Source organism: Andrena cerasifolii, chromosome 11, assembly GCF_050908995.1.
Source record: "Andrena cerasifolii isolate SP2316 chromosome 11, iyAndCera1_principal, whole genome shotgun sequence".
In the NCBI taxonomy this organism is placed as follows: Eukaryota; Metazoa; Arthropoda; class Insecta; order Hymenoptera; family Andrenidae; genus Andrena; species Andrena cerasifolii.
The window spans coordinates 3268007-3556364 of record NC_135128.1 but is presented as its reverse complement, the minus strand read 5'-3'; the positions used below and the strand labels follow the sequence as shown (position 1 = coordinate 3556364).

Below are 288358 nucleotides of genomic sequence, written 5' to 3'. Positions count from 1 at the left end.
TTTTTATTTAATTTTTTGAATGTTCAACCTTTTTAGAATACGTGTTTAAAAGGATTTTTAGAAATTCGTGAAATTCCTAAAGTTATAGGCATTTCAATAGAGGCAAATGCGCTCACGTAAAACTTTATTAAACGCGTTTTTCTCGAAAAAGTGTTCTTAAAGTCGGGGGAACCTGTATTTCGAAAAGTTATTATCCGATTCGACTGAAACTTCCTTCATTTTGAAGAATATACTTCTGGCTCGTGGACAGACCAGTAAAATTAAAAAAAAAAAAATTGTACTTTTTAAAGGCGTTGAAAGGACGAACAATATAGGGAAAAAGTGATTTCAAACTTCAAGTGTCATTATTTTCTCAAAAAATGTATTTTTTTGTAATTTTGACTGGTCAGTCCAGAGCTGAGTTTCATGCCCTTTAATAATCTGGTATTGTTTCTTATTTTAGACCAATGATTTAGGTACTACAGGTTCCACCATTTTGGATGAATTTTTTGACGCCTCGACTTTAACGACTCCCCAGTGCCGTCTGCAACGATTACATATAAAACAAAAACTTTATTTCTATAGTTTAAGACATCCTTAATACAATGCAAAAAATCCCATTAAATTATATGAAGTAGTTTTCCTTTAATTAATTCCTAAAGATCACATATTATGATGGGCTCTAGACCGGAACAGCCCCTCAAGGAGTCCAGCTATGACTGGATAAAAAGAGTAGGCATATCTACTAAGGAGTAAGGGGCATAGCGAACAGTATCCTACTGACTTGCACTACCTGCACTGACTGCAATAACAGTAAGTAGTGAAACAGTATTTTACCTCGCAAGGGAACTTATTAGAAGAATGGTAAATAACGAAGCAGGAAGACACTTATACACATATCTCTTACATTTATTGGATAATTTCGTATTTAATATATATCATTTAAGAGTCCATTAATAAGAAACTAATCAACATATCGTTACATCTAGGTGTCTCATCTTGTACCACTTTATATACACACACAACATTTAGAATACTTTGTAATTTTATAAAACATAGTTCACAACTGTATTAGTATAAAAATTAGTAGCTAGTACTCTAATTTAGATCTGTTCTGTATTATCGTGCTGACCCTGGTCAGTAGAGACAATCACAACACAATTGAAGAGTCGTTGTAGAAAACACTGTAAGTGCTAAAAACCAAACTCTATACTATAGTATTACCATTGGCAAGTAGAAGATTTTCCGATAAATATAATTAATTTTCTGCAAGGACTCTTCAATTAACGACTTCTATATTACAGTGTATTATTTGAGTATATAATTGTACAATTTACTTCTTCCTAATTAGACTCTCATACAGTTACAATTGACACTTCTCCTTTATATTTTGAAGTGACTGTTTCCGGGAAAGCCCATGAAGATCGACAACTTGATAAAACGCATAAGCGGTGTCATGTATGTTCCACACGCTTAATAACAGTAATTCTTTCAGTTTATTCAGTTGGCTATATTTGTTTAACGAGATCGGGCACGGCATAGTCAACTGTGATGGTGGATGCCGTCCGTGAAAATTCATCGAACATAGTGGATTGAGATCCAAGTGACGTCTCGACAATGGCTCGGTTGACGTATATCTCTCGTTACTTATATATATCTCAATATTATCAGAGGAATGTGTAGCCGTGAAGTACCAGGTAAGATCGAACTGCACGTGCGTTTCATTATGACAGTTCACTTCAGGAAACTCGACCCTGGTCCATCGATCACTTCCATACTCGTTTAATTTGTCAAAGATCGGATTGTTACCGCTAGCAATTTTGCCATCTGGAGGGCTGTTCGCTCCATGTGGGAAACCTTGCAATCCCTCTACACTTTGTGGCTCATACATTATCGGTCCACAGTCTGTATTCACTCTTAATTGACACAGCTTCGCTCTGCTAGTCGGATTAGATACAAATCCATGGAAATTGCCCACTCCTATGACAGGAGCAATCGTAATCGGTATGTCTTTTGGGTCTTCTGGGTGATCGCCCGTCTGACTGATCGCTAGACTCCTGCCAAGCACAGTTGATCCTAGGGATCTTTTACTATTTCCATTGACTGTAATTCCAGCACCGAAAGTTTTGTCATCGTTACAGACAACCAAGTTACTGAGAACTATCACTGGTAGAAATAATGTTATTAGGAACATTATTATGCGAAGCTACTGGAAGCAGTACTGGAATCTTGTTTCTAGTGGAACGAATATTTGTAGCTTGTAAAATAGCACAGCTTCGAAGTGAATCTTCGCAGAGACCAAACTGTCTTAGTAGTTGGACGTGTGTCTCGGAACTGACTGAATAACATGACAGGATAGATACGGTCGACGCATATATAGACCTACGAACATTTTCCGAGCTGTTGTCTAAGGTTTATCTTATCTGCAGGAAGAATAAACTAATATGCACAAATAAAAAGTATCAATAATTCAGAGCATCTCTCGGAATCATTTTAATCGAAGAAGCACCTGCAATATTGTATGGAGATTAGTGAGCAAAATTACTGCTTGACATTCGTGGATTAAGGGTCTTAGCTACTGTTTCACAAGTAGCGATGGAATGAGAAGAATTAAAATGAATCAGTTTGTTGATTTAGAGAAATGGATTCTTGCGCAGTGCATTGGTTATTCATCCACTTGGGCAACGGTGGCATTATCATTAGATACTGTTATCGTGGTAAGCAATACACATAGTAAGTGAAAGTGGAATTAAATTAATTAAAGAAGTTAAGGAGTTATCCCAAGTTTATCACGAGTACTTACAAGTAATCGGAAAACATAATAGGTGTTTCCACTATTATCTCTCCGTTTTCAAACGAAAACTTCTTTTCCTTAAGTTATGTGCAATGATGTAGAAGATTATGTTGTCTACTTTATCTTTGATAATATTGATTTTACCATTTTATTTCATCGCTTGTAGTATAGAGTTGGTAATTGAAAGATTAACGGGTTCACTGTCATCATACACGTTTGATTTGTTTTATTTGTAGTAATTTTAGTTAATTCTTAGTTTTATCTGCTTCTGGTTAGGATTATTAACAGTTCTTACTGCTGATTCGCCCGTACTCTCCTTTTACTATCTCTATATGTATTATATTTTTCCATTTAAGAAGTAATAAAGTCGTAACAATAGCAATGGCGGTAGCGTTAGCGGTAGCGGTAGCGGTAGCGTTAGCGGTAGCGTTAGCGGTAGCGTTAGCGGTAGCGTTAGCGGTAGCGTTAGCGGTAGCGTTAGCGGTAGCGTTAGCGGTAGCGTTAGCGGTAGCGTTAGCGGTAGCGTTAGCGGTAGCGTTAGCGGTAGCGTTAGCGGTAGCGTTAGCGGTAGCGGTAGCGGTAGCGGTAGCGGTAGCGGTAGCGGTAGCAATAGCAATAGCAAGGTGTTTGGTATCAGGTAGGAATTTCACAAACATGTCGATGTCATTTGCAGATATCATTTCAATAATAAAGGGATGCAAGCAGTGTGGTTAGCCAAACGCATACCGGTTACTGAAAAATGCAATTTATTTATAATTTTCATGTTTCAAAAATGACTTTTTTGGCGGAAAATACATTTTTCCAAGAAGTTTTGATAATTCCTAATTAATATGAAAGAAGAATCACTATCGTGCGATGTATAGTTCCGGAGATAAAAATCCATTTATGGAACCCAATTTTGCGGAAGTGGTAAAAAATTGCAAACTTGGCCTACATTTCCTAAACAAATTCGAATCTAGTAAAATGATGACTTAAATCTCCCCTAATTTAACTTGGACTAGGTACGTCATATTTCAATTTCATCAAAATCCGAAACATCGACCGCAAGAAGTGATCGATTTGGCATGGAATGACGCGATAGTGTTTTGGAGGACGGTGAATTGCTGCAATAAGAGTAAGCGAGATGCAGCAATGGCGAAGGACCCTCGACCTACTTACGGGCGGCGACCGGCAGCCAAAGTAAATAAATCGAGCACACAAAACAAATCCTCCGCTAATGAAAATGAGGATTTGTATATTTTTTATTAGATCTTCGTAACAGTATTATTAATAGCTTTGCAAAAAATACCCGAAGATAACGAGTCCAAATACGGCTTTATTCGTATTATTGTCAGTTATATAGGTATTTATAATGCGCAATTAATTTGCAGAGTGAAGAAGTGAATTCGAATTCAAGATTAGAAAAGAAATGACTGAACCATTAACAACAATTTAACCACCTATATTTTCTATCAAATCATTATGAAAATATTATGACGTATTGGCGAACTATTTCCAATGAAAATCGAACTAAACACGACCTAACTTGATTTATGTTTAATTGCTCTGCGTAATATCCCGTTGAACTAAGTCGAAGACGACGTTGACTCGAAATACTGCGAATCAGTTCAGGTTCGGGCTCATTTTCATTGGAAACATCCCGAGAACATGTTAGAAGTATTTTCACCGTCCTCAGCTGCCGATTGATAAAGGGAAACGAATCGTGGGAATTGCGAGGACCGCAACACTAGAAGGAACGACTACTATTGAACTCTATCTTTTGTCATAGATGAGGTATAGGATAGACCTATCACCCAATGCATTTTCCTGTCACCGGATTGTTGAGTCCTATTACCATTTTAATGTCACATGCAACATTACCGGCGAAGTGACGAAGCAGATTGTAACGCTACGCGTGGTAGGAATTAGAATTCAACACGGGTAAAACTAGGTCGTTCAACGGTTAATTTCACTTGCGAAAGCTGGTTAATTGTTCGACAAAAATTGGTATTTCCTGTGTTGGAAAGATTAGAATCGAATGAGCTAGTCACACAAGCTACATACTCGCAGTGACATGCATGTGCTTGTCTCAAAATAAAACAAATTAAATGAATACAATTGTTGCTTGCGATTTTTACAATTTGGATTAATAATTCTTAAAATAATCGGATCGATCGAGTCGATTAGAGTCGCCACGAAACATTTCAAATGATTCTCAATGGAACCAGTCTGCCTAGCAATCTTGCATTCTAGCAAGAATCCTTTTGTGATCCCACGTAATGCGATCCTAGAGTGCCCGCTCTTTTTCGTGTCCATACCTATATTTCCAAAAGCTCCGAGGCTCTTTTTTAGAGTAGTATTACTGCGAATTTAGAGTCAAATTTTTGTGTATTTCAAATTAGTCCATAGAACCGAAGCTCTAGTTGCTTTTCCATCGCGAAAGTGGAGCCAAATTTTCGCATGGTTGAACTTTTCAGCTCAGCATTGCCCTTGTCATTCTGGGCCCTAGAGAGGGCCTAGCTTGTGGGCTCTAAATAGAGAGGGCCCAATACATGGGTCCTGGAGAGGGCCTAGCTTGTGGGCTCTAAATAGAGAGGGCCCAAAACATGGGTCCTGGAGAGGGCCTAGCTTGTGGGCTCTAAATAGAGAGGGCCCAAACAAAAGCTGGTCAGCTAGCTATGATGGACAGTATTCCCTATTCACTGTCCACTGAATCCTACTTTGTACTAGCATGCATGCCTAATCATACTACTTAGACACGAGTGTCTTGTATAAGTGAATCGTAATCTTTGCGCGTGCATTTTGGAATGAAAAGCGCCATACCTAATGCACGCAAAACGACCTTAGTCAACGAAAATATATTCAGAAACTAAGGAATGTGAAATAGTTGAAATGTGCGCGTTTAAAAAACAAGAGCGCCAAAGGTTGCTGCCCCTTTTTCGAATTAGAGTCAACCCTATCTTATTAACCCTTTGGAGTATAAATTAAATTCTTTTGAAACAATGTCAGTAGTCTCTTTTCTCTAATATCGAAATCGGGGTTCAAAGGGTTAATATATTCTCGCGAAATTTTCAGCGAATCATCTGGAGACTCGCCGAGGGATACGTGGGTTTAGATTTAGGTAAGAGAATTGTAAAGATGTGTGTACAAAAAGATCGACGACAATCGTCAGGCTATCTCTTTCGCTTCCGCGTTCAGTTTATGTTTTAGATACAAGCATTACAAGCACATCATCGAGAGGCTGTACAATTTGCACACCATTCCCATACGTTTCCTACGATATTCCCGCATCACTTCTATACTGTTCACACAGTATTCCTTCGTCAATCCTACGCAAGTATATTATCATTTCTACACCACTTATATACCAATTCCATATGATTTTAGAACAATTCCCAATTATACACAGCTACAGCAGAAGTCGAAATTCCAGTTGCAACTTTGTAGCATTTGCGAAAGATACCGAAAACCCGTTTGCAACTTTGGTTGCATATTCAGGGGGGGGGGGCAGCGAAGATTGGTTTGTAAGTTTCAATTCTAATCACTAGTAGGATAGTGATCGAATTCCGGTATGAACCGATAACGTTGCATGCGACACAAAAATGGTAATGGATCAGTGTGACAAAAATTACCTCGTCTGTGTTTTTATTAATATCATGTATATAAAATTGTAAAATGGTATGGTAATAGTAATTTATAAAAAAGATGTAATTAACAAATATCCTCTTGCCAGTGGATAATAAGATTTTATGGAAGTTTGCTTCACAAACAGATTTCGTGAAAAAAAGTGATTTTTTGTTGCGCCCTCTACGTTTAAGAACGGTGAGTATAGGAACTATATTGAACAACATCATTGAGGTCGGTAAAGTTAACAAACATACGAGGTATCGCCTGTGGTTGAAACCGATGTTGAAACTCTAGGTTTCACTGGCTATCTCGCATTATATGGTATTAGTTCTTGCCGCTATTTGCGTTGTAATCGTATTCTGTTCTCAATCGATAAAGTTGCATGCGACACAAAAGTATCAGAGGGGCCCGCGAGCTTTCGAACAGCGGATGAGGTTTCTTTAAGTAATTCAATATTTGGATGCCTCATAGGTACTCAAATGTGAATATTCCTGGAATATTTCAATATTCGAATACTATATTCGAATTAAAGCTGTACTCCAATATTCGAGTACCGAAATTACTTTTTTCATACAGATGATTCTACATTCGAAGCTCAATAGTTTTTATTTAAAATACTTTCCAATTTGATGAATAGTTTAAGATTAATTAGAAAAATTCTGTTTTTGCCAGTGATGTTCGAAGTTTTCATGTTTCTGGATATTATGGGAATTGCTTAGGTATGAATAAAACCTCATGGTTCGGCCATAGTGCTCATAAGACTATATATTTTCCTACAGGAATAATTAACGTGTAATGACTAGGGAATTGTAACAATAAGAACCATTAATGCGCTACCAACTTAAAGACTGTGCTACTCAAACTGTTTTACGATTATCTCTGTGCATTGTTAATTCTTTCTTAACTCGAAGGGGATTTTTAACATTTTCAAAGAAGATGGTAAAAATCTCCTTTATTAAGAGAAGTACAGAAATATAGATTTCGAATTTTTTTTTAATGTTCGACACACTTATACCGGCTTGAATAAAAACCAAAAGTCACTCTCGGGATGTTCCTTTTTAAATACACAACTATTCGCACATAGTATTAGAATATTGAAGAATTCGGATCGTATTCGATAATTCGAGTATTCAATTATTCGAAAATAATATTCGAATTTTATTCAATGCAGATTCGAATAGAAAAAATTCAAACAGTTGTTTCAACAGTAGGTACTTTGAATATTGTGGCAAAAAATCTACAGGATATGAAGTATCGGTTGGTTTGCCCGTCTAATTGATGATTAACACAGGAAGATTTTCATTCGTGGTATGTTCATCATTCTTGAAGACGAGTGTTTATTTAATTATGCTTCTATAGGTTGAACAGTTGTACTTACGCTTTTCTAAAATGCACTGTCATACGCAACTATAATTCCGCGTGCTTCTCACAATGGTCATGCAAGTCATAACTTCATAAACAGCCTGGTTCTAGCGAATGTGACAATTTATTATTATACACATAAAATTAATTTTCCGTGTGTTCGTAATAAAAATTTACAGCGCTACACGGATTTCGTTCAAATTTGGCACATATGTTCTGTCCGATGACATCCGAGCGGAGGTCACTGTATAGGTTTTGTTGACCTGACCCACTGTTACGCTCTATTATGTAATGTTGTGCTTTTTTAATAATAACTCGCGAACGACTTGCTTGCTGTAAACAAAAGTAGACTTTTTAGAATCTGTATGTCATAACAGACACTCTTGCCTCTTGTTTTACTAATGCCTTTCTCGCTAAATTTAATAATGCTCTCAACTGTTTCGCCGTCTACGTATAACTGTCACTTTTATTTTAAAACTTGCATTAACCCGGGTATCACCGGACATTTCAGCCGGTTGAAACTAAAATAGATGTCATAACGATTGGCGGATTTAAAAAAAAAGGTTCAGGTGGCAAACGTTCAGAGGGGCCCATTTTTTGGGGGGGGGGGGTGGAGTTTGCCAAAACCGGGCTAAGTATAGTAGTACGAAAAAAATGTAGTGTTTGGATACATATACTTAATCATAATTTTTTTTTGGTCATGGGGCCCTGCGAGGGCCTTCTGTGCAGGAGCCTAGGCGGCAACTGCTCATCAGCCGCCCTGTTAAATCCGCCACTGTTCATAAACTAAAATAGATGTCATAACGATTGGCGGATTTAAAAAAAAAGGTTCAGGTGGCAAACGTTCAGAGGGGCCCATTTTTTTGGGGGGGGGAGATGGAATTTGCTAAAACCGGGCTAAGTGTAGTAGTACGAAAAAATGTAGTGTTTGGATACTTATACCACATGATAATTTTTTTTGGTCATGGGGCCCTGCGAGGGCCTTCTGTGCAGGAGCCTAGGCGGCAACTGCTCATCAGCCGCCCTGTTAAACCCGCCACTGTTCATAACCTTATAAAGCGCATAGCTCTAGCAAACATGAAAGTTAAAGCCAGGAAACTACTGTTTCCATGACCTGTTTATTATAGTATGATGTACAGCTATAAATCCAAATTAATTGAGGACCTTGCAACAAGAGGGGCGCAACTCCATCTTTACCTACTTTGAGTAAATTAGAAGAAACTGTTTATAAAATTATTGTTTTGACTTAACATTAAACAGCTAATCGAGAAATATATATTTTCACACAATAAGTAGTAGTTATTCAGTTGATAAGTTTTTATTTCTATTTTTGGCGAAAAAATATTCTATAATAAATCGCCAATTCTGCAATAAATCGCTCATTTGTTATCGGATTTTCATGAAACGTGCACCACATGATGTAGAATTTTGTTTACGATTTTATTTTGTTTATATTACACGTCATAACTCAAAAATTGTTGAAAATTAAGTTGCACTCCTCTTCCTATAAAGTCCTCAATTCTAATTTTCTAAATTTGAATTTACAATTTATATATTCTGTGATTTTGTAAATTCACTGTTACGTCGTAATTTTATATCAGAATAAATTATTACGAAAATTAAGAAATACATTGCACCACGGCTGTGAAATAAGAAGTTATGAAACACATTTGTCGCCTTAAGGTCTAAACACACTTATCAGTTCCGTGACGGCACAGACCGACGTGCCAGAAGTGAAAATAAAGGATCCTAACACTGGCACGCTGAGACTGTGTTGTCACGGAACTAATAAGTGTATTTAGACCTTAAGGCGCCAAATGTATTTCGCAGTCGTGGTGCACGGTATTTCTTAATATAAACAGGAGCGTAGACTGTAGAGAGTGTAGAGGATCTCTTCTTTTCACCTCCGGCACGCTGGTACTGTGTTGACACGGAACTGATAAGTGTGACCAGACCTTTACATAGCTCACACGATCCTCGAACTAGATGGGATTTTACCATCGGCTTTTTTTGCTCAATACCGCAAAACCTCGAACTTTATCCTCAAAACAAAGTTGAAAATGGCATCAATCGATCCGTCCATGGCCGTCTGTGGCACAGACCGGAACGTAGTGACTTTGGCAACGCTGTCATCAGTCCGATATGAATTTTTCTGAAGCCTTTCGCGCGATATGTCACGGCCGGCTGTGGTACCGGTCGGAACATAGTCATCGGACTGATGGTTGTCCGAAATGCGGTGTTGCAACATCGCAGTGTCCGGCCTGTACTACAGACGGCCATGATTCGTCCCAACGAAATTATCCCAATGGAGTATACTTCTACACCACACTCTATCTACAGACTTAACGTTCTTCTTTTGTCCAGCTCGCCCCGCGCTTTGAGCACATGCTGACATTTAATGAAAATTTGAACTCCTATATTATGTACTAGGTTAAGGTTCCCGGCGTTGCCCGAGTTATATATCTTTCTTCGGTGAAGAGGAGGGACTTTTTAAGAAGATTTCTTAGCGAGCACCTAGGGGCTAAGAGTAGAGCTGCCATCCGTGAAATCATTAATCTAGGACAGAGGGCATTAAAACCCCGGACATTTCCATTTGGAACCCGGACACTTTTACCTATTTCTTATATTAGGTACGATATCCCAAGGCAAAAATTTCTGTAAATTATAGACTGTAACCGCAATGAAGAAATAAAAATAAAATATTTATGACTTTCTGAGCGAGCAGCATCGAAAAACCCGCAGCACTACTATAACGGACGACCTAAAAAAGAGGACAACTCCGGGGAAACCCGGACGGATGGCTGCCCTAGCTAAGAGGAACCTACCTACCAAATGTTATGGTCATAAGATCAGTGGTTCCAGAGAAATTTTTATGAGTCAGTGGTATTTGGATTATATATAGATTAAATCTCCAATGTACTATCAATGGATAGGCAAGATTTTTCCGATTACAATTTATCCGAATACATAGGCACTACCTTATTCGAGCTATTTTGAATGATACATAATTCGATTTATGTACTTCTGAATTTCCTAAACCAATTACCTATATATCACATACGATTAAAAAAAGAATATGGTCGAGTTTAGATTCATTGTTATTGGATGAATTTCGCCAATCCATTTTATACTGACGTAAAAGCACGCCAAGCCCGACCACAGGATGGATGTCCTCCGGCGTGAAAACACGCCGACGCCAGTCAAAGTGTTAATTTCAGAAGTTACCCACTCAATTCATCCCTTCACGATATAATTATTTAATTTGCACGTTCCGTGAAAACCTTAAAACCATGTAGATGTAGATGCCACAGCCATAACAACTGAAGTGATGATAACCATTCCTCAGTAGGTACTACACATTTATTACATAACATCAACAAGATTTTACAGTAACGAGAAGCTTCAGGAAACTGGTAATATTCAATGTGTTTCTACGGTTTAAATACGTTCCAATAACCTTTATGTCTCTGCGTCGACTTGTGCGACCACCAGGCGAGGGAAGTACAATGAATCTAATCGTATTCCATATGAAATGAACCGTATTTGTGTAGTGAGACGTTCTGTTATCAGACTCGTGCACTAAGCGCTTCTTGTCTTCATTGAGAGGCCATTGATTCACTTATCAACAAACGTTCATATATATCGAGATATTCACAATGCTAAAGAAATTGCCAAGGATAATGATAATTTTATTTATAGTTATGTAAGAAAAGGATGCTTGCTTTGAAAAATCAAAATTAGTAATATTTATGACGTTTGATTAAATTTACCCAAAATTATATTTTATAGTGACTCACTGTATCTCGATTACTGGATCACCGTGTGTAACAATGTTGGTATAGCACCGACTGCAATTTTATAAACATTATATTGATGACGTATTTAGAATGGTATTCGTTGTGGTTAATATATTTACTATACTTTTAAAATGATTTGCTTGTTATTATAGAGGCGTAAAAATGCAAGTACCTAGTGCTAAAAATTATTTTTTCAGCAGTGATAATAATTTAAGATCATTTTATAAGCCACTAGCAAAATACCCGTGGTTCGCTACGGTATAAATTAGATTTTCCGTAGGTACTCATTTAATTTAACATTCAATTTTAAATTAAGTGTAGCGCCCTCTGCGCATGGATTTGGAACTATGTACTACTAGCTTTAGTACTTAGCTTCGCCCCGAAATTTAGATTCTGATTTTATAAAAAAATATTTTTTTTAAATATTTTTTTTTGTGAAAATAGTCACATTCATCTGAATTAGCTAGACATAATGAGCTAGGACACATTTCGTGACTCCAGAGTTTACCGTCCGAAAATTTTTAAGCGATAGACAAACACACAAACATATAAACTTTCTGCTTTATATATTAAGATACAGTTTTTGACTTTTGCCCTTTCAAACGTACATACATACATGGCCCGAACATTTTTATATAATGGTATAGATGGACCAATTATAGTACCAATATATCCTTTTAAACGCAATTAATACAAACAAATATTTATAATGATGTTATACAAAAATAAATGCGTTTCAATAAACACGTCTTAAAATAGCGCATTTGAAATTCAATATTGCCACACGAAAAGTAACAGTTTTGCATTTTGTAATAAATATTTAAAGATTTAAACTATAGAAAACGAAGTTATAATTTCCAACAATAATTTGTTCTGGTTACGTAAGATTTACTGTACAGTTTTAAATTTTATTCTCACTGTTTACCCTTTTCTACTTCTCTTCTCCACCAATATCATTTCGTTGTTACGTCCTTGGTTAGCCCATTACATTGTATTTCAATTACATAGTAATTCAATTACGTTGTAACTCAATTACATAATTCAAACTTTTCAATTTATTCATTTCCTAATTAATGTAATTGAATTACAATGTAATTGAATTACAATGTAATTGAATTACAATGTAATTGAATTACAATGTAGTTGAAACACAATGTAATTAAATTACAGCTCAAAACACCGAAGAAATGAGAAAAAAGTGGAAAAAATGTAACAAAGGAGTTTATTTCTCTTTAAATATTATAAATTTATAAATAATACCATATTCAGCACTCATAATAATTTTTTTCTGTTTGAAACCTTTACCCACATATTTCTTTCCCACCCCTTATTACCTCTCAATTTGGTTACCTCTTAATTCGTAATTATAATTCAATTACATTGTACTATGCAATTACAATTGCAAATACATTGCAATTACGAATTCCGATGTATTTTAATTGAATGCGAAATCTGAATTACGAACTACAATATAATTCAATTATTTTGTGATTATAATTCATGGAGTATTTCAATTGTAATTCCGCACAACTTTGCCTAGATGGCGGTGTCGGGGACTGTGACAAGGTATAGGGTTATAAGGGGGATATTAGGAACACGGGAAGGTTAGGCGCGAAGGCGAGTTTGGTGGCACTGGGGAAGCTGGGATATTTAGTGGGACGTCACATCGTTGGCCTATTGGTAAACTTAACCAACTCCACATTCTTTAAAAAGTGAGATTTTGATCTTCAGCAAATGCCAAGTGCATATTTTAGTAAAAACCAAACTTTAATTTTGGGGAAAGAAACAGACTTGTCTTCCGTCGTTGAATTTTAACCTTTTCAGAAGCGAGTCAGTTGGAAGAGCGGGAAATAGCGGTTGCCGCGAGGAGTTGGAGGGGAGAGCCAAATCGTATTACGTACCTGGTACAATATTGAGGCGCGCGCCGAGCGCCGTTTAGTGTACGCCGAGTCGTCACCGCGGCCGGGTGGGAAGTTACGGATGCGAGAAGTAGGCGCGCGCGCGGAACACGTAGAGAGAGAGCGAGAGAGTTGGCTTTCAGTCAATAGTGCGTGTTGTGTAGCGAACACGTGTACGTGCGCGTTGTGTCTATTCTTGGTGCTCTAGAAAACGTGCCGGAACATTCGGAGGAATCTATCAATATCACGAAATTAATTTATCAGCAACACATTGAGTTCCCTGCGTCGTTTAAAACTAGTTTTTAAATAACAAGCAATTGTTGAAATCACCAGCCAGCATCAAGCAGAATCTCTTTGTGTACCACGTGTCATTCGACGGACCTTGAGAATTCCGTGAGTATTATTGTATTGTTGTTGGTTCAGATAACGGTCATCTTACAAATTAATTCGAGTACCTCCATCGAGTACCAATTTCAATTCTACCGCCACAATAGAGCGGTACTAAAGCGTGGGTGGCGCTGATTTTTCAGCTGTCGGTGTTGCACGGTTACAAGCAATTCAACTTATTTTTTTTAAAGATTCGAAATACTTATTCCAAAATCCAAATTTGAACGTCCTTCAGATTTGGAAAACTTTTACAGTGCTTGATGAATTCGACGAATTCGAATGCCTCAGAAGTTTTAAATGCCTGTAACGGTGTAGTGTAGAAATGTTAGGTATTTAAGAGGGATGAAAATTAAAGTATTAAATATAATGCTAATATTTTTCACTGGTGTTTATGGATAATATGGTAAATTGTTCAGCTAATTAGTTTACTGTAGAATATTTTATTCGTAATTATTTAAAAATGCGTATCCCCTATGTATATATATATATATATATATATATATATATATATATATATATATATATAATATAATATGGTATATATATTTTTTATGTTTTTTTTTAATAATATTAGTCCTTTATTTGAATATCTTTTTTTAAAGTATTATGTATCTACACATTTCCCCTTTTTCGAAATACAGTTTCTACGTTGAAAACGTTTCTACTACAAATTGTAAAGTGGCAAGTTTTTGTCTAAAAATAAACATTCAATACTATTAATATGCCGAAATTTTAGAGTGATTTAATCTGTAGAAAGATAAGTCACATGCGTGAAATTGTTGACATGAACCAAATTTTTATAGCGAATGTAGGGTATAATTAACTAAATTCATAAAATCAAGTTCTGTAATTACTGTAAGTGAAAGGCTACCCGCAGAATTCTGAGTTGGTTAGGTATGATGTTTAACACACAGCCCTCTGTACGTGAAATTCGAACGTTCAAGCCTCTATTACCAGCATTTTGTTTTTTTAATTTTTTCCCCCATTATACGCGCGATATTTTATAATTATCATTAGTTATAATCGTTACATTTATTTTTTAACAGGACTTTCATTACTCATTCATTACTAACAAAAGTAGCGGTTTATTATAAATTTTTCAGGTAGTATAAAACATGAGAGGAGGATAGTTGTAGAAAATTCTTGTAATAATTACAATCTATTATTATTCGAGAAAAAAGGTTAATACTGAAAATAATAATATATATCGTAAAAAGCGTAAATATCTCTTTCAGTGAAAGCATCCATTACAAGTTAGTCCTACAGTAAAGCAGAGGTATTTTATCGTATCAAGAGGATGATTAACGAGCAACGTTACGTTCCAAGCGAGAGATTTTTCTAATTTTAAAAGCACACTTGTTCGACAAAGTGACAATTCTGTGAATGTCAATAAATTTCGAAAATTACCGCAACGATTGAAAAAATAATAATTGTAAAAAGTAGTATTTAAGATGAAGAACAACAGTGAAGAATGAAATAAATATAGAATACCTGTACGCACGAATCACAGACTATGTGTTACTGATAGTGCTGATACTGATTGAGAGGTTCTACCCCCTCTAGTAATTCGGAATGCAATGAACCATTTCTCATAATAACCACAGATTCTCTTGAATTTATGATACTTTGAACAACACGTGTTTAAATACATTGTATCCAGTAGTCCGAGCGTTTGGATGAGGCTGTTCATTTTCATTCCAAAATCACTACAAAGTTTCGTTGAAATCGATGATCCCACAGTTCCAAGCGTTCTTTATGAGATACAGTGGCTCGCATTAATATTCGGACACTTTTTAAAATCGCATAACTTTTTTAGAATTGGTCCAAACAACTTGAGTTTTTTTAGAAGCTAGAAGGATTAGTTTGCTAACTGACGCGTTTCGTCGTTTTGAAAAAAAATGTATTTGGTTGGAATAGCGAAAAGAATAGTAAAGATCGATTTTTAAACTTTTTTTGAGGAGCTTGTACAAACGTTTAAAGATCGCAGAATAAGGTCGAGAATCGCGGATTTCGGGAATTTTCGCGATTCTCGACCTTATTCTGCGATCTTTAAACGTTTGTAGCTCGGAGCAACGTTAACCGATTTTCATGAAATTTTAGGCACGTATACAACTTACTGCAATCTACAAACGGTTTTTTTTTAATTTTCATTACAAGCTCCCCAAAAAAAAGTTTAAAAATCGATCTTTACTATTCTTTTCGCTATTCCAACCAAATACATTTTTTTTTCAAAACGACGAAACGCGTCAGGTAGCAAACTAATCCTACTAGCTTCTCAAAAAAACTCAAGTTGTTTGGACCAATTCTAAAAAAGTTATGCGATTTTAAAAAGTGTCCGAATATTAATGCGAGCCACTGTGTGTAGTTATATAGTATAACTTTTAACTTCGTATTAATCGAATATATGTACATATGTAACCTTTCGATAATGTATTTGACATTAAAAACTTTCGAAACTTCATAGATACTTAAAATCGCAAACTTTAAACAAAATTTTGAAATGTTTCCTTGTCTGATGTATGAAGGGTAAGGAGCAGGGCCGTTTCTGGTGGGGGTGCAGAAGGTGCCCCCGCACCTGGGCGATCAAACGCAGGGGCGGCCGCAGGCCGTTTATTACATGTAAAATTTTGATTAATAAGAATAATAATCGAAACTCTTTTCCGTGATAACTGTTTAAAATGATGTATGTATAGATATAAAAGTAGACACTGCATATTAAATTCTTAATTAAAGAATTTTGAATTAATAAGCGCGGCAATATTGTTTTTGCACCTGAGCGGCCAAAATTCAGGAACGGCCCTGGTAAGGGGAAAATCAAGGAATGTCTATTTTTCGTAATTTTGCGGTTTATAGCTTACTTTGTTGATGGCAACTGGGACTACAGAAGTGTCGAATCACAAATGGTTATAAAGTTCAAATGTCCCCGTAAGAATAACGTTAAAGTTTTGGTGTACTGGTTAAAAACAGGTAATGTCCACTCTGCACAGGAACAAAACAAGGAATGTTTCCACTCTTTGCCTAAGCATAAGCTTCTGTCGTCAAGGTAAAACAAGAAATTATGATACGGGAATGCTCATTCCCCAAAGAAATGCCCATTCCCCATTCAGCAAGTGAAGGCAAAATACGAATATTACATCATTGGCGTAACTAGGATTTTTGTCTGAGGGAGGCCAGGTCCCATCTTCTCTTCCTTCCACCCTCTCTCTCTCTCTCTCTCTTTCGCTCTCTCGTTTCTTTATAGGTAGAGGAAGTCTTTATATACATATACATTTTATAACAATCATTTACCTACATATTTATTTAACACTAAAACAAAGAGTAAACTGAATAAAAAATTATTGATTATTTAACAGACGAATGTTTTTTACTTACTTCGATAGTTTCTACGGAGTGGCCATTCCGCGTTTTCAGGGGAGGGGGGGCAATCCGCATTTTGAGGGGTCCAGGCCCACTCGCCCCCCTAACTAGTTATGCCAATGTATTACATGATATTTTTTATTAAATCACCTACATATAATGGCTATTGGTTGAGTAATATCACCACCATTAAAAAAAAACACGAAACAGTAATGGAAAAAAGGAGAGTTCGAACTTTTCAATAGAGGATCCACAGTACTCCTGCCTATTTCAAAAATAAAATACGAAGCCCTCGTGGTCTTAACAAAATTTTGCGATCCTAAGGCTCAGCTATTTTATGAGACGCTGCCTCATGCATAACAAAAAAGTGAGATATAAAATATCTGGTAATTAATAAAATGAGTGGCTTTCCTTGTTTTGATAATAATAGAAGTGGAAATTTTTTATTATGTTTCAGTATGCTGCCCTGTTCAAACTTGAAAAAATATTAAAATAATATAAAACAATTATTATTTTATTGCTTATTTTTTCTGATCCTAATTAGGGTATAAGATTCATGTTATGAAGAATGCAGATAAATTCATTGAACCTTGTTTCTTTACTGGTGGACTAAAGTAATATTAAAACTTAATTTTCTCGCGAAAGCCGTTTTGTGACATTCCTTGTTTTTCCCCTTACCCTTCATATGTATAATTTTGCATGGTCACTGATGTACAAGGTGTTTCCGAAATCGTGGTGTAGCCAGAAAGGATTCCTCATGCAAAAGTTAGTTGAAAATATATGCGTAAGAAATTTTGGCAAACGCAATGGTTGTTTTAAGAATAAATCTGTCGTGTATACATGTATGTGTATGTCTCGTGTATTCACGCAGTCGTCCAACATACACAACAGTAACAGTTCAATATTTCGATACAATACATGAGTTGTTCTATTTAAGGTTGCGTTCTAAATGTTTATTTTATATTCCGGAGAAATGTTTGTGATTTGAAAGTTTTTCTGAAGTCTTGTTACCTGAAGTGAGCCTCTGTTACATACATATGGAGGGTTCAGAAGCTAACCAGTTTAAAGGCTGCCGTTCCAATGTGCGGCCGGCAACGGTTCCACTAGTGTAAAGCCGCGTATTCACCTGCGCATTCGCTCCGAATGTGCATTCGGCGCGCACCGATTTTTTGCTCGCCCGGTGTTCGGCGCGCATTCGGGCCGATCCGCTTGTTGGCGGTCCATCAAAGCGCACATTCGGGTCCGAACAATACCACGAAATGGACGCCGCAAATTTCACTCAACCCCTAACGCGCGCCGAATGCGCGGCGAACGCGCGCTCAGCTCCGAACGAGCAAAAAATCGGTGCGCGAAGAATGCACATTCGGGGCGAATGCGCAGGTGAATACGCGGCTTAAGGGAGAAGCAGATACATACTTCTCCCTTGCACTAGTGGGACCGTCGCCGGCCGCACATTGGAATGGCCACCTTAAGTCCAGTTTTCCCTGAAAATGAGTTACCAAGTTCAAAAACCTCTTTATTGTTAAAACTTTCATTGGATAAATCAATCAAGCCTCTACTTTCACACGTGAGCAATAAATGGCGGTACTTAAAATTATTCAGAGAACAAACAGTGTAAATCTCAGTTTTAATGCCAATGCTCCATGTATGTTAGCGATTATTAAAGTGGGTCAAGTAAAAAATCAAAACAATTGAATTTACTGCTGATTTAGATCAGTGCAAAGCAAAATAAGCAATTCAATTTTTTCGATTTTAGACTTACTGTTAGATCGCTTTCACAATCACATAATTATCTATAACCAAAGGGAGTTTGAATACTTTTTTTTTATAATATATATACAGAACAAATTTTAAGGAAAGCTGTTGCATTCATATATATATGCATACATCCGCCTTCGAAATATGCTAACTAAAAATGAAAACAATACCCATATTACGTATACATTATAGAAAGTCAAGGCATAGTCAAATGATCCACTTGAACTTCCAATTAGTACTTGCTCTTCCTTCTACCAAACGTACTTAAGATTGTTACGCAGATAGGACGTAAGGCGCCACGTGTATATCCGTGGAAGACTTTGTAGCCAGAGTCTCTGTATCCTGAATTCGAGAAACACACTTTTATATGAAACAGGAACAGAGTACGCAAGTATGTTTACGGGAAGTGCAGTATATTTGGAATACCGGTTTGTTTAAGACGAATAAAAAATTACGGCAGAGGAGGGGAACAAATAAAACTGCATAACATCATAGGGAAGCTAATAAACTTTTATATTTCAAACTCTCAGTAATAATAAAAAACAAAAAGTAGCTGAAACTTTGGTCTAAATGAAAAATGCCAGGAAGTATCGATTTCGTTAAGGTGCAGGTAATTTGGAATACCGATATTCCAAATTACCTTCACTTTATAAACTTAAAAGAAACATGTAGATAATAAAATTATTTCCTTTTTGGTCTAATCAGACTGAAGAATCACAATATAAGAACAATCTTAGGTAAATATAAATGGATAGCCCTGACCCAACCGACGCGGCGGTAGCCGTTACGCGTGAAACAAAAACATCGCTAAGCTTTGGAATATTCCAAATTACCTTCACCTTCGGTATTCCGAATTAGCAACGTGGCATTGAAACCTAGAATTTCATGTCACACTTTGTATTCTTGAAATTATCGCAAAACTGATACTATATAGTAGATTAAGTGTTTAACTCCAAAGTTTTGACATATTTTAACCATGATTCGAACGATTTAATACTGGCTGAAAAAGTTTTGCAGATTCACGTTTTCTTGCTCTGCAGATTAAGTCGAAAATGTCAAAATGGCGGTTTATCCACAAATGTCATTCGTTCACAGGTCATTAGCCCCTATTGTCTACCGTGTTACAATTTAAATAACGTTAGTAGTGTATTAGATACTTCGGTATTCCAAATTACCAACAGTATTCCAAATATGCTGCACTTGCTCTACTAATTTTTCGGTTAATAAACATATTTCCATCTTTTGAAATACTTTTGTTCCATCTCGTCAATTGTGAAGTTGTATATATAGGAACTTTAAAACCATTCAGAATTAGTCTATAATTAGAGGATACATCAATACACAGACACGTCACTAATGCCAGGAACTGTATATTTGTATTGTTAGGAACCGAAGCCTGAGGGTAATGAGATTGGCGGCTGCGAGAAGCCAAGGATTTGTGGTTGTTGTTTAGAGTTTGTTAGTTGCGGAAGAACCGGTGCCTGGGTAACACCGGGAACCGCAGGAAGGTGGATGACGCGGACGAACCGCAGTCTGAATAACACCGGGTGCCACTAGAGACACTATAGTCAGAGTCTGGCCACGAGCCACTGTCCGCCATGTTTGGGCTAACTCCTGCGACAGAGAAAGAGATACACACCATTTCACTCATATTTCACTCTTAACAACTCTTATGTTTATGGCGGTATTTTACTTCTGTTTACTTCACGTACATAGGTATATACATAGGTATATCAAGAAATTTTAATTACGATTGATTCATACAAACTGGGTGGATGTGCAGCATTTTTAAAAAAAATGTATTACAATTAACATTGGTATAATTAACAGATTTAAAAATCAGCGGGAATACACGAAAAATGGCGGGCCAATCAAAAGTGGAAAAAAAGGTTGCCATGAAAGTGTTTATACATTATTTTTTTACTACCGAAATGCATATTTTCAGATAAAGAGATATTGCAAACAATTAGAATAGTATGGCAATAAACGTTTTTTATTAATTTTCAAACATATATTGTTTTAAAAAATGTGTTACAATTAAGATTAGTATAATTGACAGATTTAAAAACCACCGGGAATAGACCAAAAATGGCGGACCAATCAAGAGTGGCTTTCTCGTGGCCAGACTCTGATTATAGTGTCTCTAGATGCCACTATAGGAAGGCAAGTTTTCGCGGACGAACCGGTGCCTGATTAATTAACACCGGGAGCCACTAGGAATGTTAGTTTATCCTCGTAACTTTATAACGTGACACACCTCGAGCGGTAAAGATGTACAGTGCCGGGCAAAAGTATTGGGACACCCTTTAACACAGAATAACTTTTTTAAAACTGGTCCAAACGACTTGAATTTTTTTTAGAAGCTAGATGGATTCGTTGACTAGTGTTTCGGCATTTTGAAAAAAAAAATTACAATTGGTCGGAATAGCGAAGAAAATAGTGAAGGTCGCTTTTTCAACTTTTTTATTTGAACCTGTAATGAAAATTTAAAAATCTCGTTTGTAGATTTAAGTAAGTTGTATACGTGCTGAAAATTTTATTGGAATCGGTTGACGCAGCCGTGAGCTACAAACAGTTAAAAGTGGTGGAAATCACAGTTTTCGATGAAATTTTTAGCACGTATACAACTTACTAAAATCTACAAACAGGGGTTATTAAATTTTCATTACAGGCTCGGGTAAAAAAAAGTTGAAAAAGCGATCTTCACTATTTTCTTCGCTATTCCCACAAACTGCAATTTTTTTCAAAACACCCGAACTCGTCACCTAGCAAATTAATCCTTCTAGCTTCTCAAAAAAACTCAAGCCGTTTGGACCAATTTTAAAAAAGTTATTCTGTTTTAAGGGGGGGTCCCAATACTTTTGCGCGGCACTGTATTATATCTGTGGCTTTAACACACATTGGGAATTCAAATAATGATTGGATTCTAATAAAGAATTTTGAGTAAAAAATAACAAAGTACATTCTATTCACTCGGTCTTTACAATTATTGGTCAAGTGTAATTGTCGCGGTACCTAAGTGCACCTCCCGATTTTGACGCACTGAGAAATTCGGAGTTATCTAAGAGGATAATGAATGTATAATATCTAACAATAACTTTACGTACTGTACGGTTAATTGCTCAAAAGGGAATGAAAAGCCTCTGTCTTTTTTATACCACAAAATTGAGCTTAGAAAGTGAGCATGCATGCCTTCAATCAGTTATCAATATTTATGGAAAACCTCGAGTGTACCGCATCACTGCAGGAAACGATGACCCCGCCGCACAGTGGATCGACGATTTTATTAGTAACTTGTTCGTATAAATTTGAACTATGAAAGATATTGAAAGATCTATTTTAAAAAAATAGAAAAAAATTATCTCTGTATAATTTAATATATTTTACGTTTATATAATTTTTCTTTTATATAATTTTTCTTTTAAAACAATTAAGTTAAAAGAATTGAAAATGTTTATTTGGTACTCTATTCGCAACTCTTTTAACGGCCGATTTTTTCACTTCCAGATATCTGCCAGTCAGAGTTATCTGGCAGATATCTGGCACATGCCTATTTCTTCACCTCCAGTCTCGAGTTATCTGCCAGTTATCCTCCGGTCAATTTGACTAGAGGTTAGGGCACCGGATAACTGCTGGAACTGCCAGTTAGTGCGCTTTGCAGTAGTGGGGGAAGTAGGAAACATGAAATAGAGAACAGAGTTATGCTTGTGGACTGTTCTGGACGCCATTGTATACTTTGCGACGCCAAGCGATTTTAGTTGTGTTGAAAAAGGCGCTTCGACGAAAAAATCGTTTAGAAATGGAAGTGATCATGAATATTAACGTTTTCGAACATTTGGAGGAAGAAGAGGCCTGCTTTACTCCTACTTATCTAAAACTAAATTTCTAACAGTAACATGGAGAAAAGAAAAGTAAAATGTCATTATTAAAAACCATGGTTCTTTATTTATAACAGTTTATACTCTTTTATTTTTAATTCTGCTTCTAAATTTTTAATGGTTAATTCGTTTATTCTTTTTTTGGCTTCGCCATCATCTATTGCCAATTTATGAATCAATTTTTTCCCATATTAGTTTTTTTTTGTCGATCCTTCGACACGTGATTTTGCAAAAATGAGTGACAGCTTCACAATGAAGTTGTCGCTTTACCTTTTTTACGGCGTTGCCGCGTGAACCTTTCAGTCAGTTAACCATAGAATCCAGAAGCGTGAAGAAACACGCGCTACTGCCATCTGGCAGATAGCATTCTAGCTGGCCGCTAGCTAACCGGGACTTTGTCCAGAGATGAAGAAATCGGGCGTACTGAAGTGGTTTCAATCGCATGTTGGGGAAATATCTCGTTTGCATGTTACAAGGAAAAGTCGAATAGTACTATTAGAAATTGTGACAATATCTACAGTTTAATTAAATATTATTATTAATTTATTTAACGGGCTAGAATGGAATATATAGCTAAATATTTGTAAGAACCATTAGTAATATAATCATAAAACGACGAATAAGAACGCAGATGCGTAAAACGACGTAACGCTGATAGCTTTAAACAGTAATAAATAATTTGTGATGTAGGGCGAAGTAGGAAGTGATTTTTACATAATCATGTGGAGGCCGGTGTCCTGGAAACATTTCGATTTGTCTGTATGCGGGACTATTGGGGGGACTTGAAAGATATTCCTTGTCAATGTTTAAGAACTTTGACAATTTTCTGCGTTTCATTAAACATTACGTTTTTAATACACTAAGTACAGTAATTTTAGTTGCAACTATAGCTGCTTAACGAGGAATAATCCGTTTTATTGTACAAAAAGATGGCGAGAAAATATTAAACAAGATCGTTAAGGCATTGCGAAAAGAGCACATTTTTCTGGTATCATGTGCAATGTTTAAAACGTTCAACTTTAAATGTTCGTTTCAACTACACTTTGCATTCACTCTTATTAATTGCTTCATTTTAAGGGTTCATGGAAATTTAAAACACAATACAAATTGAGTAGATATCGACATGAGAAAGTTCATTTTTTGCCAAAATGTTAACAGACAGTCTTTGAACGTAACAATACCTTTCAAGAATTACGTAATCAATATCTTTCTGGAAGTTTTCTTCTTACGCAATACATTCAATTTTAAATACGTTTTGTATGTTTTATTTTTACAAACGCTGATGATTTTAAATGCTAAGATAAAACTACGTTTCCATTAAATCGATCTAGGCTAGCTAGTATAACCAAGTATTTGCAGACTTGCGTAACACAATTGTAATAATGCTTCAATAGTGCTTCGTATAGATTAGGATATTATGTAGAAAGGAAATCGATATGTCACGATTGTGTTAGAGAGTTTTCTTGCCAGAATGGAACAGAGCACGATATTGTAAATTAATGTTTATTGTGAACATAGTGCTTGTATAATACTATTGTTCGTTCACGTTGTTTTAACCCTTCGTTGACACTCTGGGTGTGAGCCACCCATAAGCTGATTTTGACGTTCTGCACCTTTTATATGCAAAATAAATACCTTTTTTCCAAAACCGACCTACAAACTATCTTTTTCCTGGAAATATTATATTTGAACAACAACTCTGTAGATTTGTAGCTTCTAATATTGAAATTTGTAAAAGTTACAATTTTTTAAAGATTTTCTTCGTGTTTTCGCGACATATGGTAATGTAGATTTTTTTTTACAAAAACTATGATAAAATTTCACTCTAAAAATTATTGGAACACATTCTAGAGACCTTGGAATTGACCCATGATTTTTTTTATAACCATTGGATTCTTTAGGTGAGAATGGCAGTCGTTCAAAAATTGCTGTAGTTGTGAGCCACCCAGGTATATCAAAGTTGATAAAAAAAAGGTGTGTCAATTAAGGGTTAGGTCTTAAAAACATTTAGTGTAAAACAGTTTTCAAGTAAGATCTCTGTGCATGTTGAATATAATTTCACGTTTAACTAGAACCATAATACTAGCTTTTTTATTAGTGCTTGGTTAAACTACTGAATTTTATACAAAACGTGTTACAACACAGCTATACAAGTAGGTAGGTATATTGTACGGAACACTTTTTTCATTTTACTGCATTTGCGAGGTAAAAAGTGTCTCACACTGTTGAAAGGCATTAAAAATAATTTGATAATGGTTTAGCAAAAATTGGGACTTCAAATTTTAAACCGTTATATGTTTAATTGTTTATATGTCTCCTTTGTATGTACGATAGATTTTTAACATTGCTAACATTTGCCCAGCGCCCACCTAGAGGATTAGGAAAAATAAATAAAAAAATTCCATGGAAACACAAATTATTTTATTTAACAATGTATAAAGAGCAAGAAAAAAAACATAACAAAAATAAATAAAGTTTCCTCGTGACTTCTTAAGTTCATAATTGCATAACAAAAGTATGTATACATATGTATACTAATTATTCCAATGAACAGTATACATAGTATATTCATCACAAAATAAAATGCTTATTTTCTAAATTTTTTGCTGTGTCCAATATTTTTTTCTGTTCAGGTTATAGCTAAATAAAAATAGAAACCTTCGCGCCAAATTTCTAATGCCTTGCCAACTTAACTATTGAATCCATTCAGTGATGTACGGTGCGTTCAAAAAATGAAAGCATTATTATACGTAATTTCGTGCTGCGGAATAATTAACTGCTTTTTAAGATTAAAGGGTAATATTTATCAGATTCCTGGAGAAATTACCAGCAAAACTGTAGACGGGCGAAATGTCACTAAAGCTGGTAAGTCTTAAGGCGAAAATGGCATTGTTGCCAACCCTACAAATTTCAGTTGTTGACTGAAAATTTAGTGTGCAAGATTAAACGGTGCATTGGTGTCAAATACGAGACTATAAAAATGATGTCGCCGCGTTAATATTTGTGGAGGAAGCTTCTCTGTGCAAGAAACAATAGTTGGGGAAGGTCTTCTCCACGAACCGCTTGTAATGTAAAACACATCGCGAAGCAAGTTTTGAATACGCATCCAAAGTGAATCCGGGGGTCTCGATGAAGTTACTCACGATGGCAGTAAATGACGTCACGGTGAGAGAGAGCAAGAATTAAGTAGGTTAGGTGCTTCGGACATGGGACGATCGGCGGATGGTCACGAAACATGGTCATGAACGATTCGTTGAATGGATGTGATGTAAAACTAGTTTCCTGTAATAAAATAAAGCTGTGTTTGCATTCTTTTGTCTCCCGCTACGAAAATAACGGCACACTGATGCTTAACCCACAGCGAAGAATATTTTTAATATAAATTCCATAAATTTCTGTAAATTTTTTTGAAAGAAGTAATTTGTGGCGATTGTACAAGATTATTAATAAAGTTGCTTCACTATCTTCCAATTTAGGTCCGTTTTTATGGTTCGATTACACGCATACTGTTTTGACAGGGTTTGCAGTTTAAATATGGAAGTTTGAGGAAGTTAGCAACTCATCGATGTTTCAAGAATTTAGAAATTTTACTCAGGTATATTCGAAATTGTTAGAAAAGTATTTACATGAATATATTGATTGAGATTTATTAAGAATGAAGGAAGCAACTTTTGGAATGATACTTTTTTTAAATAGTGCTAAATGCGGTGCATACTGCATACACTAAAGATAGTGAAATGTTAATTAACACCTTATTCTTGAAGTGTGAAAAATTAAAAAAAAAACAAGTATACCATTTTTGTAGATTAACGCAATTGTATTAAAAATACTTAGCTTGATATACGTAATTTCTATATTATCAGTCACATAAAATGAATAAATAAAATAAGTATTGCTTACAAATAAAGAATGAGGTTTTAACACATTCGAGTAATTCTTAAAGAATGTGCCCAGCATTTGTTAGTGAACCTGTATAACATTAAAAAATGGCAGATATTAAACCAGATTCGGTACGAGTTAAACAGAACAAAAGATTGTTTATTTCTTAGTAATCGTCATTTACAAAGTAGCGGTTGTAGGAAATACAAGAGATTCGTTTCTATTTTCTTTGTATTCAAGGCGTATCGTTGTGATTTAACGAGCGTCCATGAGAAAGTCGTGACTGAACGGCTCTGTTTCAACGTAAACTGCATTCCTCACAAAATACTTAAAATTTCTTCGTTTATTCTTTTCCGTGAGCTCTTGAATGCATCTTATGATAAGTTGAAGTCGGGGTTATCTCCACGATTCAATTTGATATGTTTCTTGAAAAGTCTTAAAATAGACTAGGTACTTTCTTGATAGCTGGACACAAACACAAATTGTAAGTGTTGGTTTACTATCACACTCTACGTAATATTGCTACATGTCCCTAGTATACAATGTCCTTAAAGTGTTTGTTCAATTATTTCTCTTATATCCTATTGTATTAATTCTAATAATAAAAAAGTGCCATAACAACATAGGTTTTTAAATTCTCTTTTTTTTCGAATTACTATAACGTATATAAACACGGTAAACAAAGTGCCCGAAGTGTATACCTTGAACTTGAAGATATGCCACCGATACCACATGCGCATGTGCGATGGAGTATATAATTATGTACCATTATTCTTATCATTGTTCAGTATATAACTATGACAGCTCAAATTCTGCTGTTTTGCTTGCTTATTTATTATGTAATCGTAAACAATGGTTACATACTTGACAGTTTATTGAAATGTTAGAATTTCTCTCTTGACATACAATTATCAATGTATGTATGTAATTTACAAGTAGGGTTGCGAACTTTTTGGGGAGGAAAATACAGTGTTTTTCGGCCAAATTGTGAAAAAATATAGTACTTTTCAGGAGAAAGTGGTACAAACGTACTATGTACCAACATAAGTGTACAGTAATTCCCCGTTATGAGTTCGTTTTTTCCTCCCGTTGAGTGTTGACGGTCCAGTGACTATCCCCACCATTTCTTGGAAGCCTGCGGACGAGAGTGAGAGAACCGGACAACGAGCGAGAGGAAACGAAAGAGTCGACAGAGCCACTGGCCGCGCGGAATCATGTCCGCAACTCGCTATGAGTCCGCCGCCAGCCCCGTTCGTCGGACTCATAACGGGGGATTACTGTACCTATGTACGAGGTGCTTGTTTTTTATTAGAGATAGAGTCGTTCTGTCCCCCCCCCCCCTCCCCACACACACACACTTCATATTAAAGAACATAATGATGGATTTTATTAATCATTAAAGTTTGGATGTTGCCATAGAATAAATAAATAAGTGAAGATTGTAAAATTTTATCGGTGTATCGGAAATATAGTGTTTGTACGTACTATATATTTCTCTAACAGTATATAGTACATTCAGGGGCGTCCGGAGACTTTTTTCCAGAGGGGGAGTGGCAACTTGGGGATGATGGTAAAGAAAAATATACTTCTCTTGCTTTTTTAACCCATTTTATAATGCCAATTTAATTAAATATTTAAAACCGAAATTTAAAAATATTCCCTTTTTTAGTATAAACTTAATAAAGATCAGTTTTGAAAAATAAGCGATTTTTTGTCAGAAGCCGTGGGTGGGGGCAACTGCCCCTTTTGCCCCCCCCCCCTCCGGACGCCCATGAGTACTCTAAACAAAAATATGGTACAGTACTGTATATTATAGTACAGTATGACACCATTTTATCAGAATGATCAGCAAAGTATGCTGGTAAAATTTAGCCAAATGTGCTGTATAAATCCAATGCGATTCATCATATGCAAATCTATCCAATTCGATTGAGTTAAGATCGAGTGTGTGTGGTGGCCACGGTATGACTTACATTTCATTTCATTGTTTTACATTTCTCTTAAATGGTTCAAACAAATCTTTGAAATGTGTTGTAAGCAGAGATGGACAAATTTTTTTTATTTAAATAGAATTTCGAATAACGAATGAAAGTTAATAAAATTATTGGCCATCTGTCGAATAAAGTTAACTCGGGTTTACGAACGATTGACGATTTTTTTTATTTAACTTTCACTCGTTAAATAGAACAAAATAAAATAACAAAGTCACTTCAGAAACTTGTATTTGCTCAAAACAAGCAAGTGGTAATATGATGATTGTAAAAATTCGAAAGCCATGCATTGCATTCTGTGTAGTTGGTGGATTGTATAATACTAAAGGCCTGAGTGGATAATCATTTTGGGTCTGCGCAGTTCTATAATAAACGGCGAAAAGCATAGAATTTTTTTACTTTGAAACATATGGGATCCACAACTGTACGTCACAAAAATTCGCTGTAATTTTGTTCCACACAGTGCATACATATGTATATAAGCACGTTTGCGAAATAAATTTTTACTGAAATAAACAGTGTTGTAAAATACATAATAGGATATCTCGGAACCTGAAAATTCCTCCCACCAAAATCAAAGGGAAAGTACTTCACCATTTTGTAACTTGAAGTTCTGTTTTGCAAATAAAGTAATATTTTGGAGTCCAACTTTTGTTGCAAACCGTTTATTTTGCCCAGATTTCGCACCATTAAGGGGTGGAAATATTTACTTAAGTTGAAGTACAGTGCTGGACACTATTTTTTGCCGAGTACCCGCACTAATCTAGCCCCAACCAATACTAATACCCGGGACAAGTTGGAAAGTGGAATGCGTTGCGTCTGAACAAGTCAAAAGAAGTTTTTTGCAAATATCTCGGAAACGAAGGTCAGCTTCGTGATTTGTTTTGTCTCATGGTGGCGCGTACGCTGCCACAGACGCGTAGGTATGCGGCAGAATACATTGTGTAGTAGCAGCAGTTTTTCGCGAATATCTCGGAAACGAAGGTCGAGCGGCGGTAACGTGTATAGGAAAAAGTTGTTCAGAATCGTGTCCCCGACAACATATCCAAAAATTAAAGTGACCAGAGGTCCCGCATTGTGCGGGACAGTCCCGCATTTGAGCCCTTTGTCCCGCACTGAATAGTGTCCCGCAAAGTGTCTCGGATTGGACATGTAACCTTTTACATTTTCGCATTGGCATAAAGTTACTGTTTCCTCAACTTTTTGTTGTTGTTAAAAAAAAAAATATTTTTAATTTTGTTTCAATGTATCATCTTATAATCACAAGTATGTATTTTTAAATACATTGTAAATGCTTTAATAAACTACGGAAAAGATCTCCTCACGCATCTGTTAACCCTTTTTTTTTTGCTTGCTTGCTTGCTTGTCCCGCATCGGAACAGAAAATATCTGGTCACTTTACCAAAAATCATTGAAATCGGTGAGGACGGACAACTTCTAAATAATTACCAACATACATACATCGCACGCTTAGTAATAAACAAATCCAACTCCCACATAAACAAAATGTAAATATAATTCTTTTTTATATTGTACTCCGTAAAGGAAAAACATATTAAATAGAAAACCGGTGAAACAATTTGGGGGCGCCAAAAATTTTCTTGCATAAAGGCGCCAACCATCCTCGCGCCGGCCCTGCTTAGTAGTATAAAGATACAATGAAAGCTGAAACATTATCCGAAACCCGAGAGGAAAGCCTTCGAATAAACGAAGTATCTTTCGCCGTCGGAGGAATTCCTGTCGAATAAGCTGCTTCATCTGTAGCGCTTTGAATAAAGATAACTCGGGTGTCTTTTATTCGACGACGGAAAAAGGTGAAGTCTCTTTACTTAAAAAGTTATTTCTATCATTTTTTATCTAGATAATGCCCATCTCTGGTTGTATGTAAATTTCGTGTAATCGAATTGTTTTTTCTGTCGTATTTAGTATTATATAGATAATCTATAGGTATATAAATTATTTATATACCTATATATATTTATATTACACTATATAGATAATCTATAGGAACATAAATAATTTATATACCTATATATATATATATATATATATATATATATATTGAACTACTTAAATTATTATTGATAGATTTATGGATTACACTGAACTAAATTAATTATTAATTCGATGAACCCCTAAATAATCGGTATATTAATAAGTTACTTCTTACATGATTTTTAAGAAGATTGTACATGCCTTTTCTCCTTTATGTTTCAATTAATGTATATTCATAATCATATACTCGGCGAAAAATAGTGTTGAACACTATATCAGGGAACATTTGGAAACTAAAAAATCAATTGACAAAATCAATAAAATGCTGATTACTAAATCGTGGATAATGACCGTACCAATTATTTCGTTATGTCGTATAGTGGCAGTCGTGGTAGTGTTGTAACGTTTGCAGCAAGAAGTGCTGTGAAATACGATGGCACTTCACGCTATGACTTCATAATTTATCATTACATTTTTCAACCACATTTCTAAAATGATTTTAACTACTCTTGCGATAGTACATTGTAATGGATTGCAACACGCAATTCCTCGCTCAACTTTGTAGCATTAAATTGTTCACTTCCTACAGAATTACTGAATACTTACATACAGTTAGTAAAAAAAGTATTTGGACGCTTTTTAAAATCGCATAACTCTGTTAGAATTGGTCCAAACGACATGAGTTTTTTTTTAGAAACTAGAAGGATTAGTTTGCTAAGTGACGTGTTTCGTCGTTTTGAAAAAAAAGGTAAAGGTCGTTTTTTAAACTTTTTTTGTGAGCCTGTAATGAAAATTCATAAAACCCGTTTGTAGATTGAAGTAAGTTACATACATGCCTAAAATTACATCAAACTCGGTTAACGTTGCTCCGAGCTATGTATAAACGTTTAAAGATCGCAGAATAAGGTCGAAAATCGTGAAATTCCCGAAATCAGCGATTTCGGAACAGCGATCAGGGAACTTCGATAACTCGACAATTCCGATTTTTTTTTAACTTTGCAATTTTGTAGAGAACTTCAATAGAAGTATCATGCAGTATCCTTTTCTGCTACTGTTTGGTTCTTCAGGGTGAGAACACCTTTTCGAGATTAATGTTTGCTTTCTTATTTCCTGATATATCTTGAAAACTACATATAACAGATATAAAAAAAAAGTGTTGGAATTGTTTAATGGCTTGTGGTGAGGAACGTTTCTGCATCTAAACTACAAATTTGAAATAATTTCATTGCATAGTTTTACAGAGCATACGAAATCACACAATTCCCGTCCTAAGCATTTTTTTATATCTACTATAATTTTCAAGATGTGCAGTAGGTAAGCATACATTAACATTTAGGGGATGTTTTCACCCTAAAGCACCAAAAAGTGGAAGTCAAGAAATTGCTTGACATTTCTATTGAGCTTCCCTACAAACCTGCAAAGTTTAAAAAAAATCGAAAGTTGCGGCTTACCGAAGTTCCCTTGTTAGTTATAATTAGCTTTAGAAACAATTAGGCGAATATAGTATCGTTAAGAAAATTATTGTTGTGATGAACACTCAGCTGACGAATGATCAGTTGTGATGAACTATGAGCTCTAATAACTAAGCAACTGCGTATCATATCTATCCAGAAGTAGAGTCTTGCTTCCGTTACTTTCTGCAGGCAAGATCCAGGAATCCTTGAACAATGCACGCAGGGAAAGCAAAACTTTCCCTGTCCGCAGAAGCTCTGCAGAAAACTGCATTTCCGGCGCTCCTAAATCATCCCAAATGACTAATTAGGGCAAAAGTGTTCATCTCCACCAATTTAAGGTGGGTCCTCACCAGCGAACAGTTCGCAAACAGGAAATTTAATTCCCATACTGTTCGTGAACAATTCGCGAACGCTGGTGGAGACGCACCTTTAAAAACGACCAATAGGAACCTTCATGCCTACTGTGTAATAAAAAAAATGACTCTGAATTTCAGCCAAATAAGTACGCGTGCACCGAATTACAGTTTTAGTTATCTGGAAAACGAAGAGCGATATCAAAAAATTGTTATTCTATATTTTCGTCATATTTTGGCCAGTAGAATCACCCCTTACAGGACAACCATCAGTAGTTGAACACCCTGTATACGTATCGGTGACTATGAGAGTGGTCTAACTCGAAATCGAAAGCATTGAATATATTGGTTATTTAATTCAATGAATTACAAAGTAAGCATCAATTATTTATCTGCTATCGAGCACTGTGTATAATAACACTAAGATAAGGCATTACTATTACTGACGACACTAATCTTATTTCGCTATTTTTTAAAACAATGCGATGACTTAAAAAATGTTTTGAATTTGCAGTGGAAAATAATACTTTAATTTTCCTATATTTCCTTCATATTTTTTTTTCGGTATGATGTTGCTGAATTGTAAAGAACTACCATAGTTTTAAACGCATTTGGAATTACAGTACAGAAATACGTAACACAAGCTGTACTGAATGTAGTTTTAATAAAAATTAAGTAGTAGATGTCTATAGCTATTGCATGTCGTGTTCATTCGACGCATGTTTGCCTCAGACGTAGTAATAGATAAGGATCACATCAAGCCTGACTGGCATTACTGACAATAAGCTTATCTCTGCCTTTGTTGTTGTGATGCTAGCCTCAGAAATCATCAATTGTTCTGATCAAGAGTATTAGGTTTCAAAAGAAATATGTATTGTGTTGCCTGACTCAACACTTTTTGTCGTTGATAAATCAATCACTGCGCCTTGACACACGGATGCGTCAAAAATCGAGAGACTTTGGGATATGTATGCATAACTTCCGAAAAGCAATAGTTTTTTAACTGAAACTTTTTTTTTAAGTAGTTCATAATACTATGTAAAGATAGTAAAAAAACGGGAAATCTTCATTAAGCCGTTGACTTGTAACAAATCCACAAAATGTACACATTTTCCTAGGGTTCAAACGGGTATAACCCCTTAAAGATCTTAATCTTTACTAAACACTGGTTTTCTTTTATACTGTGGGTCTGACACAGTCTTTCCTCTTGTTTGATCGACTTTGGTTGCTGGTGGGATTGAATATTTATTTGCTGCCTGACGGTTGGAAAGTCTTTTATGTTTAACTTCTTTCACGGGTATCTCAAGATCTGTCAACGAATACGTACTTATATTCTGCCTAATATAACTCCAGGGTACTGAATACATAAAAAAACTTTGAAATGTTAAGAGAAAGGGGTAAATGCGATCATCCGTAATAGGCCCATACACGCTGTTCATAATTACCCCAAATGAACACAATTTAAGAGATTTCAAATAAATACGAACATGTATATAAGGTAAGGGCTGTACTTCCGAATGGCCCCAGTGGCCGATCGACACGAGATTTGTGGGGAGGGGTGGGGAGGGTGTTTGGACCCTAAATCTGAAATTGTTGCTTCGGGAATTTATTAGTTTACGAGATATTAATAAAAAAACTTTTAGTATTTCTGTTGACTTATTCCGACATTATGCATTCCACTTTACAACTTGTTCTGTATATTAGTATTGGTTGGGGTTAGATTAGTGCGGGGAGCGCGTAAAGCGATCTAAGTTTGGAGATTTGAACCAGAAACTTGGAGATGCGATCCATCCTATTATACAGGGTGGATACCTATTACTTTATTGATAGACAGTACTCTAGGGGGGGGGGGGGTTCTACAGGCCAAAATAAGACGAAAATATAGGATAAAATTTTTTAATATCGCTCTTCGTTTTCGAGAAAATTGGCTTTGAATTTCAGCTAAATATGCATGCCATTTTTAGGCGCCTGAGGGGCACGCGGGGGTAAGGGGAAAGCGTCCAGCTGTCCGTAGGATAAATTGGGGGAAGGGCAGGATGAAACCCCGTTAGGGCTACGTATATGCAGTTCGAAAAAATAATTTGTAAAAAAAAATTAACAATAATTTTTTATTAATATTTCGGAAACTAATAAATTCACGAAACTACAATTTTAAATAGGGTCCACACCCCCTCCCCACCCATCCCCTCAAGCCTCGCGTCGATCGGTCACTGGGGCCATTGGGAAGTATATCTAAGGTAAGTTCGGGTAATAAGGCCCACCTGTAATTTATCCTTGGTAGGTCAATCCACAATCTTGTTAATGCCATCTATTTCTAAGTTTTCAAAAATATGTACAAGTTTTTTTTTTTAAATTATAGAACCTTAGGTGGGCCTTATTACCCGAACTTACCTTATACAAAGTGATCCCGTGATTTTATTTAGAATTAAGTAACGAAACTACAAAAAAATTATACTTTGTTGGGTAGTATAGGTTTAATGCACTATGGAGTCAAAATACTCGAGCGTAAAATTATAAGAAAAGCTACGAAATCATTTCACAACCATTATCTTCGCGGTTACGCGCAGCCTTCCATCGTGACAGCTTCCGTAATACTAAACGTAGCTAAATCCAGCCAAGCGACAAGCGAATGCAGCGAATATCGCGGTGTTCGGGTTTACCACGCGTTCGCAATTTCCCCCTCCCCCTTATATTTGATTTCTAGACTGCAATGTGCACACATATCTTGGGAAGAATAGTCCCAAATCTATACTATTATATAAAATTGAAGTGGAATATTTTGAAATGCGGTTTCTCAGCAAATATGAACTGTACGCACAAGTGTGTTACATCACTTTGTTCGTCTTGGCGAGAAGAAGGTTCTAATGTTTTTATTTTTTTTAAATACTGATTTTTAAGTAATAGTAGATCGGGACGCGACCGCCAGGTGGCGACCGGGCGAGCGCTTCTCGCTTGCAAAACAGCACCGCGGCGGGAATAAGTGGCCGAGGGCTCTCGAGTTTACAGATTGCAAGATTACAGATTATGAATCAGTCACGCTAATATTTCTGGCGAAGCCGAGACGGGGGATGCTAGTATTATATAAAAATATCCTTCCACGAGGTGACAGAAAATGTTTTTTTACATTGTTTAATTTTCAATGTTACTGGTTAATCATTTTAATAACGGCTGCACAGAAAATCTTGTATAAATGGATAAAGGATTTTTGCAGTTCATAATACAAAAGGTATCATCTACTTGTTTCCAGTATCAGTTCTAGTATAGTGCAAGTAGCAATGCACTTATGTGCATCGTATTAACCCTGAGCATTGAAACTCACCATTTCCTGTTTAAATGTCATTGGGCCACATTACTGAATGACTCGTTCATTAGCTTGAAAAGAGATATGTGTATCACTCTTTGTTCGATTTTATTCGATCTTATCACACTCGGCATACAATTCCCAAACAACAGTGGCAACACGTAAATGTTAAAATTACCCACAATGTTTTTAAATTTCTATCATACTAAGTTTTTTCCGGGGGCATTCTTAAAATCTCTCCAATGTTTACACGTTATAGTTTATGTTTATAGTTCTAACAGTAAATGTAATTATGTAAAAATGAAGAATGAAGAATATGCGATACAACAAAGTTCATTTTAATCTTAATATTTATAGCAGAAAGCTTCTATATGTTTGTGTGTTTGTCTGTCGCCTAAAAACTTTCGAACGATAAACTCTGGAATCACGAAATGTGTCTCAACTCACTGTCTAACTAAACCAGACGAATGTGACTATTTTCACAAAAAAAACTAAAAAAAAATTATTTTTTTTTATAAAATTAGGATCTAAATTTCTTCGGGTGAAGCAGAGTAGGAAAGCTAGTAAATTATAGTTCTATAGCTCAGTTTTATGTTTACAATACAGAGCTTTCTTTTTCATCCGTCGAAAAGTCTGAGAGGTATGCATAATATATTTATAGGCATGACTGTTCATACACATACTAAATTGTATAAGTTGTTCAGTTGTTCATATACCAGTTTACGAGTGCACTGGAATGACAAATATTACACACCTCCTTTTTCGATCAATTTTAACATACCTGGGTGGCTCACACCCAGAACAATTTTTAAACGACTGCCATTCTTACCTGAAGAATCTAATCGTTATGAAAAAATCATGGGTCAATTTCAAGGTCTGTAGAATGTATTCTAATAGTTTTTTTAATTGGAATTTCATCACAGTTTTTGTAAAAAAAAATCTAGATTACCATATGTCGAAAAAACACGAAGAAAATCTTCAAAAAATTGTAACTTTTACAAATTTCAATATTAGAAGCTACAAATCTACAGAGTTGTTGTTCAGATATAATATATTCAGAAAAAAAAGTTTGTAAGTTGGCTTTGGAAAAGAGGTATTTATTTTGCATATAGAAGATACAGAGCTTCAAAATCAGCTTATGGGTGGCTCACACCCAGAGTGTCAACGAAGGGTTAAGCTGCGTGTATCTGAGTCTGCGGTGTTAAAGATTATTGATATAACATTATGCAAAAGAAGACAAGAAAAGGGGTCGTTGACTGTTAATTAATGTCAGTAGAGATAGACACGCTCGTAAATTACCGCGGTACTCGACTCATGACAGTCGATTCACAAAGTGAACGTGTTATTTAAGCGCTTTATGTTTTGTACGTGGAAGCATATGTAGTTTCACACTGCAGATAACGGAACATTTTTGAAAGTGTGTACATATATACAGTGGCTATCCGAGATATAGTGACTTAGGGTCCCTCAGCGGGGTCTTACCCGACACCCTGCTGGGTCCTGGCCGCTAAACGTGCCCCCCTACTACCTCTTGCAGGACTGTATTTAGAGAAGAACAGGACAAAACCGGGGCCCTAACAGAAAATAAAACAGAAATTGAAGATACGGTTTATCATTATTAAAAGACATCAATTAAGCTTTGCTACTGGCTATTAAAAATTGTCTCATATTAAATACAAATACTTTTTAGTAAGGTAAATGTACTGCATTAGAACAGTAGTGGAGAATTTATGAATCAATATATTAATTAATCAAAGCTTAATTGATGCCTTGTAATAATGATAAACAGTATCTTGAATTTCTGTTTTATTTTCTGTTAGGGCCCCGGTTATTTCCTGGTCTTCTCTAAATACAGTCCTGCAAGAGGTAGTAAGGGGGGGCACGTTTAGCGGCCAGTACCCAGCATGGTGTCGGGTAAGGCCCCGCCGAGGGACTTCACACCTAAGTCACCACTATATCTCGGATAGGCACTATACCTCGAAAACGTGGCGGTCGTCGAGGCCTACAAAATTTAAAGTTTAAAGTAGGGCTGGTTCAAAAGGGCATTCACGCTTCTGGCCCTATTCTCTCGAGACGGGAGCAATGTTTCCTTGATTCACAGCATGACTGAGAAACGTTTTCATTTTGTATTGTTAGGGTATTCGGTGTAAAACTTTCTTCTGAATACTTGCTTGCTAATGCTTTTATGAGACCATTGACATAATTTCTGAGAAATGTGCCACGATGACTTTCGCACGGTATACATATTTTGCAGCGCTCAGACTTTTGGCTTCCTATTCCATTTTTGTTGATTGTACCGTAAACAAGAAGCGCACCCAGCCTTTCACAGTTACTGCATTTCATTTTGATCTTCCTTTCTACTCTGATAATTGTGTACAACGGTTTACGATACGTTCAATAGTAAATTATGGAAATGGTTTAGAAAGTTGTAATAAATTAAGAACATCTGTGATGATGGCCATTATGAAGTAAACATTGTTGTCTTTTATTCGCAGAGCATCGGCTGTGATTATAGATATATTTGATCACGTCCAACTTAAATGCGATAGGTATACTTTTACGCTCAACACACTTTCGTGAATATCTCATTAATTATTTATTAGACTTGGGATAAATACATATTAATACTTTTTTCACACGAGGCTTGATATCCTTTTAAATTTTGAATATAAAAATTTAAACATTACATTTGAAACATTCTAAGTGACCACAAAAGCTACGCCACAGAAATGATTAAAGTAACAATATAGTGCTGGGCAAAAGAAAGTTTAAACTCCGAACGGTAACAAAAGTAAGATAGTTTCATTACAAAGAATTATAGCTCAAAATTGAAATCCCATAGTTTCAGGTTTCTCAGAATAAGCCAGTGATACTAACGTTTGTCGGTTTTTAAAAACCAGGTTTAAAAACCGGTTTTTATTTATGAATTTGTAAAATTCGAAAACCGGGTTTTAATTAAAAAAAAACGGTTTTATATATTAGAATTAATATGCAGAAATGAATTAATTATTTAATTAGAAGAATGTTCCTTTACTGTAAAACTGTATTCATGAGTTCATATTTAAAAAAATATGCTAAATGGAATACAGATTTATAATTTGGTACCACTGTAAAAAATTTATATTTTGTGCGGATTTTATTTTTGTGTGCAGTCTATTTTATTGTGTTATATCTTTGTAGATCCATAAATATTAAATGAACTAAAAAGTTGTACGGATTTTAATTAATTTATTCAAGATATATATCATGATAACTGTCCTGTATTTTCACTTACACCGAATAATATGACGCATGTACAGAATAATGTTTAAATACAGATTAGTTACTTTGCGTTAATAACAATATTTTCAAGCAAAAATTATAGATTTATATCCACTAGATAGGAAACAGTACAGAAGAAGAGGCAAAACTAAAAAATTACAGAGGGTGGCCAAATTATTATACTCAAAACATTTTCCTCAATTTTTGGGAACATTTTAAAATGGATTTAACACCATTAAAAAAAATCTTAAATGGCAACCAAAGGTTCCGAAACGAAACTTTCTTAGCTTTCCAAAACACTCATGAAAATTTGTCTACGATCATGAGTTCGCAAGTTATAGGTGTTCAAAGTGTAAAGTACCTATTTTGCTTTGATCGCGAATAACTCTGCCAATAAAAATCATACAACAAAACCAAGAAATCGAAATTAAAGAGAAATGTTTGCTCTATAAGCACTCTTCGTTGGATTTACCGGAAACAATTTTTTGGGCCCGTGCATACGTTCAAACTAGGCAAAAATTTCTAAAACTTCGTTTCTTGCGCTTCATTTTGATAAAACAGTATCGTAATGGATGAAATAAAATTTCAGTCCTCGATTCAAAAACTAGAAACTTCAAGCGTTAAAATGCGTTTTTTAAATATTTTTTGCGACCATTTTTCACAGAGATACAGCTAATCGCTTAAACGTACAAAATCTCAAACCTTTTTGTTTGAGTATAATAATTTGGCCACCCACTGTTTATCGCATAGTGCAGAAGGATTTTGCATAGCTTGAAAGTACATATCTGTATTATACAATGTAATAGTATGTCATCGTTTGACTCTGTGAATGCCGTCATTCTAGGAAATAGCTAGGCTGTTACAGGTTCAAGCAATTCTTTTAATCATGAAAACTAAAAAAAGAGGGGGATAATGAAAAGGGGACACTGGGTTTTCTAATATCAGCATGCACATATTCATAGAGGAAGACCTATTCAGCACTACACCACTATCTCTTTTAAGTATCATGGAAAATTAACAAGGATGCTTGAGGGGGTTTCTCTTTTCGGAGCCTGAAAAACAGAGTAAAAGACTGGCTACCCTGACAGTTAAAATAGTCACTATGCTCAAATAATTCCATTTCATCTATGTATGTACAGTAGGCGCCAGAATCGGCTTCCCTTCGGAAATTTGGCAACGTTGCATGTCACTAGGCATAACTCGGCGATTCTAGTGACACGCAACGTTGCCAAATTTCCGAAGGGAAGCCGTTTTGACGCCTAGTGTACCTACAGGGTGCCTCGCCTTACTTCCACGCCTGAAATATCTTTCCAATTAGCAATAGAAAAATATAGTTCAGAATGAACTTGTTTATTTTGAGGGGGTAATTATCATAATTAATCAAATTTTCTTAAGGGTAGTTTTCCTCGAGATTTCAAGGCCACCGATGTTTCTTTTAACTGACACAATATCGTCGGCTAAAATCCTTAATTCACTTCCTAATTTTTTTACAATAATAGATTAATAAAAATCCATAAGGGGAAGAAATTATGTAGTTTGCAATAGCTATCAATTATTACCTAATTTATTGTAATAGATTGAACTTTAAATTCGAATTTACCGAAAATGAAGAAATATGCACTTGGTCAGTTTTACCAAAAAGCCAACGATAAATTTCCATTCCCATGTTCATATGGCTGGTAAAAAGACACGTTTATTCATGCGTGACGTGTTGACCTTCGGATGACCTTGGGCGAGAAAGTTCTATATTCAAGCGGTTGCAAGTGCAATACACGAGATAGGCATATTATAGTTCGTGATCTTTTCTCTTGAAGGTCATTATGTTGTTCACAAAATTCTCTTTTCCACCGCTACAAAAATATGCTAATGAAAATGTATTGTTGTATTAAAAAAATAGCGAAGGTGGCATAGAAAGTAGAAACCAGATAGATTCATCATTTCTCGAAAGCAAAATTATTTACGGTCACGTTTTGAGTATCTTGGTACCAGTTATTGTAAGCCAATAGGCTGCTTTATATCTAGTGCAACTACGAATATTTAATTCTATAGACACACGTTTGTACATGGATTAAAAAAATTAGAAAAAAATTAAAACCGACTTCAAAAAAATAAAACTGCCCTAAAAAGTAAAACACAATTTTTCCCCTTATTTAATCTACGTATCTCAATTTTTTATGTCAGCTCCTCATTATTTGCACTGTGTAAATTTGGCGCCGACTTAAAAAAATTGATAGTCGTGGATTAAATAAGGGAAAAAATAATTTTTTAGTTTTTAGTGCAGTTTTATTTTTTTTAAGTCGGTTTTAATTTTTTTATTTAAATTCTTGAAATTGACAGCCGTCAGAGTTGCACCTCCACTTTAATTTACGTAACGATTAAGTAGAAAATAGGAACATTCTTCCCTACTTTAATGGATTTAAATTTCAGTTTCGCTTAAAGCTTAATCGCTTAATTTAGACTTAATGGGGACTTAATTAGGCTCAACATTGTACACGGAATGACGTAAGTACATCGGAATGTAAAGAACGCTAATTTGATCCAGTGAGCAAGGAAAGTTGTAAGGTATATGCCTGCTGCAATCAGACAAAGCGAAATCGATCTGTCTGAAGTCATCAAAGAAGTAACCACACTCCCATGGAAGTTTCAAATTTCCAAACATAAAATTAATTAAGACTCAGCGAACCTGATAAGAGAGCAGAATAAGTACATTGAAAGTAAGGTTATAAAAAGCAAATTCAGGGGGCCGTCGTTACAGTCCGCCATGTTGGATGCACGTATCAAAGTCTTAAGTCTATTATATTTTTATTAAAATAGTACCCACGACAACAGCTACGTAGAATTACATTTCACCGGTGGAGAATTCGTAATTTTTGTAAAAACGTTGCTTACTATGTTTATTAGCTATTACCATACTGTATACTGAATGCGAGAGAAAGTTCTCTGAATCCTATACCAGCGTAAAATTTCTCCTTGACTTGAGGTGGGAAAGTTCAGTCGGTAGGTAGGGTGTAGCACAGATCCAGAAAGATGCCTCTGCGATTTCGTTCTAAATGGGCGCGAAATACGAGCATAGCCGAAGTGCCTTCTTTCAACAACAAGGTCCCTTGGTGGGTCGAATAACGGTCAACCGCTTATTCCACTTGGCCGTTTTACTCGTTTCTACCGTTTCATTCAGCAGCCGAACTTTTGGAATTCCTTCGTGCTAAGAAATCCAAAATAGCTCGGGGGTACCGTTATTTTATTGACAGGTGTGGATCGGACAGTTCCCATTACACTGACGAAAAAATCGGCCGTGAAATTAATAGACCACCGCCATAGCGAACGGATGGCTGAGTGGAATATGGGACACAGTAGGTACGCTTACTCGCACGCGTGTTTTTTAAACGATTTTATTCAGCTTCGTTCCTCTGTTTTTGTGTTTGTTTGTTTGTTTAATGTATGTATGGTTCAAATCTGGAAACTCAAATTTAACCCACTTTCAACTATGTAATTGTTTTGAAACTTTGCAGGCGTGCGTAGTTTGGATGATAATACAATATTTATAAAAAAAATTGATACCCGAGTGAGTGAAAAAATTACTCAGTCATTAATAAATATCTTAGAGCTTATACTACTGGAGGTGGTCTCATTGCCTTATGTCTCCTGTCCTCGAAACTGTCGCCAACATCGCGCGAGAGAGAAAGACATGCGCGAGCTGGTGCGAGTGAGAGGTGTACACGCAGGCGCATGCGCATTGCGAGCGATTGGGAGTCCCTCGTTCTACCTCTCTCGCTCGCACCATCGAGAAAGTATCTCTTTCTCTCTCGCACGATGTTGGCGGCAGTTTCGACCTCTCAATGAGACCTCCACGTCTATATGCTCTAAGATAAATATAACCCACAATCATAAATCCAAACTAGTCGCATCGCGATTACCGAAAATCAGAGTTGGGCAAAATGTAATCTAATTACAAATCACAAAGTACGATTAAACTGCAATTGTGTAATTGATTACACATTATTTTCTGTAATCATTCATTTAGATAGTTGACAAAAGCAAATGGTCAACTACCTAAACTAACAATTACAGAAAATAATGTGTAATCAGTTATACAATTTTATTACAGTTTAATCGTGATTTGTAAATTGTAATTAGATTACATTTTGTCCAACTCTGCCGAAAATACACATTTTATCGAGAAATGATCCGTCACGGATGTACGAATAGTAAAAATAAAACTTTGCAGGCGTTCGTAGTATATCACCATCGAAATTGTAGTACGAGAAAAGAATTATTTTTTAGTGACTGTAGCACTACAATGTTTAAGCAAACTGTTAATCTGTATACAGCAATACAATATATTTGTAAAGAACTCTGAGCTGTGAAATGTAAATCCACAAATACTAAAAAATATAAAAAATATTTATGTTAAACGATTTTATTAAAAATGTAGTAAAAGCTAAATTAAAATGCACTAAAAAATAATTCTTGTACTTCAATTTTGATGGTGTTAAAATGGTGTTTGATCACTTTAAATAAAATCATATCCTGTTTTTTAATATCGTGCCCCACGATTTTATTTAAAGTAATCAAACACCATTTTAACACCATCAAAATTGAAGCACAAGAAAAGAATTATTTTTTAGTTTTTAGTGCATTTTAATTTAGTTTTTACTACATTTTTAATAAAATCGTTTAACATAAATTTTTTTTTATATATTTTCTTTCTTTCTGAATACTCTTTACCACTCTTTGTGCATTATTATATAAAGTGCAAGAGTTTAGGAAAAGTAAATATATATATATTGAAGTCTGAATGAATTTTAAGAGATAATAAATAAGTATTTCATATGAAATGTCACAGAAGTAAGATATCTCGAGGAATATTTGATATTGGGAATCTGGTCAGCGATGTTGGCTCTAATGGTAAAACTGAAGTATCAGTATGCGTGGTATGTCAGCAGCTGCGAAGAAGAAATGCATTTTGACCCAACGTGACTGTTATGTAAACTGTAACACTTATGTCGATTGCAAGCATAAATGTTGCATTATTAGATATTTACATAAACGTATTCAAAGAAGAGAAACTGACGGAATAAATTAGACCAAGATATGCAGAAAGCTACCAACCCTCAATCAGCTGAAATTGAGTAGTTTGAAGATTTGAAATTCTTAAAGAAAAGTAGCCTTATTTCTGTTGGATATATTTTATTTCTTGCTGTTGTTTTGCAATGTTTTTTAATGGGCTATTTAATAGTGAGTAGCATAATTAATGTTATTTTCAATTTTCTGCAGGTTTTGTTTTTTAAGCCTAAAGTGGAACTATGGCTAGGTATTTTTTTGCAAAATGATGTGTCTAACTTTTCTCTAATTTTTTGTCATTTTGAGGGGTGGTAGGTTTCTGCATACCTTTGCTCAGTTGAACGTCCGTGACGGTGTATTATTACGAACTTTGTAGAAAGTTATACAGAATGCTTTAAAATTAACGTCACAAAATTTACAGGATTACAGGATTACTAAAATGTAAGAAAAAAAAATAATTACTATCAGTTCTCGAGGTATAGTCGATTTAATTTTCAGTATGAACGTATCTTAACTTAATAACCTAACCTAATTGAAAAATTAAAACTATAATGTCTATGTAGAATACACTATTAATTTCAAGTGATCTCACCAAAAAAACAAAAGGATTCAAATCAAGTGCTCGCGGCAATGCTGCAATAATTGATCCACTACGATCTACCTGCTTATCGTGAATGATAGGATTAAAATATTGCCACTCCTGAAGAGGAAGGAACTGTGGATTTGAGTAGTTAATATTAAAATTCTGACTGGTGTCGGCGTGGTTTCGCGTCGATACGTTTTGGGAAGCATCGAAAGTATTGTCTAAGTGTCTGGAATATTTCCTCTGGGCGAGTTAAGTAAAGCTTTCTCGACAGAAGCGATCGCTTTAACTCTTGGATGACGAGCGTGGGTCACTCGAGACCCAGATTTTAAGCCTACGCTAAAACTGAGAGTATACAGGAAGTAAGAGTTTAAAAATTCTTTTTACAGCTTAATATGTATTGTAAGCTGTAAGAAAATAAGGTAATTGGGCTTCGTGTTTATGCAAGACTAGCTTAAAGTTCCCGGCGTTGCCCGGTGTTATATGTACATCTTTTTTCGGTGATGGGGAGGGAGGTTTTAAAAAGATTTCTTAGCGAGCACCTAGGGGCTAAGAGGAACCCACCTACCAAATTTTATGGTCATTGGATCAGTGGTTCCATAGAAATCGTGATTTGGATTTTAAATATATATATGTGTATAAAAAAACGGAGACGTTCATAGACGGTTTTATTTTTTTTAAATAATTTTTTAAATGCGTTTTCTCAGTAAATATAAACTGTACCCACATGTACCTATGGCACACCACTTTGTTCGGCTTGACAATAGGAAGGTGTTAACGGATTTATTTTTTATAAATAATTATTGTTTAGTGTACCGTTATACATATTTGAAGATGCATACTTTGAAATGCGTTTTCTACACGTGTTTTACGTCACTTTGTTCGGCTTGACAAAAGGAAGGTTTGAACGTCTCTGTTTTTTTTAAAATAATCTATATATATAGATTATTATATAGATTATTATATAGATTATTATATATATAGATTATTTAAAAAAAAATACAGAGACGTGCAAACCTTCCTTTTGTCAAGCCGAACAAAGTAATGTAAAACACTTGTAGAAAACGCATTTCAAAGTATGCATCTTCAAATATGTATAACGGTACACTAAACAATATTTATTATATATATATATATATATATATATATATAGATTATTTAAAAGACGAACAATGTTATGTAACACACTCGTGAGTACAGTTAATAACTATTGAGACAACGCATTTCAAGTATGCCACTTCAGTCTTATATGTATAATAGTATAGATGTAGGTATGGCTCGAATATGTTTCGAGGATTAAACGGCCTAATGGACTTGAAGGGGTATTTTTCAAAACCTTCCACCGCTAAAAGTGTTAATGCATCCATCTAAAACTGACTCACCTTATGCTAAATCTGAGATGTCAAATACTTTGGTAAGTTTTGTGACAATATTTTAGAAATACTATAGGTATATCCACTTGCCGTTCATAAGTATTAGGGCACATGTTGCATTTGTAAAAAGTGTGATATTTGGTACAGATTCAATACTCTTCACTGCTTCTAATTTAAAACACACTTACTTAACAAATAAAGTAAAATTTGTTAAACTTCTTCAATGTCTTTCACAATTATTCCACACAGAGTAGAGTTTTCCAGGGGGGGGGGGGCAACTTTGGGTAACAGTAAAGAAAAATATACCCCTCTTGCTTTTTTAACCCATTTTATAGTGCCAATTTAATTACAATTTTAAAACCGCGATTTAAAAATATTCCCTTTTTTAATATAAACTTAACAAAGATCAATTTTAAAAAACAAGCGATTTTTTCTCAAAAGCCAGGGGGGCAACTGCCCCTTTTGCACCCCCCCCCCCCTCCCTCCGGACGCCCATGCTAGCGTAATTATCTTTCACCTGAAAAGCGTGTGGAAATCTAGGTATGCTTTTGTCGAAATAATTATAAGTGTCGCCGCAACAGTGCGAAGGTTAATTTTACACGATTAAATAAGAAGCGAGGGAAAGTTTTGCTGGGAATCGTAATCCTATAAATTTTCCACACCACCATTGTCCACTCGAAGCCACATTGGCAGCAGTTCATAGGCGTGTTGCGGAGAGTGGATCCTTTTCACCTGTTTACACTTAATGCAGGTGAAGCGAGGTTCAAATGAGACGACGCGGACGCTGTGAAGCATGTCTCCTTGCTCAACGAGCCCACTTCGCATACTTCCTGCGACGTGCAACATTTAAAAGGCTGCAATTCCAAACGCCAGCATTTGCTGATTTATGCTCGTGCGACACCTTTTCAACGGTATTAGATACCTAGTTACTAGAGTATGCTGGCGAAATTTGGTCGAACAGTTTAGAAACGTACGCTACAAATTTACATAATTGGATGTAACAGAAAGTAAAGGAGGGGTTTCTCCTTAGGGGTGTATTTTTCGGAATTTGTAGAGGATAACCGATTGGGTGGATTGTTCCAAAATTGAACAATGTATCTACAATGTACACGTTCGTAATGAATTAAACATTTCTATAATTGTTTAAAACAGAAAATACCATCGTACTTATCACTGAATCTGCTAATTCATTAATTACATTCAATGTGTTTGTTAGACGCTTCGATACCTTTCCACGAAGTTATCATTTACTGTTATTTTTACTGTGATTGCACTAATTGTTTATTTACATAACTACACTTGCTGCAAGTTAACATAAAAGTTATACATATTAATATATCTATGTTTCGCTTGAGTAATAATAATTTTAAATTCTCTTTAGTAATAATTTATGAAGTATTTATATTGGAATACTTAAATGTTACACGTTGTGTTTTACTCTTCGTTTTTTATCATCGGTCAATTCATATAAAAAAGTATACGTGTGTATATCAAGTTTGAAAGTAAATATGTCATAACCATTAGTGTTTCAATATTATTACGTCATTATTAGTGGTAATATAGTTTACACTGTGGTACTATTTAAGTAACAAAAGAAGACTCAAAAAGTGTATGTGAACAAATGAGTTACAAAAGAATGTAAGAATATTTGATTAAATGTAACATGAAGGTACATTCGAATATCTTTAATTAGATTATTTCAGTTAAATCATTACGTAATCTACACAATAAATACTAAATCGAATTAAACGAGTGAATTAAATTCTTATTTATTGTCTGATTGGACAGAGAAATGCGGACGAAGCGTTAATAATTTGTGATCTCAACTCGTACTTATCAAAGTCTTTCATGTCTGAAGGATGTTGCTCGAATGTTAATTTCGTGTAGGTATTCATCTGTGACCTACATAGGAATAACAGTAATCATAGGCGTCGTCCAAAATTTAAAGCGTCTACCCGAAGTATTTATAAAGATTTATAACGGATCGATATTCGATGTACGCAAGATTTTTGTCTTCCTTCTCATTTTTCAACTATTACCGTTTGTAAATTTTTACCAACATTAATTATTGAGTGCGTAACTTAAAGGCGGAAAGCTGAATGCCGATTGATTTTCGTACTCTAAAAAATGCATCAAAAGTAACATAATATTAAAACACGAAAATAAAAATATATGATATTGCCATGTAAACAAACTGATCATTAAAAATCTAGTATTCCTAATATATTTCTATGAATAATTTTGATTCGTCGAAACAAAAGTATGGACGTGTAAATTTGAATGAAATAAAACATAAATCTTTCGCTATTGGTAATTGATATTTTGAATAATGCAATGGAGCAAATGTTTAATAAAATGTAATAATAATTAGAGTAATGATAAAATATATGTAACCACTAATAGAGTTATGTATATCTAATAGACTTTTTAATATTAGATACGTATGTATATAATTTTAATTTAAACGATAAATTGCATTTTTTGTTGCAGTTGACAATACCAAAGAGCCTAAGATAGCATGCAAAATCAAAAATGGATCGTCACGCATGTCTTCTTCCTCGTCTTCCTTTTTGGAACGTTAGAGACTGGTATTGGTATGTACAGTTTCTTCACAGAACCATCACTAATATTTATACTTCGTTCGGTAGTTTTCAGTACTATTCGTGGTGTTATCGAATTGATTAATATCGAAATACTTTAGTAGAGGAAGTGCAGTATATTTGGAATACCAGTTCCTTTAAGACGAATAAAAAATTACGGCAGAGGATGGGAAGAAATAAAGCTGCATAATATCATAGGGAAACTAATAAACTTTTATATTTCAAACTCTCAGGAATAATAAGAAACAAAAAGTAGCTGAAACTTTGGTGTATCGATTTTATTAAGGGGACTAGACAGTCAAAAAATCGATTTTTTAATTGCATTTTCCGAAAGTACTAATAGTTCTGAATAAAATGCCGGTTGGTTTATAGTAAAATTCGCAAAACTGTAGATTTGGCAACTAGAAACGTCAAGCGGCAATCTATTGCGTCGCCTTTGCCCAGAAACTTTAAACGCGTTTTTCTCGAATATTTTTTTCTCATTTTTTATTGATTGCCAACGAATTGAGGTTCAGATCGATTTGGAAAAAATTACAGGATGTGAAAAACATGTGCCATTTCGGCCCAAACCTCTGATATGGTCCGCAAAAATTCGAGATTTTGATAAAAAAAATTAAGAAGTCGCCGAATTTTTTTTATTAAAATCGAGATTTTGATAAAAAAAATAAGAAGTCGCTGATTTTTTTTATTAAAATTGAGATTTTGATAAAAAAAATTAAGAATTCGCCGAATTTTTTTATTAAAATCGAGATTTTGATAAAAAAAAATTAAGCCGTCGATTTTTTTTATTAAAATCGAGATTTTGATAAAAAAAATTAAGAAGTCGCCGAATTATTTTTTATTAAAATCGAGATTTTGATAAAAAAAATTAAGAAGTCGCCGGATTTTTTTTATTAAAATCGAGATTTTGATAAAAAAAATTAAGAAGTCGCCGAATTTTTTTTATTAAAATCGAGATTTTGATAAAAAAAAATAGGAATTCGCCGAATTTTTTTTTATTAAAATCGAGATTTTGATAAAAAAAATTAAGCCGTCGATTTTTTTTATTAAAATCGAGATTTTGATAAAAAAATTAAGAAGTCGCCGAATTATTTTTTATTAAAATCGAGATTTTGATAAAAAAAATTAAGAAGTCGCCGGATTTTTTTTATTAAAATCGAGATTTGGATAAAAAAATTAAGAAGTCGCCGGATTTTTTTTATGAAAATCTCGAATTTTTACGGACCATATCAGAGGTTTGGGCCGAAATGGCACATGTTCTACACATCCTGTAATTTTTTCCAAGTCGATCTGAACCTCAATTCGTTCGCAATCAGGAAAAAATGAACAGAAAAAAATATTCGTGGAAAACGCGTTTAAAGTTTCTGGGCAAAGGCGACGCTATGGGTTGCCGCTTGACGTTTTTAGCTGCCAAATCTACAATTTTGCGAATTTTACTATAAACCAACCAGCATTTTATTCAGAACAGGTAGTACTTTTGGAAAAATGCAATAGAAATCGATGTTTCGACTGCCTAGTCCCCTCAAGGTGCAGGTAATTTGGAATACCTATAAACTTAAAAAAAAAAACATGTACATATTAAATCTGTTTATTTTTGTAGTCTAAACAGACTAAAAAATCACAATATAGGAACAATCTTACAATTAGTTCCATATAAATGGACAACACTGGCCCAAACCGACGAGGCGGTAGCCGTAACGCGTGAAACAAAAGCATCTTTGGAATATTCCAAATTACCTTCACCTTCGGCATTACAAATTACCAACAGTGTTCCAAATATGCTGTACTTCCCCTACAGCTTTTATGGTGCTGTATAAACATGACGAAAATATTAGGTATACCAGCGTGTGTTACCGATCAAATGGTATAACCCAAAGGGGGATGAATTCATTTAAAAATAAATCGAAAATGCTGAGTGAAATTTGTTTATACGAATTATTTCTATTTTCGAGAAACTCAGTTTTAAAATCTATCAACTAGGCACACGTGTACTTATTTGGATAAGAATGGATTTTTTCTTAAATAAAAAAAAAATCTTAAATATTAAGCCTCGTTTAAAAGAATATTATTCCGCTTCTTTCAATTTATCTTTACACGCAGAATCAACTCCATTGGGGTTGTACTACCAATCCGGTGATAGCCTGTGCAAATATCATTTTAATTTCATAACGTTAGCAACTTTTTGTGCTTGTCGTATTAATGTTACAGTGTTAGAGTACATTGTGTTCGATCAATATCTTCCCTAGCAGTGACTAATTAAAGTTATGACTAATTTATGTTGAAAACGGAGCGAAACACCTGCAACCGCAAAACCTCTTTTTGTTAGAAAAGTGTGCAGGTACTTACATGGGTTTTGTAAGCGGTTGAATGATTTCGATTTATAGTAGCGAATTGAACGTATCTTAGACATGTTCATTATGGAATATGTCGACTGTAACGGAGGAATAATATAATTCATTCTGATGCTTACTGTAAGCACGTGCTCATAAATTAATATCGTTGACACAGTTTGTATATTCTCTTGGGACAATAAGAGTGTGTATTAAAAATCGGTAATCAAATTTTGCGACACCTATTATGGAATTCTAAAGCAGCTTTAATTTAATAACATTTTTATGTTTTGTTTGCACTACAAGCTGACCTTTTTACAATTTATTGAGCTATATAATCTTGTGATTTGGCACCATTTAACGAGTACATATTTAATACATTTATTATTTAATACAATTATATTTTATACCAATTATTTGGAGTAAGAACAATCGGAGTTAAATAATTTGTTTGCGATTATAAAATAAACAAGTAATCGGGAAGTTGCTAATATCATGCGTTCGTGAAGTATTTGATAGCAATAATTACTAAATAACTAACATCTATAAACACGAAAAGAATATTTATCAGTGTAGTAAATAGGTTTATTTTTTGCCTTTGGGCCTGAAAATGGGGCTACACGTGTTACGTAAGTGTTTCTGGGACTGTTAGCTGAAGATTGTGCTTTCGTTTTGATTTCCTCCTTCATCTTGTTCTTCTTTTCTTCTCCTTTTTTTCCAGCACCACACGCACCCAGAATATTTATCAGTGTAATACCCACAAAATATTGAACAGTGGGTGTAGGAAGTATTCGTACACCGATGAGTCTCAAACGACATTTCGCATAATTGCGGTTTATTGATTAATGTTTGTAAAACAACCAGTCGGAAGTCTCTAGCCTAGATATCGCGCAAAAGAATGATGTACCTACTCGCATAGTTTATAAAAGCAATAATGAAAACTTAAAGATTGACAGAGACAGACAAGCAATAAATATTAGTATAATTCCTTAATGATAAATCCACCTAAAAATTGCAACAACAAAAAAGGAATTTAAACGATTTTAAATAATTCATAACTTGTATTATATTGTCATAATAAACATACAATAATTATTATACATTCAAATTTCTTATGCAGTCAAATCTACCTGCTCGCCTTATCGTCATATAATTTACTTTGTGCGCATTTAAATGGACTGTGAAGCTTTTGAAATGCCTTTTACTGTTACAAAATATTACTCATTGAAATTTGAATATTCTAGTTTCTTTGTATGGAATCGGTTTCACAGGTTATTGGTGTGGTGAAAAATTACTGAACGCACATTCTTTTGCTCCTATTAACAGTTCTGTAGAATAGGACAGTTCAATTGATATAGCAGACTGCCATTTAAACATATAGCTGAAACACGCTTTATGCATGACAAAGCATGTGATACGAAGCAAAAGTTACTAACCTACACCACTAGGATTACTTATAGCTAGTGATGATGTGACAACCGGTGTACCAGTTGTGAAAATTAATTGTCTATTATTGTCGAGCAACTTCTACTTTAATTTTCAAATGTGTTACAGCATGGGACGTAAGAAGGAATTTATTTATTATTCTTTCAAATGGAACCGTACACTTTGGCTGATATATTATTATAGTGCATAAAATAGTTTCTTAAATCTATTTCGAATTTCGACCATATTTTAAGTAGTATTATTCAGTTCACTGTCACAGTAGATTTGCAACGCCAGAAGATATGATACAGGCCACCAGATGAAAATATACATATACAGCGAGTAAAAAAAGTATTTGGACGGTTTTCAAAATCGCATAACTTTTCTGGAATTGGTCCAAACGACATACGTTTTTTTTAGAAGCTAGAAGGATTAGTTTGCTAAGTGAAGTGTTTCGCCGTTTTGAAAAAAAATGCATTTGGTTGGAATAGAAAAAAAAAATTGTAAAGGTCGTTTTTTTAACTGTTTTTTGTGAGCCTGTAATGAAAATTCAAAGAACCCGTTTGTAGATTGAAGTAAGTTACATATGTAACTAAAATTGCATCAAAATCGGTTAACGTTGTTGCTCTGAGCTATAAACGCTTAAAGATCGCAGAATAAGGTCGAAAATCGCGAAATTCCCGAAATCAGCGAATTTTTTCAATTTTTTCAAAACGGTGAAACATGTCACTTAGCAAACTAATCCTTCTAGCTTCTAAAAAAACTCATGTCGTTTGGACCAATTCTAAAAAAGTTATGCGATTTTAAAAACCGTCCAAATACTTTTTTTACTCACTGTAGATATAATAATAGAACACCACTTCTTTCACAGCTCATTTGTTACACGTATGGGTAAAATTTACCACAGAGGTGCTAGTTGCGAAAATATGAAGACTGTTTGAGTTTTTGTTACAATTTTTTAAATAACTTTAATAAAGATTTTAAGATATTTCATAAATTTTGATTGATTCTTAAAACACTGTACTTTAACATACAAATTACAAAGTTAAAAAAAAATATTCTGAGACCGTGGTTTTTTACGTTTCAATTTTGGGTATTTTTCACCCGGTAGCGACAACCTGTGTTACAATATGGGGTGCGCCTCCCGCCGGGTTAAGGGGTTACAGCACTTTGGATTCGAAAAATAGCAGATACCTTTAAGTTTTTTTTTTTTTGAGAAAATGATCAAGAAAATTGGAAGTCTATAACTAAGCATTTATTATACAATTATTGAAGTACACAAAAAAAATTTCTTTGTTTCCTTCGACCAAAATTGTGTCGCTGTGACTGGTACACGTAAGCTTCTTTTTTCGGGCGCGCCAAATCGGTGGGCAGCGTAACGTCTACAATTTTCATCCGATTCGCTTGAAACTTTGAGAGGATATTTTTAATTTTACACTCCAAAGAAATATGTAGGAATTTTTCAAAGTATTGTTTTTGTTGTGAAAATTGCGAACGTTTGAAAAGAGATGTTATTTTTTATCTAAAAATTGAGTATAAAATTGTCAGGTCAGTTTTTAGAATTTCGCAAAACCCGCTACATATTTCTAAATATTCCAAGAAAACCGTAGTATCTTTATTTTTAAGTTCAACATCAGAGCAAAACCAGAGACACTTTTTCTAAAACACTGTATAATCAATCTGCTGTGGCGCTATTTATAAAATAGATATCTATAGAAAAAAAATTTTCTTTTACTCTACGTGATAGTAATAAACATTGTATAAAAGGAAAAGTCTGTGCTTGCTTGCACCTCCTTGTAATTAATTCTTCAAGCTTAAGCTACATATACGTTTAAAAAAGAGTGATTAAAATTGTATACACATAGATGGTCCAAATGACACACTAAACAATCGTTAAATTCGTCAATTTGTGCACAGGAACAAAATAGCAATATAACAGTAGCAGCCAAAATATATGGTCCCATTTAAAAAACATCAATGACCTCGATATACTCTTGACACCACCCTGTACAAGAAAGCAAATTCAGCCGAAAAGTAGCCCCCTAAATTACATTAATTTTAACTAATAATATTTTCTCATTGTATTACCAATATTTTCGAAAATGTTCAGCAGTAACTATATATATATTTTTCTGAAATGAGAAGGAGTTCATTTATATCTTCTTGTTCCTCCGTGCAGGGAGTCCCGTCAGAGACAGATCGAAAAGGGAAGCGGAAATAGCTGCAACCAACTGGACGCTACTCGCCGACGAATGGTTCGCTGCCAGAGCAAAGGCCGCAGAAGAATTGGACGTCACCATTTTACCATTTACTGACAAACTTAGAGATTTACCACCGACCGCAGAATCGATCATTATAAATGGCACCAGTCCTGACCAACTAGCACGGGTAATTTAATTCTCAGTGTTTTAAAATATCTATTTTTTCATTATCCTTTTTTGCAACAATGCTGTGTTCACGCTGATGCGAAGCTAGGGTTGCCAACATCTTTTCAGGAAAATACAGTAGGCACTTTTCGGAAGAAACTGGTACAAAATCCAAGTTACATTAAAGCAACGACATCTTATTTTTTAAATGTATATTTTTGGGGCATTTTGCATTGGTAATTAATTTACCGTCTTCGACAAATATGTCAAAGCTTCGATTGCACTGAAAGTCCAAATTAACATATATCAGATGCTCATTTTTTTTTATGAAAGACTGGCTCCGTTTCTCTTTTCTCGTCAGTTCATATTCGTTATAGAAAAAACCCTCTCTGTTATAGTGTAAATTCGCAAATTACAATTTTAATACCATAAAATAAAAAAATTAGTTAAAATTGTAGAAGTTTTTCGATCTATTGGGAATATAGTATTTTTAATTTCTTTTTCTAACAGTGTATAGTACTTAGACACAAATATAGCACAGTACTGTGTATTTTAGCACGGCCAGCAACCCTACGTGAAGCACAAGGAACGTTGGGATTGCTGACCTGTAGGTCTGGGAGCGTTTAAAGTATTAGAATTTACCGGGTGAACGAATATACTGGCATACGCATATTTTAACAAACTCGAATTCAGTACAAGCCCGGTCACTCGCCAGTGCAGTTCTACCCTGTTTGGGCGGTTTTTTGCCTTGCGGTTTTCTTACATACGTTTTTGGAGAAGGGGATAACCGTGTACGGATTATGCTTAGTTCCTATTCTTATGGAATGCGGACTCGTCGAGGCCTTGGTCCTCCATGTACCGCTGACAAGGAAAGGTTCCCAAGCCGAAAATTCTGATTCTAGGGGGCCACACATACCTGAGACTAGAATAACCAGGCTGGACTTTGACAATTTCTTTCCATTGAAAATATTTTTTAATTTAAAAATCTGTATGTGCATTTTAAAATACATACTTCAATGAAACAATTGTGTTAATTTCATTCGAAAACTAAGAAGATTAAATATGTAATAGCAATTTCATTTAGGCAGTTTTTCCAGAATATACTGCGCGGTAACGGTAATATCCGACACAAAACAGATTCTGTTAAAATACATAAAGGAATCTAGTTTTTGTCGTATCCCATTTTAAAAATATCCTATAAAATTTCCTGTAAATGTCATATAAACATTTAAAGAAATATTCTCTTTTCATTTTTAAAAAATGAGCTATGATGTTTAAAAAAAAATGCTACGACAAAAACTAAATAATTCTATCAAAAACCTCCAAACTTCAACTAAATCGGTTCACTAATTTTTGAGAAATATTGGTTACCGGTTTTTAAAATACCATTTTGAGGAAAACGGTATTACATCTTCCATTTTCTTAGTTTTCGAATTTGCACGCAGATGTTACATTAAAGTGTGTATTCTGAAATGCATATAAATATTTTTAAATTAAAAAATATTTTCAATGAGAAAAAATTGTCTAAATTCACCCTGTTTTGTCTAGTCCTAGGTGTATGTAGCCCCTGAATGAAACTTCTTGTGAATGTAGAGCATATTAGAAAGCGCAAGGAGTCACTTTTTTTCTGCGGAAATTGTCTCTGGGTGAAATCAGCCCTCGAAGATATCTCGTCCTTTCGTTTCTTTAATATATGGTAACTTTATTTTTCTTTTGGTAGTGAGACAGACTATAGAGCATAAAAAAACTGAGTAATTCTTATGTTTAAAGTTTTACACTATCTCGCACCGTCAGAAAGTTCCAAGAGGAACAAGCATCCAATACAAAAATTAAAAAAAAAATTAAAACCGACTTAAAAGAAAAAATAAATAAAAATGCGTTAAAAAGTAAAAAATAATTTTGTTGCTTATTTAATCTACGACTCTCAATATTTTTATGTCGACGCCTCATCATTTGCACTGTGTAAATATGGCGCCGACTTACAAAAATTGAGAGTCGTAGATTAAATAAAGAAAAAAATTATTTTTTACTTTTTAGTGCATTTTAATTTTTTTTAAACCGGTTTTATTATTATTATTATTATTATTATTATTATTATTATTATTATTATTGTTATTATTATTGAAAATTAAACGGGCATTACCCAATACAAAGCCCAGTTACAACGACGTGATAGGATTTTCCTGACATAATAGTCTGAAGAGCTTCCAACTGAAAGAGGAACTACTACCGGAAAAGGTTTTAATTGTTTTAAAAAAAATTTTATTTTGTACTTTTTAGTTATTTAAGTTATAGACCTACATTTGTTTAAATAATATAATATAATATATATATATTATAATAAATATAATACAATATTACAAACAACGTAGAGGGGAAACGATTCCGAGCGATCATTTTCGCTCTTTTCTTGCCGATGGCGAGAGCGAGATGGAACGAGAGCGAATCAGCGGGACTGAAAGCGACCGAGAAACGGTACGAGAAATACGATGCGTTGATATTTTGTCTCGCTCTGTTTTTCGAGCGCCGGATACTCCGTCCTTTGCCAGCCCGTGCATACAATGTATTATAATGAACAGATTTCTATTTTGTGGTATAACTTCAAAACTACTGGACCGATTTTGATATTTTTTTTTCCATTAGCTAAATTGATCGAAGACAAACTAAATGCAACAAGTTTCACCAAAATCGGTTCAGTAGTTACGGAGAAATTCGCGGACAAACATAATACGTATAACATACATACATACGTGCATACAAACACCACGAACTGAGAACCTCTTTCTTTTTTAAGTCGCTTAAAAATAGTATAAGTCTGTACACTATTTCAGAGTGCTTATATACAGTGCCTGACAAGAATTGAGGCAAGCTGTAGCTATTACACTTGCGACAAAAAATACGCACACACGTCTGACAAGACGATGTCTCTCCGACTCTCACTTTCAGTGCCAAAATACTTTCACCAACTTGATCGACGAGGACACCAACATGTAGCGTATCCTTCCTACTCGTGTTTACGCATACACGCACAATCGAATTTTAGTAACTTTCCCCTGCGAAAGTTTCATGATGAGATCGATACAAATTCTCATCCCAACCTATCATCCTCCTCTCGCTTGAAAAGAACTGTAGCCTTAAATATATTCAGCGTAATTTCTTCACGGGTTAATATTTCCTCGGCTTTTTAAGCAACTCTAAGGTAGTCATTCGACGAATGTCTTCGAATACGAACATGTTCCAATTGGATAAGTAGGCTGTATAAGTTAAACACTGAATTTAACATTAAAGCTTAACGAGTTCGTTGCAATTCTCAATACTGGATGTTGATAATTAAACAGTTTTATTTATGAACTAGCTGACCCGTGACCCGGATCCAGCCGGGAATTATTTATGATGTTTCCAAAATAAAAAAGCCTAAAAAAATAGCTTATACTTTAATCTAGGACCTGTGTAATGCAAAATCAAAGTTTCATTGAAAACCGTTCAGCCATTTAGGCGTGAAAGAAGGACAAACAAAGAGACCACGCTTCACTTTTATATATTAGTAGGGATGTGTCAGGTCCCGTAAAAAGCTCCGTCATTCTCTTCGAGGCTCTATTTCGAAGCTTTGCAATTTGTATATACAGGGTGTTTCATTTAAATTGAGCATCTTAAATATCTCCGTTGCTTTTGATGATACAAAAGAATATAAAGGAAGTAAATTGTTTCTGCGGAAGTTACAAATGTTGTTATGAAGAAGTAAGTTTTTCAAGGTAACAGTTTTCAGAGATTTCAAGGCGACTATTATTTTTTCCAAGTGGAACCATGTGTCCCTGTTACCGCGCTTCTGCAGGTGACAAGATGATATATTCACTCGTTTATGACACGTTGACCTTCATTTGACTTTCAAACAAGCAGATTCCACATATAATATGGAAACGGGGAAAAATAAAAAAACACGTATTTCTTATTTTTCGGTCCTCTATAACATATCCAAAAATCAAAATGATCGGAGGCGGACACCTAAAATACTCTCCTTGTCAGTCACGTTCAGCCCTATAATTTCCGTAATTATTCGAATTTCCTCATGTAACTTTGTGGTAAATGTTCACAAAGGATGGCACTTTCAGAATTAATAGTAATAAAAAAATCGATTTTTCGAGATTTCAATAGTCCTGTATCCCCTTAAGGGGGGAGCCTGGTGTAGCAGATCGAAGAAATCGATTTTTTTTTTGCATAAATCAATAGTTGAACATCACGACAATATGTTCCCAAAGCAGCAAAACGAAATTCGAAAAATTAAAGCGGATATAGCCGATTCTGCTACGGAGCGCCAGGCTACCACAAAACTTGAAATGCGTTTTTCTCGAAACGACAGTTTTACACTTTGCGGGCAATGTAACTAAAAAAATATTCAACCAATCGACTTGGCCTTGTGCACGGATATTTGTGAACATTGTCTTCATAGTACTAAGTTATTAGTATAATGATATTGTTTAAATAAATAACTTTTTTTTAGACATTTAAGGCAAAATTTCGTTGGAAACAGTGAACTTTTTATTCAAGAGGCCGCCATTTGTTCATTTTGCATCTTTTAAGTTTCAAATTACTTCATTCTGTGCGTACACTCATAAACTAAAAGAAAATTGTTCGATTTTTGGTTTCAGATGAAACCAAAAGACGCTACGTTGCCCGCAGTGCAATAATTGCGTCGCCAACGGACTGGCCATAACTTTGTTATTTGCCGCTCTTTTTTAATAATTTTTTTTTGTTATATACCTTAACCTGTTAATACAATATCCTGAAAGTTTCAGAAAGATCTATCAAATACTTTCTTTAAAAAAAATTCCCGAAAAATGCCTCGATTTTCATTTAGTTACACCAGGCTCCCCCCTTAACTCGTCGCCTAAAAATGCCTTCGGTTTGGATGATATGAATGAATTAATCGGGGAGACTTAATAACGACACTCTTGCAAAGTGAGAAAATTCCCTCGATACTTTTTAACGGTGAACACTGAAAAACATGGCTTATGTCCAGTATTACTTTTTAATAAAATATTATTACATTTTTTAACATAGTAATGTTTTTATGCGTACATTTTACGGCTTTGCTAGAGTTTTCTGAAGTTATGTTTTAAGTCTCATAACGATCCGTTAATATTTAGTTTTCGCAATTTATGTTTAAAGAAATAATGATTTTGGACGATGAAAATTTTTTGTTTATAATTTTTATCTCGAATAGTAATGATTGGATAAACAAACTGTAAATAGAAAAAATGTGTGTCGTGGCGAGCTTTACAGCACTGTATTTTCTAAAATTCAGTTTAACAACATTTAATTTTCCAAATTTTCTTAGCGTTTGGACAATAATTTTTCCCATTCTCGAGCGCTAGTTATTGCATCCGACCCTTCGATTCATTAAGCAGGGTCAGCGGAGCAAATTTTCCCCAAGTGTAGAATTTAGGGGAGCGGGTGAGTACAGATTAAAGATCAAATTTCAACAGCCTGAAAAAAGTACAACGACAAAAATACAAAATTGTGAAACGCCTTCGAAATTCCCGAATGTGGAATTCCACGCACAGCAAAATCTCAAGTGTGGAGTACACTCCACACATTCCACACAACTGTGTAGCATTTGTTGTCGTTGAAACGAGTTGATTCGCGTTTAATCACCTCCCAGGATACAGTTTAAAATACACTGGGAATGTTTCTCGCCAAGAAAGGACTCGGTTAACAGGTGATTGTTAGACATTTCTGGAAAATATCCTTATAACGACATGATGGTGTCCGCGAACTGGGCTGGATGACGTCCGCGGTAGCGAATAATGCTGTGGTCTAGGCCGAAGTCCAGGATGCGAAATATTCGATGCGTGTATGCCCTTACTTCCGACTCGACACTCATTTCTGAAGTCACAATTAAGTAACTTAATCCAGAGAACGATTTAACATTCGAGGAACAATGTTTCCCAATCCATGCGACCCAGTGTGCCAGTAACGCATTGCAAAACAGATATTTGCAACGTAAGGTAAACGAAATCGATAAAAGCAAATAATATCGGATTATCAGCACGATAAGTGCGCGACTAAAAAGGGAAAAATATATATCTATATTTGTCTTGTGCAGTGGTGACTAACAGAACGTGGAATTTCTTGCCCAAGGTCAACGTATTATTTATGGATTTATTTACTGAGGAGTTTGTCTTTTCACCAGTTACACAAATAAAGTGACGAAAATTTGTGATTTCACCTAAGGAAAAATAGGAGAAAATTTATAGAAATAAGAGAAAAATGTATTGTTGGCCCTTGAAGCGTTCGAAAAAAGTAAACTTATTTGGAGAATGGGGCCTTAAAAAAGTTTAAATTTTTTTTTTTAATTTGTTTTTCAATGCGTTAAATATTTTGGAAGCAATCACTTATCACGCTTTACAGAGTGGAGATTCGACATTCAAAATAATTATTCTATAATTATTCGAAATAAGTTGAAAGTGCGGAAAATATTTCGTTCATCTGTGACTTTATTTTGCAGAAAGTGAAGTTTAAAGATTGCGTTGAGCACGCGTGTTTTAGAAGCGAATATTTTTATTCGTGATTATGTTCGCCTTTTCAGACATTAAGGGGACATCACATCCCACAATTCTCCACAGAGGATGGTTCTCTAACAATAAAAATTTGCAGAATGACAGCATTTTGAAAAAATGTTCGATTTTTGCTAATAAATTTAGCTGTTGTCGTTTTGTAGAATTAATTTTATGCAAGGTAGAAACTCGTCCGTGGTTCCAACCATAGCGACAGACATAATAAACAACATAAACCTTAGTTTTTCCATTTTGGATCACTAGAAACAGTTCCCACACCAACGCCCGTCGGAAAAGAAGTTTTTTTGAAGAACCTTGTGCCACCGACTGTATCTATGTATATGTGCGATAAAAAGTTTCGAAAAAATTCTGAGTATTACTTCAATCATACCTCAATATGCAGGCAAAACGCCAGATAGAATAAACTTATAGTTTTTGTTAAATAAATTCCCGAAATGGCATTGAAATACGGGCAGTTGCACTATGGTACCCTATGGTATATTCAGGGCCGTACCTGGCGGGGGTGCAGAAGGTGCCCCCGCACCTGGACGGCCAAACCCAGGGGCGGCCGCAGGCCGTTTATTATATGTAAAATTTTGTTTGATAAGAATAATAATCGAAACTCTTTTCCATGATAACTGTTTAAAATTATGTATGTATAGATATAAAAGTAAACACTGCATATTAAATTCTGAATTAAAGAATATTGAAGTAATAAGGGCGGCAATATTGTTTTTGCACCTGAGCGGTCAAAACCCAGGAACGGCCCTGGGTATATTTTTTTCGCGTGATTCTTGCACGAAAAAATCAGGATTTCAACATTAAATAGCCGCCATTTTGTTTTCAATTAATATTTCGGAAAATTCCCTCCGTCAATCAGAGGACACATTAATATATCAATGAAATCTTTTTTGTATTTTGATTTTAGATAATCAGGTTCCGAATGGTAGTGCTCACCGCAAAAGCAAATTTTTAAAAAGGCATCTTGGATGTGGGTGGTTAGTTTATTATAAACGTAAATATTTTTCTACGAAAAAATTATCAAATGTTCTTTGAATGTTGCTCTTCTAAACGCAAAAAGTTTTGTAAAAATATATGCTTCCGCTTTTTCAAAAAAAAATCACAAACATTCGCCTCTTTTCGGCCGCCTGACTAGGTATAACCCCTTAAGGAGGAACATTTTTATGAATTTTTTTCAGGAATAATATACAGTTTTCATAGAAAAATTTATTACTTACCTTTAGTACGCTGCCTTAAGAGACTATACAAAAAAAATAAATAGGAAAACATCCATAAATTTTAATATATTAATTAATCTTCTAAACCCCCCCCACGCGAGCTGGTCGAAAGTGTAACTGTGGAACAGCAGGTCCGAAATCAAATTTTTTTTTTTTTTTATAAACTATATGAGTGTAGTTTCCGTTGCACGTACCGATTTCTTAAACAAATTATTTTTGTAGAAATGGTGCGCTTTACAAGAAAAGTTTCAAAATTCCTCGAATAAGATGGACAGATTTCGAGCGTATTTCAAAACATTTGTTTTCAATCAAAGAATCCGTACGTACAACGGAAACTACACTCATATAGTTTATAACAAAAAAATGAAATTTGATTTCGGACCTGCTGTTCCATAGTAACACCTTCGACCAGCTCGCGTGTGGGGGTCTAGAAGATTAATTAATATATTAAAACTTATGGATGTTTTTCTATTTATTTTTTTCTATAGTCTCTTAAGACAGCGTACTAAAGGTAGGTAATACAATTTTTCTATGAAAACTGTAAATTATGCCTGAAAAAAATCTTAAAATGGCTTAATTTTCCGGCTGTCACAGTGGTGTTCCCCCTTAAGGGTACTAGGCAGTCGTTCCTGTCTAAAATGAAGCATTTCTTTATCAATTAATTACAAAGAAACAAATTGAAACTGAGACTTGTTCTTTGGCATGAAGTTTATTAACATCATAAGCTTTAAAAAACTTGTTTGTTTAGTCAAAAATATGCAGTATATCAAACGATACAGATGGATCATTATATAAGCTTTTTAAAGAAAGTTTCTTTTGTTTTGCAGTGATAACTCAAAAACGGAGATTCCAATCGATTCAAAACAAACTCGAGCATCTTCACAAAATGCGTAGTTTCGGACCAGACCTAAATTAAATTGAATGAAAACTCTTATTCTTTATGAAAAAAAAAAACTAAAACCCCATTGAGACCCCATTGACGAGGTTTTACCATCCCCAAGCCTCAAAAGATGAGGTCTTAGTTTATTTTCATAAAGAATAAGAGTTTTCATTAACTTTAATTAGGCCTGGTCCAAAACTACACATTTCGTGAAGATGCTCGAATTTGTTTCGAATCATTTGGAACCTCCGTTTTTGAGTTATCACTGCAAAACAAAAGAAACTTTTTTTAAAAGCCCTCATTAATGATCCATCTGTAGCGTCATATATAATGCACATTCTTGATTAAACAAACAAGTTTTTTTAAAGCTTATGATGTTAATAAACTTCATGCCAAAAAACAAGTCTCAGTTTCGATTTATTTCTTGATAATTAATTGAAACAGAAATGCTTCATATTAAACAGGAACGACTGCCTAGTACCCTTAAAATAAAAAGGTGGTTAGAGTGTTTGAAGAATTAAAACATCGAGTAACATTGGTCAGACTTCGTGCATCCGTCATACGACGGACACAATAAATTCTGTTTATGGTGAAAAAGATATTTTCATCAATTTCTAGCGTACAAAATAAATTTTAACTAAGTATTTGCCATGTCTTCTTAAACTCTGCCACTTATGAAGTCAGGTTGATGATTAAGTGTAGCATTCGCAGTCGACGTGTGCTTAGCGATATTTTGAAACTTGATTTCCTCGAAAACAGAGGATTGGACGAAAAAAAATTATTTTGCACGTTTTCTCGTGTGTGCAATTTTTTTCTAAACATACTATGTATATTTCTGTAGGAAAACATATCTAGCACATATGTATATTTTTTCAGAGGAGGCACGTGTCAAAGAATATATATTAGACACACTTTTCTGTTCTCGCTTACAGAGCAAATGCTATTTTATATGATGACGTTTGAAAGAAGGCAGTTATATTAAACGTTTATTTTGCAGTTTAATTATTCTCGCATGCTGTGGGACATGGAAACTGTACAGCCAAGTGGACATCTCTCGGGATTCGTGGATAAAGCTTTAAAATTATTAGACTTGAGACAAGTAATGATGGAAGTCGAGACGTCAGTGATGTCGAAAGTGTCCTGTTCAGCGTGCAAAGTTGGTGCGGGACTTCTTCAGCACTACATAAAGTCTGGCAAAACCGACGAAGAAATTATAAACAGTATTTACCAATTTTGTGTATCCCTTAATATCCAAAGCCCTCGAGTATGTCGAGGAGTGACGTTACTTTTTGGGGTGAGTTGCTCTTTTAACATTCTTTCATACGTTTCTTAGCATAAAATAAATTAACCCTTAACTGGTATCCTGGGGTCAGTAATGACCCCAAGCACGCGAGGTTCGCTGCAAAATATTTGGTTGTCTAAGTTTGTAAACTGAATTTCTAATTAATTTCATCATAATAGTTTAACTTTCTACGTATCTATTATTTTATACATTACCTACGAACAAAATAGGTATTCATAGAGGTTGATCTAATGTCGACTTTACAAATTTCTGTGTCCTTTTTTATTTGGGGTCTGCCACGACCCCAAGATAACAGTTACGTTTGAAAAGACAGTATACCAGTTAAGGGTTAAGATTTCTCTATTGTTCAGAAAACGGGGAATACTAGTGAATAAATTTTAAGCGTTAATAAGATTAATTAATGGGTCGTTGCAAGTGAAGTGGTCCAACATAGTCACTCGACTGTTTTCAAAAAATTTAATCTCCTGCGTGCGTTTATCCTTATGTGTCGGCATTTCGAAACGACCATTATTTATTATTACCGACCGTTATCCTTAGCAGTTTTCGTTGGCGCGTGGCAATAATTGTATTTGCATCGGGATGCACGTCACTTATTACGGTTTTAATGATTCACGAATATTAAGATATCGCAATTTCTTGTGGTCACAGCAATATGAGTCAAATCCATATTTTTTAGAAAACAGTAGCCTGCAATTCGTGTCATATTGACGGTACTAATATTCTTTCTCACACATTTAAACATGTATTCGAGCTTCCAGTTGAATCTCAAACTCGAACTTTTTTTTTGCAAAATACACTCTTACAGTATATTTATTAATGGCAAGATTCTAGAATTTTATTTGGTTTCCTAATAATTAGCTCGAAGATCTGGGATATTCACAAAAACGAACCACTGGAATCTTGTAAATGTGGAAGAAATACACTCAATAAAATTCTGAGAATAAAATAATGGTCTTTTACAGAACTAAATTTTGTCAAAAATAGGGACCTTAAAAGCGAAATTAAAATTACTGTTTTTCCAGTAATAAATTAATTTTCAACATATAAATGATAACGTGCCTGAAGCATAACAAAATTTCAAATCGAGGTGAAAGTTTATGAATTGCGAGCACAGGTCACGGCAGTAGGGGTCTCTGATTTCAGCCAATTTTTTCTGACGAGTGTAGAGCAGAAATGAATGTACAAGCACACGTATAACGTACTTGCTAATGCACATCATTTGCAATGATAATCCACATTAATATTTCGAGGCACCAAGTGGCGTCCTTTAATTACCTTTAGTGAAATACAAAAATTTCACATTTTGAGTTTGCAGAGTTTGCACTCGATTTAAAGTTTCATTTTAAGGATTTAACTATGTTTCTAACAAGCTTATATTCGAAACATCATTATCGCCATATTGTAAGGTATTAAAAACCATAGAACTTTGAATTAAACTTCTTTCCGATATCTGTTACGGTTTCGCAGATATTCGCGATAATATGAAAACTCAAAATTTCTTTGAGGGGGTGTTTCCACCCCTAGGACGGTTTCATTGCAAAAGCAAAAAAAGATTACGTTATTAGCATCACTTGAACTACATTCCTGCAAAATTTCGAAATTTTTTTAACTTTCGAGGTGCCGAACATCCCTTGTGAGCCGCTAGTTGGTTTTCTCAGGGGCGGCTTTGGCGTACTTGGACCCCCCGGGCAAGATTACCATGGCGCTCCTCCAAGGGCACGAAAATCAATTAGCAGAATACCAGCGGCCGTAGCCGTGATGGAAAACACCGGTTCTCGTTAGATCACCGAAGTTAAGCATCACGGGGCGGTGTACTGGGGAAAGATGGGTGACCATCTTCTCCCGGTGCGCTGCTGCTGCTGGGGCATCAAAAAATGGGACTACAGTTCGTTGGGCAACATAAGCAAAAATAAGCTTGAACCGCCATCCGGCTTAAAACACAGGAAAACAATAAAAACAAACATCAATTACCGGAACGGATATAAATGAATAAACGCATACAGTGGCGCCCCTACAAATTCGGCGCCCCGGGCGGCCGCGCTGCCTGCCTCCCCCAAAGCCGGCCCTGGGTTTACTTTTTATAATACCGCGATTTCAGCGAGATTCCTCTTAAACTTTTCTTTAAAAATTGGCACCCTACTGCTGTATCTTTTTTTTGTCGATAAGAAGCATCTTTTATCCAGATAAATTAACCATGGACCCTCTTATTCCTGTGCAGGGAGAAGTTATTTATGTCCTGAAGCAAGTGAATATGGGTCCAACGCAAATATGCAGTTTCGTAATTGGCGACGCTTGTGACGACACGTACAATCCACTGCACGAGTGGGAAGTGGCCTTCCCGCCAGTGAACAAACCACCTGTAAAACCTCCCGTACCGCCTCAAGAAGGTGCGCCGACCTTCAAAGTCCTTCATATCTCTGATACCCACTACGATCCTTACTACCAAGAGGGCGCAAATGCAGACTGTAATGAACCATTATGCTGCAGATTAACCAATGGAGCACCCCTGACTCCAGCCGCAGGTGCTGGCCGATGGGGTGACTACAGAAAATGCGACACGCCAAAAAAAACCATCGATCATATGCTCAAACATATCGCGGACACGCACTCTGTGAGTAATCAATTTAAAGAAATTTTTTTTTTGTTATTTTGCATAGCTTTTAAAAGATTAGTTCAATATAAAGAAAATGAAGAGTAGAAATACAGCATTATTCGTAATTGCAAAATAGGTATCTCGCATCTATTTTTATTGTTTTCGTCGCTAAAGAAATATCAGAATAATTATATTGGAGGAAGAAAATACAGTTGCTAAAAGAAGTTATTGCAGTTTTCAGTATTGGAATTTTATTATAGCTTGCATATTAAAAATATGAGCCGTTTATTTTGAAAGTGACCTAAGTCCATTTATATTTAAAAATTTTTATATATAAATTTTTAGTACTAACTACAAGTTTTACATGTTACTACAGTCAACAACAACAAAAATTGACAAATGAACTTAGGCCACTTTCAAAATAAACGGCTCATATAACGAAGTTCTGGGAACAGGCGTATTATCGATTCCAATTGTGATTTAGGATATAGATTACATACTGTGGACCGGTGACTTACCACCTCACGACGTGTGGAACCAAACGCAAGAGGAGAATCTGAAAGTTTTGCACGAATCAGTTACCCAGCTTATTGAAATGTTTCCGGGAATACCGATCTTTCCGTCTCTGGGAAATCACGAAAGTGCTCCTGTTAATAGGTACGTTACTTTCCTCACTTTCCTTTGTCCCAACAGTTTAAGATCATTCCGTCACTCAGCGTGAATCATCGAAATGAATACGCATGAAACAACTTGGAGACTTGCTTCGAAAGACGTTTCGTAAAACGATCATTATTTGTTAGTAAAATTTCAGTATCAATTTATCAATTTTTTATGGTCATATTGCATGCGTATCTCAACCTGCTTTTCCATATTTTTATTGACTGATATATTCATAGGCTCTTATGTAAATATTTTTATCTTGATCTTGTGGGTATAAATCTTGCAAAGTAGAATTGCATACGTCAGAAATCGTAAAATATTATTGCACAGTGAGAGATATATGACATGTTTTCGAACAAAAAATTCGTTTCCATAATAATTATTGTCTGAAAATATTTTAATAATAAATTCTTCGAGTGCTGCCAATTTTTTTCCAATGACAGAATATAGTAAAGTATGTCTCTGCTTAGTAAATTTACAAATCTTCTTAATTGAATTTCATATGAATTTTATGATTATAAATTCATAACATTGAATTGTGTTATTCCAAATACTTAAGGGGGGATTCTCGTCTAACAGCCCCAAAAGTAACTGATGCTTAAGAATTTTTTTTAAAAAAACTGTTGGTCATATTGGATTAAACTCTTTTGGGATATAAGGAGGTATCTTTAAACTTGCAGAAAATATTATTTTATGTCTAGCCTTCATATTATTTATTAATTATTGTGGAATCTTGTCCATTGTAAAAAAGTAGAAGTTTCTTAAAGTAAGATAGTTTACCCTGGGATTGGTCCACTTTAAATACAAAAACTGAAAAATTGAAAGAGTTAAAGCGTTTGAATAAAGAAGTAAGTTTTTTCCTTAGACAATTTTTTCATATTATTCTTGACATCGACGAAAAAAAGTGTTACAAATAAAAACTACAATTAAAATTTTAGGTCCAGTCCCAGCGCAAATTATTTAACTTTAAGAAGATTTTCTTCTTTTTGAGAGGTTAATACGATTCCACAAAAATTAATAAATTATACGAAGGATCGACATAAAAAAAATAAATTCTACAAGTTTAAAGATGCCTCCTTATATCCCAAAAGAGTTTAATGCAATATTAACAATACTTTTTTAAAAAAAAAATCATAAATATCAGGGCCTGTTACACGAGAATCTCCCATTAAAAGAATTATGAATGAAGTGGTAATCGAATGATATCTATTGATATATATATATATACGAATGTAAAATCTTTTCAGTTTTGCACCACCATTCGTTCCAAAAGAAAATGGCATATCCTGGTTATACGATGCACTCGATAAACATTGGCGACGTTGGCTACCTGCAGGGGTTTCACACACTGTCCGCCGAGGTGCATTTTATTCCGTCCTGGTTCGTCCAGGTTTCCGGATTCTCTCTGTAAACATGAACTACTGCAATAACAAAAATTGGTGGCTCCTAATCAATAGCACGGATCCAGTAAGTGAATTGCAATGGCTCGTCTACGAGTTGCAAGGAGCTGAAATGAATGGTGAAAAAGTTCATATAATCGGGCATATACCACCTGGACACTCAGACTGTTTGAAAGTGTGGTCTAGAAATTACTATCACATCATCAATCGGTTAGTAAATCATTCGTTTTTTTTTTTGTGAAATGATTACGTTCTACCTTTCTCCCAACCCTCGGTTGTCACACCTACTTTTTCGAACGTCGTTATCACACTGGGTCAATTTAACCCTGCGAATTTTCAATCAGTTGTCATTTAAAAACTGTTTGTTAAATTAAGTCTAAAAAATTCTGAGATAAAGTTTGAACATTGTAGAAAATATGCCCATCGTTGAAAGTTGACATTTAAAGTGTCATCATGCTTGAAAAAAATTTGAAGCAATAAGAGTTCCGACAAAAAGTTTCTTGCTTAAAAAATTGCTGGGTCAGTTTGACTCAGTGTGACGACCGAGGGTTAATATGCTATCACGCTGTTAGTTTCGTTTTGGTATTCATTTTACTATGCTTTTGTATTTATGCAAACTATAGAAGGTATACATGAAATTGGGGGCCAAATTTTAAGAATGTTTTCAACTCACTTAAAGGATGGAAAATGGTCTCATAAATATGATTGTGGGAACTTTTCGTTTTATTCTCTTCATCGACTCTTTTTTTTACCATTGTGGTGAACAGAATATGTTGATGAAATTTGTACACCTATTTCAGTTTTACCCTGTGTACATAACGCTTACTGAATTTTGAAATTGAACTGTATTAAGTTTGAACTTGATTTATTTATAAGAATTTCTATACGTTTTAATTAACTTTTACTGTACATGCTTTATTAATTTGGTCTCGACCTTTCGAGACACCCTCTGTAAAGAATGATATTAACGTGTAAATTTTACAATTCCGATTTCAATGCAAATTTGCACACGATGTTTTAATCCAGTTATGAGTCAACAATCACGGCCCAATTTTTTGGACACACCCACTACGACGAATTCCAGCTGTTTTATGATACCGCTGATCTTGGAAGAGCTCTCAGTATAGCTTACATCGGCCCATCGGTTACACCTTACTACGATCTTAATCCAGGATACAGAATATATTATGTCGATGGGGATCATCCCAAAACAACTAGAGTGAGTTGTATTTAAATTTTTTTCAATGCACTTAAGGGTTCTAGGCAGTCGTATTCCGTGAAAGAAACACTTTCTTCTTAATGCATTTGTAAAAAAAAAATGAAAGCAAATCCAGATGTATCGTTTTATCCAATGTTTATTATTATTATAGAGATTGAAAAAAAGTTGATGTGAAATATACACGTGCTTTAAAAATGACGGTGCTGACTGGTAAACATTTTAACGTTTTTTCTGTGATCTTGCTGTAATATGGGTCTTAAAAAGTGACGTAATCCAATTTCAAGGTGTGACTCTTGTTTGTTACATCCGTAGTTTCCCGAGCAATCAATAAACACTGAAAATAAAACAGAATTATTAAATTGGTGGCCGAAAAACGGCGATTATTTCACGAAAAATTCGGTCGGGTTTGTGGGTTACTAAACATCCGAGACTTTAATTTTTTTATGAAAATCTCGAATTTTTACGGACCATATCATGGGTTGCGCGGGGAGTGGCACATGTTTTATACATCCTGTAATTTTTTCAAGTCGATCTGAACCCCCGTTCGTTCGCAACTAGGGGAAAACCAAAAAGAATCGAGGAAAATGCGATTAAAGTTTCTGGGCAAAGGCGACGCTCTAAGTTCCCGCTTGACCTTTTTAGCTGCCAAATCAACAATTTTGCGAATTTTGATATAAACCCAGCGGCATTTTATTCAGAAAAGATAGCACTTTCGAAAAATGCAATAAAAAAAAAGAATTTTTCGACTGCCTAGTCCCCTGAAGGGGTTGTGCCTAGTCAGCTTTCGAAAAAGAACGCGATTTTCGTGAATTTTTTGTGGAATATCTACTGTATATTTTTTACAACTATTCGCTTATTTTGAAAGTACATATATGGAGAAACTTTCAGTAATTTTATTATAGTCCCCTTGATGAAAGTAAAATGTTATTTCAAAAGAATAGCTGTAATGAAATTCTAAACTGAAGGAGATGATGCATAAAAGTTAATGAAAATTCTTAACGTGAAATATGTAATGAAACTGTTAACTACACAGAATGAAATTCACTTTTTTTATAACTATAAAATCTACAGTAATGCCTCGCTAACTAGACAACTCATTCTCCTCGAGAAAATCTATTTCATTCACTCTAGGTGAACATCCCATTGATTGCCCTTGTCGAATGATTCCAGTGAAATAATGAGGTGGTAAATACTTCCTCTTCCCTCTTTGTATGCGAACGGTACGACCCAATCAGCGCACATACATTGAGGAGTTACTGTAATGGAAATTACACCTCATTATCCTTAAGAGGCCAGAACTGGTGGCCTCAGCCTTAGTAGCGAGGCATTACTACATGTGTAAAAAAAATCTGTAACAGGAAAGTGGTTGTAACCATCATGAATTTTAGTTTCCTTTCATCGATATGGGTTTCAGCATGTGTTTACTCAAAGAATTTAATCACGTTATAAATATTGTACATGTTTTAAATTGAATATGTAACTTACTGAATTGTGCAGTAAAAAGTGAATTGCCTTTTGATATTACTTCTCGGAAAATAAATAAAAACTTTTGCACCAGTTGGTTGTAGATCATGAGAGCTGGGTTATGAATCTGAAGGAAGCAAATCTGTATGATTACCCCATCTGGCATAAAATGTATAGTGCTCGACAGGCGTATCAAATGTCGTCACTCTTGCCTAAAGACTGGGATTCGTTAATAGATAAAATGAGCAATGAACCATCGCTCTTTGATCTTTATTACAAGTAAGTATCATTTACCGTTACCACTCAGTTACTGTTATCATCATTAATACTGTTTTATGAAAAGAAAAACTTGTTTAAGACACTCCAAGGAATCGGGAATGTATAATTACAGTGGCTCGCGAATGTATTCGTACACTCTTTAAAATTTTGTGGCATTTTTAAAATTGGTCCAAACCACTTGAGTGTTTTTGAGAAGCTAGAAACATTAGTTTACTAGGCGACGTGCTACCTCGGCGGCGTTCTGAAGAAAATTGCAATTGGACGAAATAGCGAAGAAAATAGTGAAGGCCGTTTTTTCAACATTTTCCGAAATCAGTGATCTTCGACCGTATTCTGCGATCTTTAGATATTTGTAGCTCGGAGCAACGTTAACCGATTTAGATAAAATTTTCGGCATGTATACAACTTACGTAAATCTACTAACGGGATTTTTAAAATTTTCATTACAGGCTCAGAAAAGTTGGAAAATGACCTTCACTATTTTCTTCCACTATTCCGTCCAATTGCAATTGTTTTCAGAACGACGTAGCACGTCACCTAGTAAACTGGTGCTTCTAGCTTCTAAAAAAACTCAAGTCGTTTGGACCAATTTTAAAAATGTTACATGATTTTAAAGGGTGTACGAATACTTTCGTGAGCCACTGTATTTAATTTATAATAAATCCTTTGCTCATGCCATTAATAATCCTTAACCCTTGGGCAACGTATATGTATATGTTCTATATATTTTTAGTGAATCTCGGCGACGTATATATACGTCATATCAAATTAATAAATATTGCTGCAAAAAAATTGTTTCTAACAATTTTTTATTTGAGATTCCCTGGGTTCAAAGGATTATGAAGGGGGAGGGGGTAGGGTCTTCTTCAAACTATCAAAAAATGCGTGTTGTTTGTGAATTTTTTCTGAGAAATGAAAAATAATATCAGCACCATTTTTAACATCAAATAACTTTTTTGTTTATGACAAAAGTTTAATTTCCACCATTTCTCCAAATTCTAAGTAACTCAGTTTTATGGCGCACATTGAATTGGCGGAACAAATATTCCTCTAGCAAGTAAACCGATAAACTTAAACACGTCATTTTGTAAAAATAGATCATTCTTATGGGGAGATGATCTTAAATCCCCTAAAATGTTCTAAAATCTAATACATATTCTGGTTCAACGAATTACATAAACAGAGGCGAAACAATTCCTGGATGCTACATATTATTATGTAGGTAGTTGCAATGGTGGAGAATGTAGGCGTTATAAAAATAGTAGCCGGAAGAGATACGTATAATGCAGTTGTAAAATCGGTGGAGCGGTAAAGTGAACATGTTTCGCCTGTCTTGACAAATGAATGTATAGAAATATGAGGAGATAGCAACTCGAAGACTCAACCAGAGCCGGAACATGAGTTGGTGCTACCCCTCGATCGTTTAATTTTTAATTTACGACAGTGATTCCCAACCTGTGGGTTGCGACCCCCAAGAAGTGGGTTGCGACCCCCATGAAGTGGGTTGTGACCCCCCAAGCGTGTTGCGAACCCCCCAGCGTGTTGCGACCCCCAAGAAGTGGGTTGTGACCCTCCAAGCGTGTTGCGACCCCCATGAGACCCCCAAGCGGGTTGTGACCCCCAAGTGATTTGCGAAGTTTTCTGGGGTATCGCTACGATTTTTTTTTTATTTTTTAAATATTATTAAGATGGAATTATATTCTGAAACACCTATTTTCAAAGTGTCTTCTTTACCTTATTAAATTTACCTTACCTTATACGGGGGATGGTTCGCAGCTAATTTGAATATTATAAAAGGGGATCGCGACTCAGAAAAGGTTGGGAAGCACTGATTTACGACCTCGCTATACCTTTCTCCAGCTATTATACTCATAAAAAAACACGACTTTATCCAGACGAATTAGAGATTTAATTAATCTTGCAGGCACTACTACAAAAATTCTCCAGTAAGGCCAGCGTGCAGTGACGAGTGCCGGAAACGATTACTTTGTGATTTGCGAAGTGGGAGAAGTCACGATCGCAAAGCGCTATGTCAAAATCTGGAATCCAGAATTGATAATGAAACTAGGACAGGCTGGCGAGCTTGGATTTACAATGGACTAGCTTTATCGTATGTACATGATTGGTGGCTTCGTAGTTATTCTGGAGATGTTGAAACTAATCGAGTCGACATTTAACTTTATAGATAATTCTGCCGCACAAATTTTGCTCAAAAATGGCTGTAACACAGTAATTAGGAATCAGTATGTGCTTTATGAGTACTTTGACACACATTTACGAGCAAAACACATATCTTCTTCTGAATAGATAATTTCTGTATGCGTATTTAGTTTCTTTTAATAACCTGGGAAATGGTGGCACTTTTTTGACGATCGTTACAAACACTCCTAACTAAAGCGTATTTCAGTATGAAATATATAGGGTGAAACAATTCACTAAAATGATCACCTTCAATTACTCAAACTGGGTTTCGTAACAAATTGCTGAATACAAAAGGTGTGCAGTTTCTAGGGGGATTTAATATGATAGCAATAATTTTTTTTTTCGCGGATGAAGGTGTAGAGGGGGTTTCAGGGTCATCTTAATTTTTTTAAATGGTACTGTATATTTTTTTATTATATTCCTGCAGCTGATAAACATGTTGACCTTAATTAATTCGACCACGACTGCACGAAAGAGAAATATCAATTTTCTCGCTCTTTTTAACCGACTGCAAAACGGAGGAGATTAAAGATTCGACCCATATGTATTTTTTTAACGCTTTGCCAGTACTGGTTAATTCAAACTTGGCCTCATTACATAATTTGTATTTCATGTATTCTCGCATCTTAGAGGATTTCCTCGGGTTCAGTTGTAGACCCCATGTAACGAATTTGAAACATTCTTATTCTCACTATTTCAAAACGTGTATTTTTTAAATCTTCCATTTCTAGCATACTGTTCTTTTTTTAACGAGTAGCTCTTTTCGTAGTCCCACTCATATTTTTTTAAAATAAATGTAGTTATGTAACTTAGATAATTAAAAAGTAAAAAATAAAAAGAAATTGAATTAAAACCGACTTCAAAAACATAAAAATGCACTAAAAACTAAAAAATAATTTTTTCCCTTATTTAATCCACGACTATCAATTTTTTTAAGTCGGCGCCAAATTTACACAGTGCAAATGGTGAGGCGCTGACGTGAAAAAATGGATAGTCGTAGATTAAATAAGGGGAAAAATTATTTTTTACTTCTTAGTGCACTCAAAATTTTCTTGGGTTTCGAGGTTTCGACGCTTCGAGAAACCCACCCCTAAGTTTAATTATTTCTTGTATAGTATGTTGACCACATAAGATTTTCTGCCTTTTTCAGCAGCAAAATAAAAAGTAGATTTCTTAAATATATGCATAAATATGTGAAAAATGAAAGTAGTCAAAAAAGTGTAGCTTCCGAATGTGATTTTCTTCGGAATAACCAAACACCAGGTCCGTTAGTTGTTATATAATATTACCCACTCTATTAAAACATTTATATATATTTATTACAATAATAATGAAAATTATAGTACACTTACACACTTATTAGTAAATTTATTTGCATGCTACTTGCATTAAAAGTGACGCGTATATAGAAACTAGTTCAACGATGCTTCTATTAGTAAATATTTACATTCAATGTACATTAACACGTTCTGTCCGAGGCGAAAACATACTCCACCCTCGTACGCGCAAGAAAGCGATTTCTTTGGATAGTGAACGTGATAAGTGTGCTAAACATGTACATACACTCAAAACTAAGTTTCATCTACACATTTAAAATTATTAAAATTTTATCACAATACAAGGGTTGATCCATCACCCTATCTGGAATCACACCGAAGATAAAACGAAAGACTTTTGAACTGCATGTGGGGCTACTTGTAAGATATTCTATGTACATTTGGAAGACATGTAGAAAGAAACATGTATTCATAACATTTTCAGGCACTGTGATGATATTTGAAAAGTATTACAAAACGTTTTAAACATGTGCATTACATTTACTGCCTTTCACACTTTTACTGTAACATATTCGCTATTATCATATTCCATTATTTTAGTTGCTCTATCAGGTAAGGTGTTAGAATAATTTTCCACTTCAAACATACTTTGCCACTTACTAATAATAGTGATCGATGAACTATATAAACTAAAATAATTACAATTTATAATGACTGTAAGTAATTTCCTGTAAATAGTGAATGCGGAAATCCTAAATAAAATTATTTTCCGGTAGTTGCACTGCGCTTGGGGGAATTCCCTTTCTTTTAGATTCGTTTCCTGCAATTTGGAATGATGCGTGCATGCAAAGTGCCATTTATTTGTGAAGTAATGCAGTTATTATATAACATGCACACATTATTTATGTTTCAGAGGTTTTCTTGCAAAACAATTAGCGTATTAGTTTTCCAACAGGAAGTCACCTTACAGCTTTATTTTTGTTATATATAATCTAACAATTGATACAACTGTATGTACATACTTTAACAATATAATAAAAGTGAAATGATATTAAGACATTCTGATATCAAATGGTACACAAACACTGTAAATATATACATTATGTTACAATAAAATACAAATTCTACAATATCTATATTTAACTGAATTTGTTATGCATGCACATTATTAACGCTTTTATTTTTTCAGCAATATGAGGCACTATGAATCGACACTGTGTTTTTAGGTTTGCAATATGTTGGTAATATTTACTGTATAATTGTATATAGTACCTATCTTTTTAATACAGTGCTCAAAATGATTAGAGGCTTATACATATCGCTCATTTGCTGCAACAACGACACAACTCAAAATTTGCAGTTCTTAAGTTATTAGCATAGGAAAATTGGTGGTTGTCTAACCAAATTTTTTAACCCGTTTCCCCCAAAATCGTGAATTTTGAGTTATGTCAGCTGCTAGAATTTTGCTAGACAGCTGCTGTGAGCAGAATAATTTCACGCGCATCTCCTTTGCGCGCTGCAGCGCAAACTCAAAATGTCAGCAAGCTTTTCCCGCTTGTAGAGAAACTTGGAGCATTTGTAGCACATTTAAAAACCAACTAATCAATATTATGAAAATCATTTTGTAGAGCAAGTACAGTTGATTTTTCTTCTAAAACCTCAATTACAAATGGAAGGTTAATTTAGGCTCTTAGGTGTACAGGGTGTCCCAAAATAATGCGACAATCCAAAACATGAAATTCATGCAAAAAGACATTGAAAAGTCCTTTACCGTTTTGAGCTCCTCAGCTTCATTCTCGAGATGTCAAGAGTTGAATATTAGCGGTGGAACTTTCGGGCCGCGCAGTTTAAAGCCGAAACAGCTGTGCGCGGAGTAGTGACCGCTCGCACGCACACGCAGGAGGCACGCGTAGATACAGACCCACACACACAGTAGAGCCGACCGCGCTGGTTCAAAGAGTGAAAATGGGTTAGCGCGTTCGGCTCTACTGTGTCTGTGAACCTGAATCTACGCGCGCCTCCTGCACGTGCGTGCAAACGGTCACTACACCACGCTCAGCTGCTTCGGCTTTAAACTGCGCGGCCCGGAAGCTCCACCGCTAATATTCAACTGTTAATATCTCGAGAACGAAGTCATGGATCCCAAAACGGTAAAGGAGTTTTCGTTGTCTTTTTGTGTGAAGAAGAATGTTCATGTTTCGGATTGTCCCATTATTTTGTAACACCCCGCATAGAAAAGGTTTGGCACCTCTGACAATGGACCAGGACCTATGGTAGGTACACGTTCAGCAAATGTGTAATGTTGTACTAAGTAAATAATACTCCTATTGAAGCCCCTACTTGTTTTGAGCAAAATTATTTGGTTCAGTGTTATCAATACACGATTATAGAAAACGTTTGTATTACACGAATACCGAGAATGTGTGTGTACACACATATATTGAACTATCTACGGTAACTGTTTTAATTAATTTTTTATTGTATATTTATATTTGTATTATATGTTTATATAATTCTACAAAGAGGAAGAGCATCTAATGTTACAAATGCGAAAGGCGTGTAATACTGAAACGAGTTTATCAATCATTGTTAAAACTACGAAGTAATTTTATATAATTATATTGCACTTGCGACGGTCGACGGTATGGTGGTGGACACGGTAGCACAGTGGTTGCAATTTTCAATGCTTTTGTACATCGCTTGTAGTAAGTACTTAAATTCTCAACTATTCCAGCAAATGTACAGTTGGCTCACTCGATTTCCGCCGCTCCAGCATATATATATATGCACGGCGCGACGGTCAGACTCGAGAGAACTAAGGGTACTTACTGTTTAGGGGTGGTCCTTAAATTACGTAAGGCTTTGAGGGGGAGGGGGTCGCGAATTTCTTATGTTTTCTTACAAAGGGAGGGGGGCAGGCAGACGTTTTATGGCACACGCGAAACCGAGTTAAATGAATTATATAAACCTTTTAAAAAAATTTAATAACTGAAAAATGCAATGTAAAAATTCTTACGTAAGGAAAGGGGAGGGGAGGTATTGGAATATCAAATCTTACAAATTCTTATACTGGGGGAGGGAGGGAGTAAGAAATCGCCACAAATTACCCTTACGTAATTTAAGGACGGCCCCTTATTATATTAGTTATAAACATTTACTCCGTACTTGTTCTATTATCCAATATATTGATGTACATAGTATAATATGTATAATGATAAAAAAAAATTGCTTTACAACATGTATACCGCGGATAATGTGGATAAAGATAATTTCTCATAATTTATTACAAATATGTTAACTTTTTAAATTATAAACTGAAAAACACTAATAATTATAAACATAAGGTCTTTTTGAACAGTTTAATAATATTCAAAGTGTATTAGCACATATTTTCTTAATATCGGTATTTTTTAATTACAGAACGTAACTGTTATTATTCCTTTTTTTTTTTTACAGAATGTCTGTTTTCATGGCAATCCCACGATTTGCATACAATTTACCTAAGTATGTCCTAGGCCTGGGATAAATGAAGAAACGTTAACCGGTAACCCGGTGTGATTTGTAATATTAAATTATTAAATATTGAAGGTACAGAAATTGTTGATCCGCTACTTAAAAGCTGCAACAACAAATGAAAGCATATATAAGTATTCAGGGTGTTTTAGTGGCTCCATTATATCGAATAGTAGCGGCGACTCCGATTGAGCATACCTAAACAGGGGAAAGCTTGACAGCGCACTCTGTGGAGACTCTAGTAGGCCATATAGTGTTAAGGCCTTGCTATTAAGTGGTTGGCAGCCAAAGATGTTCCACGGATTCCTTTACTTCCGAATCCTCTTTTTGAAACCTCGTAATAAACCCCGCTACTGCTTCGTATAAACTATATACATCGTTTTCAAGTGATCTATTGCACACATTGATATGAATCTTTTTGGAAACTTAATTGGATAAAAAGCTCTGTAATTGTACATACCTAAGTTCGAGACATTTTTCCTAAAAATGCATCCATCAAAAGTTACTGAGGACATCAGTAAAACATTCATTATTATAACTTTTGATGGGTGTGTTAATACAAATTTGACTGGCCGAGAGTTTTGAAAATTGCTGAGGTTAGGCCTCTCCAAGCTCGTCCCACTCTTTCAACACGTGCTGACACTAATTAAAATTCAAACTTCTAGATGTTGTCTGTTATATCTTCAGGAGAGTACTACATTTGGATAGGGGACGGTTTGCCAATGAAAATGAGTTTAAATACGACCTTATCGGGTTATTTTGAATGTAATATCTAAAGCAGAATGTTTATATGTCAGTGTGTTTGTTTGTCGTCTAAAAACTTCCGAACGGTAAACTCTTGGATCACGAAATGTACCTCGACTCATTATTCCTGGCTAATCCAGATGATTATGACTGCTTTCACAAAAAACTAAAAAAATTTTTTTATAAAATCAGAAAGCTAGTTGTACGTAATCCGAACCACTTCTGAATTCCGTAGACCAGTTGTATATTATGTATAATTAGAAACATAATTAAAATATAATTAAAAGAAATCGGAATGTGGTCAAGTTTAGATTCATTTTCAGCAAGAGAATCTCACAGATCCATTGGTAATACTTTCCTACAGGTTTAATAAAAAAAAAAATTTAACTTCTGTTTGTCACTAACGGTTAGCGTTAGTGGATAACTCATCGCGTGCAAAGCGAACTCCGAGCTTGGTTTCTTTTCAAACCAAACGTTATGGAATCGTTGAACAATAGGTACTACCGACGCTTTTCAAAAACTGTCGACGTGAAATCACGCCAACGCCAGTTAAAGTGTTAATGTATGCTGCCCGTAAAAGACGGACGAGAGCGTTAGGAATATGTAAAAAATAAAAAGGACTATATAAAAACAACCTACATTTTTTATTAAAAATATTGTATTTGCTTCTTCTATCCTCTCCTTGTAGCGGATCAAAGGTTTTATTCATAAATACAATAAGGAAGCTTTTCATTTAATGACGTTTACAAACAGATTCATGAGAATACCCGCTGTAAATCTACAGAAAATGGTTTGTAACCGAGTTAGCGGAATACCCTGTATACATAAACTGCGAAAAACCATACTTACACTGAATAGGTACGAGTGCGTCCTTGGAGTTCATGTTCAGTTTGTATCTGTATGACTAATGGTAAATTGTGTACTATAGCAATTAATTCTATGGAATGAATGACATTTAATTGATGTATTTAAGTAGTAAAAGTAAAATATAGTAGAGGTCTTTCTTTGTTGTAATTCTTTAAACAGACAACATCTGCTTGTTTGTGGTAAAGTTCAGTTTCACGGAAAAGTTTATTTATCAACATTTTGATCTTTTCTCCTTTTAAAAATGATGTATCACAGTTTTGATATGTGCCACATTCAAAATTGCGTTTAAGTTTTATTACATTTGCTACTTAATTTCTATCAAGTTTAGGCATATTGCGAAATAAAATTGTAGAAGATATACGTAAGAGACAGAAATCTAACAATCGAAAGCGATGTTCGGCATTTTCTTAGTTTCATAACTGATTCTGCTTTCCAGAATTCTACTAGACATAGTTTAAGTAATGTATTATTTTTTATGTACTCATACTCTGTAGGATGAAGTTAATTAATGACCTCATATAGGGAAGTGTTTATGTATATACAGTATTTTCTCACTATGAGCTCAATTACATATTACTAATTGTTCAGTGTAGAGTTTTGTATAGAATTCTGCATAGATTGCATATTTGTATGCTGAATTTTATCAGGTTACAACTTAGACATAACTATATTAAGAATCTCAAATTTTTGACAAATCAAATAGACATTCAATTAAAGAAGAAATAACGCAAATATTGACAATTGTATTTGACAGATATAGTATTTAATTGGTTCGATGTATTTAGTGCCCCATCAATGGCATTTTATTATTTATCTCGATTCCTCTAAACTCTAAATTTTCGAAAATCCAGTTCCCGAACTAATGTATTAAATACTGGAAATCACAGTAACTGTTAATATGTTGTATTATTGAGATATTATTTAATATACAATTTTTTATTGACTTCTTTACAAAACTCTTTGTTTTTTACATTTATATAATAACTGGCAGTAACTGTAATAAATGTTCTTGTTCATACATGCGGTTTTCCCGAAATCGCGATTTCTTTAGTTTCATATTGATCATCTCGCAATTCGTGGCCGAAAAACAAATTTTGTTATTCCCAAAATTAAAGTTGGCTCGGAAAAGAAAGCGACATGACGGAGTAATAGGAATTCAAACGGCTGTGACGAGGGAGCTCAATACAATTTCAGAAACTGATTATAAAAGCTTTCAATGATTTTTTGAACGGGCTCAAAAGTGTGTGGAGTTGGGTGGAGTTTATATTGAAAGATTTCATTAATAAAAAATTTTTATCGTAAGCTTTTGATTTTTTATTGCATCAGTCTGGAAACTTGTTAAACAGACGGTGTATAAGAAAACGTCAGAGGAAATAGTGTACTATTTTCGATTTCATTGTTCTTATACTTCTCTATGTCATCTTCTATGTCATCTTCTATGTCATCTATTATTTTTATTATATATATTCTTCATTTTATATATAATATTATGTACCTCACAATTTGTTCAGTAATAGTTCATCTATACCTGTTGTTTTTAAATTATTTATTGCGTATCGTTTTTCAAGTATTGTGAAAGATTTTCTTAGGAATACTCATTATCATAATAAATTAGATATTAGTAATTTGCATGACTATAGTTGGTAGCAGATTTGAATTGAAGTTTCAAAAACTCTTAAAATGGCTGCCATTTGAATATTAATTGTGTCGGTTATCGTGATTCTTCTTCGTCTTTTTGGGGTTATAAAATTTAAAAAAAAAGCAGAAAAGAAAAATATTTTGGCCTAATTCTGCTTGAGGCGATAGCAACACATCTGCTGATGATATATGCCCAAGATGGGCCCAATCGGGCAAGAAGAATTTGAGAAATCGTGGCAAACATTTTCTAAAACACCGTTTTGAGAAAAACCCGTTTAAAGTTTCGCAAAGAGTTCTAGTGAAGAAAGTTCTACCTTTAAAATATATATACATGATGTTAAAAATTATTATTATTATTTCTATAGTATCATACTGCTTTATATTAAGTTTATAAAACAAATTTCTGACAAAAGTTAAAAAAATCGTATGTCACAGTAAGCAACCCAGAAAATGTAACTTCATCCGTAAGACAATCCTACTTTTTGTTGGTGTCATAGTGTGGTTTTAGGGGGTGAAAGCACTCCTTGAAAAAAATGCAGAATTTGTTTTTGTGGAATATCTCGAAAACGGTGAGAGATATCGAAAAGAAGCTTAAACAACAGTTGTATCTTTTTTTATATCCACAAAACTGTGTAAAAATACTTCTCAAAAATCTATACTTTTCAAGTTACCCCCACCAGGAATCATTAATTCGATATTTATTTTCACGCAGTTTTGTAGATGTAAAAAAAAGATGGAACTTTTGTTTCCACTTCCTTTCGATATCTCTTACCGTTCTCAAGATATTCCACGAAAAAGAAAATCTGCATTGTTCAAGGGGGTGATCCTTTAAAATCGCACTATGGCACCAACGAAAAATAGGTTACGAATGAACTACTCTATGCGTACAAAGTTTAATAGCTTTCTGAATTTTCGAGTTGCTTAACTTCCCTTGTAAGCCGTTAAATTCAAGTCTGTTAAGGATTTCCCGCTTTTGTTTTAATTTCAAACTTCGACACAGTGGCGCTGCAAAATGACTCGCGCCAAAACCTGAGGAGGTACACTTACTAAGATTTACTAGTTTAAGTATTATTATCTACGTATGGTGGAGCAGTAATTTTTCCCTCAAATTTCGTTAGTTCTACGAAAATTGAACCAGAAACCGAATTGTTGAATTAAAATTACCCATGTTTGAGTGTCAGGCGTTAAATCTGTTAGTTTAGTTAAGTGTCGATTTGAAAAATCGGTAGAATGGCGATGCTCGCAGAGCCGAAGCGAAAGCAACGTTGGACACTAAATCCGCGGGGAAAACAATGGAGCGAAGGTGTGCAATTATTTAAATTTCTCGCATTCGTTGGTATTTAAACCACGGGCAATCCATTCAGTTCGCTAACGACTCTTTAATTTGTACAGATTCGAACAAGTTTGGCCAGAAAATGTTAGAGAAAATGGGCTGGACGAGCGGCAAAGGCCTTGGGGCAAATGAGCAAGGAATAACGGAGCACGTGCGCGTATCTTATAAAGACGATGCAGCAGGTGAATATGAATTCAATAATTTCGAATTTTTAGAAGACTCAACTGACTATTATTCGCTACAACGCTAATCTTCTAAAATCATATCCAAGAAATGTTGACGTTGATAAAATCATGAAATTTGATACTAGGGCATATTGCAGTTTGATAGTTTCGGGGTTCTAAGTTATCTGTTACAATTACAAATATTGCATTGGTTTACTTTAAACTTCTTGGCGAATGCGAATGTCTTCAACTAAGAAAGTAGACCCTCGTTCGTTAATGTTGTACGTACGTGACATAGGAATACCATATATATATAGACATCAAGAAATAAGAATACAAATGAAAGTGTATAACTAATATTAAATTCTGACATATAAAATAACTGAAGGGTAACAAAGTTAAAACTGAGAGCAACTAATATTACAAATCGATACCATTTGTAATAATAAACAAAATTAAATATGCCAAAGTAAGAACAGTAATGAACGTTTGCAAGAAAAAGTATAACAGAAAACTATACTTTCAGACTTATAACAATGTAACAGTCAGACTTAATTAAAAGCTTTAAGTACTTTGCTGTTACCGAAGATAGATTACGGCGATGAAGAGCAAAAAATAAAAAGCATAGAAGGCAGTTGATACTTTCAACTCTATATATATATATGGCATATTTATTTTTGTTTATTACAATGGAATCGATTTGTAATATTAATTGCTCTCAGTTTTAACTTCGTTACCCTCCAGTTATTTTATATGCCAGAATTTAATATTAGTTATACACTTTCGTCCGTAGTCTTATTTCTTGAAACATGAGTTCTTGTTGTTGTAATATATTAGGTATTGTAGTGAGAAGTAGGAGTTAGGCTTTCTTGCCATACATTGCCATAGCCGACAGCAGAATGGGTGGTAGGGAGTTCAGAGAGGGAGGCATCAGATCATGCAGGGAATATTTTTGTCCCTTTTTAATATTTAATAATTGTCCTTATTTTTATGATTCAACATGTTATTTGAGAATAATCTTTAAAGCATTGTAACAAAAAGCAGGGTAAGAATTTTTCGTAAAAACGTATTAGAATATTCTGTGGATGTACTGTGCCTGGATGGAAAGAAGTCGGTCGAGAAACTCTAGGGTCCGAATAGTATATCCCTATTGGCCGGCGCGACATCGTCAATGAATACAAAGTAAGCAAATGGGACACGGGTGGCGGGAGCTAATGCGAGCGAAGAACCTCTCTTGCCCCTGTGACATTTCAATCGACTTCTTCCCATCGGGCCACACTAGGTGGATTCCCTGCTTCACATGTTTTCGATCGTATTAAAACAGAATCATGCATTTCGAGTATCATATTACCAACATACATCTGAAAAAAATAATATTTTACACAAAGAATTTGTATGCTACTATTTTGAGAAAGCAAGTAAAAATTAAAGAAACACTCTTTAAACCTTTCCCTGATTAGTACTTAAATATATGTTAAAGCTTTCTCCGTACCATGTATCGTTTTATGTATATCCATTGGCTGTGTAAACGTTTCTAAGTTTTATTTAACCCCTGGTAGATACTTAGGCAAGCATGGCAATGCCAATTGCATTAATAAATACTGAAAAATCTTAAAAATGAATTGCATTAAGGAAAATAATGTCATCTAAAGTAAAGTACAGTGGAATTAGGTACCATGGTCTAAATCAGGGTTGACTAACTGGTGGCTCGCGAGCCACCGGGGGCACCTCTGCCTTGCTACCACGCTGAACGACCCCCCTCTATACCGACCAGACTCTGGTGATCGCATTCGATTCCTCCTTCTTTCCTTCTCTTTTTGACTGCGATCGTCAGAGTCTGGGAGGTATGGAAAGGGGCCGTTCAGCGTGGCAGCAAGGCAGAGGTGTCCCCTGTGGCTCACGAGCCATCAGTTAGTCAACCCTGGTCTAAATCTCTACATGGAGCCAGGCAGCGACTCCTGTGTGGTTGCTTGAACCGCCCGTCTTCCGAGGGTTAATTAATACAACGGCAATGACCTTGTTCGTTTGTTACAGGCATTGGATTTAAGAAAGACAATTTGGATAAAGCTTGGACAGAACACCAGGACGGTTTTAATGATTTTTTACAAGAGCTCCAAAGGAGCCAATCTATTATTGTACCGCAAACGGAGGAAGTAAAAAGTGATTTGAATAATAAATCGCTGGAGTTAAAATCTAAGCAGAGTCGCGCTCGTGTTCAGTAAGTAAAACATGTAATATACAATAATTTAACTGCATGAAAATGTATACGTTATTTCATTCTTGAAGTCTTACTATTTTAGCTATAAAAAATTCACAAGGGGAAAAGATGTGAACAAGTATAGCTCGAAAGATATAGCGAATATATTTGGGCAAAAAGAGTTAAATGGAGAGGGGGGCAGTAAAAATAATCAGAGTAATGACGAGGAAAGTTTTGACCCAGTCGGTACTCGAGAAAATACAGGCGGTGTTATTACTATAAATGGTGGTAACATGGCTGATTATTTTATGAGAAAGGGCCGCGATCATTCTTTCGGGCCTAAAAATAAGAGGCAGCAGGACTCTGATTCAGACAGTGAGCCTGAATATGCTGGGTTTGGTTTTGCCCCTGCAACTAGGGAACAAGGGTCGCATGATAGCGAGGAAAGCAAAGAAACGAAAAACACGTGTAATTACGCTTTCGAAAATCCTTGTTTAAAATTGAATAGCCCCGAAAATATTTGCGATTCTGGTAATCGACCAAAATCCTCGAAAAAGAGAAAGTCTTCTGATGACAGCGAGTCAGCGTTAAGCAATGATTATAAAAAAATTAAAGTCGATGCTGTAAATAAGAGTGGGTGCAAGAATGGTTTTGTAAATCCTGCCTTAAATTTAAAATGCCGAGATGATGAAGTTTGTAATGGAAAGGAGTTTGAAGTGTCGAGAGCGGAATTTGGTGTTACGAATTCTGCTTTAGATTTAAGCGACGAAGTAGTTGATAAGAAAAGAGTCACCTTTAATGATTACGTTGAATATAGTTCCGACGTTCTCAAAAAGAAAAAAGGGAAAGCTAGATTAGATAAATTCGAGATTGAAAACAAAAGGATTAAAAAGAACAAGAAGCGGGAGGATAGTGTTGATAATCCTACCCCGTTCGGTTTTATTAACGAAGCGCTAGAGGTTGAAGAAGTAGCCGAAGAAGTGAATGACAATGAAATCAACGAGCGTAAGAGCCGAAAATCTAAGAAGAGAAAAGGTAGTCGTCGATCTAATTTAGAGACAATTGTAGAAATACCAGAGGAAGACAAAGAAACTTGTGAAGATGAACTAGGGATTAAAAAAATTAAACTAACAGAAAATGTAACTTATGATTTTGTACCTTTAGAACAACCCTCGAGCAAAAAATCAAAGAAAAAGAAAAAGAAAGAGAAAACGGAGGATGAAACGATTACCGGCAGTAAAAGTGACGCAGAAGAGATTGCAGAAGCAGTCACGGAAATAAAAGCAAGACCTGAGAATTCGGAGTGCGAAGTTCACGACGAAGAACATCGAGAGAATTTATCGAAGGAAAAGAAGAAGAAAAAGAAAAAGAAAAATGCTGAGCGAAATGTAGAAAATCATGAAGACATAATTTCCGAAATTAAAACAGAAGCTAATGACGTAGACCGCGTAGAAAAAGTAGTTGACAAAGTAGAAGAAACAGCGAAATCGAAAAAGAAGAAGAAAATTAAACAAGATACACATACAACTGATTTTACTGCGGAAGTAGCACATATAAAAGACGAGAAAGAGGTATCTGACAAAGAAAATGCAACCAGTATAGATGAAAATACTCCCAAAGCGAAAAAAACAAAGAAGAAGAAAGATAAAAAATCGATCGATGAATCCGCGAAAGATGGTAGTTCTGCGCATATAGAAGCCACAAAAGAAGAATCTTTAAAACAAGTAACAAACACATCTACGAATACACCTACCAAAACAGCAAACAGTGACACGTTTAATGTTTCATTTAGCCCTTGGAGTGAAAAAGCAAAGATCCCCAAAAAATTGTTAAAGTCTCTTTTCCACCGAAACGCCGTTGTACATTTTCCAGGTTCAAATATACACGAAATAAAAGGATATGGCGCTGAGGGACAATAGACGAGTGGGTAACATTTCTATAAACAATTCCATATATTTTTAATTTGTACATATATACTTTTAAGTATTTACAATGATCCTAACAATGATACCTATTACTATGTAGTAATGAACACATCTGTAAATGTACAGAATTATTTAATTTTATTTATTTCTTGGACAAAAATAGTACGTTCGAGAATGACGAACAATAAAATATTTTATGTATTTTGCACCTTGCGTCTGCCATAAGTTTTTCATGGTGGATTTACAGAGGAGAATCGGTAAATTAACCCTTCGCCCAACAGTGATGCGATTTGACATTTGAAACTCCCGTTAACTATGTACAATATATTTTTTTTCAAGCTTAATTTACACGAGTTTGTAGGAGTCTATTAAATATAAGAAACTGTTTATACGAGATGAAAAACTGTTTTCAGGTGACGTCTAGGGTTATTTAGGGTTATGTTTGTGGTTTGTTGGTAGAAAGTAAATACGAAAAGGCTTGCCAACCTTACGACTTTCTTCCGGTTTGTTACCGCCAGTCAGAGTTGCGAAATAACAGTTTATGTTATATACATCAGAAAGCGTTACTTTTAGTTTATTATTCTGCTATATTGTCATCTATTTTGTCAATCTCTTCAAAAGCTAAAAGTCTTTCCCTAAGTCTGTTTGCCTTTTTTAAATCTTCTTCTCCTAATTCAACCAGAGTTTCAGGTGTGCATATGTCGTCTGTTGAAATTATAGAGTAACCTAGATTTATTAACTGATTTGTACTCTTTTGGGAGGACTGAAAATCGCACTTGAACTGCAACAAATAAAGATGAAGATGTAATGCATCAAAGTATAGATGAATAGAGGAATTGGTCTTTTGTTACCTTAAAACATAGTTGCTCGTCTTCTTTTACTTCCTCTACATCTTGAGCATTGATATGTATGGCATCTTCCATTGCTTGATCTAAATCACAGTTTTTTGAAGCAATGATATTACATGCGCAGTCAAATATATTCATTACTGAGGGGTCTACAATTTGAGCACTGTATGCAAAAAAGTAATGTGAATTACAAGTTGTTTTAGTAATTGGTATTAGGAAAAAGAAACATAAATTAATTCAATACTTGTTCTTTTTTAACTGATAGGCAATCTGTATTTTGGCTGCCTTAAGATTGCTGGTCGATAAATACAGAATCAATATACAACCTCCAGGACCACGAACTGTCATTATATCAGTTTGAGATTTTGCAGCTGGATTCTTCATTTTGTCCAGAAATGTGTTTAAAGTGTTTACTGGCATATTGGCTTTTTTAGCTTGGTCAATAAGCTGTGACAGCTTTATATTCTGACTTGGCTCTGCACTGCCGGACTCTGAAACAAGGATTATAAATTTCCACTACTATCACTATACTTTTCTAAACATTACAAGCTTGATTATGTTCAGAAAAATGTTAAATAATCTACAATGAACATGCTCGTAAATGTTCACTGTTCATATTCTGTGCACACACTTCAATAGATTTTATTACATTCATTCATGTTTGGAAAAACACCTGATATTGCAATTTTCATTTTATTAGTCAAGCTGCGAAATAGTGTCGCCCTCGCGGCATCCTGCTCCTGTTTAGTATGCTTAATATTCTGCCATTTGCTGTGACCCGCGTATCTTCTCGTCTCTTGAAGCAGAATACTTCTGCATTTGCTATACATTAGAAAATTCAACCGGTACTTCATTGCAAGAATTCACGTTAACACAATTGAACACAAGTGGTGAAAATAGGTTAGGACATACTAGGGATATTTGAAATTTAATATTGGTACTTATAGTCAACAAAATTGAAGAACAAAAAAATATCGTGCTTTTTTTTAAAATAAAATCATAGTAGCGCTTAAAGAAAGTAAGTGTATTAATTTTTATGGGTATATACAGCCCATTTCTGAAAATATGTTTTCTTTAAGGCGGTTCGAACTGTAAAATGGAGTAACAATAGTTTTATGAACATAGTGTGAGAAGTGCATATTTAATGAGGTGTTTCTTGAGATATTTATTTGATAGCATTTATCTTGTTCGATATGCGTCTTGTATTTAATGTTTCCATAAAACATCAAAACCAATTCGTATGTACAATTAAATTTCTAGTTGATAAAACTAGGGATAACTAGTAACTTTCACGAACTGGCTCATAGTTATTTCGGGTGTGTTCCGTTTCGCGCATTGAGTGCATAGGCTGCAGGCAATGGTGATTGGTGGTTCATACGGTGAGTGTATAGACTGCATAACCTGTTTGGAGTATTCGAATTCCAACAACTATGTAATGTTGCGGGGCCGGCTGGGAATTCTGACTGTTTGAGAGAATTTCAATGTGGTCCGGTGTTCGTGGAACCCAAAAGAATTCTGCTCGCGAATCGTGCGAAGTTGATTGAACAAGACAATTTGTAACGAATAACTTTTAACGAAATAAAAATTATTGAACTGAACTAAATTAAATTATTGAATATTGACCAGAACTATTAAGAAACGAACAAAGATATTTAAAGTTTGATCAAAAGTTGAGCTTTATTATAACACGACCGTGCTTTTACAACGTCGGAGATGAATTGCGAGGCGAAGAAACAGGCTTCTTCGTACGTTCGTTCCTCTTTTCAAAATTAATACACTGTTTTCGAGCGATAAGGAAGGAGGCGAAGACAAATTTCAAATGTAATAAACTTCATCCTTAACTCTTTAAAGTTCGAAGTTCGCGCTTTAACAGCTTGCGCTAAGCGTCGCTAGAGCGAGAATCGCAACTCGCAACAGTAACACAGATCATGCGCTAGAAGTTGGAGGATTCTAGGGAATTCTACGAATTAGGTTATGCAGTCTATTCACTCACTGCATGAACCACCAATCACCATTGCCTGCAGTCTATGCGCAGTATGCGTGAATCGCAACACAGCCTGAGATTGCATTCCTCTTCATTTCACCAATCAAGTTATTTAAAATTATAGGAATAAATTCAGCATTGCACAAAAAGTCCCTATTAAAGAACTAGTTATAAGGAGACCGCGCGATTTTTGAATCATTACCACGTGACATTGCTCATATTATTTGTATATAACAGCATAATTATGCCAATTTTTTTAAGTTTTTCACAACTGAAATAGTTGTAATATTACCTTACTTATAATATAAATTATAAAACTACTAGAAATCTATTTTTAGCGGTTAAAACCACTATTTCCGTTGTTAAATTGCAGAATATAGACAAATTGAGTTACTGTTGCTCTACACCGTAAACGACTTTCTTCTTTTTAATATTACAAGAAAGTGTCTGAGAAAATATATCTTCTGTTCAATAAAATGAATTTAATTCTCGTGTCTCGTGGTTTTCAACTGTTGCTAGTCTGGTACCAGAAAATGTATACCAAAATTATACAACATTTGCATTAATTAATATAACCCACTCTGTTCATCTTTTAACATAACGAAAGAGTTCGCAGCCTTAATTAACATTACGCTTAGTTCAGGCAGTTTAATTAACACCACAGAGCTCGAACATTTTATACTTGTACAACGCTCTGTGAAGACAAATTTATGTAGGGCCTATAGCGGTCGTCACATAATTCTGATACAACATACAGTTACCGTATACGAATCACTGAGAAAGAATTCGATTTGCGAGTATGACGAAATTTTCAAATGCAATTCCACAGAATTTCCCAAGTTCGATTCGATGCGTCTAATTCGTACTGAGTAGCCAGGGATTCGGGCGGAGGGGCGGAAACAAGGGCTCGAGCCAAACATTGGCCCCAGGACCGATACGATTTCAAATTCCACAATCAATCGAGGTTCGAGGATGATACCCACCGAGGGGATATCGTTCAGATTCCAACTGTACTCGACGTCTATTATTCCATTACGCCATTATCGGAACGAGTGCCGCTTGACTTGTAACCAGATCCGCATACTTGAGTCTGCGGGTTAACGATACGGATAAATACTGGTACACAGAAAATGATTTATTATGGCCACAGTACAGGCTTTTCTACTTAATTAACTCGCTGGTTACAAGAAGAGCAATTAGGGGATTAATGCATGTTCTTCGATTAAATATTACGATCGTATCATCTCGTTTCACGCATATAGAATCCAATTAGGAGTTAGTCTTGTTGACTCCAAGTCCCTGATGTGATTTTAAAACAGAAAAGAAAATGCGATTGCATATCATCGATAAACGCCCCTATTTATTTGACGCGATGTATGCCTCAACGAGTCATACAGAAATTTAATGTCTCATAGATTCGTGAAATCAGCGCCGGCGGAAGGTACGGGCGAAGCGGGCGACCGCCCGGGGCGCCAATTCGCGAGGGCGCTTCAATAAATAAATATTTGCTTAATTTAGTTATTCTTCTGTATTATTTTTTTTAGTATTTCTGGTATTATTCAAATAAAAAACGATGAATTACTAAAGCAACCATGACAACTTATATTATACGTCGTTTCTTGAAAGAATATTAGCTACAGTAAATTGTCGTTCTAAGATCACCAGATTTAGTTCGTTGTACGTGCGATCATCATTCGCTGTCACGAAAAAGAAATGAATCCCACGTCGGTGAGACGAACGCCTCCGTCGTCCTTTGTTTTTTAAGAAACACGCTTTTGTATAATATACAAAGTTACTCGTGGACTCTGAGAAATATTTTATCCTTTCATATATTTACACGTATTCGCAGTTTTAAGTTCTAAATATAAATGTCTATTGCAATTTAACTATAAGCTTTGTTTTGTAACATTAAAAGTTTCAAATCAAAGGATCATTGTCAGTTCTAATAATTTGCAGTACTTTCTAATAAAAGTTACATGTGAATTTTTACTAGATAATATATACATCTCAGCAAGTTCCCATAAAACATTGAAAAATTCGGGTAAAACATAAAAATCTGTTGACTTTCTTTAGCCATAGAATGTTGAAAAAAAACTCTCAGGAGCGCAGAATAGAAAGAGAAAACTAAATCAATCAAAAGAAAATGAATTGTCTGCAAGTCTGATGAGTTCATTTTTTAAAAAGAAATGCGAGCCAAATATGCAAAATGAAGAGCATAAAAATACCGAAGGAGAAGAATATCTTGAAATGATACAATTACTTTTGAAGGGGAAGAACGTGGTGATAATCAAACTAAGAATGTAAATACTGACGACAAATCTTCATCTGAATATGTATTTATTATGTATTATAATAAAACTAAATAAAACTATATAAAGTAAAACAGATGGTTTTTTAAATTAAAAAATTAGGAAGAGTGCGCCAAAAAATGTTTTCGCCCGGTATCATATGTATTGTCACGCCGGCCCTGCGTGAAATACACCCGCTATTCCCTATTCCGTTGCTTAGTTTCGGAATAGCAGCCAGCGGAATAAACGCGATTCGCTCGGGAAAATTCGTAGGAAACGTGGCCGAGATATATTGCTAATTCCTATACACACGCCGAAAAATATATTCGTATGAATAATTCGTGCTATTTTTGCGGCCGTTGCAATATTTCGCGGCGGTGGAGCGCGGCGTTTTGCATTTGAAGTTTGATTTAAAACAATGAAGCGCTCCGCGAAGCGTGGCGCAGAGCGTGCCGAGGAATCGCCCGGTGAAAAATTCGTTCCTAGGCATTTTGGCTACACCTCGCGCCGAAATTTTTCGAACGTAGCTCCCCCGCGGGGAATGGTAATTCGATAGCCAGCGGTGAAACTGAAAATGACCGGACGCGAGCTGGCTTGTCTCGTAATTGAATTTCATTAGGAGGAGGGTGAAAAGATTAAAGACGGACTATTTTCTTCTTCTCTTTATTGGACGAGTTAAAGTAAATTCGTTTCAGCGATGCAGCTGGAGGGTATGATGTTTGTAAATAATTCTGTGAACTCATATCTGGAAATGCAAGTAGAGGAAACCGGGGCTAAAAGTTGCGTTTTCGATAAAACATAAAAAATGACTAGAAAATAATGTAGTTATTCTCTTCACTATTCACTAATTTCTTGTTAAATTTATTATATTTTCTGATTTTAAGCTTGTGTTTAATATATTGTAATAGGTTTTCCATAGAAAGTAATTTATTTGTGGCTGATCGAAGCGGAACTTCTTACCCCTATATGGGGCAAGTTGTTATCGCATTGGGGTTAGTTGTTACTAAGATATAAGAGTTGCCTTTCAATGAAATATTTCATTTTCTAATGAAATAAAACAGAATTTTATTGATAATGTTTATTTATGAAGGTTCGGACCAACAAAAATGTATTATCTTTAAAAGAAAACCAAAACGATATAATAAACATAAACATTATCTTTGTTATAAAAACTATAATCTACTAATCAGTCTTACATTCAACTGTATGTAGGTACCTACTTATTGAGATTTGTACTCGTAGTCTACTGTGGACTCTTGAATCGTGTGGCAGATATTGAATTCTCTACCGACAGTTTTTATTTATCTTTACGCATAACCTCGATTGAAGTCGTGTCCCTTTCCGCCTTTCATTCATATATTCGCATCTTAAAGCACAGCAGAAACAATTTATACATTAGCGGCGGGGCAAGCTTTTAGGGTAACAACGTGCCCCAAGTCACGGTAACAACTACCCCGATCCATAAGAACGAATCAATGTATAATAATATCGACGTTAAATAATTGAAATAGACCAAAAAATAATGATAGAAAATTTTTTTACTTATCTGGTACGCGACTAATAGGTTCTTGCTTACAACCACGCAATTCGCTGTCGAAGACGCTATTAAAGTGGGCGACAGAGTGGCGTGATCAACTCGCGCGGAAAAAATAATTTAAAGTACAATGCTCTTTTTATTTTGAAGATACAGCCGTCGCCACAGTGGTTCGAGCATACTACATGCTAGCTGGACAAAATTATTTTTTCACGGTATTGGGTTTATATGCGGTTCAAATTGTATCACAGTTTATTATTTCACCAAAAATATCAATAAAATAAAAATATGACTAATTCAGTAAAGGAAAAGGAACAAAACGACAGTACATATTGTGCTTTAACTATAATTATCCGTTATAACATTATGATTATTCCTGTAATTTCTAAGTTTTCTATGGATTTTTAAAAAAAATTTCGAGCCACAGTTGACTCACCTAACATAAAATGGCTATTAAAACAGTATTTTACTATATGTTCCACGTCGTTACACGCAACAAGGGTTGAATGTACGGAAAGTAGAGACTTTCTAGTTTTTTTTAAATCACATGATCGATCTGCAAAAATTTGCAAAACTATGTTTTGTGAATTGTTTTCGAGTACGACGCTCGGCAGGAGGGATAGCACAGTTGTTATATTTCAGACTCTATACGTATTATAGATTAACTATAAGTGTGCCTTATAACTATTAATTTCTTGTTAATTACATTGCATTACATTATAGAGTCTGAAATATAACAACAGTGCGATCTCTTCTGCCGAGCGTCGCACTCGAAAAAAATTCACAAAATATAGTTTTGCAAATTTTTGCAGATCGATCGTGTGATTAAAAAAACTAGAAAGTCTTTACTTTCCGTACATTCAACCCTTGTTGCGTGGAACGACGTGGAACATATAGTAAAACACTGTTTTATTAGCCATTTTATATTAGGTGAGTCAACTGTGGCTCGAAATTTTTTTAAAACTCCACAGAAAACTCAGAAATTACAGGAATAAACATAATGTTGCGACGGATAATTATAGTTAAAGTACAATACTGTCGTTTTGTTCTTGTTCCTTTATTGAATTAGTCATATTTTTATTTTATTGATATTTTTAGAGAAATAATAAACTGCGGTACGAATCAGGTTTGTTTCTAACAATTTGAACCCCATATAAACCCAATACCGCGAGAAAATAATTTTGTCCAGCTAGCATGTAGTATGCTCGAACCACTGTGCGTCGGAACAACTTACCCCTGGAACTTTTAGCCCCGGTCTCCCCTATAGGGATATGTATTTTATTTAAAAAAAAGCAGATTTCTTTAAGAAAATTTTTCTACAGCATAGAAATGCGATCATATGCCACTTTTATTATTTTAAAAATCTTGAATGTAACCAAAACAACTGTTCTTAGTAGTTGGTCCATCTCCACGTTGTAACAAAAAATAACCTTATCCAGTGTCCTACGCGTTTCTTTACAAGAATCTCGCCTATTTTTCTGCGAAAAGGGGTGTGCTTATTTGCCGAGAAGCGGCTGGAGAATTGAAAAAAATCGACGCCGAGTACAAAAGAAGAATCGCCCCAGATAGCAATGGGGATATCGATCAGGGTCCGCCGCGATTCGCCTCCGAATTCTAAATTTAGACGGGCTGTTCGTGGTCATTCTTTTTAATTACCCTCGGGCGACTTTACGGGCACGGGATCTAACCCTGTTAACTGTACGCCGGGGCGGTTCCTTTGACGCGCTGGGTATAGGACATGTTCAGCATGTCGTTGCCTTTAATTCGCGCACGCTCACCGCTTTCTGGACGGTTAACCGGACAGAGAGAGAGAGTGGGGCAGGGAGGGTTTTAATAAATTTTGCACGAGAGTTCACCCTCTACTCACCGTTCCTATTAAGATGTATATATTCTTGCTCTCGTGCAAAGTGCGTCGCGGCCCTGCCGAGCACGGGGAAAAAGGGTGCGCTTGAAGGGAAACTTCTTGCCTAGAAACCGTTCCCATGATTTGTGGGCCGAAGTTTCAATATTTACTGGGCCATCGACCCTGGGGGAATTTGTCAAACGGAGATGGGTGATTATGGGGTGATTAATGGTAATCGATCCTTGCTGTTTTGTGCGTGAGGTATTGAGGAGTTTAGGGAAAATGTGATTTGTCGGAGGAATTTGGTGTAACATCGATACGTGGAGGAATTAAAATTTGTCGAATAGTTTCATTGCTACAAGTGTAAGATGCCCTCGTGCGGCAACAGCTTTGTACTTTTTTTATTCGATCCATATCAATTCTCTGATGATTCATCTGCAAGTTTCTTAAATTATCATTTCACGGACAGATCACGCTCCGGAGAAAGTGGGGACGAATTATCATCGAAATTGCATTCATGGTGGAATAATGATTAACATTAATTGCTTTCGATGACTTCGAAAATTTGCCATTTTTTACCTTTGTTCTTTAATCGTAGTTCAATATCATTGTGGACGATAAGGAAAACCTTTCTCCATGCGCGTTCTATTAATTTTACCACCCCCTGTGATGTAGTACATATACAGGGTGTGGCCGAAGGGATGGTAGAAGCAGACAGCAGGTGATTCCTTCCGCAAAAATAAATCAAAAATATAAATAAGATTTTTCATCCGAGACTCTGTTTTCAAGAAAATCGTGTTTGAATATCTAAAAAGTGGTTCCACCCCCGAATCGATTTTTTTTTAGATCAAATCTCATTTGAAGAAATTTATTCCACAAATCCGACTTAGATATTTCTACATAAGGATTCATTCCATGTTGTACCGTACTTATCGATAAATTCTACTCCTTTTAATTGTTCGATTTTTGAAAATCCATTTTCTCGAAAACTGAGCCTCGAAGGAGGAACTTTTTAGTTTACACTTTTGATTTATTTTTGTATAAGGAATCACCCCCTGCCCGTCTGTACCACCCTTTTTGACCGCACCCTGTACCTTTCCCAGAGACCGTACCTCCTCAAACGTAGTTTTTACAAAGTCACATTTTAGTTCGCGAGATTCAAACTTCCAGAATATGTTAGACCTACCCTATACCTGGTACATGGCTTTATCTTCGCCCGGCTATTCTATCTGCGTTTAATACCCACTTTACCATCCGAACGTCGCGAGTACCTACCCCATTACGGGGCGCCGATATCGAAACTACTCGTTAACGGTTAATGTTATTCGCCACCCCCTCCCCCAAGCCGTGAAAACAATTTTGCTTTTCGTCACGTTACCGTACCGTAATTAAAAGACTTCGGATCGGGGATTTAATAAATCTTGTAACTCACGTTGTCTTTCCGCCCTGATTCTCTCGCCGGATCACTTTAATCCCCTTCCTTCCGCGTCTCTTCCATCGTCACCCTCGTTCGCGTTTCTTCCACGCTTCGTCTCTTCCTCCCCCCTCCGTCTCTTGCTCCCCATCCCCTTCCTATTTTTATCCTCCACGGGCCTCTAATTATATTACAACGCGTTGTATGTAATTCTTTCTTTCCTTTCTGTTGAAACCTGTAACGCAACGTTTACTGTTCGCAACTGGTGCTGGAAGAGATTGTTGGAAACAATTATAATTCCAGCACTCGTAGTTCCTTTTACTTTAGTGGACCGAGCAATACCTTCTCCTCTCCCCTTTTCTTCTTTTATTTTATATATTAATTTCACTTCTTGCTCCTCTTCGTTCAGAGACGTATCTATAACGTTAAGGGGTCATGCTCAGTCAGGGGGCCGAAAGAAGGGTGGTCTTTGGAAATTTTTTACTCAAAAGCTATAACACATTTCTGAAGAAATCTTTTTTTCTTTTAAGGATTGCATCTAGTACTGTGCATCGTAATTTTTTTATTTAAAAATATTTATAAATAACTAAGTTATTGTCCATCACTCGAAGGCTCTCTAAATAAAAAGGCTTCTGCAGTGACCACTGCTGCTCGAAAGTCGATCATCTGAAATAAAAAATTCAAAAGAATTTACTTATTACATTATATTATCTAGTATTTGAACGAAGGATTTTTCGAAATATTGATTTGGAAAAAATGGCTGATGTTTAAAGTAAAAGCTTCAATTTTTATCATAAATCGTGCCTGATTTTCGTCAATTAAAAGAAAACTAAGCATCGGATAAAAAAATCCTTCGTTCAAATACTAGATAATATAATATAAGTAAATTCTTTAAAATTTTTTATTTTAGATGATCGACTTTCGAGCAGCAGTGGTCACCGCAGAAGCCCTTTTTTAGAGAACCTTCGAGTGATGGACAATAACTTAGTTATTTATAAATATTTTTAAATAAAAAAAATACGATGCACGGTACTAGATGCAATCCTTAAAAGTAAAAAAAGATTTTCTGAGAAATGTGTTATATCTTTTGAGTAAAAAATTTCCAAAGACCACCTTTTTTCGGCCTCCTGACTGAGCACGACCCCTTAAAGGCGTGTTGCAAATAAGGAAAACAGAGAAGATACTTTACGATCCTTCTCCTTGGAATTTTCTTGGTAGACAATATAAATGTCAAATCTTCTCTTCCTTTCACGTATGTCCTCTTTCCCCTGTACTCGTTCAGATTCGTCCACCAATTTTATTCTTCCAAAACGCCCATCCCTGCTTCTGTCTGCTATCCGACAACGACATGGAATTTTGCTTTAAACTCCAGATATTCTATGAATCCGGGAGACAGTGGCAATTCGTCGTCGATCGAAAGATTCAGAAATCCCAGCCGAATAGTTTATTCCGTCCTCTTCTTCCTCTTCGTTTTCGTTCCTTCGCAGTCTATTTGCACTTGTTTCTCTTCCTTTGTGGCCCTCCCTCGAAACCATTCTCTTCGCGCTCCTCCGCCTCACTCACTCCTGGCCTCTCTTTCAGGCTCTTCCACGCGTATAGGTATGTACGCCATGTTCAATTTTATGAGGGGAAACGTATACGGCCAGCCGACGGGCGACGTTTAATAAAGGCGTGGGTGTGTGCGCTAGGGGTGCTAGTTAGCACGACGCTAGGCGCCGACGACGACGTCGCCGTCTGGACGCCTATGGCCTCCTCTCGACGTCCTACACCGACGACGACGACGACCTCGTCTCACTCTCTTGAGGCACGTTCTGACACAAAGTGGTCGTTCCTTTAAAAATCCAAAGAACGTCCCGGCGATTTGAAATAATACCAGCCTCGCGGCTTAGCGTCGCTATCCACGGCTTTCTGATAGAGGAGCGTTTACTTATCGTCACGCGCGGCGACGGAAGGAATTTTTTTTCATAGGCAGCACGCAAATGTCGCGCTTTTTAAAATAGGATACTTGGAAGTTTCCATTCAGAGCTGGGGTAGCCTTGATTTTTCGTGGGGAAAGGAGGGGTTTTGTTACTTTTATGGCTTTAGCTAATTGTGCTTTAGAATTTCGGTGGACTGTTTAACTGGGCCAAGTCAACTTACCAACCCTCGAAATGAATACAAATTAGTTAAACACAGTGCGGATCGTATTATTTTGTGATCTTTATTTTGCAGGAGATTGTCAACCTATAGGGTAGATGTCCCATTTACTGGCAGTGTCCCTATTACTGACACTTTATTTATTTAAAACAAAAAAGCGTAGGGTATAAAGAATAGACGTATAAAGAATGTACTATAATAATAAGAAGAACAGTCCCAATTTTATGATAAATTCTTTTTTACACCATTCTTTATACGTTGCGTGTTTATTAAGTAAAATAAATGAAGTGGCAGTAATAGGGACGCTGGCAGTAATTGGAATATTTGCCCCAGAACAACTCTTATATTATACAATTATTAGAACTACCAAGCGATAAAAGATTAAAAACAGAAACTACAGAAAACTTAAAATAATATTAATTAGGGTATTCAGTAACCTATTAAAAACATTGTGAAACAATAACAAGAAATAGAATATACTTAATAGAAATAAAACTACTTCTCCTTAGCAATTAAAATCTAAAAAATTTTTACTCAATTTCAGATCATAGAGGGTTGGTAGCTTTTTGCGCAACTTGGCCCAATTGTCGTTGGTTCTCTGCTCGAAGAAGTTGTATGATTCAATGTAGGTACTGGATAGCTGGAATGAAATGATAAATCTTTTGTTTTGTGCTCCACACATTTTCTTAATTAATCCAGATGATTTTTTAGGGAGTTTGAAAGCTATGTATGATACTTTTAGGGGGTGAAAGGAAAATTTATAGTTCAGTTTCGCAGTGCTTAATAATATCAATTATAGGAAATTTGAAATGCTTGACATCAGGTTCAATATAGTGTTTTCGTTTCGTAATACTTTCCTAATTTCAGAGAAAGACTAATGTATATTTTGCACACAGATGTCGAGATAATGATTATTCGAACCCATTTGAGGGACAAGCAGGAATTTTTCTGTACATTTTATAATTTTAAATTTATTAATATCAACGTTAACAAGAATGAAATGAAAATCTATTACCTTGTTTCCTACAATGTAGGTTTCTTTGTTATATATTGGGCTAGAGTCGATAAAAATCAGAAATTCAAAAACGTGTTTGTAGTATAGATGGAAGTTAATAAGAGGAGGGAAATTATTTTCGCGAAATTTAATAATAAGAATTGATAATTCGCAAATGTAAAAAAGTTGTGATTTCTAGGAAACGAAAAATTGTCGTCCAGTACCGACCAACTATTAAATTAAATTAATAAAAAGGCATTCAATTGGTAAAATACAAGATTTTTTTCAAATTTGATTTGTACAAACATCGCAAGTATAATACTTAATTAATATTCTCCTGATCTGTGCATTCGACGTGTGCCTAACCTTCACATTCGGTACACTGCACCCAATTTTTGTCAAGTGATTCCTTGCAAACAGAAATGTGCAAAAATTTTATTTAAATAAAATTTCGAATAACGAATAAAAAAAATAACTTTATTCATCGAATAATCTAAAGTTAAAGTAACTTTTATTCGATCGTTATTTAAATAATTTTCTATTTAGTTAATGCCCAACTCTGGTTAAAATAATGAATAGCTGCAAGAATTCTAGCAGCAATCTAACATATACAAACATAAAGAATTATAAATAAACTAAATTTCGACCGTAAAACTTAACTACGATGGTATCGGCGCTCTGGATCGGTCAGATTAAAACAATTATTATTTTAATAAATTGAAATAATACATCAAAGCTATTTTGCAATTAATTAATTATATATATTAGTTTCCGACGTTTCGATCTTGGTTTAGATCATCTTCAAGGAAAGTTAAAAACATATATAAAATACTGCGTATGCTATTGAAAATAAGTCACCCTGCTCTGGCACAACGCGTGACTCGCGAGTCGGTTGGAATAAGACTAAGGTAAACCGTGAACAACACATCTGCTTTTAGAAGGTGAAAAAGGGGTGAATACCGTTGACAGTTATAAACATATTTTGGGGCTTTTAGATATGTTTATAAACATATTTCGGGGGTTTTATATATGTTTATAAACATATTTCGGGGGTTTTATATATGTTTATAACTGTCAACGGTATTCGCCCCTTTTTCACCTTCTAAAAGCAGATGTGTTGTTCACGGTTTACCTTACAATTAATCTTATTCCAACCGACTCGCGAGTCACGCGTTGTGCCAGAGCAGGGTGACTTATTTTCAATAGCATACGCAGTATTTTATATATGTTTTTAACTTTCCTTGAAGATGATCTAAACCATGATCGAAACGTCGGAAACTAATATATATATATACAGGGTGTCCCACTAAGGAGTGGACAGCGCGATATCTCTTAAAGTATTGTCGATAAAAATATAAAAAAAATAGGGAATTGCATGGTTCGAGGGGGCCCATTTATTAGCGCGAACGAATTTTGTTTTCGATTATTATTTTAAAAGATACGATGGTCAAGTTCGGTTTTTCAAATGGAACTATTTTTTTTGAACACCTGAGTTGATAGTGCGTTCCAAGACAAATTCAATAAGCTTTAATGTATACACTTTATTTCCACTGGTTTTTAAGATATTGCGCTTGCAAATTTACTGATTTTCACTGCAAGAAACCCCTCTGGAATGGCAAAAACCGGGGGCGGTCTTACTGGCGCCACGGGTGGCACTGCCTGTTGAAATGGATACTTACCTGCCAAAGGTCTACGCCAGAAATGGCAGGCCCAAAGGCTGGACAATTCTTTTCTTTTGACACAATCTGCTCCCTATGGTTGAAATTTAGTCTAGCAACTTTCACTCCTCCTAACCTAACCAATCCAAGTTGCATCCCTCCCAAAAGAACCGGCCATCCGAGCGTAGAAGCAAGTGCGAAATAAAAGTAACGATGCGCTTCTCGATACCGCAGATGTACCTACCTAAGTAGCATTTCTGACGGAAAAGAATTGTCCAGCTTTTGGGCCTGCGAACCCTGTCGTAGACCTTTGGCAGGTAGGTATCAGTTTCAACAGGCAATGCCACCCGTAGCGCCAGTAAGACCGACCCCGGTCCTTCCTATTCCAGAGGGTTTTCTTCCAGTGAAAATCAGTAATTTTGCAAGCGCAATATCTTAAAAACCAGTGGAAATAAAGTGTATACATTAAAGCTTATTGAATTTGTCTTGGAACGCACTATCAACTCAGGTCTTCAAAAAAAATAGTTCCATTTGAAAAACCGAACTTGACCATCGTATCTTTTAAAGTAATAATCGAAAACAAAATTCGTTCGCGCTAATAAATGGGCCCCCTCGAACCATGCAATTCCCTATTTTTTTTATATTTTTATCGACAATACTTTAAGAGATATCGCGCTGTCCACTCCTTACTGGGACACCCTGTATAATTAATTAATTGCAAAATAGCTTTGATATATTATTGCAATTTATTAAAATAATAATTGTTTTAATCTGACCGATCCAGTGCGCCGATACCATTGTAGATATACATAGTGATCAAAATAAATTTAAAAATTAATATTTTCATTCGTGTAGATTAATAACTTCAATACTATACTTTACTTATAACGTTGCTGGCAATATCGCTGCTCTACCCTAGAATTCTCTCTCCCTCTCAAATTATATTTTTTTACTCCTAACCCTATAAACTGTCTTCTAATCACCAGTTTATATGTGCATTCAAAAAGCCAGCTTTCCCTCCGTCTTACATCACTTGAATAAATTCAATCCCACCTCCTCATTCCCCCTTTCTGTTTCCGTTGCCATTAAAAAGTAGGCCAACATTTTGTCTCATTTGCTTATGGAAACGATGCAATTTGAAATATAATCGCTCGCGGGGTGCTGCGTCCAACATGTTTCTCATGCGATTTCCCGTGGCATCGCGCCGAAATAGAAATTTTCAGCCCAAATGCGATGCCGTGCGTCGCGTTGGAACGTGCAAATTGCGCGGAGCTCACGGCACGTTGCATCTCATTTGGATAAATGCTTGTCGTGTTGATTAAAGTGTGCGGCTTGGAAAGCTGCAGGCTTTGTCATTATTATTAGCTGCAAACGTATTCGCTGGGGAATTGCAAATTTTCTTTGCTCTCTTTGGCAACACCATTGGAGACTTTTCGTTCCAAATTTTGCAACACAAAAATCAGTAGATTCGTTGCTTACTGATTTTAAAAATCGAAATCTTATCACCCTGTGCATTTTACAATCGCTGTGTACATTGCAAAAATGTTACCGTGTATAATTTATGGTTGATTTAAAACCATTTCGGTGTTTTCACGACGATACTTTTTGTACCGTGTCGTGTTAATAGTTCCCAGCATTTTCCCAGAGTTTTCCCTCTAAAGTATACGTTGTTAAGCAGCGTTACTCTTTTTATAAAATAATAATTAGTTGGTAAGGGAAGGATATTAAAAAGCAAGTGTAGTTCTTTATTTAATAAATAATGTTAATTTGAAGTATGATAATTGAATCTGTTGTAACTAAGTAAATATTAAAAGTTGGCACTATAACAGCCAAATTTTTAGGAAGCATCGAAAGTATTGTCGTAGTGTCACCGAACGTTTGCTTTGAAACCAAGTCAAGCAGGGACTTCGTTTTCCAGACCTTTTACAAAATTAAACTTTTCGTACAGCGCTTCATGTGTTCCTATACAATATACACCTATTATTTTTCTAACTATTGGAAAAGCGAAAAAATGTTTCATATTAAAGTTGTTTGATTTGATGGAGGAAACCTAATAGAATATTAGGATTTGCGTTTAAGCTATTCTTCACTGAGATTTCAAGCTGAATTTAATTTTTTTAAATGGAACTGTATCATGGGCGTTCGCAAGGGGTGGGGGGTAAAAGGGGCAGTTGCCCCTCCTGTTCTTTTTTAGAAAAAATCGCTTATTTTTCAAAACTGATCTTTATTAAATTTATACTAAAAAAGGGAATATTTTTAAACTTCAGTTTTAAAATTTTTATTAAATTGGCACTATAAAATGGGTTAAAAAAGCAAGAGAGGTATATTTTTCTTTACCATCATCCCAAAGTTGCCCCTTCCCCCCTGGAAAAAAATCTCCGGACGCCCCTGAGCTGTATGTTCTTATTATTGCTACTTTATTGTGCATTTCATGCACAAATTTCATTTTTTTTATAAACTATATGAGTGTAGTTCCCGTTGTACATACGGATTCTTTAATTAAGAGCACATTTTTTGAAATACACTCGAAAAACTGTCCATCTTATTCGCGGATTTTCGAAACTTTTCTTCTAAAGCGCGCCATTTTTACAAAAATAATTTGTTTAAGAAATCGGTACGTACACCGGAAACTACACTCATATAGTTTATAAAAAAAATCAAATTTTATTTCGGACCTGCTGTTCCATAGTTACACCTTCGACCAGCTCGCGTGGGGAGGCGTAGAAGATTAATTAATATATAATAATTTATGGATGTTTTCCTATTTATTTATTTTTGTATAGTCTCTTAAGACACCGTACTAAAAGTAGGTAATAAAATTTTTCCATGAAAACTGTAAATTATTCCTAAAAAAAATTCTTAAAAATGGCTTACTTTTCCGGCCGTCACAGTGGTGTCTCCCCTTAAGTCCCAATGCATAGTTGCAATCCGAAGGCTTCAACATAAAATTTCCCCCCCAAAAAATCGCATAATTCCGCGAGCAGTCGGTGGCGCTAACGGCCAAGTGGAACGGCGAGCGTTGAATCCGACGCGAGGCCAATAAAATTCCAAATTACACGCTCCAGAAGCGGGATTGTTTGTCGTATCGCGTCGTCGCGAGTGCAAAATGAAAGAACGCGGAGGATAGCGACGTTTGATGCGCCGTTTCAGAAAAATTGTTCACGGTCCGGTGATTTCGAAGCGTCGAAAAAAAAAAGAAGGGGGGGGGGGAAAAAAAGAAGAGAGACAGGGGCAGAAAAAAAAATCGAGCGGCGTGACTTTCCAGCAGAGCAATTTCAAGTCAGGCCGAAAGTCATTCACTTGCTAATTGCACACGGGCGCGCGCGTGTGCGCGTCACCCAGCTAGCCCAGCCAGAGGTGACTTTTATATTTCGCGAACGGCCCCGATTGCTTTGAAAGGAGTCAGCGAGAAGCGATTTGATGGAAACCTTGGTGCAGTCTTATGGAACGGAGTGCCGCACGCACTCGTCGGGACTTTATTAGTCGCCTGTAATGAGGGGGCGAGGTAGAGAACAAGGGTGTTGCACCGTGATTCAGGTTAACATTCAATGACCAAGGAGATCCTTTTTCCTCTCGCTCTGTCCCCTTTATTCGCCGCCTCTTCGCGCGCTCCTCTCTCCCGTCTGTTTTTTCAATTTCCTCCTTCCATTCTGGCTCTTTCGTCTTCGCTCTGTGTCACACTGTCACTCTTGCGCCTCTTCCTTCTCTAGAGCCGAATCTCTAGACCCGACTGCCGCGCGTTTCAGCGCATTTAGCGGGCAGTAAAAGCTTTAATGAAAAGGATCTCGACTCCGCGAGGCAGTAAAATCGGTTATATCGGCATCGAGGAGGGTAGTCTTCCTGGGAGGGACGAAATTTATCGCGCGTTCGTAGAAACCGCCCCCTCGATCGTTTTCTATCGGCGATCTTGTGGTAGCTGGAACGTTGGATTAGAATTCTTTAATTATGCCCAGCGCTGGATCGAGGTTCCTTCAGAAATATCTGTCAGCTCGAAGGGTTAAATAGTGGTTCGTTAGATGCGACATACTCTTCGATTGTTTTCTCAAAGATGTGATAGATTTTCACAGTTAAATTGACAGGATTCTCTATCCTGTGCTTTGGGACTACTTAGATATGTTTGTTTGAAGGCAGTTAATAATTCTTCGTTGTTCGTGGGGTGCTTGCAATCACATGGTGGTTCGTGAAATCAAAGCAAACTAATTCATCTGTAATATTCGTCAGAAGAAAGTTTGAACTATGATATAGTAGTTTTATTAAAAAGAATTATATCTTAAAATTTACATGCTATAAATTAGGGTGTGCTTTGAATAAAAATAAGGGGTATACTTAGGGTGGCTGTTATTTACTCTTGGTAAAATTTGTTTTCAAGATTTTCTTCGGGGCACCCTCCAGAATAGATCCAAATAATTGAAAAAAAATCTGTGTAAAGTTTGAGCTCGATCGGATAACGGGAAAGGGTGCCTCTGGGCCCTTAAACATTCAAATCATTATTTAACTGCTCGCGAAGTCGATTTTATATAATATCCTCCAAGTTATTGGTTAAATAAAAAAATGTGTGAAACAGAAGTTGCAGATCCGGACAAGGAGCATCTTTTATGTTCTATTACCTTTTCTCGTGCGACAAACGGTTTTCGAAAAAAGTCCGAAAAACTAAAATAAAACTTTTTCCCCCAAATTTTGAAAGTTTAAATGCTTCTAGAACACTTTTTATTTATGAAGGCGAACAAAAAAAAATGGAATTTTTATTTTCGAGGACTATTTTTTAAACATTTAAGGGTGGGAGGCATATACCGAAATATACGAGAAAGATAAAAAAATGTTGTTTTCTTATTTTCAGTGTTTGATATGTCCTGAATGTTTCCTTAAAATTTGGGACCGAAATTCGCAAAAATATGTATAATAGACTCTATATCTTCGATACTTTTGCGAATTTTTCGATATTTTAGTGATTTTTTCGATATTTGTACTATTTTTTCCTTTTTTTCAATTAGAATTTTTTTATCTTTTTCGCATATTTCGGTATATTCCCCCCTTAAATGTTTAAAAAATAGTCCTCGAAAATAAAAATTCCATTTTTTTGTTCGCCTTCATAAATAAAAAGTGTTCTAGAAGCATTTAAACTTTCAAAATTTGAGGAAAAAAAAGTTTTCTTTTTTAGTTTTTCGGACTTTTTTCGAAAACCGTTTGTCTCGCGAAAAAAAGTAATACAACATAAAAGATGCTCCTTGTCCGGATCTACAACTTTTGTTGGACATATTTTTTTATTTAACCAATACCTTGGAGGATATTATATAAAATCGACTTCGCAAGCTGTTAAATAATGATTTAAATGTTTAGGAGCCCAGGGGCACTCTTTCCTGTTATCCAATCGAGCTCAAACTTTACACGAATTTCTTTTTTTAATTATTTGGAACTATTCTGGAGGGTGCCCCGAAGAAAATTCAAAACTGGAGAATAAGAGCCACCCTAATGCAGGTATACCTAATATGAATTTCAAACTTTGGATCAACGCTGTACATCGAAGCTAAAATTTTATTGTAGGAAACCCCGACTGAAATTTCGACATTTTCGGAGCATAAACTGACTATTCCCTTTTCAAATTCAATTCCACCGAGCATCCCCAACAAAAAGCGAAATCGATGTTCTACATCAGCGAGCGTCGTTGGCAGGATCGATACCGTGGCGCTATCGATCGGCCATTACCGTGGACGAAGATGACGAGGACAATGTCAACTGTAATTCCTTCGCAGACGTTTTTACTCCTGGCACGTGTGGGCGGGCGTTTAACGGTGTGTTCCCATCGTTCATTAAGTTAACGATCCATCGTTAACCTTACCTTTATTGGATGCGTTCGACGGGCTTCATAGATGGGAAAGGCAAAGAAAGAGAGAACGCGACGGGGTGGGAAACAGGGGAGTGCAAGGCTTCCCTCGGCGTTCAGCGTGTTGTTTCTGACGCCATATGGCCGAGGTGTTTTGAGACGACCGATGCCGTCCATTCCCAGGGAATAGTAGCAATTCTGTCGGTTTATGGAATACCGAGTTTAAGCATTTTTCCGTACGAGAGCACTGAATGCCGTTTTTGTCTGCCTGTGCGCGCGCCACAGTTTTTTTTTTATTCCCTCGGAATTAGTTTCATAAAATGCCGTTGCAGCGGGGTCTTCTATCGGGACACTGAAAAAATGCGATTGCTGCGATTTAGAAGTTCGTTATCGAACTTTGTGCGTACCATTTCCAGCGTTTCTGAAGGTATTTTATTTTTATAGACAGGTAGGGGGGGGGGGGCATTTATTCGAATTTGTAGGGGTAGGATTTTGAGTTCGCGTATTTGGGGATGTAGTTAAATGATTTCCAAGTACTTATGGCAGCGTCGTCGTCTCTATTAAAATAGGTAACACCAGTTTGGTCAAGGTTCAATGCTTTAAAGCCGTTTTATTAAAATATCCTTTCAATTCAGGTAGGGGAGACCGGGGCTGGTTGATACGTTATTCAGTTTGCCTTTTTTTTTTTCATTTTTCTTTGCGTTAATTATTTAATACCAAATATGCCAAAATATACTTTGGTCCTTCCTCTTTAAGGGGACTTAGGCAGTCGAAAAATCGATTTTTTTTAATTGCATTTTTCGAAAGTACTATCTTTTGCGAGCGAATCGAGGTTCAAATCGACTTGGAAAAAATTAGAGGATGTGTAGAACATGTGTCATTTCGGCGCAAACCTCTGATATGGTCCGTAAAAAATCGAGATTTTGATAAAAAAATTAGGTAGCGTACCATCATTGTTTGTGTGCTACCAAAATCTGGTGACTTCTTAATTTTTTTATGAAAATCTCGTATTTTTATTAATGTTTAGAATTGAACAGCGAACTTCACATATCTCGCTAAAATGAAGCTACATATATACAGTGTCGAGATAATTCGTCCGTATCAACGTACCCCTGTATCAGCTAGATCTCCCCGATCATCCCTACGAATTATAGATGAACTTTTGTTATTATAGGTGCATAAAATAAGTGGAAACACGTGAACTCATGCTTGACGACTTAATTCTATTCACAGAATTATTGGACATAAAATACTTTTACATACAGAAACGCATATAATCGCACACGGAACGCTTCCTCTACTAAACATCTTCCTACTTCTGGCGCGGAATATTTCAGACCACAATTGAGCCGTTTATTTTGAAAGTGGCCTAAGTCCATTTGTCAATGTTTTTGTTGTTGACTGTAGTAACGCGTGCAACTTGAAGTTAGTATTAAAAATTTCTATACAAATTTTTAAGTATAAATGGACTTAGGTCACTTTCAAAATAAACGGCTCACATATTTCCAACAATTATAAACAGAATTTTTATCTCACATTTGCCACTTAAATTATTGTATTCTGGTTATCGCAGTGTCCCTTTCCCTCACTATCTGTGAAATAGTAACCATTTCATAAAGCAGTTAACGAAAACCAGCCCAGGGTAGTGTTAATTCAAGCCTAAAACTGATATTTTCATTTCAAACAATTTCTGTATGGAGCCAATTAGACGCTTTCTTCGTGCCAATACCGTCGATCCTTCCTAAATAGAAGAATCTTTCCCAACTCTCGGTATCGCGTCAGGACTGCAACTTCGACCAGAACAGGTCTGAAACAAAATTCCGTATTTTCGGTGTAATAAATGTTTGCTGAAGCAGCGTTGAAAAGGGGAGTCGAGGCATCTCGGATGACCCTGACTCGCGACGAGAAAAGAGTACGAGCCCGCGCGGTTGCCGGCAAACGGAAAAGGAAGGAGTATAGCGAGGAGAAAAGTATTTCATCCTTCTTTCAAGGCTTTCCCTGCCGGATCCTTGCCAAGTCTGGTCCTGGTATTACCTCCTTTGAATCTACCACGAACAAGGGTTGGTCTTTAAGACGCTCGCGGGGGTTAGGTTAGTAATTTGCGGATTATACGGCCAAGAGGAGGGCAACGGGGACCGAGTGAACGTGGAAGAAGGCAGAGAGATAGAGCAGAGAAGTCGAGGGAGTGATCGAGCCGGGCATTCAATGCTGAAGAGAGAAAAGTCGAAAGGGAAACGTGGAAAAATCCATGGTTGAAGGCTGGGCTCGTGCTTTAAATAATTCGTACTGCGTTACTATATATATCCTTCGAATCGTGGCTGGGTTCGATCAATGTCTAGTGAGAGAGTAGGGTGTTTATTATTAATTTTATAGTGGAATGTGAAGTTTTTTTTTTATTAATCATGGGGCATTGTAATTATTTAGTGAGCTGGGGGTTATGCAGCTATTTTTGGGGGAAAAGTAACAAGGGAACGTTCCCGACTCGAAAATTCCGATTTTTATGAAACTTCGTGTGAATGTAGAGCAGCATATTGGAGTGTGCCCTTTTTCGTTTTTTTTTTTTTTAATATAACTTTGTAATGGTGCGGGATTGAACAAAACTTGAAATATAATTTATGCTCTACCACATTACGTAAAGGGAAATAAAGTTATATTTAAAAAACGAACAAACGCGCCAACTTTAAGAGCTGTTTCACTCCCCATGAGTAAATTTTCGCGGAATGCAAAAAATTGCTTCTCGCATACTCCAGCATGCTCTGCATTCACACGATGTTTCATTAATATCAGAATTGTTGGGTTCGGACGCTTCCTTTGTGAGATATTTTATGACAATGCTGCTTCAGGTGTCAGTTTATGAAAGAGCTAGTTGTGCTACTTCAAATTTGCCTTAGTTTTGGAGAAAAACGGTTTTTAAGTAGAAAAACCTTTGTTTTCGGTCAAGGGGTTGCAAACACCTACTTAGGACCGTGAAAAGAGGGGATTTTTTTATGAATTATTTTTACTTTTAAATCGGTTCAGTAGTTTTTGAAATATCATTCGCACCGATTTGAAAAGTGTAGTTTAAGGGACAGGTTAAAGTGAGATGATTTCTTTTTTGAATTTATAGAAAATCGTCGATTCCGGGTTCGTAAGGTGAATGTTACAATTTCTGCTCATTTAAGAGGTCACTCGTCATAAAGAAGGTGTAAACAATTTGTTTGTGATCAAAATTTGCAGAGTAATTGATTAATTGTTTAATAATAAATTAACCAAATCAAAAACTATTTAAGAAAGATATTTCAAGATGTTTAGCTATTAGTAATTTGTAATTAAATATAATGCTCCCTAAATGACCGTATTTCTGCTCACGAAAAATAGTGATGTACGTATTTCACATAATATGTCGCCTTTTCAGGTTAAAATAAGTTACATCTTTTATGCAGATGTTTTATAACACAACAGTACAGCATAAAATAATGATAAACCAAAAATAAAATGCCTTCGAATAGAAATAGAGGTTACAGCATATATTGAATTGTGAGGTTATGTTACTAAAATTTTGGTGAGTAGAAATGCGGACATGGCGGTGATTCACTTGACCCAAAACCTAATCTACTTAAAAAAATTAAAAATAGTAAAAAAATTCCATCAGAGCACAATACAGTACCTGTTTTTGTTATTAAATAAGAATTTTTACTGCAAAAACTATTTTCTGCCCAATTATCGGATACCAACTCTCATTTTAAAAGTCTTTCGTTGCTTATGCTAACCTTTACTTAGCCCTAAGCTCGTGCAACACTCGCGTAAATGTTCAAATAATTTAGAATTACTTTGTTGCAACTATAGTACAAACGTAACGCTTATAATAATAAGAAAAATACGAAATGAGCAGAAATTGGGACGTTCACCTTAGCATTGATCTTCCATTGATGTTGCAGCTCTTCTGCGAATTCTTTATTGGAAAAATCGATTCTTTCGACCATTCTAGGTGTATGCAACCCCTTAAGAAACGTGATGTAAGTAAACATGCTATTGTAAGTACATATAATGCTTACAGTAAGTACTTACAGTATTCAGAGCAAATACTTAAAACACTTACAGTAAGTACTTACAACAGTTACAGTACTACAAGTGTTTATTCTTGCCTTCACAAAGTGATCAGTTTAATATACAGTAATGAATGAAATTGAAAGGGACAGATTAATATTTCTAGAGTACACTGTACACTTTATTATAATAACGACTGTGTGAGTAATTATATGAATTCGAATAAATTTTATGGATTTCTCACACCCTGTGCATCACTGATGGATAAACTTTCCTTCTACTTTCAACTACAATATGTAAAAAACATTCATCTTTCAGGGAAGTGTAATTCCTAAAAGAAGGATGGAAACTGACTCACGATTCACACGACTTACTTACTTAAATGTAAAAATTAAACCCCTTACGCCCACATTTTCCCATCCATAAGATATGGAATTATAATCAGGGCCACGATTTCCAACGTTCGTCGTATGTTTTATCGCTGGAGCGAACGAAGTTTTGCTTTGTCTCCGAGCGATCGTGAGGGAAGGTAGGAAAAATGGGGGGTGAAGGGAATCGCGGTATTCCCACGTGAGAAACTGCAAAAGAGAACTGGGAGGAAGATGACACAAACGAAGAGGCTTCTCGAGTGATGGTACACGCTCTCATCTGTAATTTTCTGTCCTCCTTTTTTCCCACCCTCGCCACCCTTTTCGAGAACCCTGTTCTCGTCGTAGTTTGGTTCATCGTCTGGACGACGCTCCGCCACGGAAACTTTCCGTGACGAACTTTTTCATTTCGACAGCTCTGGAAATCTGTCATTTAACCGAGGGAAAGGAGCGCGCCCGCTTTGATAGCGTATCACGGCGAAGTCTCGTTATGGCTCGGTGCAATCAGTGATTTCGTTTCGAGGCAATTCTTAAATGATTACAGAGCCACCAGGGAGGGAACTTTCTACCCCTTCATTTTGGGATTACGGATCCTGACCTTGCTTTGGTTATCGTTTTCCAGGGGAACTCACGAACTGCTATTCTATTATTTTATATCTCCACGATTTTTTTTTTACATTCTTCATGCCATGGACTAGGTTCCAGTTATAATTCTCATTAATATCTTCATTCGCAGGGTTAGAGGGTTTTTATCCATTTAGTTTTAACTGATAAACTTGATACTTGAACGCCGTTTCTTTGTATCGATATATTATGGGTAGTCCATACAATTTTCAAAGCATTGGTTACCTTCTATGGCAGTGATTCCCAACCAGCAGGTCGCGATGTTTTTTCTGGGAGGTCACCAGGTATTTTTTTTAATATTATTAAGGTAGAATTATATTCTGAAATACCTATATTTAATGAGTTTTCTTACCTTATGGGGGGGGGGGGGGTTGCAGGTTATTTGGATATTATAAAAGGGCGTGTCGCGACTCAAAAAGGGTTGAGAAACACTATGGGTTCTGTGGTGATAAAATCATTTGAGTAAGTTACCTTTCAGTCACAGTAATACACTCTTACGTTTAAAAAATGCATCCCCCATTTCTCCTCAACGGAAATTCGAGTTTCTGTGCGAAAGTACGAGCAGCAGTTGTTTTCCCTTCAACCGTGGGTAAACGTCCTTATCGTGCACTCACGTAGTTGTGCTGCACGCGTATAAGCGGGGACAAGCCGCAAATAAACCGCAGAAATTTATCGCGGCAAGTAACACGGTGCCTTAATCACCCGTCGCGTGGTCGTGGAACGAAGAAGTTAATTGACTTAAGGGCTGAATTACGACGGGTTAGTTCGCAGTGCTAACAGCCGTCAGAGGTTTGCCAGGGAGATTTATTCCCCGAGTACGGTGTACGTACGCACGTGAGCTTCCTCTGCCCACGTTTAACCACGCATTTTCGGGGCTCGATTGCAGAAATATAACTCTTCGCTTCACTCGTTGAATGAATGCATGATTAAATAATAATCTTGCATCGATGAAAGCATGGATGTACTAAGCAGCACTGAGGTCTCCAACTGCGCGTGCTCCAACAGAAGACCGAGGCTGTTCAAGGGCTACATCGCTTCCAAGCTCCAACATGTGTAGGTACTCCACTATAGTCACGGTTACTTACGAATGTTAGGCCTTCAAGTTAGATGCTTCAAGCACGAGTATCTGTCGTTAAGCCTCGTTCTCATTAGTCAAGTTACTTGACTACAAGTCGCTTCAATTCAACTAACTGGACTTCAAGTCGCTTCAATTCAAGTAACTTGGCTTCAAGTTGCTTCAATTCAAGTAACTTGGCTTCAAGTCGTTTCAATTCAAGTAACTTGGCTTCAAGTTGCTTCAATTCAAGTAACTTGACTTCAAGTCAATTCAACTAACGTGACTTCAAGTCACTTCAATTCAACTAACGTGACTTCAAGTCACTTCAATTCAACTAACTTGACTTCAAGTTGCTTCAATTCAAGTAACTTGACTTCAAGTCGTTCCAATTCAACTAACTTGACCTCAAGTCACTTCAACTCAACTATCTTGACTTCAAGTCGCTTCAATTCAAGTAACTTGATTTCAAGTCGCTTTAATTCAAGTAACTTGACTTCAAGTCGCTTCAATTCAAGTAACTTGGCTTCCAGTCGATTCAATTCAAGTTATCTGACTTCAAGTCACTTCAGTTCAAGCAACTTGACTTCAAGTCGTTCCAATTCAAGTAACTTGACTTCAAGTGGTTCCAATTCAATTAACTTGACTTCAAGTCACTTCAATTCAACTAACTTGACTTCAAGTCGCTTCAATCCAAGTAACTTGACTTGAACTCGCTTCAATTCAAGTAACTCGATTTCAAGTCACTTCAATTCAAGTAACTTGATTTTAAGTGTCTTTAATTCAAGTAATTTGAAACTACTTTACCAATCTGAACCAGTTATTCACTGGGCTTGAAATATCCTTTCAAGTTTCTTTCAAGTTTCAAGCGAAGTAGAGAGTCTTGCAACTTTACTTGCCTTGAAATACAACCAGACTAAAGTAAGTTGACTGGCTATTGCTTTTGAAAAGTGAGGTTATAATCATAAAACAATGACTAAGAATAGGTGGAGTAATTGACAAGATTATTAAATTCTTAGAAATGTATGAGAAATATGGTATTTTATGGAATAACGAAGGAGACCACCTCCTTTGGCGCCTCTTTAGATATATACTTGCTTCAAGCAATCTTGAAAGTAACTTCAAGGCAGCTGACACTACTGAGCACAAACTTGACGTCAATATACTTGAATTCAAGCGACTTGAAGTCAAGTAACTTGACTAATCTCAACGAGGCTTTAAGTGGTTTAAGTTATTTTAATTTAAGCGACTTGAAGTCAAGTAACTTGAATAATTTGAACGAGGCTTTAAGTAGTTTAAGTTATTAAAAATTAAGCGACTTGAAGTCAAGTAACTTGACTAATTTGATCGAGGCATTAGATATTGAAAAAACATTGTTACCTGACGACACGGCAAAATGGATTACTTTGTTGTTCCATGTTACGTTCTAAATGTACAGAAACAAGTTTTGAGTCATTTTATATAAATAACAGATTCCTTGAGAGTGTTCCATCGTAACCACTTCTGTTGCACCTAAACTTCATATTCAATTTCCAAAAAACTTCCTTTCTAAATAATTGACTTCGCCAGCTGGCAGCGAGCTCGAAACAAACATGTGAGAGCTCAAGTTTTGGATTCCCCTGCTCTTCAACCCTCCGCACACATACACACACACACATTCACGTTGCAGCAAAGATTCGTCGAGACATCCCGTGGAAGAGGGCCGAAGGATCGTGAAATAAAAATTGAGGCGTGCATTAGGTCGCAGCGGGGCCCAAGTAATTTCGTCTCGCCGCGTAAATAGATCGCATTTAAAGGCACTCAGCTCCCAGCGAGAGGCCATTTCGAAACAGACGAAAAGCCGCGGGGTACATGGCGAGGTTACAGCCTTTTTCTCCCCTGCGATTCCTCCTTGCGAAGGAATGACGCCGGGGAATAAGGTGAAAGCGGCAATCGATTTTTTATTAACGAGAAGAAAGACCAGGGCGCCCGGGCGTCTTTGAAGTGGCTTCTCTACGGACGGCGGCGGATGTAATCGAAAAATTGGGTTATTTCGATGATACCATATATTGGAGTTCAACCCTTTCGTTCGGCTAGGACAAATCACTTGCCCCGATGTTATTGCTCATCTCCTTCTTACGGTACATAAAATGAAGTGTAGCTGTGACAATGAAGTAGATGGCGAGGTATTAAAAAAAAACGTCTATACGAACACGGGAGAGATACTTTCCGATCTTTATTTCCTTGGAAAGTTTCGGTAAAATCGCGGAGAGCTTTCAACAAATTTATTCATAATTTTCACGTTGTAAAAGTGACTTTTAGGTGGAAAATATTCTGTTCTCTGATAGGTCAGTTCCTTTCAACTCAAACAAAGGAGAATGAACTCTGCATGTTTGATAGTCTGGGAAATAAAAATTCGTTTACATACAGAGATTCATATGCACGGTATCTTTGTTTACACGAATTTTTCGGCAACGTATCTCTCGTGTAGAAACAGAATTAATTCTATACTGGTATGAAACGTAGCCTTTGCTCGCGTTATCCTGAACTGACAAGTTAGGCAACCCGGAAATTCAGAAAACTATGCAACTTTGTGTGCAAGAAGAGTAACAAATCTATTTTTTATTGGAAATCACCACCTGAATTTTCTTTTTTTGTCGAATATCTCGAGAACGGTGAGAGATATCGAAAAGGAGTTTAAATAAAAATTGCACCCCTGTTTTATATTTACAAAACCGCGTACAGGTAATTATCGAAGAATCCCTACTTTTCAAGTCACCCCCACCGTCAATTCTTAATTCGTTAATTATTTTTAGCTTTTGTTTAAACTTCTTTTCGATATCTCTCACCGTTTTCGAGATATTCCACGAAAAAGAAAATTCTGCACTTTTTTCAAGCGGTGACTTCAACCCCTAAACCGCACCATGGTGCCGACAAAAAATACGTTTGTATTACGGATGAACTACTCTACTTGCACAGAATGTTGCATAATTACGGTGCAATAATTGCGCCCTGAATAATTGTGGAAGCAAATCGATGCAGCCAGAATAACGAAACAGGGAAGTGCACCGACATATTTTTACGCTGGACGGGGCTAAAGTTACCATGGCTCTTTTTGTTTCTGCGCTCAGCAAATTTTCACACCCCGCGACCACCCTCTGGGAAAGGCCGGTGCCAGTGTACCAGCGACGCAGGAGCATCGGCCGTAGCCGCGAAATGAAAGTCTCCTTCCGTGAGTGTAATTAGAGTGCGTCGAGATATCGGTGAGCGGAACGCGCGGAATGATTGCAATCGATTGCAGAGCAAAACAGCGACGGCGTGCCGCGCGTACTCGACAGATTTTCAGAGTCAATTCCACGCCGAAAAATGAAGGCCCGCGTGAAAGCAATTTGCGGGGGAAGCGCCACTTCATATTTCCAATGGACGTTCGTTGGCCTCCGATTGTATCTCGACTCTGATGAAGTCCTCTGTTCCCTGTTCCTCGCATTATTTAATGAATAAGTAAAATTAATTGACAATGAACAACTGTTTCGTGAGGTTGTATCGAAGAAGAAATAATTTTAGGAATTGTGTTTCGAAGGCTATGGATATTAACTAAAACGAATCGAGTTCGTTCCTCTTCAGATATCTTGAGAATTAAATCCTGGGAAATATATATATTTTATTTGCCCTCAAGTTTAGATAACAGGTGTGAAAGAAGCTCTCGAAGTTTGGGAACTGTCACTTGGAAAAAACGTTTTCACGTTTATAAATTTCAAGTAGGGTAGGTTGGGGCTAAAAGTCCGGCGGGTAAAAGTGTCGAATACAAAATCTCTGTTCCTAAACAATGTATCAAGCTTCGCAGTATAGGGGAGATCGGGGCTAGTTGATACAGGGGGCAAGTTGATACAGACGAATTATCTCGACACCGTATATGTGTAGCTCCATTTAAGCGAGATATATAATGATTGTTGTTCAATTCTTTGCTACGATCCAGCGTACGTTTGTGTACATTGACGTTAACGATCGGTTTTTCACTGTTTTCGTTTATATAGAGAAAAAGTAAATAATTTTGATACATCCAAATTGATCGTTCAAATAACATTTTTTCATTCATTTTGTATGTATTTTCTCAACTTTTCATTTACAATATATTAAAGAGGAAAGACCAAAGTATATTTTGGCATATTTGTTATTAAGTAATTAATTTAAAAAAAATTAAAAAATTGAAAACAGAATAACGTATCAACTAGCCCCGCAGTGGGGTAAATTGATACATTTTGCCTACGTCCAAATAATATTTTTTCATTCATTTTGTATGCATTTTCTCAAGTTTTCGCTTACTATATATTAAAGAGGAAAGACCAAAGTATATTTTGGCATATTTGTTATTAAGTAATTAATTTTAAAAAAAATGAAAAAAATTGAAAACAGAATAACGTATCAACTAGCCCCGCAGTGGGGTAAATTAATACATTTTACCTTCGTCCAAATAACATTTTTTCATTCATTTTGTATGTATTTTCTCAACTTTTCATTTACAATATATTAAAGAGGAAAGACCCAAGTATATTTTAGCATATTTGTTATCAAGTAATTAATTCAAACAAAAGCGAAAAAAATTGAAAACTGAAAAACGTATCAATTAGCCCCGGTCTCCCCTACTATGCAAAAGGCGAGAAGAAACGGAGGTAACCACAGAGTCGCCAGTAGCTCCTGGAGGTTCGTTCGGATTACACGACGTCTTTCGTATTACACGTGTCAAAAAGTGAAATAAATACGTCATTTTTATTGTTTCGTAGGAAGTAAACCAAAGTTTATCAGCGTATCAGGTAAGTACGTTTAGATTCTACGTTCCTTTAGTAATGTGTACATGATATTATTTATTTGTAAATGATAATATTTTTTACCGTAAATATTGCATAAACTATAGAGGTACCATTGGGGCAAAACGTCCCTTATTGGGGCTGTTACCTCGCATGGGAACTTATTGCCCCTTCACTTCAAATTAGAAAACTATTTATATTTATTTTTATTTTTTAGAATGCACCACTGCAAAAGACGAACCGATCGCGGCATGAAGTCTTTAGAAATTCTGAAATGAGCTGCACTTGATAAAGGGTAAAATGAAATTATTTAAAGGAGCCAGGGAATATGATATTTGTAGAAATTCTTTGAATAGATTTATTGCAAGGTATAAAGAACATCCGGGTAAAGTTTGTTTTGGATATGCAAGTGTTGTGTTTTTTTTATGAAATTATATTTTGTATTATTTGCTTTCGTGATAAGATGGCCAAAGCATAAGGAACTGATGCCAAAGTCTTTAAATAGTGTTTTCGTTTTAGTTGAGAGAAGATTTTTGGTAGTTTTTAGTTCAAAGTGAGTCTCTGACTTATATTTTTATTTTTTGTTAAGGAAATAATACTTTCCTTTCATATTGTATGCCGAAAAGAACTGATTTAACAAATATTTGTTGATTTAAGAACAGTGTTTTACTTATTTAGTTTTATTTTACACGAAAAGTTGGTTAGAAGATATTAGGGACTTTTTACCCTAAGCAATGGACATTTTGCCCCGCGTATGGGGCAACAAGTCCATTTTGAATTGATGAACATTTTGTGGTATAAATCAACAAAAAATAACAGTATCACTGAACGGACTTCGTGAATGTAAAGGCTAATAGTTATAGTTTTTATAACATAACACCAGATATCTCTAGATTGTTAGTACTAAATTTTACAAAGGTTTATACGAAAGACGGGAATATTAGCCCCACCCTACCCTACCTTCCAAATGATTATATTCACATACTTTGTGAGTTAAAAGTGACCCCGACAGTTTTTAATCTCTAAGGGGTTGATAAAGTGATTGAGAGTGTCAAAGGGATTTCGAACATTTGGATGACGTTCCTCCCCTGTTACTAAGAAATTTCGCGATGCTATCGTGAAATCGGCAGTTACGTGCGAGCCTTCAGAGAACGGGGGTGCAATATGTAGGGAAGTGATCGACGATAGGCTAGTGCCACTTGCGCACACTTGGTCACATCGTTCTCTGTAGGCCCCCACACAAAGGGACCAGATCAAGGACGAGAACATTTGCGAGAAGTACCAAGATAGAGAGAAAGGGCGAGTCGTTTGAATCAAACGTTACTGACCCACTTCAGATACGAACTTTCGATTCCCCTCGATACGTCCTCTCGACCCTTTCCATCCCCATTCCCGTCGATTTCATCGACTCTTCGCGCTGTCGCGCGGATCATAATCGGATTCTGTGGTCCAGTCAACCGACGGGAGGACCTGGTATCGGAAACCGAGCCTATTATCCAGGTGGTTTAATTATTAATCCGCCTCCTAGCAAGTGAATAATGGCGGTCTTTGGCTTTGAAAATATCTAATGGGGCTTTGTGCTTTCGATAAGCAGAGTGCCCAGAAGTTATGGTGGAAATTGGGATACCTATGTGACTTACTCGCGTTCAAAATATCGCAAGTGCCTACTAATAAACATTTATAGTTAACGCAGTTCTAACAAGGGGAGGTTCCCAGGTGTCCGCCTCCGATTGCTTTGAATTTTGGATGTTTTAGAGGACCGAAAAGTAAGATATATGTGTTTTTTTATAGCGGCCCGTTTTCATATTTAGGGGGTGAAACCAACCTCCAAAGTTATAAGATTTTCAGGTTTTCACCTCCGATTGCTTTGGTTTTTGGATATGTTTTAGAGAACCGAAAAGTAAGAAATACGTGTATTTTTATTTTGGCCTGCTGCAATGGTTAGGGGGTGAAACCACCCAACAATGTTCATAAGAATAGTTGGTGCCCGCCTCCGATTGCTTTGGTTTTCGGATATGTTTTAGAGGACCCATATAACTTCGAGGGGTGGTTTCACCCCCTAAACATGCAAACAGGCCAAAATAAAGATACCTGTTTCTTATTTTTCAGCACTCTAAAACATATCTAAAATTCAAAACAATCGGAGGCGGGCACCAACTATTCTTATGAACTTTGGGGAGTACTTTCACCCCCTAAATATGAAAATTGGCCGCTATAAAAAAAAACACGTATATCTTATTTTTCGGTCCTCTAAAACATATCCAGAAACCAAACCAGTCGGAGGCGGGCACCGACTATTCTTATGAACTTTGGCGGGTTGATTTCACCCCCTAAATATGAAAACGGGCCGTTATAAAAAAACACGTATATCTTACTTTCCGGTCTTCTAAAACATATCCAAAATTCAAAGCAATCGGAGGCGGACACCTGGGAACCTCTCCTTGTAAGTGTTTAATGTTATTTACATAGTGAAAACGAGAAGAACTATCTTGAGAAATGATTCTTAAATCTCATTACTATATAGCATAAAGAGAAGTCAGGATTCTACTGATGTGATAGTAGAGTGAAAGTGGTTTTTATTGTGTTTTTTTATGGAAGGAAAATTAGTGTATAGTTTCTGTTTGAATATTTATGGTTAATGATACCATGAGCGTGTGTGTGCAACGTGGAGATTGGTCACTTCAACTTCAATCGGTTAGGTATATGTTGGGAAAAAGCCATAAATTACGAAATGTGTAATGAAATTACCTGTCAATTCTTTGGACACCCCGTAGAAAATCCATTGCATAAGAATTATATAAATATTGCGGTTTCCCAAATTTGTGGAAACTACTGTTTAATATATGCGATTTAATAATAATATTAGATGTAATATATAGCGACACGAATTTTTTAAACTGCTGATTAATTATATATCTTGAATAATTCCGGTTTCCGATAACTTCTTTTACAAAAGTGATGCTCAGATCACACTTCATGGAATTAAACGATATTCGACATACTGAAATCCGAATATCGTTTTCAGTTCGCAAATTTAAGTAATAACTCACATAAATTAAGGTCTCACGAAGTAAACCACCAACAGCGTTATTAATTCGGCTTTAACGAGGGAGATAATTCGGCTTTAACGAGCGTGCGTCGTTGAATTATTTTAATGTAATAATAATGATCGAAATAATTAGCTTAGCGGGGGCTAATTATTGTACATGATGTGTATAACTTCTAGCGAGAGTTCCCTATTCACTTCCTCGAATGATAATGCACTGAAATTTGAGGCGGGCACGTTTTAACTTCATTATTAATTCGGTTGGCAGCGAGGTATGTAGATGATCGTCGTGTGCAATATACTCGCTCTACTTTATGCGGTAATTAATATCGACGCAATTAAGTGCCCAGTATCAAGATTTTAGACCGTGCATTGGCCCATCCATTATTACCAGAATCCTTAAAACGGGACAGCTTTGCAAGTACCATCTTCTGAGAATATGAAGCTTTTACAAGCAGTTATAATTAAAATGATACCAACGTACATGCATTTATTGTGTAGCAATAATTTTTGCAAATTTGCACTTGCAGATCTAATTGATTATTACTAGTATTCCAATTTTTCTAAACATAGTAAGAAAATTTAAGATAACGAGCGAACGATATGTTTACCTGAAAAGGAAAGTAATTTGAAAGTGACTATAATAAATTCAAGACAATTTTAAAGTGACTATCTTAAACAAAGTTTTATTTCGTACAGAAGACTTCGATGAGTTCAATTATATTTCTTTAGGATTTTAAAAAACGCGAAATTGAAGCCATATTTGAAGAAGCAGGATTTCTTTATAATTTTCATGTTGCAAAAATGGCTTTTTAGTTTGGGAGATAAAAATTTATTTATACTGTATTTTCTAGGGTTTATACAAAAATCGACTTTTGAAAAAACCGGTTTTCAAATTCCACTATTCCCATAAAACCGGTTTTAGAATTTTCACAAAAAATATATGATTAAAATAGTAAATAAATATTTGTACTTATTTTAAAAATGTTCAGTTTCCTTAATATTTAGGGAATTACAAAAATATAACAGTATAAAATATACTGTATCTATACAAAACCAAATAAATAAATAAAAGTTAAATTAACTAAAATCCGTATAATTTTTTAGTTCATTTAAAATTTATGGATCTACAAAAATATAACACAATAAAATAGACTGCATACAAAACCAATTGAAGAAAAAACTATAAATTTTTTACAGTGGTACCAAATTATAAATCTTCATTCCATTTAGTATTTTCCTTCAGAAAATACGAACTCATGAATACAGTTTTACAGTAATGAGTAAACTGTTACATACTACAATATGCTTGTGTCCGAGGTGAGTTCCAAGTCAAAATGCTAACGTTTCTAATTAAATAATTAATTCATTTCTGCATATTAATTCTAATATATAAAACCGGTTTTTTTAATTTAAAACCCGGTTTTCGAATTTTACAAATTCATAAATAAAAACCGGAAAAACCCTAGTATGTTCCCACGAAAGTGGGTAAAAATTGCAGGCTTTGACGGTATGTATTTTTTAAACAAAATGGAATCCAGCGAAATGATGACTTAAATTCATACTAATGTCACGTGGGCTACATCATATTTCAGTTTCACTGAAATCTTTATCATCTATCGCAAAACGCGATCGATTTAGTGCAGAATTGCACATATACGATTTCCTATGTTGGTAATGGGAAATTACGATATTTCTCATTTGTAGGTACGCTTATTTTTTTGTCTCTTTAACCATGGTGAGACGTAGTAGATTCCAGTAACAGAATATTTCTCGCCTGACCACTTAGCAATGCACTAAGCAGTCTCCACAACAATAGCAAAAAACTCTAGGATCTCCAAGTTATTATTATTATTATTATTATTATTATTATTATTATTATTATTATTATTATTATTATTATTATTATTATTATTATTATTATTATTATTATCATTATTATTATTATTATTATTATTATTATTATTATTATTATTATTATTATTATTATTATTATTATTATTATTATTAAATGGAAGATATAATACATATAGAAATAGTAAACTTAGACTAAACGCGAGGCAGCAGTAGGAACTGTTAATAAGTTTATTCCCATAAAATGCAGACTCCGTGCGAACAATTTCATAAATCCAACGGATCACAAAAGTATCGCATTATAGTTATCCATTTTTCATTTAAAACATTATCCTTTCATCACATGCTTCTACTTCTACAATCCCAAAACTACACATTCCAAAATACAAAGTACTACGTCCACCTTGATCACCTGCCATCTCAAACTTCTCCATCAACCATCCGCTTGCATCACCAGTTCTGCTCCCCACTGCAATCCATTCCCCCATACACAGTACACTTCATACACAAACCAACAATTCATAAACATTCCCCAAAATGCCCCTTCTCCTCTCCAGAAAGAAGGCACCCTCCACTATCGCTCAGTCCACCTTTTCCTCTACAATCCAGACGCGATACTTTCCATTCCGGCCTTCATTGCGAACGCAGTTTTTCCCTTTTTTTTCCTGAAAATCCCCCTCCCGTTAAAATTTTCCTCGAGACACGTCGATTCGATTTTCTTACCGCTCCACGAGTACACAAGCTGACCGTGCGTCCATTCGAGCGAAGATCGAAGATGGAGCTCCTTTGTGCGTCATCCAAAATACCCCCAAACGCCGCATCAACGCCTGTCTCTTTTGCTTATCTTTCCGCCAGATCGCCTTTTCCGCCGATCTTCCACGGAGTATCTTATAGAGGAGACGTTTTCCCGGTTTGTTTCGCCGAATCAATTAAAAGCCCCGGCAGCGGTCGGCTTATAAGCTGACTCGAACCACTCGAGCCGCCTGCTGAATATTCAGAGCCGAAGTTCCCAGCGGCGGGTAATTATAACGACATTACCGTTACTTGTCCCTCGGCTGCGACATGGAACGCAGTTGATATCGGCGAATTAGCGCTGCGCAGGGCCCGTGGCGATAACTTTGAAAATATTAGGCTGGTCAATAAGTCCTTGGGCAGCTTTAACCCCGAGACTAGGTTCCCCTGTGGGGCTCGTGGGTTCACTGGTGATAACTTCCGAGTCGAATCGAGATTTTTCGAGGTCCACTGGCTGAGTGCATCGTGGGGAGGAATTGTTTGTGGGATTTTTTGGTATGGGGTTGTGGAGTTTGATTGTGAAAGTGGAGTATTAAGGGGAGGCAACAGGGTAGTAGCGTGAAAAGTAAAGGTGTCTTTGGAAATTTATTACCAGCAAACTACTTAATGAATCTTTTTGAAAGTTTTAGGATTTTTTGTTGGATATATAAGGAATGCGAGTTTTTTTTATATTTATTCCAAGCAGATTTATAAGCTGTACAGGACCGGTAACTTAGCGCTTCAAAAAATCTCCGGTGACATGGTAGACAGTTTTCCGGGGAAAGGGTTCTTCGAAAATAGAAAAAAAAACGATAAGTTTTAGGAACTATATGCGGATGGCTATGTCGCGACAGATGAGATTTTGAAAATGTTGGCAAATAACGAAATGGGGAACTTTTGAGAAAATTGTGAAATTTTGTTAGAAAATGATCGATTTTCGTTGAAAAAGAAGTAGAAGAAAAGGAGCAATAAAAAATCTGCCGTTGTGCCATATAGACGGGTTTTGTGAACAAAATGCGATTGGATTTTTTGTAAAGCTGTCAACCGTGTTAAAAAATCAGTGATAGCATATATCTGGCTCAACATGTGAGCCATTTTTTAAAAAGTGGTATAAATACACGTTTTCTTTGATTTTGTTGTATTTAAAGATATTGTTAAACGTTAATAAGCTTGTTTTATGTATCTTACATCCTAGACACAAGCAATTCTATTATGCGACCAGTTTTTATAAATATTGCCTGCGTAAGATAATGTATTCGTGGGCCACAAATGGACACTACATCGTTTTAAAAAATTATGCACTGATCTTAACATTATAAATACTGTAAAAACACCAATCTGTAGCTGAAACTAGCTTTAACCCATTCTTTCAAAAATTGGATTTATACCATTTTAAAAAAAGTTTATATAGTTTAAGCCAGCTTGAACAAATAATAATCAGTGACTAGTTACTAGTACACAGTATATTAACACTGTGTTAACCCACCACATTGCCAATATTTCTCTAAATTTTTAGGCCCTAATAATAAAATTTAAAAATTTGGTGAAATTTAAAGAAAAAAAAATCGTTTTTAACCACAACTATTTTTTCAAATACAAATTTCAACATATCAAAATTTACATTTCTAGAAGAAGACTATTAGAGCCTGGTTGTATGAGTATTGCGAATGTGAAAAGCTTCAAAAATACGAAAATGGTACTAACTCAAAAATGACGCTGGGGTGCAGTAAACCCCATGTGGTCCAATTCTGATTATAGGAAGGTGTGAGCACGAAGGGTTGAGTCCAAAGTTTCGAGTACCATAGACTTCTTAATAACCAAAAATTAATTGACTTAATAATACACGTTTATACTGGGATTCCACTTTAGGATAGATTCGTTCCGCGCAGGGATATACTGTTGATTGGTAGGAAACCGGCAGGGAAAGTGCTACGACCAATCCCGCGTGTGAGGTCCATGCTAGCTGCGCAGATCGGTCGCAAATCGGTAAGGGCGTAGGTCTACTCTTATATGGAATGGTGGACACACATACGTGCCTACTTCACATTTAATGCACCTACACTGCGTCCCACATTAGAGCATACTCGTTTCGCGCAGATCGGTCGCAAATCGGTAAGGGCGTAGGTCTACTCTTATATGGAATGGTGGACACACATACGTGCCTACTTCATATTTAATGCACCTACACTGCGTCCCACATTAGAGCATACTCGTTTCGCGCAGATCGGTCGCAAATCGGTAAGGGCGTAGGTCTACTCTTATATGGAATGGTGGACACACATACGTGCCTACTTCACATTTAATGCACCTACACTGCGTCCCACATTAGAGCATACTCGTTGCGCGCAGGGATACACTGTTGATTGGTAGTAAACCGGCAGGGAAAGTGCTACGACCAATCGCGCGTGTCAGATCCGCGGGAGTTGCGCAGATCGGTCGCAAATCGGTTGGGGCGGTTGGTCTTATATGGAACGCAGCGTAGAAGGATGTCCCTTTCCCTCCTCGTACTTTATAACCGTTGCAAGGTCGCAAAGATACTTTCACGTCAAGAATCTTGCATCGCACTGTCACACGGCACGTTAACATATCGCAACATGGCTCCTCTAGCTTCGCGTTACTTCCAAAAACGAATCAAAGTTTCTGTTCTCTCACGCGAACAACCCCATCGAGCAACAGCAAACGACAAAAACATCTGCGCTACCCTCCAGCCGCTTTCAGCTTCACGGCCACGTACAAACCCGAACCAGAAACCATTGAAACGCACACCATCCCGCGTATTCGCTTCCGTATGCGAGCAAAAATCAAATTACAATCCACGGAGAGCGAGGGAGTGTGGGTGGCTCTCGGCGACCGAGAATGTAGTGTCATCTGTTGCTCGTGTGCACCGCCAACAAGTGGTATAAGCCGAAATTTAAGGGGTCGAGAGAAAACTCGGTTCACCCATCCCCTTGGCGTGTTCCGCCATTACTACCTCTCCCTCACCCCCCTCCCCACACGGTGGACGCGCGCGCGCGACCCTGGGCCACCCCCCGTTTCGAGCGACCTGCACCGCTCCATGGGATGGGTCTCACGCTTCCGGCCTTTAATTGTGTCCCGGAAAGAGAGCCGCCGAGATCCTCTCGGACTGGATATCCGGTCCAACGTAATGACCCGCAAGGAGGAACAGGGGAAAAAGGAGAACGCGGAGACGTCGATATCCTCCGCAGGCTGGCCATGTACGAGCTTCCTGGACGCGGTACGTTCATGGAATCGTGATCAGCTCGCGAGAATAACAGGTCCACTGCTCGCGGCAGTGGGTTTATGGTCCTGGGGGTTGGGCGACGAGAATTAGGGGTTGCATACACTTGGACCCACTCAAACTGTTATTTATATTGAAATCATATTCGTTATCTGAAAGAGGGACACATTTATGTACCATTCACTATCCTCCTTTCTCCAAATCCCCTCGTTACCGTTCTCGAACGCGGTCAAGATGTGCGTTGGCACTTAAACAGAAGCAAGAACCCTGCGGAACCTTCGAACCGCTCCGGGGGAACCCCATAGTCCTGCTCGGGATGTAAGAAAGTAATGGATTCGTGTTGATTAATTCTTGGTGGCATAATTCGAATGGGAGCGATCTTTGGGGAAAATATATGCAAGTGAAATATTTTTTTATTTTTACGTCTTGTGTGGTACCCTAGGGTGGCCCTTATTTTCAAACTGCGATTTCTTTTGCTCTCACCCCCCTAATATAGTTCCATTTCATAAAAAAATAGTCCCAGGAAAAGATTATTGCAATCGGACAACAGGAAAGAGTGCCGACCAGGCCTTAAAGTTTAGCATTCATCAATGGTTAGAACTTGAAGAATTTCTGAAAAATGGTAAGCCCTATCGAAATTTTGTTGAAATAATATTAAAAGAGCATTCAATTTTCTACAATTACTGTATATATAATTTTTTCGTGCTTCCAACCATTTTTTAGATAATAGCGTTTGAATATAGGGAGGTCGGCGTGTCCCACCTGTACGCCGTGACGTATTGCCTATACGGGCGAAGTGCCGACCGCTCTATATTCAAACGCTATTATCTGAAAAATGGTTAGAATCACGAGAAAAATGTATATACAATAATTGTAGAAAATTGAATGCTCTTTTAATATTATTTGAACAAAATTTCGATAGGTGTTGGGTTTTCAATTCGTACAGTCCACTTATCAACACGTTTAATCGGTATTCTTATCTTTCTACATTGATGGTTACAGGCGTAGTATGAAATATATTTACACAGGTCATTGCGAGGTTACTTTTACTGCGTCTTATTGCGTGAGACAAAAAAACGCTTGCCAGCGTGGAGGACGTCGCGTCCGCAATTCGGTCGCTGCGAACCGCGCAACTCAAAAGTCCAGGACACAACATTCCTCCCCCACTTCAGAATGATGTCGCCGACACGGACCTAAGCCCATCCTTATAGTTCGGACGTGGTCGTCTCAAGAGGCGGTCGAAACGCCGGATAACTCTCCCCGGAGTTGGAAAGGCCCCTGCTGAATGCTCAGGATCCGTAGCAGTGGTCGCGGGAGGTTGCGGGATCTGCACCACTGGACGGTGCCGGAACGGACTCCGGCCGTAGCGTCAGTTGATCCGTCGAGGGCAGCCATTCTTCCCCGATGGGCTCCAAGATTCTCTCCGGAGGTGTCCCACGGTTCCAGGTCTGATTGAAATGTCTGATGATGAAACCTCAATGCTGACTCGAGCCACGGTGGCGCCTATCAGTCTGTCAACTGTACCAGGGACGCGTCTACCACCCGACAATCTGACAACTACCGGCTGTCCTGCAACAAAAAGACGTGGCCTAGCGTCGTGATGAGAGTCAAATTCAAATTTCATTTTCTCTTGGCGACCAGGTCGAGCGGAGTTCTGAAGGTGCGCCCAAACAAAACTTCGGCTATATATTCATGATTTTTTTTTCAAGAACTAATGTACGGACTTTAATGTTTTTTAGGGGTTAAATGTTTATTATTCCTTGCTGTATAAAATCGTATTTTTCATGTTTCCAAAATATAATTACAACTGTGTGGATTTAAATCGAAATGTTTGTGCCTCAGTGAGAACACAGGCCCTCAGCGGGAGCTCTCCTCGGCCTTCAAGTGGTCCTGAAATGATAGAAATAGAATGATTGTATCCTATAGGGGTGTACGCATAAAGTGGATTAGAATCATCCAGGTATCAAAAATAGTTTTTGTTCCATCCACAAAAAACATCGAAAAATAGGTGGAAAATCCAGAACTTTTCTTTACAAGGCCGCTATTTAGTAACCACTGTTGATAAATCAATAATTCTAGTCCACTTTATGCGTGCACCCCTATAGGGCACAATCATTCTATTTTTATCATTTTAGAACCACTTTCACGCCAAGGAAGACTTCCGCAGTATTCTCATTGAGGCACAAAAATGGTGATTAAAATCCACACATTTGTAATTACATTTTGGAAATATGAAAAATACATTTCTATACAGCCGGGAAAAATAAATATTTAACAAAAAAAAATTAAAATCTGTACAATAGTTCCTGAGAAAAAAATTCATGAAAATGGACCTCTGATTCTACCGGCAAAGTAGAATAGCCCCTTAACCTTTAGAGGGCCGGGACTTTTTCATTGAAATTGTAAATTTTATTTACTTAAAATTTATGCATATATAACACCAACATGTTCGGCAATGCATCCAAATTTTTACGGGCCAATTATAGTCATTCATTTTATATAATGCATGGGCATTAGTGAGTTGCACGACTGCAGCTCGCATAATGAATAGTAAAATCAAAAAATCCAATAAAATAAAAAAAAAACAACACAAAAAATGCTAAAACCAAAAAAAAGAGCTACAAAACTTTCTACGTCCACGTTGTTAGCTCTGGGTAACACCAAAGGAAATATTTATATATGAATGTAACAGCTGTTATTTATTTAGGCTTATTTAGATAGGCGACACTGTTTCTGTGTAAAATTTCGATTCTTTGATCTTAGAACCGTGATTAGCGATATGAAAAACCCTAAGAACCACTAAAGTTCAAATTTTTAAATTTCCAATGACCACTATAGTGGCCAGCTCGGCCCTCTAACGGGTAAAGGAGCACAAATTCGAATTTTCGTTTAGCTGGTCACATCCAGCACACTAGGGTAGATGTCCCAATTACCGTGCTTCTCTTACTTTAATTTTGCTTGGTGCAAATTTATATTGGTGTTTTGAACTTTTCTCTTTATTAAGGCATTTTTGGGGGTTGAAAATGTTAATTTTTCATATTTTTTAAATTGAAATAAACATACACGTTTTCGTCCCAATTACCGTGCCCTGAAAAATGCGTTGTCCTTATTCCCGTGCCCCCAATTACCGTGCCCTTTTTTGAATGGCGTTTCCGCGGTTAGGTTATGTCTTTGAATTGTTCAAAACATATTTTCGCTCTACGAGAGGTGTTTTTATGTAATTTTAATATGACCTTTTTATTACAAAAGCAAAATATGCAAATATAAATTTCTGTTCACCCGTTCTGAGAAACGAAAGTAGGGTTAGGTTTAGCAGTTACGGAGGGAGCCAGTGGGCACCGAGGGGCACGATAATAGGGACAAGCGTTAAATTCCTGTCCCTATTACTGAATTGACTTTAAAAATACGAAAACGTTTCAAAAGTGCTCATTTTGCTATTTTTCATAAAATTTGAACCTTTTATGATATAATGAACACTTTACATAAGTGCAAATCATGGTAATTATCAATTTATTCACTTTTGTAAAGTATGTGTTCCTTACCGATTCCGGAAGGATTTAGGTAAATCCTTCGAAATTCACACATGCATCTTTGAAATTTTTTTTCTACGCTTTAATTGTTTAAAAATGTAACCTTCTCGTTTGTATCACATACATTAATAGTTTAACTTAATTAAAAAAATTTATTTCCTTATTTATGTATGCGAGTTGTTTTGTAAGTTTTTCGAAAATTGGTTTTTAGGAGGTTTGCACATTCCGCTAGCTACACCTTTTCTACGTATTTTAAGCGCAACCGGGCTCCGAATTTCCAAAAATTGATGGAATTACAGTAAAAAATGTACTAGCCTGCACATGAGATCGGATAACGATGCCCAACTTTAAACGCGATTTCCCAGAAACTACGTTTTCCAAAACGGTGAACATAGAATCCCGAAAACCGCTCGAACGATTTGAATGAAAATTTACAGGGAGCTACAGGAAACTATTCCCCTCCATGTATTGCGAGCACATTTTCAATATAAATTCTTAAAAAAAAGATAAAAAATATTTTCCCCACAAAAAAAGACAAAATCAGAAACATCAACATAAAAATTGTATTAATTCCTTTAACAAAATTTTGCTTCCTGCACAAGATGGATACTGTCTTACAGATTACAAAAATGCCATTACTTTGTGCTTCAGTTAATTCACCTGTCCGGAATCGTGTTCACCATCAAACGGTGCATCGCGTACACGCTCTCACATTTATATTTATAACTTTTTTCCCTATAAATATATTTAAAATTTTCTTTTAGCGCATTAAAGTCAACGAAATGGCGCTTAAAAGGTAAAACAAAAATGATCTCTATATTCATTCATTACTTCAGAATGTGCGTCTGAAGAAGGGCCTGATTTTGGGCTGTTGAGGGTAACCTACCCCCTTAAGTAGGCATAAAGGCACGGTAATAGGGACAGGGCACGGTAATCGGGGCAACTACCCTATACCTCCCTCGAATTTCCATTACTTCCTAACACAAAATCACGAGGGAAGAACTTAGTTAGGATATCAAATGATAAGCATTCACCCTGTTCACGTCCCATCACGTCCGCCCTCAACTGCAGTCCCTAAAATGTCGACGTGCGTTTTTCAATCGTTCAGTTACATCGCGTAGTCACTGCAATTTCTCTCCCCTTTAACTTCCGTGCGAAATAAATAGTCGGTCATGTGCCGACAATATTCGACGCGATAAAATTTTTCACCCACCCCCCCGCAACCCCGCCGCCTACTCATCCCAGCATCCTCCCTCCCCTGCGAAAGAAACGGTACGATGGAACGCGGATAAACGTCGTCGATCGGGCAGGGATCGCGCTCGCGGGGCGCTTAATCGATTCAGCGCGGAATCGCGGCGTCTCTATGCGCGAAATTCAACCGCGTTAATCATAACGTCACAAGCATCCATCCCGACAGACTGACAAAGCACGTACACGCGCGTCCACGCGCGCTTAATGAATCCCCCTTGTGCCCGATGTGTCCGGGCGAAACGCGCGCAAAACATCAAGCGAACGCGCACATACACGGGGAAAGAGATGGGGCTGCCGCTGGCATCTGCCCGGCCCTGCGAGCAGGACACTTTATGATGTCGCGAAACGGCTATTAGACGGGATATTTTTGCGATCCGATGGCTGGAAAATTGCGGAACATGTATGACCGTTTCCGGCGGAGAGGGGGGAAGGGAGGGGTGTAAAGTGTTCAAGGGGTCTTCCTACTGTGGCGGCTGAAGAAAAGCTTAATTTTTCGGGAATTAAAAAAAAAGAAACAAGTGTTACACGTATCGTTTTGCACGTTTGTAGCTTTATTCTATCAATTTTTAGGACTGTAAAAAAATTTGAGAGTAAAGATATCCGTTTATAGTGGAATAGGAGCATCGTGAAGAGAACAATATCCCTCCGGATGCCAGACCTGGTAACAGGAATTGTAGTTATCTTAAACACAAAAATTCAAACAGATTGGTAATCTGTGGACGCATGGCTATCGATGAGAGCAGCATAATGAACAAATATTGAGGAATAAAGAAATGGCAACGTCTCAAATTTTTTTTAGCAATTTTAGAAAAAAATGCAATTTTAGAAAAAAAAATGCAATTTTAGAAAAAAATGCAATTTTAGAAAAAAATGCAATTTTAGAAAAAAATGCAATTTTAGAAAAAAATGATGGCCGTAGTAATTCAATTTTTGCAAATAATTGCAAAAGTTTAGTTTGAACGATAAAGTAACGTCTACTGAGTATGCCTGATATATTTGAGGTCGATAGGACTTTTGGTTCGTTTTTGGCAATCAGGGCTGGCATCTGGAAGTATATTGTTCTCTTCACGATGATCCTATTCCGCTGTAAATAGATATTTTTTACTTACAATTTTTTTTTTATAGTCTTAAAAGGTGATAGAATAAAGCTACAAACCTGCGATATTGGTTTCGTTTTTTTACTTTTATTGTGGTGGTCGAAAAGTTTGTTTAGACCCCTTAAGCTCAAGGAGTAAGATTGATAAAGGGAGCTTATCTAGGGAGGTCGTGTCACCACCGATTTGGCTAAAACTTTGCATATAGTTAGTCTATGTTAAGTATAATAACAAGTTGTTTAACATAAACCGTGGTATGCAAAATATTGTAAGTGAATCGAGCTCAGTGCATTGTCTTCTTCGAACCCCGAAGAATGCAAATGTATGTTGAGCTACATGCGTGTAAGGTAATCGTAAGAATAATTAGGAGCTAGTAATAGCGCAGGTATACCTACATGCATGCGAAGAATTACTGTGGGTTACAGCTGAGCTGCAACTGCGACTTGATTATGATTTCCTCGTTGCGTATGTGTGCATATTTATATGCAAAAATTGCATACATCGAGGGTCTAGAAAAGGCAAAATTTTAACATGGATTTTCTGGCAAACTTTTATGGCAGCGTGTTCTACGCGTTTAATATATATTGTTATATATGTTGTGTATTTACTATGTGCAAAATTTGAACCAAATTGGTGACCTGAAGGGTGGGTGATTCTAACAACGTCGATTTGTGGTAGGATTGTTGTGATTTCTGCGAGAGATTTAGGTGATTATGTTATACGTGATGTAATAATATCACCGGTAATTACATTGTACGCCATATAATAATATAATCGGTGATTATATTATAGGTAATTACTGTATTATGTATCTACTATTTATCTAGCTCTTTTTAACCCTCGGTTGTCACACTTTTTCGAACGTCGTTGCCACACTGTCAATCAGTTGTTATTTAAAAACTATTGATTAAATTAAGTTTATAATTTTTATAGATAAAGTTTCAACATTGTAGAATATATGCCCATCATTGAAAGTTGACATTTAAACTGTCATCATGCTTAAAAAAAATTGGAAGCAATAAGAGTTCCGACAAAAAGTTTTTTGCTTAAAAATTCGCAGGGTCAATTTGACTCAGTGTGACAACCGAGGGTTAATTTAACTAAATTTAAAAATATCTCTGTTTTGTAGTTGTAACGATATAAGTAATAATAGGCATACAGAGCAATAGCGAAGCTTTTTAGGAGAAGTTAAATGAAGGGTGTGGGAAAGGAAGATGCGAAGGTCTTTGGTTACCAGAGATCCAATAATAATGCTTTAATATATAAAAGGAAGAAATCTTGTCATCCTAAATCGTATGGAGAAAGTAGATTGTACCAAAAGTTGAATGCTGTTTTCTTAAATACTGTTAGAGATAGCGGTGAATTTCCCCTTTAACTGTAGACAATCATTGTGCCTTTCGACACATTGTTTAGCGCAACTTTAATACCCCCAAGAGGTATTCTCTTTCTCGCAACTCGCCTTATACGGGGAGTTTACGTTTTGTTCGTTTCGCGGCGAAACAAATAAACATTCAGCAACAATGTGCGAGCGGCAAACACTCAGCGAGCTACATTGTTATGAACGTATAATCTGGTAACTCGATACGCTTGCATAATGAACAGAATCTTGCGCAACGTTCGCTTCTAATGGGTGCACAAAGTGATATAAAAATATATAAGCGTTCATCTTGTAATCCTCTCTTCTCCGTGTCATAATTTTCAAGCACACGAAATTTCAAAGTATCGAGTTGAGTCTTAAGCAACTTTCGCTGCAGGTAGAAACTTAATCCCTCGGAACAGCATTGCGGCAAACATGCCCCAAGTCAGCAGCCATGTAACAAATATCCAGTTACAAGCAGGATTTGAAATCGAATAAAATGGAAAGGTTAAAGACACAGATTTCGGAAATTCAGATAGTTATCTGAATTCAATAACGAAAGAAATTTTCTGTAGCAGTGTGATGAAGGAATGTTAGAGTTCAGAGGTGTGAAGTCAGTTTGGTGATATTTCTTTGTAAAATCGCGTATTTGTTATAGTACTATGTCTTTTGTTTAGTTAAACAATATTTCTTTGTAAAATCGCGTATTTGTTATAGTGCTATGTCTTTTGTTTAACTAAACATACAATACAATATAAAATGTAGTCTAATTATAAACATGGATTAAAAATTAATAATAAAATTAAAAAATTTGAAAATCTGGAACCCGATTTCTGAAGAGTAGCGGATTCCTAGACTTTCTAAAATTTAGTTTATTCCCTAAAGTGGGGGTGGTCAAATTTAGTAATTTAATTGATTTAGTTTAATCTTTTTGATTCGAAGCTTTGGCTGGAACTGAAAATTTGAAAATCTGGAATCCGATTTCTGGAGGGTAGCGGATTCCTAGACTTTCTAAAATTTAGTTTATTCCCTAAAGTGGGGGTGGTCAAATTTAGTAATTTAATTGATTTAGTTTAATCTTTTTGATTCGAAGCTTTGGCTGGAACTGAAAATTTGAAAATCTGGAATCCGATTTCTGGAGGGTAGCGGATTCCTAGACTTTCTAAAATTTAGTTTATTCCCTAAAGTGGGGGTGGTCAAATTTAGTAATTTAATTGATTTAGTTTAATTTTTTTTATTTGAAGCTTTGGCTGGAACTGAAAATTTGAAAATCTGGAATCCGATTTCTGGAGAGTAGCGGATTCCTAGACTTTCTAAAATTTAGTTTATTCCCTAAAGTGGGGGTGGTCAAATTTAGTAATTTAATTGATTTAGTTTAATCTTTTTGATTTGAAGCTTTGGCTGGAACTGAAAATTTGAAAATCTGGAATCCGATTTCTGGAGGGTAGCGGATTCCTAGACTTTCTAAAATTTAGTTTATTCCCTAAAGTGGGGGTGGTCAAATTTAGTAATTTAATTGATTTAGTTTAATTTTTTTTATTTGAAGCTTTGGCTGGAACTGAAGAAATTTTCTGCTAAACAAAATCGTTCGTTAAACAAAATCGCGTATTTGTTATAGTACTATGTCTTTTCAACTAAACAAAAGACATAGTACTATAACAAATACGCGATTTTACAAAGAAATATCACTAAACTGACTTCACACCTCTGAACTCCAACATTCCTTCATCACACCGCTGCAGAACATTTCTTTCGTTATTGAATTCAGTTGAATTATCACATGTAAGGTCTAATAATTAGCCTAATTACTTTGAGCACTGTGCTATTAATAACTAGCCACAGTCAGCTTTTGACACACACAACACGTTGTCGGCAAACAATAGTAAAACATTTCTGCAAGTTATTACAAAGCATCATCCCTCTTTATTACAGTTCAATTCTGCTCTCACTCAGAAGTAAAACTGGCAACTGGAGTTACGGTCCAATCGCGATTCGTACAATGCTAGAATATGTTCGATTATAGCTGGGAATGGTCGGATCCGTGCTGGTTCCGCGTAATAAGTACCCGATAAAAATTATTGCGCACGGGCAAGGATTTGCCTGGCATAGCGTCTATTGATCGAGCCAGGATGCCCCATAATAGTGACAAATATTCATAGGGACTGTTCCAAGAATCGGGCTCGTGTCCCGTTTAAATTTGCGCGAGTGTATTAACAACAGAGTTACGAAGTCGATTCGAGGGCTTGGCAAGTGGAACGCGAGTCTGGTCAAATAATTCAATTTTCCGCTCAGGGTGCCCATTCGATCCGCTGGGGGCTGCGGTATTAGTTTATTCGGTTAATCTTTTACCGATTCCGACAAACGAAGCTGAAATTTCTTCATCATTAGCATCATTAGCTCAGATCAGCTTTATTTACGTGAGAATTCTAGAATTTAGTGGATTCTGTCAGTCATGTCAATGTAACATTTAAATTATTAGAGTCTGTCTTCTGTCTCTCTTTGGAAATAAAAGGCGGTGATCTTCTATTGAACGTGATTTTGTATTTTTTTTATTATTTATCAGTGGGCAGGTTCTAGTAATGAAAAATTAAATATCGTAAGAAAGTCGAGGGTGGTTTAGAAATTGTTTGTTTCATCACTTGGAAGGCCTCCCAAGAAATCGAGGTGGGCCGGCTGACCATTGTTTGACTCGTACCACTTGAAATGTCGACAGGCTTCGTTTTTCAGTTATTTCTGCCGCTCTATTCCGACGAGCGACACTCTCACTCATTTTTCACGACGAATTAGTGCAGAATCGTATCACGAAGACGATTTTAGCCTGTGTTAAAGAACTTTTTAAAGAACTTCTGGACAAGCTTTTCGAAAATAGCGCATTGGTTTGAATTTGGGATACGCGGAGCAGAGTCCAAGTAAATACGGCCAATTAAAACCGATGAAATGGTATTGTCTGTTGGGACAAGGGAGATGTCGTATGCTGATTGCGTCAGCGTAGATATTTCGAGGTGTTTCATCATCGCTATGTTACCAACCAAATATTGATTCCTCCAGGCACTGCGATTCTTCATTGAAGGTATTCCAAGTGTTACACAACTACGTCTTCGAAGTTTAGTCGTACTTCGGGGTCTTTTAACCAATAACTTTATCAGATTATTAGTACGAGTTTCACTGACCAATTGACGACTGCCATATTCAATTCAAGAACAGAGGCAATTAACCCATTAACTGCAAATTTTTTTCTTTTTAATTTTTTGGCTGGAAATGTTATATATATATGCACAAAAATTTGTGTAATAATTATATTCAACTTATGTTTTGCTTTGAAAATATTCGATATTTTTGAAAAAGTCACAAATGGGAATTGTGGCAGGTTGAATGAAAGAAAACTATAAGAAACTATTTCTTTTATTATATGCTTTATCTGATTCATACAAAAATAGCTGTTATTTATGCCATTTTTCCATACAGTCCACATGTAACCCGACGCAATTCCAATTCCGCTCCGTTCAACTTACAGACGCATTTCAAATTTGTTCGCTTGTTGTAAAGAAACGAAGCACAGAATACACACTTTCTGCTGCACACAATATTGACTGATATATATATATATACCGTACCAAATATATTTTTGGCGCCGAGTGGTGCACGTAAAATTCTAAAATCCCCAAATGGGGATCGTGACAGCTAATGGGTTAAGCTACATACTTCTTTTGCACACAGAAAAATAATACAGTAGGGAAGAGTCGTGCAGTACCGACCAGCTTACAGGTCGAAACGATCATATTTTTCACAACACTTTAAATTCAAGGGGTGTATGTGCACTTCTATGACCGATTGCACGTACAAATTATCTTCCCACTTCCATATTCCAGTCTAAATGAATGATCCCCACCATAATTACAGCGAAGAATCATATTTTCCATTCGAAATTCGGTACCTAACCCAGACCAGAATTATCGAAACGACCATATTTTTCACAATACTTTAAATTTAAGGGGTGTATGTCGACTTATGTGACCGATTGTACATACAAATTATCTTCCCACTTCGATATTCCAGCCCAAACGATTGATCCCCACCATAATTACAGCGAAGAATCATATTTTCCATTCGAAATTCGGTACCTAACCCAGACCAGAATTATCGAAACGACCATATTTTTCACAATACTTTAAATTTAAGTGGTGTATGTAGACTTCTATCACCGATTGTACGTACAAATTATCTTCCCACTTCGATATTCCAGTCTAAACGAATGATCCTTACCATAATTACAGCGAAGAATCATATTTTCCATTCGAAATTCGGTACCTAACCCAGACCAGACTTATCGAAACGACCATATTTTTCACAACACTTTAAATTCAAGGGGTGTATGTAGACTTCTATGACCGATTGCACATACAAATTATCTTCCCACTTCCATATTCCAGTCCAAGCGATTGATCCCCACCATAATTATAGCGAAGAATCATATTTTCCATTCGAAATTCGGTACCTAACCCAGACCAGACTTATCGAAACGACCATATTTTTCACAATACTTTAAATTCAAGGGGTGTATGTAGACTTCTATGACCGATTGCACATACAAATTATCTTCCCACTTCCATATTCCAGTCCAAACGATTGATCCCCACCATAATTACAGCGAAGAATCATATTTTCCATTCGAAATTCGGTACCACAAGGATCTTTGTTAAATTATTGTCCTTTCTCCTGCGTCGCTGGCTGCCCGAAGCAAAGTGTATCACGGTCGACGTGGCATCGATTAAAATCCGCAGGGGGAAAAAATATTTCGGTGGCGTTCAGCGGACGGTCGGGGGAGGACACCCCATAACGGTGCGAAATAATCATAGACGAAGTGCTTCAGAAGGTATCGGCGAGGGGGTTGCTGGAGATCGGCCGTTGGAAGAATTGGAAGAAGCGGCGAGAATGGTCCACGGAGGAGACAGGGGGATCGGGATGATCGAATGAGGGGGGGAGAGGGATGAAGATGGTCGCGGCAACTGGCGACCACGGAGTAGGGGATGTTTCTGTTAGCGATGGGATCAAACGTGATCCAAATGTTGGTTATAGATTTCTACGGAATCGATACTTTAATGAGTTTCGTCGTTCTAACGAGCTCGTGTGAAACAGTTTTTCATTTTTCTCTTCGCATTTATAAGTACCTACTACCTTTATTAGGGTCAGACCGTGATTTATTGATGACATTTTTCATGCTCGGCAAGATATTTGCTCAATTCAATTTGCTCCTTTTCGCATGTATTTAGGGAGTATTCGTGGTTTTGAATTTTTATGTTATTTGGGTTGACAGGGATGATGGATGATGATGGTGTTTAGTGTAGTTTTTGAGATTGAACGCGGAATTGAATGAGAAAATTCTAATTTCTTTGTTTGACATAGAATTAAGTAAATTACTGGAGGTTGTGGCGGATTTTTTCTTTACAATTTTGCACCTTTCGGATGAGTCTTTCGAGCATTTATATTTTATTTCTATGCCTCGAAGGTGAAAAGAATTTAAGAGGCGTTGGAAATTATGGTAATTACTTAGTAACACATTTCACGCTTTTATTTCATTCTACGTTTGCGTCAAATTATTTTATATATTTAAAATACTAATGGTGCAGTTTTATTCCAGTCATAATTTAATGATTTTTAAAATAAGCAATTTGGGAAATATGCATGCCAAAAAAAACGATATTAATTTACGTTTGTCCAAATTAAACATTGTAGCTCTGTAATCGGTTACATGAGTTTTTAATTGATTTTGTTTCTGGGTCAAAAGTTTTCTCTCGTTCAACCAACTTTTTACAATTGGGGTTGATTCGAGTATCGTTAAAGCGAACAATTTTTTCTTTTTATACTATCCCGAGTCTGGAGTTACAAAGTTTGGTATTGCTGTACATTTCTGTCGGCTTTGAAGTATTCTCATTTGCGTTATCAATTACATCCTCTGTGTTAAAAGTTTTACATTCGAATTATAAATTGAGCCAGATGCGAACTCAATAATATAGGTGGAAGAAATTTTGTACTTTTATAAAATGCATTATTTAAACGTTTCAGTTGGCAAGCTCCGCGCAGTATAATGTCATCGTTATATAGGTCAAGGAAATTTAGGGCATTTATTTTCCTCTGATTAAGAAGTTACGTCATCATTTCAAATTATTCACACCAGTTAACCTTTGAAAAGAATATTATATACCGGATACAATAATCCGTTTAATTCTTGACCTCCGCAACATAATTATAAAGCTGTCAAAGTCTTCAGAAACCAAAGCCCTGCGTGTATATTATTTAATTGCTTTTCTCACAAAAATACTCATTTGCATAGCAACTCAACATGTACTTACAATTTACTAGTGAAATTTTCCACAAAGACAAATGCGCTGATAGTAAAGTATTCACAACCCAGTCTTCAGTTGTTTCGAGCAGGTAAATTTTATTAAATTTAGTTGACATTAAATTCGATTTTTTTTAACTTAAAATTTTTTTGGAGGAGCTACATTTTATTAAATTTAGTTGACATTAAATTCGATTTTTTTTGTTAAGTTAAATTTTTTGGAGGAGCTACATTTTATTAAATTTAGTTGACATTAAATTCGATTTTTTTAAAGTTAAAATTTTTTGGGAGGAGCTACATTTTATTAGATTTAGTTGACATTAAATTCGATTTTTTTAAGTTAAAATTTTTTGGAGGAACTACATTTCATTATAATTTAGTTGACATTAAATTCGATTTTTTTTTAGTTAAATTTTTTTTGGAAGAGCTACATTTTATTAAATTTAGTTGACATTAAATTCGATTTTTTTTAAGTTAAAATTTTTTTGGAGGAGCTACATTTTATTAAATTTAGTCGACATTAAATTCGTTTTTTTTTAAGTTAAAATTTTTTTGGAGGAGCTACATTTTATTAAATTTAGTTGACATTAAATTCGATTTTTTTTAAGTTAAAAATTTTTTGGAGGAGCTACATTTGATTAAATTTAGCTGACATTAACTTCGATTTTTTTAAAGTTAAAATTTGTTTGGAAGAGCTACATTTTATTAAATTTAGTTGACATTAAATTCGATTTTTATGCACATCTATATCGCAAAATCCAATACATTATCTCATTTTTATATCTCCACAACACGCACCCTCTTAGCCCCCTCCCCATAACTATACTCCAGTGGTTCATTCTCTAGTAAAATCAATATGCACTTGCAAATGAATATCTCCTACCCTAGAACTACGTACCATAAATAATACCCTCATTGCTACCACCCCCAACAATCGCAATTCTTTATCATATTACCGATTAAACCCTAAACTGCCCCCCTGAAAATTCCAAAACTCCCCAAAACGTCCCCCACCGCCCAACCGAAATTCCAATCGATGAAGAATTGCCACGAGGAGCACGGATCGGGCCCATCACTATTCGCGCTCAAGGAAAGGGTAAGGAGGAAAGAAGGAAAACGCGAGCTACGACGCGGACGGCGCGCGGAGCGGGGTCGCGGCGAAATTGCACGCGCAAGCGCCATTTTGCAAACATGGCCAGCCATCTTGCGATGCGCAGCGTGTGGCGGTGGTGGGGTAGGGGAAGGAATATAACCGTTCTTGGTATCGAGCTGCGCTTCAGTACCTACGGAGATAGAGACAGGCATAGAACGTCCTTTTCGACACTTCTGCGATCGCTGCGCGTTCATATTTCCCTGTTTTTCTAATCTTTTCGTTGCTCCGCTCCGTTTCCACAGTCTCGCAACTTCTCGATCCACCCCTTGTTTCACACCCTGCTCGTCCAAGTATGCGACCACGCGAACAGTTCGCTCGCGCCCGCTGCGGGTCGGTGTGAAATGAAGCGCATCGCGAGCCACGCTTCGTATCCGCACAGGAAACGGAGGAGACCGGCGTGCAATGTCTTCAGAAACTTTTCAAATCGCCGCGTGCCTCTCTCTTTCTGTCTCTCGAGCCCCGCTCCCCGCCTCTTTGATTAAGCATGCCCGCTACAGGTACCGCTTAATTAGTAGTCCTCGCCATGGCACCGTGTGAAATTGAAGGGGTCGCGCGTCGGAATCCGCACGAGTTGCGAAGGGGGCAGGCTGCGTCGTCTCAAGGCTTTCGAAGCGTCGCGTGCCCCTGATAGAGCTCTCCCATCCACCACCGTTTCGCCTCCTCTTTCACCTCCGCGGTAGGTAATCACTTCTGAGCGGCTCGGGGTCGTTGAAACGCGGCGCCACGATTCCTGCGACAGAGGGTCTCGCAGAGTTCTCCGAGTTTCCTTCCCCATCTTCTACTAAGAATTGTCCGAAGAGTACTTAGCCAGCTTGAAGAAGCAATTTCTGTATCAGTTTTGTCGCGATTCCCTCTGAGCGATTTGCGTCGACTAGCTAGAAGCCTCGTAGAGTTTAGCAAAGTGCTCTGTCACCCCGGGTTTCATAGAACTCCTTATCTAAATTCCGTCCGGCAGCTTGCAACTTGATCTTCCGCTTAACCCTCGCTGCAATCCCCGTTGGACGACCATCTGACGTCCAAGACTCGTTGCAGGCTACTGTGACGATTCTAGAGCACCTCTGAACGATCCACCGCGGTAAGCAGAAAGCTTCTACACTATTTTAACATCGTCTCTCATCTGGCAAGTCGAACTAGCTCGTTAAACAAAGAGAAGACCGGCTAGCTTGCTAGACGCGAAGGATCCTCGAGCGAACGGCATCTCAAGCTATTTCTCCAGCAGCCAATTTCGCCGTAGCAATTGCGCGAAAGTCTCTCCGGGTGGCTGGTCATTTGTTAAAAGCGTTACAAAGCGTGCGCTGAAAATGGGGTCATGCACTTGGCGAGAGATCGATACGAAATACCGTGCCGCGATTCTCGGTCTGACCACTGGCTGACTCGTTTCACTTGTAACGCCGACAGCCTTCATTTTTCAGTGGCTGGCGCCGCTGCAGCCCGGCCAGCGACGCGACCACTTATCTCCCTTTGTAAATTAGTGCGGCATTGTGCCACCAAGTGGAATCTGACGGCTTTCTAGCTTTAAACCGTTCAGGTACACCGGGCTCAACTAATTTTTCCTCGATTCGCCCGCAATATACGAGGTAGAGAAACTTGTCCAATCCCATTTGAAGCGGAGCTTCAGCCTGCCTGGGGAATGAAATGCTAGTGGGCATCGCGAAATAATCTCGACGTCGCACGCGGATTTGCTAACGCACGTATCTCGAGGTGTTTTATCATCGCCATGTTTTCCCTGGTATTGATTCCTCCAGGCGGTACAATTCTTTGTCGAAACTATTCCAAGTGTTACGCTGCGCTGGCTTGGAACATCAGTCGCGCCTCGAGCTCCTTTCGCCGAACTTCTCCAACTGTCTCATCAGTCGCTGCGCATTGGGCGAAATAGTTTAATGGCTGGCATGTGGTAGCAGCTGGATGGTGCACGCTTTCGTTGCTCGGCGAATAGAATCGCGTGTGCCTATTTGGCTGTAATTCTAGCCCTTCGCAATCGAAGAGACAGTGTCGTCTAATTGAATACCAGTTGATTGGGAGTCTCACCGACGCTCAAAATCTCGCTCGCCCCACAGTGACACCGTTCGAGTTTTACGACCTTCTCTACCTGTTGCACGCTGCTTTCACAGGAAATTACCTTACCGACATATTGAACATTGTCATTCCTGTCTATAGACGGTTATCCCGTTCAGAAATACGCCACCAGTCGGTTACACCGTTCATCGGGCCCTTTAACCGCCTTTTTTCCATCGTCATTGCCGCACCACCGTACGTGTCACGTGGGCGTCAATTCTTTCGCTCCTTTAGCGCGTTAGTTGGGGCAGGGTGTTTGACGTGGTGTAGGCTTTGCAACTGTGGAAGGTGCGTCTGAGGGATGAAGGAGCTAAGAGTAAGTTTCGTTTAGCATTTTTAACAGTATTCCGCGTCTGACGTTGATTGGGAAGCTGAGGTCGTGTCGAATTCTGGGTTGCCAACAGACAAAGTCACGTGTGTAATGATTCTATAAAACAGCTGTTGTGTGTGGTGGACATTTTTTAAGAGAGAAATGAATTCGCTGAGTTGGAGACAATTGTGCACTCTCTGCAGAAAATTAAACACAACTTGGAGATTAGGTGGGAATTTGAATTTATAATTTGTTGTTTAGGTGTATTCTGATAAAATTTGTTGGATAGTCGGAGATAGTCGTGGAAATGTGTTTTAAATATTGGTTTAAATATTGATGACGAAATTGGGTTGGGAAGAAGCAAGCTCGGGGAGGACGCGAAGTCTTGACGCTAACTGGAATTGGTTATGCGGAGGACGATAATTAGGTTCCACCCTCTGTTCTGTCGGTTCTCTATTCTTTGATCTCTCGTGCCTCCCCATTGACACAAATTCAGATTCACACTCGAATCGAAGAAAAGTGCTTTCGTAAGAGTTCGTTTGCCTGGAAGTAAATGTTAGCAATGCGATATTTGGACTACTGCTCCCTCGCGCGCTCAGGAGTCTTTGATTTCTCACAGTTTCGAATTTGTATTAATTCATATTCGTAGCAGATTCAAAGAAAAGCTCCTCTGAATATTCAACTCCATTTCGTTTATTTCTGACGAATTTTAAAAGGTCGATTCAGTTAGGCATATTTTAAAATTAGAAACGACCCAATGGTATTTGGAAGTTATTACTACCACCTCCTACCGTTTGCACTTTCAGTTCATAGAATGTATTTCATTTAAAACACTGTGCGCTGAGAATGTTGTCGATGTGTTCTTCACTGAATAGAAATTCAATAGAAATCCATTTACCCAAACGAAAGACACCTCAGTCAGAGGAACACCAAAAACCACCCCAACGCATAAAAGCATTTATTCGATTATTAAATTCCACTCGCCATCTCACTAATTCCTCCGCTGTATCAAGAAAGACTAACGAGCTCCGAGATGAATTTTCAAAAATCCGCAACGGAGACACTTCAAAAGCGACGCGTGCCGAAGCCGTTCACACTTCTCCCTCGACCTCCCTTCCGCGTCGATGTCGCCGTGGCAGAGAGAAGGCCTGTCCTTGTCACTTTGTTTCACTCGTTTCGCCCTGATAAACGCGCATCGCGCCGAGGAAATTAATTCTGCTTCGTAGAAGGATACTAAGTGTCTACCTGTTGCACCGCGCTACCAGCCGAGACGAAGCGATCTCGATCGTTTTTCGGGAATTGAGACAGAGGGATAGAGAGGGGCGTGCAGAGAGAGAGAAGGAGAGATGACGGGGGAGAAAGCACTCGGCGAATGAAAATTTTTACGCGTCCACGGTCCACGCGTAGGAAGAAGCCTGCTGGTATGTCGCCGGCTTCGCAACTTGTTGCTGGCCACACCGAGGCCCCTCGACTCCTCGATTTCCGGCGGCCCATCTTGCCCAGGTACGCACTCACAAGGAGAGTATTTTAGGTGTCCGCCTCCGATCATTTTGATTTTTGGATATGTTATACAGGACCGAAAAATAAGATATACGTGTTTTTTTATTTTTCCGCGTTTTCATATTTGGGAGGTGGAAACTGCGTTCAAAGTTAGGGTTGAAAAATCAGTTTTGTGGAATATCTCGAGAACTATTAGAGATAGGGGAATAGTGTCTATGGACGAATTGTGTGTCTTTGAATGTGAAATATGACTGACTCACCAGATTTTCAAAAATCCACAAAAATGATTTTTCAACCCTAACTTTGAACGCAGGTTTCACCCCCCAAATATGAAAACGGGGGATAATAAAAAACACGTATTTCTTAGTTTTCGGTCCTCTATAACATATCCGAAAATCAAAATGATCGGAGGCGGACACCTAAAATACTCTAATTGTCAGTTTCGAAGTGAGGAGGAACACTTTTAAACATGACGCAAAATTCCGAGCCCTTGGCACATACGTATCTTTGAAATTTTCTGCGTTTTCAACTAGCCGATAATAATATAGAGTCTTTATATAGAGTTACCACGCAAAAGTATCCGCTCACTGCGTAAGTAGGGTAAACCAATCAGTGAATGACCGAATTGTTGAATCTATGGACCTTTGAGATGAATACTTGAATATATTTATGTATAACAAGGAAACAACTGTTGAAATTGCATTTAAATTTATTTTTCTTGAAATTCCATTTAAATTTATTTTTCTTGAAATTCCATTTAAATTTATTTTTCTTGAAATTTCTATAAAATAATTACGTATTCTTATCGTAATTAAAAAAAAAAATTATAGAATGCAAAACGTGTAGAAGCCCAGTAAATCAGTGATAAGCAACCCGCGACCCGCGGGCCGCATTTGGCCCGCCAGCCGCTGAACTGCGCACAGTGGGGAAATTTTGCGATTTTATGGCTAAAACTACAGAAATGAAAATTTTGAATTTTACAATCTAATACAAATGTCAATTGAAGAACTATATCCATTTTCCTGGTCAAAGCTTCAACACTTATTTTTCATATATAAAATTCGGCACATTTACGTTCTAATATATGAGAAACTAAACTATCCGAAAAACAGCGCTTACAAAAATTACGAACGATAAAGATTTTTTTATTATTTACATTTATACAGTTTTTTCTTTGTCAGAGCATGCCTCTGCTACAGTGCAGCAGGGCATAGCAGAAGGGTTATCGCTTCTGACGACAAACAAACATACATAATACAAACAATCAAACTATTAAAATACAACGAATAAAATATTTGTAATGTATAACTTGTGAACCAGTCTCGGTCACAGCTATGTCGTATGTTAGACAAGACACACTGGATCGTGTTTAAAAAAATGCATATAATTACAAGATTGGCAACTATTAGCAATTAATTGCATTTATAGAATCAAAATAGTCCAACGTAAAATAGGAATGAAAATCATTGCAGGATATTATGGGGTTGATAACTATTTTATGTATTGAAAATTGATTCTTACATGAAAAGGTTATTTCTAAAACACTACTTTAAAAATTGTATAAATTACGTATTAAAAATCGAAACATAATTATTTTGAGGACAAAAAGATATCTTACGCACCACCAGGAATTCAATCCATGCCTTGAAATTATTTTCAGATCTTTGGATAACACAATATAAGTGTTTGAAGCAACTTGAAAATCCGGATTAATTCTTTGCGATCGGTCTAACCTCACGTGGACATAAACATTTGCGAGTCTATACGAGCTTTGTATTAAAACATTTAACAGTAAAATTGGTGGCATTTGATACTCATTTTTGACAAAATGGCGGCCGCTAACGCAAAACCACCCCTTTGTAATGTCTAAATTGTTCGTTTTTCGTTAATTAAAAATAGAGTTTTTGTTAAAATAAAAAATCCTTCGTTCATCTTGTAGTCTATGGTATATAAAAGAAGTCTGCAAAAGTTTAGGCCAATCGATATAGCGGTTTCCGAAATATCTTTCTCACTGATATCAAAACAGCTTCCACGAGAATGTTTGTTATTCGTTCATTTTGTATTTTTTTTCTAAAAATGTACAGCAGATATTCCACCAAAATTTCCCGAAAATAGCGTTCTTTTTCGAAAGCTGACTAGGCACAACCCCTTTCTGAAAACTTTTTTCTATCTTTTACAGTTCGCGAGTTATAAGACAAAATAAAAAAAAAAACAGATTTTCAAGGGTCAATTTTACCCCCTTAGAGTGAATTTGGGCAGCAAAAAAATTGCATAGTAACGCATACCTATAAATCCTCTACATACCCCCTGACTTGCATAATTTTTTGAATTTCCGGGTTGGTGATCTTCCCCTGTTAGTTAAGTAATGTTAGATTCAGAATTACCCATTATAATTTGCATCAGTACAAACTTTAATTACTATATTTTTAATTAGGGACAGCGGTTCAATTACGTAACAGTAATTTTGGCAATTTCTTACACCCTCCCTCCCCAAGTATAAGAATTTAAAACCTAAAAATTTCTTACATTGCATTTTTCAATTTTTAAAACTCTCTTAAATGTTTATGCATATACTTCATTTAACTCGGTCTGGTGTGTGCAATGAAACATCGTTCTTAAGTTACCCATATTGAAGATTGGGTTAAAAAAAGGATAAGTAAGGCGCTATCTAACTTCCTCTCCCTCCCTTTGCAAGAAAACGTAAGAAATTCGCGACCCTCTCCCTATCTAAAAAGCCTTACGTAATTTAAGGACGATTCCACGATACTATGTACCAAAGAAATTTTGCTAGAAGAATGGATCCAGATAAACTTGAATTTTACAGAAAATTAGTCGAATCTATGCATGCTAGATTAAAGCTTAGAATAAAATCGCAGGAATATAAGAAGAATATTAACTTATTGTAATTACGTTTGTATAAATTATATATCGAATTTGGGCGAATATTCTTTTGCACGATCTTTGCTACTTCCACGGATAATAATCCACGCTAATAATAAATTCGACATTACTCGTCGAATATATCGAATTTCCAATGTATATTCAATAACCATGAATATAATTACCAAGAATATCGTAAATCCTCTTGGTGCTTTCGACTTTCTGCTCCATAGTCTGGCCTCTAGTACATCCTCCCGTCTTCGTATTAATTCCTTTTTAATTATAACCACCGAGACGTCTTATCTTGCGGCCGTAGTTCATCAATATTCCTTTGACGTCTACGTAAAAATTGACTCGGGCATCGTTTCAATCTCTTCGAGGTTGTTTCTTCTGTGGGCTTCGACTCCTTTTGTCGAGAACGCTTGTTTTCGTTTCGTCCTTCGTAATTCTCGAGAATTCTCGGTATATCCACTGGCCTGGCGGTTCCGCGGAGGAATTTATTCCTTCGATCATCGATTACAACTTGACAATCTCAGATTTAAATGAGAATTCAGATAACGAATTGAAAAAGCAGATTTTGGATGATGTTTGTCAGAACAAAAATCTGTTTCAATTCAGACAGAATCTGCATCGATTTTTCCTGTGTTTCTCCTTCTTATGACAAAAATTTATTGAAGAATCTGTCTCGAAGTGTTCCATTCGTGAAATGTTTAGTGCATTTTGGTGGTGCGCTCATTCTTTTATTTCAATAATGCAACTTTCAAGGTATTCTGAAAATTATATTGCTATGTTTTATAAAACGTAATCAAGGGATATAAATAATTGTCAGCAGAAAATCAGTGTGTCAATGAAACAGATAGGAACACATAGGTGATCAGGAAAAAATTTAAACTTAACATTTTTACTCACGCATACAATTTAAATCCAGAATCAAAAGTTTAGTAAATAATCGGAATATTTTAATAGAACATTCACAGTCAGCGCAGCTTTGTAATAAGTATATAACTAACACTTTGTCAGCTGGTGCTCTCACAGATATTACTTTCTAAACAATTAGGGTGGCAACTGAAATGTAATCGAAATATTAATTTCATAATACAAATACTGTGGCTCACAGCCATAATCATACACTCTTTAAAATTGCATAACTTTTTTAAAATTAATCAAAACGACTTGAGTTTCTTTTAGAAGCTAGGATTAGTTTGCTAACTGACGTGATTCGTCGTTTTGAAAAAAATGCACTTGGTCGGAATAGCCAAAAAAAAAAAATAATAGAAAAGGTCGTTTTTTCAAATTTTATTTATAAGCCTGTAATGAAAATTCACAAAACCCGTTTGTAGATTGAAGGAAGTTGTATACGTGTCTAAAATTTCATGAAAATCGGTTAACGTTGCTCTGAGCTATAATCGCTTAAAGATCGCAGAATAAGGTCGAGAATCGCTGATTTTGGGAATTTCCGCGATTCTCGACCTTATTCTGCGATCTTTAAGCGTTTATAGCTAAGAGCAACGATAACCGATTTTCATGAAATTTTAGACACGTATACAACTTGTATCTACAAATGGGTTTTTTGAATTTTCAATACAGGCTCATAAAAAAAGTCGAAAAACGACCTTTTCTATTTTTTGTTTGCTATTCCAACCAAGTGCATTTTTTTCAAAACGACGAATCACGTCACTTAGAAAACTAATTCTTCTAGCTTCTAAAAAAAATTCAAGTCGTTTGGATTAATTTTAAAAAAGTTATGCGATTTTAAAGTGTGTACAATTATGACTGTGAGGCACTGCATATATGTATATTAACATAAATAAATCTCTTTCTTCTGCATGTGTATAAAGTCTGGACCAGACAAAAATGGAATTTACCCTCTTCACAAAATTTGAAGTAGCACGTCTTACACTTCGACCACATTACCATACATGGCATAAACTAACTGTGTAAAATTTTAGCCAAATCACTAACCCCAATCTATTGCACCTCATTCTTACAAAGGAACTCCAGTAACCTGAAAATTTCAATTTTTAGAAAACCTTGCAGGTCCGCTTATCTGATTCGGCGCGAACCGCCGTATTTACCACCCCACTGCGATGTTAATAGGAGCCGCACCACCTTGGAGATAGGCTTATTTTGTAAAAAAAACTTCAAGGAATATGATAGTATTTTTTCGGATTTTTATAATCGCGACCTCGAGCCTGAATTTGCAAAATAAAAATTTGTTTATAATTTTCAATGTTGCAAAATTAATTTTTCGATCTGGAAAAATTTATTCAGAAAGGACGATCCTTCCACACCAAAATACCGCAAGAATCAACTAAATCCGACAAATAGTTTCCGAGATAAAAATTCATAAGTACAAACCATTTTCACGAAAAAAGGCAAAAATCGCAAAAATCAAGGCCCTGTATTTTTTAAACAGACTCGAAATCGACAAAATGATGACTTAAACCCTCCCTAATTCCACGAGGACTACAACATATTCAAGTTTAAAACAATAGAAAATAGAAAAGCACACATTAACCCTTAACTGACATTGTCACCCCGGAGAATCACAAAGTAGCAGAACAAAACTGTCTGATATTTGAATCGAGTGTCGAAAAACTCTGGATTTTCGGGTTACCGAAGTTCCCTTGTTAGTGCAATCACCGGTACCTCTGCAAGTCACTGCACTCCCTATTTCTCCTCGATCAGACCCGCAATGTTCCAGGCACAAGCTTTTCAATTACAGAATAAAATATCTCGCGTATCAATCGTTGCCGTAACAAACAGTCGCAGCCAGGTTTCGTTTCCGTGCCTCGGCGCCGTCCCTATTTAATCAGTATCGAAAACGGGAATAAATCCGAGGGGATTTCGCGGCGCAGTAGTTCTCAGGTGCATATCCACGATGGCGCGGTTTATCCACGCTCCCGGCGCCACTGGAGGAGGGCTTTACTCATTTATTTTGCGAAAGGAGGGCGCGACAGAATGACGGTGAAAAAATTCGAAATATCCGTCTCTCTGAGTTATGTGCGGAGAGAGCAGAGGGTCTCACCTGTTGCGCGTTAATTCGACGGCAGGGAAAGAGGCGCGAGACAGAAGAGAGAGAGAGAGAGAGAGAGAGAGAGAGAGAGAGAGAGAGAGAGAGAGAGACGTGGGGGTTGGATGGGCGGGGTGGAAAAAAAGAGATCGCGCTTCTTTCGTGCAACATTTAAACAATTCTCTTCGACGCGGCCATACACGACCTGTTGCGCCGTTAATTTAATGAAAAATTCAGCCGAGTGCCAGCCCCGTCCGTTGCGCCCGTGGAATTTCATGGCAGACGCGCGAACGACGTCTTCAGGAATGTCTTTCAGACGGACTTTATTCTTCTTCGAGTCGAGGCCCCCGAAGCACGTTGAATGCCGGACGGTGGGCCTGCTCCACAGGGCGGGGATTAAAGCTGACGTTGGGTTGCCGGCCTGTTACGCGTCGCCTTCGTCGGCGGTAGATGTGGGAAGTTCTCTACAGCGTGTTCGAAAAGTTGTGAAAGAAATTCGCTCGGCGAATACCGCGCTGGTGGAACGCGGCAGCGAGGAATCCGCTTGGCGCCTCAGCCGTCGCGGTTATCGTTGACTCGCGCTACTTGTGGGAGTCTGTGGTAATTGGTGGGTCTGATACGGAGAGGTGCAGACTGTGCTGGAGGTATGGCGAAGTTGTGGAATCAGGTGGAGAGGGTTTGAGTGTTGGGATAAGCGATTTAGATGAAACAGGGGGAATGGCGACTTTGGGTCTTTCGGTGGTAGGGTAAACTGCACTGGTCGTTGGCACTCCTGATTAATGAGCCAAATATTAAGAAGTACAGGTTTAGAAAGTACTTTTTTTTACAATTTCTTGTTTTTCTTTCACTACAACACTGCAAAGCCCAGTAGTTGAACTACACATTTCGCATCTGGCTACGCCACAAAGTGGGACAGAGGGTTGAGTTTCAGGCGTTTTCTTAAAATTTTGATAAGGAGTAGGTGAGTATATTTTGTCGCTTCATAACTAAGTAATAGATTGGAATACAGATTTACTAAGTGCCGTGGGTATTTAATAGTGAATGAAATAGTCTGTTTAAACACTTTAAACTTCGTTTTTAACTACATATGTTTTTCTATACCACCTCAAATTTTAGGGTGCCAATGATTGTACTTTTATGCCTATTTTTGTTTTTCATTGAATATTTTTTAAATAAAAGACTTAATAGGTACTCGAGATGTTTTATTTCACTGAGAAATCCATAATCATTGATAATAACTGAAGATTAAGACCATGTAAAAATTTCACAAAAAAATATAGACATTCTAATTCGGATTTTCGTTTGGGGTGCCAATCATTGTACAGTTTACCCTATGGTGTAATTTGAGTTCATTCAGTTTCTACTAATCGCATTATAAGATCCGGGGAGCCGTTATATGGTATGATGCAAATAATTCAGGGGCTTTTTGCCTTAATTCTGATAACTAGCCATTTATAGAACATTCCTTACAAGATATTACTTTGCTTTAATAAAGTTTTAAACGACTGGTAAAGCAAAGTAATATGTAGTACGCAATGTTTTGGGGAAAGTAATAGTCTTGAGATCAAGGTTCTGTTTGGGAATTTTTTGTGAGGAAACTATACATGCAATCTTCTTAAAACTTTCAGGATATATTATTGTGGATTTCAAGAAGTGGACAAATATTTTTTTATGTAAAAATAACGCGGTAATTCCAAATGGCTCAAGTGTTTCGGAGCGGTCAAGTTGTTGAACTGCGTGCAGTCTAGGGTCCATTGTAGTGGCCTGAAATCAAAAGACCAATTAGTTTTGCGTTTTTAATAAAATTACGCTTTGAATGAACCTCAATCCGGAATAATATTATTAAATTTAATACGTTTTTTGTACAATTAACGTGAAATCTTTTAGTGAAATACACAACTATTTATTCAACTCACCAGTCTCGTATTTTTCATTTGTGAATGCGGATTGAAGGCCGTCCATAGCGCAATTCAACAATTTCTGCACCGAGGTCGCTTCGAAACACTTGCGTCATTTAGAATTACCGCGTTACTTTTATATAAAAAAATGTTTGTTCACTTCTTGAAATCCATAATAACATAGCCTGAAAGCTTTGAAAAGATTGCGTGCATAGTTTCCTTACAAAAAATTCCGGAAAAGAACTTTGATTTCTCTGAAGTCTGAAAGGTTCTCGGCTTAATGTAATTGTGTCCAAAGCTATGCTGAGTGTGCCACTGTTAACGCCTAGGGTGCTACCATGTTTAACTGCTATTGCTGCTTCAAAATACACAGTACGCAGTGTATAATAATTAATTATTTACTATATTAAGTAAGTCACTTCTGTTCATAGATCCTGAAAGGAGAGGAATCTTCTCTGGGACTTCGGCTTCTCGACTTGCTGATTGATCAATATCTTCATCCAATTATCAAAGTACACACTTTTCCTATAGTGAAAGCTCGGCGACTGAAAGGGCAGCTGTGGTGAGTCAAATATATTTTTTAATCTGTTTATTTATTATGTGCAAAGTACAATGGTTTGCTTTGCTCCCTTTTGAAGTAAAAAAGTGGGAGAAATTTTCTGCAGGGCTTATGAAATAATAATAAGCTGTTTCTACAACACTAATACAGTGTAGCATCTGCAATATAAAAATTGTAAAATGGGTATTCTTTAGTCATTTATATCTCCTCAAAATTTACTTAAATATAAAATTATAAAATGGCCCAGACAAAGTCACTGAAAGGGACATTGGATTTTTTGCAACTACGAAAATTTATAACCTTAATTACAATTAGATTATTCTTCTAATATATTCAAATCCTGTTATTCTGAAATCACTGTAGCCTAAAATAATTTTCATTTACTCATATATATAGCAAAATATTGATAAAAATACCTGTAAACAAACGTAAGAACTAGAAAAGGGAAGAAAATCAGAAAAGTTTCCGCCTTAAGGGGGTATAGGACTATTGAAATCTTGAAAAATCGATTTTTTATTATTATTAATTCTGAAAGTCCCATGCTTTGTGAACATTTACAACAATGTTTCGTGAAGAAATTCGAATAATTACGGAAATTATAGCGCTGAACGTAATTGAGTGCACTTTGGACTACACTTTGAAGCCGTTTATCTCGAAACTACATTTCCAAAACACGGTGTACATCATAACTCTTGAACGAATGAATATTTTCACTTAAAATTCTAACTGAAGCTGTAGAATTCCTCTCTCTATCGTGTGGATTATCCGCATCAACGTTGGATGTTTGTAAAACATTTTATAACTGATTAAAGACGATTTTTCCCCCATAAAAATGTGGGGAAAAATTGATTCGCGTGTAACTTTTACAATTTTTGTTTAAATTCGCCCAGTAAAATTTCACACAATAACTATTAGTATAGAAATTACTCACCCCAAAGCATTTTGCTTTTAGATGATTAATTCACCTGGGACTAGCAATAACTAGAAATAACTTGAATAATTGTCAACATTCTGACAATTCTTTTATTTCACATTACTTGCAAAAGCGTAGATAAAAAACTGTGAAAAAATGCCGGTATGGTGATTATTTGGTACCTAAGCAATCCAACCGGCAAGAAACCGTCGATTTCAGTCGTTTAACAGTCCTATACCTCCTTAAATTTGTAACTGTAAGTAAGTAGTATTTACTTCGAGTCAAATGGATTTAAGAGAACCAGCAGAATTAAATCGCTCGGAATCCTTGCAACACAAAATACTAACTTCTGTTTAATAATGTCACCATCAATCAGTACAATTAAAAACAATCCGCTAACAAAAATATTTCGTCCCATTCTCCGTGGACACATTGAATTCCGGGGAAAAAAACTGAAGCTAGTGCCACAGAATTCTAAAACACAAGGTTGCAAATCCATTATTGCCACTATTAATGCAATAAATTCAAAGTTAATAAATGAACAAAGACAAAATAGAATGCACTCTCGAAATATATTCCTGCATTTCATCGACAGTTCTCGCGAATTTTTATAAAAATACTGTAAACTGGGGGAACATTATATCCTTAATATAAAAATGAACATTTTTACATTTGCTTTGAGTATCCTATTATTTATAACATCGCATCGTTTGTGATTGTACTGAAAACGCATCAAATTGTTATCCTTTTCCTTCTTTAATAAAAAGCATTAACAGCTAAAGTTTTACCCATCTGAAGTTACATTAACACTTAACCCTGGAAATACGAATGGCGGGTATGGCACACGGGTTTCACGAAAAAAATGAATATAAAATGAATTACAGAATTAAAATTTCTCAAATTAATTAAAATTGATTAATAAAGAAATACATAAAAAAAATAATTATGTAAATTTGGTACATAAAATAGGTGTATCTCCTGTATATACATATACATACTAGAAACGCAGTCAGATTTATTCTACATACATATATTTAATATTTAATTCTAATATCATACATAGCATATGCACACGCACACATACATTCACGAATGCACGCACAAGAAAGAGAGAAAAAGATTAATGCAATTTAAACATATTTATTCAGTTTAGCAACACCAATTCGGATCGCAGCGCCAAGTATTTTGAATAAAATATTTATTCGCATTAAAATATTTATTTGTATAAAAATATATCTGCTTAATATTATGTAATACATTTTTATTTAGTATAAATAGCCATTATTATAATTGGCGCAATTTTTGTATATCATTAATTAATTTTCTAAAGCTATTAATTTACGACAATGTTTTTAAATGGGATTCTTTTTGATGGGTTAATTAAAATGTCCGCGATATGAGTAATGGAATGAACACAATGTATGAACACAGCATTTTAGTTGTGTATATGTAGTTGTGTCATCATAAGCACAGTTGGAAACCACCTTTATGTACTTGCAGCCCATTTTGATTTCACATCTTTTTTTTATTTTGTAATTATTATTATCTTCTATTTTCTGTGATTTATTTGATTTCGTGTACTTGGCGTAATTTCTTTACTTTTTTTTAAGTTTTTTTATGGGGATGATTTTTACAAATAATGTTACTGCAATTTACTATAAAAACATACTATATTTTGCCATTGCCAACACAAATATAACATCGTGATAGACTTTTTCTGAGTTGGGTAAAAACTGTTGGATTACTATAATTATTAAAAGGCAAAAAAGAAATGATTCAACATTCAGGGGAACCTGAACATAGTAAAAGATAATGATACGTCTGTAGAGCGTCTTTTTCTTTCAATATCTAGCAACGGTGATAAAACGGTCCGTTGTTAGAGAACAGCTCACTTCTGTTCGGTATACCGTCATAGAAAGACATTCATTCCTAGTCGTTAAATAAAACTAAAATATAAAACTAAAAGGCTCATTTACTAAATAACCAATTTCCAATAAAAACGACCCTGTATTCGTTGCAAGAGGGTTGAATTTGTTTCGTTTTATGTTCAAAGCCCTCTCTTTTACATTTCTCCATTATTTTATTTTATTCTTTTTAACTAACATTCTCACATTTGCTTTAAGTGTCCTATTATAACATCGCATCGTTTGTGATTGCACTACAGGTGTGAAACTGCATAAAGATTTTGTCCTTTTCCTTGCCAATGTCCCTCCAGTTTAGGGTAGGTTCTAAAAATCTGTACGTTTCGTATTTCATAGCGCTACCTCTACCGAAACGCGTCCAACCGCGAGATTCATAGATACAATTTTCGCTAACAATTCAGACACCTGACAGACCACGACGGACCGATGAAACTGTCCCTCTCCACCGAATGGAGAAAAGAACAAACCTGCATGAACCCCGTTACGGTAGGCTCGAATCAATTTGAAGTCGGCTCGATTTTATCCCTCGCCAGCTCGATAGGCGGTGCAGCGAAGCCACCGCAGGAATTTCATTTAACGAGCAATTTTTCCGTCGACCTCGCCCAGCCGGGGGAATAAAGTTTTGGGGAAGAAAAGGCTTTCGAGAGGCATCCGTGTCGGCATCGATTTCCTGCGTGTCGTTCTCCATTGCGTTCGTGATCGATCTTATTATCAGTAGGTATCGTTCGATTCCATCAATGGGATTTAAGGAACCGAAGCTCGTTTCGCTTTTTAAAAGCGGCTTAATTCCTGGCCTAACGATGCCGAGGATGTGGACGCTGCGCGTCGAGGTGGAAAGATGTTTCTCATTGGCTTTCGTGATAGTGGAGGTAGAAGAAATGAATTTCACGCCATAGGTGTTTACGATGGAAATGACAGTGACATTTTGTTTATACGCTTTGAAGAGTACAGGATAGGGGAGACCGGGGAAAATTATAACAAAAAAGTTTTCACAGTGTTTTCCTCCATCAGGAAATAATTTACGTGATTTACTAGTTACATGGGGAAGGTTGCCTATTTTCGACCACTTTTTTATTTTTCTCTCCTACACGGGTATAGCACATTGCAGGAAGCAAACAGAAACGGGAAAATGATCTACATTTCATGTAGATTTTATCATGTATTTAGTGTATTAATTAAATAATTGATTAAAATAATATATCAATAAAACTAAACTAATGACTTCGGTCCGTTTCAGGCAACCGATTTCGTAAGTTGGACCAGCGGTTTCCCATGTTGGACCGCTCCTAAAAACCAATGCATTTATATATACAATTTAAAAAGCACTGGTCAGGGTATTGAATGAAAATAGAAACAAGTATCTTACGGTGAACGTAGTGCAATAGTACGCTGTTTTGGTGGGTTTCGCATTTGCGCAACGTGTATGAACCCAGGTGCGACATTGAAGACATCGTATCATGTCTTCTTCACTGTTTTTGCTACATAGGAAGCAATACCAGCTTTTATCTCTAACATTAATCTTTTTGTCTGTGGAGTGGGGTAATCGTTGCGTTAACACCCTACTACACTCATTTAAACCACAGTCACCGTTTTCGTAAGCTATAATGGCCTTTTGTAGTTCGTCTTCATTCCATTCCCCGTGCTTTCGCCTTGTCGTCATTTTAAATCTCTAAAAAAGGAAAAAAAAATAACTTAAAAAAAACTTCTTAGTATGCTTTTAACTATTCGCTACCATAACGTAGATGGTATCCTAGAATGGACCGGTCCAATTTAAGCAAATAGTGGTGGTCCAATATTAGGCAAATTGCACGTTATATCAAGAAGATATGTTTTTATTGTTTTACTTATACGAATATGGGAAAGTAAGGACGTGAATTTGTAGCTAAGGCAGCACACTTTAGACTAGTATCATTTAAAATTATGGCACTTACAAGATGTAGAAAGAAATCCACTTGAAGTAGCACGAAAAATAATGATGGCGTACCACGTATTTCTCTATTTCGACGACGCTCAGCGACAAACAAATGAATAACCGTCTCGCTGCTCTCGCATGTTTCATCTCGACTTCCTAAATCAGTGTAGCCGAAAGAACCACTGCAAGTATATTTGTTTATCGAGATACACGAATGGTCCAATTAAGGAGCCGGTCCGATATAGGCTACTCTCCTATGTGGTGAACTAATTGCGCGGAAGTACGTGAAAAAATCTTGGATATTTTTCTAATATTCCGACGCTTTTATTATGAGCTTTAATCTATCATGCACAGATTCAACTAATATTCTGCGAAATTCGAGCTATCTTCTTCCATTCTTCTAGCCAAATTTCATTGAGCATTTCTTTGGTAGATGCTACTAAATAAAAATATATAAATCAAGGTTTATTCCAATGCAAATTATAGTCGATAATTCTGAATTTAACATTACTTAACTAACGGGGAAAGATCCCCAACCCGGAAATTCAGAAAATTATGCAACTCAGGGGGTATGTAGAGGATTTATAGGTATGTGTTACTATGCAATTTTTTTTGCTGCCCAAATTCACTCTAAGGGGGTAAAATTGGCCCTTGAAAATCTGTTGTTTTTTTCGATTTGATTTTATAACTCGCGAACTGTAAAAGGTAGAAAAAAGTTTTCAGAAAAAAGTTACTTCTTTTAATTAGGACTATCATTTGGTAACTTGCAGTACTTGCAGTTCGCGAGTTGCAACACAAAATCAGAAAATAGCTGGAATTTTAGGGGTGAATTTCACCCCCTTAGAGTGAACTAGGGCGGCAAAAAATTGCGTAATACATATCTATATACCCTCTACATATCCCCAGTTTCATAATTTTATGAAGTCCCGGGTTGGAGATCTTCCCCTGTGTTTCTTGTGTGACAGAATGGGAAAGGTGCAAAGTACACGATCACCTTGCAAGGAAATTCTATCGAACAAAATCTTCTCTAACGCCTGCCATATCAGATAATGATATTGCTAATGACACGGTCCATTAACCCCTACATCGTAAAAGCTGCAGAAACAGCAAAATATGAGGTACCGTAAACTGGGGTGACTTTGCCCGCGGGGGTGACTTTGCCCACTTTTTTTACTCTGACTGAAAAATTAAAATATGATTGAATTCGCTATTGTTTTTTTTCGTTTGACCTTGGAGAAATTATTGCTATCGATTACAAAATAACATATGTTCTAATTACTTCACTATAAAATAAAATAAAGTTTTTCCGAAAAGTGGGCGATGGCACCCCAGTTTTCGGTACCTATGTCTTTCCCTTCAATGCTGTCATTATCAAAACTTACAACAACCTCTTACAAATAATACCTTTACCCAAAATTTGTATTTCCATCGTACTCGTAATATTTATTATTATTACTATTATTGTTAATGGGAATGGAATACCCATAGTAATCCCCCATTTTCAATCACACAACAGGTTTTTTTATTGCACTGTACTCTACCTACTGTATCCCATATTTTCTGGAGTACGTGAATTCTCGAAGTAGGGGAGACCGGGACTAGTTGATACAGAGGCAGGTTGATACAGACGAATTATCTCGACATCGTATATATGTAGCTCCATTTGAGCGAGATGTGAGAAGTTTGTTGTTCAATTCTTTACTACGATTCAGTGTACGTCTGTGTACCTTGACGTTAACAATCGTTTTTTAACCGTTTTCGTTTATATGGAGAAACAGTAAATAGTTTTGATACATCCAAATTGATCGTTCAAGTAACATTTTTTCATTCAGTTTGTACGTATTTTTTCAAGTTTTAGCTTACTATATATTAAAGAGGAAGGACCAAAGTATATTTTAGCATATTTGTTATTAAGCAATTAATTAAAACAAAAATGAAAAAATTGAAAACAGAATAAGGTATCAACTAGTCCTGCAGTGGGGTGAATTGATACATTGTGCCTCCGTCTAAATAACATTTTTTCATTCATTTTGTATGTATTTTCTCAACTTTTCATTTACAATATATTAAAGAGGAAAGACCCTAGTATATTTTTGCATATTTGTTATTAAGTAGTTAATGCAAACAAAAATTAAAAAATTGAAAACAGAATAACGTATCAACTAGTCCCGCAGTGGGGTAAATTGATACATCTTGCCTCCGTCCAAGGAAAATTTTTTCATTCATTTTGTATGTATTTTCTCAAATTTTCGCTTACAATATATTAAAGAGGAAAGACCAAAGTATATTTTGGCATATTTGTTATTAAGTAATTAATGCAAACAAAAATTAAAAAAATTGAAAACTGAAGAACGTATCAACTAGCCCCGGTCTCCCCTACACTCTCTTACAACATTAACATCACACTTCACAATAAAAAGGTACATACACGTCAAGTAATCGAAAGAAATGGTGATTCACCTCGACTGCTGATAAGTTGCGTTACCCTGTTCGATTCGGAAATGAAATTTCCCTGGACATTCCACCAATAAGAGCAGCGTGACTCATAGAACGACCTGATAGCGCGCTATCCGCCTCGCTGGGGTTCCGATTTACCCAGAAACGCTTTCTTCGCGGCTAGGGGAGGCAAACGAAGGGCGGTAAAGTTCTACTTACGAGCATCGCGATACCGGGGGGCCATTTTGAGTACATCGTATACGAGGGGACGATTAAAGATGCGCGTTAGCCCGGTCGTCGCTCGGCCGTTTAACGGGGGCCATCGTGGAATTCATTAAGCGATTGTCTAATTAAGTTAATCGACTCGGGGTCGTCTTGCCGTCATAAAAGTCGCGTTGCGCGCCACGACGCCGCCGCTCCACGCGTTTCCACCGTCCAAATTGTTACCTTACTTTCGGCTAACGGCTATAGAAATCACGGCTGGGATTATTTCATGGGGGGATAAGGAGTTGCTTGCACCCTCCACTTCCTCTTTTTGTTATTACGCGAATGACGAAGGGTTTATAAAAGTGACGGAGGTAAATGGTTCATTCGGGAATTTAAAAATAAATATTTCTCGTTGATATCTAGGAAGAATTAACGTAAAATTATTTCAATGGCATTGGGTTCAGATTAAACCGATTGTTAAGTATCATATGAATTTTCCTCACACAATTCTATTGGAAAGTGCATCGAGTCTTTTGTCTCCTTATTGAGCTGCGTCTATTTATTATCGATTGTGTCATGGTTCTGTTCAATGGTTTCTTAACTGCGTCTTTTTGTTAGCCTTAGTATGCCGCTTCCTAGACTTCTGATATTAAATGCCACGACTGCAGCAATATCTCTTTGTTTGCTCTTTTGCCAATGAATAATCTTCCATCTTGCTGTGCCCGATGTTTCAGTGTCTGACGAATATTCAACGTGGCTTTCCGCGAAAACAAGGTCTCCCTTTAAGGGGAGGTTCCGGTCTAAAAATCGATTTTTTTAAATTCATTTTTCGAATGTTCAACCTTTTAGGAATACGTGTTAAAAAGGATTTGTTGAAATTCGTAAAATTCCCGAAGTTATAGGCATTTTAGTAGCTGAAAATGCATGAATAATAACCGGCCACTTGGCGCTCACGTAAAACTATAAACGCGTTTTTCTCGAAACAGTGTCCTCAAAATCGGTGGGACCTGTATCTGCGAAAGTTATTATCCGATTCGACTGAAACTTTTTTATTTTGAAGAATATACTTCTGGCTAGGGGGGATACCAGAAAAAATAGAAAAATTTGAAAATTTATAATTTTTAAAGGCGCTGAAAGGACGAAAAACATAGGGAAAAAGTGATTTCAAACTTCAAGTGTCGTTATTTTCTAAAAAAATGACATTTCTGTATTTTTTTCTGGTTTCTTCTAGCCAGAAGTATATTCTTCCAAATAAAAAAAGTTTCAGTCGTATCGGATAATAACTTTTGGAGATATAGGTCATACCGATTTGGATCAATTTTTTGACGGCTTGACTTTAACGGCTCCCCAGTGCCGTCTGCAATGATTAATTATAAAACAAAAATTATATTTCTATAATTTAAGACATCCTTACTATAATGCAAAAAGTCCTATTAAATTATATGTAGTAGTTTTCCTTTAATTAATTCGTGAAGATCACCTATTTTTATGGGCTCTCTCCCCTTCAGGGGTTATACCTATTCAGGAGGCCGAAAAGAGGCGAATATTTGTGATTTTTTTTTAAGAAGTGGCAACGCATATTTTTACAAAACTTTTTGCGCTTAAAAGAGCAACATTTAAAGAACATTTGGTAATTTTTTCGTAGAAAAATATTTAAGTTTATAATAAAATAACAAGCGACATCCAAGAAGCATTTTTAAAAATTTGGTTTTGCGGTGAGCATTGCCATTCGGAACCAGATTATCTAAAATCAAAAAACAAAAAAGATTTCGTTAGTATATTAATGTATCCTCAGGTTGGCGGCGAGAATTTCCCGAAATATTAATTTAAAACAAAATGGCGGCTATTTAAAGTTGAAATCCTGATTTTATGGTGCGAAAATCACGCGAAAAAATTAGGACTTCAAATTTAAATAGCCGCCGTTTTGTTTTAAATTAATATTTCGGAAAATTCTCTCCGCCAACCTGAGGACGCATTAATATACTAACGAAACCTTTTTTGTTTTTTGATTTTAGATAACCTGGTTCCGAATGGCAGTGCTCACTACAAAACCAAATTTTTAAAAATGCTTCTTGGATGTCGGTTGTTACTTTATTATAAATATAAATATTTTTCTACAAAAAAATTACCAAATGTTCTTTAAATGTTGCTCTTTTAAGCGCAAAAAGTTTTGTAAAAATATACGCTTCCGTTTCTTCAAAAAAAATTCACAAATATTTGCCTCTTTTCGGTCATCTGACTAGGTACAACCCCTTAAAGGACTATTGATGAGGTTTTACCCTCCCCCAAGTCCCAAAAGTTGAAGTCTCAGTTTCTTTTCATAAAGAATAAGAGTTTTCATTAACTTCAATTAGGTCCGGTCTGAAACTACACATTTTGTAAACATGCTCGAATTTCATTTGAATCGATTTCAACCTCCGTTTTTGAGTTATCACTGCCAAGCAAAAGACTGATTTTTGAAAAGCTTCTTTAATGATCTGTAGCGTCATATATATTGCATATTTTTTTACTAAACAAACATGCTTTTAAATCTTATGCTATTAATAGACATCATGCCAAATAACAAGTCCCAGTTTCAATTATTTATTTCTTTGTAATTAATCGAAACAGAAATACTTCATTTTAGACAGGAAGGACTGCCTAGTACCCTTAAACCCAGAACAGCCTCAGAGCCATGCCAAAATCCACCAGATTTCGCGGAATTCCATCATCCCCATTAAACGCCACGCCAGACGACAAGCACGATCGTCTAATTACCGATATAAACATTCAGCTATCATTGCGATCCCGCTGGCAAATGATCCGCCGTGAAACGACCCATAAATCCGCGGCCTATTAAAACCATCAGGGTCGCGGAGGTGAAGGGGGGGAGGCTGGATTCGAATTTAAGCGATCGTTCCTAATTATATGTTGCGTTTAATTGGAAACTTTTAATTAAAATCCACGGAAATCGAAAATCAGGCGGCGTAGAGCTGGGGGGGCACGTAACGGAGCGCGGGCCATTAGGGGATGTTGCTGGATAATAAGGGGCCACGCGGGAAGCGCGAAACGTGGTTCGATCAGTGACTAACAGCAATGGCGCCCGGTTAATTCCGCCAGCTACGCGATTCCTTTCCCCCTTTTTCCCTTTTTTTTCCCTCCACATTTGTTGCGACTGTTTCGTTCCACTATTCTCCATTTGAACTCGACAATCGGCTCGATTACACCGCGGCCGTTGCGCGCGATATTTCGTCGCGGGAATAATCCCAGGCAGCGACCAGCCTCGGAGCTACTCGAACGTCGCTTTTCCCCATTCGTTTGTTCGCGGAATTAGCGATACTCCGCGGGCGCGGCGTATCGCGCGGGAACGCATCAATCGCGGCGACCAGATCGGCCGCGCCTCGAATAATTTGTCGGCCGTCCCGCCGACAAATGGTGAAATGCGAGCGGCTGCCGCGCGCAGAGGGGATGAACGGCTTTGCGGCGAGGCTTCCTTTCGATCTCGCGGTTCTGCAGTTGAGATTTTCGCCGTCACTGGATCCAGCTTTGGCGCGGGGAGAGCGCGAGGCAGGGGTGTCGCGTTCGCCAAGTGAAATCCCACTTCGGCTGGGTGGTTTATGGGGGCAGAGTAATTGAATCGATCAGCTGTTACTTATAATTTTTTTGGCTGTTTGCTACTTTTCGTGATCCCTCGGTTGGGGTTGCCTGAAAAATATGCAGTTGGTGCGTATGAAACGTGTTTACTTATTCGGTGGAACAGCGATACGAGCTGTAAACAGAGGGCTGAGGTCTGGACACTGTCACAGTTATGGCCCTATGCACCGCTGGGCCTCTTTGGGCCTTGTCAAGCACCGAGGACCGTGGTTGTCCCAGTCAGTTCTTCTCCGGACGCAGTAGACGCTACACGCGATCGTTTACAGTTTACACTAGCAGTATTCTATTATTTCTTGTGTTCATCATTTAATTCTATTCACTCCATTGTGTCAATAAAGTGATTCTATTGTATTTGCTCTATTGAGTTACTGCTCACTCTACAGGGTAACCCAAGAAAATCGCGGCTGGCTGCTTTCTTCATGGCGGGGATACAATAACGATTGCGAATGCTAGCTTACGGATTGAGAAATGCCACAGACATAAAAAAAATAAGATAAATAAAATAGTTGAAAAGCAGCAAATATTTTCATTCAAAGTTTCCTGCGCGAAATGCCGAGATTATATGCACCAATCTAATATAAATTGGGGTGGTGATGAGAATTATTGGAAGGGAAATTATGGAAATATTTTGTGCGAGTTTATTTTGTTTTTTTCATATTTGACATATTGTTTTAGTGGCTTTTTTGAGATGATAAAAGGCTTTCGTTTAACTAAATGAATAAATATTTCGTCCTGCGACATTCATTGGAGGTGAAAGTTTCATTCGAAGGGAGCAGGTATTTTTCCGACTCAATTCAGTGTCAAAATCGAAACAGAACAAATAAACTGATGTTATGAGTACGACATAACTACTGTTTTTCTATAATTGAACATCCCAATAGGTTTTGTAGTATATACCTACTACACAAATCTGAATTTCCATTCTGACATGGAACGTATTAACAACGAATGTTTTGTTTTGTTCGCTACTACGTTAAATGCTCATGACTTCAATCTTTGTACCAGCAAATCGCCAAATCGCCAAATCAGTAGATAGGGCAGAAATTTAAAAATTCACACTTTTGTTATTAAGCTTTGAATTAGGGTTTATACAAGAATCGACTTTTGGACAAACTGGTTTTCGAATTCCACTATTCCCAAAAAACCGGTTAAACCGGTTTTCGAATTCCACTATTCCCAAAAAACCGGTTAAACCGGTTTTCGAATTCCACTATCTCCGTAAAACCGGTTAGACCGGTTTTCCAATTCCACTATTTCCAAATAAACCGGTTAAACTGGTTTTCGAATGTTCACAAAAAATATATAATTAAAATGGCAAATAAATATTCATACTAATTTTAAAAATGTTCAGTTTCCTTAATATTTACGGAATTACAAAAATATAACAAAATAAAATATATTCTATCTATACAAAACCAAATAAATAAAAAGAATTCAATTAACTAAAATCCGTACAAATCCGTACTATTTTTGAGTTCATTTAATATTCATGGATCTACAAAAATATAACACAATAAAATAGACTGCATAAAAAACCAACTGAAAAGAAAACTAAAATAACTAAAGTCCGCACAAAATAAAATCTTTTACAGTGGTACCAAATTATAAATCTTTATTCCATTTAGTATTTTTTGTCAGAAAATATGAACCCATGAAGATTAGTTTTACAGTAAACAATTACCTACTACAATATGCATGCGTCCGAGGCGATTTCAAGTAAAAATGTCAACGTTTTTAATTAAATAATTAATTCATTTCTGCATATTAATTCTAGTATATAAAACCGGTTTTCAAATTTTACAAACTTATAAATATAAACCGGTTTTCAAACCCGGTTTTTAAAAACCGACAAACCCTAAGTACTTCGAATGTACATGCACCGTAAATAGTGTTTTTGTAAATGGTTGTTTCGCATTTGAACTGATTTTCGAATCATTTGAAAGGATGTCATGGAAGAATTTAAACCTTTGCTTCTCGATGAGTCATCTTTATTACACCATTTTTACTGTTAAGATTGTTAATGCGTCGTTCCACAGCAGATTTATCGTTTTTTGTGTTCCATCGAAGAGGTTTTGATGATAATGAAAGGTTATGTAGTCCACATGAAATTAGAGGGGGGATAAGTCATCGTTCCCCCAACTTCGAAGTTGTTTAAAAAATACAGGACATGAAAGTTTGCAATTTCTACCAAAACTTCCATAAAAACATGCTCTGTACACGATTGTTTTATCTTCCAAGCCTACAGAACTCGCATCTACCCTTATTTACCCAATTACCCTTATTCCTTGCTCACATCTTCCACTTATACAATCATTCTACCTCTAAAACTCATTCCACTCTCCTTCCTATTCTCTCTCCTTTCAAAACACCAATATTAAACCTACAAATAGTATCAAAACACCACAGGTGGACTAATCAATGACATTTCATTCCCAAAAACCTCACTTTCCAAACGACCGAACCCAACCAATCATTTTGTCCGAACGCTATGCGGTTATTTGTGACGCGGAAGAAAAGGCAGGTTACATAAATTAAAAAATTGGACGGATTTTTGCTGGAACAAAATTGTCCGATAAATCCTGGTGAACGTGGGTAGTGCGAAGTGGGTGGGGAGGAGCAGGTTACATAATAACTTTCGCCCCCAAAAAATTGACACGCATTTCCAATCGTATGCAAGAAACCGATACCAGGCGCAACAAAACCGCACGAAATGCACCGATGTGCACGCCAGTAAACCGCATCCAACTAATTTATTGGACCGCGCCGTTGCCTTTCCCCTCGCTGTCATGACGGGGAACAGGGACGGAGGATCGAGGGAAACGATTATATAGGTTGAGGTATTTAAATGGAAACTTCTATACATGCAGAAATCCCGTTCACAACGCTCTGTTAACTCTCCGTCGGGGATATTGGGTAAAAATTTCCCATGGAAACTCGGCATTACGATAACATTCCGCAGTATGTGAATTCCACATTTGCATGAATACCAAGTGGAAATGTTTTGTTGGACAACGGGAACAAGTTTTAGTGCCTTTACCTTTTAGTGCTAACCCAGACCTTGCAGAAGATATTTCTAGCGGAAATTAGGTAGAATCCCATTATGTACTTAGATTGATATTTATTCATGGGTGTGTCTTTCGAAAGAAAAATGATTCTAATAATGAGTGGGGTGATGTTTGGTCACCTTGATATAGGAAAAGTGACGAGAAAAGGAAATTATAATTAACCCCTTAATACCCATCTCCGTAAGACTCTGTAATATTACGTTCGATAGAGTTTTTACGAAAATTCTTGTAGCTCTTCCCTAAATCGTATCCACAATAGATAAGTTTTAGAAACTGAGCGGCATCGAATTTTCTTTCACGTAACTTCAGCTTACTAACTTTATTGTAGTGTAACATTAATACGTTAACGACACACTAAGTTTTAGAAAAACGTTAAAAAATTACCACCTTTTGTATTTCTATTTTACTATATAAATGTTTATGAACTGGGATGAAACACTGCTTTTTAAAAAAAGTATTTAATAAAAATTAATAAAAATTAATAAAAAAAGTGTTTAATAAAAATTAATAAAAATTAAACACTTTTTTAAAAAAGCAGTGTTTCATCCCAGTTTATAAACATTTATATAGTAAAATAGAAACACAAAAGGTGGTAATTTTTTAACGTTTTTCTAAAATTTAGTGTGTCGTTAAGGTGTTAATGTTACACTACAATAAATTTAGGGGGCTGAAGTTACGTGAAAGATAATTCGATGCTGCTCAGTTTTTAAAAATTGTCTATTGTGGATACGATTTAGAGAAGAGCTACAAGAATTTCCGTGGGGAACTTGAGATATATAGCTTCCGGTGAAAAAGGGTTTCGAAGCTTTTAATAAACTAAATAAGGTAGCCTGATAATCCTCGCCTAGATAATGTTCGTATTAAATTTTCAAGATCAAGTTCATATTGAAGAGACCATCACAGAACGTTAGTAAATTCATCCTACCTCATTTGCAATATTTAAAAATTGAAACTATGTAGGTATATCTTTATTTTAAAAGATCATGATTGTCTCAGAAATTTCGAAAACATTACGTGCAGGAGGATAAATCCTCTATGCGCCATGCGTGATCCTTAAAATATTTCAAATGATGTCTTCAGCGCTCCTTCGTGCCTCCAAAAGTGAAAGACGTATTCGGTTGTTCTTCAAAGTTGATAGAACCAGAAACTTGAACGACTTCCAGCAATTTTTCCGCGTACCTATCTCTGCCACAGATATTTACAGTGGCACAGTTTTGAGGTCGTTATTTCAATGGCTCCGAGCTTGGGTTCTTACAAAGCGTTTGGCGAGCATTATCCAGGTACGACATTGTTTGTCGATGTCCTTCACTCAGGACATGATGCACAAGACTACGGGGTCTGCAACGAAAACAAATCGAGCACGGTTTACCTACCTTCGTGTTCGTGTCACCGACATTGTTCGTAAAGATACGTGATTTTCATTTATCCACATATGTTATCTACATACATATATCCTATAGTGTTTGTCGAATGATCTTAATGGTTAATTGATACTCTATAGTTATGTTATGTTCTACTGAATTCATCGTTGTAGTAAGAAAAGGGTCGTTTTAGTATTCAATTGATAAATATTAATATTTATTTAGTATTTATATTAGTATTTATATTAGTATTTATATTAGTATTTATATTAGTATTTATATTAATATTTATATTAGTATTTATATTAGTGTTTATTTTAGTATTTATATTAGTATCTATATTAGTATTTATTTTAGTATTTATATTAATATTTATATTAGTATTTATATTAATATTTATATTGGTATTTATATTGGTATTTATATAAGTATTTATATTAGTATTTATATTAATATTTATATTAATATTTATACTAGTATTCATACTAGTATTTATATTAGTATTTATATTAGTATTTATATTAATATTTATATTAATATTTATATTAATATTTACATTAGTATTTATATTAATATTTATATTAATATTTATATTAGTATTTATATTAGTATTTATACTAGTATTTATATTAGTATTCATATTAGTATTCATATTAGTATTCATATTAGTATTCATATTAGTATTTATAGTATAGAAAGTAACAATTGAATATGGTGGTACTATGGAATTTGTTATTCGAGGAAGTAAAAGTAACGGGACTTTTTAATCCATCCGATTTCCTCAGATCTGTTAGACATATCTGTGTTACATTTACTTAACTACGCCTCGTCTAATGATATTTATTCCACCTATACAACTAAGTACCTGTCTCACATGTCGGTCCTTTATGCATCCCCTCGCAATCACCTTAGGCATCGGTCTAATTCTGCAAAATCCTTTCTGGTCACTTGACATGCAGTAATTAGGGAACCCCCTCCACAATGTATATTAAACATTTCAGTGTTCAGACAGCATTCGATTCAGAGTCCTCAGGCAGTAATAGTACACCGCCAAGAACAATTTCAATTTGCTCGGAGTTGCAGCACGCCCTTGGCGTTCGCGACTAATTAATATAATTAGAAAAATAGAAAGACGGCGAGTCAGCAGTCCGCTGGGGAATTAATTACACACCGTAAACCACCAGCGCGAACGGCCAGGTAAATGACAGTAGTAATACTTGATTCCCGATTCCCGATAATATTGATCCCGATAATAGACGAAGCTACTCGAACGTCAATTTCCATTTGGCCGGTTAAAATTAGCCACGTTTCGCGAAACCGCGTGAAACGAATCAATCGGCGAACGAACAGAAACGCATCGAACTGATCTCTCTATATCTCTCCCTTTCACCCCTCTATATCTCTCTCGCCAGTCTTTTTCATTCTATCATTCCCTTCTCTCTTTCCCTCCTTCTCTCCTCTATCCTCCCTATCTTGCTTTCTTTCCTCCCCCTTTTCTCTTTTTTTTTCTCCCCCTCTCTCTCCCCCAACTCCCTTCTTTTCTCCTCTCTCGTTTACTCTATTTCCCTCTTCCCTACTCTTCTTTTCTCGTTTTCCCTTTTCTCTTCCTTCCTTTCCCTGCACTTCTCCCCTTCTCTCTCTCCCTTCTCTACCCTCTCTCGATTTCTCTTCCTCTTTGCCTCCTCTCTCATTTTCTCTGTATTTCCTTCCCCCCTTTTCGCCTCTCTCATTTTCACCCATTTCCTCTTCTGTTCTCACGTTTCCGCTCCTAATTTCTTTCTTCCACTCTCCCTTCTCTCCCCCGATCTCTCAGCCTCCTCTCTGTCTCCCCGTCTCGATTCACTGCGCTTTTTCGCGAGGGAATATCCTGGGATTTATTTATACGCTGCCTCCCGCTCGGAAATAGCTGTAGAGATGATACGTTGCCATAGATTATATCGAGCGTAACGGATGTCGCCCCGATAAATCATTATTACGAGGGCCAATTATGATAATTGCAACGGTGGAACCGTCGATAATGTTATTTCGATGGCCGGCGGTGCATTAATGCGCACGAATATTGGCGCGTCGCTGTTTTCTATAATATCGCTTCTACATGGTTCTAACGGTCTGTCGTTTCGCTACAGCGGGGCTGCTTTTATCTTCACGCGTGGCTCGCTAATTTTAATACTCCTCGTTCGATGTCTTTCGCGTTTGAGAGTTTAACGAAAGCTGATTACTCTTCACTGGAACACGGTTCATTCCGAGGAGAATATAATTGTCTAGAAATCGGGTATACGAAGCTGCACAGGCGATAGCCTCCAGGGTAGTTGCAGTTGTTCTACATACATATTTACCTATATACAAATGTGCTAGTATGGGACTTAAAAGTGGGTCACTCAGTCACTTCTTTCTTCGAGAACTGGGCCACACAGGAATACTGAACAAGGCATTAATATATTTAGAACACTTCAGGAAACACAGACAAGGGGTAGATTGTAGATCATAACAATCTCTTGCAAGATGAAGAACAAATTTATCGCATTAAAATTTGTAGTAAAAAATGTGACGAATTTAATAAATACGTTTAACAATCCTTGAACCATTAATAAAATTACAAATCTCGTACGAAAACACTTATTCCGTTATGGCAGAGCGTCGCTTGGGTGAAGGTTGTAAGGCTTCATGAGACTCTGACGCTTCTCTTGCACTGCAAAGCTGTGCAAGAGCCGAACATGTGAACTGATGTTCAAGGATGAGGAGCAATCTGACGAGGGTAGTTGAATAACACCGCGCAGTTTCACATAAACAATAACTATTAGTATATATTCTTAAAATGACACCAACTAGTACACTGATAGGAGATGTTCACACATCTTCCAACACGAACAATAACTTTTTAGAATGCTCTGCTCGCAAGCAGCGCTCAATGTTCTCGGTTGACTCTAATAGTGTATCCGGACGGTTGCGCTGGTGCGCACTGAGTGCGAATTTTAGCCTGTTTTAGCCAATCCGAAGGGGAAAAGTTCACACTCAGTGCGCATCAGTGCAACCGTCAGAGTACGCTGTAAGATTGCTTCTGCCCGATCGGCATGAAACCGAACGAAGGACGACTGCAGAATCCCTCGCAGTGGTGGAGTCTTCAGTCTACGATGATAAGGAACTAAACTATTGGTAGAGTTACCAAAGAGGGATGGTACAAATAAAAACTATTGGTGGAGGCGTGTCATTCTCCGGGATGGTGGTGAGGCGCGAGAAAGGGAAACTTTCTCGGAGATGCGCTGAACAGAATCCCTTGAAACATCGGCTGGTAATTTATGTCTTCCTGATGGGGTATTGGCGGCAGTTTAAGAACATGGACGCGCGACCACCCGAGTCTAACCGTTAACCCAGGCCTGTCCAGGGATTTGCTCGCACGAGTAACCGCGAGTTGCTCTTCGCTCTTGGAGGCACCGAGCCAGGCCCTTCGCGCCCCTCAAGAGCGAAAGGTCCCACTGGTTGGGCACAACTGTCGCTCTTGCCTTCGCTCGCAACCACCCGCGGTTGCCCTTCGAAGGCAAGAGCGAAAGTTGGACAGGCCTGCCTTAACCCCTGGGAACCTCGGTTCCAGCTTAGGCGAGGACACGAACCTCGGTAATAAATGGCTGGCCCAACACTTGACTTTGACGAAAACCAAATGCGTATCTCCTAACCCAGGAGTGTCGAACTTCCCCACTCCGAGAGCCGCACGAGTCGGGCTCCCGGTCAGCCGGTTCCCCCACTTATTTTTCTTCAGGCGTTGCGCGAGACCCGGCAGGAACAGAGTGCGACAACCGGAGGAGAAATTCATCAGAGTGAAGTAGGTGTGGAGGGGGCCGTTCTCCTACGGCTCTACGGAGCAGGCGAAGAGGAGAAGGAGCCACTGCGGCTCGCGAGCCGCTAGTTCGACACCCCTGTCTTAACCCATACACGGCGATACGCAGTCGACCCTTTTGGGCTCGAGTTTGATATCTCACGCTTCCTCTTCTCAACATATTCTAAAACTTTTTATTACTTCTGCCATGAGGAATCACCTTGTCTTGGTTTAGGTATACTTGAACCTGACAGTACCTCGTGAATTTTCTGTATTACTATATTATTATTATCGTCGCTTGTGCCACGAATTTTACAGCACCCAGCGAACGTGCAAATAATCGCAGTATCCAGTAAAAGTGTGTCTGCTCGATGAACGAGCGAATATCGTACAAGGAGAGTATCCCAGGTGTCCGCCTCCGATTGTTTTGATTTTTGGATATGTTTTAGAGGGTCGAAAAATAAGATATACGTGTTTTTTATAGCGGTCCGTTTTCATATTTAGGGGGTGAAACCACCCTTCAAAGTTATAACATTTTCAGCTGTTCATCTCCGGTTGCTTTGGTTTTTGGATATGTTTTAGAAGACCGAGAAATAAGATATACATGTTTTTTATAGCGGCTCGTTTTCATATTTAGGGAGTGAGACCACCCCTCAAAGTTATAAGATTTTCAGGTGTTCATCTCCGATTGCATTGGTTTTTGGATATGTTTTAGAGGACCGAAAAATAAGATATACGTGTTTTTTTTATAGCGGTCCGTTTTCATATTTAGGGGGTGAAACAACCCCTCAAGATTATAACATTTTCAGGTGTTCGTCTCCGATTGCTTTGGCTTTTGGATATGTTTTAGAGGACCGAAAAATAAGAAACAGGTGTCTTTTTATTTTGGCATCTTTGCATCTCAGGGGGAGGTGAAACCACCCCTGAAAGTTATAAGATCTTCAGCTGTTCGTTTCCGATTGCGTTGGCCAAAAACAAAACAATAAGAGGCGGGCACCACCTATTCTCATGGAATTTGAGGGGTGGTTTCACCCCGTGAACATGCAAACAGGCCAAAATGAATAGACCCCTGTTTTCTGTCCAGTAAAACATATCCAATAACCAAAGCAACCGGAGATGAACACCTGAAAATGTTATATCTTTGAGGGGTGGTTTCACCCCTTAAATATGAAAACGTACCGCTATAAAAAACATATATAACTTTTTTTCGGTCCTCTAAAACATATCCAAAAATTAAAGCAATCGAAGGCGGGCACCTGGGATACTCTCCTTGTTAGAGCAGCGGTTATTAACATTTTTTTACCATGGACCCACTTTAACATCTTTCGTCGCCGCGAATCTCCAAGACATAAAATCCTAAAGTGCATTAAAAATTAATTTGAAATTGCTTAATACCGGCCTTCAAATTTGGAGAGAATGGAGAAATAAATAGATACATATACTCCTACTGCAATATTTTTATTAGAATGGTTCCACACGAATTTAAAATAATATTATACACATCGCGGACCGCAGGTTAATCCCGTTGAATGCAGAGATGCAGAATTCTGAGAGCCTGATGAGAACAGGAGAAGGAAAATCCGTTACGGGGCTCGAATACCCCACGCTTTAGGTGAAACGTTAAACATCGAGGGTAAACAGTGAAATATACCGTCAGATAAGCGCAGAAAATAATGTCACGCTGATGTGACATCGAGCTGGTGAGGGTGGAAGCAGGCATGTAAGAGGGAAAAAAGTTTCCCGCTGTCGCGATACCTGCCAACGGATATATGCGGGCGGGTTCGTGGAAGAAAGGGGAGAACAAAAACAAAATACGACGATGATAGCGATGGTGGTACACAAAAGGCACAATAGGCGGTAAAAACTTTTCACGGCGATAGGAAAGGAGACGGGCGCGTAGGCGTAGGCAGAAAATCAGCGGATTCAGGTCAATGAAAAGCGGCGCACAGGGGAAACTGGGACGTTTTTCCTACTCCTTTGAAGTTGGTCCCCAGCCACGAGCTTTCTAATCTCTCTTTTCTTCGCATTTCGTTCGATGTAATTGATTTCGGGGGCTGGCACGGTTTACAACCCTCGCTATTTTCGATTTTATCGACGCGAGGCTGGAGATCCTTTGAAAGTTAGTCTCTGTGTTGGACTGCGTAGTGCGTTTCGAATCTTCTAATTATGCAGCAAATTCTTTTTAGCAAAATGAGTAAATGTGATAGTTTTGGGTAATTATAGTTATGCCGACTGGGGTGCATTTATAGTGGCTAGCTAAAATAATGTTAGTGAGCTAAAGTTACACGAAAGAACCGATGGTGTTCAGCTAGGGAAGTGGTACACGAATGTTTGGGGGACATTGAAAGATGTAGCTTATAGTGAAAAATCGACTTTGAAACTTTTATTAAATGCAGGCTCCATTTTGCCTCATAATTTTATTCCTGCATACCTCAGTAACTATGAGATTTATATTAGATTCTAACTTTGTTGCGTTTTAAAATTCATATTTTCTTAGAGAACCATGAGGATAATGAGGATAATGAGGAATCTGTAGTTCGATACGTAACGTGAGTCTAAACTCAGCCTGCATCCGCGAGTAGAGAGTTAAACTACAAAACACAGTGTTTCCAATTTTGTAATTATGAAAGAAGTTCTTTTAAGGGGGTATTCTCGTCTGAACATACACAATTTCTACCGATGAGCATTATCCACACATATTTATTAACGTTTCAGCCATATATAATAATAATTAATGGAGATATTAATGGATGGAAGTAAGTGTGTGAATGGAAATAGTGTTAAACCTAGACACTAGATCATTTGAAATCTTGTTCACTTGAAATAGTAACCAATGTTTATTTGGGAAGACATAGATGCTGTCGTTAACAATCGCACACCAGGGAACTTCTTTATTTGCTGTTAAGTCGATCGATTAATTCTTTTGGCCCATGATATCTAGCGTTACGAAGCTTCTTATGAAAATGAGAAAGACATAACAGAACCTGATTTGAATCAACTTTTCGATCATTTTCTCATGTCCTATTGGTATGAAAAAAGTTGCTGATAGAGATCAATCCTTCTCGATTAAAATAATGGAAGAACGAGCTGCGTACGATTGATGGTTTCGAAGATAAAAAATCCATTTGTAGAGCCTGTTTTCATTGAAAACTGGTAGAAACTCGTAAACTTCGCCGTGGTGTATTTTTTAAACAAATTCCAAACCAACAAAATGATGACTTAAACCCCCCCTAATTTCACCTGGACTCTATCATACTTGAACTTCGCCAAAATCCCTTCGATCGAACGCGAAAAATGATCGATTGGCTGTGGAACGACCTGCCGAGAACCTTAGGCTTCACTGTGGCACTCAACGTGCTAATGATGACGGTGATTATCGGGACATCCGAGGTGAAACTCGAGCCAAGGTGAAATTTCGCTATCAAGGCGGACTTTCGTTACCATGGAAAGATATACGATTGTCGTATTAAAAGGTTATCGGTGTTCGAGCGAAGATTTCTGTCACGTGAAACGCTTCTTCGCCGGGCGAATCTCTCCAAGTCGACGTTGTATCGCGTTACGCGAATTCGACGCCAAAGTGAAGGAAAATACATTTAACGGGTTCCTGGTCTCTTCTTTTTCGTTTTCCCCGGCCACTATCTCTGTGCTCCTCCGCTTCTCTGTCACGTTCCCGCTCAGCTGGCTTTCAAGAAGTAGTTTCGCGTGAAAATAGGGATTCTGATGAGAATAAACGTTCGCGGCGGAATGTAGCCCGGAAATTCGGAAAATTCGACCGCCCCACCCCGACCTGGAAATCGAACGTGGCAAATTAATTGTAAATGTTTTACTTGGTGCTTACCGCTTTCGCTCGGCGCCTCGAGTTTTCAGAATCTCGATGAAAGTCGATCTCCGCGGCTGGTTTGGTGAAAACATTCGATACTCGGCGATCTGAAAGACTTTATAGTGGTACAATGTTGCTCTGTGCCTTGAGGTGATCTTTAAAGTGCTTTATTTAATTAGCTGTGTGTTAGGGTCTGAGCGCTCTTAGTGTAATTAGTCACAAATTGGCACAAAAGGAAGGTCCGACATTCAGGTAGTAGAACTTTCAGATAAACCAATATTTACATAGTCGAACATTCAGATGCTGAAACCTTTATAATAATAAATAGCACATTAAGAATATTAATTAACTGTATTAATTGTTTATTACTGTTGTAGTACTATTCATTGAATAATATTCAGTATTTGTTACAACGATTGAGAACTGTTTTAATATCGATGAATGAAATATCTGTTCCTGTTATAGAGAAATTTTTATTTCTGTATTTTATAAGTTTCATTCCAACTGGAGCTTGTATTTTCATGAACTTTTACTTTAATCAGTTCTCATTGGAACTTATAATGTGAGCACATTTTTAAAAAAGTTCCACAGTCCATGTTTCAAATAGAACCTATTGAAAAGTTCCAGAACTCTTTCGAACCCTGGAAATTTTAGATAGTGGAACACTCAGAAACAAGAAAATCCAGATAAACCAACATTCATATAGTAAAACATTTGGACAGTAGAAATTTTAGATATGTAGCTCAACACTCAGATAGTAGAAAATTTTAGATAGTAATCCATCCGGGTAGTAGAACTTTCAGATAGTTCAACACTCAGTTAGTAGAAAATTTAGGTAGACACAGATTAGGTACCTACAGATAGGAAAACATTCGGAGAGCAGAGCTTTCAGATAGTCTAACTTTCAGATCGATACAAAATTGAAATAGACCAACATAACTAGGGTAAACCAACCAGTATTGACCGCATACCAGTGAATGAGTTATTAGGCAAAGAAATGTCAATTATAAATTTAAACATTATTATATGTTTATAAATGCATTTTTAATATCCTACATTTTTGGTTGCGCTTATTAAGCAAACATTAATAAGTACAATTCTTATTAAAAGTATACGGTCATTTACTGGGCTTCTACACGTTTTGCATTTTATAAATTTTTTTTTTAATTACGATAAGAATAAGTAATTATTTTTATAGAAATTTCAAGAAAAATAATTTTAAATGCAATTTCAACAGTTGTTTTGTTGTTATAGATAAATATATTTAAGTATTAATCCCAAACGTCCATAGGGTAAATGCAGCATTTGTGACCACTTTAAGGTATTGTACCAGTTTTGGCCACTTAAAAAATATAATATTTCCCCGTGTAAGCAATAAATGTAACCTTATATTTCTGTTGGTATACTAAACAAAATATTTATGAGGTGAAATTCTCCGCATAATAATAATCTGCGAACAATTTAAAAATAAGATAAATATGCACATGGCCAAAAACAGTGCAATGGCCACAAACGGTACATCTACCCTTAGATTCAACGACTCGGTCATTCACTGGTTGGTTTACCCAAATAAAACAACGAAACAGCAAAAATTTCAGACAACGGAACATCCAGATACACCAGCTGCGCAACTTCAGCGTTAAAATAATAGAGTTTCCGAGAACAGATTTCCTACTACACCCCAAACACATCTCACCTCTCCCTCGCCGAAGAGCACCCGCAAAGCTTAACTATCCAGAGACTTTTGCGCACCACTCCATTTGCTCCTCATCCGGATGAAAACATCTGGCGTATAAAGTGGCTAAATAACATCCATTGGATTGCGTTTAAAATCGCCTGATGGGGGATGAAAGCCCGGTTGTCGCAGGGAATGGGGGCCAGTCGATGTGGAGGGGTGGAATCGAGTTAAACCTTAATCAGGCATAAATGGTGGCGCAAACGTAACTTTTAACGGGCCAATAAAAAGGAGGAAATGAAAATCGCCGGCGAGCGTGCAGGCATCGCTTGTCCGATAATAATGGTGGCGCGGAACGTTTTACTGGGTCCTGGGTTTATCGTTGGCCGTCGACGAAGCGCCCGGTGACGCGGACGAATTTATCGATGCTACACGTCGATTAGAATTGTGCGGACTCGGTCGACCGCTATTCACTTTTGCTTTTCCAAAATCCCCCACCTCCCCTCGTTGACCCAACTTTCCAGGACTGGCGCTCGCAGTTGGTCGCTGGAGCGAGGAATTCGCATTCGACGACTGCCGTTGGCTCCAGTTGTTTGCGATCGTTGCTGTGGACATTAAATGACGATAACATGTCGCAGAATATTTCGGACGTTTTTAATTTTATGAATTCTTGTGGTTACGAGGGGAGTTCTTTTGTAGACATTACTGTGCAATGAAAGTGTGTTCTGGTAGAGATGAATTGAATTGGAAGCAATTAATGAAGGATAAAAGTGTTTTTTAAATTTTTTTTTTAATAGAAATGTACATATGAAGAATGAGAGGAAAAACATGAGATGCCCATTTTTGGTAATTTTGCGATTTATAGTATATATTGTTGGTGACAACTGGGACTACAGAACTGTCGAATTAACTTTCTTTGTTTTGATAAAAAAGAAGGCACATTTTTTATTTCGTTTCGGTATGCTGCCCTGTTCAAACTTGAAACAATATTAGAATAAAGTAAAACGGTTATTATTTTATTGCTTATTTTTGCTGGTGCCTAATCAGGGTATATAAAAGCTTCGTGTTGTGAAGAATGCAGATAAATTCATTAAACCTTGTTTCTTTACTGGTGGACTAAAGTATTAACACTTAATTTTCTCGATAAAGCTGTTTTGTGACATTGCTTGTTTTTCCCTTTACTCTTCATATACCTATAGTTATAAATGTAAAATAGGAAAGCATGTTCTCATGCAATATAAAATCAAGCCAGAAGGGTTAAACTGAGGTTCTTAATTCTGTACCTAAGCTGTTCCACTTATGATGGAGCGTTTCAGGCGTCTATTAAGGGGTTATACCTAGTCAGGCGGCCGAAAAGAGGCGAATATTTGTGAATTTTTTTTGAAAAAGCGGAAGCATATATTCTTACAGAACTTCTTGCGCTTAAAAGAGCAACATTTAAAGAACATTTGGTATTTTTTTCGTAGAAAAATATTTAGGTTTATAATAAAATAACAGGCGACATCCAAGAAGCATTTTTAAAAACTTGGTTTTGCGGTGAGCACTGTCATTCGTAACCAGATTATCTAAAATCAAAAAACAAAAAAGATTTCGTTAGTATATTAATGCATCTTCCGATTGACGGAGAGAATTTTCCGAAATATTAATTATCAAAATGGCGGCTATTTAAAGTTGAAATCCTGATTTTCTTCGCGTGATTTTTGCACGAAAAAATCCGGATTTCAACTTTAAATAGCCGCCATTTTGTTTTAACTTAATATTTCGGAGAATTCTCTCCGCCAACCTGAGGACACATTAATATACTAACGAAACCTTTTTTGTTTTTTGATTTTAGATAACCTGGTTCCGAATGGCAGTGCTCACCACAAAACCAAATTTTTAAAAATACTTCTTGGATGTCGCTTGTTATTTTATTATAAATATAAATATTTTTCTACAAAAAAATTACCAAATGTTCTTCAAATGTTACTCTTTTAATCGCAAAAAGTTTTGTAAAAATATACGCTTCCGCTTCTTCAAAAAAAAATCACAATCATTCTGGACACTAAATCTACAGCAGTGTTTTTCGTTTACTTATTTCACCTAGCAAAATAGATTGTAATAGACTTGATGCAGGCAGGACCAAAATGTTCCTTCTTATTCCAAACTAATCTTACCAGCGTATGAGAATTAAAAAATATGAAGGAGATGACACTTTCCTAGGCAATAAAACTGTGTACTTTTTATTTTATTTGCATCGTTCGCGAGAGATACAGCTTCCGTGACTAAACAAATGGAAAGAATGCCCACAACATTTTCAGAATGGTTCGGCGATTCCTTGAGGCATTTTCGCAAGATTTGACGGTCGATCGGAAACAGTCGTCTCACAGAAACGTAATAAAATTGGAATCCGTCAGATCGCGTTGCAGAAGCCAATTTAAAGGTTAGCTCGCATTTGTTCGAGTCAGGAATCGTCAGATCGAAAGGCAGAATGATCGACTGTCTGACTATCTGACAGGGGGGGCCCGATCGATCTTTCGGCGTCGCCGCTTTGCAAGTCGGGAACGCCGAGAGGGGATCGGAAAATACCGATGAATGTCGGATGGAATGCTACGAGCTTCAAATATTCAGGTTCGGTTATGATTTAGAGCTGTTTGCTGATTGATTTTTATTCCTCCTCGGAATCTTTGCGCGCAATACCCCGGGCATTTTCATGCTCATCGATATTAAAAAGCAGATGCGTAGGAAATTGCTACGGAGGCGGGGGTTATTCGAGGAAAAGCTTGGAAGTCAAACATTGCTTTCAAGGATATATTCTTGGTGGAGATTAAGAATTGAAGGTTCTGCACGTTATTAGTACCCAAAAATAAGGGTTATTTACTTTTGCGCATATGTTTCGGTGGTAGTTAAAATGTTATTAGTATTACGGGGTTATACTTTCGGGGCGAATGTTTGTAAATTTTTTTTGAAAAAGCGGAAGCATGTATTCGTACAGAATTTTTTGCAGTGAAAAGAGCAACATTTAAAGAACATTTGGTAATTTTTTCGTAGAAAAATATTTAAGTTTATAATAAAGTAAGAAGCGACATCCAAGAAGATTTTTTAAAAATTTGCTTTTGCGGTGAGCACTGCCATTTGGAACCAGGTTATCTAAAATAAAAAAAAAATTTCGTTTGTATATTAATGTATCCTCTGATGAACGGGGGGAATTTTCGAAATATTCATTTATAACAAAATGGCGGCTATTTAAGTTTGAAGTCCTAATTTTTTTCGCATGATTTTTGCACGAAAAAATCAGGATTTGAGTTTTAAATAGACGCCATTTTATTTTGAATTAATATTTCGGAAATTCCCTTCGGTAATCAGAGGATACATTAATATATTAACGAAATGTTTTTTATTGTTTGATTTAAGATAATCTGGTTTCGAATGGCAGTGCTCACCGCAAAACCAAATTTTTAAAAATGCTTCTTGGATGTCGCTTGTTACTTTATTATAAAATTAAATATTTTTGTACGAAAAAATTACCAAAGGTTCTTTAAATGTTGCTCTTTTAACTGCAAGAAGTTCTGTACAAATACATGCTTCCGCTTTTTCAAAAAAAAATCACAAACTCCTTAAAAAATGAAATATACTTGATTTTATACATATTTTGAGTGGCAATTAAAGTATGAAAAAGTGTTTATATCGTTAATATTGAAAAGTAAGAAGTAGCTGGTTTTGTACTTACACACTTTTCAGTGGTAATTAGAATATAGAAGGTGTACACATTACTAGCGCACAGAAGTACAAAAAGAAAATAAATCAAAATTAAAATTAATTATTATACAACCGATAAATACCACCAACATTCAAACATAACACAGTGGAGAACATTGAAAAACTGTCTTAACTCTCAATTGTGTCAACCTATTTTTTCGAACGTAGTTGTGACACTGGGTCGATTTTGTGGTTTTTTCAATTTTTTTTACCTCTTTTCACTTTAAAAACCATATCTGGAGCTAGATGTGCCCGATTTGGTCGGTCTTAGTACCAAATTAAAGACATTGAAATGATGAACAAATATGTATAATGGGATCTTTAATTGGTTAAGCGATTCCAAAGATATTAATGAAAATAGTCCATATTTAAAAAAAAAAAATTTAGCTCATTCTGTGGCCACAGAAAATTAGAAACCCTTAAAAAACGTCCGGTTTCTCTTCATATGCGTAAAGCTGATGCTTTTACGCAAAAAAATAACACCAACCAGAAGTAAATCGACAGAAAAATGTCAAAGTTATTAGCGATTAAGTGAATAAATCCAAATCCCACATTTTGACAAGTGGCCATGCCGGCAATGATTTCTTTCTGTTCTCATCAAATGTACATGAAATCTATTTCATTTTGTAAACTAGCGTAATATATAAACAAATCATAACTGCCTCTATCAAAACCCTGAAAACAACACATCTATACACCTTCGATCCTCAGCCCCGTCCCCTCGCAATTCCAAGTACAGCCTACACCGAACATCTGCAAAACTTGAAGCAAATCCGTGACCAAACGCTCGCCCGCCCGCCCCTGTGGACCTCTTCCCTTCAGACACCGCTGTTACACGGGAATCAATACTTCGTTACTGTTTCATAAATCCCAGTCGTTTCCGTTTCGCGCGGGCACCTTAAGTACGCTTTTTCTGCGCCGGTTGTCCGGGGCTGTTTCTCGTTTCAATGGAAACTCGAAGTTCCGGGGACGAGGACGCGGGACCTGGACGCGTATCCCTTGGTACGAAGAAACTTTATCGGGTCATGAAGTGTGACTGGTAAATGAAACGAATAGAAAGACGACGGCGGCTGGCTCGCAGATAGCTGGCAGCGGATACACCAGATAAGAAAAAAAGTTGAAAGTGAAATATAAGTTTGGCGGAGATAGGGGGTGGAGGTTGGGTTTGGGGGAGGGTTTAAAGCGTAGCAGCATCGCGGGTGTATTGCAGAATACAAGGCGGAGGCTCGAGGGGGGAAACAGAGGGTCATGCAGACGGATAGCACATATTTTATTCGGGGATCAAGCTGCGCTGAGAAGAACTGATGGACCGTGGATTCGAACGATAGTTGATTGTAGCTTGTGTATCGGGATGAAAATAAATCGTGGCTCCAGCGGTGGGAGTCTCTCGCGCGCCAAGGAAACGATGGAATTCTTTGGCGAGGCAGCGGCCGACGTTGGTGCTACTTGGGATTCGATGATTGATCGTGTTCGTTAATTTCTTTCTTAGATTCCACGGAATACTTAGGAATTTCTCTTTTGCTTCTTTCGAGTGGGATCGTGCTTTCGAGGTGAATAATGCAGGGGGTAGATAAATAAGATGTGGACGGGGGAGTTTTGTCGGGGAGTGTGAATAATGTATGGCGCGGGGGATACGGGGATAGTGGGAAGTTGGGAGTTTTGTGTAGTGTAGAGGAGAAGTGCTATAAAACGGACAGGTTTTAAATGGGACAAATCGAATTGCCAAAATTCTAAACGCATTACACACGCACAGTGGCGGATTTAAGAAAAAAGGCCCAGGTTGTAAACGATTAGGGGCCCATTTTTTCGGGAAAATGAAGAGGCAGTTTACTAAAAGGGAGTCAGTGGAGAAAAAATTGTATAGAAAAAAAGTGCTTGGATAAAATCATAATTTAGTTTCGAAGATAGGGCCCTAGGGGAGGGGGCTCTGAGCAGGGGCCCATTTTTCGAGAAACTAAGGCAGTTTACTAAAAACGGGCTCAGTGTATTAATACAGGAAAAAAGTTTGGATAAAATCATAATTTAGTTTCGAAGATAGGGCCCTAGCGAGGGGGGGGGGGCTTTGAGCAGGGGCCCATTTTTCAAGAAACTAAGGCGGTTTACTAAAAACGGGCTCAGTGTAATAATGCAGAAAATTTTTTTTGGATAAAATCATAATTTTTTTCTGGATGGGACCCTGGTGGGGCCTTCCGAGCAGGGCCCATTTTTAGAGAAACTAAGGCGGTTTACTAAAAACGGGCTCAGTGTAATAATACAGAAAAAAAACTTAACAGGTAAGCTTAATTGATTATTTTCTTTGTTTTGCGGTTATTTTATATTAAACTCACTTATAGCCTTAAATGGGACAGCATAGCTCGTCAGTTTCATAGCTGTCCCTCCAATACACATGCAATGCTTTAGTCTCTGTCTTATAAACAACAGTTGTGCTAATTGAATTACATTGTAATTTAATTACGTAATTTAATTACATTGTATTTCAATTATATAATTCAAACTTTTCAATTAATTCAATTCTTAATTGCTGTATTCATGCGTGTAATTGAAATACAATGTAATTAAATTATAGCTCAGAACTCTGAAGAAGTGAGATAAATGATTATATTTATCTTTCATGTCTATATGACGCGACATATCCTGTTTTCCGTTCCTACCTGAATCTTGTTTCTCACCTTTAATTACCTCTCAATTTGGTTACCTCTTAATTCGTAATTCTAACTCAATTACATTGTACTTTGCAATTGTACTTCAAGTGCAATTACGAATTGCGATATAATTTAATTGAATGAGACATCTGAATTATGAATTACAATGTAATTGAATACGATGCAATTGAATTATTTTGTAATTATAATTCATGGAGTAATTCAATTGTAATTTTGCACAACTCTGTTATAGACCACAAAACTTGTCTGGTTAGGGAGGATCCGTTTCCCCTATGTGGTTTACGTTCTGCTCACTTCCTTGCGCCCCATATTCGAAACAAAATCAAATAACAGTTCCTGTCCACTTCATAAAGGCCTGTGCAACTTTAAAATAATATAATTTGAAGAATTGCTTGAGATATCATAACACCCTGTAATATCAATCAGTTGTAATGTCAACGTTTTATATCTTCAAAACGTGTAACTAGTTAAATATCCACTTTCAAAAATTGTATGCCAGAAACTCAATCGACTACTTAATTACCGTTAATTAACACAAGAATTTAATTTAACAGAATCTGTTTGAAAATTCTTTGTCTTTTCAGAAAGTTCAAGAAAATCGAGTTGTAATTACTTGAAGCCCTGCATTTATTCGACATCTTTATCACCAACTGATTTATTTCGCAGATTGTAGAATCATAAGACACGAATTGATATCGCGATTCCTGTTTAATGGGATGTATTTAAAAATTGTCAAAGAAGGTTGCAAGGTAAAATTACTCGAGTACTTACAAAGTCAAAGTATTTCAAGACTACCTTCAACTCGTACACTTCTGATTACATAAGCCACTGCCTGTGTAAACCTCGCAGTATGACGGTTTACATGAATGCAGGCATCAAAGATGTTTGAGAACTGTTGATATTACGGATGTCTCGAGTCTAATCGAGGCAGTAGTTTAGGCGACGTTAAACACGCGGTCATTTACGAGCGTCATCATTAACTCATACAAGGAATAAATTTGTCCAAGCTCTATTAAGGTACGTCTGAGAGCTTGGAAAATATGCATGGGATTTCCATTGCTTGTAGAATCCCATTTTGTTGAAATAAATTAATTGGTATGAAATAGCCAGGAAAGGGGTACTTTAATATTTCCAGTGAAATTCTATCAGCTGTTATTTAACTGCTTTGCTACTCAGCAAAACAGGAGTAACAAGTATAACACATTCATATTTTCTTTTCGTTGAGTGGAGAATTAAATAATTCATGAGTTGTCCCAATTTCAATTTTCATATTTTCTCGCTCACAATTTATATTTTCTTCTTGGTCAGTAGAGAATTGAATAATTGCTCTCCCAATTCATATTTTCTTTCTCATAATTCATATTTCCTTCCTGGTCAGTAGAGAATAGGACAATTTCTGTTCCAATTCATATTTTATCTTTCAAAATTCAAAGTTTCTTCTTGGTGAGTAGAAAATTGAACGATTTATTAATGAAATTGTCCCTTCATCAGAGAATGTTTATATTGAGTAGACTAATGAAAATAAATATGTATGTACTTAAGTTATCTTATTATTATTATTATTATTATTATTCGTCTTTATTACTTGAAACATACTGAGAAAAATAATTCATAAAGACTAGCGAAGTAAAGGGCGAGGCTGCAGTAGAATACTGTTAGAAGCCTAACCGTAACTAAATAGCTAACATTAAACCAAAACTAAAACTAGGGAAGAAAAATAGAAACAGAGAGAATCTAAACATTATTCTGACCCATAGTGAAAAAATATATATATATGGTTGAGCTTTACATTTAAAATCAGGAAACGAATTTAGCCCTCGAATATCAGGTGGAAGGGAATTATAATAATGAGCCGAAATATAGGCAAAGGGAGGATTCAAATAATACACTGAATATTGTTTCATATCACTTATTACGTCACAATCTTTGCGAAAATAAATTGACCACCAACAGCTTCACCAATCACGAACATGTCTTAGGACCTCCGTTGCTTTGAACAAAATTCCACTATTTTCTATGGATAATGAGCTTTCAACTACATTAATGCAATAAAAATCAGCAGGCAAATTGTGGGACGAACTAGATATGTGCACAGTTTCTCTGGAAAAATATGACAGCAAGACGCTTAAAACAATCGGTCGCACGAATACAAGAAAAATAGTGGCAGACGTACTAACAAAGAGTTGATGAAAAAAAATACAAATATCTGTTTTTCCTTTCTGGCACGAGTAAGACTTCCAACATATTAGAATTGCAGATCCTTTTTATCCTAAAAAGTATTACAGCAAATAATATTCCTTCGTATCTTCCAACAGTTACATTTAGTATTTAACTTCATTAAAAGTATTTAAATTTCAATTATTGGAGGGTAATTGAATTTTATGAATATATTTAAGGTTAATTGAACTTTTTAAATTTTAAGCTTGTGCAGATTTATTTAGTATTTAACTTCATTAAAAATATTTAAATTTCAACTATTGGAGGGTAATTGAATTTTATGAATATATTTAAGGTTAATTGAACTTTTTAAATTTTAAGCTTGTGCAGATTTATTTAGTATTTAACTTCATTAAAAATATTTAAATTTCTATTATTGGAGGGTAATTCAATTTTATGAATATGTTTAAGGTTAATTGAACTTTTTAAATTTTAAGCTTGTGCAGATTTATTTAGTATTAAAATTCATTAAAAATATTTAAATTTCAATTATTGGAGGGTAATTGAATTTTATGAATATATTTAAGGTTAATTGAACTTTTTAAATTTTAAGCTTGTGCAGATTTATTTAGTATTAAAATTCATTAAAAATATTTAAATTTCAATTATTGGAGGGTAATTGAATTTTATGAATATATTTAAGGTTAATTGAACTTTTTAAATTTTAAGCTTGTGCAGATTTATTTAGTATTTAACTTCATTAAAAATATTTAAATTTCAATAATTGGAGGGTAATTGAATTTTATGAATATATTTAAGGTTAATTGAATTTTTTAAATTTTAAGCTTGTGCAGATTTATTTAGTATTTAACTTCATTAAAAATATTTAAATTTCAATTGTAGAACTTCATTAAAAATATTTAAATTTCAATTATAGAACTTCATTAAAAATATTTAAATTTCAATTATTGGAGGGTAATTAAATTATGTAAAAATCTTTCCCCCATTTGCTCGCAAATACGGTAACTGTCCTGACACTTTTTAACAGGCCTGTATGTTCCTGTGTGGCGCGATAAATATTCCCAGAACTGTATATTCCCATCAACATCCGCGGTCTACCTGTCTGCCATTTCCTACGAAATCCTTCCGCCTCCGTTCCTACAATTTCAACTACAATGCCAGGCGAGTCTCTCGGAGACCAGGGTCCGCGCGCGCGGTTTGGTGGCCATCATATTCTCAGCCGCCCGTTCTAATACTCTTTGTAGCCACGAGGCCCAGCTCAAAGGCGTGCTCGTCGCTGAAAACTTGCGCCCGGGCGAAGTCCGCAGCTGAGATTTGGAGGCAGGAAACGAGGTTGAACAAGGTCGAGGAACGGCTGGCTTGCGGTGTCCCCGTGGCCACGGTCGTTCCTCTTTAATTCGGGGCGCAGCTTCCGGCCGTCTTTGACGTGGCCTCGTCTGGCGCGAGTAATCAGGCGAACCCTCTGCCGTCGACGGGGCTTCCGATACTTGTGTACGATTCTGTTTTGCTCCTCCCTCCCCGAATCCTTCCTTCGTGGAAACTTTTCTCCCTCCCTCCCCTCCACCCTCCTCCGCCCATCCGCTCTCTCCTCAAGGTGGAAAAAGGTGGTCGTCGGAGGGAAGGAGGGGTGGTCGAACGAACGGTCGCAGCTGGTGGCGTTAATGCTACCACGGTTCGTTCGTCTTGGGATTTTCCACTGTAACGAGATTAAATCGGGTCCAGCCAGAGCTCACGAGACACGCGGTTTTTGCAGCGCGCGATATTAATGGTTTCGGTGCCGGAAGGGGGTTGCCGGGCCGAATTATTAGCTGCAAGTCGGACGCGAACGACAAGTGAAGTTGGAGATGCTGGATGGTGTTTGGGGCTCGGTGATACTGGATTGTGGGTTTGCTGGTGCCATTTGCTGTACTTTGATAATATTCTCATATTGTGAAGAAACAGCCTGTACATTTAAACAGTTGGGGATTGCGTGTTAAAAGCAATAGGTTGTTAAATACTCTGTGGAGTACCGTAAGCCGGTGTGACTAATGAGGTGACCTTGTGAAAATTAAAAATTCAAAATGTAAGTTGACTGCGACAGTTTTCGTTGTTTCGCAAATATCAGACGAAAACTGTACATTATACTCCCGACCCAATACACTAGTTTAAGGCAAATCAATGATTACTTTTATACACAGCTAAGGGGTTACATTAGAGTGGCACATATTTATACGTGTCGAAATTTATTTTGTATTTCTTTGCTCTCACCCTCTAGAACGGTGCCATTTGATAAAAAAATTGTCCCTGAAAATGTTTATTGCAATAGGACAACAGGAAAGGGTGCCGACCAGGCCTCAAGGTAGTTCCTAACCAACTGTGTCAGTCAAATTAGAGTTGGGTAATAAACGATAAATATAAAGTAGAATCAAACTATAGAAATAATAATAATAATTTTTAATATCGTGTATATGTATGGTAAAAAATTCAATGTTAATATAAATAATTGTAATACGAAAATAGAATATTAAATTGGTTAGTGTAGTGAATTGGAGCAGCAGATCTGGCAACGTCGCATACATTCGGAGCGTCTTTTATAACCAAAATGTCAGAAAAAATGTTCATATGAATTTGAATCGTCGTTCGCTATTTAAACCTTCGTTGACGCACCTCCTTTTTCTATCAATTTTGACATACCTGGGTGGCTCACACCCAGAGACATTTTTGAACCACTGCCATTCTCATCTAAAGAATCCAATTACTATGGAAAAAATCATGGATCTATTGCAAGGTCTCTAGAATATATTCCAATAGGTTTTTGATTGAAATTTTTAACACAGTTTTTGTAAAAAAAATCTAGATTACCACATGTCGAAAAAAACGAAGAAAATCTTTAAAAAATTGTAACTTTTACAAATTTCAATATTAGAAGCTACAAATCTACAGAGTTGTTGTTGGGATATAATACTTTGAGAAAAAAAAATAGTTTGTACATCGGCTTTGGGAAAAAACTATATATGTTGCACATAGAAGGTACAGAGCGTCAAAATCAGCTTATGGGTGGCTCACACCCAGAGTGTCAAGGAAGGGTTAAATATCTGAACATATCGATTGTGCGACGTTGGCACGTTTGCTGCTCGACGTAATTTCTAAAATATTTGCACGTAAACCTATTTTTTACGGGCATTTACGAAGAAACCATGTGGTCAGTTTCGCAGAAATTAATAAATTCATTTCGTGATATTTCGATGTACTTTTGTGCCAATTTTGATACACTTCTTGAATATAGTTGTCCTGTTTCAAAAGAAAACCTAAAACTATAACCCCCTTTTTCGACTCTGCCATGTGTCACTGTGTTAAAATGCATCAACTTTAATTAACAATTTCTCGATAACTATGTGGTAAATCGATTTTATACTTTGTACAAGGGTTTCTTGTATTCGAAATTTAAAAGAATTCTTGAATTTAGTAGAATATTCAGGAACTACCTTAAAGTTTAGAATTCATCAATAGTTTGGATTTAAAAAATTTCTCAAGAATGGTAAGAAGGACGCGTGAAGTGCGGACCCCTCTATATTCAAACGCTATTATCTAAAAAATGGTTGGAAGCACGACAAAATTATATATACAGTAATTGTAGAAAATTGAATGCTCTTTTAATATTATTTGAACAAAATTTCGATAGGGCTTACCATTTTTGAGAAATTCTTCAAATTCTAACCATTGATGAATGCTAAACTTTATGTCTGGTCGGCACCCTTTGCTCTTGTCCGATTGCAATAATCTTTTTCAGGGACTATTTTTTTATGAAATGGAAACATATTAGGGGGTGAGAGCAAAAGAAATCGCAGGTTGAAAGTAAGGGCCACCCTAGGTTTACATACGTTTAGCCGTGGCGAAAATGAATGATTTTAGGAATTTTTTGGGGGTGGTTTTATTAAAGAAAATATAACAAAACACTTATTACACATGATTTATTGTTATTAGTTCATAAAGTGCACGAAAAAACGTATTTACAACAATTTTTGTATTAAACTATTTCAGAAATAAAATACTGGGGTGGCACAAAGTCACTCCGCATTGAGGGGGTGACTTTTTGACAGTATGTTTTACCGCACGAATAACACAGGGAAATAAAGAAGTACAAAGTAACCCCATTCGTCACAATGTCAGCCCCGGTTCCGGTATGTCATGAGATACAAGTTAAGGGAATCCACGTCGTCCATGAGAATGTAACACTAGATACCATTCCATATAAGAGTAAACCTAATAGACGCCCACCAATTTGCAACGGATCTGCGCAACTGCCACTAATGCCTGCGCGCGCAATTGGTTGTAGCGTTTTCTCCGCCGGTTACCTACCAATTAACAGCCTCCTGAGAGCAGAGATGGGCAAAATTTTTATTTAAATAAAATTTCGAATAATGAATAAAAGTTACAAAAAAATTATTCGTCATGTGTCGAATAAAATTAACTCGGGTTAACGAACTAATGACGATTTTTTTTATATCTTTCATTCGTTATTGGAAATTTTATTTAAATACAAATTTTGCCCTCTTCTGCCTCAGAGTCGTCGTTGCGTGGGACGAGACTACTCTTAAGTGGAACTCAGTACCTATATACTTGCAGTCTATTTATGAAAGCATTTAAATGATGTTTATTGACTATTTTGCATAACTTGACACTCAACACGAATGAAATGTGTCAGGTACGAGCAACGACGTCACATGAAAACTACCCTTCTATAAAGTATACTGCGGTCACATTGAGAGCCTCAGTGTAAAAACCCCTCTTACAAGAATAAGGTGTACTTATTTATCTATGGAATTAACCTAAATCATTTAACGGAGGAAGCACCCGTCGGATCTGCTTCCCTCCCAGTCTATCTACCCCCATACTACAAGAATTAGAAACAAGGATAATTACGTACAACATCAGTACTCTATAATGACGCTTTTCATTGGAATAAGCGTCTGCGCGATACATTTACTTACAATATTATAACAATTTACCGAATGTCCTTACTGGACAAATTGTAAAGGATCCATGGAAAAAAAATCATTTAAGGTTTCCGTACGAGATTTTTTAGTGGTTAGTATTTCAGATATATTCACGCTCTTTTACCTTCTTTCATCTTTCCTCAACTCGCCCAGTGTCTGCTAAATGAGCACATCTGATATATCATTCATGAGCCACAGAAATGTCTCGTGTAAAAATGCTCTGAGGGGACAGGGATTTGGGACATACTCACATATTATCTACCTTTTCATCCATATTAAACTAGGACTATCTCTACCAAGTGAATACATCTGAAATGCGAATTGTAATCCGCAGAAGAATCTCTCGTGAATGTCCCTCTAATCTTATTATTACACCTGTCTGCCATAAAGTACGTATAAAACTACGCGCCAACAATTTGAACAATAATAGTAAAACTACATTACACTATATAAAAAGGACAGAAAAAAGAAAAAAAACAAAGCAAAGTGGAAACCTTTGACAAAGATAAGAACAGTGGTTTGAAGAGTGATGATTAAACATCATTAAATTTATCCCTGAAGAATTAATAATAATAATCTATTTATTACTAGTTGCTGTGAAACCTAACCTATTGCGAAGAGAAGAACACTTTCAATTGCAAAAGCAAACAACTCTTCCATCTGCAAATATAAAAAATTATCCTCGAATTGTAAAAAGAGGAAACTCTTCCAACTGCAAAAAGAGAAAATCTCCGCCAATTGCAAAAACCACAATCTCTCCCATCTGCAAAAATAAAAAGAGTGCCCCAATTAGAAAACGGAACAGCTGCTCCAAGTGCAAAAAGAAAAAAGTCCCTTAAGGGGAGGTTCTGGTCTAGAGCCCAAAAAAATAGGTGATATTTAGGAATTAATTAAAGGAAAACTACTATATATAATTTAATGGGACTTGTTGCATTGTATTAAGGATCTCTTAGATTAGAGAAATATATTTTTTGTTTTATAATTAATCATTGCAGACAGCCTTGGGGTGTCGTTAAAATCAAGGCGTCAAAAAATTGATCCAAACGGTGGGACCTCTATTTCCAAAAGTTATTATCCGATTCGACTGAAACCTTGTTTATTTTGAAGATTATTCTTTTGGCTAGGGGATGAGGGGCTAAAATTACAATAATTACATTTTTTTAGAAAATAACGACACTTCAAGTTTGAAATCACTTTTCCCTATATTTTCGTTTTTTCATCGCCTTTGAAAATTATAAATTTTCAACTTTTTGTAATTTTTTAGTCCGCTCCCCCCTAGCCATAAGAATAATCTTCAAACTAAAAAAAGTTTCAGTCGAATCGGATAATAACTTTTGAAGATACAGGTCCCACCGTTTTGAGAACACTGTTTCGAGAAAAACGCATTTGAAGTTTTGCCGCTACTCAAATGCCTATAACTTGGGGAATTTTACGAATTTCAACAAATCCTTTTAAACACGTATTCCTAAAAGATTGAACATTCGAAAAATGAAATAAAAAAAAATCGACATTTAGACCAGAACCTCCCCTTAATAGTAAACCTAAAAAAACTCCTCTAACTGCAAAAAGAAAAGCACTCCTCCAATCCTAAAAATGAGGAACTCTTGCAACTGCCAAGAAGAATTAATGTCCTCCAGCTGCAAAATCAATCCCCAAAATCGTGTCCCGCACAGAGAAACACCCCGCACGGTCCTCCCGTTCACCAAAGGATGCTCCGCGAGCAAAGTTACACGTTCGCCTCGTGCGAAACTTTGACACGCCTTCGAGCGAGCCACCCTCCGAAATCGACAGAGGGGAGCGCGCCCCCCGCGGCGGTATGACGCGCGAGAAAAAAAACAAAACTAGCAATCGTTCCGTTCCGTCTTCTTCCCCCTCGCCGGTGCAGTCGCTCCCCGCGGAAGTTGGCTTCCTCCGAGCCCCCGTGTTCATCGATCTTCCCTGAATCACGGCCAGTCTCCCGAGGCAGCTCTGGACCTTTGCTCGTCGCGTCACCCTCGCGAAGAATCCGTCCTTTGGGAACGCCGCGCCGGGGCGCCGTCCACGGCCTCCCTGGCGCAGAGCAGTGGCGCGAAGGGAGCCGCCGGAGCCGGTGTTCCGCTTTAATTTGAGACATCGTGTCGCACTCTCGTGCCCCTCGAGTGGACCCTTGTCTATACCAGCGCGGTCCGAGCTCGAGAAGAGCCTCGACGCCGCGCCAATGGCGGCCACTTGTCTGATAGAAGCGTGGGCTCCTCCACTCGCGCCCCATCCCGCGCCCCGTCGCGAGATTCATGGACGCGCGTCGTCGCGGAACACCTCCGCACCGCGACGCAGAAGTTTTCGAAGCTAATTGCTGGCAGCTTTTTGGCACGCCGAGGCTTGCGTTCGATAGCGTTCGAGGACGAAAAGAAATAAGGTCGCAGCCTTACGCTCGGTTTCGCGGCTGTAGGAAAGTGGGTGGCGGACAATTCGGGGGACGGAGGGTGTCTTTGAAATTAACCGGGTTAGGGAGTTTTTTTTATAGTATTTTTGAGCTGCTCGCTCGCCTGGTTTTCTGGGTCGAATGTAGGCTAAGCTCAGTGTAAAGGGTTTCTTTAACACTAAACGTACCACGCTCGGTGTAATGACCGGTTTTAAAATTCGGTTTAAAATTTTGCTTTAATTTCTCAGCTTTATCCCTAAATATGTCAAGCAGGGCGGAGCGAATCTATATAGACGAAAATTTAAATTCGAATTTTCAGTTGGCCTGGGTTCAGGATAGTTGTCTTTTGATTAACCAAACACAACTGTAAACAAATTTTGGAAAAATATTCATTTCTGCAGGTTCCTTTTTCTCCTAAAAATGATCATATAATCATGATCATATAATCATTTTTAGGAGAAAAAGGAACCTGCAGACATGAATATTTTTCGAAAATTTGTTTACAGTTGTGTTTGGCTAATCAAAAGACAACTATCCCGCATCCAGGCCAAATGAAAAATCAAATTTAAATTTTCGGCTCCGCCCTCATGTCAAGTCATTCAGCGAAAAAGTTATTGAAAGAAATAAATAACATAGGCGAAGTGTTCGGAAATCAGTGAAGGACTAAATTCCGAACGTGGAAAAAAATAAAATTATTATTTATTATTATTTTTTGCTCTTATGTTAAAACTGAAAATGAAAATATATAATTCGTTTATTACTATCTCAAAGTTCTTCTGTGCATTGTTTCCCATGTTTAGCGTTAATCCGTAATGAGTGTTTTTGAATGGCAATGTTTGTGAACCAATTGGTGAGCAAAATTGTCAATAAATCTCAATAAAAGAAGAGCGAGTAGAATCTGGGGAGAGCTTTATTTTGCGGGTCGATTCTACTGTGTCCTCAGTAAATAAGACGGGCAAGTAGACACGCTCAATGCCTGGTCAGACAGATGCGCAGTGCAAGCTGTAGGCGACTGTTACGTTTCAAATTGGATTACAGATGGACGATGTGAATATTGTATAGAGTAATGAATGCTTGGTACTTGGAAAGTTCGTTGATTTTTCATCACAATGTGGATTTCGTAGTTTATATTTTTCATTGAGTGTTATTTAATATTAGGGTGGCTCATATTTCCTCTTGGTAATTTTTTTTTTAAGATTTTCTTCGAGGCACCCTCCACAATAGTTTCAAATAATTAAAAAAAAATCCGTTTAAAGTTTGAGCTCGATCGGATAACGGGAAAGGGTGCCCCTGGACTCTTAAACATTTAAATTATTATTTAACAGCTCGCGAAGTCGATTTTATATAATATCCTTCCAGTTATTGATTAAATAAAAAATTATGTCACACAAAAGTTGTAGATCCGGACAAGGAGCATCTTTTATGTTGTATTACTTTGTCTCGTGCGACAAACGTTTTTCGAAAAAAATCTGAAAAACTAAAAAAAAAAGAAACTTTTTTCCCTGAAATTTTGAAAGTTTAAATGCTTCTAGATCACTTTTTATTTATGAAGGCGAACAAATAAAAGGATTTTTTATTTTCAAAGACTATTTTTTAAACATTTAAGGGGGGCATATACTGAAATATGCGAAAGAGATAAAAAATATTTCTTATTTTCAGTGTTTAATATGTCCTGAATGTTTCCTGAAAATTTGGGACCGAAATTCGCAAAAATATGTATAATAGACTCTATATCTTCGATATTTTGCGAATTTTTCGATGTTTTAGTGATTTTTTCAATATTTTTGCGATTTTTTTTCTTTTTTCAATAAGAAATTTTTCTATCTTTTTCGAATATTTCGGTTTATGCCCCCCACACTTAAATGTTTAAAAATAGTCCTCGAAAATAAAAATTCTATTTTTTTGTTCGCCTTCATAAGTAAAAAGTGTTCTAGAAGCATTTAAACTTTCAAAATTTGAGGAAAAAAAGTTTCCTTTTTTAGTTTTTCTGTAATTTTTATACTTCCACTTAGGAGCAAATTAAATTAATTTCGTGCTGGCCGTTTAGGGAAAAAATAATTGATGAAGAACAAAAATTTCTCACCTCGGATATTTTTAGAGCACCTTAATTTTACCCCATTCGCTTGGGGTAAAAGCGATGATATACGACAGGATATAATTAAGAATCTTTTGCATTTGGTGATATGTCCAATGGAAAAGGGCGATACTATTTTTAAAAAGATTTTTTATTACACTGGCTTTTCCGAAGCGAAATCAATCATGGGAACTTACGCTTCGCTTTTGCTAGACACAGGTGCCTGCTCGTTTTTCGTAAATAAATTCCGCTGTTTGGGTTCGTTGGCGAGCGTGTTACGTTCCACTGAAAAATCTCGTTTCGTTAATTTTGTACATGGAATAAAGTTTTTCGAGGTAAATTCTACTGTGCTTTACGCGAAATCATAAATTGCAATTATATGTTTTCCGCCTGGAAAAATGTTTCCGTGGCAATTCCCAGCGAATGGATGACACTTATAGCATTGTGAAGCAAGCGATGACAAGACAGCTCGTGAAAAAATTTATAACAAGCCGATGGAGTAGCTTACTGTCACGACAGAGACTTTTCTCCAAAAAGTACTTCGATATTGAGTTACACATTTTTTTTTTGAATTTAATACAAACAGCTTCGCTTCCAAAAATATTTCAGCACTGGAAATAAATATACATTAAATACACTACACGAATAGGGTCGAAAAACTAAAATTAACCACCCGATACTACTAAGAACGAACATAAATGAACTAGCAGTAAAGATTAAAAACTTCTCACCCTTTCCAACAGAAATCACATACCCGAAAACAAATTACCGCATCGATTCCAATTTTTCCACCTCCCTAAAAACTTGTGCCCCCTCAGCTACCCCATAATTCCCGTTAAATTGGAATGTTTGGCCTCCAATTCCGGCCAAAGCAACCCCCCCATATTTCGTTTCGAACTCCCCGCCCGGAATTCGAAAACAGCCCGGAAGCAGTCGGCGCAAAATGGCGTCGCAACGGGTTTAATTCATCGCTGAAACTTTCGAAGGCGGTCCAAGTTCGTTGGGGGTAGCTGCAGCGTCGAATGAATTGCAAATGAGCCTGAAAAAAATGTCATTCACGGGGAGTTGTCTTAATTATTTATTTATACGGTCTGCACGGGGGTGTGGGGGGGGGAGGGTGTGCTGGCGCGAGAGGAAATGTTCCATTAAACCAGACAGGCCTAGGGAGCCTGGCGTTATTCGACGGAGCATCTCCGAGCAAGGCTCGAACTCAATTCACTCGGAATTCAAATTACGGCGTGCAACCGTCGAAGACTCGGCTCCTCCTCTTCCGTTACGTCCCCCCCTCTAGCCACCCCTTATCCTTCTCCGACCCCCTTTATTTTCCTTCCCCTGCGCCGTCACCCATTCCTGCGTGCGTCTGCGTCGGAATGCGTTGCACCCGGGCGTCGATGCGCTTATGCAGTCGGCGAACAAAAGTGAGCAGGCAGTAACTCGATGTACAGGGCGACTCCAAAACGGTGGCACTGTATTCGCTTGCACGTTTTATGAACTTTGGGAGATCGAAGAATCATGAAGGTTTGGGTGCAAAGGGAGGGACTGGCCAGCGTGTCAGCTTGCCCGTTGGCAAGTGGGCTCCTTTAAGGCTTTGTTGGCACTCTGGGTGTGAGCCACCCATAAGCTGAGTTTGAAGCTCTGTACTTTCTATACGCAAAATAAATACCTTTTCTCCAAAGCCGACTTATAAACTATTTTTTTCTGAAAGTATTATATCTGAATAACAACTCTGTGGATTTTTAGCTTCTGATGTTAAAATTTGTAAAAGTTACAATTTTTTGAAGATTTTCTTCGTTGACTCTCGACATATGGTAATCTAGAATTTTTTTCACAAAAACTGTGGTGAAATTTCAATAAAAAAGCTATTGGAATACATTCTGGAGACCTTGAAAATGACCCATGATTTTTTTCATAACTATTGTATTCTTTAGCTGAGAATGGCAGTCGTTTAAAAATTGATCTGGGTGTTAACGAAGGGTTAAACATCAGACAATATGTTGAAAATGTTAATGACCTCTTAGCAGCTTGAAAATATCATAGAAGTTCCAATAATATTTCTGTATGCAACTAAAATTTTCGTTGCATTACGATTTTAATAAAAAAAATGTTAGTATCCATTGAAAATGAATTGTTAGGTAATTTGGATGCAGCAGCAGATATTGATAGATTCGCAGAATCATCTAGTGAATTAAAACGATTGCTCTTAATATAGTGGACTGGATGAGATATGCTTTTCAACTACCTGTTAATGTGTAAAGTATTCAGCACGAGCAAAGTATTTAAAAATATCCACCATTTATTTGAAATTGACAACAAACAATGTATTTACATTTAGTATCTACTGTATACTGCCAGTAATATGTACAATATGTGTGCACCGTAACATTGCTAAAAAATATACATTTATTTCACAAAAATTTTAATTTTTCTTTTTTGCCCCTTATGTATTTTTTCGAAATTTTTAATAATTTCTTATAAAAATTAACTGAAAGCCTTGTAGACGCGGGTGGCCCCCTTTGTCTCCTAGCAACCTATATTGTGAGATCCAATCCAGCACTGGGTGCAAGGTAGTTTCTTCGTTTCCCCATGAGCTTGATTCAGTTCGAGGAAGTAGAATCAACCACTGTACATTGGGGAGGGATGTAGATAGAGGGGGTTCTTAGTGTATGATGTTTTGGAAAGCAATAGAATAATATTTTTCCAGTATCAGCCTGAAGTTATTGCTTGTCGAAGGTTGCTGGTCCGATGCTACGCCGTGATATCGTGGTAGTCCGTGTTATTTGTGCAAACACAAGTCACGATTTCTGGTTCATCCTTCCAATAAGTTCGGCCGTGGTCTTTTATATCATGGCTGCTGTATAGCCCGCAGCCAGCGAAGCGAAGGCTATTGGGACACAGGGTGGAGTTGAAGGAATCAGTGTCTGTTTGGACAATGGTAATTGCACATTCCGTACATGTTACGGAACAGTGGATATCTTTGGAACATGGAGACGTGCACTGTCGAAACACTTCTTAATAACAATCACTCCGGTGAAAATAAAATGCATCTGATGGACAGTACCTAAGTAGCATATTTCGTTACTTAAGGGGTTAGCCACCTTAAGACGCTCAAAGCAGCACCAAATTTCACGATTTTTTTATGATACTATGAGGTTGAAAATTATTTCTATACTTCTTATGTTTTATTAATGAATATATTGTATAAATGTTGTACAGAAATATTACAAAGTGGTCGCGTTATCTGTTGTCCCGCGAAACTCCTCCGCGTGAGTGGTGTATCAAATTCTGACGCCCAGGTTCATCCGAAATTAGAAATACCATGATTTTATCAAATTCAAATATAATAAATTAAATTTATAATAGCTGCGTATATTTGAACGTTCTTATTTTACATATTTCGTATTAGGAATGTACATATGTACTATCCTTAAAATACGTATAAGGTGAATGTCCCAATTTCTGCTCATTTAAGAGGTTACTCGTCGGAAAGAAGGTGTAAAAAATTTGTTTGTGATGAAAATTTGCAGAGTAATTGATTAATTCTTTAATAATAAATCAACCAATTCAAAAACTATTTAAGAAAGATATTTCAAGATGTTTAACTACTAGTAATTTGTAATTAAATATAATGCTTTAAATGTCCGTATTTCTGCTCACGAAAAATAGCGATGTACGTATTTCTACTCACCATTTGTACCAATTTCTGCTCACATTAAATGTAGCCTTTTCAGGTTAAAATAAGTTACATCTTTTATGGAGATGTTTCATAACACAACAGTGAAGGATAAAATAATGATAAACAAAAAATAAAATGCCTTCGAATAGAAAGCGAGGTTACAGCATGTATTCAATTGTGAGGTTATGTTGCTAAAATTTTGGTGAGTAGAAATTCGGACACGACGGTGATTCACTTGACCCTAAACCTAATCACCTGTTTTCTACTTAAAAAAATTAAAAATAGTACAAAATCTACATCCAAAACACAATACGGTATCCGTTTTTGTTAATAAATAAGAACTTTTACTGCAAAAACTATTCTCTGCCCAATTATCGAATACTAATAGTAACCCTGTTCCTTACCACACTCAGCTAAAATACGGTCGCAAAATCATGTGTTTTTTACATTACATTACAATATTTATGAAACAAAGCAGTATGAAATTTAATTATTCAAAATAAGAGTTAAATTAATCGTGAAAAAAAATAAATTAGGATGACAGGATTTAAACCCGTGCCGTTTGATTGGGACGTAAGCGCTATACGCACTCACCCAACTCACTTTCTTTAAATATTTTTAAAGTGAACTGCTATTAACCTGCACATGTCGATTGTTTATAAACGATGCTTATTGGCATAAAATATTTTGCAGAAGGTCATCCAGATGACCTCCAGATTCATCTCCTAAAATTTCATTAAAATCCCCGGGGGTACAGCTGTAGGGTCCCTGTGGGACCTATTTTGATCTGACATCCGTCACCATGACATCTGGTGGCGGAAAGTAGAAGCGCTCGTTGGGTACACACCAATCCCTGCCTGTTCTCGTGCCGTTGCAAAAATTCCGCTGAGCGGGACTAGAACCTGCCCAATCACAAATACTTTGCCTAGAAAGGAACATTTTCGCAAAAATTACATTATCGCATATACAACACACGTATCTTGTACCCATGTCGGCGCCATCTTGTCTAGGCCCCGCCCCCATGTCAGATCCCAATAACGAAAAAGGTTCTAGATCGAATCAGTTCGTTATAGGATACCTACCCCATTATCCATCTATTTCAATGCCACCTTATATGAAAAATAGCAGGTCACAGGGGTTAGTTTCCGCATAAAGTGCCAGGTGAACGGCGTGTTAACTTTTCCCAGAACTTCTGACCACTTTTCACTGATTTTTGATCGGGACACAGCTCCTTCTTACTTGCGCCACTAATTACTTTCCACTCTGTACACCGCACACCTCATTCGTCCACACTTCCGCCCGTAATGATTAATAACATCCCCTACTACTCGGCGAGGCACAATCAACGTTCTCTAAAACCGAAATTTGCTCGGAACGAGGCTTGTGGAAAGTTCCCTATCGAAACTGGGCGCGACGTTTACTATGCCCGCAATAAAGTTTTAATCGACGATGATAATTTATGGGCTCGCCAAGGCGGTCGGCCGAAAGAAGATCGGAAAGGGAGCGTGTTCGCCGAGAAATTCGAGCGTCGATAATTCACAAGCGGAGTTCGTTTACGAGAAGTCGTCCATTAACCGCGGGAGTGCTTTTAATGTAAAGTGGGTAAAGTCGTAAAGCTCAAGGCCCATACGTAGATCAAGCCTTGCGCTTCGTCTCGCTCCTTTTACGACCCCCTGACCACCGTGGGCAGCCCCCTGTCTCGAACGACCGCGTTAGAAAGTCGTCTTTACCCGCCATAATGTGTGTTCTCATGACCCTTTGCTTCCTCTCGCGTTTCATTGCCACCAGTTACCTTGATTTCCCTTCGGTTAAAATGTACAGAGATATCCTCGCAAGCGGCGAGCTTTCTAGCGTTAATAATGACAGAATATTGCGCGACACGCGAGAAGCGATTTTTTTTATTATTTATTAATTATTGTGGAATCGTGTTAACCTCTTCGACAATGTTGGCGTCAGGTGTAGCACCTGTCACAGTCATATGATTGCGAAAAGAAGACATTTTTCTTAAAGTTAAATAATTTACGCTGGGACTGTACCTAAAATTTTAATTTTAGTTTTTATTTATAATACTCTTTTTGTCGATATAAAAAGTAATACGAAGGATTCGTTTAAGGAAAAAACTTACTTTTTCTTTCAAACGCTATAACTCTTTCAATTTTTATTTATTTTTTTATTTAAAGTGGACCAATCCCAACGTAAACTGTCGAACTTTAAGAAAGTTCTATTTTTTTTTCAAACAGATGACTGTGATAGGTGCTACACATCTCGCCAATAGGAGTTACATCGTCAAAGAGGTGAACAAGATTCCACAATAATTAATAAAGGATAAGAAGGATCGACATAAAAAAATATTTTCTGCTAGTTTAAAGATGCCTCATTATATACCAAAAGAGTTTAATCCAATATGATTAACTGTTTTTTCAACGGAAATTCTTAAATATCAGTTACTTTTGGGGCTGTTAGACTAGAATCCCCCATTAAGTGAGAAACCACCCCTTTTATTTATGCGCTTGTAACTCGTAAATTACAGAAGTGATCCAAAAAAGATTTCAATAAATGTTATGCCCTTTCCAAAGGCCTGTAAATATATAGTAAAGGGTTTTCGAAAAAATTGTTTACTTATGAATATTAAATACCCCCACCTTGTCACAAATTATAATTTGTTACTTAAATTTTATCTCTTCTAATTCACGAGTTATAAGCGTATAAATTAAAGGGGCGACTCAAATAAAAGGGGTGGTTCACAGGTGGTCGCTACTGGGTCAAAAATACCCAAAATTGAAACCCACAATTTCAGAATATTTCTTTTACTTTGTTAATTTCATGTTAAGGTACAGTGTTTTAAGAAGCAAACAAGATTTAAAAAATATCTCAAAATTTATATTAGAGTTCTTTAAAAAATTGTAACAAAAACTCAGTCTTCTTAACTTTGACTTGCTTATAAAATTTGAATAACAAAAATTAGTCTTCTTGATTCAGTAACAATATCAAATTGAGATATCAAAAGTAGATGCTATGAACTTATCAACGAAAGCACAGAAAACAATTCGCAACAACTTTTTCAAAACAATACTCAGAATTTTCCTAAAGTACATAGGGTAAATGTCCCAATTTCTGCCAGCGTCCCTATTCCTGCCACTTCATTTATTTTACTTAATAAACACGCAACGTATAAATATAGAGAACAGTGTAAAAAAGAATTTATCACAAAATTGGGACCGTTTTTCTTATTATTATAGTACACTCTTTATACGTTACATTTTTTAAAAGTGAAATAAATAAAGTGGCAGTAATAGGGACACTGACAGTAAATGGGACATCTACCCTACATACTTAGAATCATCAGTTTACGTAGGGTTAGTGAAAGCTTTTGGTCTTTTACTGCACTTGGTCGGTTATTCCCCCGCCGAAAGGTACCTAGAAAAAAATTGTGCCTCTCTGATAAATTTTACCCAGTAGCGCCTCCCGCCGAGTTAAAATAGAAAGGCAACACTAATCAAATACTCTAAAGTTCTTAGATTATGCCAGTGAACAATCGTGCAAAGTTTCATGAAAATCGGTGTGTCACAGTTAACGAATGTGCCTTGTTAGTTTACATATTCAAAAAACACCCCAAAAATATTTTTTTATTTAAGTTTTCCGAGACAGAGGGAACACTCCTTGTACGTTACAAATATACCGAATTATTAATTTCATCTCGCGACGAATGTCACGCATTCAACGATCCAAACAGAGACGAACAATTCCCAACTAGTTGCGGCACGCTTGAATTCGTCGGGGAATAATTCGATTCCCAGAAAGTTTGCACGCGATACAGTCGGCGAATGTCAATAAGAGGCTCAATTCGAAGGAGATCGAGGGATGCACGAATCCAGGACCAAGACAGGGAAGAGTTATAATCAGTAAGGAATTTCGGGATCGCGCGTTCAGTTTGCTTACCCCACTTAGTTAGGATGTTTCGGTTCATCCCCCGCTAACAGCTGTACCAACTTGCTGGCCCGCAAAAAGCGGGACGCCGAAGTTATTTGCATAGTCACAGCATTCAACTGGTATACAAAGAATTTCTTGGGCAGACGCGCCGACAATGGGGGTAAAAAATCGGTTTAAAGGAGATGGCGCGAGGTAGGATCGCAGGTACCATGATGGGAGTTGTCGTGCGATGAATTATAGAAAAATTGTACAAGTTGTTGAGAATATTTTTGGGTGAAGAGTACTTGACTTTAATTGTTGCTGATTAATTGCGACGTTGAAAATATTCAGTGGTTTGTTGGTAGTGTAGATTATGGAGGTTTAATATGACGGTGTTTCGATTAAGAGTGGTTGCAAGCTGCTAAAATTATTTCTAGAGATTGTTTGTAACAGTTAATTTGTTAATTCTTTCCATTTGTGCCTAATTGTTCATTTCAACGTGAAATGAATGAAGCAAATCAAGCAATGCTCTCGCGAGAAATTATTTGGTAGAAAATATGTCATCTAAATATTTCGAATTAATCTTGAACTAATAAAATAAAACACTTGTCACAGAATCAGTGGAATAAATTCAGAAACTTAAACAATATGTACTGCGTACGTTTTATTTAATTAAATATATCATTGTATTTAATTTAATGATAAACCGCTGCTGGCAACGCTAAACGGAATTACAAGCTGCATAATTAATTTACCAGAATTATAATTTAATTTGCATAAAGTTCATTTGAAGTTCGCACAGCAGGTTGGAAATAGAATACTCAAACTTTTAATTAGGCAGCCTTTTGATAAAGAAACAAGGTGGTTGGCTTTGACCTCGTTCTAATAAGGATTGTGGCTTAATGAGCACAAAATGTATTTGCTTTCCCGACTTCATTCTCGTCTCTTCACCAGACACTCAATTAACATAATCATTCCTGTAACCAACTCTTCCCCGTGGTTCGCCTCATTTTTCATCCCCCACGTCGAATTTTCACGTCGAGTATTCTGTTGCAATTACTGGAATAACCCAGACACGAAGGAACTCACTAGCTAATCGATAAATTCTCCGAAGGTGGTGCCAGTAGTCTGATACAATTACCCTAGTATACTCAGCCTCGAAAATAACATCATACAATCTTCGAGCAACTCTTAAAAATTCCACGGTAGTGTGGAATACGTTCGAAAGTACGCAGCTCCTATAACACTGTCCAACAGCCATTTTGGTCTGTAAGATTCAGTAGCCGCTTCTTATAGATTTTTGTGCTCTGAAAACGAATTCGCAAACCGTTTGTCGCCATCGCCCTCAGTTTTTGAGAAATTCGATTCTGAAGAAAAAGACTGCAAATTTTCAACTTTGAACATCTTTTGTGTCGAAACAGTAATAGTTGGTGCATTATGAACATTTAAATATGTTTAAACAACGATCAAAGGAAAAAAGAACACCCGAAATGCACCCACTTTTGCAGATATCCGTATGCATTTATTTAGGCATCTCCTATTGTAAATTTTCTCTTGCTCTGGGATTAGGCATTTTTATCTTTGTTATTTTATTTTATATTATATTATTTTATTTTATGTTATTATTTTATATATATAGTTTATAACTTTCTCTCATTTTTATCTTTTTTATGTAATAATGGTAATATTTTTGTATCTCTGTACACTAAAGGGTTTCCCGTCAATAATAATAATAATAATAAAGGACAGTTCAGTAATAATAAAGATATGTTTAAATTTATTTCCAAAACTAAGGGTCTAGGAGAAAATCTAACTACCCCATGCGATGCAGCAGACATTTTTCCTTCGGAAAGCATCAACAGAAGTGGTAAGACACATTTTGTTTTCAATACAGAAGCGAAATAGTTTGGCAAAACGTGCGGCGCCGACAGTGGTAGTCAACGGCGGCGCGCGATACACTGCCGCTCAGCGTCACACAATCGCTTAACGCGCGTGACTACCACTGTCTGCGCCGCACATTTTGCCAAACTCTTTCGCTTCTGTATTGAAAACGAAAGGTGCTTTATCACTTCTATTGGTGGTTTCTGAAGGAAAAATGTCTGCTGCATCGCGTGGAGTAGTTAATTTTTCTCACAGACCCTTAGTTTTTAAAATATATAGCAAAATATCTGCAAAAATTGGTGCATTTCGGGTGTCCTTTTCCATTTGATCGTTGTTTAAATATATTTAAATGTTTATAATTCAATAATAACTTATATCGTTGTGTTCGCGAGGGTTCATAGAATAATTTGACAGACCATGCGACCGAATAACTATTATTGTTTGAACACAAAAGATGTTCAAAGTTAAAAATTTGCATTTTTTTTTAAATCGAATTTCTCGAAAACTGAGAGCGATGGCGATTTACGGATTCGTTTTCAGCGCACAAAAATCTATAAGAAACGGCTATTGAATGTTGTAGAACAGAAAAAGGTTTAATTTTGTTGGACAGTTTAATTAAATGCGAGTTATATTTCACAGCCGAACGATATTAATTATCTAGAATTAATTTCAAATAATTTTTATATAAAGGAATAACAGAAAATTGGTCGAAAGTATTTGTTCGTCTATTCTTAACTAATTGTAAGTGATTTCATCAGTGACTTCATGATGCTCTGGCAAAAAATAAAATTACTTTTAATATTGTAATCATCGTCTCTGCATCGTACAGAAGTGCACGTTTCTCTGTATAATAAAAATCTGTGTGAAAAGAGAAACTAATTTTCTTTTAAAACTTCATCAGTATTTCGTGAGAAAATGTACTTATAAGGAACTCTAGTATATCCTAAGAGTATCCTTCCTCTGAAATCATGAAATATATGGTTCAAAATCTTCCCCGTAATTTTTTAAAATTTATAATGTATCAGTCATCTAATAAACGTCACCTAATGACAATGTAATCGATACATTCTAAAATTCTAAATACTCTGAATGCCAACAGTTAAACCTAAAACCACTATGAAGAGATTTTTTAAATACATAATTCCAAATCTTCTCTCCATAATTTTTAAAAATTTTAAATTTATTATTTTGCTGTCGACGTTAATAAATTTACACTAATTACGACGCAAACAAAAACATTCTCAAGCTCATAATACTCTCAGTGCCTCTAACCAGAGTTTCCTGAAAATGGTAATTCCTGACACATTCATTCTGTATGCTGGCAATGAGACTTATATTCCATGCGATGACTGATAGAATACTCGCTGGCCTTTGTACGTAATGCGTGCACATAGATATGTGCGTCAGTACATGGGGTGTGCACGTGCACATAAATGCATGAATATGGAACGCCGAAATGCGTGTAATGTTCAGCCGTCGTACCTAATATACGCATTACAGTTGACGTGCATATAGACCTTACGACAGTCGCACTACAGATACGTAAACCTCTGTGTAAACCTTTCAGGAACTGCTGGTAACACAGATTTCATGGGCAGTGAGGAGCAGATGAAAACGATTATTTCTTCATCGATGGGTTTAAACGATCCATGCGAAAATTCGACAACTGCGAAAGCTTTCGAACCTTGAATCAAACGCAGAAGGTGTTAAAGATTTTTAATTAACCAAGAGTTCTATGTTGCACGATAGAATTGTGGGATGTAAAAAATTAATAAAAAGTGTGCAACAAATTTTTTCCCTCTATGGCTTCGTTTTGAGATAATCAATTTTCATAAATATGTTGAATATATTAGCACTTTGTACATAGTGTTGAAGTTGACAGTATGGCGTGGCTGTAATGAAATTACAGATAAGTAGTGTTTAATGAAATATGGGTTGAGTAAGCTGTTGAAAATAAAAGAAATTCAGAGACGGAGGCATCTTTTTGTCTCTAATGCCTTCTAAGTTTTGAATGCTTCTGTTAATGATACATTTTCTTTATGTTTACAATGCTTCTATGCATTTTGCTCCAGCATAATGTATATGTCTAATGTGAGTTACTGAGTCACAATCGATTTTCTCCAAAATGAATGTTCAGTGGAAAAAATGTCATTCTAGATTTTTTACATACCTTATCCATACTACTCACTCACTCACGATATGCATCAACAATTTCGACTACCGCAAACTGGGGTGACTTCGCCCACTTTTGAACTTCAAATAATTTTTTTTGCGCTCCTAGTGCATTAATTTTTTTTCTCGAAAAATATTATTATACGGTAGATGGCGTGTAGATTTAAATAGGCTTTTAACAAAAATTCTTTACTTAAACGTACGCTTTTAAAATGCCAAAAACATGGTGGGCAAAGTTACCCGCTCAGTTGGGGTGTATTTGCCCACGTGAAATTTTTCAGTGAAAACATGCCTAAAACTCATTATTGAGTTATGATTGAGCAATCGTTCTTATTCTAATGGATACATAAGACTAGTATTGTATTATCAAAACATATGTTTAAAAAAAAAAAATTATTTTAAAAAAAGCCTCTGAGTATTTCACCCCTCGCCGAAAACACGCTATTTTCTTTCCCAGGTCGTCGATAAGATTCGTCTCGACGTAATTAAGTATGTTCGCTTTCGGGACGCCTTCCAAAGTTATCACTAAGTGTTCAAAATATTTTACAACCGTCTCGACACCAACAGCCGCTCTCGCGCGAGAAATATTTTGACACCTTCTTTCGGTCAATTCCGTTTTGTGTCTTCTCACGAAGCCCGTGTGCCAGTCCTAGCCGGGTGTATTGTTAACGAATTTAACAATATTTTTCCCGGCCCTGTCCCAGCACTGTGTAACAATTTTTTACGAGATTTTAAGGTTTATTTTCTCTGAACAGCACAAAGTTCGGAAATCACAAAACTCCCTTGGAAAACAAATTTTGTTTGTGTAATTTTTTACTCTGACTGAAAAATTACCATATGATTGAATTCTCTATTTTTTTTTCGTTTGACCTTGGAGAAATTATTGCTATCGATTACAAAACACCATATGTTCTAATTACTTCACAATAAAATAAAATAAAGTTTTTCCGAAAAGTGGGCAGTGTCACCTCGGCGGGCAAAGTCACCCCAGTTTACGGTAATTAAAGTCTGTTGAAGAGTAATAAAATAGAGGCAAAAGTGGTAAATTTTTTAATATAAACAACAGCTACTCCACTTAATCCATTTACAAAATTCATTCCTTTTTTCTCCATTATTGGCTAAGAAATTTTAATATTTAACGAAGCATACTTTAAGGGTACCCTCCGGTTAAAACGCTTGAAAAATACGTGATTTTCATAAATTAAAAAAAAAAGGAACTGAACAATATAACCATGAGGACAAATATCTTTTTGAGGAGCAACAGTAATTACAAATTTATTATCAGCAATCCCTTATATTGGACAAATATTAGTAATATACAGTAATATACATTAATATACAGTAAAAAAGCTTTCTGGGCTTTATTACTACATATTGAAGAACAAACAAAAAATTATTGTTTGAATTTTATCAATTTTTGCATTAGATATACAGCATTCATTGTACTGTATGTTGTTCAGTTTCTTTTTTTTTTTAATTCGTGAAAACCACGTATTTTTCAAGCGTTTCAACCGGAAGGTACCCTTAATAATTACAGTCGTAATTGATTAAAACATCACACGAAACCGTAAATGAACTAGCGGTCTAAATATTTTTCATTCCTCGCCATACGCGCCCTGACATTTGCATTACAATTTTTCCCGCTGAACGTCGAGGGAAGTAATTTACGTCATATAAGTTTCACGAGTTAACCGTCTCGTGGGAGAAACATTTTCGCTTAATTTTTTAAACCCCGTTGCCTCGCACACGGTTCGAAAATTCCCGAAAATCCAATAATTGAGCAGACGAGTTTGAAATATGAGCCAGACATTTATGTTCCAACGATTATGAGATATTACCGCCGAAGGGCGAACGAGGTTACAATTTCAGTGGTCAAAGATTGTTGCCACGCGTCGTTCAAGTGTAAATCATTCGCAATAAACGCCACAGAAATGTGAAACACGAAATTCGTGAACTAATAAAGTTTCATCCCTTCGACCCAGCTCGTTCACTGCAATTGCTTCGCGTTTTCTCTTCACTCGTATTCATTACCAGAAAATACGAATATTTCATAGTTCAGTCATGCTTTTAACACTTTACACTCACGCGGTTCGCAGCGATGTTATTCATTTCAATTTTTAAAAAACTTCCTCCAAAGGGTCTAGCCGGGTTAGCACAGGGAACAGCCCCAGCACCAATTTTAGTATTGATGTATATCAAATAATGCTCTTTGCCTAAAAAAAAAACACTGAGAGAAATTTCAGATTTTTACGAATGTATAATTCTGCAAATTTTGGGGAATTTTTTAAAAGATAAGTATCGGGTATAATAATTTCAAACTTTGTATGTTTATTAATTGACATTCGCAGCACGAGCTCACATTTTTTATGCATTAATAATTATTTTGGTTAAAGTTAAAGTAGTAACTGAAAAAAAAGTTTGTTGCTGGCCAGAATGATTCTGGCTGTTGAAGTTATTTGAAACAAAATCCGCAATTTTTTTCTTTATCTAGGGTAAACCAACCAGTAATTGACCGCGTACCAGTGAATGAGCATTAGGCAAAGAAATGTCAATTATAAATTTAAACATTATTATATGTTCATAAATGGAATGTAGTTGCACTTTTAATATTCTATATTTTCAGTTACGCATATTAAGCAAATATTATTAAGTACAATTCTTATTAAAAGTACGCGGTCATTTACTGGGCCTCTACAGGTTTTGCGTTTTATAATTTTTTTTTTAAATTGCGATAAGAATACGTAATTATTTTTATAAAAATTTCTAGAAAAATAATTTTAAATACAATCTCAACAGTTGTTTTGTTGTTATACATAAATATATTCTAGTATTAATCTCAAAGGTCCATAGATTCAACAATTCGGTCATTCACTAGTTGGTTTACCCTAATTATTTTTATAGAAATTTCAAGAAAAATAAATTTAAATGCAATTTCAACAGTTATTTCAACAGTTCGGTCATTCACTGGTTGGTTTACCCTGTATGAGTGTGGCTAACGTATGAACGAGAATGAATACAAAATTTTGAAAAACACAAAAAAGGTAGCATCTCAAACGAACGTTTCCATTTTTCAAAAAAGAATTTGTTACTTTTCTGTGTTGCAAAATTCGAATTTTTCAAATAGTACTAGCTGTTCCAATTAAAATTCTGATAATACAGAACACGTTCCACGGATCAGTGGATGCCTATCAAAATCAGAAATTGGGAGTAGGGTAGACCGGGGGCGGTAGTAACACTTTGACTTTGGAATACGATTACGCAAAAACTATTACAGTTACAACGACAGTTTTTTTTTACGAAAATGTTACTTACTAATCTGACATTATTTGAGCCACAACAGTTTCGCTGTATGTCAATTAATATTCCGGTTATTAATAAAAAATGAGAAGCGGAGAAAGTGTCACAATCATCCCTGACCCCAGGTCGGTTGTAACACTGCATGGAGTCGATAGTAGCACAAATGTAACTTTACAAAATTAAAATCTTTATTGATTTTAATTAGAATAATAAATGAAAAAAGTAAAATTTATAACCAATTACGCGGTGTCGCCATTGTGGTAAAAATAGAAAACGTTTTGGCTGCTGCATTCATCGTGTGATCAATTCTTAAATTCTGTACATTGCACCCATTTTTTATTTGGTTTGCTTGTGCTGTGCTATAGGGTTCCATGCAAACAAAACAATATTATTAATCTTCTTTGTCACCGTTCTGTTCTGTCCCGGTACAACCTACCCCAACCAGGTTTTTGAACTTAAATTATAAATTTTTATTTACGAGACACTTAAAAGTGATAAATAACGATCAGCATTACTTCAAAAACGACCAGATTAAATATTAAAAAATAGAGAAAACACGTACTTGCAAAGGGAGTATTTATATTAAATTTTAAGTCAGTAAGGAAAAGTTACTTTAGAGTATCGAACAGTTATTCTCGTCACTATGCCTGCCTATTTTGTATCTATACTGCTAGGATATGGATTTGTGTATTCGAAATGTCACTCTTCATCATATATCCAAAAATTTGTGTTAATACCTATCATTATTATATTTATATTATATCACATATATATTTAACGTGTTACAATCGCCCCCTGTCACTGTCTACCCTATTCCGTGTCCTGTAAATAAAATGTTACCACTCTGCATCACTACAAATCACACTATCATCATTCAAAAATTCGCAAATCCCAAGGAAAGTCTCTAAATTCTAAGTTCGATGATCAGTAAGAGTGAACGCGTCGACCAAACGACAGCCAAACTCCTTTCCCACCAATCTTTCCCCGAGAATCACGCGTTCCTTATTTACAGCGCGCACTCCGCCGCGATGCCCCTAATTAGCAGGTTCAATTAAATAGACGCTAGCCGAAGCGTGCCTTTACTTAACGCGCGCGTCAATCATAAATTACACGCTGGTGTGCGAGCTCTCTGCTCGTCTCGACAATGCCGAGCGTAATTATTTCTGAAACTTCCTGAAGTGTAACCTGGGGCGGAGACACACGGGTACACACTAATGCTCGAACGCCTCTGCGTCCTTATGTACGTCCCTGCGTCTGCACGCGTGCCCGTGGGTGTGCCTCATCCGCGGGTAAAGGAATACTATCGCAGACGGCCGTATATTCCCGTCAAACAGGCATAGACTGTTCGCCGATCGGTCTGTATGCAAATGCGCAGGATCATAAGACGATCGAATGATAATTAATTGTCCGAATGTGCACACACGTGACCTACGGCTGTAACACGTGACTGGAGGGCGCGGGCCAGGAGCATGAGCGCTCGGGATAATTGCGAGCGAGGATTATTGGCGGAACATGTGCACAGTGATTCACGTAACTTGCCACGAGTCGATGTCTTTTCGATGGAATTGCGTGGCAAGTGTTTGTCGATGCTGCGATATCGCTTCTCGCGTTCGGTAGGGGTGCTGCGAGACAGGTATATTTGCTACCTGGCGATTGTTTCCTTCGAGGGAGAGAGGTGGTGGGATTTTATGCTTTGTACAGTGGGCAGATCATTTTGAAAGAATTGGTGGTTGGGGAATTGCGAACGCGTTCAGCGCAAGGTTTTGAGAAATGCTTCTTCAAGTTGATCAGGCTCTTCAGAGTGATCGCTACTGCTGAGAAAGTGTTGCTTGACTTGTTCCGAGGAAAACATTCGGGGACACTGCGACAATATTTTGGATTCCTCCAGAACATATCAACGTGGAAACACGCCAGAACTGTGTACACTGTACAGGACGGGGGATACTCTTAAAAATATTTATACAGAATATTGATACGTATCGATAGCCTTAAGGGGTTGCCTACCGTCAGGGGTTAGAAAAAGAATCGATTCTTTGGGAATTTATTTCAGAAAGTAGATGCATGTTTTTTTGTATGCAGATGAGGGACACTTTAACGGGTTATTATATTATGTTTTGGTATAAAAATATTTAGTTATTGCACAATTACAACTGATTTCCCGGAAGTTGTTTTTAGAAACACGTTTTGCGGTGACCAACATTATTCGGGACTGGGTTATCTGAAATAAAAAAACGAGGAAGATTTAGTTAGTACAATAGTTTATCTAGTCTTTAATCGTTCCGTTTCGTAAAATATTCATCTGGGACAAAATGGCAGATGTTTAAAGTGAAATGATCGACTTTCATAGAAAGAAACACTTATTTTTCCTCCATAAAATAAAAACTATGCATTAGAAAAAAAAATGCTTCGATTGAAGACTAGATTTGAATGTCTAGAAGAAACCTACGAAGTTTCAGAAAGATTGGTGACGCGATTTTGAAGAAATCGTGGTCACCGGTCTAAAAACAGCTTCCGGGAAATCAGTTGTAATTTTGCAATAACTAAATATTTTTATACCAAAACATAATGTAATAACCCGTTAAAGTGTCCCTCATCTGAGTACAAAAACCAGTGTATAAAAATATGCATGTACTTTCTCAAATAAATTCCCAAAGAATCGATTCTTTTTCTACCTCCTGCGGATTTTTTGCGAATTAAATACAAGGGGACGAATACAAATTGCGACTAGTACTTTTGGGTAATATTTGTTCATACTATAAACAGTAAGAAAATAATTATTTGAATAATATATAATATGTATGCCAGCGCTACAGTTGCCTGATATATAGGTGTTTTTTTCTGGAGCCGCTGTAATTTTGCAGTGATTCTGGCCGTAAGAAATTGAATTGTGAAATATCCTCTGAAATTGATACTTTACCCTGGCTCCCATTCTGCCCTGAACCTGTTGAAAAAGAAAAGAATAAAAATTACAAAAATGGCGGCTGTAAAACGGCAAATTTTAAAGAAACTTTGTTTTTCGCCAAGGAAAATAGCCATTTTATTTTTTTTTTGTCAAAACAAAAGTTTTCACAGACTCACGCTTAGGTTCGGGTCGTAACTAGAGATGTTTCACATATGCTGATTTTTTTTCAAATCGACTGGTACCTTCGTTTTTCCGCAATCACTGCGAAACGAAGTGGAAATATGATTCCGAGAAAAACGCGTTTAAAGTTTCGAAAGAGGAATTAGTCTACCTGCAAACAAACCGTATTAATCTATCCTTCTTTTACGATATTATATTTATATTTGATTATTTTCCGTAATTTTCATGCTATCTAATAAAATATTTTCTCTTATATGTATAATATACATTTTTGTTATATTTTATTTGCAATAGTTATACCTAAAACATATATTTATAGATTTTAACATAAATGAATATATTTTAGATCATAAAAATAAAGATTTTGTACGTTTACACGGTCTTCGAGTGGGTGTTCCTTCTTATCCCACCATTTGAGCGAGGCGAAGATTTCAATACCTCCGGTAAATTTCATTTTTCGTCGATCCCAAAGATTTTTCTTAACAATGACTTTGATTTTCTTATAGTCTAAGGTCCACTGAAGATTCCTGTTGAAGTCTCGTGTCTTTTTCTCCTCCCGATTTTAAGTTATCACCCTCCAAAGCTAAGCGTTCCGTTTTACCCCACCTTCCCCTACAATATTGAACTCGAGTGAAATCGCAGTGTACGATGTACGATCAAACATAATATTTGTGGTATGCATGCAGTATATAGGTAGATTTTCGTCTTTCTGTATTCGAATACTACTCATTTGACGAGATTCGATTCTTTCAAATATGAAAGTACTTACGAGGAGGGTAACCCAGGTGTCCGTCTCCGATTGCTTTGAATTTTGGATATGTTTTAGAGAACCGAAAAATAAGATATACGTGTATTTTTATAGCGGCTCGTTTTCATAGTTTGGGGATGAAACCACCCCTCAAATTTCATGAGAATAGGTTGTGCCATCTTCCGATTGCTTTGGTTTTTGGCCAAAAATTTAACTAACTTTAAACCTTGAGTTTGTTATAGTTTTTTATTTTATTTATCGGAATGTATCGATATTTTTAGTGTATCGATATTAAGGCTGTCGATGCGTATCAATACGCTCTATCGATATTTTAATCAACGTGTTTTCACGTTGATATGTCCTGGAAGAATCCAAAATATTGTCGCAGTGTCCCGAATGTTTTCCTCGGAACAAATTAAGGGGACTAGGCAGTCAGAAACTCGATTTTTTGTTGTATTTTTCGAAAGTACCACCCTTCCCGAGTAAAATGCCGTTTGGTTTATGATTATTATTATTATTATTTTATGAAGAAAAATCACATTCAAATGTATCATCTTCCTTTTCAGCACTGGTGCATGCCTCATGGGCCCACCCTTTACATGCAGTCATTTAGTAAACATTTAATATTTACACTTCAGCGCGAGGTAAAGAACTTTTTATATACGTGAAAATGTAGCGTAAGGACTATAGAATCCAACGAGGTACTTGCCGTTATTAATTTTCCAAATCCAAGTACCGAAAAGTGGTCGAAAGTCCAACGCAATATTGAAACGTCGATACCGGAAATTTTTCCAACTCTCTTAATGGAAAAATAACGCGTGCAGGGGTCTATGGTCTATCACAAAATGCTACGAGGACCCTTTGCTTCCATGTCACGCGATACCAACTCATTCGCAGCTCTTATCTAACAGAAACATTGGTGTTCCGTTTTACCCCACTTTCCCCTACACAGAAAACTATCGCAGGTAATCTGTGAATCTACTTGGTCAGGGTTCGATTACCCTTGAAAGTACTGCTTACATTTCTCAAAGTACTTATGGAAAGTTCGACCCTGTCTCCTCGAGGCTCGAGTCTACTTAAAGGTATTGTCTCTCTTTTTCGAAATACTCGTGAACTGTTCGAAACTATCCGGACAGATTCGAACCCACTTCCGATATACTTCACCCCGTCGCAACAGTGAGTTATTAACGTGTATACGCATGACGTAACATATTCGTCCGTATGACAGTGATCTAACAGATATTGATAGACAGGAAGTTAAGGGTCACAGGGTGTGCATACAGGTGCACACAACTGCGTAACGCGAAGGAGATAATTAACTGTTTATGTATGTATTTGCACCTGCATCGCGTAACAGGTGCACGTGCCATGTGATTAAGAGTTTCGCTCACTTTGGTATCCTAAGACTCATGATAGTAATTAATTACAGAGGAATGTCACACTCCCTTTCGTCTCTGTCAGCAACTTTGATGTCATTCAGACACTCTCTTCGGTTTATACTAGGTATGCCACGATATTATCATCTGAACAAAAAAGGATAATCTGCTGTCTTCTGAAATAACTCCCTTAGTAGGTTATAATAATAATAATAATAATTTGTTATTCTACGTTCACAGATTATAATTCCCTGCAAAAAAAAAACACAAACATCTCTTGTTAAATTTACATCTGCTGATACACTCTACTGTTTTAACTTACTTCTATTTGCTTTAACCCCATTCTTTTGTAATTATTTTATTCTTTCAACTGCCCTCCCTCATTCCTTACCCCATTCCCACCCTCTTCCATAGCTGTTTGTATAAATTTATAATAAGAATTTTCATTCTGCGAATGTCTTATTAAGTTGAAATCGTAATACTGCTTTCAATTTTACACATTCGGTGACTTCGACTTGTCTCTGTAGTTTAAGCCAGTGTTTTTTTTATTAAAATAAGGTTTTATTAAGCAGGTCATCGTGGTTACAGTGAGGAAACTTATTTTTCTCCAAAACAGAGGTTCAGATGAAACAAAATTATTGTACACCTTCGACTTATTTTTTCATAAAGAATCGTCCCTTGCATGGTGGTACTGTGATTTTATCTCCACCGTGTATAAACTGTTTTTTTTTTTATAAATAACGTGTTTTTTTATCACTTATTAAGGGAACTTTTTCTTTTGGAGGCCCGAAATTTATAGAGAATAAACTATTGAGTGGATTGTTAGCAAAATACAATGGTCGTGGGATTTTGAATATAATACACACAATTTGTTTCATTTCACTGGAAAAATAGCTTTTCAGAAATATTATAAATGTTCTTATAAAAAACAAATCTCGTTTGCGGAAGTAATTGCGAGCCACCATTGTGAGCAGAATAAAAATTTTCAACAAAATTTTGATCAGTTCGAGTCTGGTTATGGTTTGAACTAGAATAAACAGAAAATGTTGAAAATTGACAAAATGACGACATTCTAAAGTTAAGATTATAAAAAATTGGTGTCTTTTGTATTAATAACAGAAAAGCTATCGCAGATATTGTTTTCGTTTTAGTTCATCCCCTAGGGGGACATATTATGTACAATCTCAGAAAAATTAAAATCGTTGGCTTTATTTGATTTTGAGACATCACTTCCGCAAATTTGAAAACTGTAGTTCTTATAAAATTTATAAATATTATTCAAAAGCCAATAAACATGTATGTAGGATTTGAGAACAATGCACCCAGTAGTTTGCCTTTTATAAATTTAAAAGTTACCATATTTTCTAGCTTCCCAAGAAGAAACCCCTTTTAATAATTTTATTCAAATAAATTACAATTTATTGTACACGATATTAAAATTTCATTGCCTGAAATGTAAAATAAATGACCTACATCACCACGAATCACTTCCATTGAAAGTTGACATCCATTTTGTCCAATGCACAGTGAAATATACAAAAATAGTAATTTTCTAAAAACGCTTAGTATACCTTGCTCGAAAATAAACAAAGCTGCAGTAGAGTAATCGCTTCACAGTCGCAAGATATTTATAACATGGCAATGAGTTCTGTGAAACATAAGACATTGTTTGAAACTGATATAAACACATCCCAAACCCATCATACTTTTCATCAAGAATAGCACAATGAAGCTTTCAATTATTGCAAATCTCGCCATTCCACTGCAAGTGTTTAATAAAAACAGCCGTTATCGGTGTCCCTAATAATTAATTACTATGAAATTTTCGATAACGTTGTTGCCTGCTGCAAGCATATATGTACGTGGAGATTTGCGCGAGCGATTAATTATGCTCCGCAGAATTGCACTCTCGTGCACCTGTACCTACACAGCTAGACCTTAGCCGGCGATGCACATACATGCATTATGCCACTTTGATCCGTGCAAATACCGCACCCTGCTCATCGAAAATCTGTATTTAATGAGCACGTGGAATCACGCGTGATTTTATGTCACTATAAAGTCCTATCACGAAGGTGGGCGAAACTCACTAATTATTCCTCGTACCTCGGACAGATTGTAAAGATATTTCGATTTTGCCCACAAACGTAAGCGGTTCAATTTTACTGGAACAGATGCTTGACCTGTGTGAAAAACGTAGTGAGTGAATTATTGAAGCTGTAGTTCATTATACCTTATTATTTTGTTACTTTTAATGGATTCACAGCTCTTGGGGTGGAAATTAAAGGATAGAAATATGGGATTTGTGCTACAAACAGAAAAGGGGTGTTCCGTCGTGCACAGTTGACCGACAAACGAAGAATTTTTAATCAAGTGTGGAAATGAGCGGTGAAAAGCGATGAAATATCCTGTCCCACGATTTTATTTAAAGTGACATATCACCATCGTAATTGTAGTACAAGATAAGGCTGTTCGAGTACTCGAATATTCGAGTAGCTTGAAGTTCGGACCGAGCTGAGACTCGGTTTTCCGAGTAGGTCTGGGACTATTTGTCGAATTTTTCGGTATTCGAATATTCGAATACTTCAGTTGCTGAATTATTTGGCGAATATAATTCGAATATCCAAGTATTCGAATACTTCAGTTGCTGAATTATTTGGCGAATATAATTCGAATATCCAAGTATTCGAATACTATTCGAATATATAAGTATTCGAATAATCTTCGAATATTTAAGTATTCGAATACTCTTCGAATATTTAAGTATTCGAATACTGATGTATTCGAATAGTATGGTGTAAATTATAAATCAAGTTCTTTCGGTTCATTTGTTCGGTTCAGATGTGTGGATTTTTTTGTGAGCGGTAATGTGGATTTGCGCTTTTTTCCATGTCTTTTTGTAAATAATGGGGTCTTCCCGTAAGACAAATAAATAAATTTGTCAGGGTGAAATCTTGTAAGCTAATTTTGACCCACTTCACACAATGATAATACCAAATAGTATTCGAATAATAACATTCGAATACACAAATATTCGAAGTTTATTCGTAGCATTCGAATACTTGTAAAATATTCGAATATTAAATTATTCGAATAGTCCCAGCCCTATTTATGAGCCGAACCGAGTACCCGCAAAGATCGAGTAGCTCGAAAGAACCGATCGGCTCGATAAAACCGAGTAGCTCGAATTTTTTCGAGCGGCCTGAAAGAACCGAAAAACTCGAATTTTTTCAAGCGTCTCGAATATACTTGGAGCAGATCGAAAATTTCGAGCAGACCGACTGTGTCGAGTAGCTTGAAGCTTGAAGGTTGAACGTTTCAGGCAATACGAATGTTTCGAATATTTTGGGCTACGAAGAAAAAAGTAAGAAGAAAAGAAAGATAACTTAAAGAGAAGTGTATGAATACGTTCATAAATAAAAAAAAAAATAAAAAAAAAAAGATTTGAATTTAGTACTTAATTTCAAATGTTACAGAATGCAGATTACATTTTAATTATGCACATTACTTATTGAGAACCATTATTTACATTCCCGTAGATAATCCTAACCTAAAATATTCTAAACATTCGTATTGCCCGAAACGTTCAAGCTTCAAGGTACTCGACACAGTCGACCTGCTCGAAAATTTCGATCTGCTCCAAGCTTCTCGATTCTTTCGGGTCGCTCGGTTCTTTCGAGCTACTCGGTTTTATCCAACCGCTCAGTTCTTTCGAGCCACTCAGTTTTTACGGGTACTCGGCTCGGCTTGGTTCGGTTTTTCCGAGTACTCGAAAACAGCCCTAGTACAAGAAAATAATTATTTTTTATTTTTTAGTGCACTTTTCATGCAATTAAATGAAATTGTTTAACTTGATATTTATATACATATATATATTTTTTCCAATTCAAGCTACAATATTTTATGCACAATGAAACTACACCTTGCAACTCAATGTGTCACTTATTATTCTGATTTAAATTACTATCTTTTATGTACACTCTTGAATTATTTGCTTCTTTAAAGTCCCCAATAATGTATCAAATTTTCATAAAGTAAGAATGAATTCAAATCAATCGATCACTGGATAAAAACACTTTTTAATAATCGTAACGAATAAATAATAATAATACGACTTAATTACATCACAAAATACAAAATTAAGCGACGAATAAGCGAGATTCAGCATTCCTGCTGTTACGAAACCTATATAACCCTAATCACATAATCACAAAATAAGAAGGCAGAGCTATTTACATAGAAACTGAATTAGACGCAATGGCGAGAGTCAGCAGTTCTAGGAACAGAGTCTTATAAAATTTAACCCCCGACTATCAAGAACAGTGTCGCGAGGAGTAGTAAATAAGGAGGAAAGTTATTACACCGAGGGTTCGAGCGATTTATATTTAAACACGGTAGGTATTAAGGGCAGTCTTGTGATTATTAATCGGCTGTGTCCGTCGTATAGGGAGACATACGCACGTGCGTGTAACACGTGACGCTGCCACGCAGAATAGTTGTCATCCCCGACGATCGCGTGACAGGTTATTTTCCTCTGGACTCGTTCATAATTAACAATGGATTTGCGTTGGTTCGATAATAATTCCGAAGCTGGCTTCTATCCCCCAGTGATGGTGCTGGTTTAACGCGAAAACGTGAGCATGCCTCGTCTAAAAAACAATGCCAAATCCATCGCGTGGGCGAATACAAAAAATAGCGAGGGAAAAAAGGCCAATCGATTTTTCCATTGGTACCATTTCCTGGTATCGTTTGTTGAAATATGCAGGATGTCCCTGTAATCGTAGTACAATCAAGCGAGGCCTGATTCTTTATGGAAAAGCAAAAAGGGAATGCAGAATAAATTTTTTTTTAAATACCTTCTGTTATAAGAAAAAATCGGTTTGAAAATCACTTGACTAATTGTACATTTCTATCTAATAGATTTCACTGAAGAAGGGTTTGAAAGGTGCAGGATAACGAAAGTACTAGAATTTGGCAGGAAAAATGTAAAGGTTTAATCTTGTCGAAGATAAACGTGACTGTTAGTTTGATAATGAATTTGCTAGAATAGGAATAGAAATGGTATCGTAATTTACTTAATTTAATTAATCTTATTATTAATATCTATATTTACGTTATGATTTAATAATATTGAAGTCAGTAGTGTCCTTGTTTCCGTGAGCAGAAAATGTTTGCCAAGTGTAAATGAGGAATACTGAAAAAATCACAATTCTCTTCAAATATTAAGAGGAAAGTAAATTACTTTTAGGCGTCAAAGTAACATAGTAAAATAGTCAATTGCTCACACACTGTGCAGTGTACAAATAGAGCTAAATTGCTTGCATCATGAGAATTGAAAATCAATTCCACTTCGGACAGAATTATTCTCTTCTATTCATTCTTATGAATACTATACTACCCCTTCTAAAAAGAAACCACGAACTGTTCGTTTTTTTTTTAATTTTCTGTAGATACAGGGCTTTTAAAGAACAATATAAAAATACTACCTATAAGTGTACTTCACTCGGCTCTAATATGTAAGGAATAATTTATTTTCCCAATATCTTTCCACGAAACGTTTCCCGTGAAATGTTAATTGCATGCATTGATAGTAATGCTGGCACAATAATGCAGACATTAGTGGACCTATGAAGCAATTATCGTGCCCATTGCAGTTCAGCCAGTTTGCGCTGTCGTAATTTTCCCAAAAGTAAAGTAAATTGTTTAAATTGAGGAGAGGCGCAGCGCGAGCTTTTACTCGGATAATGTAATGAAATCCTTCGCGGTATCCTGATATAAAGTCTCCCTCGTAATTTCGAGAAAAAGCAGAATATTTTCGTCCCCCGTAGACTGTGCTGTACACGTTTTATAAAAGGTGATAAACCTCGCGGAATTTTGGCGAATAACGTTATAAGATTTTTTATTAATTCATCGAATACCTTCGATCTACACATATGTATTGGCTTTGCTAATACAGAAAAGTTACTGACTTGAAATGTATGAAATTAGCATTTTAAATACTGAAATGTATGAAATTAGCATTTTAAATACTGAAATTTATGAAATTAGTATTTTAGCCACTGAAATGCATGAAATTAATATTTCATGGCACGAAATTTATGAAATGAACAAGAACAGAGAGCTACTGTCACAGAAAGACATAGTGAACAGCTAGAAAAAACATTTGAAAAATAGTTTAGAGCATTTAATACATTTATCAAGGAAATGTGGCACTTTAATTTCCATTTTCATACTCTTGGGAGAAGGTTCCCATTCAACATTCCCTCTGTGATATTTTCATGCTCAAATCGTAATTTCGCTGAATAAATTTTCTGCGAAACGGGACAAATGTAAAATCAGAATTCCAAAAAATTATGCTCGTTCTAAATATTAATTTTTGCTTGCGACCTCCATCACTCGTTAATAAAAGCACGTCGTAATTAATCAAAACCACAACGAGGGTGAAACTAATACGTAAAATGTCAGTAACAAGAATACCATAGTTTGAAAACAAGAAACAATATTAGTATCCTTGTCGAAAAGCGTTAAGGAGTTCCCCAGAATAAATGAGTACAATAATAAGTTCAAGTTAGCTGTAAAGTTATTCACACAACATACAAAGATACCGGCTTAAGGCACAAAAGAAGCAAGCACCAAAATAATTAATTCGAATGCCAAGTTTCAGGCTTCTTTGATACCAACGTGTCACATAATCTCGTTGCCCGCATATCGTCCACGGAAATCCAGGGTTGACACTGGATTGCAATATTTTTAATCAAGCCTCCCTCCCTCCGTGACACGGTGAAATTACGTTTAGACAGAAAATTACCCCCCAAATGGCTTATTGTTACATAAATTCCCGCAACGTCAGGGCCAGGTAAGCTCGCGCCACCGTCCGTACGGGGATCTTCGACTAAAATTCCTGTCGTAATTCCTGCGAGAAGCGGGAGACGATGCTTTCATAAAGCACGAACGTGGAATCGCGCGTCCCCCTTTTTTCCCCTTTTTCCTCGCGAGGAAATATAAATTCCGTGTAATTTCCGTGGATTAGTGCCACGTATCCGGTGCAAACTCGCAGCTAGTATAACTTACGAGGAACGTGCTTCCCTCCACTGTGCAATTAACATGATCTATTGCTCGGATGTAATAACTGGCGTGCACTAGACCCGTGTTTTAAGTGTTTCGTTCGGACCCCCATGGAAATGCGATACTGAATATCGAGCTGTAGTACGAAATCCTTCGTCACCTCTGTCGGCTCGCTGCTTAATAATTTCACTCATTAAGAACTCAACCTCCGCATGGACAGCCAGAAACAGTTGAGTATCTTTCACAACCATTGCACGCTAGATCGATGCTGAAAGTGGAAATTATGGGAAACATATTTGCTTTATCGTGCTTGATGACACCACAAAGTCTAGTAGCACGACGTCAGTGTTTTGCTGGAATTGCACTGAGTTGTCATAAATTGATGTCAATATAGTATGGCATAGAGAAAGTAGGGGCAGACAGTTTTCTTTAGTAAAATTTTGCGGTGGTATGCCTTATAACAAAGCTACTAGACTTTGAATTTTCAGGTGGTTGCTAATAATTTCCAAACGTCAATACCTTTGTTATAAGACATCCTATCGGAGAATGGTATTAATTGTGAGGTAAGTGAAATCTTAGAGAAATAATTCTCTGTGAAACCATGAAGCTTCGTCGCGTGGCCCTGATGGTTTTTTAAATTTTTAAGAAAGTGACGTTAGTTGTCTTGGCTTTTGTTATTGTGTACTTACGTCAATCTTTGAAACCCTAGAGTTTAATTTATTTATAGGGAAGACCGGGGCAAAGTGACGCAAAAGAAGTTTGAAGTCGAATAAAATTTTTCCCCTTCAGTAAAAATGTGTGGGAATACATTTATAATATAATTTGAACATTACTATTGATAAATGACGAATAACAGTACTTGAAATAAACTTAAAGTATATTAAAATTCAACTTGAAAAGAAAATGCCAAAACGACCACTTTACCCCATATATGACCTAACCCAGACCTAACCCATATATGGGGTAAAATGAGCTACTATCTGGGATATAAAGTGAGCTTTTTTTATAGAGGGGGAAAATGCTTTACGCATACGCGCGGCATAACATGGGCCGAGGATATGTGGGACTCGCCGCCCAAATGGCGGAATACCCACTAAAAACCCCCTCTAAGTTGCCTACTTGCAACTTGGCCCCCATTGGGTGAGGGAGGAACTTCATTTTAGTACTTCTGCCCTCACCCTGCCAAAGGTGGAGGTCCTCGGACCTAACCCAGACCTAACCCAGATCACTTTACCCCATATATGGGGTAAAGTGAGTTACTATCTGGGGTAAAGTGAGCTGAAATAAAATACGAGTTTTAATTAAGGATATAGGTAATTATTAACCCCTTGCGCTGGGATGACGTGTGTAGCACGTTTGTTTCTGTTTTTTTTTTAACCGTGGTTGTCATAAACTGTGGCAGATTTTTCATTTTTTTGAGGTTAAATTCTGTTCCATCACACCGCGGGGTTTCCCAGTTAGCTCACAGGTTAGGTTATTGCGCATATCACTCGCGCATCTTTTCTTTGCAGCTCAGTTTACCCCGGTCACTTTGCCCCCAATGTGTACTCAGTGAAAAATGAATTATTTAATAATGTTAGGATTAATGTTTTCTCAAACGCGTGTACATGTATGTTTATAAGCTTGTTATAAACACGTAGAAAAAAATTGGAGTTAAAATAACACATTTAAGACTCATTTATCCAAACAGCTAAATTGAAAAGACAACCAATTGGAAGCCTCTAAAACTCCATTTTTAATTTTTTAAATGAATTTCCATTTTTCAATATCTGAATGCGCATAATTATCATTGTGGTATTACACACATTTATTACGTCACCAAAATTTGTAAATATATTCTATTGTTAAAGAATAAATTAACAAAGCTCATTTTACCCCGAGGTTCACTTTGCCCCGGCCTCCCCTATAAGATGTACAGTGTGTCTTTTGCTAATTACAATATTTTCCGTTTGAAACCACCTTGCAAATAATTTACTTATTTCTGAACTCAACGTTGAAAGCACGAAGTCGTTGCTGAATTTTCATATATCTTCCAACGATGAGTTTAGCGCACCGGACGCTGGGTCCATTTTGACCCATGATTCCATTCATACGAACCTTAAAATACGCTTTCCCCTTAGACTTCGACTTTGTTATGCCATAAAATTCATTTCTTTTTCAAGATATAAATACCATTGATAAGTAGCATAATGTAATTTGATATTTACAATGGTTCCGAATAGACCCTGCGCCTGTCAGGCGAGGGTTAACGAGTGCTTCAATGACCCGAACAAAAAGCATTAAGTAGGTGTCAGGTCTGATGAGCCAAGCAGAGCACAACTTCCCCTGGTAATTTATTTTTGAGCCCCCCGAAAAAAGGGTTGGACCAGACACCCAATAAACTTTCCCCAGCACCTAACAGCGTCAGGTCTCCTTATTATAACCCAACCCCTTCGACACAATTGCATTAAACATCTCTCGGACCCTAGTCACATTCGTCCGCATAATAAAACCGAAAACGGTGAAAGACACCATAGAAAAACAGTCCAACTAAAACATCACCCCCAAGCAACCCCCGTTCAAGAAGCACCCTCTCCCATCATCCAACAAACAGAGTGCAGGTCGAAATACTAAAAAGTTCGGCCGCTGCAACAGGCGGAATTAAAGGGTTGCTCTGCGCGCCGTGGGAGGGGGGGTTGGCGGTAGGGGTGACCAACGAAAGCGGGGACAGAAGGAAAAGAGAGCAAGCAAGGTGGCAGGGGTCGCCACTCCGCGGAAGAGTTTGCTGAAAAATGCGAGAGATTGTTCTGCCGTCCGAGCCGCAAACATTCCACCCCCTCTGCCCACTTCCCTTCCCTTTCCCGCGTCTTCTGCCCCCTCGCAAAGCACATCGACGTTCCACGGCGTCCAGTGTCGATGTATCGTGAAAAATTCCGTCTTCCTCGGAAGTGGTAACCGCTCGGGGCGAGTTCCTCCCGCCATTACGGGGGGTTTCTCTTGCGTGCACGATCGCGTCGGGCCAAGATTCTCCGAAGTTATCGCGTCGGGGGCGAGGGGATGGACGATGCTACACTGTGGGCAGAGGGGGTGGCGCTAAGCTAACGCGTCGAACGATTTTTCGCTGAAACGGTGGGTTCGACCGAGCTTGCTGAGCGATGTAGTTTCGCTCGCGATTTATTTCCCCGCCGTCGCCTCGCGACGCTCCGCTCCCACTGCCCTGGTGAATAATTACTTGGACGAATTCGACAGACAGCTGTTGTTGCTCTCTTTTTTCTCGCTGTTCAGGGTCTCGTTTTTTTTTTGCGTTGTGTCCGGGAGCTGACTTTGTGTGGACTCTCTTTGGGAGGTGCTCGAAGGGTGTGAATTGTTTTTTGAGAAAATGGCGGTTTCAAGGGACCAATGGTGGGGGAAATTTGATTGAACGTTAGTATTTATTGGTTAGCTGTGGAAGAAGATGCTTTTAGCGACGTTCAAGTGGGATGACAGCAGGCTGCAGAATCGGGATTTTAGTAGGTTGAGTGTGGGGTGGAAGGACGCCAACGGGTTTGCGTCCTTAGATCTTCGTGAAAGTATCAGGAATCGATTGGCGAGATTCCCCTAGCTAAAATGTGACAAATTCGACTTAATTAGGGCTGTTTTTAAATCTCTGGTGGGCGGGCAAGCGGGTATAAGTCATATTTTACCACGAGCTTAAACAGTTTCGTTTTTTTTTGTGGATCGAAGTTAAAAATAAAAGTTCCTTTTAACATATACAGGGGGTGGCCAAATTATTATACTCAAACAAAAAGGTTTATATTTTGTAAGTTTAAGCGATGGAATAAAATAGATGCCTCGTTTTTAATGTTATAATATTATTTTCTTTAATGCTAGTAAATGTATTGAAGAATGCAAATTCAATACATTCATATAGGTTTAGGACTATTTTGTAAGAGAAATACAATTGCTCAATATTTGGTGACTCCGCCTTTAGCTTTTATGACGGCTTAGATTCGGCGTGGCATGCTTTCAATGCATGCTGTAACTATTTCGTGCGGTTTTGGAGTGTTGTGCCATACTCTGATGATATTCTCTATTATTTCTGGCTTATTTAAAAATTACTCACAATATTGACAGACGTTCCTTTAATTACAGCCACGACTTTCACTGATTTTCAGGAAAATTTTTTGAGTATAATAATTTGGCCACCCTCTGCATGTTATCAATTTTCACCCCCAAAATTTCACACCTGATCTTACATAGCACTTTAAATATTCTAACAATAAGTGCCTTCCTGCAAAACTAAGAATTCTGACTTATACTTGAACTTGGAAGCGATTCGAATTATGTATAATTAAAATGGGTCCAATAAGATTGTATTTGGACTCAGTTTCATTAGAAGAATCTCGCCTGCCCATTGGTAGTCCTCTCGTGAAGACTTTAACAGGCAGTATACAAGTGTAAATAATAAGTTTAATTTTTCAAAACCCTGCGCCACTCGAAGTGCAAATATACAGGATGTACATGTTGTCTTAGAGCTTTGAGTTACTCTGTGAATCCAGGGAGGGATGTTCGTTAAGCTGATTTAAACTAAACACTTATCGCGAAAGATAAGAATACCCATAATTTAATACAGCACAGAATATTTTGCATAATCCCTACTAACAGTAACATTATTCAGAAGTAAGGAAGTCTAAGTGCATATTCATCACAAGCGGCCTGTGGAAGGGTTTTAATTTGGAAGTGTCAATGTGTTAAACAACTCTTTTGATACGATGCTAAAATTAAATACCGTTATACGGTGCTGGAAGTGTCACAGAACGTGTGTCATATGATACGATTTTGAAAATTGACAGGTGATTATAAACGTTTAGTTAGAAATATTTATTGAGCATGGTGCAACCAGCAAATGGGAGATTCTCAATGAAAAGACAGACATAATGCATAGAATAGCTATTATACATTTATCCCACAGTTCCTGCGAGAGACAGTTAGCAGCACGAAAGTTGGCTGCGTTCATTTCACTGTGTGCATGAGTACTTGCGTGTATTCCTTGACCCAGTAAAACGTTTGTTAGGCGCGGCCATGGTATTTATTCACTAGGCATTGCACGTGTACCTATCACGACACCAGATACATACATTGCTTCAGTTTTCATTGACGTTTCCAATGAAAGCTACACCAATTGTACTTGTAGCACCAGGAGCTTGTGAGGATGGTTTTTACAGAAAATATTTCATGTAGCTAAGGATGCCTATCGTGGTCTATACTTACCTCATTTATGCCTAACCTACAAACAATTCCTTTTTCAAAGTTCTCTTCTCGAAATCAATGTGATAAGTCTTAGTTCTTAGTTTTTAGTCTCAGTCTTGGTCGTGTCTTAGCTTTTAGCAAGTTCCAGCTACTAGCTTTTAGGTTCAGTTCTTAGATTTAGTTTTAATCTTTACTTTTAGTTTTGTATTCAATATTATCCTTGGACTCCTACACTATACGGAGGTTAGGCCTAATAACAGCTCTAGCTGGACCTCGCCTTTTCACCTTCCCATGTACTAAATTGGCGAAATAAAGACGAAAAAAAAAATATAAAAGCAATCAAAATTGATCCCACGTCCTGCGCGTTTTATGAGTTTTATCTGAGAGATCCCTCCGGATGGGTCGTGTTACATTCTAGCCTACACTTTATACAGTGATCGCTATTGCACCGAGGGTTATGTTTAACCCTTTCAGTGCAATGGGTATCCATATGCATTTGGTCAGTGCATGTAGTATTTGCAAGGAACATCTACAGGCGTTTCGCGAATATGATGAACAAACACGAGTAGGTATCGGAGTTCTGTTCGCAGCGCAGGCAGGACGTTTATAAATCTCAGCACCGAAAGGGAGAATATTCGTAATCGGATCATGGTTAAACTGCTACTGTACTACTTGTGATTTCCCTTTCTTCATAATATGTTACATGGTCTCCAAACTTTGCCAAATACAGAAAGCTGCTCGAAAAGGTACGGCATAAATTTCTCCGATGTGCATCATATAAAACTGGTTGTGCCATGTCCATCACTGATCACGATTATAGTCAAATAATGCGTAGGCTCAAAATAGACTCACTTCACAAAAGAGGAGTAGTGGCCGATCTGGTATTCCTCTTTAAAATTTTAAACGACCATATTTGCTGTCCTCAGATCTCCAGCAAAATTGGCCTAAATGCGCCAGAACGAAGAACAAGATCTTTTACTTTACTCACCCCACGCTCTTAACGGCAAGTGTAGCGCATGCCGATCCTATGAACAGGACATCCAAACCTGGCGACCAAATGTAGCTCGGTGTTGGACTTCTTTAATAAGTCTTTAGCGCCCTTTCGAACCGCGGTGCCGCGGTTTATATTCAAGTACTCCAGATTATTCGAGTATTCAAAGAAATTATTTGAATTCTCTGGTCTTCGAATATTCGAGTACTCGAATACTTAGATTATTCGAATATTCGTTACAGCCCTACTGTACACTAGGCGCCAGAATTAGAGGTATGCGGGTACCCGACTTTTCGGACTCGGGTCGGATCGGGTAAAGTTGGGCGGGCTCGGACGGGGGCCCGGGACAGACGGGCCCACGGGTAGTCCGACTGTGTCGTGTAGCCCGATTACTTCGGGTAGCGCGGTCGTGTCGGGTAGCTCGATTATTTCGGGTAATGCGGTGTTTGATAAGTTGATATACGTATTCAGCTTTTTTAAACAACCGAGTACTCGACAAGCATGTACAAAATCTTTACCTATATGAAACTTCAGAATAAGATAATTTTCACGTGAAAAATAATGCTTCTAACGGGTTTATTCAAAATGAACTTCATTTGATACAACCTGTATATTAATTTTGTATAAGGCGCATAAGTTAAATTTTTACTTAAGGAGGATTCTCGCGTAACAGCCCCCAAAATTTTGAATAAATCCGTTAGAAGCATTATTTTTTCACGTGAAAATTATCGTATTCTGAATTTTGATATAAGTAAAGATTTTGTACATGCTTGTCGAGTAGCATGCATTACCCGAAATAATAGAGCTACAGTCGGACTACCCGTGGGCCCGTCTGTCCCGGGCCCCCGTCCGAGCCCGCCCGACTTTACCCGACCCGACCCGACCGCTCGGGTACCCGACGCATTCGATCACCCGCACATCCCTAGCCAGAATCGGCATCCCCTCCATAGACATATATAGACAGAGCGTAAGCTGAGGGGGGTGTAAGATTCGCGGTAAGGGGAGCGATACAGGCAAATCGGGTAACGCAGTGGTTATGCATGCCGAATGCTTCCGAAGCTAACACGACGTCGGGCCGACGTGCCTGTATCTGACCTCTGCCTTTTCCCCTCCAAGCCTACCGTTCCCCTCGCCGATTGTCCCAGCTTCTGCGCCGTCTATATATGTCTATGATCCCCTCGGAAATTTGGCAACGTTGCATGTCACTAGAACCGCTGAGTTATGCCTAGTGACATGCAGCGTTGCCAAATTTCCGAAGGGAAGCCGGTTTGACGCCTAGTGTACTATTGCGAGATGAGAAGAAGCAAGATTACCACCAAGCTGAAATGTCACAGGGGCAAGGGGAATCGCCCGCTCGCGTCAACGTATCCCCTCCAACACAGTTCGTCCCGTGACGAAGAACGCAAACGAAACCAATCGCAACAATCCGCGGATATGGACAGCCGCTAAGAACCGAAAAGTAGGACTTCTTGGAAGGGATAAGGTGTAGCGAGCGGGCGATTCCCCTTGCCCATGTGACATTTCAGCTTGTGGATAGTCTTGCTTCTTCTCATCTCGCAATAGTACATACAAGCAGACACTACATTCCCACGAAACAAGAAAGGAAGTGTCCACTTACCCTCTCCCAGTGCCCCCTTCACTTGATTTCGCGCGCTAAACAATTACAGAAACGAACGAATACCTCAAAGACTTCGTACCTCCCAAAAATTCCCCAACCTCGCGCCAAGAAACCACCCCCTTAATAACCAATTACCCAGCCCCGCCACCAAGTCTGTCAGATGAAGATGCAGGTGCGATTCGAAGACGATTAGCGTGCTCTTCCCCGAGTGAATATCGTCGTAACCATGTCTCGCGAGCAAACCGTGGTGGCGAGGGCACGTATCCAGAATAAATCCGACATTCGTACCCGCGGCGATATCAGCGCAGAACGCGGTAAGAATTTCGTTACTGCGAGCCAGCGCGAGCCAGAGCCTCGAAGTGCAAGGTATCCAGCGTTCTGTTAGAGATGAGTGGAAGGGAAACAGAACTATGCTAGCTGCAGGTAGGGGAGGTGGCGTGGGATATATTTTCCTTTTTATTTCTTCCTCGAGACGCGTATTTCCGCGGACGGGGTAGAGGAAAGCAAGATTAATGAATATTCAGGAGCAACGAGAGTGGAGTCAGCCTGCAGGGTGGTTCGACGAGAAAAAAATAGAACGCTCGCGGCTTCGTGGTGGGGGCAGAGGGCAGGCCGAGAGGGAAAAGGGGGGAGGTGAGAAAGTGGCGAAGAAGAAGAAAGGGAATCGGAACGAGACGAGAGAGACGCGTGGCCTGTACAGCGCTGGCGAAAATATCCTGACGTTAACGCAATTAATTTACCCTGGAACTTTACGTTTTAATATTCATCCCCTGGCGCACGCCCTCCCCGTCTCGTTCTTTTATTCCCTCCGCCTCCCCTCCCCCGCCCCCGCTTCTGCAGTTGGGTTTCTTTCATTCTTTCAGCCCTCAACTTGGCTCTGTCACTTTCTGAACTAGCCGGTCCTCCTTCTTAACTTGCCGACCTCGCCTCTCACGCCCGGTGGGATCGCGTTGTTGCGCACCGCGAGTTGTAAAAACGTAAGAGCGGCGCCGGATTAAAAACGCTGGTTACGTCTTAGACGGTTAAGCCGCTCTGCCAGGGATCCTCCAGGTACTTACGGAGATTATGCTGATGTACCAGGCGCGTCCATCGACGAAACGAGGGTGACAGTGTTTGTCGACGGGCTGGAGGGACGGTGCTCTACGGAGTGGTCGTTTCGATGCCTTCGGTTGTCAAGTTAATTTTGAAGTGACCATCTTAGATAAGGTCTTACTTTGCAGGGAAAGCTTCGAAGGATTGGAATTATTTAAGGAGGCCAATCCTGCTGGATTACTATGAAAGGAGAAATTCATTTGTAGGCGAAATTGCAAACTTTGAGGACTTGAATTATATGAAGAAGTTATTAATCCGGTAAATGATGACTTAAACTTCCTCTAATTTCACGTGAACTATAATATATTTCAATTTCACCAAAATCCTTCAATCGATAGCAAGAGGCGACCGTTTTGGCGTGGAACGGCCCTAGATCTTCCTACCTTTTCGCTAATATTAATTTACGATAATCATCGAGGCGCTGCGATGTCTTTAATGCTTCAGATGATTTACATTTTTATAAAAAATCTCGTGTATTCGGATCGTCAATAACACCTCCAATCTATTTCATGGTCTACTCAAATTATCTCACGTTTGTTTAAACTCAGACCTTACGTACACTGCTCATTGTGTTATTTCTTCTCATATTCCCTTACAACAATACTTTAAGCATCTTTGTATGCCTTACTTGGTCTCTAACAACACTGTTCAACACGATTTTTGGTCCAGAATAACCGCTGGGTGATTCTTGTAGAGTTTTTCGCCCTGAACACGAATCCGTAAGCAGAATTGATCTATCACCCTCAGTTTTTAAGAAATTTGGTTTTGAAAAAAAAATGAAAATTTTCAACTTTGACCATCTTTTGTGTTCAAACAGTAACAATTATTCGGTTGCTTGTTTCGTCAAATTATTCTATGAACCCTCCCGAACACAACGATATAAGTTATTATTGAATTACAAACATTTAAATATGTTTAAAGAACGATCAAATGGAAAAGGACACCCAAAATGTAACAATTTTTGCAGATATTAGCTATATATTTTAAAAACTAAGGGTCTAGGAGAAAATTTAACTACTCCACGCGATGCGGCAGAAAATTTTCTTTCAAAAACCACCAATAGAAGTGGTAAAACACCTTTCGTTTTCAATACAGAAGCGAAAGAGTTTGGCAAAATGTGCGGCGCGGACAGTGGTAGTCACGCGCGATACGCGATTCTGTGACGCTGAGCGGCAGCGTATCGCGCGCCGCCGTTGACTACCACTGTCGTCGCCGCACGTTTTGCCAAACTCTTTCGCTTCTGTACTGAAAACAAAATGTGTCTTACCACTTCTGTTGATGCTATCCGAAGGAAAAATGTCTGCTGCATCGTGTGGAATAGTCAGATTTTCTCCTGGACCCTTAGTTTTGGAAATAAATTTAAAGATATCTGCAAAAGTGGGTGCATTTCGGGTGTTCTTTTTCCTTTGATCGTTCTTTAAACATATTTAATTGTTTGTAATTCAATAATAACTTATACATTTGTATTCCCGAGGATTCATAAAATAACTATTACTCTTTGAACACAAACGCTCAAAATACTCACTAACAAATTGAGAATATTCAAAAACAGAGGGTAGCAAAAACTACTTTCCGTTTCATTATAGTGCACGATAATCTTCAATTATCCACCGCGTCCTTTAGTTTACCGAATACCAAACACGAGATTCCACGAAAAATGGGCGACATTAACCACAGAATGCAAGCTAACAGATTTTGCCGCTTGCCTTTCAACTAGATCACTGGTTACACGTTTTCTCGTTAGCAGCTACTCGTCTTCAATTGGACCATGCTGCCAACACAAGAATATCGCAGATTAAACGATCGCAGAACAATTTTCTATCCATTTCGCTGGGCTGCCTCCGCAGAGACTTTTCTCTTCGTCGGCCACAGCTCACAATGGTACTGCAAATCGCTTTTCCATTTATTTTTCGAGGTTACGCGGAGAAGGTCCGTCGACCCTTTCTTACCTTCCTCTTCCTTTGCCTTCGATTGCTCCTAAGACACAATCACTCGGGCCGAGAGTTTCCTTCGAGGAATCTTCCTCGTCGGAACGTAACATTCAACGGCGTGACTTCGATATTTAGGAAGTAGGTACCAGCTTAAAGGAGCTCCTGGCATGAGCACAGTACATAGTAGGTACATACTTCGTTCGAGACAATGCTCTTTTTATTTCGTCTCGTGATGTCGATCTTCCGACCGAACGCAAGAGTCGTTCTTGCTCGGACCCTCTGTTTGAAGACGGAAACCCTTTTTGTGGAAATATTTGCACAGTCGATTTTACGATCGAATTTCTACTCGTGCACATCGTGGAACTGGAAAACGTTAAATTTTCGGGGCTCTTAGCTGACCTTGGACTCGATGGAATCACGCTAAATATCTCGCTAAATATCAAAATTAATTAGAAATCTGAAAGACTGAAAAGAGAAACGGAGAGTTCTTCATTATATTCGCTTCGAATTATTCGACGTTAATTAATTATTCTGAAGAACTAGACAAGGAGACTTTTGCAATTCCTAAAAGCAGTTTGATGATAAGCCATAACTGATTATATAAAAAAAAGTAAAAATCAGAAAAAGCTTTGAACAGGACGAAATTCTAAATTTGTCTTTCCCCAAAATTTTGGACTACTGCGTTTAATACAATATTGCACACTAGGTGGTCCTGAGCCAATGAGTTCGAACACCTCGCGAGTTTAAATCTGAATGGTACTTAGATCCAATCTGATTGGGAAAAATTGGTTTAATTCCGGGCCGGGTTGCAGCAAGAATTTGGCAAGGAAACTTTGATTGCGTGAAAGTGGTACCTCGGTTTCGGAAGGAGCACGTGCTTCCTTCGTATCCTATATTTATTTAATTAGTCGAGTAACGACGGTTAGGGAACACGACATTGGACATTGTAGATAGATTGCTCGGCAGGGCCCCCTGTGAAGTTGCTAATTAAACTCTGTACGAACTAACCCCTTGAACTTTGACTCCGTCGCGAATGTTGGTTTTAATGGCGACAAGCTTTGCCTCGTAGAAATTCCCGTGGAGAATCTATTTGCTACTTTGGCCTTTTCTTGGTTCTCTCCCCCTCCCCTAGTTCTAATATTTTTACGTTGTCTGCACCCTGTTCATGCATCAAGAGAATTCATTCAAATGTCTTGTGGTATAACTTGTGTTGTCGGATTTTGGTAGGAATTTTCAAAAAAACATTGCGATTCATTTCACAGATAAAGACAGCCAATTAGACGTCGAGCTGTAATAATATTTATAGAATTGTCTGTTTGTATTTCCTAATGAATTTCTCTTGAGTTTTGCAGTGCTTTTTATATTGGATTGTCACAGAAAAATGCGGAGTAGGTTCTACATGAAAAAATAAGTCGAAAATATAGAATACAGTTTTTTCATTTCAGGGTTTGTTTTCGAGAAAATTGACTTTGAATATTCTTTGAGTAGGTACGTGGGCACTTAAGGGGTTATGCCTACCTGCAAGGTCTGAAAACGCAAGTATATTCGGGATTTTTTTTCTTCAATTTGAAGACTTTTTTTAAATAAACGGTAGTATATTCGAAAGTATATATTTTACAGTTCTTGTAGTTTTTTTTACAATGCGATAACTAAATAAATAAAGGAATTATAAGCGATCTCCTGATAATAAATTTAGTCAGTATATTAGATTAGCTTGTTCTTAATCGTGGGTTTTTCATTTCCGTTGGGTAGTTGTTATTTTACAGATGGAAAATGATGAAACATGAACGCGATTCTGTGGTGAAAATCGATACTTTTGCTATGAGAAGTTGCCATTTTGTAGCAAATTAATATCTTGGGATAATAAACGATTAAGGACAAGATAATCCAATATACTAACTAAATTCCCGCGAATGTTTTATTTCAGATGAACCAGGTCAGAATTAGAATGTTCACCGCAAACTACTGACAAAAAAATCGCTGCCGAGAGATCGCTAATATTTTTTTTTATTTATGTATATTTTCCATCGCAAAAATTACCACAAGTAGTTTAACATGTACACTTTCGAATACATAAAGGTTTATTTAAAAAAAGTCTTCGAGTGTTTAAAAAAAATCCTGAAAATACTTGTGTTTTCAGACCTTGCAGGTAGGCATAACCCCTTAACGTAATGTTGATTCCTTATCAATATTCTCTGTCTGTTTAGAGTAGGTTTATATGTAATGTACTGACCCTTTCTTATCGTTTTCTCCGACTTTCTCTGTAAATATGATTCACACTAATTACCCAAATGCTGCGTAAATGTAAATACTGCGTTATCCCTGCTACCCATCGTTATCTTAGCCAATGCGTCTCTTATCCAAAATCCTGCAATTCTGCCCCATCCCGTCATCCTCTCTGTTACATTCAGAAACCTTTAAAACCCATCACAGTCCCTTATCCTAGAGCATTACTATTCCAAAAGCCACCAGTGTCAGTCACGGAGTCAAGTTAAAACAGTTGAATCTCCAATATTCTTACTTTAAATTGAATAAATATCTTTATAAGTATTATTCGTAAAAACGATAGTTTAAATTACCCTTGTGTCCATTACATATAAATGAAAATAAATCTAAAAAAATAATGCCACAAATGATAAAAATTGAATAAATATATTTATAAGTATTTTTCGTAAAAACGATAGTTTAAATTATCCCTGTGTCCATTACATATAAATGAAAATAAATCTAAAAAAATAATGCCACAAATGATAAAAATTCAAGTTTTTCCTGTAGCATTACCCTTTCCTCGTTGTGCCATCAATACTGGGACACCCTGTGTATATGTATATTAAAAAGTAACAGGAAGCATTTTCATTAATTGGCCTTAAATTCCTGTATGTGTCTATTTTCAAGTAAAGTAGAATGCATTGGATTGAATTCCTTTTATTTAATTTGCCATCCAAATTGCAAACCACCTGATCTAACAATAAGTCATTATTAGCTAATAAATTTTCAACATATTCTATTTTATAATAATTCTAGTTTAATCCTACAATAAGACTAAAACATTTTCGAGTAGCTTTTGATTTACAAACGTTTGTTTTTCGTCTTAAGGGTTATGCCTACCTGCAAGGTCTGAAAACACAAGTATTTTCGGGGATTTTTTTTAAACACTCGAAGACTTTTTTTAAATAAACCTTTATGTAGTCGAAAGTGTGCATGTTAAACTACTTGTGGTAATTTTTGCGATGGAAAATATACAAAAATAAAAAAAAAATATTAGCGATCTCTCGGCAGCGACTTTTTTGTCAGTAGTTTGCGGTGAATATTCTAATTCTGACCTGGTTCATCTGAAATAAAAAAATCGCGGGAATTTAGTTAGTATATTGGATTATCTTGTCCTTAATCGTTCATTATCCCAAGATATTAATTTGCTACAAAATGGCAACTTCTCATAGCAAAAGTATCGATTTTCACCACAGAATCGCGCTCATGTTTCATCATTTTCCATCTGTAAAATAACAACTACCCAACGGAAATGAAAATGCCACGATTAAGGACAAGCTAATCTAATATATTGACTAAATTTGGTCGAATTTTTTATTTCTGATGAACCAGGTCGTAGCTATAGTGATCACCGTAATAAAAAAAGGGCTGTCGGGAGATCGCTTATAATTCCATTATTTATTTAGTTATCGCATTGCAAAAAAAAAACTAGAAGAACTTTAAAATATATACTTTCGAATATACTACCGTTAATTGTAATAAAAAGTCTTCAAATTGAAGAAAAAAAATCCCGTATATACTTGCGTTTTCAGACCGTGCAGGTAGGCATAACCCCTTAAAAAGAAGTGACTCAACTATTCAAAAAATCCAAAACATCGTGCCCTCTAATTATTTCACATAATCGCCCTTCCACTGTGACTTCGTCACTCCTTTCGACGTAATCACGGCACGCTGGCCACAAATTCCCAGCGATATCAGTCGAAACAGCCTTCATTTGGCAAACCTTCCAGACAACCCTTTTGACAATATCATTCCTCTATCAGGCAAACGGTTATCATCGTCTACAGCGTTCCCGTTCTCAAAGATCGGCAATCAGCGATACCATGGAAATTCTGGCTTGTAATTTCCGAAGGCCAGAGTAATGCGTGCATGGCAGGAAGGGCATAGGATTAAGTTAGAGAGCGGATTGTGGAAATGGGGCCGTCTGAAGGCAATAAGAGGGGGAAAGGGTTTCGCAGAGCGTTGTAGGGGCGAGTCTAAAGAATAGGAGAGTAAAAAATCCTTCTTCGTCCAGCTAGATGCTCTGATAATACTTCGGGGGGCTGGACGTTCGTTCGAGATAGTTCTGAATTCTAGGCATTTCAGAAATTTCGCGCTATTCCGGGGCCATTCAGTGCTGCAGGGGTGGTCGAGGCTCGAATAACTCGGTAGTTTAGAAACTTTTGCGGACTCCAGTGTGTAGTTAATATAGAAATTGATGGTGTACGATAAGTTATGTCCGAAGTGATATTTAAATCGTGCCGAAGTTGGGGAACCGCGGAGTGTAATCATCCCCTATTCACTAAGGGTCATTTTAAAATTGGACGCGGATTTTCGTATTCGTGGATTGTATTTTTAATCGCTGTTTCGTTCAATTAAATTTTAAGCGACTGTTTTTGCCAGGAATGTTTAGGGTAAAGCGGGCAAAACCGAGCTTGGTTTGTTTTCTAATAAAAGTGTCCATTAAGGGACAGATGGAGTTTCAATGGTTTTGAGATACCGTCAAGGACCCAGTTCCTGATCACTTAAGAGTAACTACCGCGGGTTTTTAAACGTCTAAAGGGAAAACTTAACCAAATTTAAAAGATTTTTTGTTATTTCAGTAAATCTATGGTCTGTCTTTAATTTGGTATTAAAAAAGTGCACACATAATAATAATTATTTTATAATTTAACTTTGAAAGTGAAAAATGCAAAGGGAGCTGTTTCTGATCACCTTCACACGTTTTACTATGAGCTATCAAATTTTGAGTATAAATTTCAAAATACTTCATAATTAGTTAGTACTTTGTTAGAATAAATTTGTATCATAATGAGCTTATTATTTGCTTTATTTTCCTAAACTGATCAGGAATTGGGTTCTGATCAGGAACTGGGTCCTTGACAGTAATGTCGACGTGGAAGCACGCGAAAACCACGCACAGGGTGCGAAGCTCCTCAGCGTAACAACACGCCGACGCCAGGCGAAGTGTCAACACTGTAAACCCTCTATTAGATGTGACATTGAGATAGCATATCGTATTATCTGTGTTTTATATTGCAGACGCTGATTCACTAAAGTTCCATCTTCAACTTTTATAGCGTAGGACCCACAAACGTTAATAGAAAAAATTGAAATGTATCTGCTAAATTATACAGGGTGACTCATTTAAATCGACCCACTCAAATATCTTCAAAACTGTTGAACGTAATAAAAAAATGTCGGACAAAAATGAAATGGTTTTCGGCGGCATATGACATAGTTGGACAGCCATCTGGACTTCTAAAATTCTATAGCCGTTTCTTACAGGTTTTCGTGCGCTGAAAACGAATCCACAAACCGTTTGTCGCCATTACCCTTAGTTTGTGAGAAATTCGATTTTGAAGAAACTTCAAATTTTGAAATGCACCCATTTTTGCGAATATCTTACAATTTATCTCCAAAACTAAGGGTGTAGGAGAAAATCTGACTACTCCACGCGATGCAGCAGACATTTTTCCTTCGGAAAGCATCAACGGAAGTGGTAAGTCGCATGTTTTTTTCAATACAGAAGCGAAATAGTTTGGCAGAACGTGCGACGCCGACAGTGGTAGTCACGCGCGTTGCGCGATTCTGTGACGCTGAGCGGCAGTGGATCGCAAGTCACCGTTGACTACCACTGTCGACGCCGCACGTTTTGCCAAACTATTTCGCTTCGGTATTGAAAACAAAACGTGACTTACCACCTCTGTTGATGCTTTCCGAAGGAAAAATGTCTGCTGCATCGCGTGGAGTAGTCAGATTTTCTCCTAGCCCCTTAGTTTTTAAAATATATAGCAAAATATCTGCAAAAATTGTTGCATTTCGGGTGTTTAAATGTTTATAATTCAATAATATTATGGAATTACAAAAATATAACAAAATAAAATATACTCTATACAAACCAAATAAGTAAAAAAGAATTAAAATAACTAAAATCCGTATAAATGCATAAAATTTTTTAGTTCATTTAATATTTATGCATCTACAAAAATATAACAGAATATAATAGATTGTATACAAAACCAAATGAAAAAAAAATTAACTAAAATCCGCACAAAATATAAATCATTTTAAATATAAAGGTTTTTAATTAAATAATTAATTCACTTCTGCATATTAATTCTAGTATATACAACCGGTTTTTTAAATCTAAAAACTGGTTTTCGAATTTTACAAATTTATAAATAAAAACTGTTTTTTACACCCGGTTTTTAAAAACCGACAAACCCTGATCAGCATCCACTTCCCCAAATATCTACCCCACCTCCCTAGTAGCATTTCTGGTTGGCCCACAGTATCCCCAAGTTGGGAATTAGTTGGCCATCAAAATGTCACTTCAAACAATTTTCCCAAAATCGAATTTCATCCGAAAACGTTTACCACCAAAATTCAGCAAAGACGAACACACTGTTATCTGAAAGAAAACCAAATTTTCCTACCTCCCCTGCAATTTTTCCCCACACGAATTTCGTCCCCCGCGTAATTCTATTGTTCATCACGCCAAAGATTTCTCCGCCTCGAACCACTTCTGCCGCGCGCGCGTATCTTTAAAAGCGCCGTTTCGGAGGTGGGAGGCAGTGCATTGATAGAAAGGGAAATAAAAAGAAGGGGATTGAAGGGACATGGTCGCTAGCGTCGTGGAACGATCGTTGGATTCGACGGAAAATTGCTGCCCCCGATGCAACTTGATTACATGCACGGCCCCGTAATAATATAGATGACTTCGATGCGATTAGGAACGCAAGCTCAGAGTGGCCCTTCAGAGGTGCTTACCAGGCGTTCCCCGTCTCTGTTACGCTCTCTGAGGCTCGCTTGCAATATTCGAGGCTGCCTATCCCCGTAGTAAGCGTCCTTTCAGCCAGCCCCTTCACCCCGTTGCAAGGGGCATGCTGCTCTCCCACGTCATCCGCCACCCTAAAGGACTCGAGGTGAGTGTCTGCTACTTAACACGGGCCCCGTGCATACATTTTTAATCGGTTCGACGTGCCTGACATCTTTCCGCGAATCGGTCCGTGGCAGGGATTCAGCGGCGGTTTTAGGAGCGCGGCTGTTTCATTTTAGCTTCTCTTCGTTGTTGGACGAGCGAAAGGGTCGAGGTGGATGTTTGGAAGTCTTACAAGGGGACACCCCGAAGTGTTAATACAAAAATATTCGACACGTATTTTTTTTAGCCATCATCCATGTTAAAGGGGTGGATATAGATATCAAAGTTGGGGGTGAGAAACCTATTTGGTCGAATATCTTGAAAATTATTGAGGGTAGAAAGCAAGTGTATTTTTTTTTATAAGGGAGCTACTTAATCAGATTGCAGAAAAAAGAAGTTGTTTAAATAATAGACGAATAAATAGTATTTTTTTGTGAATTTTTCTGATACTATGGTGACCCATACCTAAATAAAAAATACGGATAAAGTGGTATTTTGATTTCTGTATTGTAAAAAAAGTTATTATATTTGAAATTTACTCGTATTTTGTGAAACATCGAGTGTTCATATATTCAAGCAGGTAGTGAAATTTTACGATATTTTAGGTAATTATGCTACGGTGTGCCTTGGTAGTTGGTCCTGAAATGATCAAAATTGAGATACAAGGTATAAAGGTACAAATATTCCTGTAAAAATTACTGTCTACCAAAGCCGTATCAAAATCGGCGATTATCGCTTTGGGATGTTCCTTTGTTGGTTTAGGAGTTCTTGGGAAAGTAGAAGGTGAACGATTTGAAGTGTTAGGTAGTCCCAGTTTGGACGATGCGAAGTCGGGGATTTGGGAGCAATAATGAAGGGCTGAAAGAATAAAGAATTTGTGTGATTGATATTTAAAGGTTGTGTTATAATTCTCTGTGTGATTGAATTAGATATATTTTGGGGTCACGTTTGTAATCAGAATGTAAATTTCAGCTACTCACAGACATCTGAAATGCAAACTCACAATCAGAAATAGCAAAAATTGACAATATTCAAATGTAACTTCTCAGTGTTTACGCAGAGTTTCCTCAACAAATCAGTAAACTCTCAGAAAGAATGATAATCTACTGCGACATTCATGTGTCGATCCCATCGAGAAATAAATTCCTTTTGAGCTTGATGAGAATCTAAGAAATCCCTCCTCGAATTTTCCCACCAGCGAAGTAACCCAAATAATTATTTCTATATTAACCACAGCGGGGGTGGTGGTTAAACACCGCCCCATAGGATACAAAGAGTGATTAAAAAGTTAGGGAATTTTCACCCATTTTTGGTCCCACGATTTAGAAACTGAATTTTGTGTGAAATAATACTTTATGATAAGACATAAGTCACAACAAATTTTCAAGTTGAGCCGACAATTAGTGTCTGAGATATGGGAGGTCAAGTGAGTCAAAATTCATTAACGAGTCACCGCATACGCTTCCATGTACGGACTTTTATGCCAATCGGATAATTTAAAGAATTGTTCCCAGGAGTTTTGCTGATTACTAACAGCGAATTTGAATTGAGATTTTCAAAATTCACAATGACCGATTCAATATAGCGGACCTTATTTAAAAAAATATTCTAATTTCCATAACACTTCGGTGTAATATTCGTAACGGGAAAAAAGCTTCGCCACATTGTCATACTTTTTGATAAAATTAAAACCAGATGAGAATCAATCTCAGAATATTAAACCACAGTGCCACCACATTATGGCAATTGTACGGTTCCTCGGACATGGTCAATATCATAGGCTCTATATACCCAACACTGATATTATGTGTAATGTATCCATCACGATTTCCAAAAATCAAAATCAAGAAAAATAAATGTCGATGTAGTTGGTGTGTTTTCTTATCTTCGGCCTCCATATCTCAGAAACTAATTATCGGTTCAACTTGAAAATTTATCGTGATTGATGTCTCATCACACAAAATTCAGATCCAAAATCGTGCGATCATTCTACGACAGTCATCGTCACTGGTGGTAATCAAGTGCAAAACGTAGCCCACCGAAAAAAAGATCTCTTTGCGGACGTCTCCTCGCGGCTACTTCTCGTCCAAGCGCCTACCCGCCGACTCGAGGATGAAAAGGGGTGTGCAGCGTGTTTCCCCTTAAACACACCGTGACGAGGCCAAGGAACGACGGGGTTAAAAGCGTTTGGCAAGTCGAACAATCGTGAAACGCCGTGCACAGATACTTCCCTGCCCTTCTTCCTCTTGTACAGCTAACATCCGCCACCCAGCGCAACCACTCTTTCTGGTATTACGCCGTAATATAGTCCCCGTTGCCAGAGGAGGATGCAGCAGGACGTAATGGCCTACCTCCACTCTTTCTTCTGCCACCCCCTGCGAATGAAATTCCCTCGTTCGTCATTCTTCCCTTCGCCTTTCGCCTGTCGTACATCTTCAGTAGTGTCCTCGCTCTTCATCCCCTGCTCCCACTTACTGTGCTCTCCATTCTGTTGTGTCTCTTAACATTTTTGGGCGACTTGGTGCTTTTTAATTGTAGCTTGAGCTTTCAAATACCACAGCGAAAGAAACGTAGCTTATTATGATATAATAACTGTAGCCTTCTTCGATTGAATTCAAGGAAAATTGCTGGACAGACAAGGTTTATTAGGACTAGGTGGGAATACATGATTTAGTTGATGGGACAGGGCTACAATTTCAAGAATTAGACGTCACGTCCCGCTACGTTTATATAATTCACGGGACTCTAATGTGCATGCTGCACTCGATTTTATTCTAATGAGGCGTCCAGGAGTAAAGCCGGGAATCCACCGGGAAGGTAAGCTAAGCTATGCTATGCGATGCTATGTTTTAACGTAGCTTTTGGTAGAAACGGTTCCATAAGAATGTATTGAAGCTAATTTTTTTAAAACGTAGCATAGCCTAGCATCGCATAGCATAGCTTAGCTTCCAGGTGAATTCCCGGCTTAAGGTAGGCTCTCACTACGCCTCGCCTCGGCTCATTTTATTCTTCCTATGCTTTTCTTATGTATTTTGACAATTTACTCACAGTGCGTCTCGCCTCACCTTGCCTCTGCGCGACTGCGAGCAGCGGATTCTTCCTCGAGAATATTCTGAGGAAGAGAGGCGAGGCGTAATGCGAGTGGATGCAATGCCACCGCTTTCGGTGACCGCTAAAAGAGGAAGGAAAAGGTTCTCTGAGGAACTGACCAAATACATGAACCGAGGCAAGCTCAGATAACTTCAGGTGCGGAAAACCCGAGGCGACGCGAGCCTAGATGGGAGTGCGAAAAGAAGTTGCGCCGAGGCGAGGCGTAGTGAGAGACTACCTTTACTCTATACTCTCCCGTTCGATTGGCGTCCAGGTATTGTCGCTGGACCCTCCACATCGCACTCTCCTCGGGCATCTAATGAAATGCTCTGTACTCTCTCGACCGATAGGGGTCCAGGCATTGTCCCCGAACTGTCCATATCGGTCGGGCGTCCAGGACCAGACTCTAGTGCGCTCCCTCCCCAGGCAAGTGTTCAGGTATTATCGCCGAACTCTCCTGCCGGAGTCCCTATGCTGCCCGAGAGCGACGAAGGAAATGTCTTTGCGGGCCTCTAATATGTACCCGATCGCAGGTATCCCCGGCCGCAAAAATCAACAGACGCGTCGTTAAGTGCGGGCCTCGCGAACTGCATTCCGCGCCTTACGTCTTTACTCACGAGCGGCCTACAAGTAGAGCTGTTCGGGTACTCGAATAAAGCGAGCCTAGCCCGGCTCGGCTCGACCGTCCGGCCCGGGGCCGGGTACCCATGAAATCCGGGCGGCCCGAATTTTTTCGGGTGGCTTGAAAAAACCGGGTAATCCGAAACGTTTCAGGCCACCCGGAAGAACCGGATACTTAAGCACTACATATTGCACAAAAATACACCCTTCAAAAATTTATATATATACGCACACTAGATACGAGGAAAACATGACAGTGCGAAGTTCGCACAAGCCCGAGGGGTTTGAAAGAGTAATTAGATATTCTTTTAATAAGTAAACTTCAAGATTATAAATTAATCAATGCCCACTTGGAAACGGGTGTTTGGCCCGAAACAATTCGGGCTATCCGGTTCTTCGGAGCGGCCCAAAACGATTCGGACTACCCGGATTTTTCAAGCCGCCCGAATAAATTCGAGCTACCCGGATTTTACGGGTACCCGGCTGGGCTCGAAAAGCGAGTCCCGGCTAGGTCCGAATCTCAAGCCGCTCGAATAGCCCTACCTACTGTGTAATAGACAGGTGTTCTGACTCTGTACTTTTTACCTCAGCGATTTTGTGTGCCGATTTCTGTTTAGTTCCCCTGGCCGCCGCGAGAGGCGTCGTGACCTAGAAGGCATATACATGTGTGTTAATGAGATTGTGGTAGTAGAGATTGTACTGGTATTACTGGGCTTGCCAGAAAAATCCTACGCGTAATGGGGGGGGGGGACATGCCACGCATGTGCGTGATGACGCTGTCATTTGACTGAACCTTGGCGTTGATTGGATTGACGTCACGGGGTCATCACGCGCATGCGTGGCGTGTTCCCCTTCCCCTACGAGTAGGAATTCCATACCAGGCCTGTATATATACATGTAAATGCCTTTACAACAGCCACGAAATCTGCCGGCCGCCAGAAGAACTAGGACGAAAAAGTCACACATTCTGGACAGGAGTCGGAACACCCGTCTATTACACCGTGGCCCTACCTACAAGCGCATTCGGAAAACATCTCGTTGCTCTGCGTTTCCCGAAGCTTCCTTTTCTGGATGCTACGTAACTGAATTAATGTAATTCTTTCCCTTTCTCACTATCTTTTATTGCAGTGATTCCTCTCTTTCTTCCCTTTTTTAACACTCACAAGGGAAGATATCGAACCCACACACGCCGATTTTGATGAGACCCTGCAGATTTGCAGAATAGTGAAGAATATTTGACATGTATTTTTTGTTATCGGCAATCGACCATGTTGAGGGTGTGAAAACTGCCCCTAAAGTTGGAGTCGAAAATATATTTTCTGCAATATCTCGAGAATTATTATGCGTAAGATAATTACTTTTTCGAAGTCTGAGTTTTTTCAAAGACGAATCCAGCTCCCTGTTTAGTTTTAGAAAATTTCAGAAAATATGTTTTCATCCGCCTACTTTAGGGGCTTTTTCACCCCTTCAACATGAATGATTGCCGATAATAAGAAATACGTGTCAAATATTCTTCACTATCCTGCAAAGTCTCATAAAAATCGGCGTGTTTTCTTCCTTTTCTTTCCCTTGCCGATTTCTTCCCCTTTGAACTCGAATTCTCTTTTTTCTTCGCCTGTTGAATTTGTTACGTTCCTGTTTTTCTTTCTTACCCCTCTCCTTCCGCCCCTCTTCCTACCTCTGGGTGTGCACCGTACACGTTTAATTTCCGCCTCCTAGTTCGCCGATAAGGCCAGGGGTCGCAAAAACGCGCGAAAGGGGCGGTAAACGATAATGGCGAATGCATCTTATAATTCTGTAGCACTGAACGAGCTCGAGTTTTGTCACTCGCACGTTTTCCTCGAGTTTCCACGGCTCTCGTGCCGCCTATCAACCGGACACTGTAATTGTACCTTCGTTTCAGTTGAATTATTATGCAGCATGTAATTAAAGCTTAGTTCAGCGTCGCTTTTATGTGCTTCAACGGAAGATGAAAATGTAAAATGTCTGTTAAATTAATTTAACACGCTGCCTCAGCACTTTTATAACGATTTAATGCACCAGAGTTAATTAAAGCGAAATGATACGGATAAAATAATTTAATTGTTGTCTGAGTGATGATTAAAGGGGAAATTCAGAAATCAGCTTCAGTTACCAATTATGTCTTCCTTTCATTTTGCGTGCGAAGTTTGGACCAGCCAATGCGATTTGGCTATTGAAACTTGCGGCATAAATCTTAAATAGAGCAATGTAGCTGTTTTGCGAGCAAAATGTAAAAGGAAATATCGCTAAACCAATTCAGGTAATAATGAATCATGCACAATGATGGTTAAAATGAAGTTTGTTATTTCATATTCGATCTCTAAATGAAGCTTGATTAGTGGCTTTCACGCGCCACATTGACACCCTTGATTTATTCTTGGAACTCCCCTCGATGTACGCGATACAGATAAAAAAATTAAAAAAATAAATAAATAAAAGCGTCTTCAAAAAAAATAAAAATGCACTAAAAAGTGAAAAATAATTTTTTCCCTTATCTAATCTACGACTCTCATATTTTTTAAGTCGGCGCCAGATTTACATAGTGCAAATGATGAGGCGCCAACTTAAAAAATATGAAAGTCGTAGATTAAATAAGGGAAAAAATTAATTTTCACTTTTTAGTGCATTTTTATTTTATTGAAGTCGGTTTTAATTTTTTTATTTTTAACTTAGTTTTGTATATATTAATACCACATGCTGAGGAGATATGAGCGTACGTACATAAAATAATAATACTTAGGTGACAATAGTTTTTATTATTAACCAGAACTGGCAAAATATTGGGCCAATATTGATGCAGTGTAGGATAGGACTCTTTCGAACAAAAAAAGATCAAAATCGGTCAACATGTTGAGGAGTTATGCGGAGACAAGCATATATAAAAAAAAATACATACGGGTCAAATCTGTAACCCCCTCCTTTTTGAAGTCGGTTAAAAAATGAGACACAATTGAAAAAGTCCTTGTAGATCCTTGTTGTCCACTGTAAGTGCCAAAACTCAAATTCTATACTACAGTATTACCATTGGCGCGTCGAACATTTTCCGATATTTTATGTTGTTTTTAATTTCGGCACTTACTTTTACCCGTGTAGAGTAAATTGAGTACGAATGCAAAATAAATTTCCACGCAGGGACTACACGTATAATTGTGCGCTACAGCGGTAGTTTAATTCGAATAACCTGAACAAGCCGCGTTACATCGTTTACGACGAATAAAGCACAATTGCAAAGAGTCCGTAATAGTGTAATGCTGCAACAATGGCGCATTTAGGATACGAGGAGTTTAAAGTGTAAGTTCTTTTGCTAAACTCATTGCACACAGCTAACTTTTAATAGACTCCGCGTGCAGACAATATAATAATTACTTGACTGCTGGACTAAGTAACGAGAACTCGCGGAACAGCGAAGCTGAAACGGGAATGCTGCACAGTTCTCTACATTACATAATTTTACGTTAGCCACGCGTTTGCGGCATTACGCTGAACACTTCGAAGTATTAAAACTGATTTCCCCCTAGGGCCTTCCCCTCTGTTTTCGCAATTCCACTGCCTGTTTTGAGGGAGCGCTGTGCAGTTGCTAAAGTACTCTTCCTACATAAATTTGTTACAATTAATTCCACGGTAACGAGACACGAACTTCAAGGGGAATTGGATCGAAGCAGTTATTTGCCGTAGGCAACAACAAGTAACACACAACGCATCACAAATTCATTGCAATTCTGTGTAAATTGCCAACATAACATCCAATTTTCAAACTGTTGCGTCGCCAGTCCTGAAATAGTTAAGGACCATTTTCTTTTTACATGTTTTTGATTTACCGGTGAATAGGCCAAATGTTGCCACCCTTAGATGGCAACCCTGCTTGAAACGTGTTCACCATGATGCATTTTAAAAATTTACTGTTTTGAGGATCACAAGAATCGATTTTTTGTGTTTTGCATTTTTCTTTTATAGTTCGAAGTAGGTATATATATTAAGAACACATTTCTGAAAGGATATTTTGAAACTTGAACGGGTGTTAAATATATTGCCCCTGAATGAACCACTTTATGAAATATACTTTAAACTTTAAGGGGGGATTCACATCTAACAGCCCCAAAAGTAACTGAATTTTAATTTTTTTTTTTAAGAAACTGTTGGTCATATTGGATCAAACTCTTTTGGGATATAAGGAGGCATCTTTAAACTTGCAGAAAATATTTTTTTGATGTCGATCATTCTTATTATTATGTATTAATTATTGTGGAATCTTGTCCACTTCTTCGACGATGTAACTCCTGTTGGCGATCCTGTGCAGCACCTATCACAGTCATCTGATTGGAAAAAAACAGAAGTTTCTTAAAGTTACATAGTTTACGTTGGGATTGGTCCACTTTAAAGGAAAAAAAATAAAAAATTGAAAGAGTTATAGCGTTTGAAAGAAAAAGTAAGTTTTTCCTTAGATGATTTTTTCATATTATTCGTTATATCAACGAAAAAAGTATTATAAATAAAAACTAAAATTAAAATTTTAGGTCCAGTTCCAGCGTAAATTACTTAACTTTAAGAAAATTTTCTTCTTTTTGCAATCAGATGATTGTGACAGGTGGTTTACAATAATTAACAAATAATAAAAAGGATCGACATAAAAAAAAATTCTGCAAGTTTAAAGATGCCTTCTTATATCCCAAAAGAGTTTAATGCAATATTAACAATAGTTTTTCGAAAAAAAAATTATAAATTTCGATTTACAAAACGCGATTTCCTCGAAACATTTTCCGAATTGTCAAAACTCATATCTCGCAGACGAAAGGACATATCAGCTGAAAATTTTGACGGCTTACGAAGCCACTAGAATATACTAAATATATCAAACACATTTACATTCAATCCAGGAAAATCCGCTACATATTTCCCAAACCATTGGTTTCCTATATTTCAAAGCTCGCTATTTCGAATATTTTCGACGTAGTGGAGACCGGGGCAATGTGAACCTCGGGGTAAAATGAGCTTTCTTAATTTATTCTTTAACGATAGAATATATTTACAAATTTTGGTGACGTAATAAATGTGTGTAATACCACAATGATAATTATGCACATTCAGATATCGAAAAATGGAGATTCATTTAAAAAATTACAAATTAAGTTTTAGAGACTTCCAATTGGTTTTCTGTTCAATTTAGCTTTTTAGATAAATAAGTCTTAAATGTGTTATTTTAAAACATTAATCCTAACATTATTAAATAATTCAGTTTCCACTGAGTACACATTCGGGGCAAAATGACCCGGGTAAACTGAGCTGCAAAGAAAAGATGCGCGAGTGATGTGCGCAATAACCTAACCTGTCAGCTAGCTGGGAAACCCCGCGGTGTGATGGAACAGAATCTAACCTCAAAAAAATGAAAAATCTGCCAGTTTTCGACAACCACGGTTTAAAAAAATACAGAAACTGACGTGCTACGTACTTCATCTCAGCGCAAGGGGTTAATAATTACCTATATCCTTAATTAAAACTCGTATTTTATTTCAGCTCTTTACCCCAGATAGTAGCTCACTTTACCCCATATATGGGTTAGGTCTGGGTTAAGTCATATATGGGGTAAAGTGGTCGTTTTAGCATTTTCTTTTCAAGTTGATTTTTAATATACTTTAAGTTCATTTTAAGTATTGCTATTCATAACATATAAATAGTAACGTTCAAATTATATTATAAATCTATTTCCACCCATTTTTATCGAAAGGGAAAAATTGTATTCGACTTGAAACTTTTTTCTCGTCACCCCGGTCTCCCCTACAAAGCTTATTCTAGTACCAACTCCCATGATGCTCACAGTAAACCAGAATTTACCCTAAATTAACCTTGTTATGCTAAGGGTTAATTACCAGTGAAATAATTTATAACTATTTCACGCAACATCCCCTTTCCCTCGATGCAACATAACCTCGAACGATCCAAATCGAAGAAACAGGGCGCGGAAATAAAAAAAAGGAAAAAATGAATTGCTCATTACTCTGTCAGAATACCCGTCCCGACTTGACGGCTGAATTCACGAGCAAAGAAGTCGGCATGGGGACCGTAATCGCAGAACTCGATCCTGTGCAGAACCCGTGGCGGCAATTAACATCGTCTCACTCCCTTTTTGCAACACGCCTACTCGGGGAAACGTAAACGCGAGGCGTTTCGTCTCGAGGGCAGAGTGTTAAACGCGAAATTTTTTTAATCTGCGAAAGTAACGCGTAAAGGAAGAAAGATAGAAGGGGGGTGGGAAGCGGGACGGCGAGGGAGAGGGAACGCGTGCGGCCAGAGGATTCTTCGTTTCGCTAAGTTGGTAACAATTAGTAGTTAGTAAGCCCCGAGCGACGTCGTAGCCTGGCAGCAACGATTATTGCGGGCCTGGCAATGGTACTAACGATGCGTACGCAAACTTTACATTTATCGTTATTGCGCCCCGTCAAGTTGCCCTGCCTGCTGTTCTTCGTTTCCGTGATCGTCCCTTTCCCCAGCTCCCCGTTCCACGGTCCTCGTTCCAGTGGCCGTTTTCTTTTCTATTCCGCCATCGATTTACGCGATCTTTCTCCTCTTCCTCGTTTCCGCGGCGGCGTGTTCTATGCCGTGCTTTGGTACTGTGACTATTCTTCCTTATCTATTTATCGTTTCTGTTTCTATTTTGCTGCCGATTTACGCGATCCTCCTTCCTCCTCAGCTCTACACTTTAACAGATACTTGGCCCTCTTCTGCGCTTCTGTGGAGAGGTATTCTTATTCGTTCTTTGGTACTGTGACTATTCTTCCTTATCTATTTATCGTTTCTGTCGACATTATCTATTCTTATTCTTCTATTTTGCAGTCAATTCCCGCGATTTTCGCTTCTCTGCAGTTTTCCTTTTTGAGAGATGTTCCGTTTTATTTTTTATGTAATGCGTAAAGTATTTAAGAATATAATTTACAACACTAAAATGTCACTTTTGTATATTTTGTATATTTTGTATATTTGGTATATTTTTTATATTTTGTGTATTTTGTATATTTTGCATATTTTGCATATTTTGCATATTTTGCATATTTTGCATATTTTGTATATTTTGCATATTTTGTATATTTGTATATTTGTATATTTGTATATATTTGTATATTTGTATATTTTGAATATTTTGTATATTTTGAATATTTTGCATATTTTGAATATTTTGAATATTTTGTATATTTTGAATATTTTGTATATTTTGAATATTTTGTATATTTTTGTGTCCTCAAAGTATCTCTTCTTCCTCTAGACTTCTCTAGTTAATTATCTTTTGTATCAAAGGGTTTGTCTCGTATAAAATTAAAATTAAATTAAAAAATAAATTAAATTTTATTCCTTTGCTCGCGTGTTCTGCCCCGTTATTTTTATTCAAATATGTATACCTACTTCTATGGGTGTTTTCTTTTTTATTTTACTATTAATTTACATGATTGTTTTTTTTTCAGTACCTATTTCGGTCCAGCAGAAAGGTGATTTTCTTTGTTTATTCCTCATTTTTTATTCAAATGAATATTCTTCCTTCTATCCTTTCTGTGTCGTGGTGATAGCATTTTCTACTTGCTCGTTAGCTGTGTTCATTATTTTCCTTGTCTCATTATTCCCCTGAAATATTGTAATCAAAGAATGGAATGAATCAGGTTTAAAAAAAATTAAACAACCATTTTTTCGTTGCTTCTCAAATTTTAATATTTTTACTGCAATATTTCGATATTCTATATTCTAGATGATGCAAATTTATTCTCGTTAATACTATATTAAAACAAGTACATCCATCATTGTTGTTAAAATATTAATACATTTGAATACAATTTCACATAAATAGAAGTATCGTCAACAATGCAAAATTAACATCAATATAAACGATTTCGTTTGTACCTACATACTAAAGCCGATTTATGTAAAATAGGCGTTCCCCGAAAATTCTATTCTACAACAATTTCATTTTGGTAACGCATTTAACATTGTTCGATTCGATAACACGAAGCTTGCATAGGAACAGCGATTTATTATTGCAATTAAATATTAATCTTGTAAAAAAGAGGAAAGAACAAATAGGAACATGTTTTACGAGAGAAATAAAGAACCAGGTAGAACTACCTCCATAAATACTAATTATTACTGTGTGTCAAAATCATTCTATTTAAATGCCTTCATTTAACGTTAGAAAAATTGGACTATTTATTTTAACTCTGTATTTTATAATAATATATAAAATACATACGTAACGTTCTTCAAGCATTCTTCATGAATTTATGCATTGTTTAATGTCATGAATTTATTATACGCGTATAACAGCATAATACGAAGATATTCCAGTACAAATATAATTAAACATTTTCAACTCTGAACATTATTGAGTATTTCACTTTTTCACAAAAATTTTTCGTTCGTTATTCATAAAAATTTCCGATTCTGTCTAAGAAATTCAAACTTTCGCCATGAAACTGGTGAAACATGACAAACCAAAGGCATAAAGTTGAAATTCGTTAAAAACACATCAATCACCAGAACGAAATACAGAAGAAGCGTAAAAAATACACTTTTTCGTGTGAAAAGTGCAAGCAGGCTTAAAATCTTTTTATTAAAAAGTTTCTAGACGAGATCGTTCTACCTGGCGAGTTACCAAGTTAGCCTAACACCCGTGCACGGTCGTCAAATTAACGCAGCGTTGCACCAAAAGTGGTTTCGTTACAACAGCAGTAGGGTTTCCTGCTCGTCTCCAACTTGTCCTCCATCCTCCTGAATTGTCCCTTGACGATCCTGCAGTGGAGTTCGACTTGTTTGGATGCTCTTCCTCAAAGGGTGTTAGGACTATTTGGCGATTTTTTTTTCTACTCGAATATTCGAAAATTCGAATAGACCATTTCAAGAAGTCGAATATGACATTCGAATCAGGGATGTATTTGATTACTTAAATACTTGAATACTCGAATATTTGTGTATTTGAATATCTGAACACTCGAATATTTGAATATTTCAATGCTTGAATACTCGAATATTTAAGTATTTGAATATTTGGACACTCAAATATTTAAGTATTTAAATACCGGGACTCTCGAATATTTGAGTACCTGAATACTTGATCACTCGAATATTTGAGTATTTGAATATTTGAATACTCAAATATTTAAGTATTTAAATACCTGGACTCTCGAATATTTGAGTACCTGAATACTTGATCACTCGAATATTTGAGTATTTGAATACTTGACCACTGGAATATTTAAGTATTTGAATACCTGAACACTCGAATATTTAATTTTTTGAATAATTGACCACTCAATATTCTAATACTATATTTGAAAAGTTGTATAGGTACTTCCATAGAAAGATATTGCGAAATTTGTTTCAAATTGTCACAAAGTATTCACAAAGTAACTGTGTTGAAAAATATGAGAAAAGCAATGTTTTGCTTCAACAGGGTGAAAAACTTCTTTAAAATTCGCCCATTGAAATAGCCTTCCTCTAATTAACTCCGAATTACCTACTTGTGGAATCGAAAAATGTTTTAAAATTAAATAATTCCCACTTAAATATTCCATAGAATTACGTGCCACACGAAAAAATTCAGTATTTAAATATTCGAATACAACTTGAATACTAGTATAATATTGGAATACAACCATAATTCTAATATAATATCCAAGTACGGCCTTAATTCAAGTATAATATTCGAATACTCCAATGCTCAAGAAATATTCATAACATTCGAGTGCTCATGAAGTATTCGAATAGTCTCGACCCCACTTCGCAGTCAGACGTCGAGGAAATCGCAGAGTTTCGAGGGATGAGGTGAGAGAAATCAAGGAGCATGTCAGTTTTTTTGCGGCTTTATCAGCCGACTGGCCGGAGGTGACAATTTGTTGAAGCCAGCGTTGTCGAAGACCGGAAGTAGGTCCCTGACTCTTTGTCCGGCGCCGATGGCTGCCAGCTCGAGCCACCTGAAACGATGGCGACCGCCGATGAAAAATTGACTTTTTCCCTTCTCATTTTTGTCGTCTGCTTCGTCTGGCCACCCTTGCAGGCGAATTTCATTTATGTTTGTTTGTTAGATTGTTTACGGTAGAACGAATTAGTATGTCGTGTATTGGTGTAAGGAAAATTTTCTGAGCTGTTAAATGACTATAAATGCAATGTAAGAATACCTTGCATTGTTTATAATTTCGAGTATTTCTTTGGTGTAGGGGTTGTACGTATTTCAGTAGTATTAATTTCATTTGATTTTTACAAATTTCAAGAAAAATGGTAGATAACTATGATGCTGTAAGTATCGTAGGATTTAACTTGATAGTTCCATTTGATAACTTTCGGCACCCGGTATGAGGGATTTCGATGAGATTGTAATATGTTGTAGCCCACGTGAAATTGGGGGGGTTTAAGTTATCACTTGCCTGATTTCGAATTTGTTTAAAAAATGTAGTTCGTCAAAGTTAACAATTTTCGATCTGATCTATCAAGCTTAAAGACTCTAAGACGACGACTTAACTTCTAGGATACGCACATTGAACTTTTTTCTGCCTAAATTTTCCATTTGTAGTATTTATTAATCCAACCCATTTTCTCTTTCAACTTCAACAAATTATTCTGCAAGAATGATGCCCGACGAATTATCATTTACCCCTGAGACTTTTGCGAAAACTTTCAGCGTAGACAGATCTAGATTGATTTTGCTTTATTTAGAACAAACCACCACTACCTCACCTACTAATAAAACAAAACAACTGCTTACCTTTATCAGCTCATTTAATGCAAATAATAAAACGTCAATATACTGACTGTTCACCAGCGGCCGTAGCCGTGATGAATACACCGGTTCTCGTTAGATCACCGAAGTTAAGCGTCACGGGGCGTGTACTGGGGAAAGATGGGTGACCGGGGAGGACGACCAACACCACCTTTTTCCCGGTGCGCTGCTGCTGCTGGGATCCGAAAGAGAAGAGAGGAGGGAAAAATGGGAATGAATGACTAAAATGAAAATGTAATAATAATGTTCGTTGGGCAATATAAGCAAAATGCTTGAAACGCCATCCTGTGTAAGAATAACACAGGAAAAACAAAATACAAAATACTGTGACTGTTCGCTCATACATCACCAAGCTATTAATTTGCAGATAATGTTATGATAATGTCGGAGAGTAAAAGTTCCTATTCCACGCCGAGCCTCTGGAAAAACGAAACAACAGATTCTGCCCGAGTCGCGGCGGACGCGGCGGCGATGCAATCACGTCCCATTAATTCGCGGTGCACGGGTCATCATGAAAATTATTCCGCGATAATACGAAATCACGCGTATCCACTGGAAATCTCGTCTGCATGGACTATCGTTTCGCATAATTCTGACGTAAACCAGTCACCCCCGTTTCTGAATGCCGAATTTCTACGAGGATCATTCGGATGCCTGTCCGTTTTCATCAATGATACAGACGATTGTTTCGTCGCTTTTCACATCGCGCGGTATTTCCAGCGTTTCCAATTTCCCCCTCACAATTGAACGACCATGGCGCGCGCCTTTATGATTCATAAACAAGAAACATTTTGGTAGACGGTCGCCCATTTTCTGTCCAGTTAATAATCTTCGGCTAGCTGAATGGATAAACAGCCGACGTTCACAAACCGGCGAATGGAACGAGGCCGTATCAAACTTCGAATCGTTGTCGTCTTTGACGACGAATGGGAAACGGCGGATTGTTGAACGGTCGTTTCATTGTCCAACAAGAACCGAATAACGCGCGTATGGCTTTAGGAGAGGCAATTTGAATGGACAATAGATGGGGTTTAAATATATGATTGGGTGGTTTTAGATTGTTGCATGATGGATTCATGTGTTTTAGGTAACTTGCTCTGTAAGCTTGCTCTGTAAGTACTCTATAACAGAGATGGGCAGAATTTCTATTTAAATAAAATTTCGAAAAAAAAATAAAAGTTGAAAAAATTATTGGTCATGTGTGGAATAAAGTTGACCTGGGTTAACTTTATTCGAGGAATAAAGTTAATTTTTTTATTCCTCGAGTCTATCAACTTCAGCGTCGAATAAATTTGTCAACTTTAACTTTATTTGATATCGAAGGTAAGTATTTACTTTAGGGTTTCATCACCGATTTTGATGAAATTTAGATATGTTGTTGGGGGCACGATTCGCTCGGCTTTAGCTTTTGAGATTTTCATAAAAATATTTTGGTAGGGTAAAGTAGCCGAATATGATGACCTCTCCTAATATGAGACCCCAGCTTATCTCCGCTACAGAACTCTTGAATGTCATAGCGATGCTATTTCTTTACTAACTAACCGTGTATTAGTTGTTTTGTCCGCACAGTGGCATTGTAATCAATTGTAATCAAGTCTTGAGCAAGCACATATTTCTGAAATACGTTGCAGAAAGTTTTTGAAGTGGTTCGATTAAATTACAAATACCTCTAAAGTGGTAAGTGTATAATGATTTTCACAAATACTGTTGTATAGTGCTTGGAATGGAGTTTAATGCTTACTAGTTGTATATCGTTAAATGATGAAGACTTAACTTCGAAGCTACTGAGTAGTTATCATGCTATCGTTTCCAAATATGAGACCCGTGGAAGTTCTACTGACGAGAGTGAAGAAGAAATTATTCTGAATGATGAAAATGATTAAGAAAGAAAATTATGATACCGAATGCTTGTTTTGCACAGGTCTTTACTCTTCAGATGTGCTAGGTGAACAATGAGTTAAGTGTACGTATAAAGTGTTACTATGGGCGTGGTGGGCCCATGAAGACTTCGGTGGTGGCCCACGAAGACTGCGGTAGTGAAGAAATAGATTTCACCTGTCGACTTTATAAAAAAGGAAAGAAAAAATAAGTTTCAGGAAAAATAAACTGGGTCTCATATTAGGAACCCATTTTTTTATCTGCCTATTTGAATGACTTTCGTTTTTATTTTATTATGAAGAAACCCAATTTTTGTTATAGTACTTTCCAGTGGGCTGCTAAAGAATACATATTCTACTTTTAAAACGTGTATCGAATTATAATAAAAGTGTTCTCAGTCAAGAGTTATGATGTTTTTAAGAAATGGGTCTCATATTCGGCTACTTTACCCTATTTATTCGGAATAGGTACACCTGCGTTGATCGTTACCGAGATATCGGTATAGGTATGGAGCTAGAATTGGGCAGGGGTGGCCCCCATGAGGGGGCAGGGGTGACTATACAGGCAAAAATAAGACGAAAATAAAGAGAATGAAACCCCAAGGTAAATAATTACCAATTAATCTGTTAAGTGTGTCATTTCTCGATCAGAAGCGTCTCCAGTATATTGAAAACTGTATGCTTAATAATTATTACAGGCAAATTGACTCAGTTCGGCCACAGTAAATGCGACGTATAATCTAAGACATTATTTACTCCTTTGTATAAGCAAAGTTTCGAAATTTTCGTGTGGAAGCAACTGGTATTAGGTATTCAACGCGGAGGAACTTTAGAATGACGAGTTAACTCGTCTTCTCCAGTTACCAAATTAATTGGTAAATTTCTGCCATTTCTCTTGGAACAACTACTTTCTTCGTTCTTGATGAAAATAGCAGTTATTCGTATTTGTTTGTCCTGCTCTAATAAGTGCTGACACTGGTAATCATGGAAACATGGATGTACCAAGCAATAGTGAGGATGGAACATGGTTGGGTTAAGTGGGTAGACTACTGTGACGGCCCGAAAAAGTAGGTAATCTTCTGATGCGAAGTGTAGAGAAACTAATCACCCGATTAAATTGCTGTTTAGCACTTGATTTTTACATATTGTAAAGCATTAAAAACCATTATAAAAATTAAGAATATATATATGTCACGCGGTGGCTCCGAACTGATGGTCTTTCTTAAACGGTGTACCTCCTAACTCAAATTTGGATTGTCTAAAATAAGAAAACATAAGTTGTCCATTAATTATAACGTTATTCCTAAGCATTCACGGACCCGTTTTTTAATATTTTGAAAATTCCCTGAATAACAGCGTGTTGAAGAAAAGGATGCCGATTTTCGTGACGATTCTTCGAACTCCCATAAAAAAAGGAATTTTCACAAAATGCTCCGTTAATGCTTAGAGAATGTAGGAACAGAGGTGTCTTCAAAATTTGGTCACAATTGCAGATTGAGAAATTATGTACACCGTTTTAAAAAGTATCGTTCGGCGCTCAGACATTCGAGTGTGCGTTCACCTCCGTATCTCAAAAACTAGGCTATATTTATATTTCAAACCTTTCGCATGTGATTCTAAAGATTTTAAACTACCATTTAAGCGAGAAAAAAATTATTTTTTTTTGACCATTTTACAGTAGTCACAATGTTACACAATGCTCGGTTTTCTGTATGGATTAAACGTTATTTCACTTTATCTCCAAATTAATTTTATATTTTTTGTGTGTTACAGAGTGTGCTGCGGAAATAATTGAAGCTGTGTCGCTGAAAAGGATGGAGGATAAAAGTGTTATAAGGTAAGGTTACTGTTATGCGTTAATGGGCATGCATGAGCATGAATAGCTGCATCGATTAGTACAGGAAAAAGTATCAAATCCAATTGCACCTCTGCAGGTACTCTGGTTAGTATAATCTGCAGACTGTGCATTGCAAATGGAAAAAGAATAGTCAAAGCATTTTCCTCAACTTTGAATCCAACTACCACTAGTATCTACCAATAATCTTCTGACTCATATTACGTCTCATGCAGTCAATAATTAAGAAACAAAAACGAATTTTGTCGTCACCCCATGTAGCTTTGAAAAAACTATTTTACAACTCCTCCGAAAATTCACCCCCTACACGTATATATTAAAATGCACGTTATCCAAATTATACCATACTTTTGTAAAACTCACCCTGCTTCACAAAAATAGGAAAAATGAAATTCTATTAGGCACAGTCATAAACAGAAACACGTTTCGATTATCGAGCAAAGTGGTTGGAAATACGAATAAAGAAAGCAAAAACATTAAAACCACAAGCAAAGTTGCACGAAGCATGCAAAATCACTGCTCCGCGATCAATTTAACTATAAAAACCTGAAAATACTGAATTCAAAGATATTTAACACCCACAACTCTCTGCCACTTGGTCTAACTTCCTCCACTATTTCTCTACCATCGCCAGTACATAGTTGACTTCTGCTACTTTTATGAGGCGACATGAGTAACAGTGTTACGAATGAGTTCACGCGCGGCTTCAACGATCGAAAATCGTCGAAGCGTTCGAATGATTCGAACCGCGACACCCAATGAGAATCGCGGGTGCGAAAGGAATCGGGCCAGGCCACGAAGAGGTGGGGTGGTGGGAATCGATCTGCTCACCCCATCCCCACCTCTCCAGATAAATTAAAATTGATTCTGATGCGTGCTCGACGGCTCGTGTGGAAAGCGTTTTGCAAGCGTACGCTGGAACGTTCATTTCCCACCTGTTGTTTTTGTATTTGCCGAGGGGTTGAACAGCCGAGTGGGGCGTTTCGGTGGGGAAATATGTGGCCCCATAAAAATCCAGGCCGCGGCTCAACAGCGTCGAGGTCTCCTCCACGCTGGCCAGGGTGACCCTTACAACCGGCGGCCCTGTGTAAATCGTCGCCGGCTCGTTCTGGTGGTGGGCATCGTTTTTCAGCTTGTCGTTGATCGCTTTCACTAATTCACAAAGCAGACACCGGGTCAACGGGCGCAGTTAGGGAAATGAGGAGGGGCGAGACGGGGGCTGAAATTAATTCGATCGGGGACGATCGAGTTAGCGACCGTGGGAATCAGCGGAATTAGTCGAGACGACGCGCGATATCGCTCCACCGCGAGGAATCTGTTTCTTCTATTTTATTTGCACCCCTTTCTCTCATCGTCCCCCAACGCTCGAAATTGTTCGGGCGCGAATCGAATGAGGAAACAAATTTCGTGGGATTGGCGAGGCTTTTTCTTTCATCCTGTTAGGAAGGTAACCTCTCCAGATCTACTAGTCTCAGGCCTTTTCTGATGAGACACTGTGCGCATACTTGTATGATAAAGGAGGGGGTGTTCTTGAAGCTTTTATTTTTATTTCTTCCGTCTAAAAGAATGGTATGGTAAAAGCGTAAAAATGTGTTGTCAGAAATGTTCTGTTACTGGAAATAATTCTGCTCTGAAACTGTCACCATCTTCACTGCTTGATTGTAGCGAATTCGGTACCTCGCACTGACTCTGCACTGGTGTCAGAAAATGACGTGGACTGGTTGTTTCTAATAGAAACGAAGATAGCTCTATAAGAATCAACCAATCCAGGTCATTTTTGGCACCAGTGCAGACTCGGTGGCAGTTACCGAATTCGCTATTAGAAAACCATGAATACAGTGGCTGATTTTCAGATACTACGTGGTTCTGAGTGAATGTAGTCTTAGTGGTCAAAACTTAAAGCTAACTTAACGATAGGGGAGAGGTGGGATGAAAGGGACACTTTTGTTTAGGACCAGATAGTGAAAAAACTAAATAACCATTCGAGTTGTAATTGGTCACATTAAAAGGGCTTAAAGGAATCCTATGGGAATCAGGAAATCCTGTTTCACGGAGATGTATAAATTTCGCGGGTAATAACACGTTACATTTACCGCTCACAAAGAGTGACCCCAAAACTAGGCCTTTTTTAGCCTCTTTTTGGTCCCACGATTTTGGAACTGAATTTTGTGCCAAACGATAGCTTATGATCCCGATAAATTTTCAAGTTGAGGTGACAATTAGTTTCTGAGATATGAGAGGTGAAAGAAGTGAAAATTCATTAACGCGTCAGCCCATACGCTTCGATGTATAGACTTTTATGTCGTTCCGATAATTTAAACAATTACTTCCAGGGGTTTTGCTGACTGCTAATAACGAATTTGAACTTAGATTTTCAAAATTCACGGAAAAAAAATCAAATAGCCAATTCAACATTGTGGACGATATATTAAAAACGCACCCACCGCACAGACATTTATATTTCTTGATTTTTTTTCGTGGATTTTGAAAATCTAAGTTCAAATTCGTTATTAGCAGTCAGCAAAACCCCTGGAAACAATTGTTTAAATTATCGGAATGACATAAATTCGGAAACTAATTGTCACCTCTACTTGAAAAATTGTCGTGATTGATGTCTCATCATAAGCTATCATTTTTCTCACAAAATTTAGTTCCAAAATCGTGGGACCCAAAAAGGGGCTATTTCTTGGGTCACTCTTTCGCTGATGAATGGAAACAAGCAGAGAACGCGAGAGATACCTTGATCACGTCTGCGAATTTATATTCAACCTGTGAACTGGGTCATTTCTCAGTCAAACTGGCAGAAACGCGATTAACTCGCTTCGACGATACCGAATACTTTATTTCCGTTAAACCCTCACGAAACATTAACTCCATCTCACTTAACATATTCCCCCCAATCGACGCGACAAAGAGTAAAAACAGAGGTTTAAAAAAATTCTGTGAAAAAGTTACCCAACATATGAAGATCCCAAAGATGTATGATCCTCCTCACAAGTGTCCACTGTATTTTACACGAACATGAGGGGGCTGACTCAACAAAAGGGCGGACATTATACGGCCGCGTAGGCGTTGCCGAAAAATTCGCCAACACGGCAGAGCTTTATCAGGGCCTATCGCGATTTCACGACGGAATACTCACTGACGTTGCCCGTGTTGAGGGGCAGCCGCGTAATTTCAACCACGGACCGGTACTTGTAGAGAGCGTGCCTAATATCCTCTTCGGGTAATTCTTCAGGTACGTCCAAAACGTAGACCGTGAATGTCTTTGCGGGTCTGCAGGGTATGGCGACCTGCGTTCATGAATACGAAACGTCGTATTTAGAGGCGTTTGAAGAGAGGGTGGGTCCTTTGTGTACCGAGAGATAAGTACCTTCTTGTAGAAGCGTGCCCCGGTGACTTTGTGGAAGCCCTTTTTGTAGACCGCCTGAAAATCGTCGATGTTGCTGAACTTGAAGAGTATACCGGTGGCCGTCTTCGTCAGGGAGAACGCGCCACTGTAATGCAAAGCGAAAACGATGTTTTATCTCTCCCCTTTCTCCCACCCTCCTCCGCCAGCCGTGCCTTCCCGGTCCTGCCTCCTTGTATCACGGTGTCATCTCCACAAATTTCGAGAGCCAATTCTATATCGAAAGGGATTTCTGGCTGGGCTCGGCGGATGTTTCCACGTGAAGCGTTTCTGACAATTTTATTTTGGTTAATTTAGTACTCTGTTGGAATTTGGGAGGAGGAACTAATTCATGTTTAAGATTCGATATATTGTTTGGGGGCTTCCTTTGTGCGAATTGATTTCAGTTCTATTTAGTCTTCAGATTTGTTTTTTGTAACACCTTTATTCGCTTAGAATGTTAAACACAATTACAGTAGTTTTCTCCTTTTTTGTACGACAGAATTCTGCGGTAATGTGAACAAGAAGATTTGGAAATTTGTATTTATTCTCGAGATGAAATTTTTTTTTGAAAGGACGTTTTCAATCACCTTGACGGACGAGGATGATTGAAATTGAGGTGTTAATCGAAACGTTAATTTCTATCAATTTGATCGTACTTGAATCCTGTCTTCTTCGAGATATAGTTGCAGAGAGTAATCTTATTCAGATTTAAGATTTATCGATTTCGAAGCCCTTTTCGTAGAATTTCGTTTTAGTTCTAGCATACTTAGTACTGTGTTTGACTTCAAATATCGATTCCAATGCAAATTTAATTAATTTGCTGATGGGCGAGTTTAGTTAGTAAAGGGATCCTATTCAGCTGGTCCACTTTGCGGTGCAAACATCGTGCAAGTGTAACGTTTAACAAAATAAGCAATGGAATATTAGTCAACATAGATTTGTAAACGAATCGCTTTAAAATTATAGGACGATTACAATTTTTTTGTGGAAGGTAAACAATGTGTCTTCTATTCATCTAAATGCATAATTCAGATTGTTGAAATTCGTAGAGACTAGGGAATGGACTTTTCAACATTTATTAGTTGACTTTGTTGTTTCAATATGAGATAGTCAATATTTCATGCACCTGTATAAGGAAGTGGCAGAGAAGTTAAAACTATTTACACTATTACATTGCACGGTATAATGCAGTTTGCAACAATACTTCATTGGAAGCCCTAAAGCGCGACTAACGGTACTGATCAAACATTTGTTTCAATATTGTCCTTCGCGGGGTAACCAATTTGTTTCAATTATCGTTAGTACAGCGCATGGTGTTGCATCGAAATAGTTTGTGAGTTTCGAACTAGATGCACTGGTCCAATATTGGAGTTTCAGTATTTCCATTTTACGCGTTCACTTGTTGTTTAGTAATTAACATTTAGCAACCAAGTTAGTCTAGATTAATTAGGGATTAATCTTGTTACTTTGAACTGCTTTTGTGAATAAAATGCCAAGAAAATTTAAACGAATGCGAGATATGATTCTGGAAAACAAGGAAATTGTGAATACTTTACACTCTGAGAATTTCATTTTCAAATGTGTAATGTGCAACTGGAGATACAAATATTAATTTAAATGACGAGCATTCGTGTTTATTCAATTACAAGCAATTCGAGTCCCAGTGATTCGAATACGAACAACTTGAACCTAAGAAGATCAAGAAACTTGAATCGTAGGAATTCAAATCCATGCAATTCAGTACCAAGGAGTTCGAGTCAAAACAACACGAATTCAAGCATTTCGAAGTTAAGAACCCCGAATCTAAGGAATTCGTACCCAAACAACTCCAGTCCAAGCATTTTGAACTTAAGATGCTCGAACTCAATAAACTCGAATCCAAGGGATTCAAATTCAAGGAACTCGAACTCAAGGAACTCGAATTCAAAGAAATTATATCCAAGGAATTCGAACCCAAGGAACTCGAACTCAAGGAACTCGTGTCTAAGCATTTTGAACTGAAGAAGTACGAACTCAAGAAACTCAAATCCAAGGAACTCGAACTCAAGGAATTCGCACCCAAGGAACTCGAACTCAAAGAAATTAAATCCAAGGAACTCGAACCCAAGGAACTCGAACTCAAGGAACCCGAGTCCAAGCATTTTGAACTGAAGATGTTAGAACTCAATAAACTCGAATCCAAGGAATTCAAATTCAGGGAGCTTAAACTCAAGGAACTCGAATTCAAAGAAATTATATCCAAGGAGCTCAAACTCAAGGAACTCGAGTCCAAGCATTTTGAACTGAAGAAGTTCGAACTCAAGAAACTCGAATCCAAGGAATTCATATCCAAGGAACTCGAACTCAAGGAACTCGAACTCAAGGAACTCGATCTTAAGGAACTCGAGTTTAAGCATTTTGAACTGAAGATGTTAGAATTCAATAAACTCGAATCCAAGGAATTCAAATTCATGGAACTCGAACTTAAGGAACTCGAATTCAAAGAAATTATATCCAAGGAACTCAAACCCAAGGAACTCGAAATCAAGGAAGTCGAGTCTAAGCATTTTGAACTGAAGAAGTTCGAACTCAAGAAACTCGAATCCAAGGAATTCAAATCCAAGGAACTCGAACTCAAGGAACTCGAATTCAAAGAAATTATATCCAAGGAACTCAAACCCAAGGAACTCGAATTCAAAGAAATTATATCCAAGGAACTCAAACCCAAGGAACTCAAACCCAAGGAACTCAAACCCAAGGAACTCAAACTCAAGGAACTCGAACTCAAGGATCTCAAACTCGAAGAATTCGTACTCAAGGAATTCAAATCCAAGGAGCTCGAACCCGAGGAATTCCTACGCAAGGAACTTGAACTCCAGAAATTCGTACCCCAGAACTACAAACCCATAAGACTCCAATTCTACAATCTCACTCGAACAAAACACCCGACGTTCCTTACCGAAAGTTCATCTTCTCACAAATAGTAGCCGCCTTCTCGATGCTGAGCTCGTGGCTGGGCGTCAAGAGAAAGGCCCCCTTCGTCAGAAAATCGGTCTCGCTGATCTCAGAATCGGTGTCCTGATCCTGCCAATCGACGGACGCACGCCTGTCCTCCTGATTCAGCCGCAACAGCGAGCTACTTTTCGACGCAGACATGTCGTTCTCGCACGTGCCACTGCCGTCTGCTCCCATCTGAGACATCTTTTATAGGTCGTCGAAGTGGGATCGGCTGCTTGACGATCGAACGTAACTCGTTACGCGATATCGGCTCCTTGACGAGATCACTACGACCGGACACACGCTCTTGACACACTGCTGGACAGTTACGCACCGATACGCCCCTTTTATATCAACCAGGAGCTGTATGAGTCGCGATGATCGGGGATCTCTGCCCACGATCCTGATCGCCCCACGGTCTCGGTTCACGATCCTCTTAAAAAAAGCTCGTTGAGCACTGAAATCCTCGGTTCACTGCCGCTTACGTTCGCATTGAAAGAATAGCTTCTTTGATAATAAGATATAGTTCTTATACATGTTGTTCCAGAATCAGTAGGAAATATTCTAAGGGCGACTTCAGCGCATCTAAACAATAAAAAGGATTCTTATAAACATACGCTCTATTTGACATTGTTTTCGAGTTAAGAGCTGTCCTTTAATTTTTAGATTATACAGAATGACTCATGAATATAGATTAGAGTTAGAATGCATTTAGAACCCATTAAGTACGCTGCGCAAATTAATTACGCAAATGAACTGTGTTTAAAATGACACGTGAGTTGTGGGAAACATCCCCTTATAAATCATCCCGAATGAAAGCGAGTCACGCAATTAACTCATTAACCCTGTTCTTAAAATCGTACTTCTACAATAGTTTGACAGGCTAGACATCGTTATGCCTGGAGTAGACATCATTTATATTTTACTATTGTATTTTAAATGAGGTCATTTGTGGGCCATATTAAGGTCACCGTAATTTCGTCCACTCTATCATTTCGTTTTTCAATTCTGCAATTCATTTTATCCACGGTATGATACACCGATGAAGGCAATTGCTGTGGCAAAAAGGTAACCGTAATTACAGAAACTTAAGACGCTGTTAACTCGAATCAAGGATAATTAATTAATTCGCTCCGGGACGTACTGCAGACTGACTCGCAGAAATGTTACGTCATTATTAATTATTCCAGCTAATTCAGAGCGAGGAAACAGTTTATTTGTTTATCTGATGGTAGTCCAATTGTCAGCGGAAAGTTATTATATCAGCTAAGTGTTTTTAATGTTTCCTTCAGACGGGTGACAGATCGTTTAACATCTATCATGGAATATGCCCATCAGCAGAGTTTAAATCAATTTCTGCATGCATCGTTAACTCGGTCATGACGCATTACTTACCTCTACCTTTCGTACAATTTTTAAGCGAGCCCTGACGTATTAAAAATACATTAAACTGAGTGGCTATAAATTCTCCTCTCCATTCTGCATTTAAGATTCATCGTAGGACACCAAAATACTCTGCTCCTTTCAGTAGGAGGTTTAAAATATAGCAGCAAGTGTTCGAAATAATCGAGAATTTGGTAGTGCGAGCTTCTACTTGTACCATTACATTAAAAAGTCATAAAACTACTTACCTCCTTGCTTAACCCCTCGTGGTCACACTTCTATAAAGTTACGCGGTGGTCACACTGGGTCCAATGGACCCGGCCGATTTTTAAACAGTCACCGCACGAACTGTGTCAGTCCAATCGGGCCCCAAAAATTATAATACACACTTTGAACATTGTAGACTATGGAATAGTCGCGTTTCAGTAAGAAATGAAATGACAACATGTACCGAAAAAATCGGAAAGGTGTAAAGTCCTGAAAAATGAACTTGTTTACTAAAACAATCATACATTTCTTAATTCTCAATTAATTTTCGTACAGATTGTGGCTGATACTAATAAGATATAGTCCTTTTAGAAAATATACAGTTTCATACTATGCGTTTCAAAAAAGGTATTTATTTTGAGACCTGAAGATCGTCAATTGTGGAGTAAAAAACACGTTTATTTTAGAGAAATAACTATTTATTAATATTGTATATTAATAATAATACTATAATATCCGATGGGCCCACACTCAAATCCGATGTTTTTGTAACGGCTGCAACTCACCAACGAACTCCCTGATTCAAAAACTGCCGTTCTCTACCGGAAGAGGAAACCTCAAATTTCCGTAAAATGTCAGGTCAATGTCATTTCAAAGCGAGGAATTTACCAGTATCAAGCTCCAAAGTTAAAAAGCTGGTCCATTGGACGCAGTGTGACCAGGGAGGGTTAAAATAATAAGCAGTAGATAAACAATGAATTAATTATACGAATGAAGGTACAGAACTGAATTAGAGGAGCCACTATTAAGCATTCTGAAGACCAATTTGCGTTCCAATTAGTAAAACAATTAGCTGCTTCTAACAACTGAATTATTCAGAAAAATACTGATTTGAATTAGAACATCCATTCATAAGTACACCTCCCAATAAAAAATTGAAATACAATTCTTGAATGAAAGTCCAAACTCGGACAATATTTTCAAACAAAAGACTCACCCCTAAAGCATTCCGAAAAAATAACAAATCCTATAATGCTGAGATGATTTCCATAAGAAAATATCACGAGATCAGACTGCTCGCAATTAAATCATCCTCAAAAACAAATGCCCCATAAAACTTTTCACTAGAACCTTCAACATCCTGGCTACGCTACAAGAATCCTCAAGATTGTCTCCCTTTAAACGTGGAAACAATTTCCACCGTCATCTTCCAGCCGTTCTCACAAGTAATCACAGCATTCACTCGAGGACCCAGCGTTCATTGGCTGCCGGTGGCTGAGCAGCGCCGGGGCTTCCCGAATTAAAACAAATTTTCGACCGGGCGGGGCACGGAGCGGCGTCTCCAGTGGCGCGAGGGGTGACTTAAATTTCCTTCAAGACACTTGGCCAACAGTGGGAGCCGAAAGCTGCAGTTAACGCGGCTTTATCGAACTCTCCAGCGACAACGGTGCCAAGCTGGTAAACAGAGACGCAAACAGCCGTGTACACGGGGCAAACAGTGGCCGAAGAGGGAGAGAGGCGAACGTCGGCGGAAGCGAGGAGAGACGCGGCAGGTTCGCGTTCAGAAGGTTAATTTGAATTGAAATCAAGAACGCTCCCGCCTTCCGCGAGGATGTTCGCGGGGCTCGCGACAAAGCGGCGAGTTGCATCGATTTCCACTGATTATCGAGACGGTAATTGCTGTGAACGAGTTCGCGAGTCACCGAGGAGGCATTGATGATAGTGATTGAGCCGATCCATCGCTAATCGATCGTTAATGAAATGGAATAAACGCGCGCGGATCGAGCCACTCGGTGCCCCATTGTGATTTCGTGGCGCGTGCCCCGCCTCGGCGCGGAAATAGATTCGTGGGTTTAGGGGTGGTTGCTAGTAATTATGAAAGCATAATCAGATGATTGAGAGGGGCGTTTAGGGTAATGGATAGCTTGGGAATTTAAATTTTCAAGTTAAATCGCCTTCCAATGAACTAATGATAGCAGCTGAGTTTATTGTACACTTTAATGCTTGTAATTTTCCTATTGCATTCTTATTTCCCACCGTCTTAGGGGGCTATTCCACGCCAAGTAGATTAGTCTGCACTCGATCGAGGGATTTTGATGAAATTTAAATATGTTGTAGTCCACGTGATATTAGGGGGGGTTTAAGTCATCATTTTCCTGGTTTCCAAATTATTTAAACAAACACAGCCCCTAAAAGTTTCCAATTTTTCGCGAGAACAGCCTGTATGAATGAATTTTTTTCTTCAAAACTATCAAGCATATAAAGTTAATTGTTCGTTTATTTTGACCATGAAGGATTATACTTTTTGAGGAAATTTTTCGTTAACCCAAAAAACACAGACTTACAAAAATTGAATGCATTACGAAATTTGCAAGTGGCTACTGATTTTCGTGATCAGTAAACTACTATTTCTTATCAGATTGTAGATATTACTTGAAATGATCGAAGTCGAATGTCACGACAGATGACCCACCCAATTTATTCATGACTAACTATCGATTTTCTAATGTGGCCTGACGGGGACGTTCGACGTACATTGCAGACGCACGGTTATTAATTTCGTAGACGTTTGATTTACGAAACTCGTCGAATTAGAGCGTCAATAATAATGGAATTCATTGTGCGCAGAGACTTTCCTATCGCATGCAGGGTAGTAATGATTTATGGTAACACGCTGCACCCGCAATATCCATCTGTTACCGTGTCGTTGCATTTCGCGGGTGCACGGCGCAAGATGTGCAATAAACTTTCCTAGGGGGGAGCAACTAAATTGCTGCTGTATTATGCCAGCGTGTTCCAATTTAATGACTGCGTCTACCGCGCGATTCGAACGTTATAACGGGCTTCGAAACAACGAAAACATAGCCGGGATGCAATTCGAAATGCGTAACGGTGGCTGGTGCGCTCGCGACACCGTTGTTTAACGAGGAGAACGACCGAGGGAATTGTGGGACGAAAGGATATTCGTCCTGGAAGCGGACTCCCTCTTTTACGATGTCCTTTATCGAGTTCCAGGGCGAACGATTGAAAGACTCGCGGAATTTGGCGCGGTTTACGACGGGAAGAGAGACATTTAGAGTCCATGATGATTTGCGAAAGCTGTGGAATGTGGAGTTCGTTTTAGTGCTGGTGGAGCAATGCTTATTGGGATTTGTGGGTGATTAATGTTTTGTAAGTTTGAAGAGTTTGTTGGGGACATCGCGGGAGATTGATAGGAAGGATTTTAATCTTGGTGTGGTGTAATTGGATAGGTTTTATTGGTCAGGAGAGTTAGCAAGTCAAAGCGAAGTAATTTGAGTCGAAGAAATTGGAAACTCCGTAATTCGAGTCCAAGCTATTTAACCGAAGTGATTCGAATGAAGCAGAGTAATTTAATTCCAAACTATTCGGACGCAAACAATTCGAAGATAAGCGCTTCGAACCCAAGCAGTTGGAGCTAAAACCACTCGAGTCTAAGCAATTCGAAATCAGGACGCTCGAATGCTGGGCAATTCAGACAAAAGCAATTCGAATACGAGCAAGTTCAAACTAAGAAATTCGAAGCTCGTAGGCTTGAACCCAGGAAACTCGAACTCAAGGAATTTGTATACAAGCAATACCCAACCCAGGAACTTCGGAGACGATAAACCCGAACCTATGTAATGCAAACTTTAGCAATCCAAATCTAAGCAACTCGAGCTTATGCAAGGAAACGAGGAAAATCAAATGTGGGATATTCGAACCCAATAGAATTCAACTAATTCGAACCAAAGTAATCAGAATTCAACTAATTCAAACCCAAGTAATCAGAATTCAACTATGTAATTCAAACCCAAGTAATTAGAATTCAAATATTTCGAAGCTAAGTAATTCAAATTCAACTAATTCGAACCTATGTAATCAGAATGAAACTAAGTCGAACCCATCTAATCAGAATTCAACAAATTCGAACCCAAGTAATCAGAATTCCACTAGGTGATTAGAACCCAAGTAATCAGAATTTGACTAATTCGAACCCAAGTAATCAGAATTCGACTAATTCGAACCCAAGTAATCAGAATTCAACTAATTCGAAGTCAAGTAATCAGAATTCAACTATGTGATTCGAACCCAAGTAATTAGAATTCAAATATTTCGAACCCAAGTAATCAGAATTTGACTAATTCGAACCCAAGTAATCAGAATTCGACTAATTCGAACCCAAGTAATCAGAATTCAACTAATTCGAAGTCAAGTAATCAGAATTCAACTATGTGATTCGAACCCAAGTAATTAGAATTCAAATATTTCGAACCCAAGTAATCAAAATTCAACTAATTTGAAGCTACGTAATCAGAATTGATCTAATTCGAACCCAAGTAATCAGAATTCAACTAGGTGATTAGAACCCAAGTAATCAGAATTCGACTAATTCGAACCCAAGTAATCAGAATTCAACTAATTCGAACCCAAGTAATCAGAATTCAACTAGGTGATTAGAACCCAAGTAATCAGAATTCAACTAGGTGATTAGAACCCAAGTAATCAGAATTCAACTAGGTGATTAGAACCCAAGTAATCAGAATTCGACTAATTCGAACCCAAGTAATCAGAATTCAACTAATTCGAACCCAAGTAATCAAAATTCAACTAGGTGATTAGAACCTAAGTAATCAGAATTCGACTAATTCGAACCCAAGTAATCAGAATTCAACTAATTCGAAGTCAAGTAATCAAAATTCAACTATGTGATTCGAACCCAAGTAATTAGAATTCAAATATTTCGAACCCAAGTAATTAGAATTCAAATATTTCGAACCCAAGTAATTAGAATTTGACAATTTCGAACCCAAATAATCAGAATTTGACAATTTCGAACCCAATAAATTCAACCCCAAGCAATTCAAATCCAAGAATATGTACTGCAAAAAACTCACACTTAAGCACCTCAAATCTCTTTTCTCCGCGCAAATAACCCAGCATCCACGTACCACCTACTCTCAGCACTGACCCCATCCCATAAAATCTAAACGACTTTCAGCTCATTGTAATCTGGCATGTCCAGCCGATGCATCTCGATTGCCATAGCGACATGGTCAGCCAAAAAACTGATCCTCATCCTTTCCCTGTATTCCCTCGAACATAGCGCGCATCTGTTCCCAAATCACGAACGGGGGCCGGCCGTAACGCGACTGGTTTGGTAATCTCGAATCAATTATTATCGATTCGGCCGTTCGCAAATTCCCAATCACCGTTAGCAAAGGGCGCACCGGATTACCGGGGCAAACGGCCGTAATGCGGTCAGCATAATCCAACTAAAAACGGATATGTATCGGCATCAGGTGGATATCGACGCGAGTCTGCCGACGATAGCTCGTCGCTAGAGCAATGATAATTTGAAACAGGATAGGATAGATGCGCCTTTGACCGATACAAACGGCTCTAGCTGCAACCTGATCTGACTTTTCCACGTTCACTTTAAGCTGGAAACATTGCAATAAAACGAGGCAAATCGTTGATTGATTAAGTAATACTTTGGCACTGAATGTTTCAAAATTAGCTGAACATTCTTTCATTTTATTTGATACAGTTTGTGTGCTGTCTGACACTAGTATTTGCACATACAGGGATAATTGACACTTCAGCAAAGCAATGGGGAAGGTGTTACTCAGAGTTTTTTAAGGGAGGAATCCTATTTTATGGGCTAACAACGTAAAAATTTAGGAATTTTTTTTTAAGAAACTAGCATTTTGATTCATCTGAAATTTGGACCAGGTTTTTATGCATCCTTGAAGAAGTTGTAGTTTTTTTATTCATTTTTAATAATAAATATACGCTGGTGTGCATTATATTTACCTTCCAGGTAATCTGAAACAGAAAAATGAAACGGCGTTTTACTTTGGACATATGTAGCTTGCATTTGATGAACCAGAATACCGCAAAATTAGCGCAGAATTGGGTACAAAAATTAATGTTTCAGACCTTTCAGTTTGAAAATTCTCCACACTGCTCAATATTTTTTTTTATTTTTTGCTGGTTCATCAATTTCAAGCTACATATGTATAACATAAAACGCCGTTTCGGTTTTCTGTTTCAGATTACCTGGTAGATAAATATCATGCACACAAACGGACGACGAATTTTGCGCGGCGTGTTGGTCGGTCATGCATAACTACTATATTTATGGTTGAAAATGAATAAAGAAAAAACTGAAGCTTCCTCAAAGATGCATCAAAACATGGTCCAAATTTCAGATCAATCGAATCGCTGATTTCTTAAAAAAAAATCCAAATTTTGCTACGTTTTTAGTCCAAAGAATAGGATTCCCCCTTAAGGGGTCATGCTCAGTCAGGAGGCCAAAAAAGGTGTGGTCTTTGGAAATTTTTTACTCAAAAGTTATAACACATTTCTCAAAAAATCTTTTTATCCTTTTAAGCATTGCATCTAGTACCGTGCATCGTAATTTTTTCATTTAAAAATATTTACCAATAACTAAGTTGTCCATCACTCGAAGGTTCTCTAAAAAAAAGGCTTCTGCGGTGACCACTACTGCTCGAAAGTCGATCATCTAAAATAAAAAATTCAAAAGAATTTACTTATTATATTATTTTATCTAATATTTGAACGAAGGCTTTTTTTATCCGATACTTAGTTTTCTTTTAATTTACGAAAATCAGGCACGATTTATGATAAAAATTGAAACTTTTACTTTAAACATCAGCCATTCTTTCCCAAATCAATATTTCGAAAAATCCTTCGTTCAAATACTAGATAATATAATATAATAAGTAAATTCTTTTGAATTTTTTATTTTAGACGATCGACTTTCAAGCAGCAGTGGTCACCGCAGAAGCTTTTTTTTCAGAGAACCTTCGAGTGACGAACAATAACTTAGTTATTAATAAATATTTTCAAATAAAAAAAATACGATGCACGGTACTAGATGCAATCCTTAAAAGGAAAAAAGATTTTTTGAGAAATGTGTTATAGCTTTGGAGTAAAAAATTTCCAAAGACCACCCTTTTTTTCGTCCTCCTGACTGAGCATGACCCCTTAACATGTTAACTGAGGGCGACGAGTTAATTCGTCATGTGAAGGTAGCTGTGCCTTGGATCAGGCGAGTTGCTACGTCACAAAAATGTCAGTGAGATTACATCGCCTGTAATCATTATCACACACAACTTTTAATACATTAGAGGCGTTCGTGATCAAGAAATAACTTACTTAACAAATTGAAACTCGCGAGGGCGCGTAGTACAAGAAGATACTAGTGTACAAATATAAGTTTGAATTTTCTTTAGTCCATAACGTTAGGACACCCTATATGCCAACTAACCATCTGGCTCAGTGCTGGCAGAACACAATTACCTTTATTGCTATCCTATCAAGACATTTGAATTACATAAAAGATGCCCCCATAACAATTTCTACCCCTACATAATAATCCCCACAAATTACCCAATTAGTGCCAAACCGGCAATCTCCTGTCAACAAACAGCATCTATTCTAAATCATTAAGCATGAAAAGCTCGACACACTCGCTGTTGTCTGCCTCCCTGAAATTTGTTTTTCAGCAATTCTATAGTAATTCGTTCGCGAATCCAGAGATAAAAAAAAAACAGGGATCGGCAGTAACGAAGGACAACAACAAGATTACCTGTGCGCGACTTCTCATATGGTTGCCCGATCGTTCTCAGTTTCGTATAACCAGCCGGTCAATTTTCGAGCAATTTTGCGATCCTCTTCGTATTAGGACGCAATTACGATCTGTTTTTGCGCGGGACAGAGTCGACCCAGGCGGCTGGCAATAATTCACCGGGCCAAGTCGGCGATGCCCTCGATGCCTCATCGTCAATAACACGCCCGTGGATTACAATCGATAATGTATCCTTGTACAGTCGCTCGGCACGCGTAGGTGGCCAATCAACAACTTACTTTTTCCAGCAAAGACGCGAGCAGAGGCGTAGGCACTTAATTGGATGATTGGTACCGACGATATATCGCCGATAAATTGGCGCAAACGGAACCAGCGATCAAACAAAAAAAGAGAACGGAAAGAGGATCGCCTGAGACTTCTCGACTACAATTCTGAGAAAAGCTCATTGCCAGACGTTGATGATAATTTTGGGGCTGTGATGTAATCGCGACTCCAACTTCTTTTGTCTGCGAGTCCTTTCTAGGAGAGTCGAAGATGCGTCAGATTTATATGGGACTTGAATTGAAGGATCGGATGCAATAAGGGGACTAGCGGTCGAAAAGGGGAGAAATTATTGTCCAATCGCTAAGAACAATTGGAAAATTAAATGTTGGTAAACTGTATTTTAAAAAATATAGTGTTGTAAAGCTCGTCACGACACACATTTTTTCTATTTACAGTTTGTTTATCCAATCATTACTATTCGAGCTAAAAATTATAAATAAAAAATTGTTCATCGCCCAAAATTAGTATTTCTTTAAACATAAATTGCGACAACTTGAGTAAATATTAACGGTTCGTTATGAAACTTAAAATATAACCTCAGAAAACTCTAGGAAAGCCGTCAAATGTATGCGCAAAACCCTTTTGTTGACAAATGTAATAATATTTAACTATAAAGTAATAATGGATATAATCCATGTTTCTCAACGTTCACCGTTAAAAAGTTCGAGGCAATTTTGAGGTACATATAACTTGCAGAGACAAAGTTTTTCCTTAATATACGAGGAAGATTTTCACCAATTTTCACACTGATTAATAAATAATTGTAAAAGATTTGCGAGTGCTAAGACTGCTAAGTAGCGCATTATACGCAGCCGCTGACTGTTGGTGGCGCGCGAGATTTATATATATCGTCATATCTTCTACAATTATTTATTAATCACTGTGAAAATTTGTGAACATCTTCCTTGTATATTAAGGAAAAACTTTGTCGCTGCAAGTTATATGTATCTCAAAATTGCCTCGATACTTTTTAACGATGAACGTTGAAAAACATGGGTTTTGTCCAGTATTACTTTTTAATTAAATATTATTACATTTGTTAACATAAGGGTTTTGTACATACATTTTGCGGCTTCGCTAGAGATTTCTGAAGTTATATTTTAAGTTTCATAACGATCCGTTAATATTTACTCAAGTTATCACAATTTATGTTTAAAGAAATATTGATTTTGGACGATGAAATTTTTTTGTTGTTTATAATTGTTTGCTCGAATAGTAATGATTCGATAAACAAACTGCAAATAGTCGTGACGAGCTTTACAACAGTATATTTTTTTTAAATTCCGTTTAACAACATTTAATTTTCCAATCTTTCTTAGCATTTGGACAATATTTTTTCCCATTTTGGAGAGCTAGTCCCCTTATTACATCCGACCCTTAAATTGCGCTGGCAGAAGTGGAGGATGTTAAAAGTTTAATTGCTTATAGAAAGAAGACGGAGCTTCTGATTGGAAAATGGTAGAGAATATTTCGATTTCTCTGGATGGAAGGAATTTGTAGGAATTTTAATGCATTCGATTTTTGGAAAATTCTGTATAATAAGTCACTTTATTACCTCGTGTTTTATTAAATGTGATAGAGGAAGAGGTTGAATGAACATTGAAATTGCTTGCAATAGAAACCTTAATTTCATTAGAAGAATGCATTAGCACAATGATAAGCTTTTTCGTTTACTTATTCTATTATATAACGTTTCACTTGTTATTATTAGCAAAGTAAGTGCCTTCATACTCTTTCCCAAAACACTCCCCTTATTAAAACATTAAAACTGCTTCTGTAGTTGTTAAAGGACAGAGGAGCATTGCGAAATACAGATTTTATCGTAAAATAAATTCTGTATGGGTTGAACTACGATTACGAAGTTTTACAGACGAATTCAATCGAGTCACACTTTGAGTAAGCATTGGGGTGAGTCCCGGGAATAAACTGTCGAGGAAGGGTAGCACTTTTGTCCGAGTATTTCAAGGGTTACATTGTTCTAAAGTTCCCAAGTGTCCTGCAAGTGCCTACGAATGACTGTAAGGAATGAACTTCTCTCATGACGAGGGATTTCGTTAAAATACGATATTATTGTTCCTTTTCCCGTTTCTACTTGTTGAGCATTAGACTCACTGCCTTGTCAAGTTTGACGTAGCATACCAAATACGACGTATCACAGATAATTCGTATCAAACATCATATTAAAATTGGTATTTTAATTCATAGATCTTCTTTCACATTCCTTCGTTTTTTAATTCGATTTTTGCAGCAGCCAGCACCTTATGCTAATTTTTCGTTAATTCTCGACGTAATGTCTGTACAATAAAATGTATTATTAGGTGAACAAACCGAAGAAGGATAATTTTCGATAATCCTTTCATTTTCGATTAACTTCGGTAATCCTGAGATTTATTATAAATTGACCCTAAATGCAATTACGAAGGTATGGAAAATGGTGGAAAGTATACACGCTTAGTTTCCTACTGAACAGTGTTTCCAAGTTCTTGTTGGCCCCCAGCTATAAACGCGATTAGCGTAACACCGTCGATTGCATGATAAATCGAGGCACAGGAAATTAGAAGATAACTTACTAAAACTGCTTCCCGATCGATTCTTGTCAGCCCAAGGCTATTTGTGACGCAGCAGTTTCGTTCGAAAAAGGGGCGCCTGTTAGGCGTTATTCCACCTCCAACAGCTTTGGACGACTCGCAGACGGAACATGTGTTTGAAAAAATAAATTTGCAATTTTATTTGAAATGTACAAAAGTGAAGAAGAATTTTCTTTTTGTGCAAGGATTATTGGAAGCAATTGGTTCTCATTGTTACAATCGTATAATTCAATTAGGTTTTGGCTCAGAAAATTCCTAATGTCACGAAGGATTAGAATCTGTGCATAGCAAATAGCTGCACGAGAGTTCCTGACGTTGGGGCGATTTAAACTTGTCAGATTTCGTCGATACATCGATCTTCGTTTCCTAGAGGGTTTTCTCTCTGTGAAACGCGTTCTTGAAATTTTCCTCGTGTATCGAGCGATCGATCTTCATTTCGCGAGGGAGTGCATAGCAAAGTATTCCAAATCCATACCGTACATATTTTATGCTACTTCGTCCACGATGAAGCAGTTCATTAAGTGATATTAAAGGGGAAGTATACAATTGCGTTCGCTGGCTATTCTTTGTGTTTTTAATTTAGAACATTATCCCATTCTAATGAGAATTTAATTAAAAGATGAAATAATTATTACAGACGAAAAACTACTATGCGAACTGATATACCTAAGTCTGGTCCGAATTTGAGAGAAGTCGTAATATTTACCAGTATTTATTTTTGGAAAATGTAATTTATGACGCATAAAGTGTCTTCTGAAGTAATTATATTATCCGAGTTTTAACTACAAATAGCTATATGGGGGGTTCTTTTGTGTCATGGAGTACTGGATCTCCCATATACTGCTAACTACTGTACTTTGTTGTCTAAATTCGTCACAAAAGTGAATATTAAATTTGAGTTATAAAGCAGTGAGGAAAAAAATGTAAATTATTATTAATCTAACCATAGTTGTGCAGAGATTTCAAGTTAAGAGCAGCTGACCTATACGAAATTTTTCTCAAAACCTTTCTGAATTATAATATATGAAGCTATTTTCTAATTATCTGAATTTACCAGAGACCAGAAATAACAGTTATTTTTTAAATTTTTTCGAAAAGAATCATTGAGAAAAAATTATTTTTTATTTAAATGAAAGTCATTCTTCATTAAATACTGCATAAATTTTCCGAAAAATTAAGTGATGAGAAAATATTAAGATTTGTCTGTTTTGGTTATTGATAACCATTATTGTCAACAAAAATATTCCAAAAAAATTTCTCGCAATATATATTAGTTATACCGTAACCAAAATAAAATTTCCGCAATAGATATTGGTTATACCGTAACCAAAAACAAATTCTCGTCAACGATAATGGTTATTCGTAACCAAAAAAAAATTCTGTTCATCGATAATGGGTATTCGTAATCAAAAAAAAATCTGTTCATCGATAACGGTTATTCGTAACCAAAAAAAAATTCTGGTCATCGATAATGGTTATTCGTAACCGAAAACAATTTCCGTCGTCAATAATGGTTATTCGTAACCGAAAACAATTTCCGTCGTCAATAACAGTTATTAGTGACCAAAAAATATTTCCGTCGTCAATAATGATTATTAGTGACTAAAAAATATTTCGGTCGACAATAATGGTTATTCGTAACCAAAATAATTTTAAAAAAAGCATTAATTCTTATGCCATAACTTTTAAAATTTAGGTTATAACAGTTAGGGTCCCTGAAATTTACAAAATACCTGCTGCCATATGGACAGCATTAAAACTCACCAACTTACAATTAGCCAACGTTGTGCTAAATCACCATCATAATTTCCTTGAAATAATCAAGTGTTAAACAACGGGAAGCAAATCTATCAACACATTCGTCGATATTACCTTAATAAGTCAGTAACGAATTTCAATATATCGCTCGCTATAAAATCATCTATGATTTTATATCATTCAACTTGCAATTTCCTCGAAAATTTCAATTACACATTTACATCCGGCCAACGATGTTTACGCTTTTAATTCACGTGTCACTTAACGCCACCAAAGTGGTCCAATCCAGCTGACATCGATGTCGCGCTTCCAATTCCATTTTATTTCCCCAATCAATCCACCGACCACTAGCCAAGCGCGATCGCGGCTTTCGAAATCTCTACTTTGTCTTCTTCCCTTGACGAAATGCGATCAAGCATTTCATTCTCGTTAACCCCGCAGCAATTCCATATGGACATGCATGACTTCTGCCCAAGCGAGTTCCAGCCGACTTTCGAATCGAATTATCCCCCATTCCGACCGCAGTTTTCCCCTTTTCTGCATTTATTCACTAGGCAAACACGACTGCTCCACAGCGAGAGGAGCTGCACACGGGCAAGAAACTTGCGAAACAACGCGGCTTCAAACGAGAAAATTAGTTTCTTTATGACGCTTTTTGTGCGTTACGAAACTGTTTACTCTTCAAAATTTGTATTTAAATAAAATTTCGAGTAGCGAATAGAGGGGTTAATTTTATATAATAAATAATACTAATGGAATGTTGAAGTCTTCCTGGCGAAAGTAAGCCTAAGCACAACGTAAATGACACTATTTTTAACCCTTCGTTGACACTCTGGGTGTGAGCCACCCATAAGCTGATATTGAAGTTCTGTACCTTTTATATTCAAAATAAATAGTTCTTTTCCAAAGCCGACTTACAGGCTATTTTCTTCTCAAAGTATTATAACCGAACAACAACTCTGTAGATTTTTAGCTTCTAATATTGAAATTTGTAAAAGTTACAATTTTTTAAAGATTTTCCTCGTTTTTTCTCGACATGTGGTAATCTAGAATTTTTTTTACGAAAACGGTAATAAAATTTCAATGAAAAATCTATTAGAATACATTCTAGAGACTTCGAAATTGACCCATGATTTTTTTCACAAAAATTGGATTTCTTAGAGGAGAATGGCAGTCGTTCAAAAATTGCTCTGGGTGTGAGCCACCCAGGTATGTCAAAGTTGATCGAAAAAGGAGGTGTGTCAACGAAGGGTTAACAGTATCCAATTTTAATATATTATTCTGAATAGTGATATTATTGTTACAACTAGTTTTATTACTCAACTTAGGCTTATTATCGCCAGGAAGACTTGAATAATCCATTGGTACTATTTGAAAAAGGTAGGATAAAAATTATGAAGATTTCAATTTACGTCATCGGGCGATACAGACCTCAACGCGGTCCTCGGTGGTTCGAATGCTCGCCAGAAAATTATTCGATGCTGAATATACCGTCAAATAAAGTTAAAGTTACAGTTAGAGTTACAAAAATTATTTGACGCTGAAGTTGACACTCACAACGAATAAAAAAGTGAACTGTATTCATCGAATAAAAATCATCAGCGAATACAAAAATTAACTTAGTTCGTCGAATAAATTCTCATCGAATAAAACAGTTAACTTTATTCGTCGAATAATCTAAAGTTATATTAACTTTTATTTGATCCTTATATAAATATTTTTTTATTTAGTTAATGCCCAACTCTGATCGTGCCACATCAGCTAGCATAAACATTAAAGACAGACATAGACAATTTCCATGTCAAAAGAAACTAAAATGTTCCTCTACAGCTTTGCAATCTGAGGCTTCGCTTCCAACATACAAGCGATTAAAGTTTCACACTACTGCGCTGTGCAATAAAGGGGGCCGGTGGCTCCGCCCACTCAGAACCGGGCATGCGCAGTGGAGGCCTCACTGCGCACTCGACCTCAACCACCATAATACATCACTGAAAATACTACCATACCACTTCTCAAAATTTCCACACAAAAATCACATATAATCGTTCTCGCGCCTCCCTCTAATCAATATAAAAACACCCCGGCGCGTCCTCGATGCAATCTAAAGTTTTCACTGAATCTCAGACACTCCAGCTCAGGATCCCCCGTCTCAAAGGAGACATTAACGTCTCCCCATCGTAGAAAGGAGTCAACAATGACCGTGGAGGAGAGTGCAGAGGGGGTGGGGTCCCTCGATTAGCTCCTGGAATCGATACGTTCCCATTAGCGGCCGGTGATAAACGTTCTTTTCTAAGTGGGGGTGGTGGGCATTCGTCATCGAACGAAACGCGAAAAATGGCCTGGGACGACGATGAGCGCCTCACTTTGTTCGGCGTGGAAGTGGGGAGGGAGGGGGGGGGGGCGGGGAGGTTGGCGACGAAGAAAAGAAATTATTGCTTTTGGCGGGCCGCGTGCGCGCGAGATGAACGCGGCGTGACTGCTGCTTTGAAACGGGGATGAATTGTAATTGGACGGAAATGGAATTCGGATAGTGCGGCCCTTCACCCTCCCCCTCGGCCACCGGGAGGCACGGGAGGGGGGGGGGGGCGGTAGGGGAAAGAGACGGGCCGACGGATTTTAGGAGACAGAGAAACGAATAGAGGAGATAGGGCAGAGTAGGCCGCGAAGAAGAGAGAGGGGCGCAAGGGAGCCCAGCTGGAGAGAGAATGACGGAATGACAGGGGGCGTGGGGAGGGGCGAGGGGGATGTCGACGCCAGTGGCCTGTAACTCTATGCTTCTCTGAGCTTCGATCAATAGACGCGGTACAACATTGAACCGAACGCAGCTGGCTAAAATAGTCTGTACAAGGTGCACGTAGCGGTCGACAGTTTTCCAAAAATCGTCGGCTGTCGCGTGGAGGGAGAGGGGCGCGGGCGGTTCGACGCGAACGATTTTTCAGTTCCGACGGTCCAGTGGCTGTTGATAGGGTGGATTGGGGACGGGGGAGTCAATTTTTGGCAACGATCGCCCAGCCACGCTCTAATTGGGCGAGCTGTTAGGCGAGTTTTGGGAAAGTTCGTCCTGTGCAAGGGCGAGCATCGATGGAGGATTAGAGGGACGGATGAGAGTGACTTGTAGGGTGGGAGCTGAGGGGGTTGCCACGGAGCGAGTAAAGGCTCGACGAGGATCTAACTGTTGCGACGGCAGGGCGGGCGGCCGGGGGTGGTGACAGCCGGGAAGTGTACAGAAGGATGTTGGGAAGAAAAATGGGGTAGAGTGCAGGCGCGCGGAGGGGGTAGAAGGGTGGAAGAGAGTGAAAGGGATTCAGGTGTTAAAATGGAGAGGAAATCGAATGAATATTGAGGATACGGGGTTGCTATAAGATGTGGGGTAAGCGGTTTCGTTATGGCACTTAGGATGTGATTACTCGAAAGCGAGTCGTAGAGAGACTGGAGGAGTAACTGACATTTTTGAGCTTCCAAATGAAATTGACGGTTCTGTTGAGAAATACTTGCCCAATTATTCTTTCATTCACCCCTAGGCCCTTGGTTCATTTTGGTCTATAATTTCATTGCGACATACGCGTTAGCATGGGCTCATTTAGGGTAAAGTAGCCGAATATGAGACCCATTTCTTAAAAACATCATAGGTAACTCTTGACTAAGAACACTTTTATTAAAATTCGATACCTACTCGTTTTAAAAGTAGAATATGTATTCTTCAGCAGCCCACTGGAAAGTACTGTAACAAAAATTGGGTTTCAGATAAAATAATGGGTTCCTAATATGAGACACAGTTGGTTTTTTCCTGAAACTTATTTTTTCTTTCTTTTTTTAATAAAGTCGACAGGTGAAATCTATTCCTTCACTACCGCAGACTTCGTGGGCCCACCACCGAAGTCTTCGTAGGCCCACCACGCCCATAGTAACACTTTATACGTACACTTAACCCATTGTTCGCCTAGGACAGTGGTGCACAGGGAGCCGTTTTAGCGCCTAGCTGCGAGCAACCCGCCTGTCCCGTTGCTAAGGTTAGAATCGGTGAGGCGAACTGCAGTAGTGTACGTGCATTTGGTATGACTTGGACCCAGCTATATACACTGCTGCAGTTCTCCTCACCGATTCTAACCTTAGCAACGGGACAGGCGGGTTGCTCGCAGCTAGGCGCTAAAAACGGCTCCCTGTGCACCCCTGGCCTAGCACATCTGAAGAATAGAGACCTGTGCAAAACAAGCATTCTGTATAATAATTTTCTTTCTTAATCACTTTTATCATTCAGAAGAATTTCTTCTTCACTCTCATCAGTTGCACTTTACCGGGTCTCATATTCGGAAACAATAACATGATAACTATTATGTAGCTTCGAAGCTAAGTCTTCATCGTTTAATGATGCACAACTAGTAAGCCTTAAACTCAATTGCAAGCACTATACAATAGTATTTGTGAAAATCATTATGCGCTTACCACTTTAGAGGGATTTGTAATTTAATCGAACCACTTCAAAAACTTTCTGCAACGTATTTCAGAAACATGTGCTTGCTCAAGACGCTTAATTGATGAGAATGCCACTGTGCGGACAAAGCAAGTTGTACTTTAAATATTTTATGCTGCGAATAAAAATTCAGAGTAAGGTCATCAAAAAGAGCTAGATTAGGGTAAAGTAGCTGAATATGACAACCTCTCCTAATATGAGACCCCAGCTTATTTCCGCAAGAGAACTCATGAAAGTCATAGCGATGCTATTTCTTTACTAACTAACCGTGGACACCGTGTACAACTTGTAATATTTAATTTAAAACTTTATTTTAAACAATGTCAACAATGAAAAGACAATTTTGCGCCCCTTGCCAACTTTAAACCCTAGGCAGCTGCCTAATTTTGCCTACAGAGACAACCCCAGCCTGCATGTAATAGACTCTGAGCTTGTTGTGATTTAATTATCCGTATCTCTTCCAAGGAGTAATGCTAATAATAAATAAGACCTATAACACGGGTCAAAATTAAACCAGCGTCCGCCTACATGGTTCCTCTATCTGCGCCCACTATTAACCCTGTGTCTTCATCAAGTACGGGATTGATTCCAACAAAAGTAGAGACCTCTGAATTTACACTGCACCACCCTCTCAAATCAGAGACGTATAACGAAAGACTGTAATAAAACCGTGTGGAATGGATTCCACAGGAACAACTGAGAATGAAGAAGCTAACTAAGCATGTAATACTCGGTACACCACAAAATGCAAAATAATGTACAAATGAAACGATAAAGTGATCTCGAGAAAAATATTCAAGTAGCGAGGTGACAAGGAAGGTGGCGCAGCGAGAAATGAGCGAGGTGCGATGCGAATGCCCATGAAAAGGAGCAAGAGTTTAAACGGGAAACCAAAAATCCCCGAATTAATAGAAGGGGGGTATGGTTGGAGGAGGTGGGGCGTGATGAGAGGATTGCAGGAGAGAATATAATTCAGCTGAGAACCGTGCGCGCTGACCGGGGATTAATTTAAATATTGACATGACCCTGCAGAGCTGGCCACGCTCGACGGAGCGTCGCTAAACGCTCGTTCAATTTGCGCATCGCCCTTCGTCTCAAGGCATCGGCATAAATCTGCGCCGTAAAACATCTCCTAACCGCCCCATCGCCTCGTAGGTACCTCGCGTTATGCTTCGATGGAGCAGTCTTTGAAGGGGCCATCGAAGAAGGTTACGTACGTTCCCATGACGTTTTTCGAATGTTCCACGGGTCCTCGTCGTCCTTCAGAATCGCCGAACCAATGGACTCGTCAATCCGAGCTGCTCTGATGTAACATTAAGGGACTTTATTACATCGTACGCTTCTGTCACCATCAGCTGGTAATTCTCCATTCGGGGTGTTCACTCCAACGGTCGCGGCCCGCGCGATTTTTTAATCGTTTAGGATATTGCGATAACAAAAGTTATTAACTAAAATTTGTGTATGTTGAATGGGCAACGTGGAACTACAACAAACATTTCTGAAATAATTTTTCTTCAGGCGAAACCAAATTCATCTTCAGCTTTTTAGATGGAACCGTATGATCTTTAAGCGACTTCAAAAAGGAAGAGGTTCTCGCAAGGGAAGATCCTGAACCCGAGAATTAAAAAAATTCTGAAACTTTGTGAATGTGTAGGGGATTTCCTCCTGATTACTACGCAATTTTTGTTTGCTGCCAAAATCACTTGAAGGGGGTGAAATTAACCCCTGAAGATTCGGCTATTTTCCGATTGTGTGTTATAACTCACGAAATGTAAGAGATAGAAAAAAAGTTTCCAGACAAAGGTTACTTCTCTCAATTAGATCTATCATTTGGTAAACAAATTATTTTACAGTTCCCGAGTTATAACAGAAAATCGGAAAATAGCCGAATTTTCAGGGGTTAATTTCACCCCTTTCGAGTGAATTTGGGCAGCGAACAAAAATTGCGTTTTAATCAGGAGGAAATTCC

The 288358-nt window shown here is 37.1% G+C and overlaps 4 protein-coding genes and 1 long non-coding RNA gene across 14 annotated transcripts; 3 read left to right on the top strand and 2 right to left on the bottom strand.

Annotated features, from left to right (window-relative positions):
• Positions 1-13482: 13482 nt before the first annotated feature.
• On the top strand, positions 13483-82283 carry LOC143374552 (sphingomyelin phosphodiesterase). Of its 8 annotated transcripts, XR_013086689.1 has the most exons (12): positions 13483-13829; positions 48558-48661; positions 54602-54810; positions 64458-64754; positions 66982-67374; positions 67841-68013; positions 69264-69626; positions 70443-70635; positions 72194-72378; positions 74303-74488; positions 78381-78562; positions 79314-82283. XR_013086689.1 is itself a non-coding variant. In XM_076822763.1 (11 exons), exons 2-11 carry the CDS (start codon positions 48586-48588, stop codon positions 79381-79383), a joined length of 2145 nt encoding a protein of 714 aa, XP_076678878.1. In that variant the 5' UTR covers positions 13483-13829; positions 48558-48585; the 3' UTR covers positions 79384-82283. The 8 variants fall into 8 exon arrangements, 6 of the variants coding, with proteins under 6 accessions (XP_076678878.1, XP_076678879.1, XP_076678880.1 ...); XR_013086688.1 differs by lacking the exons at positions 78381-78562; positions 79314-82283 and adding an exon at positions 76771-76989 and having other exon boundaries at positions 74303-75843; XM_076822763.1 differs by lacking the exon at positions 78381-78562.
• Positions 82284-83661: 1378 nt separating this feature from the next.
• On the top strand, positions 83662-89066 carry LOC143374492 (uncharacterized). Its single transcript, XM_076822649.1, has 4 exons — positions 83662-83922; positions 84012-84134; positions 86151-86334; positions 86417-89066. The coding sequence occupies exons 1-4, from the start codon at positions 83850-83852 to the stop codon at positions 88230-88232; spliced, it is 2196 nt and encodes a 731-aa protein (XP_076678764.1). The 5' UTR covers positions 83662-83849; the 3' UTR covers positions 88233-89066.
• Positions 88354-90002, bottom strand: LOC143374493 (translational activator of cytochrome c oxidase 1). Its single transcript, XM_076822650.1, has 4 exons — positions 89760-90002; positions 89331-89577; positions 89090-89249; positions 88354-89019 (listed from the first exon to the last, which is right to left on the bottom strand). Exons 1-4 carry the CDS (start codon positions 89938-89940, stop codon positions 88816-88818), a joined length of 792 nt encoding a protein of 263 aa, XP_076678765.1. The 5' UTR covers positions 89941-90002; the 3' UTR covers positions 88354-88815.
• Positions 90003-146566: 56564 nt separating this feature from the next.
• Positions 146567-261745, top strand: LOC143374604 (uncharacterized). Its single transcript, XR_013086704.1, has 3 exons — positions 146567-147116; positions 155336-155466; positions 261595-261745. It is a non-coding gene; the product is annotated as an uncharacterized LOC143374604 (long non-coding RNA).
• LOC143374574 (uncharacterized) lies at positions 252974-268521 on the bottom strand. 3 transcript variants are annotated; one of them, XR_013086690.1, is made up of 6 exons: positions 268006-268515; positions 265050-265173; positions 264819-264969; positions 262612-262828; positions 256280-257141; positions 254646-256151 (listed from the first exon to the last, which is right to left on the bottom strand). XR_013086690.1 is itself a non-coding variant. In XM_076822823.1 (5 exons), exons 1-5 carry the CDS (start codon positions 268245-268247, stop codon positions 253882-253884), a joined length of 771 nt encoding a protein of 256 aa, XP_076678938.1. In that variant the 5' UTR covers positions 268248-268521; the 3' UTR covers positions 252974-253881. The 3 variants fall into 3 exon arrangements, 2 of the variants coding, with proteins under 2 accessions (XP_076678938.1, XP_076678937.1); XM_076822823.1 differs by lacking the exons at positions 254646-256151; positions 256280-257141 and adding an exon at positions 252974-253918 and having other exon boundaries at positions 268006-268521; XM_076822822.1 differs by having other exon boundaries at positions 254645-257141.
• Positions 268522-288358: the final 19837 nt, after the last annotated feature.

Bases quoted from the DNA above. Each gene is read 5' to 3' on its own strand.
- LOC143374493 (XM_076822650.1), bottom strand. From the start codon at position 89,940: ATGAAGTACCGGTTGAATTTTCTAATGTATAGCAAATGCAGAAGTATT. The intron at 89,250-89,330 runs GTATTGAATTAA...TTTTGCATACAG, and splicing joins TATCAGTTAAAAAAGAACAA to TGCTCAAATTGTAGACCCCT. The intron at 89,020-89,089 runs GTAACAAAAGAC...TATTTGTTGCAG, and splicing joins ACGAGCAACTATGTTTTAAG to TTCAAGTGCGATTTTCAGTC.
- LOC143374492 (XM_076822649.1), top strand. From the start codon at position 83,850: ATGGCGATGCTCGCAGAGCCGAAGCGAAAGCAACGTTGGACACTAAAT. The intron at 83,923-84,011 runs GTGTGCAATTAT...TAATTTGTACAG, and splicing joins GGGAAAACAATGGAGCGAAG to ATTCGAACAAGTTTGGCCAG. The intron at 84,135-86,150 runs GTGAATATGAAT...CGTTTGTTACAG, and splicing joins TTATAAAGACGATGCAGCAG to GCATTGGATTTAAGAAAGAC.
- LOC143374552 (XM_076822763.1), top strand. From the start codon at position 48,586: ATGCAAAATCAAAAATGGATCGTCACGCATGTCTTCTTCCTCGTCTTC. The intron at 67,375-67,840 runs GTGAGTAATCAA...ATTGTGATTTAG, and splicing joins ATATCGCGGACACGCACTCT to GATATAGATTACATACTGTG. The intron at 68,014-69,263 runs GTACGTTACTTT...AAATCTTTTCAG, and splicing joins GAAAGTGCTCCTGTTAATAG to TTTTGCACCACCATTCGTTC.
- LOC143374574 (XM_076822822.1), bottom strand. From the start codon at position 268,247: ATGTCTCAGATGGGAGCAGACGGCAGTGGCACGTGCGAGAACGACATG. The intron at 265,174-268,005 runs GTAAGGAACGTC...TTTGCATTACAG, and splicing joins TGTGAGAAGATGAACTTTCG to TGGCGCGTTCTCCCTGACGA. The intron at 262,829-264,818 runs GTGAGTATTCCG...TTTGTGAATTAG, and splicing joins CCTCAACACGGGCAACGTCA to TGAAAGCGATCAACGACAAG.